The sequence below is a fragment of the Mus musculus genome, chromosome 16, assembly GCF_000001635.26.
Source record: "Mus musculus strain C57BL/6J chromosome 16, GRCm38.p6 C57BL/6J".
Lineage (NCBI taxonomy): Eukaryota > Metazoa > Chordata > Mammalia > Rodentia > Muridae > Mus > Mus musculus.
In genome coordinates this window covers 23,426,090-23,714,447 of record NC_000082.6, presented here as the reverse complement: position 1 = coordinate 23,714,447, position 288,358 = coordinate 23,426,090, and the positions used below count along the sequence as shown (strand labels likewise).

Genomic DNA, 288,358 nt, shown 5'->3' with positions numbered 1-288,358 from the left:
GTGCCATCTGGGCCACGTCCGACTTGGCTCTGTCCGTTGTAGCTCTCTCCATTGGAGAACCCTCTGAGACAAGCATCAGGCTAAGTCCACCCAGTGCAAAGGTCCAGGCGAAGTAATGATGAGATTGCCTTTACCACTAAATCTCAGGGTGATTTGTTAGACAGCAATTACTAATTAATCAGAGAAGGAGGATTCTACGCCAGATCTTTCATTTTACAAATAGGAAAGTACAATCTGAAGCAGGGTGGTTTCCCAGAGGTCTGTGCGGTGGGCGTGGTGAGTCGGAGGGCTCTGAGCCTCCAGACCTATAATCAGATCTGTCTCCTCCTCACACTTCTCCTTTTCCTCTCTTTCCTTCACCTCTTTCTTTGCTTCTTCCTCCTCCTTCTTGTTGTAACTGTTTACTTTGATGTTTCAAACTTACAGAGCAGTTTCAGGAGCAGTATAGGAAACTCCTAACGCCTCTTTCTCCCGTTTCCCATCAACGACATTTCCCACCTTTGCCAATGTTCTCTTCAAGGGACACTTCCCACAGAATGGATTCTCACTGAGTGCTTAGTCACCTTCCCACTATCCCAGCAGGGAAGGAAGAAGCACTGGGTACCTGGGAACTGCTATGTGGGAGGAAAAGCTATGGTAAGATGAGGAATGTTTAAAAAGAAGGCCAGCCAGGGCTCCAGGAAGACCTCAGGAGCAATGCCTCAAACTAATTCACCTTGCTAAATCCATGGTGAGCTTGAAGTCTAAAAGACCCATTTTTAAATCCTCACTAACTGAGTGAAACTGAGAGTTTCCTTGATGTCTCTGGTCCTCGATTTTACCTTTCTTTATAGGCAAGATTAAATTACCCAGTGTGTGTAAACAGACTTTGGGAATGTTTAAAGAATTTCAATCATTTTTATCCCAGAGAATCACCTAGGGAGTTTAACAAAGCCCTCATGGTGTGGCCATATGTTAATTATTTTTCTGTTGCTGTGGTAAAACACCATGACTAGGGCAATTCATCAAGGAAAAGTTTACCTGGCTTCTAATTTCAAAGGTTAAGAGTCTGTAATGGTTGAGACAGCATGGGAGCAGGTGGTAGGCATGGCAACAGGAGCAGGAAGCTGAGATCTCACATCTTGAACCAAAGCATGAAGCAGAGAGTGGACCAGAAGTAAGTGGGACTTTTAGATCTGAAACCCTGCTCCCAGGACAGACGTCTTCTTGCAAGACTGTACCATTTAAGCCTCCTTTAATGGCATCAACTGAGTGTCCAAAAATGCTTGAGACCAGAAAGGGCATTTCTCATGCCATCCACTACATTCTACTCCTTGGTCCCATAGGTCCTAATCCAAAATACATTTACTCCAACTTTGAAAGACTCAGAATTTTTTAGAAGTCCAAATTTCAGTCTCTTCTGAACTCATGGCAACTTTGTAATTGCTACCATTCCAAAAGATAGGAATGAGGGCATAGTAAGAAAATACTGCAAAACACAGCAGGACAAACAGAAAATCTTGGACCTACAGGTTCAGTGTCAAAAGACCTAGAATAGCCTGCCCCTCTAGGCTTGCTGCCTCGTAGTTGTGGTATCTCCAACATCTTGTGATCTCCACCAGAGCTCACATTTCATTTCCATAGCTTCACTCACTGAACTCACGCAGCCTCTTGAGAATGAGGTAAAGAACCCATGACCCCTTTACTCTCACATCATATAAGCCCTTCCTTAGATAAGGTTACTATTGCTGTAATAAAACACTATGACCAGGGGCTGGAGGGATGGCTCAGAGGTTAAGAGCACTGACTGCTCTTCTAGAAGTCTTGAGTTTTTTTCCCAGCAGCCACATGGTGGCTCACAACTATTGATGATGGGAACCGATGCCCTCTTCTCGTGTGTCTGAATACAGCAACAGTGTACTCATACACAACATAAATAAAAATAAAAATAAATAAATAAATAAATATCCATCATGGACAAAAGCAAGTTGAGGGGGGAAGGGCAAATATTTATTTGACTTATACTTCCATATCATAGTCCATCCTTAAAGGAAGTGAGGATACTCCTGTTTGGGCAGGAACCTAGAGGCAGGAGCTGATACAGAGGCCATGGTAGAGTCCTGCTTACTGGCTTGCTCCTCATGGCTTGCTCATCCTATTTTCTTATAGAACCCAGGAGCATCAGTCTAGGGATGACCCTCCTACATCAATCACTAATAGAGAAATTTCCCTATGTGCTTGCATACAGCTGGATCTTATGGAGGCATTTTCTATACTGAGGATCTCTCCTCTTTGATGACTCTAGTGTGTGTGTCAAGTTGACATAAAACTAGCCAGCAAGCCTTGAAAACCAGCACCACATGAATGACACTTCCACATATGACTCCTTTCTTGGTATCTAACCTGGTCCCTTGAACCATATTCGTAACAGCACTTTTATTTGGTTGCTTTCTAGGAGCTGAAAATGCCTTCTGCTCTTCCACAAGCTGGAAGCTTAGATGGATAAGGGTTTGCCCTGAGGGGGTCCCTCCCTTTATTCTAGTGCTACGCAAAGGGACTCTCCTTAACTGCACTTGGTTCATTATCTCAGCACAAGCCCGGGCTGCAGCATTAAGTTTCATAGTGCTCCTTTCCTCACCAGACACTACAATTTGTATTTCTTTCTGCCCTACTTGCTCCTTCTCATTACAGACCTGCTTCAGAGTTATTAGTAATAACCATGCTACAAATTCAATAAGACGCTGTCTTGAAATGGCTTCCACCAAGGAAATGAATCCACTACTTTTATTTTAGCCTCAGGCAAGTGATTAGGACAAAGGTAGGATGCTGCCGGCTCTTTGCCAAAATATCCCAGGAATAGCTTCTAGCTCAGTTGCTGATGTTCTAGTCTGAAACTTCTTAAGCTGGCCATCCACCATCCGCACAGATCTCAGAAGAAGGATCTTCAAGACTTCTACCAGCATGGCCCTTTAAGCTCTCTCTTTACAACATTGAACTATTTTTCTAGTTCAAGGGTCCAGTCTTCCACATGCCTGCACAGTACAACATGGTCAGGTTCTTCACAGCAGCAGGGCCCATCAGAAACTCTAACTTTGACTGTCTAAGGTGAGGGCCAGGTATTGTTGTTATTATTTCAAGTTCCTGGGTGATCTTTAAGGGACTCCAAAATTGAGAACCACTGTCAAAGGAAATTATGCAGGATCTGCTTAAACTCTCCATTTCTTCATTTCTGCCATTGCTTTCCTCTCAAAAATGAGTACTCCTCTCATACTTAGAGTGGAATACTCTCCACTAGGAGCTGGTGAGCTACCTGCTCACTGAATCATTTTATTTTTGCACTCTCAACTTCTGTATTGCCCAGCAATTTATATTATAGATAACTTTCTTGAATAGGCCATAGGCAGTATCAATCTCTCTATAACTAGTCAGGCTTTAATTCTGCTGTGGTGGCTTGAATATGCTTGACCAAGGGAAAGGCACTATTAGAAGGTATGGACTTGTTGGAGCAAGTTCTTCTCCTTTTTCTCTTAGGTATAAGATACAGAACTCTGAGTTCCTTCAGTGGTATGGCTGCCTGGACACTGCCATGTTTCCTACCTTGATGCTAACCTGTAATCCAGCTCCAATTAAATGTCCCTTATAAGAGTTGCCTTGGTCCTGGTGTCCATAGCACTTGTTAAGTAGTCACCAACCTTGCTGAGTGCAGCAGGCTTGTTAAACATATGCTTTCACAAGGATGAGAATGCTCATAACGTTTAGCCCTACTCCTATTACCAAAGCATCTCAAGAATGAGGTCAGAATTGTTACTGATGACCTTGGAAGAAAACACTGGGAGCCTTAAGCATTGTCTGGCTCACTGAGGTTTAATGAGATGTCTCTGACCTGCAACAGAAAAATATTATCCACCTACACGTGAGTACAGGCATCACTCACACCTAGGTACCTAAACTTCCAGACATTGCTCTATGCTCACCTGCTTCTGTGCGTTCATTTCCTGGCTTGACACATCACTTCTGGTATATCTATCCTTAGCTCTGTCACGCTGCTATAACTGTAACTCTGAAAGGAGCCATCTCTTCACACTTTCGGAGTTCAGGCCCTGTGAACAATTTGTCTAAATGAAGCTAGAGTGAGCATGCTTTATTGGCTCACCATGAGGGTGACATGTGTCAGAAGGTGCTGAGGGCTAGAATCCTAACAAAACAAAAGCAACTTTAACCCTTGAGTTAGTTGGACTACTTCATTAGCTATCTATTTCTAAGAAATCTCCAGGGTTGGAAGATTTTTTCAAAAAGTGTAGTTACAGTCTAAGTAAATCTCACTAGTGAAAACATTTTCTAACTTAATTTTCTTTGGTTAAAATGGGAACTGATATAGCTCACTATAGATAAGGATGTGTGCTGCCAAGCCTGACAACTGGAGTTGCATCTCCAGGATCTGCATAATGGAAGGAGAAAAATGAAGCCCCTGGGCTTCTACATGTGTTATGTCGCAAACAAAATGATTTTCTAATTAACTCATAAAAAATATAAGATGAAAACTAGTACAAGAGGCTTCCTTAATGAGGAAGAAAACCAAAACAGTTTGAGGAATGTGGTTATTCTCTTGCTCCTGATGGAGGAAGAGTTTGTATCACCTCAGGGCAAGCTTTTTCCTTCAGAGTTCAGCATGCTGAGGAGAAAACCCTGCAGCTAAAAGCCAGTTTCCACTTTAGCCACTTAGTCAGCCTTAATTACCTGGCGAGATCACAGAAGGTGACGCCAAGCAGTGTTTGAACCTGTCATTTTCTTTTACTGTTTTGAGGAGTTTGATATTTTCCACTTTAATGTGGCAAATTTTCAATCAGCTTAAATTATGCGTGTATTGAAGATCAGGACAGCAAGATGTCAGGAGCAATTCAACATTTTCCTCGAATGTGGGAGATCAAAAGTCAGCAAGACAAGGAAGTTTTAGGGAGGATGTGCATGTGGAGAAAATGAGCAAGGAAGCAACTTGTCCCCAGTCTTTGGCATCTCTGGAGAATTGTCATTTGTTGTATTCCAACACTGTGGAACACACGGTTCTAATTTCCAGTGTCTGTCAAGTTTCTAGGGTTTCTATATGAAATCCCTAGTTCCTGTTCTGACTCCCTTCAGTAATAGACTGTGAAGTGGACCTGTGAGCTGAAATACAGCCTTACTTCCCCAGGTTGCTTTGGTCATGGTGTTTCATGAGAGCAATAGAAAACTAAGAAAGACAGAAATTGGTACCAAGACATGTTGTATTTCTGTGACAGAGTGGACCTGTGTTTTTGAGAAGATAGTAGTGGCATTTTATCTTTAGTTTGAAAAATCTATTGACAACTCAGAGCTCAGTGAGCTCTTCATAGGAGCTCAGAAGATATGAATGTTGAGAGACGCGCAGATGCCAGTGGCCTGGCTTGTGGAACCTCAGAAAGAAGTAAAGACTCTACCAGGGCTGCTTGAACAATATTTTAAATTAAGAATGAAACTGTGGTTCTGGTCAGCTGGGACTGAAGAACTAGCTCTGATTAAGAAGAGACCAGCACCAATAAGGAAAAACTTTGCATCAGTGAGGCAATTAGTGCCAGTTAGCAGGAGCTGGGAAATAAACGATGATTGAGAAGAGACCAGCATCACTCAGGTGAAATCTTCTGGGAAATGTTTCCTCAGAAATAGACCACACAGAAGCTATAGTCCAGAGGGGCCAGGGCTGTACCTCATACTGGCAGCTGACCTTAGTATTGTGTAATAGTTTTCAAAATAGTATTAGTTTTGAGTCTATAAAGAGGTTATGGAAAGTAACTGGAGCTTGGCACTCAACTATTAGAGAACAGAAGAAGTTACTAATCAAAGTGCAGCCTCAGGAAAAGCCCCAGGACTGAAGGGGTCATAAAAAGAAGTTGAGATCTTGCAAAATAAGTCAGGTTTGAGTCTTAAAGAGCATTCGAGGGAGGCTATTGGTGAAGGTACAGCTCAGTTGCAGTGGAAACCCATGAACTGTGGAGTGTCAGTACCATGCAAGAACCACCAAGGTCAAGAGACGCTTGGGGTGTAGCTGGCCTGATGCTATGACACAAGCTGTGAGTGCTGCCAGGGGTCAAGCTGTATAAGGATTTCCAGTTACTGGGAGAGAGGCTCTGTATTTGTGTTACAGGAAAGAAAAGACTTTGGACCCCCTCCAGAGTGATATGGATCAGACACAACAAGGGAGACCTCCTGAAGATCTCGAAAAATTTGAGAAAATCAAACAAGACAGGTGACTTGATCTGTTGATTCCTTGACATGGGCTTAGGCTTAAAAATGTCTCTGTCCAAAACTTCAGATAGAATGAGACAATAAGCCTTGTTGGTTATGGAATCCTTAATATTATTTGTCCCCTCATTCATGTGGCATGAATGAAGATTTATTACATTTGGTTATTGATAAAATTAACTCAAATAAGACAGTTGTCTTTCACCTGCTCAAACAAGGAGCAAACTGCCATCCTTAACTGATCTGTGCACTCTGCAAAATGAATATGAGCAACGAGAAATTCTTTAAAGGGGTGGGGAGGGGAAGGAAAATTAGAAAAATTGGTTAGGCTTAAGAAAGTCTATTCATAAGAATAATTTATTAGAGCTAAAGTTTTGGTTGTGAGATTCATATATTACAGAATATACAGCTTTGACAAGATTCATCCTCAGAGATGCTGAACTGGCCTGCTGTTCCAGGCCCCTGCTTCTGGATGCTGTCCAGAGACTTCATTCCAGAACAGCCTGAGGAATTCCTGCTGATTCCAGATGGTCTAGTCTAGTCCAACCTTTCAGACAGATTCAGCAAGGGCTTCAGTCAAACCCTTCTAAGCATCTAGAGCCTGGATTACAGATGGTAAAGCTAGCTTTCTTAAGCCTAACCAATTTTTCTAATTTTCCTCCCCCTCCCCACCCCTTTAAAGAATTTCTCGTTGCTCATATTCAGCAAAAAGAAGCCATGCAGAACCATTAGCTCAATTCCCTGGGTTTCAGTGTCTGGCTATGGTTATTTTACAAATTATAGATGATAGGTTGTCATCTTAAGGGATAATTTAGAAATGGTCATAATTTTGAACAGGGAGAAAGTAGATGGGATGGATTACTAAATTTTGTTCTTTAATAAAGCATTGTTTAGCCATAATCTTACATTGATAGAAATCTTTGTAAATGATGCAAAATTGAAGTTAAAATTTCTTATGTTGGTACAGAAATTATATATTGATATAGAATTAAGATTTTCATTGGTATAAATCCATATTTTGATACAAAATTTGAAATTATTATTGTTACTCTTAGATAGGCATTAAACCTATGCAACTCATTTAAGAATGCAATGCTTTGATCCAGTCCTTCTAATAGCTGCTATTACAAACTGTTTAAGATAGATAATTAAGTAACACAAGTTAAGAGCCAGATACTAAACTCATAGTTATATTAAATTCTAATTTAATTATAATAAAGTATATTCAATTTACTCAAGTAGAAATGGCTAAGGGTAGCTAAGGTTTAATAGTTCAAATATACTTTACATAGATAGATCATCTTCAAAAACATCAGAAGTCCACAGAGTGACATTTAATGTTATTTCATTATTAAGGATCATTTAACAAGGTGATATATCTGTTCCTGACAGCTTCTCCACTCTACTTCAAAGAATGGAGAATCTTTGACTCCAGGTGAGCTTGCTTATTCTGGCAAGGTAGACACATGACAGAAACTGTCCTATCCATCTGCAGAGAAAGAATACTGCCCAGGAAAGGGTGCACAATGCAGGAGAGTTGACAGTTTAGTTCTGCCAAGACAGAACAAACTAGTCCTTTATAGTTCCTGCTCCATTTCAAGGTCTGTCAGATGGTTCTGGACCAGAAGGCTTATAAGGAATAGGGGCTGTCCAGATAGCCAGCAGTCTCTACAATTGGTTAAGTTTTAGAAGCTATGTTTGTTGCTTCCTATATACTCAGATAATATTTAATTCATCCTAGGATTTCTGATGGGGTTGAAGACTAGTTATAGTTTCATAAGCAAACTTAAGTTGTTTAGCGTTGAAAGATATCCTATAGAAAGCATGGTTTTCAGATAGTGTTACAGGCCAAAATCAAAACATAATTCAGGTATTCAAGTATAGAATCATGAATTCTTTTTTTTATTAGATATTTTCTTTATATACATTTCAAATGCTATCCCAAAAGTTCCCTATACCCTCCCTCTGCCCTGCTCCCCTACCCACCCACTCCTGCTTCCTGCCCCTGGCATTCCCTTGTACTGGGGCATATAAAGTTTGCAAGACCAAGGGGGCTCTCTTCCCAGTGATGGCTGACTAGGCCATCTTCTGCTACATATGCAGCTAGAGACACGAGCTCTAGGGGTACTGGTTAATTCATATTGTTGTTCCACCTATAGGGTTGCAGACCCCTTCAGCTCCTTTGGTGCTTTCTCTAGCTTCTCCATTGGGGGCCCTGTGTTCCATCTTATAGATGACTATAAGCATCCACTTCTGTATTTGCCAAGCACTGGCATAGCATCATACGGGACAGCTATAACAGGGTCCCTTCAGCAAAATCTTTCTGGCATATGCAATAGTGTCTGGAGGATAGCATCCTTAGTGAGGTAATCACAAAAGAAGTCATTAGATATGCACTCACTGATAAGTGGATATTAGCCCAGAAACATAGAACACCCAAGATACAATTTGCAAAACACAAGAAAATTAAGAAGAGGGAAGACCAATGGGTGGATACTTCATTCCTCCTTGGAATAGGGAACAAAATACCCATGAAAAGAGTTTCAGAGACAAAGTTTGGAGCTAAGACAAAAGGATGGACTATCCAGCGACTACCCCACCTGGGGGATCCATCCCATAATGAGAGTCATGAATTCTTAAAGTTAGGATAGCAGAGTACTTTACCTAATTGACAAATATGATGGACTGGATATTAATTGTATATCATATTCTATGTTTTTTTACATAATTGTTGTGGTTGTACTCAATTATGTCTGAGAGAAGAGATTTTTTGATTTTTGGTTTTTTTTGTGGGGGTTGGTTTTTGTTTTGTTTTGTTTTGTTTTTTAACAGAAAAGGTGAGGTGTTAGAGATTGGTTCTAATGCTTTGATTCTATTCAGAATCGTTCATTCATTCATTCAGACTCTGCATGATTCTTCCAAATGCTGAAGGTCCTTGTCCTAGATTGGTCTTTGATCAATTAGTGAAGATGCAAGAGGCCAATGGCTGGCCAAAGGAATATGGGACTAAAGCCTTAGATTTGTTTGGGCTAGGACACAGGAAGGAGGAATCACCATGACTCAGAGGAGAGAGGTGGATGAGCATAGTAGCTGCAGAAGATAAAGCCAAACAGCCTTGTGAGATTTGGGATAAGTGACCACTGGCCACTTTCCCAAATGGAGTAGCAGGGGAAGTTTTAAGAGTGCCCGGCCTTTGAGGTAGCCAAGGCATTTTAAAATTAACTGGTGTGTGTTTGTCTTCCATTTGTGAATCCAAAGAGTTCTTGGGTGGATGTCTAGAAGCATGCAACCTACTGGGAGCATAAAGCAGCAGTGTAACAAAAACTCACTCCTATAATCCCCCAGACGGAGATCTACAGGCAACTAATGACTACTGTGAAGAAAGTTGGTCTTCCCCATGGATGAACCCCCTAATTTGTTACCCAGTACCAAATGGTCAGCCCTGAGATCATATGCATGCAAGAAATGCTTAGCAGATTCAGTGGGTTGTATTTATATATTTCTGCATATGTATGTAACAATAATAATAAAAGAAAAGGGGCAATTTGAGAGGTAGTAAGGGGGAGAAACATGGTAAGAGAGGGCAAGAACTGGGAGGAGTTGTTGTGTTGTGGGAAGAAAAGAGGGGGAAATGATTTATTACATTTTTAATTAAGGATTTAAAATTTATAAAAGAAAATAAATAAATGGTGTAACATAGCAGACTGTCCTGTGCTTTGTGAGTGTAGGGACATGGTAACTTTTCTGTGTCATTGCACTCAATTTTTGGTGAAAAAAAAATTATCAGGGTTAAATTCACCATAAAAAGGTGAATATTAGTGTGTCTGTTTTCTCAAGTGATACATTTGATTAACTCTTTGAATTTAAGTTATATTTCTCAAACATTATATGACAACGAAACTATGGTCAACATGAATAAAGCACTGATCCTACATGCAAGTCTAACATATATATAGCCCACTAGTAGATAAAAAGTAGATTAGATAAGGACCTTGCAGGTAGTTCAGTGTAGGCATACTGTTATTGTGTATTGTGTAAAGAGTATCCTTGTACTATTCAAATGCTGATTTCTGTGCCACCATATTTGTTGCAATCCTTATTCTGAGATTCTCCTGTCTCAATGTTGTGTCAACATTGCTCCCTAATTATCATCTGAATGGCCAATAAAGAAGCTTATCAGCCAATGAGTAAGCACAGAAGAGAATGGGGCTAGACTTCTTCTCATCTAGGGAAGAGAGAAGAGGAGAGAAGTGGAAATTCTCTGTGAGGAGAGGGTCCAAGAGACACCACTAGAAAACGCCTGGAGCAGAGAGAGTCATATCAACTAAAATACAAGTTACAAATACAAGTATCTCAGGGATTTTGGCTGGGAGGTAGCCAGATTATTTTAGAGGGTTAAAATAGAATAATATTGCTCAATTGCTGTGCCAAAAGCTGTTAAATAAATCTAATAGTCCTGTCTCAATTATTTGGGAGCTAGCTGGGCTATAAATTGTTATGAGAAAACCTATGGAACTCGTGGGCAAAGCCAATCTTCATGTCAAGGCTTCTGGATTGTAAGAAATGGGGAAAACATACTGAGCACTTGCAAGCCTGTCTTCACCACTGCAATTCCTGATTGTAGAAGCAACGTGATCGGCAGCTTCATGCTCCTAATGCCTTGCTTTCTTCATAATGGACTGCATCAACAGTGAGCTAAAGTAACTCTTTTCTCCTGTAAGTTGTTTTGTCAGAGTATCTACATCAGTGGGAAAAGAAATTAGAGCACACACTGCAAGGACTTTGGGGACCGAGGAGGATCTCAACTTTGGGTGAATCTGTGCACATACTAACAGTAGGGTGAGCCTTTAGGTAGAAGAAACAGCTCAAGCAAAGGCATGGAGATGTACACCTACCAACTCTGCTGCAGCAACAGGGAGTAGATTAGTAACAAGGCTGGTGGTACAAGAAGAGGAAGTACCAAATGATGGAAGGATGCAAGGAGAGGGTACAATAAACCTCAATGGCTCATGGGGTATGTAGAATGACAGACTAAAAGAATGATAGACATTCAGTAGGTTAACAGCCACATTAGACTTCTGATGCAGAGTGTATGTTTGTATTGCTCCAGTATTCATATGTTAAAATCCTATGGGCGGGATGGGTCAGGAGTCTGTGGATCACATGAACTTGTAGTGCCTTTAAAGAAGAAAGGGTTTGCTTGTTTAGTTTCACTGCTCTCTGCCAGAGAAGACACTGAGAAGGCATCAAATGAGAAGCCAGAAAAAATAACACCTCCCAAACTGAACCCAGATATCCATCTGTCCTGATATTGATGTTGGGCTTTCCAGATTTTGAGGGAGTTGTTATAAATACATAATTCTTATGTAAGCTTTCTGGTCTATGAAGATCTACCAATATGAACCAAGATAGCTACTTGGGCAGAAAGAATTGATTCAACTGTGAAGTCAGAAAGCCTGGGCAGGAACAGTGGCGGTCAGGGGGTGCAGGGTTAACAGGTTCCTCCTGAAGACTGTTTTGATTGACCAGTAATGTTGCATGCTGGACCTTAGGGGCAGAGATACAGGACCAACCATCCTCATGTCAAAAAGGCTGCAGAAAACTAGCATAATATCAGACCAGCCTTCCTTTTAGGGTTCCAGTTCATATGACCAAGAAGTTAATACCAAGTCCTCAAACAATACTCAATAAATGCAGTCATCAAGATAGATAGATGGCTTGATATTTTGACAATTGCTAGGAAGAGACTATGAGCTCTCTTTATTGAGTACTTGCTAAACACACACACACCATACATGCACATACACGCACACGCATACTCCAAACAGAAGACAATAAGTCAGTTGAGTTAGAAATCTGGATTCTAAGCATGTACTTTATACTTTGTTTTCCTCACTATGAAATTAATGGTGAGATTCAGACTTTCTACTCCAAATGCATTGACAAATATTAAACTGTTATGTCAACCATGAATATTAAAGAATTGTCATACATGGTCAGTTTTTTTTTTTTTTTTTTGGTTTGGTTGGTTTGGTTTTGGGGTTTTGTTTTTGTTTTTGTTTTTTCAAGATCAAAATCAATTGTAAAGTGCCTGTAAACAGGAGATGAAATAAATTTCCATTCTCTTCCCATACTGTTCAGAAGCTGAAAACTTGGGCATTTTTGACTCATCTATAAATCCATAGTGGACACACCTCCCAGGACAGTCATTAAGCTCCATGCTGATAGGGGCCATTCCTGCTATTCACGAATGCCCACTCCATAAACCATAGACTCTGTTCTAAGATGCAGCAGGCCTGATTAGAGAGTAGGATGGGGGCGAGATGCTGACTGGGGGTTCCTGTCTTTGCATGTGAGATGCAGAGTTTTACACTGAACCTTTTTTAATCATTCAATTATCAATTTGTATTTATACTGTTAAGTTTATATTATCTTTGCTTCCCATTTAAAAAAGAATGACTGTCTACTCTGTGCTGTTATTGTGTTAAACACTGAATATGAAGTAACAACAACAACAACAACAACAACAAAAAGCAAAAACCCACCCAAAAAAATGTCTCTGCCTTCTCCACCTTGAAACTCTGCCCAGCTGCTGCACAGGTCCTGGCTCATGGTCAACATGCTGCGAAAAATAAGCAACAGTTGAGGCCTCAACCCTAAGCAAGACAATTATGTCAACCCCCCTCTATGGTTCAGAGAACATTGCAGAAGAGGGACCATTTAAAAAAATGTAAGGATAGAAAGAAAGGCTAAAGTATGCAGCCCTCCAGGCATAGCACAGTTACTGGAATCCTGAAGGTACCAGAGCTGCAGATACCTGATGTGGAAACAGACAGCCCTGGATGTGGGAGGAGCACTTGGAACCCAGCCAAGCTCTTGGCTATTCACAGATTCTGAGAGAAGGGAGTCGGTCCTCTTCAGTGGTGCACTGGGCTCTGGTGGATAGTTTCCAATTGTGATCACACAAACAGTGGTGAATAAACTCTCTAGGTCACAAAACAAAAAGGAGAGGAGTTTGGGGGAAGGACTTTTAGGGAGGAAAGGGGATGGTGGGAGGAGAAAGGAAGAAGAAGAGCAATCAGAGGTCATATACTGAAGGAAATTATCAAAGAACAAACTCAAGTGATTTTTTAAAAATGCCCTTGTCCTAAGAACCAGCCGGAGGCTAAACCTAAAAGTAATTGACTAATTTCTTTGATGGAGGAGAATTCCTGGCACCTTAATGTTGCCTCTGTGACATGGCTATTAGTAATCACTCTTATTCAGGTCTACAATAAAAAGACTAAGTAGGGCAGAAAGAAACACAAAATGTACAGTCTGGAGTGGAAAGAGTGGGGACATGACAGCCAGCCCTGACCTGATGGCACCGTTGCCTGCCCTGAAATGAACTGTTCTATCCCAGAGTAATCAGACTTGGGTAATAATTCACACAGGTCCCCTGTGATGACTAAAAAACTTAATATGGAGCCAGGCATCCCTTAAGCATCATTGACCATTTGCTCCGGAATATCTGGGAGGTCCTAGTGGCCTGTAGGTGAGATAAGAATAGGATAATAGTTGTGGGTTATTAGCATCTCCTTTCACTTCTGTAAAACCTGCTCATCCCTATGGGAAGGGACAGAGTGGTCTTTTTATTCCTGTAGAGTGGGAAAATAAGACAGCTTTCCTGCTCAGCTATGGATTTCTTGGGTAGTTGTAACACATACCTTCCTGATGTCTGCTTTTAAAATCCTATCTTACCCCACTGCTGTTTGGCTCTAAGGCTGAGGTCCTTTTACTAGCAATAAGTATAAATTCACTAATCTAAATTTGAATTGAACCTAAGTCTTTGGTCTTTGGCTGTGGGTTCAAATGCCACAACAAAGGACAGTGGCCAGGCTTGTGCTGGAAGAGAAGCTATAGCTGTGAAGGATATTAGGACCATTACTGACAGGCCACAAGTGCAGTGAAATAAAGGAAAGGGTGCCCTCAGGACAAGACCCCACCCAACTAAGCTTCCAACTTGTGAAAAGATAATGGCTAAATAGTAACAACAAACAAAAGCTGTTGCAAATGTGATTTTAGGAGGCCACTTTTTGTCTTTAGACAGTCTCAACCAGTCAGCTCCCAACGGCACAGAAAATATTATTAGTTATTATAGCTCAGGTCTTAGCTTAGGCTATTTCCCAACTAGCTCATATTACTTAAATTAACCCATTTGTTATATTGCACATTTGCCATGTGGGCTGTTACTTCTAACTCAGCCCTGGTATATCTGACTTCCTTTGTGTCTAGCTGGTGAATCCTAACACACACACACACACACACACACACACACACACACACACACACACACACTCACACACACACACACACACACACACACACACACACACACACACACACACAGCTCCCACCCCTCCCATCCCTCACCCTTACTCCTCCACCGCCACCACCACTCAATTCTTCTCATAGTTCCTCTCTTTACCTAGAAGTCCTGTCTTTCCCTCTCCTGCCTCAGCTATAGGCACCCAGCTCTTTATTAAACCAATCAGAAGGTGATGGAGAAGAATGTTTAGAAAATACTCAGGCAGGTGATGAACCAATAAAAATAGCCAGACCAAAATCTGCCCTGTACTCAACTCCCCACTGGAACAGAAATCAACATTTGAATAATACAAAGACAACCTTTACACACACAAAAGGATTATCCCAACAAGGTTCCATCCTAAACAGGTAGCTAGCTGAGCTTGGCAGTATAGTCCACATGGTATGTGCTGCATGCTTTAGAGTCATGCAAGATACACAAGTAAAATTGTCATGGAACCTTCCTCTTTCATTAAGGAGCACCACTGAGACCAGGTGTATGTCAGAGTACTCCCTGCATGGAGACCCTGAGAGGATGACCTGAAAAGCTATAGAAATAAAGGTTGAGTTGCTAGAGCTGTGGAATAGAGCTGTGTTAAGGAATGCTGCACACAGAATCTAAGACAGAATTTAACCAGTCCAAGAAAGAAAATGTTGCAGCAGCAAACATGGAAGGGCAGAGCTGGCTAAGCCCTTCAACAAGGGGCATGGAGATAATGGATAATGGACTTTGTCCAGCTGAGTTTGGATCCAGTATTTTCTCAATGTACCCTTATCCTTCCCTTTGGATATTATAATGCATATTCTGTGCTGGATGTTGGGAGTATGTAACCTGTTTTGTTTTGTTTTGATTTTTAATGTTACAGTGGGTTACAGTTAAGAAATTGCCTTGTGGCTCAGAAGAGACTTTGCATTAAAGGGGTGTTGAGATTATGAAAGAATATAGGGACTTTTAAAGTTAGACTACTTACACTGATACATTTTGCAATGTGTTATGGCTATCAGACTATGGGACCAGAGAGTGAAATGTGGTAGTTTGAATGGATGTCTTATATTCTCAGGCATCTACATACTTGATTCCCAGTTGGTGACACTGTTTGGGAAGGTTTAGGAGGTGTGGTCTTGATGGAGGAGTGTGTCACTGGGGCAAACCTTGAAACTTCAAACAACGTATCCTGTGTCTAGTATGTGTGCCTGGTGCCTGCCACCCCACTTCCAACCTGTGATGGTGATGGACTCACATCTGTATGGAACACTGACGGAAAACAAACGTTTATATAAGAAAAAAATAGCAGTCTGCTTTAATGGAATATAGATTGTTTTATTATAGCTAACCCCATGACTGCTATCTTTTACAAATCAATTCTCTACATTGCTAGTTCTACTAAATAAAATTATGTTAATAAGATAATTTAAAACATTTATGGATATCTCATTTTAAAATGTCATAAGAATTAATAACTAAAGGACTTTTAAATTGCTAACAATTATCAATATGAATACTGTTGATATCTTAAAGGACTATTTAAAATAAATTTTTGTTTCAGTATTTTCTGATGAATTTCAGCTATTGAGAGGCCTCAATGGTTAGGATAGCACAGAAATCTGCATTTTAGAAATTCACTTGTGTTCAAAATTAAATCCTATGAACTACCCAAAGTATGAAGAGACACAGATAATCCACTCACAGAATATTTCTCAACTAAAAATTAGAGAAACCAAGGATTCCAGAAAGTAAGTACATCTCAAAGAAAGTTATCAATTCATCCAATAATTTAAAGCAAACATTTGAATGGACACTGCTTGCTTACAGGTATGGATAGTTGGATGGATGGGTGGATGGGTGGATAGGTGAGTAGATGTTGGGTGGATTTCGGTATGGTTAATGCTACAGAAAATGCAATCTGAAATGGTTTTAAATTGATTGAGACTTTGCTAGTCTAACATTAAACCAATAGTCTACAAACTTCTTGTGAGTACAGAACTGGAAAGATTATTTTATTGCATGTGTATGGGTGTTTTGCCTGAATATGTCTCTACACCACATATGTGCCTAGTGCCCTCAGTGGCCAGAAAAAGGCATTGGATCCTCTGGAAGTGGAGTTACAGATGGTTGATAGGTACCCTGTGGGTGCTGGAAACCAAACCTGGGTCTTCTGGAAGAGCAGCAGAAACTCCTAACCAATGACATCTCTTGCCTGTCCTTTGCTCTTGCCATTAGTGTACTGTTTCATTGTCACTTCTCCCCACTTTTGAATAGCTTCCATTTGTGGCTCACATGCCACTTAACAAACTTTCCTCCATCAGTTTATTAGTTTTACATTCTACCATTCTAGCTTCAACTGGAAACCTCACATACACATTAATATTTATAAGGTAAATTGTCATTAATTATCTCAAACAAAAGAAATTAAAGTGCCTAAAGGCATTCATTCTGCTTGCCCATACCAAACCTGCTCAAATTTTATCTTGATATTCCTTTTACAATTAATATGTTTAATATCACCTCTAAGTCCACACTTTGTCTGACACTCCCTCCACTGCCCGGACAACTCAGTCCTGTAGTTTCTCTCTTTTTCTAAAGAAAACAACCCAGATGATCATCTCATGAGAGCTTGTTGGAGGTAAAACCAATTTTTACTTGTTGAAAACATCTTAATTTCCCACCTGTTCTTGATTTCCCTACCTATGAGTCAAGATGTGTATTGGTGTTTTGACTATCATGTGATGGAAGGAATTTCTTTTCTGGTCCAATCTATTTGAAGTTCTGTGTGCTTCTTGTATAGGCATCTCTTTCTTTAGGTTAGGAAAGTTTTCTTCTATAATTTTTACTGGCCTTTTCAGTTGGGAGTCTTCACTCTCTTTGTAAAGAACACATAGCCTCAGAGGGCACTTTTCCTGAAGCTGTGAAAGTTGCCAGTCTGGGGGCCACCACAGCTGTGCTTCCCGTGGCTACATATAGTAATGAAATCCAAGCCTTAGAGAATGGGCGTGGGTGATAAAGAATAATTCACATCCAACACCCTAGTCCATGGTGGGCAATGCCATGGACCAGCCCGTGGCCCTAGATAACTATGAAAACCAGGCTATAGAGAGCGCATGTGTTTGTGCAAGTGATAAAAGAAGTGCCTGAAATAATGTGTGGAACGCCCTAGTTGTAATTGACTGAATTTAGCTTTAAAACTCTGATCTGACACTGCAAAATTGCTCACCTCCTGAGGATCCAGTGGAGAAACTTCGAACAGAGAAATAATCTGTGTGGAGCCCATACAGATGTGGACATCCGCTGCTTAGACAGCAAAGCCTGAATGCCGCAGCTCAGCTCCAGAGGATCCCAAGCAAGGGACATCAAATTGCACTTTATCCGCGTGAGGCTGGGAGCTAAGACTATGCCGGACAGACTGGAAAGGTTAGTGAGAGAGAGAGTGTGTGAATGAACAAATGCAGGCCCATTTATGAATAAATAAAAGTACCAGAACCTTTTCCACTGGGTTTTGAGGAATTTGTTTCCGCCATGCTTTACAGCCAAATTGTGACACGCTTTGATACCTATTATCCTTCGGTTTCGTCTTCTCGTTGTGTTTCCTGGATGTTTTGGATTATTAGCTTTTTGCATTTTGCATTTTCTTTCACTGTTATGTCAATGTTTTCTATGGTATCTTCTATACCTGAGATTCTCTCTTCTAGCTTTTGTATTCTGTTGGTGATGTTTAGATCTATGACTCCTGATCTCTTTCCTAGGTTTTCTATCTCCAAGGTTGTCTCCCTTTGTGATTTCTTTATTGTTTCTATTTCCATTTTTAGATCCTGGATGGTTTTTGTTCAATTCTTTCACCTGTTTGGTTGTGTTTTCCTGTCATTTTTAAGGGATTTTTTTTGTTTCCTCTTTAAAAACTTCTACCTGTTATAACTGTGTTCTCCTGTATTTCTTTATTTATATCCTTAAAGTCTTCTATGATGATCATGAGATGTGATTTTAAATCAGAGTCTTGCTTTTCTGGTGTGTTGGGGTATCCAGGGCTCTCTGTGGTGGGAGAACTGGGAACTGATGATGTCAAGTAGCATTGGTTTCTGTTGCTTATGTCCTTGCCTCTCACCATCTGGTTATCTCTGGTGTTAGCTGGTCTTGCTGTCTCTGACTGTGGCTTGTCCCTGCTGCAAGCCTGTATGTCAGTACTCCTAGGAGACCAGATCTGGGTATGAAGAGCTGTGGCACAGGGTCAGCTCCGGAGTGCCGATGGAAACTGGAAGGGTTCATTCCCAGGCTGTTCCTTGGTTCCTGCGTCCTGGTGGCTCTGGGCAGGTCCATCTTAGGCCAGGAATTTGAGCAGAAGAGGATGTCTAACCTGTGTTCAAAGGTCAGTACTCCTGGGAGGTCAGCTCTCTCCTGGCAGTATTTGGGTATGGAGCACTGTGGCACAGGATCAACTATAAGTCAAATTGTTGAGGTTGAAAAGTAAACCATCACTTCTGAAGGTTACTTTTTTCTCAAATTATTTTAATGCTGCTTCTTGTGTCTTGACGTGGGTTTCGTTTCATATAAACTACTTGGGATTTACCCAGCCTTTTGGATTTGAGTATCCTTCAGTTTTGGAAGATTCTGCTATATCCCCCAAATATTTTGTCTCCCATTCTGTCCAATCCTTTTTAATTTTAATATGGGCACTGAGGATATGTCTTCCATCTTTTGTGTATTTAATTACTTAAATGGCCATCTTTTTATTCTATCTGTCATTTCTTTAAATTTTTCTTATGGTTCAATAATTATTCCTTTTGTGATATCTCTTATACTATTAAACTACCCATTGACCTTTGAATACCTTTGAAATTTTTTAAACATTTTCAATAAATTGTGCTGTTTGGTCTAATTGCACAATCATCTTATTTCAACATCTGCTTTCTATATTAGGTATTTTAATTATGTTTATTTTCTATTGCATTTTGGGTAAATCTAATATCTGCCACATTCAGGAGTAAGATTCAGTACTTTGCTAGACTTATTGTACTGGCTGGTTTTGTGTGTTAACTTGACACAGGCTGGGTTATCACAGAGAAAGGAGCTTCAGTTGGGGAAGTGCCTCCATGAGATCCAGCTGTAGGGCATTTTCTCAATTAGTGATCAAGTGGGAAGGGCCCCTTGTGGGTGGGACCATCCCTGGGCTGGTAGTCTTGGGTTCTATAAGAAAGCAAGCTGAGCAAGCCAGGGGAAGCAAGCCAGTAAGGAACATCCCTCCATGGCCTCTGTATCAGCTCCTGCTTTCTGACCTGCTTGAGTTCCAGTCCTGACTTCCCTTGGTGATGAACAGCAGTATGGAAGTGTAAGTTGAATAAACCCTTTCCTCCCCAACTTGCTTCTTGGTCATGATGTTTGTCCAGGAATAGAAACCCTGACTAAGACACTCATTCTCACACCTCAGCTAACTTGTGTGGGTAGCAGCTTCTATCTCATGCTTCTTGAATATTCATCATAGACATCCTTGGAAGCCAGAACTTTAAAGGAGCACCAGAAGAATTCTACCTTGCCTTCAAGCCATTAAGAGTACATTACCCTATCAGCATTTCAGACTAGCATCTTAGCTTTTGTTTTGTTTTGACTCATTTTTTTTTTTTGGTATCACACAAATAGGATTGGTTCTGGCCTTCAACTCATCTGAGCTTGCCCATATTTGGGAACTATTAGGAGCAACTACTATTTTCTTTCTGTTATTATTCTCTTCTCCTGTTCCCTGGTGAGTTGCAGATAATCCCAGCATGATGCTCCATCATTTCCTCCCTGAAGGCTCAGTTCCTCCCACAGGAGAATCATCATTACTTGGTGGTCCAAATTCCAGCCCCACTGTGCTCAGGCCCATACTTTGTCTCCAGTGAGGAGCCAGACACTGTGTCACCAATGATGAGAGATCACATGAGGACAGTTCTATGCCTAAGACGTCACGGGGTTCTCGCATGTCTGGCTTTCTTTACTTTTGCCAATGCTTTGCCAATGCTCTGGTTTGTTTGTCTATTTTAGCTCTCTGGGTTTTGTATTTTAATTGGTTCATGTCAGGAGAAGTTTTGCTTTACATCTATTTTACCATCTTGTTCCATCTTTTCCTTAAAACCCCTTCCTTCACCGTTTGTTCCCTTCTCTACAAACAACGTAACAATAAAGGAAACATAAAAATGTGTTTATTATGACACTACTTTGCTTTGTTCACCATTTGTTAGAAGGAAATGGTCTGTTTTATGTATGTTTTTAATTGATATTCTGTCCCAAGTTAATAAACTGTTTGGTGTCTACTGGTGTGTGGTTTACCCTGCAAGCTGTTTTCTTTGGTAACCTCCCTGACTGAGTCCAGAGTGTTGTGTCTTGTACCTTAAGGCATTTTCTGTTTAAGATGAATAATAACGTTTCATGAAAAATATGTAGTCTAAGGACACACACAACCATAACTAATTCCAGCTCGAATTTTATGTCCAACAACATTATGATGCCTTTTTCCCCCTCCTTAGAAGGTTTAAGAAGCTAATTAGGCTTCACAAATGGAGAGGGGGCTTATGAGGGGGCCAACAAACACTCAAAGGATGATATTCTCAGCAAGGAATCATACTTATGATGTGAGCATCAGAAATGAAGAACACCCTCAGCTATTCAATCACCTGCAGGCATAAGAGTGACTAAGCATGGTGGGTAAAAATCTCTATCTAATTTTTAGCAATGGAATTAAAACTGTGCATAATCTCTTCTTGTAAGTGACCTAATGGGACTGCTGAAAACCATGTGTCATTACCCTTGACATAGAAAACTTCACAAAATCATGCAAATCTTCATGTTCACTTTGAGGACATTTGTGTGTTAGGTTCAAAATGGTCCCCAAAATGGCAGCATTGTCAATGATGCCCTAAATGACAGGCTAGACTCATGTCACACTGAACCCTGACCAGGTAAATAGATGATGGCTTTCTATCAGTAAACAAAAAATCTAACTCATCAGAAATCTTGTGAAGCAAGTTTCTGTTTTTCAGGAAAAGGCATATTATTACTCTTGATGGTCAACTACCTCTAGCAAACAGTGCCTAGGTCCTGATTAACACAAAGATCCTAAAACAGATCAACGCCTCATTGTTAAAACTGAGGCTGCTCTAGCAGGCATCTCTCCTGCTGCTGCTTCCCGATCCCTTGAAACTGATACAGCTTTTCTTAAGGCCTGATAGTCTCTGATATCACACCCACCACCACCACCACCACACAAACTCAAGACAGCCTGGCAGTGTGAGTCCCCAAATAAGCTGCAGCTCTACCCACAGAGTGGTCTAGTTGATGACCACAAAAGAGTGCTGAATATTTGCTGCACCTGCTTGAAAACGCAGAGAGTAAGGCTGAACTTAAGGGTTTAGATGTAGATTCTGTAGTCCTTGAACATATCCAAGTGAACAAAACATCTAAGACGTACTGTTGAATTTACAGAGCTCATGGTATGATTAAACCCGTAAATGAGCTCCCCTGCACCATAGAGATTACACTAGCCCTAAAAACGAACAAACTGTTCATAAGCCAAAAGAGGGAGTTGCACAAATGAAAATGACATCCAAGAGGAAACTGAAGAAATAGGAATTTATGACATGGGACTAAATTCAACCAAAAATAAATACAAACAGAAAATAAAAATAATAAAACAAAATATATGAATAAAATGTATTTTTATTTTATTACTTATTGCATACATAAAATAAGGATAAAATAAATACAAATTTTAAAAAAGAATGTGTTCTACATAACCTGTAGAAGGACCTACTTCTCCCTGGAGGAGACTGATTCTTTCTCTCTCAGCAGCTAGGAATTGCCTGTAGATCTTCATCTGGGATGGGGCCTTGTGAAATTTCCCCCATCCATGTTGATTCATCAACTATTGTTGTCTTTACACAGGTCTTGTTCCGGTGGCATATCGTTGAGATTTAACTTGTACAGCTTCTCTGTCATTTATAGAAGACACTGTCTCATACAAACATCCTGTCCTTGGCTCCTTACAATCTTTCCTCTCCCTTTTCAGCAATATTCTCAGGGCCTTACATGTGGTGATTAAATTGTAGATGTACCCATTGGACGTGAGCATTACAAGGTTATTTGTTCTCTGTATTTTGAACAGTTGTGGCTTTCTCAAATGCTCTATGTCTGCTAATAAAAAAGGCATTTTTGCTGAAGGGTGAGAGTTACATTTATGTGTGGTATAAGGATAAGTATTTAGAATGCAGTTAGAAATTATACTGGTTTAAGAAAGTAATAATAGTAGGTTCTCATCTGAGATCTATGATCTCATCAGACCTGGGTAGCTAGCAAGTTTTAAAGGACCAGATATGAATTTCCTTCTACTGAGGAGGCTTTACATCTAATTAGACAGCTCTTGATTCTCTCCAGGATGTGAGTGCCACAAATGCATCCTTAGCAATATCTTGCAGGGCTCATCATTGTTGTGCTTTGTAAGCTTTACAGCTGGGTAGGACCATTGACTGCTTCTCTCCCTAGTCAGAGTGTGTAGCACCTTTGGATATTATGGGAGCTTGGCCTTAAGAAGGAGGCGTCTAGGTCAACTCTAGCTGGATTACTCAAAGTCCTAAGTCTGACTTCAGAGGTGACATGCAGGGTTTGCCTTTTTAAGCCTGAGTATCTCACAATATTTTTTAGTTCCACCCATTTCCCTTCAAATACTATGATTCAGTTTTCCTTTATACCTTAATACAATACCATTGTGTAGATGTGCCATAGTTTATTACCCATTTATCAGTTGAAGAACATCAAAAGAGGTCAGCTGTAAGCACATATACACACTAGCAACAGCAAATATACTCAATAGGACATGGACAAACACACATACACACATGCACACACTCATCTTTCAATCTTTCTATACCCTTCTAGACACTGTCTAGCTATCTAGATTCCCCTGAGGATGCCACCTTTGATAATCAATAGTATGCATTTGTATATATGTAGATATGTGTAACAATAGTAATTAAATAAGAAAAGTCAGTAATTTGAGAAGGAACGAGAGTGCACAGAAAGAGTTGGAGGGGTAGGAGTGAGAAATACAGCACTAATATTTGAATTCCTAAAAAAAAGAAAAAACAAAAGAAAGAAACATTAAATGTTTGAAGAAGAGTGTTCTATATACTGTTCTTTTTAGCTTTAGGGTAAGAGAATAGTTCCTGCATCTTACAAGGAAACAGTTGTACTGATTTCATTATGAGGATTCAGTTACAGTTTATGAATATCAGCATGCCATTTGGTTATTAGAACATCATTAGCATTATAATACAAGCAGCACTAAGCCAACCCACTACATAAAGAAACAAAGCTCCTGTGTCAGGCATTGTTCAATTGATGTAAGGAGACACCATGACGGTGCAACTCATGTAAAAGAAAGCTTTTATCTGGGTCTTGATTACAGGTTCAGAGGTTTAGTCCATCAGTAGCAAGGTGGGAAGCATGGCAGACCTGGTGCTGCAAAGGCAGCTGAGCATTCTACATCTGGATCTGCAAGCAGTAGGAAGAAGAAATCACAACTAGGCCTGGCTTGAGCTTAGAAACTCTAAAGCCCACCCCTAGCAACACACTTCCTCCAACAAGGCCACACCTCCTAACCCCACTCAAGTAATGCCACTCCCTAATGACTAAGCATTCAAATACATGAGCCATTCCTTTGCAAACCCTCACAGTCCCTGTCTCTGGCTATAAAGAGAAGAGGAGTTTGCTTCTTCTTCAGATAAAACCAGCCAGCCCAATTGTCTTGATAGCATTAGGATGAACGATGAGTGGCGCTAGTCTTCTTGACAGGTCCTCTTTCTTAAGTATTGGTGATTGTTTACTTGTATGTGTGATATCTTGTGTCCATTCTTTAATGCCTGACAATCCCTTAGCAATCTCCAGTGGTGACATACATCACTGGTTGGATACTTCTTTGTGAAGGTGGCCTTTTTTCTTCCTTTTCAGTGTTGTACTGTACATTAGAAGGAAATTTTATTTTTAATTGTATTTCCTCAGCACTTCTAAAACAATAATACCTAATTATCCATGATAACCATGTCTGGATCTGTTGCTTTTTTCTCCACTCAACTCCAACATCCTGACATATTCATGCTTGTGCATCAAGGTCTGTGTTAACAATGCCGCACAGAGGGCACGGTCCCTTCCTCCCACCCTTGAGCTCTCACCTCAAGGTAAAGATGGAGCTTGAGCTGATAAGCAAGGGCAAAAGGTGCATGGGATGGCATTTTCAAATTATTTCTCACTACTGGTTTCTAAAAGAAGATTTATTTGTTTTCCAGTTTCTTGTCGGTGTAACACAACTAAAATGTGATCCAATCTACAGACCTACTAATTCATAAGCCGAATGTTTTCTTTCTTTCTTTATTTTGCTATTCATAAGACCATATCCTTGTAACACGCATGAACAGTACACTCAGTTAAGCAGATAACCACCAGCTTTATTATCTCTTTAGACATATAGTGATTTTCCCCTTGATCAACTTTATTCGCATGCATTGTCTCAACTGAGTGTCACAGACACCCTGCAGGCCAAGTGAATGCCTTTGTCCCTGTGTTTTAGTCAAGTCTGTAGTTTTCAAGAGAATCAATTTTTACAGTGTAAACAGTAAGTTAACATTATAACAAAGATGTGCTTGGTCAAGCACAATTCTGGGTTGATTTCAAAAGACTCCTGGTTTCCAATTCTTTAAAAATTAGAGGCTTACTAATGAATGCATGTGTGTCTCCATAATGACAGATTTGGAGAATGGTAAATCCCAGGACATTTTAGCTGCTGACAAGAGGAAGCTTTGGCTCTGCTGATGAACAATGACAGGCTTTGCAGTGGCAAGCTGGGATCTAAGGTAACAATCCCATCAAGTTGACCTGAGCACCCAGGAACTGGCTAAGAATCTGCAGAAAGAACTGTAGATCAAAGAGGAGATTTCTTCAGAATCTGCTTGCAAATTTGTTTTGCTGGAATTTCAAAAAATTGGTAGTCAAGATCTGTAACAGACTTCTGGACCTGGGCTGGTCGCGTCTGCTGGCCTGGCGATAGAAAATGCTACTGTTAGACTCTTCCCAAAACTAAGACAAACTCTAAGTTAGCTCATGGTCTTCTTCAGGACACAATTATGCCTCTTCAGATAAAGCTAGTTACCCACACCTGAGAAAATTACTGTCTATATGATGAACTGCCTCCCCAAACTTTCTAGTCTTAGCTGTCCTTATTATTTGGGAAAGCTCAAAGCACTATATTGTATGGAAGACCCAAGTTCAAGATAATAGTTTTCTTCCTACATGTATGTCTTAACCTCTGTGTCAAGCTGACACTGGACAGGAGGGTAGACTGTTGCTTGTCTGAATCACTGAGATAATGTTCTTTCAATTAAAAATTGCTCTATAAATTAACTATAAAAACTTTCTTATAAAGGAATCATGAAAGTTGAATCAGAAAATATCTGCTCTATGAATAGAGGCCATTTGGGCTCACTGACTCTCTTCTTTGTCAACCTGACAAGCTGAGTCACCTAGAAAGAGAGAACCTCAGTTGAGGAATTGCCTGTATTAGATTGGCAGATGGGCTTGTCTGTGGGGCATCTTCTTAATTGCTAATACAGGAGGGCTCAACCCACTGTAGGTTGTACCATTACTGGACAAGCAGACCTGGTTTATGTAAGAAAAGTAGCTGAGCAAACCAGAGGAAGCAAACCTTCCTCTGTGGTTTCTGCTTTAGTTCCTGCCTCCAGGTTCCTGTGTTGAGCTCCTGCTCTGACTTCTCTCAGTGATGGATTGACACCTGGTAACTGTAAGATGAAATAAATCCTTTCTTACCTTAAGTTGGTTTGGTTAGTGTCTTATTATAGCAACAGAGAAGTAAACTATAACACTGAGTGATCTGGGTCTTCTACATACACAGCTCTTGTTTTGATGCACAATAAACCTCAATCTCTGTTCACTTTTGAATAACCATTGACCTGTGGAAGTGCTTATGGAGGTTGGAGTAAGACACACAGAACAGAAAAAGAACCCAATACCAAGACCAGGTTAACTTCAAGGCTCTTGAAGAAATGCTGGGCTCTGCCTATTCTTAGACTGTGACTTGGAGAGTGGCAGAGGCATCAGGTCTAGTGATGACTAGAGAATTACAATATGAGAACAGAGTAGGGCAGATTTGGGAGGCGGTATGAGAATTTGGAATGTGAATGTTCCTGCCCACTTAGACCAACTCCTTCAGGATCCCTTTGCTCAAACATGGGAAACAGGAGAGTCTGATTCAATGATAATACCAGTCTGCATTCTCATGTAAAATCATGGCAGTTATCTGTTTTGTTTTTTCTTCTATTCAATGTGTGCTAATAGTGGAAGACTCATACCCCCAGCACAATACTTTGTGTTCAAGGTGATACCTGCTTCCCTGGAAAAGCTATCCAGAGCCCCAAATTCTCCATGACTACCTTGGTCATGGAACACAAGAGAGCCCAGAATCACTGTGAGTATAGTGTACTCATTAGAAGTAAGGTATTAAGCAGCTCTGTGATCCCTGGCCTGCAGGAGCATGATAATGAGAGATGGGCAAGAAGCTCAGGAGGATGTAAGACACACCTAGCTGGTAAATACACAGCACAGTGTAACGCAGTGAGTACCATGAGAAAAGTGCAATGGAACTACTGAGAGGCACCGAGAGGCAGTGACAGAGGGAGACAGTAACTCTGAAGTCCTTAGGGGATGCCATATTTCAGCTAGGCTTTAAATGATAGGAAGAATTCGGACAAGTAGCTTTCTGAAAGAGACAAGGGGATTCCAGACAGCGATGAGAATGAGTCAAATCACTGGGGTGAGAAAGCAGCGACTTTGCTCAGGCATAAGCGAGTGGCTCCATTTGGCTGGAACATATGTCGCATGAGAAGGGATGTTGAGAGACAAGATTTACCCACCAGAGGAAAGCAATCAGGGCTTCTCCGGGGTAAAATGGAAGCTGCATACAGAATGATGGCAGAGCAGTCTTTTCAGCCACAGAGAGATAATCAGAGCGTCCTACGGCACTCACAGCATCTTGGCAGCAAGGTTTTTCACCAGCCTCTCTGTTTACAAAAAGCAGAGTCTGTGATTAAACTTTTCTCATTTCAGGTGGAAAAGAAAGAAGATAACCTTTGAGCATGGAACATTAGTTGCCAGTTAATTATCAGAGCTGGGCTTAGCAGCAAGCAGCTCTCAGCAACCTAATTCCAATTCATACCCTGTTCTTAACAGGCACGTGGCTCTCTTTTTAGGTATTAGGTCATATAGCCAATCACAGAGTTCTTACATCAATAGCACTGAGATTAAAATTCTCTATAAATTTAGAGCAAGTTCAACTTATTCCATCATATTTACTAGTGGGGGGGGGGGGTTGCGGGGGTGTACATGGGCTGTATTTTTTTTTTTTTAAGATTTATTTATTATATGTAAGTACACTGTAGCTGTCTTCAGACACTCCAGAAGAGGGCGTCAGATCTTGTTACGGATGGTTGTGAGCCACCATGTGGTTGCTGGGATTTGAACTTCAGACCTTCAGAAGAGCAGTTGGGTGCTCTTACCCACTGAGCCATCTCACCAGCCCCACATGGGCTATATTTTATAAAACATAACACAAGTTGCCTGTCTTCCAGCATGTGGCTACACAAAATAATCATTCCATCTTAAAGCCAAGGTTATGCTGTACATATATTGGGGACATGAGCAAGAATAGCCAAGTCTGTATTGCACACGTAGAAGGGACTTGAGTAACAGTCAGTGACAAGACTTTGGTGCTAAAGCTTCTTAGTTTTGATGGTAACTACTAAAGCTACATCATTTGTATTTCCAGAAACTAAGTACCTTGCTGCACTAGGTTCTTGTCCTCCCCTTTCCTGGCAATCCCCAGTCAAGCACAACCACAAGAGAACCTTATTTATCACCTGTCACTGGTGTACATGCCTCTCCCTGGTCATTCCTACCAATGGCTAATCTCAGGCCAAAGGGGACATTTTAAGCCACCCCTTCTTAGTTATCTAGGACTCAAACAGACATGAGCATTCTAGGTTCTCTAAGTAAAGCTTTCCCTTCTACAGGTGTTTGCTTGGTTTAAAGGTTTCCCCCCTGTGCAGTTTTCTATTTTCTCTTTCCCTTATCTCTGACATTTCTATGAAGAGGCTAAAGACACTAGTTGGTCAGGCATTGTGTATATCTTCCCAACTGAGCCAATAAAATTCCTGCCAACCCAAGGATGAGATCTGTTCTGTTGGGCTTCCCTTTGACATAGTTACAAGCCATGGCTGTTACCTCTGGCACCTGAACCATGTTGGGCTCATAGGAACAAGTGTTCAGTGAACCTTCCTGGGAACACCTTCATAGACACACCCAGACGTCTGTCTCCATAGTGATCATAATCTCACTAAATTGAGAATGGAAGATTCTCATCCTCTGTTACAAAATGTGTAGTCTTCATGTTTGTTTTCTTTAAGAGATGTTTGCAACTTTGTTGCAGTGTAATAGAAATCTAAAACTATATTTAACACAAGAGAGAGGACAATATGGGCGCATACCTAGTAACTGTATCTCAGTTAACAGAAATTTCCATTAACTCCCAAGAGTTTCTTCATATCAATTTGTAATATTTTTATCTGTTTCCTTATTTCTATGATTCAATGATTGTTTTTTATTTTGTCATAGTAGATTGGTTTGCATACCTCATAATCCTTGGGTTGTTACCAAGAACCTGAGACCAGATATCTCAGGGACCTAGAGAAAGACCAAACTTGATTGGTCTTAAAAAAAAAAAAAAGGAAGTGATAAAATGATTCCTAATGATACTCTGCTATACTCATAGGTCAGTGTGCCTTCTTTGTTCCGCCATCATCAGAGAAACTTCCTTCTGCAACAGACAGCGACAGATGGAGAGACCCACAGCCAGACACTATACAGAGAAATTGAGATTTTGAACTTTTATCCCTAAATTAGATGTTTCCATCCAATCCCACCCCTCAGAGCTCAGGGAATCCCATGGTAGAAGAGGCATAAAGAATATAATAGCCAAAGGGATTGGAGAACAAGGCCCTCTGAGTCAACTGAGCAAAGCTTATATGAACTCAGAGATGGAAACAGTGTGCACAGAGCCTGCACAGGTCTATAATGGTCCTCTGTTATATCTACTATGGCTTCCAGTTTAGTGGTTTTATAGGATTCCTGAGTATGTGAACAATTGGGCTTTTGGGCTCCAACATTTGATCATATTCTCCTCCTCTCCTGATCCTGCTTCTTGTGCCTGCTCTTGGGCTCTTTTACTTCTTTTGACTTCTCTTGAATAACTCCATAGTGATTGTTTTTTATTTATAATATTAACTTTTATTTTATTATTTTTTAGATTAATGAATAAATGGATGGATGGATGAATGGAAACATAGCCACTAGAATAAAAGTTAACAACTGAACTTTGACTTAGACCTGCTGGGAGAGCAAAAGCCAGTTTTCTGTTTTGTTTTGTTTTGTTTTGTTTTGTTTTGTTTTGTTTTGTTTTCAATAGAGTGGCACTGGGTGTATCAACCACTCCAGGACAGGCCTTATGTTCAGGAATAGTGGAGGAACATATCATGGACTCCATAGTAGTGTGTGTGTGTGTGTGTGTGTGTGTGTTTAATTTTGTTATAGTTTGGCAGGTTTTGAGGGGAAGGTATTGTTTTCTTGTTTTGGAGTGTGTTTATAATTATATTGGGGTTTTCTTTGTTTTTTGAGAAAGAATATTGGTAGGTAGGGATGAGGAGAGGATCAGGAGTGACTTAGAAGAGGGGAAAATATGATTAAATGTTGGGGCCCAAAAGCCCCTGGCATCTCAGTCTCCATCTTGTCTCTGGGCCATCATCTATTAACTAATACTCTTTGTTTCTTCCACTCTCTTGCTTCCTCTCCCACAATTGACTTGGGACCTTTTGCAATGGGGACACTCCTTTCCAGACATTTTACAATGGAAACATTCCATTTATGTTATTGTGATAACCACATGATATTTGGCTTGTGCACCTGGGCAAATATCATTTGTGGTTTTCAGCTTTATAAACCCTCCATTTCCCAAGAGTAAATGAGACTTGAACAGAATCTTGTCTCCTTTGTCTTGTCTCCTTCCTTTGCATCTCCTGAACCCAAATTTGTCATTTTTTGCTCCCTTCTCTCGAGAAACCTGTTATTTAAGTCCTGCAGGTTGGGGCAATCAAAACATAATTACATTTAAGAATATTTTCAGTAATAAAAATCAAATTAAAAAACTTAATACAATGGGTTTGCAGGATATGGGCTTTTCTAATTTTTTTAAATTAGCTTTTAATAATCAATATAATTATTTTGAGATTTGCTCAAGCATCAGTATTCTGTTCCTTTTTATTGTCAAACAGCATTGTCAATGTGCTAAAGTCTTCAGCCTTTCAGCTTTAACTCTGTTCTTAGCTATGTTTTTTCATAGATGTTATGAGGTGACATTCTTCTCTGATTATTGGGAGTTCTGATTTATCATGAGTGGACATTGAATTCTTTCATGTTCCCATGCTTACTGAGATGACTGTTGGGTTATCATTTATAGTTTAATGAAATGATAAATTCTACTGGCTGGTTTTCAACTGTTAAAGGATACCTATACCTGTGATAAACTCCAATCTGTAGGTGTTCTCTCATTTCTATATTATTAAACTTGGTTAGCTAAAATTTTATTATGTATTTTGGTGTTTGTGTCCAGGAGCCATGTTGGTTTGTAGCTTCCATTTTTTTATTCTATATCTTTGTCCATTTTGAATATTAAAGGCAATTCTGGCTTCATAGGGTATATGAAATGTCTTTGTGCTGCTGATTTTAGGGAGAAAATATGGAGATTAGTACTCATTAATCTAAAAATATCAGTCTATTTTAATCTACTTTGTCTATACTGGTCTAGTTAAGTAAATATTAGTATAACTGTCTTCATCACATTCTTAGAAACTACTAGTCAAACCACCTGAGCTTGGTCAGGTCTTGAACAATTGACAATTATCAATTGTTAATCTTGGATATGAGGGTGTTCAGATTATTTTTACATGTGCATAGGCGCATTGATGTCTTCTATGTTTTAAGATGCTTTTCACCTGAAAGACTATCTAGAATTCACTGGTTCACAGGGGTTCATAATATTTATTTTGGCATTTTAAGGATTATGGGCTGGACAGTGACATCCTTTTATTCCTGCTGTTAATTGTCTCAAATCATGATTTTCTTCCTTATTTTCCCATTGCTTCCACTTTGATCTATGTCATATGATCTCCTTTCCTTGACTCATGTCTCCCTCAGTCTAGTGTTTAAGTTATTTGTGGTGGGTAAACAGTTAGGTCCATGTCACTGTATCAGGGCCTAAACAGGTAAGAATCCCTTTGTAGATTTTCACTAAGGTTGAACTGAGGTTGAGCTGAGGTCATCATCTCTGCTGCCTCCATCTTTACACTTCCTGGGGTTTTTCTTAGCAGTATTAACTAAGGCTGATTCTGTGGGTACATTCAAATGTGACTGAACTATTCTGTGTTTGTAATGGAGTTGAGAGGAAGAACACAGGGGAAGCCAAGAGGTGAATAAAAATCCTCATTTAGAAAAGATGAGGCTCATGGAGGACATGGCTGTCCTGCTTGTGTGAATAAACATCCCATAATGAGAGTAGTAGAACTGGGGTATCTGAAGAGAGGCAGGTGTCCATGTCAAACTTAAAGTTCAAAGCAGAGTGATTTCTGGAAGCACATGAGATTCTAACCTGAGACAAACTAGAGAGAGGAAGCATTAGGGTTCTTATCAACCTTAGAATCTCCATCTCAAAATCTGTACACACAGATGCATGACCCTTGGCCAGTTATTTAACTCCATCCAACTTTCTCACCTATGGATGGATGGTAGTGATAAACATACCTTCTGCATAGGGAAGTGGAGATTAACTACTATATAAAATTACTTAGAATTGTATCTAATACATAGTATACTCTTTAAATTCATTCATAATAACACATCATTCACGTCACTGCCATGTAATGAAGTCATACATGCACATCATTAGGGGTGGATGGGTTCTTACAGGCCATTTAGACAGGGCCATCATCTCATGGATGGGAGGATAAAACGAGAAACTCATTGCTCAGAATCATGGCTTGTCATCTAATAAAATGAGTTCTAAAGGTGGGGTACTTGGCTTCTGTGGTTCACTGATCATCCCGTCTCTACATCATCCATCATCCTAGAAAAGAGGATTCAGAACATAGGAAGCCCCATTTTCTGCGACTTTACTATTGGTTCTGTGTGACTATAATTCCTCTCCTTGATATTTCATCTCATAACAGTTTGTTTGAGAATATTCTTTTAACCTCATTTCTCACTTCTTTTGTTTATATATTGTAGTTTCTGATTTTGTGTTTCAACGGTGTGTGTGTGAATGTGTGTGTGTGAGTGTGTGCATCTGTGTATATGTATGTGAATCAATAAGTGTTGATGTTCCTCCTGCTCTTTCTTCCTTCCTTCCTTCCTTCCTTCCTTCCTTCCTTCCTTCCTTCCTTCCTTCCTTCCTCTCTCTCTCTCTCTCCTTCCTTCCTTCCTTCCTCTCTCTCTCTCTCTCTCTCTCTCCCTCTCTCTCTCTCTCTCTTTCTTCTTCCTGTTCTATTCTGGATTGTGTTTCTTTGCTTGTTTGTTTTCTGATGTGAGAGGTAGGAGGGGCATGGAGTTGGATAGGTGGAGAGGATCTAAAAGGAAAGCAGAATGAGGGAAAACCATGATCAGAACATATTATATGAAAGAAAAAAAAGGTTTTCAATAAAAACAAAGAAACAAATAAACAATAAATAATTAAGTCTCTCTTCTCTGCAGGTCTCAATCTCTTCATCCATAGATCAGTAACGAGGCAATGTGTCTAAAGCCTTTCTGGGTTTGGCTTTCTGTGCTTTGAAAGGGAATGGTGGCTGCTGTGGGGGGTGGTGCACTGAATTAGTTTCCTAGAACAGGCACTTGTATTTCTTTGCTTTTAGTGTCAAAAATAAATAAATAAACCTTTTTGTTTATATTCTGTTTTAAAAAATGAAATCTATCATTCATTTCCAAGTTTGTGTGCAGCTGTGTTGAGTTGAATAGCACACCAAGCTTAGCACAGCCCCCAAGCAGCTTCAGAGGAAAGCAGTTTGTGCCTTTATTCACCTTATCTCCCTTCCCAGTGCTGATAAGGCAGTCTGCTCAGCCTGTCTCCAGCCCTGTGGCTGTCTAAGGCTTAGCAAGTCATAGCAACCAGACTGTCCCACTCCTGCGATCCTCACCAGGTATCTGGGAATCATTGTGAGCTCTACCTGTTCCACAATTGTGGGGCGCTTGCTGCCATGGCCTAATTAAAGAATGTCTGGACCTCAATGAAAGAGAGGGTGCATTCATTAACATGTCTACCCCACAGCTTTCTTTAGGTTGATTGAAAGAGAGAAATCTTCCCTTTCCCAAGTCCAGTCGTGCTTATTTGAAGCTTTTCTTTGTTTTTCTGACCCTGAATAGACAAACATACAGCCAAGGACAAAAGTGGTGTTTTCCTTCCAGGATGTATTGATTGCCACTGTATGACAAGCACTCTCCCAGGGACATGTGTCATACCCTCAGGTAACTAGTAAGCAGGTTCAGAATTAAGGTTCTTAATTAAGAAATTAAGGTCAGTGTTCAAATGAAAAAATAAACAGAGAGCTGAAAGAACTGTCACATCCTCACAAATCCCTCCCCTCATTGCCCCCGCTCTTGTCCTCAGAGAAGGGAACCCCCCCCCTTAGGGACCAGCCTGCCCTGGGACATCAATTCACAGCAGAACTAAGTGTATCCTCTCCCACTGAAGCCCACGCAAGAAGCCCAGTTAAGGGTATCCAATGGCAGGCAACAGAGTCAGAAACAGACTGCTACAATTATTAGAGGACCCACATGAAGACCAAACTGAACATCTGCTACAAATGTATAGGGGGCCTCGGTCCAGCCCCTAGATGCTCTTTGGTTGGTGATTCAGTCTCTCTGAGCCCCCCATGGGCCCAGGTTGGTTGACTCTGTAAGCTTTATGGTATCCTTGACCTCTCTAGCTCTCTCAATGCTATCCTCCACTCTTCCACAAGACCCCACCAGCTTCACCTGATCTTTGGCTGTGGTTCTGTGCATCTGTTTCCATCCCCTGCAGAATGATGCCTCTGTGGGGAGAGTTTTTCTCGTGCCTACACTTCTATAAGTACCAGGGCAGCTCAGTGAACCAGGACAGCAGGATGCTGGCTAGCATTGCTTGCTTTCCAAGAAACAAGTCATCCCATTAAGAGAAATAAATTTCCCGGTAATGGTAAGTTCTGTAAGTGAAACAAAGCAACAGTCTCACAGGAAGTAGATCAGGATAGGAAACTAATCCCTTAAATGATTCTGAGATGACAATCGAGATGAACCTTGGTGATGAGGCAATCATCTGTGTACAGCCTAGAGAAGAAATGGTCCAAGCAGAGATGGCAAGCTGTGCAGGAGCTCCAACAAGGAAAGAAACTCCTTGTGTATGATGCCAGGGAATAACAGGGAGGATGTATCAACAGATGAAGCCTGAAGTATGGACAGTGAGGAGTTCCTATAGGGTTGTGGAGACCACATAAAGGGGTTTGAACATTGTTTTCACTGCACAGGATACCCTTGGAGAGTTTGAAGCCAGAGGGTAACAGTGGAATTTATCTTTATAAAGATACAGCCTATTGCTATGGAGGTAAGGGACTTCAAGGGGCTAAGATCAGGAGCTGGGAGCTACAGGATGAGGCAGACACAGTAAGCCAGAGGGGGCAGTGGGAATAGCTTGGCCTAGACAAAGTGGAGTGGGGGTAGAGTGAACTAGACAGAGCTGGAATATCTGTTAGGCATGGAGGCAACCAGGTTTGCTGATGGACTAGGTGTGAGGGCAGAGAGGGAGGGTTAAAGGGTGGTGCTAAGGCACTGGGACCAGAGAACTGAGTGGCTCATCTTAACATGTTATTGCAGAGAAAAGCAGATGAGGAGAAATTATATAGTAGCCCAAGATGAGTTTAACATTTTTCCAGCTAGACAATTCAATTCTATAATAGAATTAAATATTGTGTTGGTTTTACTCCCTCCAGAGACTTCAAGCTACCCCCTCCTGCTTGCCCAGCCCACATACATCACAGATGCATGCACAAAAAAAGTCATAACAAAAACAAACTCAAGAGACAATGTCATCACAAGACATCAAAGTGGTTTCCCAACTATGCCACGCATGAATAGTCTCACAACTGACAAACAACTGTGGACTTTGAAAAATCATATTAGATGAGGACTTGTCAATGGGAGGTTTTGCTATCAAGAAATCTAATGAGGCTTAAAGAAAACTGATAACTCATTAGCATTTTTGAACATGCCTTCCCTTGGCTGTGTGGTAATTATTGAGTAGCTATAGAGCAGCTCAGAAATGTAGTGACAAGACAGAGAGTTGCATCCATCAAACCCCAACAGCTATAATCATCTAATGAAAGGTACATGAAGCAAACAGTGGAAAATAATAATAAAGTCTTCCTTCTCCCACTGGGTTTTAAGCAAGAACTTATAGTGGATAAATTTACTGAAAAGTTTGGCTTCGTCTTAGGAGCCATGGGATGGTGGTGTTCCTTAGTCCCAAGGAAAGGGGAGTAAACGAGAAAGAAAGGGTCCTTTTCACTTTCTTTCTTTTTAAATGCTGAGTGAAGAGCAATTCTCAGCTAAATCCTGGAATACAGCCTCGGATACCTACAGGTAGCTTAGACTTTCCTAGATTTCAAGAAAAGAATGAACTTTGCCAATGGTAGAGAGACATTTATGGAAGCCTGAAACTCATTGTATAACACATTGGTTTAAGCCATTTGGACTAGAGAGGGATACAGAGTCTGGGCTTTAGGAGACAGGAACACATCATGGATCAAATTCCTCTGGTGTAGTTATGAACAAATATCTGGGAAAACCTTCATTTTTACAGTTGCAAATTGGGGTTAGTAAAATACACTTTGTACTTCTACACTGTTTTATTTATAAAGCTACAAAAAGCCTTAGGGATATTCAATTCCTACCTACTACTATCATTTTGCTAACAGGACATGGCACTGAACTGCCTTCTGCGTCCTTCTCTTATGTTCGCAGATTAGTACAGCTCTCAGCCTCCTTCTTGCAGTAGATGGTGACGAATGTGGAGACTGACAGCTGGAAAAGAAGAAATGACTCTGATGTGCTTAGACCGAAACATCGGGATATCTGATACCACCTCTTATATACACACATGCACACATATGTGTGAAGTTCATGGAACATCATGGAAGAGAAGACAGAATGATGTGAGACCCAGAAGTTAGGGAAGACTGCTGTAAAAACACCGTCTTTGGACATGGCATATGTGGTGTACTCATGAACTCACTGCAGCTTTGGTGACCTGCACAAGATCTGCATAAGACTAGACATTCAACATTTTGTCATGGAAAGGGGAAGGGCTCATGAGGCTCCACTTCTTACTGAAGGATTGACAGTTAGTGGTGACCGAGGAAAAGGGTGTCACTTTCTTCAGTGACATGACCACCGATAGATAAATTGCCCATTTTACAGGAAATAACCTCCCATAGTCATGTGGCAACCCTATCTAATCAGTGGGTCTCACATGGGACATGGAAGTAGCAGGGGTTTGTTGGGAAGATGAGGGGTAAGACAGGGTGTTAGGGTGAAGGGAATAAATTTCCCTACATACTTGTTTGAGAGCATCAGAAGGGGGAAAAATAGAGGGGGAGGAAAAGGAGCTGGAAGAGGAGGAGGAGGAAGAGGAGGAGGAATATATGTAAAAAAGAGAAAAATGATTATTTAAATAATCACCTTTTAATTACAGCTATCTTAGGAAAGATGTACCAGTGAGCTATAACAAGGCCTTGAAACAAAAGCTTCTCGTCTTCACCCCTCACTTTACCTCCTTCCTCATCACATTAGCATTAAGATCCAAAACTCGTCCTTGAAAATATATGACGCCTGAGTTTTGAACTCACGAACCCGGCTAAGAGTATGCTAAAGCAAGTTCATGGCTGACTAGGGGTGACAGACGGACCTGATTTATGGCACTCAACTTTGGCCGAGGTGGGCTTCTCATAGAACTCAGCAGCCTACCCAGAAGGCCAGGGTGGAAAGAGGCTGATACCAGGTCTCTTCTTCCCGAGCCAGAGCACATGCTCTTCATTGATCTTCAGTTGTATATAAATGGATAGCAGAGGTGTTCAAGGCATGAGCCCCAGCCCACATCTTTTGGCCTCCATTTTGGTGTAAATTTTACAGTCCTGCTGGCTCTTTCTGAAGTCAGGCTTAGAATCTGGCACAACTAACTGCCCTGAATGGTGAAGAATAGTTTTTGCTTCTTACGTTTGGTAGCCAGTCATACCTATGTCTGTGGACCTCGTGGACCCTGGCCCAAGAAGCTTCCTCACCCAGGCTGCAGTCTTTACTTGCTTCCTGTGTGTTTGCTCAGTCCATCTAAATAGGCATATAATAGGTACCAAATTCCTGAGGCTGCTGGAGTAATTTAAATGTGTATAAAGTCTGTCTATATCTTGTTAGTCTCTTCGTTTTGAATCACTAGGTTTTCTTTCTTCCCTTTCCTCCTGGTTACTCTTGAAGTCCTGTTCAGACAGACTGTTCACCTGGTTTACTTTCTGCTGCTACACTTATGGTCTCTATGCAAGCACTGCCTGGGCACTTCTGCTCCGTGCCTCATAGGCTCAACTGGAATTTTCTTGTAGTACTGCAGAACCAGTTGAGTTTGCATACTCCCCTGAACTTTGCAAGATAATCTGACAGCCACCACATAGAGAGTCAGCTTGCAAATTAGGAAAGTTCTCCCAGTTCTGTCCCAACTGTCTACATTGTACTTTCTCTTACCCTGAGATTTCAAAAGAGCCTGTCAAAATCTTGGTTTGGGAGAACCATCTGCTTTCACAACTTTTCCTAAGAATCAATTCTGAGAAATGCCATGCAAATAAATCATCCTCATTGCTTTAGGTCTACAATCGTTCTACAAAGAAAAAGAAATGGCTTGGATTTCTCAGTCCACATATCTTTGCTCTTTTTTTATAAGAATGGGAGAATCTAAATCAGAAAGGCAGTTCAATGCCTTTTTTTATTATTCTGATACATACTACCATCATTGCTTAAGACATGTGCCTTATACTTAAAATAGTTAGTGAATGTCAGTTTGATTTTAGTCAATCCATTTATTGGATTGAGCTAAGCAATTTAGTGAGTTTAACACTGCTAAAAATATTCTTCAAAGTAGTAGATAATAGCAAAGGCATCAGCTAAGAGTACAGAGGATTAGTGTCATTTGATCTAATGCCTTGGAGATGAAGAGCAACTCTGCAGAGCGTTCAAGTGGAAGATGTACCCAGTGATTGAAGCAGCAAGTACTGCTTATGTCTCCACTGGGAGCAGGAAGAATTACAAGTCAGATGTCAATTACTGCTCCCTTTGTGTGGAATACAACAATCCAGTTAAGCCCATTGACCACTAAGCTTTGTAGTATTCAATTTTTCATTTGTTAGACAAGATGATATCACAGTTCAAGGAAATGTCCTATGACCAAGGCACTGCCCTGCTCTTCAACCTCTTGGCACCACAGTTTATTTATACATCAAAGGAAGACATTGGGCACTGTGATTTCAAGATTCCTACTCTAATATTTCCTTCTTCTTTTCCTTTGATCCTTTCATCCATCCATCCATCTTTGTTTCTTTGGTTTTTCTTTGTTCTTTCTTTTTCATTGGCTTGAAAGCCAAGAATCCATGAAATATTCACTTAACTCCTAACTAGAGTTGGTATTACACTAGATGAAGATACATCTTCATATTATATATTCTTGGCTACAAGCTTCCCAAGTTCTAAATTCTTTATCTCCAAAAATCACCAAACTCTTAACAAGCATAAGATTCTAAGTCTGTTATATTTATTAGAAAATGACTTTGGAGTTGAATACAATTTTCAACTCATATACATTAGTTTGGTGCTCTAAGGTTTAGACAGCTCCTTCCATCACAGAAAACCCTTTCAATGTGAACACAACACTCTAGAGAGAACATCAATAGAAGAGAGCTCCACTGGTTACTCAAACTCTTGCCTAAAATCTCAGATGGCTGAAAGAGATGGTTGAAGTTTACGGTATAGAATATCCATCTTCCAGTAAGGGATTTGGGCCTCAGAAGGAAGACAGCCAGTACTAGATCATTGGTAGAATACAGTTGAATATTAGGTTGGACTGAGAACTACATCTAAGCTGTATTTGCTTTCAACTCGTTTAAATATTTTATACCTCATTATTCTCATTAATATGATGGTGATAGTAACTGACAATTTTGTACAGATTCATTAGAATTTATTCTAACAAATGAAAATGAGCACAAAGGGGAGTGCTCAATGACTCTACTGGATGAAGGCCATGTGTATTTATGGCAGTATTTTGGGACCAGTGTCTCCCAGTTGATTGCCTGGTGGGAGACTTTCTTTTATAGATGCAGAATGAAGAGCTAAGGAAAAAATACCAGTGTTTTGGATGTTAAAAACAATTGTTCTTCTTGAGATGAAAGGTGTTTTAAAAGGTGAGACCAATCACTAGACTTTGTTACATACAAACAGTCAGAGCATGAAGTTGGCTGCCAAATTGTAATTATAGAAGTTGCAGAAAGAGGCAAGAGGCTCATCTTACAGAAGTACTTGCAAAATGCCTAAGAGCCAGGACAAAGGGAGGACTGGATGTGGAGACAACGGCAGTCCTGGGCTGTCCCTGGTAAAGAGAAGTAGGAAGCAATGTGCTGAACAGGTAGCACGTGGTGATGTCGTCAGTCTGCAAGTCTTGGAGCTCAGTTATAGAATTAGAGGAATGAAACAGAAAGATGATCTGCCTTCTGTCTAAAGGACTACAAGGCCTCTACACTTTACATAGATGCTCCAATAGAAAATTTCTCCTATTACCCTGGAATGAAAACGTGGGTCCTGCCACAGATCAGACACCATCTGTCTTAGAGTTGGGAGAATGCATTGAAAACAGTGAGAGGGTAAGAGACCCCTACTTGTATAGCCTTGAAATATAATGAGACTTAACCTTAGGGGAGGTCTCATTCTATAGCTACTAATCTTCCTTAGGCCAAGCTAAGAGGAAGCAATGTTTTGTCCACAAGTCTAACCAGGGACCAAGAAAGAGGCTGAACTTCTCAGACAAATAATGGAGGTGGGTCTTGTTAAGAATATCAAGACAAAGGGCTAGAGGGATGTCTCATCAGTTATGAGAACTGGCTGCTCTTCCAGAGAACTAAGGTTTGATTTCTAGTAACACATGGTGACTCACAACTGCCTGATAACTCCAGGTACAGGGACTCCAATGCCCTCTTATGGCCTCTGTGAGCACCAGGCACACATATGATACACATACAGATAAACAGACAGACAGACAAAATGCCAATACACCTTAAATAAATATATTTTAAAAGTTAGAAATAATAATACCTAGGCAACACCTTCACGTTTAGAGATTATGAATCTCTAAACAGGACCAGCAACCAGGCTGTGATGATATCAAATATGTGCTATTCCTGGCCATAGAAGCTCTAAATGACCCCTGATGGTGGCAGGATTGGTGTCTGGGCCAAATGTGAATTCAAGTGCATGTGTGGATTGCTTCTTTGAATAGAGTTTGGGTAATGAGGTTATCATGATTGGAAAGGTGCAGAGGCAGAGGTAGTCAATGCAATGAGTTCAAATCCTGTTGTCCTATGATCATAACCTATCATGACTATGTGTGTGCCTGTCCTTCTGGGTACAGTGTATTGAAGGCAGAGATATTGAGTGTTCGTAGTAAATAGCATCCATATGTAGCATAAACCAAATTCCAGCCCTAACTTTCATTGGCTGTGACTCTAAGGCGAGTTTTTTCACCTGTGTTTCCCTTCCTCATCTCTGATACGAGGACTACTCTTATGGTTAGATTTAAAAAAATGAAATTACAAGTGATTAGCTTGGTGCCTAGCATACAAGGAACACTGCGTAAATGTTTGCTAAATAAACAAAAAAGGTTGCCTCTGTCACCAGCTCTTGGCAGAGTGCTGGCTCTCAGTGTTCCATGAATGATTGCTACTGTGAAAATTAAGTGGCGCGGCTGGGCATACTTGATTGAGTGGCAGTTGCAATTCAATAACCTTGCTTTGAACCAAGACACCGGCAACAAATGGTGGGTGGTTCCAGGGCTCGGCTACGGAAGTAGCAGGGATGTCACTATGAATTAAGAGGACACAACAGATGTCAGCTGTGCATCTTGTAAATTATCCCAAGTCAGTGGGCTTCCAAGAGAGACAACAGCTGCTGGTCTTCTACTTCCTGCCTCGCCAACCTCCTTTTATCAGGAGGTATGAGTGCAGGTGAAATCCCAAAGGCTCTGGGAGAAGAATATCTGCAGTGTGCAGCTTCGTTGGCACATACCAGGCCCAAAACAAGGTGAATATCTGGAGGAGAGACAACAGCAGAAGCTTGAAACCAAAGGAAGCCTCACTCTTTACTGCTTTAAGTCAGATGTCTTTTTGCTTTGGAGAATTGCCTTCTGGGACATCACCTGGGTCCTCCATCTCCTGCCTTACTGTCCCTTCTCCTGACCAATATAGAGCCCACAGCACCTACCATGCTGCTACCAGCACTGAGCTTTGCTGATTGGACCAAGCTCCTGTAGACAGTGCTTCAGCTTCCCTTGCATAGCTAATGGTTCAGCTTCTTTTTAAACAAACACTCCTACAATAGAAAGACAGCATCTTCCCAATCTCCATGTAGTCTGACTCTGATTGCAGCATCACAAAGCAGGAAGTTGCATAGGATTCAGTTTAGCTAGCAAGCCCGAGTAGCCTGGACTTAAGGTCTTTTACAAGTGTTGATTACTATTCTTACTTTGTATTCTTCATATATGGGGTATTGTTGAAGTCAGGGTGGTGGTGCTAGTGGGTGAATGTGTTTCATAAACTGAAGTACAACTCATGCATTTTAGAGATAATTAACAATGCCTTAGTAAGTTAGTGATTGTGGTTTGAATAGACTTGGGCCAGGGAGTGCCACTATTAGGAGGTGTGGCCTTGTTGGAGGAAGTGTGTCACAGAGGGGTAGTCTTTGAGACCTTCCTCCTAGATACTTGGAAGCCAGTCTTCTCCTGTTTGCCTTTGAAACAAGGTGTAGAACTCTCAGCATCTTCAGCACCATGCCTGCTTTAATTATGCCATACTTCTGCCTTGATGATAACGGACTGGACCTCTGAACCTGTAAGCTTGAGTCAATTAAATGTCCTTTATAAGAGTTGCTTTGATCATGGTGTCTTTTCACAGCAATAGAAACCCTATCGAACACAGTGATAGAGACCATGACCAAAACCAACTGAGGACTTCAAGGTTTTAAAAGACCACCATTACCAGTATTTTCTCCTTCTCCCCTGCCCATCTACTGTGTTCTTGTAGGTCAGATGAAAGCTCTAAGCTACTGCTTTGTCCCTCATCGTGATGGTCATGCAATCCTTTAAAACAGTGCTTCTCAACCTACAGGTCATGACCCCTTTGGAAAACCTCTATCTCCCAAAATGTTTACATTATGATTCATAACTAGAAACATTAAAGTTATGAAGTAGTAGTGAAAATGATTTTATGGTTGGGAATCACCATGACATAAACAAGCATTAAGAAGGTTGAAAAACCACTGTTCTAGAGCCATGGGCTCCCAAATTAAATGTTTTCTCTGTAAGTCACCTTGGGCGTGGTGTTTTGTTACAACAATAAAAAAGTAACTGAGACAAACAGTCGATGTAAATTCAGGTTTGAAAGAAAAAATGATAATTATTAATCAATTGTGGGTTTAACGTCAACTAGAATTATTACCCAAAAGATAATCTTGGTCCCAGTTTTTCTCTAATTAGAGGAAATTTCCCCTGTAAGTTAAAACCATTATTCCCTTTGAGATTTTTTCCCATATATATCATGTGTTCAGAATAGCTGCAAGGTAAGATAAGATACCTGTTCAGGAAGCTATGTGCAACAAGGAGAGTCTTCCGAAACTAGGCCTCTATAGGAACCATGATTTTAGAATGTATCAGAGCTGGGGTGCACCCCACAGAAGGGATTTCCTTTCTCTGCCCCAATTGGAGAAACAAACACGGAAGTTTACTTTTATCCTCAGATTAATTGGATTGGTGATTCTCTGGGAGACTGGCTTTCTGGAAGCCCTCCCAGAGCTGTTTCCTGACCTGACTGAGCAGATTACCTGACTAAAACCTCTAATAAAGAGAGCACAAAGAGCTGCTTTCCTGTAGCTGCTGCGTAGGCCTGTCGCCCAGGGCATCTCCTCTGGGCACTGTCTTTCGTTGTTGAATCTACCAGCTCATCTGGGTCTGAGCACTGCCCTGAATGCAGATGTTTGGCATGTACTGCCTCCAGGGGGTGCACTGCATGCCAGAGGGACAAGAGCCTTTTGGTTATATGACAACCGTCTGTACAGGCACAATGTGGATTGAAAAAAAAAAAAACCCACCAGAAAATAAGTTTGTTCATAAGTCCATCACCATCTTACCCTTCAGATTGTCTTGCATTTCCTTAAATCACATCTCTCTACCTGCACTGCCTGAGTCCCAAGGCATTCCCCCAGAAGAACTGTTTAAATCTTGCCTTTACACATTACCTGCTCTGTAGCCATGGGCCATTTTCCTAACTTCTCTAAGGCTCAAATCTTCACTCGTAAAATGTCAGTGCTGAAGATTAAATATGAACACGTAGTAAAAACTGCTGACCCATGGTGGGAACTCAATAAAGCTTCAGCAACAATGGAAGCATAATCCTACAGAATCCTATCATCAGAGTTTAACAGCCATCCTCACATGCAGAAATAGCAGGAGCGTAGTCCACCCACAGAGGCAGATGATGCAGCACCAGCCCTTTGCAAACAGACTGATCGATGGAACCAGTGATCAGGAAAATTGAATTCCGCTGAATACACACTGCTGTCTGCCTGGCATCATCTGATTTCAATGAAGCAAAATTGTAAATAGTGGGAGGCACTTCTGACACATTATGTGTTTGGGAATAAGGGCTTTGAAATGTCATTTTGAGCTCAAATTAATCAAATTTTGAATAACAGAGTTTCAAGAGACAATCCAATACCATCTAAGTGGTTGGTTGAAAGCGAGTTTAGTCTGAGCTACAAAAATAGTCCCCAACAATGTTTTGGAGCTTTCTCAACCTAAGAGGAAAACAATCTATAGTATATTCCTCTTTCTATTGAACAATGGAGAGCATCCCATGTACCCCAGAAGTATGCAAGGAACTAGGAAAAGTCAGATTGTAGACACTGGTCCTGGCTTAGACAACTTAAAGTAAGAAGGCACAGATGATGGTGAAATGAAAACCAGATGTTGGGTGAGGCTGATAAGCTCTATTTAGGTGTCTGATAACCACATTTTATGACTCATGTTGCCCCAAAACTTCCCGAAGACTGGTCCTGTGTTAGGTCCTGCTTTCTTTCTCTTCCTCCTACACCAGAATTGGTGTGGTTTTCATTCTTCCATTATCCTAGACACAGACTTTAACGGTGCCCATGAAATCACTTGTTACATATTTCATAAGGTTTTTGCATGCTTAACTCAAAATCATAGTGCAGACATATTATGGACTGCAGGATCCTTCTTCTCTCTGGAGTCATAAGCCAAGACTCTTCAATTCTGTGCAAAGAGGTCGTGGTCTATTTTTTGTATTCTTCTAAATGTAGAGTTATATCCAAAGTCCTCACATTGTTTCTGTATAATAAGAATAATTCCCTTCTCATGGAAATGCAGTAACTGTTGTGACAGCCTTCCCAGCTGCACCCACTAGGATATGCTGGGGCCACTAAAGAAAGTGGGTAATCAATGGTCTGCCCATGCTGATCTGTGATAGTCCAGGGTGTCTTTGAAGGGGAATGAAAATCTGCTTGGATTCTGGCATTTGAGCAGAGTGGGGAAAGGCTCCAGCAGGAAGAAATGGCCAAAGCATTTGATGGTGAGAGAAAGAAATGTTCAGAGCTCTGTATTGTGTCTGGGAGGGTAGACAGGATGATGCTCAAGCTGGGTGAAAGGCATCAACACCAAGCAACAACAAAGTCAGGAAACCTGTTGAGAGGGAACTATAGAAATAAGATGGTATGCAATGTGAGATGGGGAAAAGACAGCAAGTGTTTTGGCTGCACATTGAAACCATGGAGCAAGCTGCCAAAATCTCATGGCTGTGCCCATCCAAAGACCCTGCCGGTACTGGTCCAGGACACAGCTTAAGCATCAGGATGGGTGACTGTTCTCATGGTGAATTTTATGTGCTGCTGACCTTGAAAGCTAGTCTTCTAGCAATTTCCAAAGCTACTGAGTGCTAGTAACTTTAGATGATTATGTTCAATCTTACTGCCTCCATTTTTTTGGAGGTGGGTGGTGATTAATAAAGAGGAATCAAGAAACTAGAAATCCTAGCGATATGGAGCAAAATTTTGACGAAGGCACAGTGAAGGACTTCTTCAGAATCACCCCCAATCTGCTTATTAAGACATGTATTTCAGACTAGCATCTTAGAGCCTCTTCAGGCTGAGTGGGTCTAAGAATCCCAACTCCATAGACTGTGATGCACCTTTGGGTTTGGCCGTCCCTTCTATCATAGATTTGTATATTTTATACCATGTAGGACAACAAGTGACATCAGCAAGATTAGTGACATTTCAAGCGGAGCCTGTGGTGTGTTTGAATGCTGTCTACCCAGATTTCACTGATGCCTTCGGTCTACACTTTGAAACAGGGTTTGGTTGTGGTTCATAGATGAACAAAATAAAGTCTGAGATGTTAAATAACTCAGTCAGAGTCATGGAGCTGGTGAGTAGTAAAGCAGCCTTCAGGACTGGTGTGCTGATACCCTGGGCTTCATAGTGAAACTGCATCTAAAAAAAAATGCAAGAACAGAAGCCAGCCTTCAAGATATCGCCTGACCCCAAAACCACAGCTCTGTGTTCCTGATCGTGAACTTGAGCTTTGTGGCTAGTGAGAGTGAAGGTCTTTCAGGAGAGTATATTTTATTCTACTCCTGCATTTGCTTTATTATAACAGCTCCCAGTGTTAATGCCAGGCACATTTACATCTACTCTGGTGTAACTTGGACCAGGCCAGAGTTTACTGGGGACTTGCCAAAGATGGAAGAGGACGTTTCCCAAGTAATTTGGATTTTCTTAAACTCATCTCTGCCCACAGCTAAGCACAGCCAGAGGTCTGTGTCCAATTGAAAACAACACATTTTTCATGAATTTATATGGCAGCCCAAGGCATAGCAGCAGATGCGCTGATACCCTTGCTTAAACCTGCGGCTGCTTCTTGCGATCAAAATTCCTTTTGCTTCCTTCTCAGCCTCGCGGCACTGAATCGTCATGGAAAGCTGGTGTGTCTGCACCGCTTGCTGTCTAGGCTATGGTTAGCCATTTCCCTTTTCTGTTTTCTCTTGCTCTGTTGCTCTGTCTCTCTGTCTCTGTCTGTCTATCTCTGTCTCTCTCTCTCTTTCTCTGTTTGTCTCCGTATCTCTTAGAACAAAGATTGCATCTCTCATGCAGAGCCCTTTCTCCACACTCTGCCTACCTGCTTGTCCCCATTTCTGCGGGTGTCTAAATGATCCGATTCCGTTGCTCTGGCTGATGTGGTGAGATAGAAGGAACTCCTGTGATAGCTATTCTTGGTTGTCAGCCTGACTACATCTAAAATGAAGAAACCCTCAAGTGATTGGGCACAACTGTGAGGAATTTGTTTTTAAATTAGGAAGACTCACTTCTAATCCAGATCTTTGAGTTGGGAAAAATCCACCTTTAATCTGGGCCACACATTCTGCTGGCAGCCTATATAAAGGATGTGGAAGAAGCTTGCTCTCCCTGACATTGATCCCTTCACTGGAAGTAGAGACCACTTCTTTGGGATTCCTGTGTACACTGAAGACCAGCTGAGACATCCAGCCTCACAGACTAAACAACTGCTGGATTCTTGAAGCTTCCATTGGTAAAAAGCCATTGTTGTACTAGCTGAACTTTAGCTTATAAGCCATTCTAATAATTCTGATAGATAGATAGATAGATAGATAGATAGATAGATAGATAGATAGATAGATAATAAATAGACAGACAGGTAGACGATGCAGCCAGGTCGTAGATAAATGCGAGAGATTCATTTTATCAGTTCTGTTTCTCTAGAGAACCCTGACTAATATAACCCCAGTCATAGAAATACAATTCACCATATTCTCCAGGAGCAATATTTCCTCTCCAGGAGTAATATTTCCCTTCTTGAGAGACCAAAACTGTGGATGACACCACTCTGCCACTCTACTTCTGACTACCTTCTCAGCAGTTTCATATTGATAGTCCTCTCAGAGGAGAGAATGGGAATGCCCTTGTAACAGACTCCCAGATCTCGGTAGGCCCAAAGGCCTTAGCACAATGGACACCATGATAGAAGTACTGTTCTGCCCTTGGAACCCAGTACATAGCCAGCATGACCTGACAAAACAAGAATACACATCTAATCCATTAAAGCCTGTAGTTCCGAGAAAGCCCCTAAATGTACTAGCCTTGCCTTTTGGCTTCTGTAGTTCTGCTTCTGGCTAACTGTTCTTGCTTACTGAGGTGTGTTGATCCAAGATGTGGTTTGAATGCTGCTGTTTCTTGCTGCTAGTGTTTCCTCGGTGTGCTGCTGGCTCCTGTAGTTGATGCTGTTTCTATGTGACTCATCTGTGGATGCCCTCATGGTTCTGCCTCTGCCCATTTCTGCAGCTTAGCCTATAGTGGGCTCTGTATTGTCCTTGCCAATGCCTCTTCTCTCTTCAGGTTGCTGGCTAAGCTCACTTTACTAGCAATGGACATCAATAAAATTCAATCTGGGAGTTGGGAGCCATGGAAGGAGTTGGATGGAGGGGACTTGGGAGGAACTGAAGGGGAAAAGAAAGTTGTTTAATTATACTTTCATTAAAAATGAGTTGAAAAAAAATGAAGTCAAGAAAAGACCACTTGAGAGACAGCTTTCATTAAACCTAATATTGGATCACTGTAAGAGGCCACATGGATGAGTGTCTTCTAGGCAGCTGCCTAAGGGAGCCCAGCAGCTGCTTAAATAGTCACAAGGTATGCCAATCTCAGCAAACCTTCATGCAAGCAAAGTACGTGTCAAAGAAGGTCATGGCACTGACCTTCTTGCTGTATGACAACAGTCCCTGTACTAAGCAACCAGGGGAAAGGTGTCCCTCTGGTCTATTTAGGAAAGCTGTAAAGTTGTCTAACAGCCTATAATAGTAGGGATGGAAATAGGGGTGGGGGATCCCCAATAAGGTGCAAATTGTTTGAAGTGGCTATGGCTAAAAGTTCACCTCCAGGAGACTGTCCTGCTACAACCGCAGGTGTCACTGCCCTGTAGCTTCCTGAGGACCCATGTAAGAAACAAAAGGGGCAGGACCTACTGAGATAGTCAGACTGACAATCCTGTGCTCAAGGCAACCAGAGTACCAACAAAGTGTCCAATAGCTGTCAATTAGTGAGTCTGTTCATCTCAACCCCGAGAATTTTGCTTATTCACAAGAAAATAAACTTCCAGAGTGCTGGCAGTAAAACCCCGTGAGCAAAAATGTTGCTTTCAACAATGTTTTGCAGTGCATTTATCAATATTAAGCTCCTGCCTGGTGCCCAGGAAGAAGTGGCTCCCCTCTTCCCACACTCTGATGGCAGAGGCAGAGGCAGAGGCAGAGGCAGAGGCAGAGGCAGAGGCAGAGGCAGAGGCAGAGGCAGAGGCAGAGGCAGAGGCAGAGGCAGAGGCAGAGGCAGAGGCAGAGGCAGAGGCAGAGGCAGAGGCAGAGGCAGAGGCAGAGGCAGAGGCAGAGGCAGAGGCAGAGGCAGAGGCAGAGGCAGAGGCAGAGGCAGAGGCAGAGGCAGAGGCAGAGGCAGAGGGTGAAAGAGAGTATTCTCCCCAGCTATTCCCACCTCCTGTGGTGGTTTGAATGAGAGTGGCCCCTATAGACTCCTAGATTTGAGTACTTGTGGTGTCAGGGAATGGAGCTACTAGGAAGTGTGGCCTTGTTGAACAAAGCATGTCACTGGAGATGCATTTGGGGGCTTTCAGAAGCCCGAGTCAAGTCTAGTGCTTCTCTCCCTCCGAGCTGCCTGTGGATAAGGGTATGTACCTCTCAGCTACCTCTCTCAACATCACGTCTGACTGCATACCACCATTCTTCCCACCATGCCGATAATCGACTACATTGCTGAACCTGTCAGCAAGCCCCAATTAAATGTTTTCCTTTAAGAGTTGCCATGGTCACGGTGTCTCTTCACCAGAATGGAGCATTGACTAAGGCACTCTACAAACAAATAACTCTTAGTTAATGTCCAAGCCAGGACATTAGGTGAGCCTGGTTTTCTTTACCTGGGCTACTGTGGGTATTCAAGCAGAAGCCACACTTTTTTTTTTTTTTTTCGCCCAGGCAAAGTCTGGCTCCAGATCAGATTGTCTAGCTTGGACAAGTCTTACCTTATATCATGGCTAATTAAACAACTTCACAGTCCCTATGGGCTCATTTCCCCTTCTCTCTCTTTCAGTGGATATTCCTGAGTGAAAGGGTCCCGACGTGGAGATTGGGTCTCAGAAAGGCAGTTAATATGCCTAGTCATACTCTCTAAATTACCATTTACCAAACAATACTTATCAGAAATTACCAAACTCTGGCCTCAAAGGCAAAGCCTTATTTGATTCACAAGCTGTTGTGAGATAGCATATGTAGCAACATTGAAAACGCTTATTCTGAAGCCTGGATTCGGGTACCCTGGTGTGTATAGACCAAACACTATCATCATCTAACCTAAACTTCCTCCTTTATATCTGTGTGCACGTTTTCTTCCTCCAAGCCCTCAAGTCCCAATGTAGATACACATTCTAAACTCTAATTCTTTTTTAATCTTTCCTGTGTCCAGCTGCCTGGGCAGTGCCACACAAAGCCATACCTCACATATTTTATGAGTTTTAAATGTCGCTCAAACCCTCTAGAAACTTTAGTGAATACAGCACGCGCACACACACACAAATGCACATGCACACACAGATGCACATGCACACACACAGATGTACACGCATACACATGTACACATACACACACAAATGTACAGGTACACACAAGCACATACACATATATACACACACACAAATATAAAGGTACACACATGCACACACACAGATGTAAAAGCATACACATGTACACATACACACACAAACGTATAGGTACATACAAGCACACACACATATACACACACACACACAAATGTAAAGGTACACACATGCACACACACAGATACACACACACACACACAAATACACAAGTACACACACACAAATACACACATCATCATCATCATCAAAAGACAAAACAAATAAACTGCTAAAAGAGTCCGGTGCCTGTGCTGCCGTTTCTTAACTAACTGGATGGTTTTGGTTGATTGAAATCACGAGGAGTCCAAAAATGGAAGAATTCGTCATGTTTGACGTTGGCACATTTTAACCAATTTAAGAAATTGCTTCCGCATCAGCAACATGGCCAATTTACATGTACTTAGGTAATGAGGAAGAAAAGATGCAGACACTGAGAGTGAGCAGGAGAATAACCAAGAGAGGGAGGAGGAGGGGCCATGCCCAAACAAGGAAATGGGAAGGGATGGCTGGGAGGACAAGACAATGAAAGGGACAGAAAATGAAAGAGGATGACGACATTGATACATGGAGTCCTCCTCATCCAGAGCAGCCAAGAAACATTAGGTGCCCAGAGTTTGAAGGATGAAGTCTCTAGGGCATCCTCTGAGTGACAGGTGTAGCTCCCAGAATCTGACTTGTGCCCTGTTGACTTTTCATTTCCCTCATTGGGACCAGTTTTCCACAGATAGTTGCTAATGAGCAATCAGAGCTTGTGAAGCCAAGAACACAGACAATGTCACACATTGACATCTCTGACATCATTTGTATTACACTGGGATAATGGGTTTTAGATCTCAAAGGGGAATTTTAAATGTTTGTGTGTCCTACTCCACAGAACCTTACAGATACTGACAGCCCATCACAACCTTCGTACTTCGTGAAGCCTCTGTCATTCATTATTTTTGTTATATTTACATTTTGGAGGTGGTCACCTTTTTCCTCATATCTCCCTCTCCCTCTCCCTCTCCTCCTACCAGTTTTTTTTTCATTCTAGATTATGACAAAACACGAGACTTGGTAGTTTATAGAAGGCTTGCCTCGGCTCCTTTGGAATTCTAAGTTCTGTGTTGAAAGGGAAGCTTCCCATATAGCCATTCTACACAGATGTTTCAAATGAAAAGGACAGGCCAACTGTAGATGAGAGTGTATCTCCAGCTCACACTTTATATTAGTGTGTTCCCAGGATTGACTTCTCTAGCCGAAGTGTGTGGTGTGTTCAACAATATGGTCTTACCACTGCAACCAAGATTGATGGCAAATAGCCTGTGTTGTTTTGGAGACCTCTGTCACCTCCCTGACCAATAACTTGCAGGGAGATTTTCCATGCCTTTGGGGAGCAGCATTGTCCACCCATGTAGGGCATATTCATTTGCATTCCTTTACATGTTTAATTATATTTTATAATTAGATCTCAAGCTTGTAGTCTCCATAAGGCTTTTCCATGCTTCCTTGGTTTTGGCTAACCCACTCTTTAGCCCTCCCTTTTCCCCATACCCACAGAAACTTTTGACCCCTTTTTCCCTTAAGAGTTGCGATGGTCACGGTGTCTCTTCACCAGGATGGAGCATTGACTAAGGCACTCGCCAAACAAATAACTCTTAGTTATTGTATACCCCTTTCTTTTTTTTACATCTCATATGTTCTACAATCTTCTCTTATATTTGTGAGTGAGTTGCAGAACTCTTCAGATGGGGGACTTACAGGGTATACACGCTGCAGGGGAAAATGAATCTACATCTATAGATACTTAGACATGAAAGAGCGATCAGAGAAAAAGAGAAATTACCCACGGGGAGACAAACTTGTTAGTAGCCATCCTGGGAACCCGAAGACCGCAGACTATTGTCTTTATTCTGCTAAAGTTATAAGAAATGAGAAGAAAAATAAGTAAGCTTCAAACCTCAATCTGAATCCAAATAAACAAAACTGCTTTTTAAATTGGTAAGTGGTGGGGGTGGGGCGGGGCTGGGGAGATGACTCAGCAATAAAGAACACGTGTCCTTGCCGTGGCCCTGGACCATGTTTCTCTCAACCATCCGTAACTCTAGCTCCCCCTGGATACCTTCTTCTGTTCTCCATGGGCAATGGGAACATGCACACGGTGCACATACAATACATACACACAGGCAAAACATTCATATGCATAAAATAAATATAGTGAATAACTGGGGTATTTAGGAGAGGTAGAGTAGAAAGGCCAACTTTCAAAGGCGCGTGGGATCAGAGACAGAGTTAGTAAAGAGTCATCAGCTCGCCATGGTGAGTGGAGTCCAGTGAGGGAGAAATCCCTGTTAATGCTCAGTACGTCTGTTAATATGTTCTGGCAACCCTTAGAAGAGGGGAGATAGAAGATAAAATTCAAAAGAGGTTAGAGAAGGAAAAAAAAGATAAAGTTCAACAAATCCAATTCAAGATCACTCCTCCGGATACATACCAATAAATATTCCTGACAACAAGAGATAGCACCGAGTATCAGATGTGGCTGCATGAGAACTGTGGCCTTTGGGGGATTTAAATGTTATATTATGGAGAGAGAAAGAGAGCCCAGCCCAAACTAATATCTATAGTAACACGACGGAAGCTTAAGGAAGCCTTGTGGTCTAATGGAGGATTTACTATTTCCAAGCTCTTTTGTAGGCTAGAGGGTTGGGTCAGGTCCAGAGAGTTTTCTAAACCATGCATGCAAGGCTTAGTTAGGTTCAACCACAACGAAAACAAAGACATTCTAAAAGACACTATTCTGCAGCTCCATAGAAAAGCATCGCTCAGCAGCAGGTCAGGAATCGGAAAAATCAATCCAGGCTCTGTCCTACATTGCCATGGAGCCTTCCTTGGCCTTCGCTGTCCTATGTGATGGCCTCTGTGTTGCAGAAGCTGTGTATAATTAGAGCAAATAGCCCCTTAGTCACAGGCACGTTATCATGACTTTCTGCTTTGACTTGCTAACGGAACCCCAGCATAGAGGTCATCTAATCAAAACCTCTCATTTCCTGAAGGCAACACTGAAACCTTTCCCAGAATCCTGTTGGAGTTCAAGAGAACAGAGTGCTTCTGAGCCCCAGCTGAGGCTGTTTTCCATGAACCCTGAGATTCTCTCTGCCTCTCAGTGGTAGTCTGAGGACAAAGGAGAGAATGTCCACAGTGGGGAAGGTACTGGAATAGATGAGACAACCTATTAGCACCGAACATCTTTAATGAGACCCAATATCATCCTCTATTAAGTCACGCTGAGAAGTTGTATACAGGGGGTGTTTTAAATGTCAGCACCGTGCAATTATGAATAGGGTTGATTAATAAATAAGCAAACAAATAAAAGGAAATCAGGCCTGCGTTAATGCCTCAAATTCACAACACCACCCTGTTAACACGAACTTCAAGTATTAACACTAATAAGTACACTAATCAGAGGTTTGAAAACTCCAAATTAACTCAACCGCTGCTCAATAGACCGTCACTGCGTCATCCGCTGCCTGTGACTTTCCTATCTGCTCAGATCTCGGTACAGTAATTAAATCCATTAACATGTAAAACTGGCTTTTGTTCTCCAGGGGGAAAAGAAAGAGGGGACCTGAATAATATTCTTGGCAACAGAACTCCATTTCTCAGAACTTCATTATGTCCACATATTTGGCCTTTTCTGTCGGCAATAGTGGCTGGCTCTCCTGCTGGGGGCTGTGCTCCAGGCTAGGCAAGAGGAGTGACTTGCAGAGCTGGACACAGTCTGATGCTACCTACCCCTGACTCATGTTAGGGAGAGCTGTAGATCCTCACTGCTTTATTCAAGGCCTTCATGTCACCACGTGTAAAATGAGGATGAAGTCTGCTTTCCTCAGAGGATCTAGGCAATCGATGCAAAAATCACAGCTCTCACTTCAAAGGCAAAAAGAGATGGCTTATTTTAGAGCCAAAATTTGAGTGGCCATAGCCCAGAAACATGGAGCAGTTTCTTGACATTGTATATCAGCAGAAGAAAGGCATAAATCAAGATACTTTAAAAACACATGGGTGGGAATATGAGGTAGGTGGGTAGTTACAGAAAGCTGGGGACTCTCAACCACACGCTTCAGATGATAGCTGATAGCATTCGTAACACTTTCATTGCTGGAGAATAGGGTTTTAGAAGTCTATCGGGATGTTAGGTCTGATACAGCGATGAGCAAGGAATGGCTCTTAGGGGGCTAAAGATAGTCCCAAAGAAGCACTAATTAGGCTATTGCATGAGTAACATTCCAAAATCTGTTGGTGAAGCTTTGACCAGCCCATCAGCTTGTGCAGATAGCTTCTTTCCTATGCTTTGAGAGCATGGTGGCATTTCAGCTCGAATGTGTAGGTGAGGGTGCAGTGAAACCACTGAGCTAGATTGCTCTGGGAGTAGAAAGAAAGTTTTATTGGAGATTAAACTGCCAAGGCTATCTCTCAGGGGATAGAGGTAAACAAAATGACAGAAAAGCAAGTGAATTTTATGATAGTCCTCATGGTGGGGCTCTTTGAGCTGACACAGGCTATTTGGATTAGCTAGAAGCCCTCGCCAAAGACAGATAACGTCTTTGGTATGGATTAAAAGAGGTTTCTAAGGAATTATAAAACCTTTGGCGATTCCTGAGACATTATGAATTCAGACTTCTGTTTACACAATACCAATCCTCTGTTTATCTGGTCAGTGTCCTTCTGTTTAGGAAATTGTCACCAGCACTGCCATTTTGGGGGTTAGGAGGTCCACTTCAGACCTAAAAAGAAGCTCATGGGGATCTTAAATTCATTCATTGAGGAGACTGTCAGTAGAAAGATAAGGATTATGGATTATTTACATTAAGAGCCGTTGTGAGGATACATAGTAAAAAAAGAACCTAATGAAGGTATAAAGTGAGTACATTGCTAAAGAATTTAACCCCTCAGTAACCAAGAAACTGGTAGATGGTACAGTGATTTCATAGGCCACACACTTTTGATGAGACACCAAACAATGAATTAGAAATGGTGGCAAAGGTGTCACAACTGCAGGGCAGTACTCAATCGAATTTTATCAAAATCAGTTTGCATGGGCAAAATCAACTCACAGTGTTATTTATTCTGTACATTCATCACTGTCTGGAGAGAGTTATAAAATAGACTTAGTCAAAAGCAAGAGAAACATTAAACTAGGCCAACGAGCTAGCCAAGAAATGCCATAGCTGTTCATATGTTTTCCTAATAGGCCTTCAATTAGAGGAATCCCAGTCGACTCAAATGTTATCTCCTGAATCCTGGGTTCATTTGTAAGCAAACAGAAAATGTATCTATCTTGCTGCTGAGAGTTGCTGATATTAGAACCTACTTCCTCTGGATTCCAACACATCCTGAAGACCAGCTGGGCCATCCAACCTCCTGGACAGAACCACTACCGAATTCGTAGCCTTTTGGTCACAAGGCAGCCATTATTGGATTGGCCAGACAACAGCCTTTAAGCTATTTGTCATGCTAGAAAAGCAGAAAAGCATTCTATTAGCACTATAGCCCCAACCTTTCTACTTGAAAAAGGATATTACTATTTAGATCTAGCTGGATTTGAACTTGTATTTCTCCTATTTCTGCTTCTAGAGTACTTGGATTATAGGCACACACCACCATGGCCAATGCCTTAACCATTATTATAAATGCTACACACACACACACACACACACACACACACACACACACACACACACACATATCCATTCTGAATCTGTAGAAAACCCTGACTAATATATGCCATCCCCTACATAAGCATCAAACAGATAGTCATGGGCTGATGTCACTGTACTCAAGGCTGTCTTGGAGCTTCTGGAAGGTACTTCCCAGTGAATATCCAGGATTTGGACTTTGGGAGAGAGCAAGACCTGCCCAGTGATCCCAGGGGAGTCTGTCCTTGCCATCAAGGAGCCTCTTCTTAATTCGCCTACACCACACCAGGACTCACAACAAGAGACACTGTGGGTTTCTTGATAAATGTATTTTGAGGATGCTGAAGAGTACAGAGCAAGGATGGAGCATGTACCTGAGCTGCAAATATCCCAGAAGAAGCTACAGGCACCTAGCATGAGCTTTAGTCTTCCTTGGCTGAAAGGCACAATGCAGGTATAGCAACAACAACAATAAAACACACACACACCACTGCAGTGTCAACTACTGAATGCTGCCATTGTGCCAGGGACTGTATGCACCAAGTTCATTTTATGTCTATCTGCATATATACTTGTGTATAGCCATGACAAAAATACTTGAAAAGATTACTTAAAGGAAGAAAGAATTTATTTTTGTCTCTATTTGGGGAGATTTCTCTCCATAGTTCTTGGCCATGTTAATTCTGGACCCAAAGAGGGGCAGAGCATCATGACAGTAGGCAGTAGAAGAGGCTGCTCACTTCGTGGCAGGCAGGAAACAGTAAGAAAGGAACAGAACCTCATGTGACATGCAAAGACATACACCCCCATGAGCTACTTCCTCCAGCTAGGTTGCAACCCTTATAGTTCCCACAAAGTACCGAAAGAATGATTTCAGTTGGGGTGCAAGCATTCATCGAGTGAGCTTGTGAGTACATTTTATACTCAAACCACAGCTCAATTATGGTAACATCTGCAAGCATCATCCCTATCAAGTAGATATGGAAACTGGCTTTCCAGAGGGAACCTAGTCTGTCTTGAAGCATCCAGCCTCTGAGAAAGGATTCCTAGAGAAAAAGACCTGCCAATGGTCAAACACCTTGAGTAATTTAAGGTCAGTTACTGAACACTCATCCTGTGAGCTGGGGTCAAGAAGGAAGATGGTAGGAGATTAGGGCCGGGGCCACATAGGCAAGGCTGCTGCCTGAGGATGGCTTGGCTTGGCATCCTTGGCGAGAGAGCATTATTGTTCGTTCCCTCTGGAGACTAGCTGCTGCTCATTTGTGAAACAGTGGTTGCCAGCCACATGTCAAGTCCTCCTAACTAAAGCTTATCACAGTCAACCGAAGAAGGTGCTATGGTGTCCTGGATCCAGCCCATGTGGCTCTAACTACTGCAATACCACCCAGAGCAGTATAGCTCATGCTAGTTTTTGCTAAGACTTGAATTCCATTGTATAGTGTTTAGTAGCCAATCATTCAAGGCCACATTACCATATGCCAAAATTTCTTGCAGGAGCAACTTGGAGGTCCTGAGTACTGTATAAGATAGGGGATGTATTATATAAACAAGCATTTCCTGAAACAGAGTCTGCTTTGAAGAAAGGTATGGGTCTAGTTGCCAGCAGAGTGTATTATAGACCATCAGCTCTGCCATCTCAAAGCTATGCCACTTTGGGCAGGAGACTTACTGCTTTGAGATGCTACTATAGACCTATCAGGACTATCAAAGAGAGGCGTGCATGTGAAATACCTTTAATACTTTAAAACTCTAGTTAGCAAACTTTTTTTTTTCTGTAGAAGGTCAGAGAATGGAACTGTGACTTCTGGGGATCACCCAGCATCTGCTGCAGCTGTCCCCTCAGCCTCAGTAATGTGCAGTCAGCCTCAGTCAGTCTATGACCAATGGTGGCAGACAGAGCTCCTGCTGATCCAGTGTGTACTTCTCAAGAGAGATAAAGTATGCTGGGAGTACAGCATCTGTTTGTCCATCTGCTTATTTACTCATTTATTTATCTGGAGACAGGGCCCTGCTATTTAGTTACTTGGCCTCAAACTTGTTAGGAAATGTCAGTCAGTCTCAGCTTGCAGGCCTCCTGCCTCTGCCTCCTTGGTGCTGGGATTACCGAGGTGTTCCAATGCAGTCTATAGGAAACAACATCTTGAGGAAAGGAGGAACTAGTTATAACACTGTGGGCTCTGTCCCAGCACCCCTCCTCATCACAGAAACAGGATGCCCTTCAATATGTGGGCCCAAGATTCATGTTCCCTGGGGCATAAAATGAGAGCTGGGCTTCCTTCAGGGATTCTTAACAGCTGGGTAAGGAAAAGTGCCACAGATGAAACTCCGTCTCCCTGGCAGCTTGCCTGAGCTAAGGGGAATGACTTATAAGGAGGCTTAGGCTTCTGCTGCCCCTTGGCACTGTAGGTAATGAGTCCACTTCCTACAATGGCCCATGCATATGCTGTGTCTTTAGATTCAGACAGACTGGTGACTAGAGTACAGTGAACCTGCTTCACAAGTGTGCCTAGCTGTGACCCAGCAAAACTTGATTTATAGGCTATGAGATTCAGATTCCCACATGATTTTCATCTTTCCTGAGATATTATTTACCATTTGATTTAATGGGTTATATGGTTGAAAAGAAACCACCTAAAGGATAAAAATATATATATATATATTTAGCATTGCATGCATAAAAAGAAAATGCAGGCAAAATCTAGCCAGCAGGCTCATTTCTGGCCCAAAGTAGTTCAAGTGCAGAAAACAGAGTAGGGGAAAGAAAATTTTGCAAAAATGAAATGAACACTGCAGGTTTGTTGTTGTTGTTGTTTTGTTTTGTTTTTTGGTAGAAATGTGAAGTTTTAAACATGAATGAGTAGAGCCCAGGCAGCAGGATCAAAGAAGAAAATGAGGAGGAAGAAGGCCATAGAATGAACAACAGCACCTTCCTGGTAGTCACAGAGAGAACTGACTGGTAGTCACAGAGAGAACTGACTGGTAGTCACAGAGAGAACTGACTGGTAGTCACAGAGAGAACTGACTGGTAGTCACAGAGAGAACTGACTGGTAGTCACAGAGAGAACTGACTGGTAGTCACAGAGAGAACTGACTGGTAGTCACAGAGAGAACTGACTGGTAGTCACAGAGAGAACTGACTGGTAGTCACAGAGGGGACTGACTGGTAGTCATAGAGGGGACTGACTGGTAGTCACAGAGGGGACTGACTGGTAGTCACAGAGGGGACTGACTGGTAGTCACAGAGGGGACTGACTGGTAGTCACAGAGAGGACTGACTGGTAGTCACAGAGGGGACTGACTGGTAGTCACAGAGAGGACTCAGAGAGGACTGACTGGTAGCACAGGGGCCATCACAACTCCAGCCCTGAGCTCCTTCCCACTTTGAGAGTTGAGATATAGATATGGGGAGGGGGTGTGCATAAGCACTCTTCACAGAGTATATGAATGAACAGAAAATTCTGGAAGCGCCCTTATGCAGGACAGCTACCTCATAGAAATACAGGATATCTGGAGAATGTTATTTGAAAATACGTCAACAGTTGACATTAGGTATTAAATACTCAGCAGATATGAAATTGTTTAAGATGTAATAGCCTTCTTAGAAGATCTACATGTCCCCATTAGCCTCGCTTTATAGACAATAAACTGAGAAAAGGCGAGAAACTCTCAGTGAAATGAACAATCAACATGGACAATAAGCACATAAAACATTTGCTGGGCTGGTCTCCGAAGACTCAGAGAGGCATGAAAGGGAGGTATAAGAGCAGTAATGCCAGAGCCACCTGGACAAGGCAGCAGGAAACACATCTCAGGAGGGGAAGCCAGCATCCTGGGAGATAACACAGTGCTGGTCCACAGAGATGACTCAACAGTCCTGACAGGAGCCATTGCGGACACCATTCAACCATTAGTGAACCTAGAGCCATTCACAGGAATGATTACAAATGCCTGGTGAGCATTGCGTACTCTAGAAGGGGCCACAACAGCACTGATGTGGGGGGTTAGGAATAATTAAATAACATTTCAGCTTTCCTGAGAGCCATTGGACTGAACAAAGGAACAGGTGAGAAGAGGAAATTGAAGGCTATTTGCATTTTGCTAATGGATCTTTAATCAGCAGAGCCCCCCAACTTCTCTACCACCAGCAGCCTATGCTTGCAATCTGGAGAGACTGTTTCTTCACAAAGCACCCATTCACGAGGCGTGGAGGCTGGCACAATGCAGCAATCAGCCAGAGATTCTTCTCGGCACTGCTACACCTGCACCTGCTATGAGGCAGGAACTACTTTATCAGCCCTTAGAAAGTTACCAAAGGGAGGATGTTATCTTTCGGCAGCTCTTTCCCAGCCTTTAGGGGTATGCATATATAAACCACTGGTGAGGTTAAGCTGTCAAGTTCTCTGGAGAACCAGGAAATGCAGGGGCTCTGGACAGGTCCAGGTCTATCGTGTGACTCCATGACCCAGTTGCTTAACCTGTGCACTCTCACTCCAGGACCAGGAATATGGGTGGGATTGGAGATTGAGCCTGGAGCCAGGGGATGGAAACTCCATTAGCATCCATACCACCACTGGGGGAGAATGAATGCATGAGCTGGCTTGTCAGGTGCAGAAAGAGCTGAATGCTTTTTTGATTGCTATAATTGCGGTAAATTGGACGCTCGAAAGTGCCTGTTTCACAAGAAGATCTCATGGATGAGACTTCGGGAAGACGCCCCTCTTCAGCTCCCTCTCCTTTGTCCCATGTGGATGAGATAATTCTGCAACCATCAAAGATTGTGAATAGGTTGCTAATTTTAGTTGTGCAAGCCAAACAAAGACCCTGGTTGGTAGATCCAGAGAGTGAATCATGTGATGTGATGTTTGCACAATGGAACCTAAGGGTCTTGACAGGAACCCCCCCCCTACTATTCCAAACTTTCCCTCCAAAGAGTTGAGTGATATGTTAAATGGCTGTCTCAGCCACACAACCAAACCTGGACTCCAATGTCTTCCGTTCTGCTTAGGGTCCCACTTCTGTCTCCAATAGTACTGTGTATTCTGTGGGTATCCTCTTCAGATGTAACAAGAATCAGGCAGAAGCCAGCAGTGACTCAAAGCCAAAGGGCATGGAAACCCAAAGCCAGTGGTGCCTGACAGCACTGGGGAAGCTGGGAGAGTTTAAGAGGATATCAGAGCTGAGTAGAAAGGCTAGACTGTTGAGCATGCCCTGGTTCGGCTACTGGGTACTTCTAAGTGGGGAAACTTGGACCTGAACTGTGAGTCAGAGAATCCATATCTTTTTTTCATGAGTGGATCATCATAGCCAAGATTCCAAACCTGGTTTTACTTACTTCCTGTGCACTATTTACTGTGGGTCATCTGCTTTGGTAAGGCTTGGCGACAGTCATGATGGGTTGGACAAGTCTTCACTTCCTCATCCAGCATTAACAATGGAAACAGCAACCTGGGAAACTCAATTCTGAACAAGCTGGGCTGGCTGGGCTCCCTGCTGGCCCAAGGTGGGGAGTGAGTGCCTAGATTACTTCCTAGGGCTCTGATAGCAACCTCCTGCGGAGGCTGGTGAGCTCCTCACATACTTTCCTGTCTTACTAGCTCCAAATGCTGGCCTAGCTGCTCCTCCAACCTGTTGTGCTCCACCTGCTGTGCTCCTTTATGCTGCCATTGCCTTTGCCTTTGCTCACACTGTTCTTCCTGGAATTTCCCTTTCTACTTCTCTTGCCAACATACCATAGCTCATTCTTCCAGGCCCTTGGTTGCATACTATAGATGAGCATATAGAACTGCAGCTGGTAAGAGACTTGGCCAAGCTCATTCAATTGGTTAGTGGCAGAAATGGAATTTCATTGCTTGGTCTCCTCCAGGAGCTGCGTTGGCTCCCAGTGCACTCTGACTTTTCTGCTCATACATCCTCTATGGCACTTGCTCCACTGCCCTGGACATGTATTCCACTCTCATCTTCCATGACAGACCATAACCTCCTGGAGAACAGAGTCCTTTCTCATTCCATACCTTGAGCATCTCTCACAGTGCCAGAACACGTGACACATTCAGTAAGTACCTGACAGGTGATCTACTGGCACATAGTTAGAGGATGCTGGAAGCTATCTGAATTCTCAGAGTATAATAGAAATGGAATTGTTACTCACCCGCACTTTGTAGCTCATGCCATCCCACATTACCTTAGGTCAAAATGCTGAATTATTTACTCATCCCTTTTTCCCATCAATTCCTATATGTCTGTGTACATGAAAGACCACCCCAGAGGGAGTGAGAATTGACATAGTCCTGAGAAATAGACAATGAAGACTCCTGGGTGAATGTAAGAATAGATACAGCTCTTGAAAGATGTCCTTAGAGAAGCTCAGGTGCACTGTTGCTTGAAAAGACTAAACTCCAGCATATTCAAAAGCCCATATATCTAAGAGGACATTTTCCATAAGAAATGACAGGAAAGCTCAACTTGAGTTGTCTTGCCCTTGGGAAACCCACTGACTCAGTCACTGGGGCACAAGCTTGAAGCCAGCATCAGACTCAGATGGTGGCTAAACTGTATTTATCGACTTTGCCATTCATGGTGTCTACTTTATACCACAACTAATTCCTCTGCCATTTGCTGCCAGTGCTGCAGTGCCATCTACTAACTAAGAGCAAAGGAAATTAGTGTTTTCCCACCACCGGCTCAAAGTCTTGGTTTCACAGTCTTCCCACCACAGTCCTGCTGCCCAGGCAATGCCATGAGCCAAGTGGCTTGGATCTGAAAACCTTGAAGCAGCTACTGCAGTGAAGAATTAAGTCAGCTTGATATCCTTAGATGGACATTGGAGAACATGGAAAAACCTTTCTATAATGACAGCAAGGAGCCTTGGTGGAAACCACCCTCATCCCCTGCTTCATGGGTAACTTTAAGGGATAAGAGGACAGAAAAGCTGGGGTGTCAGGAATGACTTTGGGATTGTAGGTCATGAGCACCTGGCATTATTCTGACATCCTACCCTCATGAGCTCTACCCTAAAACACCACCATTTGGCCTCTCTTAAAGCACTTTTGTCTCCTGCTTTTGCTTGTGGTGACCAACACTGTTATTGGTCCTGTGGTCAGTTGAGGAATAGTAGCTGGCCCTCAGAGAATGTGAACCTACCATCTCCTTGGACTTTCTATTCTTTAAGGGATTCCACTTCAGTTATACATAGTAACTAAGTGCTTTTAAACACAGAAGCAAAAAAGCATAGACCCAGCCCTTCTCACTCCTCCACCATAAGGTATCCATGTGACCTCCCATGAGGGCCTACCATCTGTGCTGTAGTTTATTGGTATATATTTAGAGAAATTAATGAGGTGGTGTCTTGAGACTATATCAACTAAGAACCCAGGTTCAATATCATTCTCTGTCTATTGGCTCAGAAAATAATGGTGATGTTAGCATCTCAGGTTTATGCTAGGCCCTCTCTTCCAATTTTTGTTTTGTTTTGTTTGTTTGTTTGTTTTGTTTTGTTTTTGTTTTGTTTTGTTTTGTTTTGTTTTTTGAGACAGGGTTTCTCTGTGTAGCCCTGGCTGTCCTGGAACTCACTCTGTAGACCAGACTGGCCTCGAACTCAGAAATCCACCTGCCTCTGCCTCTCAAGTGCTTGGATTAAAGACATGCGCCACCAAAAACAAGTCTAGGGGTCTTTACGTCATTGAGATGATTTTGTTTTGCTTTGTTTTGTTTCTGTTTTAGGAGAGTAATATGACTGATTTATCTGGCCACTAGATGCCCTGATATGATCTGCTGAATTTTTTGTTTTGTTTTGGTTTTTGGTTTTTGGTTTTTGGTTTTTGGTTTTTTTGGTTTTTGGTTTTTGGTTTTTGGTTTTTGGTTTTTGGTTTTTGGTTTTTGGTTTTTGGTTTTTGGTTTTTGGTTTTTGGTTTTTGGTTTTTGGTTTTTGGTTTTTGGTTTTTGGTTTTTGTTTTTGTTTTTGTTTTGTTTTGTTTTGTTTTGAAGAACATGGAATTCAGTTCAGGGAAACATGAAATGGGGCTCTTCGAACTATGTGTGTCATGGGTGTTTGTTCAATGTACATTCTTTCAGTGCTGTTCAGGCTCCATAGCCAGCATTTGCTATCTGTGGATCCGGAGAAGTGAGGCGTGAACAGAGAGACCAGAAGAGACTTCAAGAAGCTGAGAACAGACTCTTGGGAGACAGAGTCAATGTGGAAGGTTTTTAAATGGGGGAAACAAAAGCTACATAACCCTTTGGGTGATGGGTAGGAGCTTTCGGGTACATTCTTCCCTGAGGCCAGAGCTCTGGGGATGCCTCATTTGTCTAAGACAGAATTCTAGGTGCTGCTGGACCTGACCTTATAAGGTGAGAGGAAGTTTAACCTAGCTACTGGGCTATAGGACCTCTTCCAGGAAATAAAGGTTGAGGCGCAGGACTTTGTGTGCCAGGACATGCAGGTCTGGAGTAGGGATGGGGTTCTACTCCTGCTGATCTCAGGACCCCACTTTTGCTTTGGGGCAGCTCCTCTCAGTCCCATGGGTCCCCAGGCCCACATTTTAGCACATTAGGGAATAAAGTCTGCACTTCCACAACAGAGCATCTCAAATCTTGGTCTAAGAGCTGTTCCCAGTAAGGTCACCTGGACAACTGGTCACAGCACAAACTCCCTCAACTCTGCATACTTTTATGTTTTTCCATGTAGTTTTGCTGAAATTTAGAAACCACTCACTGCTCCCTGGGGGGGGGGGGGGGGAAGAAAATGAACAAATGAATGAATAAAGAGTTTATGCCTGCATCAGAAGATAGAAAACAGAAATGCACGGTGTGAGGGTCTTCCTCCTAGTTCTTTGAGTTAAGGGGAGTGCTGTGCCACTGTCACAGGTCTGTACTCAAGGTGACTCCAGATGAATAAATGGCATTAAGGCTCTTTGCCTCTGCTCCTCCCAGAAGTGCCTCTGGAAACAGTTTGAGAGGTGTCTTGGTGAGACAGGTTGCCATCCTTGGAGGCATCTGAAGATGACATCTGAAGGTAAGGCAGTACCTTTTCCATCCTCCGTGGCCAGCCTCTGACCATCGTCTCTCCTGTACTATTAATTAGAAGTGCCTCTCTGGCCTTTACAAGATTTTCCTTTATTTCTTCTCTCCAGTGAAGTTAGATCGCCCCTGTACATTGACCAGACATGTTGCAGAGGTTCTCCCTGGTTGGTGACCCTGACTGTTAGCAGCCTCTGGGGCCACTTTGCAGAAGCAGGGCAGTCTGCAGGCTGCACAAATTGGACTAGATGAGGGCAAAGCCAGATGATGAAAAGCCCCCTTTAGGCAGCTCTTGGACGTCATTAGACACTGTGGAGGCTGATAATGAGGACTCTTCTTGCGGTGAGACAGGCCTGGGGCATGAGCACTTGTGACTAGAGAAACATTTGTCCCCTCAAGGTCTGAAAGAGCTGGCATGGGTGGAGAATGCTGCTGTGTGCACAGGGTGCTCTGTTTCACTGTCTGCTTGGAGCTTTGCTCCCACCAAGAGTCACATGACAAACCTAGATTACTATTTATTTTATTTGTTACTTTTATTTTATTTATTTCTTTTTTAGATATCATAATTTTAATTTTTATGTATGTGTATGTATGTACTCGTACCCCCAGAAGTCAGAAGACAACCTCTGGATCTGTGAGCTGCCTACCTGGGTGCTAGGAATCCACTTGGGATACCCCAGAAGAGCAGCAAGGCTCTTCACCATTGAGCTAGCACTCAAACCCCAGAATGTATCATTTTTATAACCACTACATACATACATACATACATACATACATACATTTATTTATTTATTTTCATTTTATTTTATGCCTATGGGTGTTTTGCCTGCATGTATATATCTGCTGTGTATGCATGGTACCTGCAGAGGCCAAAAGTTGGATATCCCAGAGCTGGATACACAGATAGCCGTGAGGTGTAGCTCACCATGTAGGTGCTGAGAATCAAAGTTGCATCCTCTGGAAGAGCAGCTGGTGCTCTTAACTGCTGAGACATTGATCCAGTCTCTCTGTCATTTCTTAAAAGTGCTTTACTTTTCTTGGATGTGAGTTTGGGGGGCAACCAGGTACCAGGAACTCTGGCAGCATGTGTCTGTGTTCTGTTTAATTCTTACAGTGCCCTCTAAAACATACCATCATCCATGTTGCATAGATAAGGAACTGAGCCTCTGGTTGAACTGTGTTTCCAGGGGCTTATAATGTAGTGAAAGAGATCACTTTAACTTAAAAACATACCCAAAGCAACTTGAAAAGGAAGGTTGTCCAAAAGATTACTGGAGTGTGGGGTAATACAGTAAGCACAGTGGTATTAACAAGAACAGCTTTGGGGACCAACTCTAAGAACCAAATCCCATTTCCATTATATTTTTCTTCTCTTTTAAAAAACAAATTAAATCACCATCTACAGTGTAAGTTTTCATTATGGAATTTTCAAACAAAATTTATTTTTGTTGCCCCAACATACTTTACATCATTTCCAGATTATTTATAAAACCTAAATGGAATGATGTATAAACAGTTTATTATACAATATCACTAGGGAATCATGACAAGAAAAATAATCTGCCCATACTCACTAAACATTTAATTTTTTTTATTAGAACATTTTCTACCTACAATTGGTTGAACTTATAGGGTCATATTCCATAAATACAGAGGGCAGACCTCTTTCTAAAACACAAATTCTACGTCTATTTTATGGAAGATGCTTCAATAGAGAAAGTCAAAGATATTACTACATAATCAAACATATTTTACCTAACTAGACAGGCTGAATTCTATAATTGCCAATCTTCTCAAAACACTGTAATATCGGAGATGAATTAAGTGGCAGTTTTGCTAGGAGTATTTATTGATTCTCTCATTATATTTAGGATGAAGGACAGTTTGAATAATGTGGCTGTATTTATTTTAGGATCCAGATTCTAAAATCTGTTGCCAAATGTTTTTGAAAACTCTCAAGAAAATATATGCCAGATACCATACCATTCTGGTTCCAAGTAGGCACATCTAAAGAGCTTCTTTGTTCTTACTTAAAACTCTTTGGTGGGTAGGGGGGGTGGGTGGGTATGGGGGACTTTTGGTATAGCATTGGAAATGTAAATGAGCTAAATACCTAATAAAAAATGAAAGAAAAAAAAAACTCAAATCTGAAACCTCTTGTTGATTTCTATGATGGTTAGTGTTAATTTTCAACTTAACAGAACTTTGATCCACTTAGAAGAAGGATCCCTGAACATGTCTGTGAGTTATTATCTTATGTTAATTAAGAACTGAAAATCTGCCCAGTGTGAGTGGCAACACTCCCTAGGCTTGGTATTTCGGAATGTGTAAGAACAGAGAAAGCAAGTTGAGCAGCAGACATTAATTATTTGTCCTGTTTCTGACTGTGGGTACAATGTAACCAGTTGCCTTAATCTCCTGCTACTATGACTTCCTTGTCAATGGACTATAACCTAGAACTTTCTTAATACATTGTTTTCTAATTATTATAATGTTTTGAGGTGTGTGTGTGTGTGTGTGTGTGTGTGTGTGTGTGTGTGTGTGTGTGTGTGTGTGTATGCGTGTGTATACATTCAGTAGAAGGCTGAATATAGACTTCAGAGGACAATTGCCAGAGTCAGCTCTTTGCTTCTACAATATGAATACCAAAAATCAAACTAAGTTTGTCAGGCTTGGCCGTACTTTTATTCACTGAAACACAGAATATTGTATTGTAGTAACAAGAAAACCATCAAAAGGAATGAATGATTATCCCATCACACAGTTGACTTCAAGGACAATAAAATTGAGAGGATTTTCCTTGCCATAGGGTTACTGATTGTCTTAGGGTTACAGTTGTTGCAATGAAATACCATGACCAAAGAAAGTGGGGAGAGAAAAGGGATTATTTAGTTTACATTTCCACACCACAGTTCATCATCAAAAGATGTCAGGACAGAAAATCAACCAGGGCAGAGACCTGGAAGCAGGAACTATTATGGAAGCCATGGAAGGTTTTGGTCACTGGTTCATTCCTCATAGCTTGCTCAGCCTGCTTTCTTATAGAACTCAGTACCACCAGCCCAGAAATGGAACCCTCACAAATGGATTTGGCACGCCTCACAAATGGATTCTGCTCTCCCAGATCAATGACTAATTAAGAAAATGCCCTATAGGCTTGACTATACCCAAATCTTATAAAGGCATTTTCTTAATTGAGATTCCTTGTTTGGGAAAATATTTAAAAAGATGCTGTCCACACTAGGCTCCATTGAGCTGTCCAGCCAAGCAATGGTGAGTATGGCTGGCCTGTTCTCATCTCGTGGAGACTCTCTGACTCTGACTCAGAGCTCCAAAATCTCTCCACCTAGCTTGCTAAGTTTCCACTGGCAGGTCGTTACCATGCCAGACCCATGCTTCAAAATTCCCACAGCCCTTTGGGGTACACTTTCTGCAAACCCACACTTCGCCACCATACCTTTCTCTCTGGAACTCAGTTGAGCAGCCATGTGAAGGAAAACACCACACAAACTTAGTTCGAAATCAATGGTAACTCAATCGCTGGGCAAAACAACTAGCATCCTAATTATACGTCATTCTAATTTAAATCTTCAGGTAGTAAATCCAAAGAGATCCAACACCTGAAACGAGGGCCACTATTAGCAACATTTATCCTCCTGCTGGTGTGCATGGCTGGCCTGTTCCCGTCCAAAAGCCTGTATCTCTCTCCTCCTCTTCTCTTCCGACCTGGAAGTCCTGCCTACTCACCCAGTGATTGACTTCTTTATTCATTAGAAGGGTCACATGAAATCCTGAGTATACTCCTTGTCCCAGACGACCCCTCTGAGAGAAACTGAATTAACATCAAAATACAAATAACACCAGGGCTATCCACGACAGTTCCTTCCTCTCAAATGACTTTAGCTTGTGTCAAGTAGACATAAAACTATCAAGCACATCTAAGTGTTGGAAGCACAAATGTTCTTGCACCCATAGATCTCCAGGGAAACCAGGAATTTTAAGTATGGAGGATTGTCTTGTCAATGAAAAAGATGTTAAATCTATCCCTCCATTTAGAAAGCTAGGAATTGGAGGTGAATAGTAGCCTGGGGATCTGTGGTATTTGTTGGGCCAGGCCATATCGAGCTTCTACAAACAAAACCAGAGATTTCTAGTAATCTAAATGATCCTTACATTACCTATATAGCCAGGGGCTCCCTGGACCTTCCACAATCAAGACCACGGATGTCTAAAAGTGCAAATGACCTCTATGCTATGTGTATGACCATGACCAGGCCAGATCCTTCTTTAAGTCCTTAAGCTAATACAGGTAGTCTATCTCCAGAAAGCATGTTCTTGGAAGAAATGACATGTACCCTGAGTTGAGTTTTGATGTAATTATGCTTCTCTGTGCACTGGTGATTGTACTACACATGGAAAATTTTTTCAAAATTACATTGTATTAGGTATACTGGCAATAGACCACCTGGTATCAGACTCCCTGAAGTTTAATCCCAGTTGACAAGTCAATCTGAACTGAGTTTTCATTCTCACCTCTTTGTGGATTGCTCACTGCCTAGATACCTGCAGAGATGCCCCCTGTATGGCTAATCATAGCTCTTTGCGACAATCTATCGGTAGAGACATGTTACTTTGTTACGAAAAAAATCTCGAGATGGATCTATTTTGCATTTTATACCAAAATACCTAAAGCTAAGTATTTTATATAGTAAAGAGATCTAGAGGCATATTTAGCTCATACTTTAGGAAGTTGAAAGCATAAGATTAAATGGTATAATCTCAATTCATTGACCTGTGAGAGAATTTTAACAAATGATACCATGATGAAAGTATGTTCAAGAGAAAGTAATCACATAAGAGAGAAAAAGCCAAAATAAGGAAGGATCTGGGGTTCTGCAAGAACTCTGACTAATTCTGCTTCATTTGAGACAGGGTCTTATATAGCTTGGGCTGGTCTTGAACTCTGAGTAGCCCAGGCTAGCCCCGGGTTTATGTTCTTTCTGGCTCTTCTTCCTGAGGTCTGAGACCACAGTACTCATCACCATGCTTGGCTCTGTGCCATCTTTCACTAATCTCCAGTTTTTAATACCTACCATCCATCAGTGCTGTCAATATATTGGGATACAAACATCAACTGTGGTGTTTAGAATATGTTTGTCTCATGGGAAGTTGTGTCTGTGATGATAAGGAGTCTCGCCAGCGAGAACACACACACAGGACACACACGGTTCTTCTGTAGCATAGCTTTAATGCATCTCGAGAGAAAGATGATCAGCTTCTGGGGAGGAGGCCCAGAACACAGGAAACTCTGTCCTTAAATAGACCACAAGAGGGGTTGGAGACGTATTTTACCCTGACTGGCTGCTCATCATCAGCCCAGATGACGCCAAGGGACAGGCAGGGCACAAGGAATGAAAAAATACCCCAGCACATGCGCAGACTACTTGTTTACCAGTTAGAACACCAGATATCAGCGCCATCTTGTAATGGCGATTGCAAGGGCGGCTCCTCACAGGAAGTAGCACTGTTAGGATGTGTGGCTTTGTTGGAGGAAGCTTGTCACTGTGTAGGCAGGCTTTGAAGCCTCCTAGTCTCAAGCTCTGCCCAGTCAGTCTTCTCCTTAAGATTAGAACTCTCAGCTTCTTCTACAGCACCATGCTTGCCTGGATGCTGCTGTGTTTCCTGCCACAATGAAAGTGGACTACTCCTCTGAAACTGAAAGCTAGCCCCAGTGAAATTTTGTCCTTTATAAGAGTTGCCTTGGTCATGGTGTCTCTTCGTGGCAATGGAAACCCCAACTAAGACACCAACATATGAAAGATGCACTCACACTACAACCAAATCACGGCTAAACACTCCCCATAGCCAAACTTTGTTGGAGTCTATAGTCCAATTAACAGTCGAAAGCAACCTCCAAACACCCTCAAATGAGTATTCTTCCATCCAATTTTACTAGTCTATGGCAACCTGTGAGTACAGCAACAAAGTTATTGTTCCATGTCTTCCACCTATGCTCCTCATATGGCTGCCTCTCAGATCCCTTCCAGGCATCTCTGTCCAGGAGCTTCTCCTCTCTCAGTTGAGCTCTGAGTGTCCCTCCTCACATGCAAATGAAAGTTACAAAGACAGAAATCATTTGTACTGTTGCTGTCCCAGAGACCTGCACAGGTATGAACTGAATTAAGTAAGAAGTATTGGTACTGGGCTAGGAGGGAAAATGTCTGGATAGCTCTACAGTTCCTGAGTGCAAGAAACTGTACTTAGCCCACTCATATAATTCTATAAGTTAAGACATAGCTAATATTTACCCAAAAGACCTTTGTTAAGGAATTTTAAATGCAAGATGTACAGTGATTTATATATACTTGGGTTTAATGACTACTATTCAATATTACCAAGAACATTTGAAATTGATTTATGGAACTTACTCATCTAGAGAAAATAATTATTACATTTAACAGATCAGTTTCCATACACTTATTCTCTCCATGTTTAATTTTCATAATATAGTGAACATGAAAGAATGGGAGCAGAAACAGAATTAGACTTAATTCTCTATGTTCTGCTTCCCCTCTGTCATCTGTACTTCATGTCAACCATTCCATTCTTTCTGAATGGACTCTGAAAATGTCTAAAACAAATAAAGGCATGAGGTTTGAGAATGTTTTCTTCTTTTTGTTCAAGTCAAGTGGAATTTACTAGGGCATATTTAATTAAACCATTCTCTGTGTTTAGCTAAGAGAGTAGACTTGTGAAAGACATGACAATTATCTGAAATACACAAAGGCATACATACACACACGTAGTAAAAATCATCTATGTGTTTTCAGAGAAATAAATAAATAACAACCAGGCTTCATGGATAGAGAGTAGAAGGCAGATTTCCTCCAAGAAATTCTAGAGGACATCGTTACATGCCCATAGTTGGGGCAGCACCCGTGACTGTGTGTGTGCAGTTAGGTGACCGTTGACTCAGTAGTCTAAGACACAACATTTTTATGATTAAGGTCAGGGTTGGAACAGAGCAGAGAAGAAACTTTTTTTTTAAGTAACAAAGGTTGTTTTGATTCCATAGTGAGAGTGTATGTGGTATATGTACCTACTCATGTATGTATATGTATGTTAATGGATACACACATGTTGGGGGCCTGAGGTAAATACCAAATGTCTTCCTGTGTCACCCTCTACCTTATTTGCCTGAGACAGTCTTCCATTGAGTCTGAAGCTCACAGATTTGGTCAAAGAGGCTGGATAGCAAATCCAGAGGATCCTCCTGTGCTTCCAGGACTGGAATTGTCAGTAAGCATTGCCACATGCTGCTTTTAAAGTGGATGCTGGGGAGCTGAACTCAGGTGCTCAGTTGTGTGGAGAGCACTTCAGCTCCTGAGCCATCTTTTCAGCCACCCTGATTCCTATTTGAGTTGACCAATTGCATCCATTCTAATTGGGACAAACATTTTCTAACAGAATCATCTTGAACAATGTACAAAACACAAGAGTAGGTACATAGGCATGCCCAGGCACACCTGATGTTTGTTCTTGGGAACAGATTTTATTTTAGCAGGAATGCAGAATTGACAGTCTTAGCATTTATAGAGAAACTCCCAGTAGAAATTCCAGACTCAGTTTCCTCAGAGACCTTACCTTATCCTGTGTTTATCTGTTTGGTTGATGACCCACAGTGGTAAGAGCTTGGGGTTCTAGGATCATATGATGCAAAGTTAAGGCATTTGTATTATGCAAGCCTGAAGAATCATTTGTGAGGGGGAATGGTTTCCTAGAAAGAAAGGTGAAGGTATAAATAAAGATGCTGAGACCATGAAGATCCAGGAGAAGAGGATGAGACCGCTGAACCTGAAGGCAGAGGATGCAGACCACTGCCGGAAAGTGACTACAAAAGAAAGGTCAGGGAATGCCAAGCTCCTTCATGTGGGAGATTCAAGGCAGCATCCATGTCTGCTACAGCAAATTCTTCATTTGTAATAATCCCTTTTCAATGCATTGAAAACCCCAGGGATAGGGTGACTGAGAAAAGCCAAAAAGCAGGAAGGACAAGAGAGGAAGTTTTGTGCATCATTGGTACAGCTGTCAAAGCAATGAGCTTATTCTCTAGACTAAATCCAAGCTGTGTTTGAGATTGGCTTCACCTAGTAGAATGTGGTAGAAATAACATGACTTTTTCAAGGTTGGGCCAGAGGAGGACTTGAAAGTCCTGTGTTTGCCTTCTTGGAGATCACCTAGGGCCATCATGTAAAAAGGCCAATCCAATCTTGGGAAGGACAGCAGCTTACTGAAGAGTAGAGGGATGCCAAGCAACTGTCAGCATCAAGTGCCGGACACATGAATGAGGCCATCCTCTTTCTTCCAATCCTGCCCATCTTTCCAACTGACTGTAGCCCATAGAGAGGCCAGGTGAAGTCAACAGAGCCAATGATCAGAAGCCTGGCAAACGAAAATTAAAACTTTGCTCTAACTGCGTAAATTCGAAGTACTTACTAAGACTTACTATGAACTAGTGTATGATCAACAGATTTGCCTAGAAGTAGAGCATATCCATAGAGAAGTCAGAAACATGGGCATGTAAACTAGTGTTAGGGACATTCCCAGCAGGCAGAGCCCTAAGCAGGTCTAGGGAGAACACTGCTTTTCACAGGAAGAGAAGGTGGCCCAGAAGACACCTAAGACTAAGAGAAGTGATTTCCAGAAACTTTCAAGCTCTGGACTGCTTCAAGATGTGCTGAGCACTCCAATGCTGGAGGAATTTACGATAGGCAGGAGGTTTTACTGCAAGACAGAACTTGAACACTGTGGAGCTGGCTGGCTGAGGTCACTTCCCATGGCAGGCAATGACTTAGATTCCCCAAGTTCCATCTGAGATGGCAGCACATGCGTAGTCACATCAGACCTGTTATGTTGCCTTGAGAATCAACACCATACGCAATATGTATGAGAGAAACAGTAGTCTATAAATATTAATGTGACCAGGCTGGCCAGAGCAAACCAGACACACAGCAGGCACCGGAGGCATGTAAGAATGCATTGCCATGCAAACATTGATCTCAAAAAATGAGGCCTCCAGGCAGAGATTACATCGCTTCTAAGTCTCCGTTAAGACCAGACCCAGTTGTTACCATTAACTGGATATGCTGCATAATCACAATAATGGAACCAGCAATAATAATAACTTCAGCAAGAGCACCCTCACTCTACATTAATCACCCCTGCCACAGATCTGTCACTATGATAAGTGTCAGGAAAATGCCAAAGGGTGTGTTTGACCCCTCAGCAAAGTCTTATTTTCTTCCAAAACCTTAGACCCCCTCCAGGTTTCCCTTTAAGACAACAGAGTGGAGATGTATTCACAGTACGGCTGTTCTTCAATGCTCTAAGGGGGAGTTTAACTGTTTGACAAAGGCTGTGCTCATTTTCCTTTTTCAACAAATATAGCAAGGACCCCCGAGAGTGACCATCCTTATTCGGAACTCTGTCTCAGCATCCTTATCAGAATTATAAGAAGAACCTGGATGCAGAAAACACTTTGAAAAGAATAATGGTGAGTTGTATCAGCAACAAAGTACAAGGATACTTCTGAGACTTGGGTTTTCTGAAGTGTGAGCCCTTGTATATAGAAAAACTAGGCTACATACTTCAGCACACAGCAGTACAGGGAAATCAGCCCCATTCCAAAGGAGAGGGTTGGAGATACAGCAGGAAATAATCAGACCAAAGCAAAATCCAGATGAACAAACACCAGATTCTGAAGCTGCCTTCAAATAATCCCTCGTCTGCCTTCATGTCACACACACACACACAAACACACACACACACACACACACACACACACACACACACAAACACACACATACCATTAAATCTAACACACATATGACAATGTCTGGGTTTGGTGTCTGTAGATGGAATGGATCCTCAAGTGGGGCAGTCTTTGGATGGCCTTTCATTCAGGCTCTGCTAACTCTTTGTCTCTGCATTTCCTTTTGACAAAAGGAATTCTGAATTATTAATTTTGAGGTGGGTAGGCCACATTGCAGACAGGAACCTAGCATAACTGTCTCTTGAGAGATTTCATTCATCAGTGGATGGAAACAGGTGCAGAGACCCACAACCAAACATCAGGAGGAGCTCAAGGAGTCTTGTGGAAGATTGGAGGATAAAAGTGAATGATCCAGATAGTCAAGGACACCACCAGAGACCTACAGAATCAACTGACCATAGGGGCCACCAACCAAAGAGCATGTAGGGGCTGGACTTAGGCCCCCTGCACATTCATGGAAGTCTTATTCTCTCTGGGTAAGATGACCTTGGCTCTTTGATATCTTTTGGGCCTCTTTATGAATTTTAGGATTGTTTTTCCTAGTTCTGTGAAGACCACTGGTAGATTTTGATAAGGATTGCTTTGAACTGGTTGGTTGCTTTTGGAAATATAACAAATTCACAGTATTAATGCTTCTAGTCTGCTCACGGAGAGATCTCTACCATCTACAGTCTTTAAGGACAATTTTCAGCATTTTAACATCCTCCTTCTCTTCTTCCTCCTCCTCCTTCTCCTCCTCTTCTCCTTCCTCCTCCTCCTCCTTCTCCTCCTCTTCCTCATTCTCCCCACCCTCACCCCACCCCCCGTGGGTGAGGGATGAGACAGGGTCTCTCTGTGTAGCTCTGGCTGTTTTGGAATTTCCTCTGTAGAGCATGCTAGCCTTGAACTCACAGTGATGTGCCTGTCTCTGCCTCTCTTGAGAACCTTCCTGACAGCATTGAACTCCACGCCATGGGGCAACCAAAGGACCACGTGGAGAAGCCATGCATGGACTTTGCACAATCAGGATCAGCCTCTAGATATGGGAATATAGAGAACTTATGGACAGCAGTCTTCAGGCAGATCAGCTCTATGGTGGGTACAACAATTACCTATTGTTGAAAACACCTGCCCTAATCCTGATGCATGGACTTAACAATTCAATGTTGCTTTAAGCCACTGGGTGGTTTGTTAAGAACCAGTAAATTGCTATGATGCTGTGTTCTCTCCCTTCCATGGGCAGTAAAAATAATTCTAACTCTTGAGGGCCTCACTATACCAAGTCCTAAAAGGGGTCCCAACAGTCATAAAAACTGATGATCCACTGAGCCAGGAATGCTAGCTGACAGGGAAGTGGAGCATTGTACTAATGATGTACATAGCACGGCCTACCAAAAGCTATCCATCTGTGAGAGACCGATAGACATTTGCTAGATTCAGGTTCTATCTCCCATAGCAGTTATTTTGACAGTGTGTTTTCTGCTGCCCACAGCAATTCACCTATTTTCTAGTGTGGCAGGATCTATTTTTTCAAAAACAAGAAAATTACCCTGTCTTTATATAGTTGAATCCAAGTGAGTTTAATAGCAGGCACCTTTTAAAATAATTTCTGCCAACTAACTCTCTCTCTCTCTTCCTTCCTCCTTCATTTCCTTCAGTTCTCCTTTTCTTTCTTGCCTTCCCACACTCCTGCCACACAGCTCTTTGCACAAATGTGGTCTCAACAGCTGTCAACAACTGGAGAATATTTGTCTGTTCCTGGATAGGAAGACTGAAAACTCAGAGGTGGAAACCCTCCAAGTTCTTCTCATTCTTCTTGGGGTGGACTCGAGTTCTCTCAAAGCTGCTTTGGGTGTTTGAGAGCTGCAGAACACAACAGCCTTGGAGGTACTTGCTGAGTTCTCATATTAGAAAGGCAGTATAAAGAGTTGCAGATGCACGGGCCAAAGGAGTAAGCAGCATTCCTAAGGGACACCAGTACACACAGAGGCAGTGAAAGCCCTGTTGCTGGGCAAGCATTTGAAGCCAAGCCCTAGCTTGTTTCTCAGACAAGGAAGGGTGAAGGGGAAAATTAAGCAAAAGCTGGATCACTTCTGTGGGGGTCAGGTGTTGAGTTCGGGACTTCTACCTGTCCTTTAGCTTTTTCAGAGACCGTCCCATGATGCGGACCACTACTGTCTTTCTCCTTTTCTATGTGACTCTCATTAACTTTCCAGTAGTTTAATATATTTTGAAAAATGTCAGTCTAGTTCAAATCATTTGTTTTAAAATGTGACAAAACAAAATCCAGAGAGAAGTAGCGTGCCTAAACTCAGACAGCTAGAACAGCATGAAATTCAGCTCTGTCTCCCAGGCCTGTGCTCTAACCACATGCTCTTCGGTGAGACGGCTTTGCCACAGTGGTGGCCTGTCACTTGTCTCAAGACAGGAAAATAGCAATGTAGTTTATTTTGGGGAGAGAAAAACACCAGCAAGTGGCAGGGGAGGCAAGATTCAGCAGCCAGTCTTCATACTTTACAGAATTTGCAATTACTATGGATGAATAGAGGTTATCTGTATTGCTCTGAGGGGCAGTATAGGACACAGGCTTATGAATCACACGGCACAGTAGGTGAGGAAGCCAGACTACTCATACCCCAACTCCTGTTAGTCATAGGTAAGGGCACTTTGGGGGTTAGTAAGATGTATAAATCCATCATTTCCGACATCCTTCATGATGGGCTTTCACGGCCAAAGACATGGGCCATTGCAAGTCCATCACAAGCTGCTATAGGTCACAGAACGTGGACAAGACACTGGTGCTGTGAACAGTAGGAGTATGTCTACATACCAGTCAGACTTAGGGCTTAGTGAGGGATGCATTTGTGTGGAACCCAGGAAACTTGACTTTTTATTCAGTATGTTTAGCTTGCATTTGGAAATTTACAGCTAAGGGCTGTTTGGAGAGCCAGAGCAGGGCTTCTGGGAGAGTAGCAATGATGATGAAGGGATAGATTTTGCTTGAAAGAGAGTTTAATTATTGTAATCCACAGAATCCAGCTTCTTTCCAAATTCATTTAATCCTCCAATCAAAACAGCTTTCTTCCCCACCCCTCAGGCTGTTTCCTAGACTCTTAGTATTTATCATCTAAACCATTTGTCTTCAGCACCATTAAATCTCATGCTGATTTTCTTCTAACCAAAAGGGTGGAGGGAAAGAAAAGGAAAGAAATAAAACCTATATCTTATGATGCCTCGTTTCATACCTACAAAGTCATAGATATTATTACTTGCCAAAACATATCATTTCCTCCAAAACAATACTGTGCATTGAATTCAATATGTGAGAAAGTCATTTGAGACATAATAATAGTAATAGTAATAAGCATCAAAGATACAATTGCCAGAAAACATCTCGAGTCCAGTATGCCTTCAAGCAGTCAAGCATTACACCTCAGCACAGCAGCCCTGCAGTGGCCATAGTTCCCAGTACAGGCGAGCATTGATATTATATTGCTATTTAAACACCATTAGCACTTTGCATATGTGTAAAATAGAGGCTCAGAGTATTATTAAAAGTTATGTTCAATTCTAAGTTATTTGGAACCATGCAGGGCAATACAATGTGTCTGTCACTCCCAGCACTTGCCCACTCACACTGGTGGCATATCCAACAGTCTGCAGAATGGATATCAAACAGTCTACAGAATGTCAAAATATGCCCTGTGTGTGGTCCTAACCCCAGTGGGAAGCAACATTTAATATAACCTTTCATCATCTATCTCTCATACCTCCTTCACTTGAACATCAGAGCCAGCTCTCCAAGGGAGAACGGACTCTTCCGTCAAGCTTTCCACAGTTCCTTCTATGTATTATTTTTTTTTTTTTTACCTTGTAACAGCCTGGAGGTTGGCACATCTGGCAAGACACTCAAAAGGCTGGTGCTAGCACCATTCCATACAGCTGTGTTTGTTTTGTATTGTTCGGCCCAGAAAAGAGTTCTTACAGTTTTCTGTTGCAGATGCTATGCAAACTTTAGCCAACCTAAAGGCCCTCTGTAAAACTATACAAAGCAGGACTGGCGTTGCACCAACAGTGGAGTCCTTTGGCATGTTCTGGTCTGCATGGAAGAATGCATGCGCTATGAAGAGCTCTGTCACATCCTCCTCTGGAGCTCAGGCACAGGAGCCAATGCTGCAGTTGGTAAGCACGTGGATGCTCCCTGTGCACATCCTTGTTTCCCTCTCTGTCTCCTCTAGGTCCAGGTTTTCATGTGCACAGTCAGAGTGATAGAGGACAGAATATGAAGAGTGCTAGATTGAACTGTCAGAGCCCAGAGTTTACAATGCCAGCTTCTGTGAAGGTTTCCAAGTAACAGTCGGAGTTCCTTAGGGGTGGCTGGGGCTGAGAAATGGAGGGAGCTGCTGGTGATGAAAGTCACCTCCTGGGTACCTGTCAGTTCATGCCTTCCACTGGCCATTGTCCAGCATAGCCAGGTCCTCCTGATGCCAAGGAGACTAGATTGACACCACACAAGCATGGCAATAAGTAGGCAGGGAAAAGGAGAGGGTTGATGGAGGCCAAGAGCCTTAAAGAAGCACATCGTAAATGCAAATTTTCTTTGAAATTTCATTCATTTTAAAATTTAATTATTTTTAGATTCCATTACTATCAGTATTCGTTTTTATACATATTTGGGGGGTTATGTGTATTGGTTTGGCCTTGTGTGTGTGTGTCAGAATGTATATATGTATGTTATCATGGGATATATGTGGATGTATGTATATGAAAGCATGTGTATATGTACCTGTATGTATGTGTGTATGCATGTATATGTATGATGTATGTGTGTGAATATGTGTGTATGTGTCTATACACTTTTGTATGTGAATATGTATGTTCATAATACATGTGCATGTGAATATATCTGTGTGTCTATGTGTGTATATGCGGGTATGTATATATAGATGTGTATGTGTATCTGTTCTTGTATGTCTGTGGGTGTATTTGTATATGTGCATACATATGAGTGCATGCACATATGCAAGTGTGTGTACATGTGTATATGTGTGTGTTTCTCTTTGTCGACAGTGGAAGTATGAGGTGTACTGCTCCATAAGGATGGCTCACAGGGATGCACACATACTTGTATTCTTCTCTCTTGTCCTCAAGACAGCATCAGACATGTCTTCTGTCTGCTCCCTTCTAGGGAAATGTAGCTAGAACCTCTTTTTCTTAGTTTGCTTTCCTCATGATTAGCACAGGATCTACTTCATATTTCATGCTCACTTCACGCTATTATACTTGGTGGCTGTTTTCCATAAAGAGTATATTTATACATAATTTTTAAGAATATGAAATGTCTAACATGTGAGCATTTCTTAACCTGAAAAACTGGCCATTTACCCTGGTTCAGACGAATGTGTACAAACATGACACTGTTCATGCCTGCACAAGAAAACTATGGGGTTCTCACTACAGCCCTAGGCTCGTGAAATATTAATGATGAGCGTGTCTGGCTGTATCCTATCCTTTTGCAGATCTGTTCAAAGTAGCCCTACTTCATCCTCTGCTTCAAGTCTGCATGAGGCTCCGTAGCAACTAGAGAATAAGGCATGAAGCACAAGCTCCCAGTGTGGCTGTGCCTTCTGTTGGCTGGTGCAATTCAGGCTGCTGTGGTTTCAGTTTGGCCCTGGTGTTGCACTTGATAGAGGTGGTCTCCATCCCCTGCCTTTTCCAGTGTTTGTATTGTTATCGGTTTTCTTCTTTCCTCGCCAAGCTTCCTAGCCGAAGCTCTTGGTCTGATGAAAGGCCACTGTCATGGAGATCTGTGGTTTCCATAATTAACCCTGAAGGACATGTCTGCAAGCCTAAACACAGCACTAGCAATCTTCCAGTTAACCCTGGATTTACCCATTATGAAGGCACCCTTGTAGGACATCTTGGCATTGTGGAATTGCCTACTCACTTGAAGGTGTCTTGGCCAAGTCAGGGCTTCCCCTTTAAATTTCAATTTCCTCATATATTCAAGGCCTCTTGGCTCTCATGTTCTATGATCTGTCTGAGTTCTTACAACTCAATCTAGAAATGCATTCCAATGACTGTTCCTAAAATTTTTCTTCTCTTTTATTACTTTGAGCGTATGTTTTGGCTGCAGGTATGTCTGTGCACCACATGTGTGCAGTACTCATGGAGGCCAGAAGAGGGCATCAGATCCCTGGAACTGGACTTACAGAGACGTGAGCTGCCAAGGATACTGCAGATTGACAGCCTGTCATCTGGATAAACAACCAGTGCTCTCAGCTCCAGCCCCCAGCAGTTAAAGATTTCTTATACATCAAAAAAAAAAAAAAAATCAGAGAATTTCTGTATTTTTCAATTCCATTTTTCCCCTTATATGACATAGGTCAGTCATTTGAAATTTTAGTACTATTATTATGCTAAAAGCTTAATTTATTATCTAGAACTATGCCTTCAAACACAAGAAATAGATATTTATAGCAGAGGGCCTGGAGCTGAAGAAACGGCTCAGAGGTTAAGAATATTTTTGCTCTTGTAGGAGGCTAAGCTTCAGCTCTCAGCACCCACCTAGTAGCTTACAACCATCTATAACTCCAGTTCCAGAGGATCTGATACCTTCTCTCACCTCCTAGAGCACCAGGCAAGCATGTGGTGGTGCTCATGCATACATGTAAGCAAAACACGCAAATGTATAAATTAAAATAAATAAACCTTGAAAAATGAAATAGCAGAGGAGCTTTCCTTAGTCTCTTCCCTCAGTCACACCTGTGGGTCCCAGCAGTCCTCCCCTTCCCCCTCCCATCCCTGCCACCACCACCACCGCCACCGCCACTGCCTTGAGGTTATAGCTTTATAATAAGAGCCTGCAGGATAATGATTCTAGTCCACCTACCCACATCAGGGTGTTGTCACTACATGGCACTTACAGGCACTCAAGAGCTTCTCCTGGGATAACTGAGCAAGTGAGAAACGGCAGTGATCACGGGTATCATTGCTCTGTGGGCGGCGGCATTGGCCTTAGTCCTCGGAAGCTGCTGACTTGATGGAGAACTTGTAGGCAGGTGGGTTGAGGATGTTTGAGGAACAATTACAGCTCCGAGTACAGAGTAATTGTAGGAGGGCTTGACAGCTATAATTGAAGAACATAATACAGTAAGCCCACAGAATAAAGGGAGAGAAAGGAGTGGGATTTACTGTGACATGGTGTTTCATGTTTGATCAATTTTGTGTGCAGGTCTCTGTCTGTAGAGAAGGAGTTCATAGAACTGACACTGAGTTTGAAGCATGACCTTGCCTTTCACTATTGTAATAGAAACATCTCGGGCAAATCAATTGAGCTCAGTTATGCATGGAATCTTTCTCTTTGTGAAGAAGGGTACAAGGAGTGAAAAAAACTTGCTGATGACAATTCGAGTCAACAAGAGTATCTTCTGAATGTTTCTAGTGTGCCAGACACATAGCTTAGTCAGAGATGGGAGGAGGGCAGTTAGGGTGAGTCAACTCCTGGGACAGACACAACTAATCAAGAGAAGAAGGTAAACATTTGATTTACCCTAAGACCATTTAAAAGGGTTCTCTGAACTCATTTTATTGTGGAATAGAATCATTTCCATAGCCAAGAAAAATGAATTTATCTGCAAGTTTCATCCAAGAACATTTCAGTGAGTAATGACTTTGGTACCAGATATAATGACCATGAACTTCCCCATCAATGCTGTTTCCCATGATTCTGGGTATTTGAGGACATTCTGTCTTAAAAGTTTAGGAATTGAATTTTCAGTGGTCAAAAGAACTTGCCATCTAATATGAGAGCCAGATGCAAGAAAATCCAGAGTCCTAGGAGTCTCACAGGCATATGTCATTGGAGGATGGAGAGTGTAATTTGAGATCTCAGACCTATGGTTCTCTCAAACATAAGTTAGGGTTAATTAATCACATTTCTTGGGAATATTATAGAAATCAAATAAGATGACTCAGTTAGATACTGCTACTTCCCAAATTAACCCAAAGTCATTGCATTAAAAAACAGCCATTGTATTATAGCTAATGATCATCATAGCTAACCATTCTGGGGCTTTTTTTTTGCAAAGGTTTGAGTGTGTGATCACTTGACATGTGCTCAGGCAGCTGGGAGTTTGTGTGGCTGCTTCCTAGACTGTTTCTTTATTCACATCTGGCTCTTCAGAAAGCCCTCTGATCTCTTTCTCTCTATGTCCTCTGACCTACCAGGACCTTTTCATAAAGTTTGAGATTCTCACAACATGGTTTCAATGAGCTATATCTACTCACTACGAGCTAGTTTCTTATTGGCATGAAACAGAGGTTGTGGGTGAGCTCAGGAAGGTTTTGATTGGTGGAAGAAATATCAAGATCTATTCAGACACAGACAGACCCCACCTCTTTGTAGGGATGGGACAAAGACATCTCCCAAGAGTATGTAGGTTAAGAGACACTACAGACATTTAGAAAACCACGGCCCACCACAGAGATAAAAGTCACATAGTGTAGGGGCCAGCACAGGCCAGACAACTTTCTAAAAATAATTGTTTTAGACTTTCTCAAGACACATAGGCTTCATCACAATTACTCAACTCTGCTATCATACACAAAAGTAATCCCAAATAATAGCAAATAAATGGTCACAGCTGGGTTCCACCAAAATTTCAGTTCAAAACCAGGAGCTGGACAGGATTGGGCCATGGGGTGCACTTTACTGACCTCAGACACAGGCATGATGGATGGTAAACTAAATAATAGCAGCAGTTGCTGTTACAAGTGTTGGTGGGAGCCTTTGGGAATCACACAGCCTACCCCCTAAAGTCCCTTCTCTTCACAGATGGAGCCCTGCAGATCCAGATCCCAATAGGAAGCTGCTACTCACTTATGCTTACCTGATTTCTACTGGACCCCAAACTTGCACCCAGATGTTGGCGCTCAGTTAATACCATTACTCTTCCTCCAAGTCTGTGGCAGCTTTAGTGACAGGGGAACAGTAGGGGTGACAGTGATTGACATTTATAAGTGACAGGCCCCTCTTTAAGAATTTATCATCAGATGTGAAAATAAATATTTATTTTAAACAAGAACAGAACTCAAAACAAGTAACAAATTTTAAACAACTATGACAAAATTCACCATGATATAGGCTGACATCTCTGTAACACGTTTTTCCTAAATTTGGTGAAGACTTCTTTATTTTTTAATATAATTTTCTATAAATAATGTATATTCATGCCTCTAATTTTTTTGCATATTTATTCTAGCTTGATTATGTGGTAATTCAATATTATAAAAATATCTCTTAGGGTATTTTCTGAGAGCCTGGGCCTTTTGCTAGACCTTGCAACCAGAGTTAATAAAACACTTAAGCTTTAAGACTGCTGCCCTACTGTGCACTCAGCATGATTGTTTGACTTGCTTTCTTGAGAAGGACACAACAACCAACCTTGGTTGCCTTAGATTTCTCACGTAATTAACTATGCAACCTTGGATTCTATGTAATCTTAAATTTTGTCCCTTTCCATATATATATATAATTTACTGAGATCACAAATACAGAAGTTGAAGGCAATTTTCTAAGATGGGTACCCATTTATGGATGTTGGTTGAAAAACAATGATGTTTGTAATACTGTTGTCTGGGTAAGTTGAGTGGGAGCCAGTGACTTAATCCATTGTAAAACTCTGTTTAGATTTCTGTAAAATATACCATTCCTTCCCCACTGTGGTGTATTCTGTACTGTTCAATAAAGGAAACCTGTTTGTGAGGGACAGAGACATATAGACAGAAGACATAGACAGAACACACCATCATACAACACACATAAACATACAGGGACAGACACAGGGACAGATCCACAAGACAGTGTTCAGGCAAGCACAGATTCAGACTCATCTGACAGACAGACAGTGGACAGAAGACACAGTGAGTATGTAGTAGACAATTCAAAGATGAACTTGCTCTTGATCCCCAAGGGAAAGTGCTTTTTTTTTCTTTCCTTAATATGACTCCAACGCATTATTGGTAACTCAGGGTTGATCACAATGCATTTTGTCCAAGCAGGTTAAAGTATTGATGTTGGGATAGATAGCTTTCAGTTTTACAGTTCTGTATTAAAATATTTAAGCTTACTGTCCAATTAGAGGCAACCCTTGTTAAGTTTCATTTACACGTTAGCAGTGGGTCTTCAGAAACATTGCCTGTTTCTTTGTCAATTTAAGACAAAGATGACATTGACTTATCTTAAACACTCTTTGGATCAATAAGTAACAAACTTGCTAATGAGATTTTTAAAAAACCCTTCATTGACGAGTCAGTCTTTGTTTTCCTGGGCTATTGTATTATCATTTTTGAATTATCTTCATCAGTATAAGCCTTCCACGTCAGAGCCGTCCACATTCCAGCTTTCCAGCGTGTTTATCTGATTTGCTTCCATCACTATTTTTGAACGCCAAACAATAGCACAGCCTGTCTATTATTGCTGTGGAAGTTATCTCTTCCTCCTAATGAATTTTTTTCCTTTGGTTATTTTTGGCTTTTATAACAATTTGACTCTCAATATAAGAAAGCAAGCCATGTCTCCCACTCATTTTAATCTCTGTTGTTTCATGTTCCATTAATTTGTAATCTACTTCCTGCATTTTTATGTTGGAAATTTTCAAATATTAAAAAAAAAGTTTAAATCCTAGAATACGTATCTATTACCTTTTCTGAATTTCCTTCAGTTTCTTTAGTCCTTAAGAAATACCTTTTAAGGACAAAAACTAAAATATTCTTTATTTACATCCAGATCAAGAGTTGGGAAACTTCCATTTAATATCTTAACGTATTGGCAAGTGTCTTTTTGGCTGGAATAGTATATTTAAACATTACCTAATTCTTCTGCATAAAATTGTGAATAGTATTATTTTTCCCATATATGCAATATAAAGGTATCCAACTGATTGCATATTAGATATACCCCCCAATTCAACTTTCTCAAGGCTGTACCTCAAAAATGCCATCATCACACTACTGAACATGAGATGACAGCAGATGCAGGGCAGAAAAGCTATTAGTCTGAATTCTATAGAATTAAAATTGTCTTCATGTTTTGGAATTTGACATAAATACTTTGCTAACTTCTGCCCTCTTGTTCGGTTTGTGTGTTGCTGTTGTTTATAGAGAAAGCAGGAGAGACAGTGAATATGCCGGTACAGGAATTACACACTCGGAATCAGTAACTAAACTGTAAGACCTACTGTGGGTCCCTTTCCTCTCTGAGGTCTGGCACTGTGTCCCTAGCTCAGTAAAAAATCACCTGTATACAGATAAGAAGTGGTGAGAAAAATCTAGGGTCCCATGAGAAATATTTGATTGGCATGATGTCTTTGTCTTTTCATTCTTTGGAATTATTTTTCTCCGAACTTCATTTTTTCTACAGGATGAAGAGCCAGGAGACTCTGGCCAAGTCTCCTTTTTTTTTTTTCCTATTGTAAATATAATCAGAATTCACTCTTTAGCTAGAAACATATTGTCCCACATTCAAAAGAAGGAGGGGGTCCATACAATTTACTTCACAAGGGCTCCAGAGAACCTTTTTGTCAAAAACAATTGATTTCCAGCAGCACACTCATTAATTTTCATGACATTCTTTCTGTGTTTTGGAAACAAATGAGGTTGTTAATATCCGAAGACACTGGGTAGTATATCTGGGGTCATCTCATTAAAGAAACTCCACTGCCAACTAAAACTAAGGAGGACATCTTATGCCCAGGTCTTCACATTGAGCTGTGTGGGTGAAAAACTAAGTGCTCTGCCATTGTGAAGGGAACACGGGGATTGGACACACTAGAGGCATCACACTGTAGTTTCATATGCGTGTTTCTCCTTGCTCATGAGTAGAGATGAACGTCTGTAGGAACAGGTGAAAGGAGATAGAGATTGTGGGGCTGTGTCTACAGGAGTAACACCTTCATAGAGGTTGAGACCCATTTCTGGTTTTCTGAAGTAGAAACAATGGCCTCTCCCTCCGCACGTTTAAGGGAGACTATAAAATGGTTTTTAAACTGTGTAGCTGTGTGCCATTGTGAATAATGGTCCCTTTAAAACAGTGGTTCTCATTCTGTAGACCATGATACCTTTAGAGGTCAAATGACCCTGCCACCGGGGTCACCTAAGACCATCAGGAAACACAGATATGTACATTGCAATTCAAAACAGTAGCAAAGTTACAATTATCAAGTAGCAATGAAAATAATTTTACAGTTGGGGTTACCATAACACAAGGAACGGTATTAAAGGGCCGTTGCATTGGGGAAGTTGAGAACCACTGCTTTTAAATGTCCACTTACTTAGAAAAGCTTTTATTTATTTATTTTTTCAGTTACAGTAAACGTTTAACGTTTTTGGTGATAAGGAATCCTAACAAATAAAATAATTTGTGGTTGAGGAAATGATGGGCCGACCTGCATAGGTTTCTTCTCCGTTCCAAAGTGAAACTGTGCTTGGGTTCGAACCTAAGTCCTTGCACATGAGAGGCGAACACTACTGCTGAGCTACACACACAACACACAAGTACAATTTTTAAGGGGCATTTATCTTTCTGGCCTTAGGTGACATGTCTTTGTCGCGTACCTGTAGAGATAGTGAGTGATAGATGCTTTGTGTCGAGAAGAGGATATTTCAGCAGAAGGAACTGGAAAAGGCTCGGAACTGATGGGAGAGGCTTATCGAAGGATCGAAGTCTTATCTGGGACTTGAAACTGATTTAGATTTGAATTAAGATAAAGAAAAAAAAACAAACAAACAGGGAGGATTCCAGAAGTCCGGATTGAGTCTAAGTGAGTAGTATACATCAGGCAAGCTGGTCAACAAACAGTTCCAAATGACCAAGAATCTTCTACATCCTTATATCAAAGTTTCTGTTCCATTGACTGCCCGGATCTGCTTGCTTTTCACCTATGGGTTTTATGTGGCTTAAGCAAACAAGAACTCTATCCACTCCTTAACACACCACAGAGGTCAAACCTCAAGGTTCATGTAGGCCTATAACCCTGGATTCATCTGGGATTTTGCCTTCCGCTTTCAAATGAGGAAGTTATGGGGCACTGCAGACTTCAAATCTAAGGATAGCTTGATCAGATAACATGAGAAGGACTTTTGGAAATTCTACCTGAAAAATGAAGAACAACTCTCCCAGGGGCCTCTGCAAACCTGTCCTCGTGGATGACTGACTGACATTATATCTGATGCTTGTTTATGAACCAGTCACCGGCCAGAAGGGTATGTTTTCCCTCACATCAATTAGGGCATGCATTGCAAGTAGGGGTGAGACATGCGAGAATTATAAAAGAGAGCTGGCCACCTGACAAGTGGTAAGGCCCTATAAAGGTGAATGATAAATGCATGCTAGGCAAACAAATCCTGACACCCACTAAATTCAGGTTTTCCATCCCTCTTGGCTCTGAACTCAACTACTCGAACCCCTTCCCTGTCTGAGACTTTGTGATTTTAACATGGGCCCAAGGAAAACAGCCTGTGCACATTTAGAAGTGGACTTTCCTGGTCAGGAAGAGAAGTAAGAAGAGAGAAAGCATGGAGGGACTTGCATGGGGGTGATCATACAGCACACCCCAGAATCTGAATGTCAGGAGTCCAGCCCCATGGTTATCAGTCATGGAATCTCGACCAAGTCCTCAGTATCACTGGGCCTCAGTTCCCCACTTATGTATTAAGCTGACTCTTCTAGCCTTGGTGCTGACGTGAAGACTGAGATACTATGACAGAAGTAGAGTTATATAACTGACCACTTCTGATGGATGTTCCAGAAACAATATCATATCTGGCGGAGAAGCTAAGAGGTAACTAAGGAGGGAGATGCTTGGTAGTGCTGTCAAAAACCGATAGCAGCAGGCCCTGGAGACCTTCAGAAAATGACATGGGATTCCGGGGAAAGGATTTGATTTGATCAAAAGAGAAATAGAGGCTTGCGTCATTCCTGCCTCTGTCTCTTCTCTTTGACCTTGCTGTTGGAGCATCATAGCAAGCAGGATGGATACTAGCTGATTCATCTTACAGCTCTTTCCTTGCCCCCTACAAATGACCCATAAACTACTGGGAACAGCTGTGAGAATGTAAGCAAATTGTGCTCTCTCTCTCTCTCTCTCTCTCTCTCTCTCTCTCTCTCTCTCTCTCTCTCTCTCTCTCTCTCTGAGCCATCATATCTAAGGTATAGAATACCAGTCTTTCACAGTGCTGTGGGCCTGATTGTAAAGAGGGGGAAAAATATTGAAACCCAAGTCTAGCATTTTTTAACCCGTTCCCATTCCAACCCCATACTGAAAACTATGACGGTTCTCAGTTTTGCTCTCCACAAATCAGTTATTCTTCTAGACTTCTCTTCTTACTCAAAGGGTAAAGAGAATGCAATGACAAGCCTCAGAATTTGGGTGTGGGGGCAGCTGACTCATTTTGCTCCTGCGCTCCTTTGAGTGGTTAATAGCTATCCCTGTGCTCTCCCCACCCCCAACCCCCTGTTCCTTAAGCACCTGAATTCCATCTCAGACAAATAAAGTGATCATGAAAAAGACAGCCTTGCAGAAGCGCTGTCAAGGTTGATGGACTCTGGTAATGAAATGATTTCAACCTCTGCCACCCACACAGATCTGGCAAGAACAAAAGAACAAACGGGTGTTTGTGCTGATGCCTTGGCATAGTCAGAAAGCAGCTCAATGGTACTTGCCTCAGGCTCCTAAATCTAAATCACTTGGCAAATAGCTCACTCATCCCCATGCCCTGCCACAAAGAAGCTAGCTAATGTTGGCTCCGATGAAGAGCCAGGAGATTGGAACTTTCCGGGAGCCCCAAACATACCCCAAGCACTGTAAACAAACCCTCCCAGGCTTTTGAGGTTCTGTGTGAAACTCATCACTTCCAACTGTTGAAAAAAATCCCTCAGCTTAAGCACTGGAAGGACTTGGAAGGGCACTGATGCCAACCAAGCACACCCAGGGCTTGAATGTGGTTGGTTATATAGCTCAGAGAGGCATCGCCGTTGACTTTTTCTGAGGGCTTCAACCCAGTGAGATGCCATGGGATCTCACAGGTACAGAGCAGAGCTGCAGGACCAGCAAGACTCCCAGACAGGTGAGTGTGGCCATGGAGTATATGTGAGCTTGGAGGATGCTCCAAGGTCTTGTAGAATGCTGGGAGAGAGAGAGAGAGAGAGAGAGAGAGGGGGGGGGGGAGGGAGGGAGGGAGGGAGGGAGGGAGGGAGGGAGGGAGGGAGAAGGAGGGAGGGAGGGAGAGGGAGGGAGAGAGAGAGAGAGAGAGAGCGCGCATTGAGCATGCACTGTGGCTTTGGAAACTGGAAATAATGATGCAATTTGAGCATGTCAGGGATGGTACACCACCACCTTAGGAAGGGTAGATGGGCAGAGCAGACTTACCACTTCTCTAAGCAGTCCACCATGTTAGTGACTGCTTACCTCTTCAACATCTTGGCCTTCCCAGTTGTCTCATAAGGTCAAAACTGTTTGGTTAAATATAATAGTATATTGAATACCACATATGTTTGGGTACCACTACAACCTTGGATAAGTTAAAAATCCAAAACATATTGTTGTGCTTTAGATCTGACATGTACCCTCCCTCTAATATATCATGTCCCCCTAATACAACTTGGTTCCTGGCTTAATTCTAAACATCACTGTTTAGAATTGGGGCCTTTGGGAAGATGACTGATCGTGAGGATTCCACTGGGTCAACAGACTAACTCATCAGTGGATCCACAGCATCACAGGTTATTAAGAGGTAGCAGGAACTTTGTGGGGTAGGGTGCAGCAGGGAGTGATGTTGAAGTCAATAATTCTTCTCATTGCTGACACAGAGAGTGAATAGCCTTTCCCGGGAGATCTTGTGATGTTGGGAACGAGGAGGGTTCCAAGAGGCTTAGTGACTCCAGTACCTTAGAGTATCTCTCAGGGGTCCTCTAGGCCTAATGCATCCATTGTTCAACAGATGGAGAAAGTCAAATCTTTGAAGGCAGAACTGAGTTGCGTGTTCCAAAAATCATCTGTCTTATATAGTTAGCAAATCAACCTATTTCAGAAATTTTGTTAAGCTCATTAATTAATGAGGAGAGAATAACATTTAAGGCTGTCCCAAAGAGCATTTCAGAAGCTAGATATGAAAAGGCAATTTACATATATCCAGAAGATGCCCCAACTGGTAAGAAGGACACATGCTCCACTATGTTCATAGCAGCCTTATTTATAATAGCCAGAAGCTGGAAAGAACCCAGATGCCCCTCAACAGAGGAATGGCTACAGAAAATGTGGTACATCTACACAATGGAGTACTACTCAGCTATTAAAAAGAATGAATTTATGAAATTCCTAGCCAAATGGATGGACCTGGAGGGCATCATCCTGAGTGAGGTAACACATTCACAAAGGAACTCACACAATATGTACTCACTGATAAGTGGATATTAGCCCAAAACCTAGGATACCCAAGATATAAGATACAATTTCCTAAACACATGAAACTCAAGAAAAACGAAGACTGAAGTGTGGACACTATGCCCCTCCTTAGAAGTGGGAACAAAACACCCTTGGAAGGAGTTACAGAGACAAAGTTTGGAGCTGAGATGAAAGGATGGTCCATGTAGAGACTTCCATATCCAGGGATCCACCCCATAATCAGCATCCAAACGCTGACACCATTGCATACACTAGCAAGATTTTATCGAAAGGACCCAGATGTAGCTGTCTCTTGTGAGACTATGCCGGGGCCTAGCAAACACAGAAGTGGATGCTCACAGTCAGCTAATGGATGGATCACAGGGCTCCCAATGGAGGAGCTAGAGAAAGTAGCCAAGGAGCTAAAGGGATCTGCAACCCTATAGGCGGAACAACATTATGAACTAACCAGTACCCTGGAGCTCTTGACTCTAGCTGCATATGTATCAAAAGATGGCCTAGTCGGCCATCACTGGAAAGAGAGGCCCATTGGACACGCAAACTTTATATGCCCCAGTACAGGGGAACGCCAGGGCCAAAAAGGGGGAGTGGGTGGGTAGGGGAGTGGGGGTGGGTGGGTATGGGGGACTTTTGGTATAGCATTGGAAATGTAAATGAGCTAAATACCTAATAAAAAATGGAAAAAAAATAACAGAAAAAAAAAAAAAAGAAAAGGCAATTTAATGACCTAACATTTCACAAGGTATACAAAAATGCATAGAGATATGTGTTCTCCAAGAATATATTTGGTACTTTCTCATTAGGCCTCAAACTTAGGACAAATGGCTAACTGAGGTACCTTCTTAACATATCAAAGCAGACTCTGGCCTTCAGTCTCCCCTAGTCCCTATCTGTTCCAGGTCTTTCTGACTGGCATTGCCCACCCCATACCCTTGACTCTGCAATCCGGGGCCTACCCTGTGCTTCAATTCCCCCAGCCCCTTGACTCCTATACAACCCAGCCATGTTGGCTACACTGGCCTCTTGGTATCCTGGCTTGCTCCTGGCCTATTGGCTCCTGGTTCCTTTCTCTTCTTCTCTCACTTTATAATTAGTGAACCCCGCCCCCCTTCTCTCCACTCATGGTCTGGTTCAGTCTAGACCATTTCAGATGCCTCTGGCTATGTGTACCTTTCATCTACAGTAAACCTTCTCCTCCACCATATCTAGGAGCATCTGTCCTTATTTCCTTTCTTACCCATTTGTCTCCTTCTCCCCCCTCCCTTCTTTTCCATCTTCCCTCTTTCTCAGCCACTATGAGGTGAACAACTTTACTGGACCACATGTTCCTTACCACAGTGGTCTGACTTACAAGGAACAGGGAAGCCAGGTTACAGGGGTGCAACCAGGAGTCACAAAACAAATAAATGTTTTCTTCCTTAAGCTGTTTTCTCTTGGATATTCTTCAAAATGATGGGAATCTGACTAACATACTTAGAAAGAGAAGGTATTGATAGATGCCTTTTTTTCAAGATTGGGCTCAATTCCCCATGCACTAGACTATTTTGTTTAACTGTACAGGATCACTTATAAATTTTGTTCCATAGAAATGCAAGTAATTCCTGATGATCATAACTGATAGTCCCAAAAGTTATAGTCTATGATCCTGTTAAGAAATATAAATTATTTTTGTACAGTTTGTAACATGGCAGGTCATTAGATTGCCTTTTCATATCTAGCTTCAGAAATGCTCCTTGGGGCAGTCTTAAATCTTATTCTCTCCTCATTAATAATGAGTTTAACAAAATTTCTGAAACAGGTTGATTTGTTATCTGTATAAGACAGATGATTTTATGAACAATCAACTCAGTTCTGCCTCCAAGGATATGATTTTCTTCATCTGTTGAATGATGTATTAGGCTTAGAGGACCCCTGAGAGAGCCTCTAAGTTATTGGACTCACTAAGCCACCTGGAACCCCCTCGTCCCCAGCATCTCAGGATCTCCAGAGAAAGGCCATTCATTCATTGTGTCAGTGATGAGAATTATTGACTACAACACCACTCCCTGCTGATCCCACTCTCTAGCCCCCCGCCCAAAGCATGTTGGAATACTGGCAGGCCTTCAGCAACTCTGAAGTCATTTAGAAGTTTCTGAGAGGGGCTGGTGAGATGGCTCAGTGGGTAAGAGCACCCGACTGCTCTTCCGAAGGTTCAGAGTTCAAATCCCAGCAACCACATGGTGGCTCACAACCATCCTTAACAAGATCTGACTCCCTCTTCTGGATTGGTCTGAAGACAGCTACAGTGTACTTACATATAATAAATAAATGAATCTTTAAAAATATTTTTAAAAAAAGAAGAAGAAGAAGTTTCTGAGAGCCAGAGTATGTTGTTTCGAGTTGCCCAACTCATCTCCATTTTTCTAACGCCTCAATCTTCTCCTTGCAAAACAGAGATCTTTCTAGTTCTGAACTGCAGCTTTTAGTGCAATCCTGAGGCCGGGTCATGACCCTGAGTGTTCACAGAGCTGACATCCTTAAATGGAAGCCTGTGCCATTGGGTCCCAGCTGAGGCATCAGAGTCAAATAGCTACTCCTTCCATCTCTAAAGGGCATGGCTCTGGATGTCACTGGAAAATCATTTCTGACTGACACCAGATGGCTCTGTCCTTTCATGTCTCCAGAGGCGTCTCTTCTGCTGTTTGGCCTAAGGATGTTTGAGGTCTTATGCCTTCTTCACCAGATTGAGCATGTGGAGGGTGTTAGAGGCCAGAAAACAAGAAAGGTGGGTGAGGAGAGGCCATGGATGCATTAGCATCCTTGAAATATGTAGCTTTTACCCTGGGGCTACAATTATTGACTGACTCAGGGGAAAGCTGGTTTTTGGGTTTTTTTTTTTTTTTCCATTTCAGAGGATGCCCAACCTTGTTAACAGTAGCGTGCTTGTTTACTGAGCGTGCTCAGGTTAAATATCTGTTCACTTGAGAATCAGCTCAGAACTTATAATATTTACCAACTAAAATATGCTTCTGTTTCAGACCCCAACTTGGCTGCTTGGCCTAACTGATAATGCTCACTGGGGGCCCTGGAGTTGCCACTGAACTTTCCCTTTCTATTTCTGTTTCAATCCTTTACTGTAGGAACCAGGTCAATCCTCCAGTATGTAAATCGAGAAGCATAGCAGAGTGCAAAAAATACATGAATAGGAATGATTTGATGAGGGAGGGTCTGGAAACACCACATGAACTATCATTTTTAAGTGCCACTTTTTATCATAGTCACATGTGTATATAGCTTATGAAATGTACTTTTGCCTTGCATCACCATGCATGCCCTGAATTCAAACACTCAAGAGGCAGAGGCAGGCAGATCTGTATGAGCTAGAAATCAGCCTGGTCCACACATTGAGTTCAGGATGGCCAGGGTTGCATAGTGAGACTCTTAAGAAGAAGGGAGAAAGGAAGGAAGGAAGGAAGGAAGGAAGGAAGGAAGGAAGGAAGGAAGGAAGGAAGGAAGGAAGGAAGGAAGGAAGGTGGGTGAAGGGAAGGAGGGAGGGAGGAAGGGAAGAAAGGAAGGAGAAAGAAAATATACATTGTCCTATAGTTCAAATTACAATAACTCCCTAACTCCCCATCATTAGTGTGTTTATTTTTTATTAGATATTTTCTTTATTTACATTTCAAATATTATCCCCTTTCCTAGTTTCCCCTCTGAAAGCCCCCATCCCTTCCCCACTCCCCCTGCTCAGCAACTCAAACACTCCTGCTTCCTGGCCCTGGCTGTACACCTGTCTGTATGTCTATCCTTTCTCCATTCCCTCATTGCTCCAGTCTGGTCAAAACCACAGCCCTGCCTGTGGCAATAATATTTTTACGTAGGACCTCAGGATCCAATCTATCATCTTTAATCATCAATGAGTTGATCTGCCAGTTGAGAACTAAGCCTTTAACACACAGGCCTTTAATGTATAACAGATAGGAAGCTTAGAGACAGTGAGATTAGAGGGAGAGAAATCTGAATGGATTTTTAAGATGGGTACAAAATGTAAGCAAACAAAACACATGTGTTATGATAATGCCTACCTAAAGTACCCACCAGAAAAAGACCCTAAACCATACAAATAGAGAGTGATTGGCATGGAGAGTTTCTGTCATTGAACCCTTCAGTACTTGTCCTTTGGTCACATGAGTGAACTAGCCATAGAAATGGGGATGGAGGCTATGAATTGACCCCATAGTATGAATTTCTACTAAATGAGATTGGTTTATATGTGACTGCTGATTTCTCAGTTGACCATGAACATATGAGCCTTCAAAATAATAGTATCCCCTGAATATACAAACCAGATAGTTGGTTGCAAACTGGTCACATTACAACACACCATCATGGAGAACAGCAGATATTCTGACGTAGACCTGCACTTAGAGGGCTTTGCTTAGAGGGCTTTGACCAGCACAGCTCTCCAAGGGCCCACGGCTCGGTGAATCCATAAACGCAGGGTCTCATATGCTGAGAACTTAGTTGGGCTTCTCTCCTCCAAAACATACACTGCTAACTCCTGATAGCTTGTCCTAGGGAAGAAGCTAGGCGGAGTACTTTCTGCACATACTGTCAACACTCACACTTGGAATGGAGGAAGGCTTTGCCAGATCCAGAGGCTGGGACACTAGGATCCTTCCCATGCTTATGAACATGTCAACAAAATCCACTCACTCGGGCTTCATTTACTTCCTATGGGTGAGATCTATCATACAGGTAGAGGCAGGCTCCTCACCCAACAAGACTGTCTTAGGTTGTTTTCTACTGCTGTGATAAAACACTGTGCCCCAAAGTAACTCAGGAGGAAAGGGCTTATTTCAGCTTGCAGTTTATAGCTTCTTAGGAAAGAAGTCAAGGCAGGAGCCTGGAGGCAGGAAGTCAGGCAGAGGCCGTGGAGGAACACTTTTGCTGGCTCACTACACCTGAGGGCTTGCTTGCTCAGTGTGCTTGCTTATACCTTCCACGGCCACCTGCCCAGGGTGGCACCACCCCCAGTGGGATGGATCTCTCTTATTAATCATTGATCAAAAAAATGCCCCACAGACTTGCCTATAGGCAATCTGATGGAGGCATTTTCTCACAGGAGGATCCTATTTCCAGATGACTCTGCTTGTGTCAAGTTATCAAATACACACACACACACACACACAAACACACACATATATATGTACATATGGTATATATATATATCGATATACATATGACCATACATATAAATGTATATATATATATGCATGCATTCATACACATATATATGTGTGTGTGTATGTGTGTGTATATATATATATGTACATATATATATATGTATATATATATATATGTATATATATATATATATATACTCACATAAAATGGAAATATGTATGCATATGTTCACACAGGAGAATGCCATCTGAAGAAGTAGGGAAGATCTGGGCAATGTATCTACCTATATTCAGAGTAACACTCCCAGAAGCTGAGCAACATGTATGAAATATTCTATTTTCTTGCTGTAGCAAAGGGGCAAGCCATAAAACATTGCTTTAGATCTAGGAACTGAACTTTCAGAAATAGAGTTACACATGCAGTGGTATGACTGTGGCAAATCCTACTTTTATCAAATACGGTATCCTGCAGACACTGCCAGCCCAGGAAGTCAGTGGGAGATCAATATCTTAAAGGTTTAGCCCTAGGTACAGCTTGGACATGCTCCCTTGAAGACAAGGCACCCTCAAGAATGCCGTAGGAGACTGACGCAACGCTAACAATTGGGCAGCCTGGTTCCAATATGGAAATGTAAGTAGTATTAGAAATCAAGCACACAAAGAGGAACAGCCCTGCTTAGCAACAATCACATTACCTCAGTTGCTATCTTTGTGTTTCCCACAGCTGAGACTCAAGCCTCTTGAAGACCTCAAGATCCTCAATGTCAAATGGTTCTTACCAAGGAACTCAGCAAGAGTACCATGTCCAGCTAGAACCAGTCTATGATTCCCAGAGATATGATAAAGAAATGGGAGCATGAGATGGAAATAGAAATGGGTAGCACCCTATGCCTTGGGAATCCACAAAGTCCAGAGTCTCTGTGACTCTATGTTTTCAGAGAATAAGGCTTTGATCTATTCACTGAGTTAGCACTTGCTAGGCTGAAGGGGTATCAGGGGATACTAGTTCACAAGGTGTTCCTCTGATCTTGCGTCTTCGAAATTCCTTCCAGCGTCTCCCTTAGAGTTGTTGGTTGCTATTTACATCTCCCCATATTTAATGTTTATTTTCCATCTCCCTACTCGGAGTCAGTTCCCTATCACTTGCTCTTACATATTGATCTTTTCCACCTTTCTCATGAGAAAGATCAGAGTTAAACATATCAATCCCCTATACTTTATCTTAGCCTATTTTTCAGATAGAGAAACTGAGGCTCAGGGAAGAATAATGGCTTGAACCAGATTAACATATTAACATAGTCAGGCAACAGATGAAGATTTCAGGTCAATCTCCCAAGGCTCATAGAAACAGAACACACAAAGACAGGCACAGAGATAAACACACACACACACACACACACACACACACACACACACACACACACACCGTGGTTTGGGATTTGAATAGAAGCTGGTGGGGGGAACAGAAACAGATGTTTTTATCCTTTGTTTTCTGGCCTCTCTGACTTCAACTGATCAAATTACTGTTTGTATATATGCGGTCATGATAAATAATAACTGATAAAAATAGTTATTGTCTCCTAGGGGCCTTTCTGCAAGTCCCATTGCTTTGTAGCTCGTACAGGTGTCTTGTACTGTTCTGCTTGCCACTGTTCCCCAGAAGTGTAAAGTATTGTCTACAAACTCCAATTAACTCCTTCCTGCCTGTGGACAATCCTGTCCTAAGGAGACATCAGGGACAACAGAGGAACACAGAGCGGAGAGGTGGAAAGGACTTGACAATAGAGAGGATGATGAAGGTGACAACATGAAATATAACTGGGAGGTGATAAGCTTGGGTGACTTAGACCAAGAGGTCGTCTGTGCTGCCGAGGTTGTTCTTAACCATGGTCATACAGTGAAGGCAGGGTGGCAGCCACACAGAAATATCCAACAGATGGACCAAGAACATGAAAGATGCAGTGTTATGTCATGGAATCCCAGGTCATCAAACTCTTGCATATTTCCCAGGTGACTCCTAAAAGACAAGAAAACATGATAGCTCCAGGAAGTATAAAATCCAAAGGAATCCTTAGTGATGGGGCAATTAGAGTGGGTTTTATAGGACAGAGGGACGGAGGGAATAGAAAGGGTCTGTGTTTCTAACATAGAAATGTTCTGTTTTCATGAAACTGAAGCATACCTAAAACCTATTCCTTCTAGGATGCTGGTTTCCTATGGTTGCTGAAGAAATGACCATAAACTTGGCACCTCAATATGGACTTACTAACTTACAGTTCTGGAAGTCACGTATACAGTTGAGTCAATGAATGGGCTCAGCTTATAAAAAATGCCTGCAGCCAAACCTGACATGAGTTCAGCTCCAAAACTCCCAGAACTCATGATGAACAGAGAAAATAGGTTCCAGAAAGTTTTCCTCTGACCTCGCATGTGCCCTGTCCATGACATGTACCCACGAACACACACACATACACACACACATGCACATATATAACATGCACACATATACATACACATGCACACATGCATGCACATATACACATACACGAATATACACACAATAATGCACACATACATACATGCACATACACATACATACATAAACACACATACACACACTCTAAAAATATATTAAATCTAATGAAACTATAAAGTCATGTGATGGAGGGCTGCAAGGAAGAGCCCATTTCTGCTGCTTGAGCTTTCAGACGCTAACTTCTAACAGTTGGTGAGCTTTTCCTTCATTTTTGAAACCCTTGGCTCCAGTCTGTGCTCCCATCCTCAGACCTCCTCTCCTGCTGTTGGCCCTGTTGCCTCCTCTGATGAGATGTATTCCTTGGATTTTCCTTGTTCTAACAAAATATCTGGGAATATTTTGGCACCATGTGGCAGGCATGAATGTGGCGACTTGACTGTAGAGGGAGAAAGAGGATACTCACCTAATTGTGACTGAGAAGTAAGAGAGGGGAATGAATGGGTGAGGGCCTCAATGTGCTGACAAGAACCTGCCCTAATGATCCATGCCCCCTTAAGCCCATATCCTAACCTTTTTGCTACCTCCCAGGGCACCACCACCCTAAGACCACACCTTCAACAACGAGCTTTTGTTGGACCCTGATGGAAAAGACAAAACAAAACAGGACCTTCTGTTATCATTCATTTCGATAAAGCAAGACAATTTACCTCAAAATCTCATAATTAATCATGTCTACGAAGTCCATTCTTCCAACAAATAGAGTTTATTCACAAATTCTAGAGGCTATGGGGAAGGGCATTTTTGGTGTGTGTGGGGGGGGAGCATCACCCAGTCTGCCACAGTAAATTTACAATAATACTCATTGTTGGTTAACAGAAGATTCCACTAGGCTTCTCCCAGGGACCTAGGCTTATGTCATCACCTGCTGCCCACTGGGTTCGAGCCAGGTGGTGCAGGGGCAGCCTACTCCCCAGCCCCCCTCCTCCTTCCTCTTTCTCTCTCTGTTCCCTCGTGTTCCTGGCCAGCCCCTCTCTCTGTCCTTCTCTGTCCCCCGTTCTCTGTCCTCATAGCTCTGCTCCCCACTTCTCTAGGTCCCTGCTTCCCTCACTAATAAACTCCCTTACACCAGGTCTGTTACGTGGCATGATTTCTCAGGGGGCACCTTGGCAGGGGCCCTGCAGGTATTCCCTTACTCCGGCCGCCGCTTTGTATCTCATAGCACAGGTGACTGTTAGTTATAATCAAGATTTATTTAATCAACATAGCTTGAGAACAATACGTGAGCAAGCTAGTGCAGACAGTTCAGCAACTCAATACAAATCTGTTATTGGGTCCATTATGTGTGGGCCATGGTTTAGGCTATTTTCAGAGCATGTCCAGGAAAGCAGATTTATTTTATATACTCGACCTTACTTGATTCTATATGAATTCACTGTCCTATTGAAATGACATCTATTTCATTGATCACCAAGGTATTAAAACAAGACGATAAACCTATTATCTAGTGAAAAGACTAAAAAGGGCAAATGCAGCAATAGACAAAAACAGAAATAGTGGTGGCTCTATTTCACGTTGGGGGGGCTCTCTGCATCCCTGAAAAGTTCTATTCCCAAAATCCTGAAAAGTTTTATTCCCAAAATCCGTATTCCGGGTCTGAGGCGGAGGAGGGCAGCTCTTTGATGGGGAGGAACTCTTTGGTAATGGAGATGGAGATCTGGGTGGTTTTACTTTGTGTGCAAGGGCACATCTTCCATGAGAGTTTAGACTGCATGCCTCACAATTGCGTGTGTCGTGGGGCCCATCCAAAGTCACCTTCTCACCCAAAGATGCATTCGAGGTCAATGCTATCTTCCTGTGTCCATAGTATCTCTGCAGAATATAATTAACTAGGTTATTCAGAATTCTTTTGATGATCTCTGTGGAGAACTTGGGAGTCTCAAATTGACATCCAAAACACTTCTGGCACTTCTGACCAAAGATCCTCATGCGTGCCTGGCCCTGCGATTTCAAAGTGTCCGGGTACATGTGGCACAAGATCATCACCTGAGCAGAGGTCCAACTTCTGCAGCATCTGGAACACTGGAACCTATAGACAGAAGAAAGAAATCCTCTGTGTCCTTGGCTGGCCGCAGACCTGACAGGAAATGGTCAGCTAAGGGATTTAAGAATCCCCTTCAGTGTAGAGAACTTCACATGGTTTTGAGTGACATGGTCACAGATAAACAGGAGCAAGAGGCAATCTCTTTTAGATATTTTCCTGTTACTGAGTCTGCCTCTTTGATAGGAAAAGACCTACTACATAACATCACCTCTAATGAGCAACATGACTAACATGGGAAAAACTTATGGCTGAGGCTTCATAAGGGATAAAACACAGTTTGAGGTAGGGCAAGGGTGGGCAGGTACCCTTGAAAAGGGAAAAATGAACTGAGGGTTCTAGGAGCCCTAGAAAAGTCACTAGGGTTCTGGAAAACGAGGGTTTAACTTCCCAGGCTAGCCATCTTTAAACTCCTGACAAGGGGAGGTCACCTGAAGGTGGTTTAAGACTACAGAAGAGGTAGCCAATAGGAAAGGGCTACTGCTCAGACACTCCAGGACCTGGGTTTTAGCCTTCTCCTTTTTATTCACAAGCTTTCTGTAAAGTGGCTGCCTGATCTTAGTCAATTTTTAGGAACTAGTGCTGAGCAGGGCTCAGGCCAGGAGAGTTGCTGCAGCCTGGATGGGGCTAGTCAGGAATAGCCTGGAAGGACTCCCTTGAAATTCAATTTTTCTTCTTCTTCTTCTTTTTTTTTTTTTTTTTTTTTTTTTTTTTTTGTTCTTCAATTCTAGTTCCCTACAGGACATACGCTGGGAGTGGGAAAGGCCTTCTGTAGAAGCTCTGGCCCCTGAGTCATAAGTTCGTATCTCCTGAGAATGTCAAATCTCAAAGATCCCACAACTAAATCTAAGCCTTAAAATAGCACTAAAAGCCCATTAAGGCCAAACTCCTTTGGGTCAAGAGAATAGAATTTATTGCCTGGGTGGATTTTTAACTTTCTAATTGGACTGGCTATGCACCTGACCAATTGACCACCCCTCAGGAAGGAGGGACAGCCCCTCCAAAGACGTTTGCCTTAAGCAATGCTAGAAAGATAGGTGAAATTCCCTTTAAACCATTTTGTACTTTTCCTTCCCAGGACTCCTGCTCCTTATTGCAGGCTCTTATGTGACCCAGCATGGCAACTCTCTTTGCCTGGCTCTAGAAGTCTGATGACTTTTCATCAGGTTACTTCTCTGCCCATGAAATGAGCCAATTCAAGCCAGATTAGATTATATTAAAGGCAGGTTTATTGCGAAGCTGCTCTTGGGCAAGTTCACTGGCCCCAAGGACCAAGGTTAGGAAAGTTGGCATGGGGAGAGGGGAGGGGGAAGAGAAAGGGTGTGTCAGCAGAGAGGGGGGTGGGAGAGAGGAGGGAAGGTGATGGAGGGAGGGAAGGAGGGGGAAGAAGGGAGGAAGAAGAGGAGGAGGAGGAGGAGGAAGAGGAGGAGAGACCAAAATGTCTGGATTATATTGGGAGGAGCCTCTGGAGGAAGGGAGCCCAGCCCCTGCGATAGAAAGTTCAGGGTTAGGAGCTAGGTATGCCAGGTAGGGACTGAGGGATGCTGGGAGAACCTGGAGGCCAGGTCTGTTTTCGCGCACCTCAGTCCCACATCCCTGAGTCTGAAACCAAACGCTCAGAAAAAGCGTAACCTCTGCTCTAAGCATGTTTTCCTCCATGACACCCGCCTTCTCTACTCGTCCTGTCTCTGCTGTGTGGCTGTCTAGCACCACACAGCTCCACAGAAACTGAAATCCTAGGGTATTGCCCACTCTGGGGCTTTTCTTTTAAACTCTAATAAACTGCCCTCAAACTTCCATCTGAGTCCCCATTCTAAAATCCTTTTAGCGAGGAGATTAAGGACCCAAAGAAGGAACCTGCTTTCCCTGGTATCATCTGCAATTACAGTCAAGTATGCCAACATTTCTGATAACATGCAGATCTTGTCTCATCCTTTCCATGAATTATAACACTGTTAGATGGGAGGCAGAGACAGACTATGAACAGTGGCATCCCCAAATTGTAGATAAATCCATTTTTCCATTTTAAGAGTTTTATTATGTTTTCTCTTGATAAGAGGGCTGAGCAGCTGGATACAATGCCACGTCTTTTTTTGGCTGGGGATCCAGCAACAGAGAGCAGGAGGGAAGACTTTGTAGGAACTTGGAGTCATTCTTCAAGGACTCCTGAAATGCTTTTGTAAGGAGACCTGGCAGGGCAAGCAGTTTTTAAGTTAAACAAGATGGAGCACGCCTTTACTCTCAGTCCTCAGGAGGCAGAGGCTGGTGGATCTCTGAGTTCGACAGCCTGGTCCACAGAGTGAGTTTCAGGACAGGCAGGGCCACACAGAGAAACCTGTCTCAGAAAAAGAAAGAGAGAGAGAGAGAGAGAGGGGGGGGGGAAGGGGGAAGGAAAGAAAGAGAGAGAGAGAGATAGAGAGAAAGAAAGAAAGAAAGAAAGAAAGAAAGAAAGAAAGAAAGAAAGAAAGAAAGAAAGAAAGAAAGAAAGAAAGAAAGAAAGAAAGAAAGAAAGAAAGAAAGAAAGAAAGAAAGAAAACCAGCATGGGGACATGGAGTACAAGCGACCCTAACCATCTTAGCCTAGTGATCACAAAAGACTGGGAAAATCTAGTTAGCCACACCTGTTCTTTCTAACAAGTATTAGAGGCTGCATCAGCACAGTTAAGCCTCTGCACGTAGTGGGGTCTTTAAGGGGACCAGCTGCCCAGACTCCACTCACCTGCCAAGCACTGTCTGCTGGTGCTGCCTCCATCCCAGGGCTGCACCATCTGGTACAATGTTCTTATCCAAATGCAGGCTCCACTTGGCCCCGGGCTTCTCCTCCTGCATCAGTTCTTGAAATGTCTGCTCCCAAGTACTGAAGTCATCGGGGAACAGCATTCTCAGAGGTGTGGAAGCTGAGGCCCCGGGTTACTCAGCAGCTCACTGTCTTCCTCAAATCTGGGAGAGAGGAAACAAAGAACAGTTTCAGTTTCCCGGTTCTTTCAGTTTCCATTTCCCGGTCTGTCTTTAAGTTTCGGTTTCCAAGGTGCACAGAAACCTTAGGGCAGCAAATCGCCGCTGCCACTGTGTTAAAGGGCCGTGCTGAAACTGCGGAGTTCTGGTTTGCATTCTAGCGGCTCCTGTGTGGGAAGCTTTTCATTTTGTTTTCTTATAATTTTTACTGTAAACAACGCACCAGTGTGGGGATTGAAATAAAGGAGTGCTTAGTGACTGAGAAAAGGCGCCTGCCCCAGTAGATGCTGGTGGCCCGGAGATCTCAGAACTGTAAGAGGTTGTGTTCCTAATCACCTAGTGACCCTGAAAAAAATCCGCACTGCAAATGTTCCTGGTGTTAAAACAGCACAACAAAATAAATATGAGTATTTTCTTTGAGACACTGAAAAACTTGTATTTTTTTTGTGTTTGCAGCAAATAATTCAACTCCTTTCATCTCCTGCACCTTGGATGCAAATATATTAACATCTTCCCACCTAGTAAAACCTTTTATGCAAAGGCCCTGCTACATTCTGGGACCCTTAAGAGAGTTAAGTGGCTGACCCCATTCTGACTTCCTTTCTTCCTTCCCAAAGGTTCTTTTCACACCAGCTATTCCTTTTTTTTTAATTAATTAATTTATTTATTTTATTACATCCCAAATTCTGCCCCCCTCCCGGTCTTCCTCCCGTCCCAGAGTTCCTCCCACATTCTCCCTCCCCTTCTGAGAAGGAACCTCTGTTTCCCCCACCCACCTTGGTGCATCAAGTCTCTGCAGGATTAGATATATCCTCTCCCACTGAAATCAGACATGGTAGCCCTCTCCTACATATGTGGGGGGGGGGCGCTCCGACCAGCCTCTTTGGTTTACACTAGCTAATCTTTAAACTGTGATGTCAGACCCCAACCAATAGGAAGAAAGACACCATCTCCAACCACATGGAGGCTTCCTGTCCTGGTGTGTTCCCACTCCTGAGAAAACCCTCTTGACCAGGAGTAAGTTTGCCTTGTTCAGACACTAAAATGTGAGTCCTAGTCTCTTTTCTTGTCACACTGAAATTCTTTCTAACTCTGGTATCTTACAAGTGAGCCCACACATCAAGAGCTGGCAAACCTTGTAGCAAAGTTACAGGCAAGTAAGCAGAGGTCAAATTCGAACCTGGGTCTCTATGATTTCAACACCTGCTGTGTCTGCATCCACCTCACTGCCTGGAGAGAAGCCAAGGACACTTGTTATGGGGTGGCACAGGGTGCCAGAGCTAGGGAGACAGTAGTAAAACCTCGACCTGGCAGCCTGCGCTAGGAATTCCCCTACTGCCTGGGGAACTGTCTAAGAGACCAGGCTAAACAGAGGATTATTCCTGTGAGAGACATTTCAGAGAGACAGGCACAGTGACCCCATTGTCACAGGTGTTCTGCAGATTGTCCGAGTTAGGAGCTGCTACAAGGAGCTGTTTGTGGGCGAAATGCAAAGCTCATAAGCCCCAGCAGTAATTATAGACTCTTGAAAGCAAGCAAGAAACCAGATCTGGACTACAGTAACTAACTTCCAGTGTGTGTGCTCCGTGGTCATCTACCAAATCTTACCATTTTTTTTTCTTGGATCCTGTTTGTCTTTGGTTTTGTGAGCATAGGAAAGCTGCTATGGCTTACAAGCCTGGTGAGAACCATTTTTGGAAGTCAGCCAAGCTGCCTCTGCAGATAGCAAAGGTGGAAAGGTCCAGACTGTGGACTTCTTTCTTTGACATTTAGAAAGAGGACTACTGATGCTTTTAAAGCCTTGGGTTTGCATATCAAGTTCTACTTCCATATGTAAATTACCCAGCAGGCAACACTGGAGCCCAGGTGGGAAGCATCCCTACAGAAAGAATGCAAATACTTGCTGTCTGAGGGTCAGGGACTGAACTAGAACTTTAAAGGCAATTCCAGACAGGAACCTTGGTTCCTCTGAAGTTTAGTCAAATGGAAAGCATATGACAAGCAGGACACTTGATCCTTAGAATCCCGTTACTTCTTCCATCTTGGAAACAGAATCTGCCTATCTTCCAGAGCCTTAATGATGTGGCTTCTTTTCGGGGCCAGACCTGGATGTTCTATTCTGTAACTCTCTCCTTCCTAACATCTAGACAGAAAACATAGGGAAATCTGGGAACTTGGAATTAGATACATTCTTAAGAATTGGTTTGTTCTATTTTGTTCTTTTAGTTTTAAGATTTTAAGTTTTTTGGGTTTTTTTTTATTAGATATTTTCTTTATTTACATTTCAAATGCTATCCCGAGAGTTCCTTATACCCTCCCCCTGCCCTGCTCCCCTACCCACCCACTCCCACTTCTTGGCCCTGGTGTACCCCTGTACTGGAGCATATAAAGTTTGCAAGACCTAGGGGCCTCTCTTCTCAATGATGGCCGACTAGGCCATCTTCTGCTACATATGCAGTTAGGATTTTAAGTTTTTAATCATGCTTTTATTAATGGTTTGTGAGAACTTTCATAGAACGGACTTTAATCACATTCATTCACCTTCGCAATTCCCCCATCCCTAATACTAGAAAAACAATTCAGGGTCAAAGAAAGACCATCACTCTCCAATGGTATCTGGCCAAGTAGACTTTGCTCTTGATCAAGGAGGTGTGATCCAAAGAGAGAATACAGAGACTAGAAGTGAACTTAGTTTTTATTCTAACTCAAGTAGTGATTACCTCACAGTCTGACCTGATTGGCCAATCTGAAAACTACACACAGAAGATGAAGGAGGAAGGGGAAAGGGGTCACCAGTCCAAGGGGGAAATAGTCTATGTTCCAGGCTATCAAATTCCTGGGATGGAGCAGGGGAGTGTTGAACTAAAATTTTAATTAATAAATCCCAGTGGCAGGTTCCATATCAACCGCAATAGTTTGTGTTCCCGAATGAAAGGCACTCACACAGCCTTTACATTTTAATATGCCTTAGGCAGCACAATAGCTGGGCCATTGCCTAACCTCCTGGAGCTTAATTCCAAGTTATTACTTAACTAAATTCTCTGTTCTCTCTTTGTTGCTCTGGACCCAGAGGGTTGCCCAACTGGGCCATGTTCTGGGCTACGCTCTCCCATCTCCTTCACGTGGCAGCCATGCCTCTCTCTCTCCTGCACTCTTCTCAGCCTTAATGTCTCTCCTCTCCTCCACATTCTCCCGGTATGCTCCCAAGCCCGGGAAATTCCAAAATCCCATTTGTCTGTCCGTCCAGACTTCCAGTGGTTGTTGGCAATTTTATTTACAACCCAGAACTAACTGGGGCAGGTTACCAGAAGCTACAACCCTCAGGTACTTGAGTAAGCAGTTTCTGGGAGCCAAATTAACATTAGAGTACAAGCAGCATTAGGCCAAACCCACTACAGGGAATTTTATGTAAACAGATTGGACCAGGTGGTTTACAGGGTAATACATTACAAAGGAAAATTACCCAACCTGATATCAAGATACCACAGCTAACTTGGCTTCTGTTAAACTGCTTGCTTACACAAAACCGACCCCCCTGAAGCTGCTGACAGAACTAACAGGACCTGAGTTTGACCTTTAAAAGGCCTTTGTTCTAAGTACTCTGGTAGAGAATATCTGAGTACCGTCAGGCCTGCTCTTTTTGGCTATAAATATTTGCTAGTGTTTGTAGACACTTTTTCAGACTAGATGGAAACCTACCCAACTCAAACAGAGACTCCTCCAATCGTTACTAGGAAACTTCTCCAGGAAATAATTCCAAAGTTTGGACCACCCCTAGCTTTGGGGTCCAATAATGGCTTGGCCTTCATGGCCAAATTGTCTCACAATCTAAAAAAAAGGGTATAAAACAGTTGGGAATGACATTGTCAGTATAGGCCACAGAGCTTAGGTCAGGTAGAACAGAAGAGTAAAAGTCTTAAGGAGACGCTAAACAAATTGCTCATGGAAACTGTCAAAAATTGGGTCTGAAAGACCCACAACGTGAGGACTCCCCCACATTCTGACTCAGGAGAGGCGACACCCCAAAATCACCCACAAGAAACGGTCTTGTTGCAAACTGCAAGAGGATTTTTATTTAAGAGCGCTCTCGGGCCCACGGTCATATACCATGTAGGGGTAGAGGACCGTGGCGCCCCGAGTAGCTGGGTAAGGGGGTATTTAAAGGAAGAAACCACAACTCAAGGAAGTGGGGAGGGTGTTGTTGGAAGATACCAAAGATACCAGTTAAAAGTCACAAGGAAGTGCAAAGTTACAAGAGTCACAAGGAATACCTGGTAATTGTTAACTCTCAAGACAGCTTCTAAGAGCCCCTAACAATAGTACATTTGCATCGCAGGTTCTGGTAATGGTCAGGGTGACTTTCTTTGAATGAGCACTCTTTGAACCCAGGAAGCAGGTGGGTGGAGGAATGTTGCTATCTGTTTTATGATTAGTATACCTTTACAAAGGCCACATTCCCAAGCCTGGGCCTAAAGGCCTAGAATTCTGTTTTTACTTTGTTATACTTTCAGGCCAACCTCCTCCCCTCTGCCCTTTTCAGGGCCCAGTGAGGTCCTTACCAGAAAGGGCTGTCTCCTTTTGAAATTGTCTTTCAGATACACCCCCACCCTCCCCATACTCTGAGAGATTTCCTAGGCAGAAATGTATAATCACTCCCTTCTCAAATCCCTGCATGCTTTGCAAGAAGCTTGCAAGGTATTGACCAAATTGTAAAGGGAGTCAGTCCTGCCATCTCCTGCTTCTGAACTCACCCACCAGTTCCACCCAGGAGACATGGAAGGGATAAAGAGGATCCCTTCCTGAACCCTGGAACCTGTCGGAAGGGATCCTACTCAAGTATTCTCACCCCAACTGCAGTGAAAGTGGTTGTCGTCATCTGAAATCATCATTGAAGACAGTGACAGACAGACAATCACTTGGACCTTGGACACCTTAACACTAAGACTGAGTTTATTAACCTGGGATACATAATCCTCATCCACTCCAAACCTGGACATAGGAACTCAGAAAAACTGATGATGGGAAACTCAGGTGGACTTCTACTCTCTTAAGTCCCTTCCAGGGATGAAACAGTGAAGGTCTAGGGAAGAGACAGAAGTTAGCTAATCAGAATGTGGAGAAGACTGGCTAGAAAAAGGCCTTCAGGGACCATGATTTTATGCATTCCCTACCCAGTGAGAATCATTCTACCAAGGACAAGGTATCTCCATCATGTCCGCAAATTATAATCTTGCTTCCTCACTTTATGAAGTTTGCTCAAATGCCCAGCTAACCAAAGCTGGCCTAGAGGGCAGAATAATCCTTCATGCTCCTGGAGCTAACTGCCTTACTTACTAACAGTGTGATTAAATGTGCCTCCTTCGACTCACTGTGATTGCCTACACACACACTGTTCTATGCCATCCCCTAGGTATATGCCAGATATAATGGAGAAGAGGGGAGAGCTCATACTGCCCTTGACTCAATGTTAATTAAGGTCAAACAGATCCCAATTCTGGTTCCAGTCTGTACTGGCTGCTTTTGTGTGTCAACTTGACACAAGCTGAAGTTATCACTGAGAAAGGAGTCTTCCTTTAAGAAATGCCTCCATGAGATTCAGATGTACGGCATTTTCTCAATAAGTGATCAAGGGGGGAAGGCCTAGCCCACTGTGGGTGGTGCCATCCCTTGACAGTAGTCTTGGGTTCTATAAGAAAGCAAGCTGAACAAGACAGGGGAAGCAAGCCAGTAAGTAACACTCCTTCCTGTCCTGACTTCCTTTGGTGATGAAGTGTAAGCTGAATAAACCCCTTCCTCCCCAAATTGCTTCTTGGTCATGATTTTTGTACAGGAATAGAAACCCAGACTAAGACACAATCCTAGGAGGGGCAGGAATAGCCATGCAAGTGTCTTAAGCACCTCAGCCTTGATTGTTGGGAATCAAATTTTTAGGGGACTCAGTTCCAAGATAGACTTAGACCTAGGACATTTGGAGAATTCTATTTCCAGGATGGAAAGCCACGTTGAATACTTTGCCAATGTAGTCCTTCAGAACTAAAGAATTCTAGACTTCCTTTTTTTTTTTTTAATAAAACAGGGAGGACTTTGTATGATCCTAGGGGAAACTTGTAGTTTCTGTGCCCACCAATCATGAGTAGTTAGAGAAAACTGTGCCGTGGTCAGAGAAAATATCAACAAAATGGAAGAAAGGAGGCATAAATCAGATAATTAGTATCAGTCTCTGCATGGTTCCCATAGCTAACCATTTTATTGACAGCTTTAGTCAGACTGTTAATTTTTTTCCCCTGATCAAGCTTACTCAATTGCATGGATAAGTACATCAAACAGAGAATAAATTCAGGTAAGCTACTTGTCCTTAGGACCAACTATGGCCCCGTAGAACAGGATGAATCAACGATTTGACTCATGCTCATAAAACCAGTGGAGAATGTAACAGAGCAGTTATTGCAGAGGTTTCACCATCTCATATTCTTGCTAAAACCATTTCAAAGTTAATGAGAATTAGATCTCCTTGATGCGAGATCAAATGGAAAGTCATCCAACTCTATGCTAGGAACCCAAAGTCAAGATGCCCCAGTTAACTTAGTTTCTATAAACCACCTGCTTAAACAAATCTTCCCCAATGGCTAACTGCTTGTCAGCTCCTGTTAAACTTCTTGCTTGCATAAAACCTCACCTTGAAACTGTGGAACAATTTAGCAGGATGTGTATTTTGCCATTAAAGCCCCCTTTTTTCTAAATGCTTGGTACTACACTTAGGTCCTGAATAACTAAGTGTAGTTCCGGCTAGTTGGAATAAAGAGCTTCAATTTGCTATAGACTGTGTCTGAGTGTTCTTCTCTGATTGACTCCCCTTAATGGTATGTATGTGTGAGGGGATAACATTTGCATGAGAATCTTACAAGGTGAGGGAAGATAAAAAAGATTTGAATTGCTTGTCCTAAACACAAGTTTTATAGTATTTGATGGGAAAGGCTCACATTTGATATTTCTTACACCTACTCACCAAACTTCCCATAACTTCATCCCCCAACCTCCATCAAGTCCAGTGTGTGTTGGCAAAATACTATTGGGCATGAAGCTGTCTTGGAGTGAGATATAAGTATACATGTATATTACATACACATGCAAATGCACATGCATATACATAGGTTTGCACATGCATACATATACACATACACATACATATACATCATCATATACATCATCATATACATATACATCATCATATACATATACATATACATCATATACATATACAACAGGTTTTGTATTACTAAGGACAATAGACTCTCGTCCTTCATGCTTGGTTGTTGTCTAGCTTTAGCTATCATTATCTCTACCACCTCCTCACTAAAACTGGGGGAAAATGACTCACCTAATCCATACAGTGTGATGATGGGAACCTTCAATCCTCTATCTCCTGTTAGCTCCAGTAATTCTCTCTGTCTCCCGTTGATTCCACAGTCCATGTATTCTCTGTCAAATGATTTCAGATGTAACACCTGATAGAGTACCTCAGTGGTAAAGCAAGATTTTCATAGAATTACAGATGACCATGTTCAACCCTATTGGTTAGCCAAAAAAAAGAATGTCTGTTGAGACAGGCTGTCTCCAGAGACAGTCTGCTTCACATTTAGCAAATAGTTTCAGGAAGGAGAGATACATAGCCTGCTGTGGCCCCACCAATTTTCTCATTCCCAAGCTCCTCACATTCTTTATCCTCAAGTCACTCATCCCACCAATATAAAGGGTCACAGTCAGCCTTTTCCCCTGGCAGACCCCTCAACTTCCCACAGGAGAGAGGCTGCCCTCATTGTGTGTGTTAACACAGTCCCAACTGTTGCAGGTCAGACTCCCGTCTCTCTATTGCCTTAAAAATCTAACAACTCATGGTGTAGAGAATAGGTAGCATTTATAACAGAATGATAGGTGACACTCTCAAGCATGTTCCTAGAGGAGCCATTGTGGAATAATCCATTCTCACAAAGTGAGAGTGTGCAAGCAGCCAGCCATTCGGACTGCCACATGCAAAACCCAAGAGTAAAATCTTTCAACTGTTTTATCCAGAGAGCCTGCAACCTGAAAATACCTTAATGATCTGTCTGCCTCTCAGCCATAGCCAGTGGAGAGAGGAGCAACAAAGGCAGACAGCCCTGCAGACAGCTCCTAGTCGGGGGTCAGTCTTGTCTCTAAGATGTATGGTGTTGCTGTTTTTCTCTTTAGTCTCCTCCAGTAGCAGGGAAGGCCAAGGCCACAGAGGCTTGTGTTCCTCTTGGACCAGACTTTTTGATGACATCTAGATAAAAGGTTAGTTCATAACAAATGACACATTCAGTAGTCTATACATAGAGAATCCTTTTTTACAGGAGGAAGAACAAATGTGTTCTTATGAAGCAGACAGTGCCTGTCTTAGTTCGTGTTACCATTGCTGTGTTGAAACACCATGACCAAAGTAACTTGTAGAGAAAAGACTTTATTTTGCTCATAGTTCCATATAGCAGTTCAGCATCCTGCAGTGAGAGCAGAATCTCAAGCAGGGCAGGAACCTGGACGCAGGAGCTGATGCAGAGGCCATGGAGGGGTGCTGCTTACTGGCTTGCTCGTCATAGCTTGCTCAGACTGCTTTCTTATAGAACACAAAACCACCAGCCCAGGAATGGCCCTGCTCACAGTGACTGGATCCTTTTCATCAATCACTAAAAAAAAAAAAAAAAACGCCCTATAGCAGGCTCTTATGAAGGCATTTTCTCAGTTGAGGTTCCCTCCTTTCAGTTAACTAGCTTGTGTCAAGTTGACATAAGACCAGCCAGCACAATGTCTCTCTCTTTTTGTGTGCCCACACTGTTGAGAGTTGAAAGTGAGTAATAACCAAAGAGACAATTGGCCTACATACACATTTAGGCAGGCTCTACACTATGTTCCTAACTGTATAGGAAGATGCAGCTTTCCTGCTGGCTGTTTTCCTGGCCAGGAGGTTGATGGGCCCATGTGGATTGACTCTTAGAGGAAGGGACTGACTCTCCTTATTCTTTACCAGAAAATCTCTAGCTAGTTGGTAATATTAAGATCTTCCCAGTAGTTGAAAAAAATCACTCTCCAACCAAATCAGATTTTTTTTAAAAAATTAAATATCAAGAAACACAGTAGATTTAAAAGAACTGACAGAAGAAAAATAAAGTTAAAAGAAAATCCATTAAAATATCTTGCTTTACCAGGAGAAAGTAGCCTTCTTTTAATTGGCCTTAGCAAATTCCAGTTAGTCCTAACATCATCTTTTTTCTATGTATTTTAAATTATAAGAAGAGATGTGAATTTTAATAGATATATCCCCCATAGACTCGTGTGTTCAAATGTTGGGCACATAGTTATGTCACTATTAGGAGGTAGGGCCTTGTTGGAGTAGGTGTGGGCTTGTTGGAGGAAGTGTGTCACTTTGGAGGCAGGCTTTGAGGTCTCTTATGCTCAAGCTATGGCCTGTGTGGCACACAGTCTCCTTCTGCTGCCTGCATATCAAAATGTAGAATGTTTAGCTCCTTCTTCAGCACCATGAAAGCATGCTGCCATGTTTCCTGCCATGAGGATAATGGACTAATGGACTAATGAAACTGTAAGTCAGTCCCAATTAAATGTTTTCCTTTGCTGTGGTCACAGTGTCTCTTCACAACAATAAGAACCCTGAGACTATAGGCATTTGTGATCTTTCCCCCTTCTTTAAAATAATGTGTAAACAGAAACACAGGAAGGGGAGATCCATCCTCAATGACCTTCAAGTCTGCTAATGTCTGACGAGCCAGCCAACTGGTTAAGATAGATTGAAGAACCTCAGTGAGGCAGCTGTAATGGAAGCCTCCTGTCTTCAGGAATAAAACACAGATCAGTTATGGAAGAAAACATTTTGATTCTCAGTAGTTCTGAGGACTGAGTCCAGAGTCTTCATCAGTGGTAAGCAGTGCCCAAGACAGCTACTGCCCATCAATTTATTTCTTCAGTAACACTAGCTTGTGTGCAGAATGGGATGGAAGGCTATAGCTCAGTTAAAGGAGAAAATTAGAAGTAAGAGAGCAATCATGATCTTGTTCACAGTTTTAAAATCTCATTAACTAACTGGCACCTGCTTCCACAGGATTTGCCAAAAAGGTGGTTGAATGGGAACATAATTCATCCCTTTAGGGTAGAGAGTAAAGAATTCTAGGCTAGGGTTCCTTCATTATTCATGATGATAAGTTTGCAGTTCCTTCCTGACCCAGAGGAGTCCGCTAAGCTGTAGAGAAGTGCTCAGATTTCTCTGCTGCCATACTCTCAGGGAGGTATGCACACTCTAAGACAGGACAAGTTGGCAGCAGCAACCAAAGCACGAGAGGCATGGGGAAATATCAATGGGTGTATTTATACTGCTTCCCTGAGAATCTTTTCGTGAGCCACCGAGCATATCCTCGGCAGGACCACAGCTCTAGTTAGCACTGCCTTTCAGCCGAAGATCAGTGTGAAGGGAAAGGAAGTGTTGAAACTATACCAACAAGGCCAGAGGGCCACAGCGTTGTTATAGATGGCCATAACAAGAAACCAGTGGATTGAAGGAAATGAAGAATTAAGAGATTGGCTTTAAAAGTCCAATGGTACATTCAGTCAAAACCTATAATCTTCTAGTCCCATCAGACTTCCTTCAGGCAATGCCAGGTGGGCAAAGAAGACAAGGCTGATCCCAGAGATTCGGTCCTGCTATGAACTCCTGAGAATCACTTTTTCTATCCCCTCATTTTTTTCAGAGCTGAGCGTCCCTCTCCCTTGCTGGATCTCTGCTCTTTGAATCTGTGTCTCCTTCACTCTTTCTCACCATGGTCCACTCATAACATCATTGGATCCCTGAGCTGGAGCCAGGCTGGCCATTTTGTGTTCTGGCTCTACCATTTGCTACCACAGTGACCTTGGTCAGGCTCCGAAGCCTTTCTGTGCCTCAGTTTCCCTATCTAGACCTGAGATAAGAATATTACCATTTCACAGGGCTGCTTGAGAACTCAGTGGTTAAAATAGTTAGCAGCACTGGCATATAGAAGTATTTACGTTTTTATTGCTGCTGTTCTATGGTTCTTTGAAGTACTATAAAAACTTTGTTAAACACCTTAGGACTATAACATGGCAAAATTTCAATATTGTAAAATAAGGAGAAAAATCATGAATATGTAGGTGATAGAATTTTATAAAAATGTCTCCTACATTTAAAGAGACTAACTTTTACTGGACCTCGAGCAAAACTAATACACTGTACAGTCATTTCAGACTTATCCTGCTATCCCACCGTGTATTCTGCCCATTTGTTTGTTCTGCCTTCAAAAGAACAATGTAACAACCAACCTTGCTTGCCTTGTAATTAGCTGTGATAACCCACACTGAAGCACAGTTTTAATTTTAATTGATGTCCTTTTCCATGCCCCTACCTAGAAAGCAAGTGTGATTGTATGTGTGTGTTATGATAGCAAGTAAAACCAATATTATACAACAAATATCCACTATAAGTGTCAAAAACAACATTTATAGATAAATATTGCTTGATAATGGTATGTTTGCAGTACTGAGTGCTCTGGGGTCAGTTGGAGTCAGTGATTTAATCCCCTGTAAAATGGTTAAAGTTATTTCTGTAAAATATCCCTCATTCCTTACCCTTGTGATGCTTTCTGTGTTATGCAATACACATAGAGCAAAGTCTTCTGTTAGGCACACAGGAAGACAAACAGTTAGCCACCAGTCAGACATAGATAGATATACACAACAGAGAGCCTATAGACAAGCCAGAAACCACAAACTGTAGGCACACAGAAGACACAGGAAGAGCAGTGGGTAATTCAAACTTGGTCAAATTAATTCAAAGGGAACTGCCAACTTTTTTTTTTCTTAATGCCACACAAGCACAATATGGTGTCTCTGAGGTTATCTGCCATACATTTAAAAGACATAAATAGGAATATGTCTAATATTCAGAGAACACAGTGGTCCTTCAGGAATCAAAACTTACTAGAAGTGTTTAATCCTGCCCCTACCTTGTTGTCTAACCTCACCCCATACTTCACCAGAACATCTGATCTCTCTCATGATGTCCACCTTCTGTGAAGAGTGAGCAAGAACAGAAGTGAGGTGTGGGTCCAGAGCCTCAGATGGCTTCTCAAGCCTGAGACTGCTAAGAAAACTGTCCAAAGAACAAAGTCCATGATGAAATGAACCTTGAGGAAGAATGCAGACAGAGCTTTCAGCTCTTCAGAGACATAGGCCATTTGTCATTTCCATAAAAGCCATTTGGCTTCAGGCTTAGTGAGACTTGTCCCAGATATGTTTGGAGTCACTTTCAATAGACAAACATATGACTCTTTATGACTACAAAGAATTGTCATGAGCTTGAACAAACTGACTCTCTGGCCAGCCAAGGCTACCACATACACAGACTTGACTTGTATTCACAGGAGTCTTCAAAGCAGGGCCTTAAAGCCAGACCCAGAGCAGCCTGCACACTATTTTGAGGCTGTGATAAACATGTGCACACAACAGGAATGGGGTTTGTCATCACTGCCACCCCAGGCCACTATCAGAAAACAAGCAGGCCAAAAGCAGGCTCTTGACTTGGATTTCTTACACCTGCCCATAGGGACAAGATTGAAAATTACAAAACCCAAAGATGCTCACTTTTAAGTTTTACCGATTAAAGCCATTCTGAGTTCTCACTGTGAAGATGGAGAAAAAGCTTGTGCTCTGTATAGAAGAGAATTTAAAACACCAATAATAGCCACTCAGATCCCTCTCTTCTCATTAAAAAGGTCCCTCAAGAGATTCTGCTTTACCTAAATGTGGTAGAGCCAGATACCACTCAGAGTCTAATCGGGAGCAGGGAAATACCCAATGTTAGCAGCTCCCAGCCTTCAACATAGCCATTATGGGGAAGCCACTTTATGCCTTCCAGGGTGTTTTATCGCCTGCTTGGTGGCCTAGCTGGCAATGCCAAGGGTACCGGGCTTCCTGAGTGCTTTTCTCTGGGTCATGAGTTGAGTCCCACAGAGTGACAATTAATTCTCTACTCAGCTCATTATATCTGAGAGTGAAATAAAGAACTCAGTCAGCTGTGAAAATGTCTTAACATACAAATGGATTCATCAAACCCTCAAAGCATGGGAAATAATTTAAATCTTGTTTAAGGTCCCTGCTGCCTGTTCCCATTTAATTATAAGTCACGGGCATTAAACCCCACATTACTGAGCTGTTTACATTCTATAAACCTTGATAGTTTTGTCCAAAATATAAAAATAATAACACATATTCCATTAGATTCAATAATATGTGCAGTAGTATGATTTAGATGTGGACTGGATGGTGAATCATTGATTAATATTATTTCAAGAAAGAATATTAAAAGTCTTTAAATAGTGGCATCTGAATGACAGAATGTTTGAACTGAGGTTTCATACATGAAGAAAGATGTTTAGACTAAGAAAACATCTGTTTCTGTGGCTAGAGAGAGAAAAAAATCACAAAAGTTAAAATGGATAACAAAACCAAGGGTACTTCATCTCTGATAATAAATTTTGTCCCCATGACCATGTGGTTCCTAGAATAATCCACTGGCCAACAATGCTCATCAAAGAATGTTTGTGAATGGATTCATCTAATGCAGCTTTGTAACCACATGTCCAGCCTCACTTCTGGAAGTTTGTACTGCTGAATAGCATTAAGATAATATTAAAGTACAATGGATAAAACTATTATAAAGATGCATGGCAGAGGCAGTGTTGAAGAAAGGTACTTTAACTTCCATCTGTGTGTGTTTTTCTCCTGTTCGATTCTAGAAGATAAAGCCAACCATCATTTGTAGTCACTGTGGCTGAGTTGACCTGGCTTACCCTTTGATGGATGGATGCAGCTACAACCGTAATGCATGGATTTAATTAACAGTAAACCACCTTGAAAGGAAAAGGAGGAAAGCTATAAAAAATAGAGACAGACCACTCGGTGCCATTATGATGCAGAGATGAAGAAGACATCACAAAGCCTGCTACTACACCACTGATAAATGATCTTTTTTTCCCCCTTTGCAGGCTCACACTAAGCATGAAAATGCAGCAAGAACCCCAGCAGTACCCATATGGCTCTTCCTCACATCAGAGTTTTCAGTCTGTACAAAATGCAGCCCAGTTCCCAAGGAACAAACAGGCTACACAAGGATGCCTAGATGCAGGTATTAAAGGACTCCTTTTTTTTTATTAGGTATTTTCCTCATTTACATTTTCAATGCTATCCCAAAGGTCCCCCATACCCACCCCCCCAATCTCCTACCCACCCACTCCCCCTTTTTGGCCCTGGCATTCCCCTGTACTGGGGCATATAAGGTTTGCAAGTCCAATGGGCCTCTCTTTGCAGTGATGGCCGACTAGGCCATCTTTTGATACATATGCAGCTAAAGACAAGAGCTCCCGGGTACTGGTTAGTTCATATTGTTGTTCCACCTATAGGGTTGCAGTTCCCTATAGCTCCTTGGGTAATTTCTCTAGCTCCTCCATTAGGGGCCGTGTGACCCATCCAATAGCTGACTGTGATCATCCACTTCTGTGTTTGCTAGGCCCCGGCATAGTCTCACAAGAGAGAGCTATAACTGGGTCCTTTCAGCGAAATCTTGCTAATGTATGCAATGGTGTCAGCATTTGGAAGCTGATTATGGGATGGATCCCTGCATATGGCAGTCACTAGATGGTCCATCCTTTCGTCACAGCTCCAAATTTTGTCTCTGTAACTCCTTCTATGGGTGTTTTGTTCCCATTTCTAAGAAAGGGTAAAGTGTCCACACTTTGGTCTTCGTTCTTCTTGAATTTCATGCGTTTGGCAAGTTGTATCTTATATCTTGGGTATCCTAAGTTTCTGGGCTATTATCCACTTATCAGTGAGTACATATTGTGTGAGTTCCTTTGTGATTGGGTTACTTCACTCAGGATGATACCCTCCAGGTCCATCCATTTGCCTAGGAATTTCATAAATTCATTTTTTAAATAGCTGAGTAGTATTCCATTGTGTAAATGTACCACATTTTCTGTATCCATTCCTCTGTTGAGGGGCATCTGGGTTCTTTCCAGCTTCTGGCTATTATAAACAAGGCTGCTATGAACATAGTGGAGCATGTGTTCTTCTTACTGGTTGGGACATCTTCTGGATATATGCCCAGGAGAGGTATTGCGGGATCCTCCGGTAGTACTATGTCCAATTTTCTGAGAAACCGCCAGACTGATTTCCAGAGTGGTTGTACAAGCTTGCAATCCCACCAACAATGGAGGAGTGTTCCCCTTTCTCCACATCCTCGCCAACATCTGCTGTCACCTGAGTTTTTGATCTTAGCCATTCTGACTGGAGTGAAGTGGAATCTCAGTGTTGTTTTGATTTGCATTTCCCTGATGATTAAGGATGTTGAACATTTTTTCAGGTGTTTCTCTGCCATTCGGTATTCCTCAGGTGAGAATTCTTTGTTCAGCTCTGAGCCCCATTTTTTAATGGGGTTATTTGATTTTCTGGAGTCCACCTTCTTGAGTTCTTTATATATATTGGATATTAGTCCCCTATCCGATTTGGGATAGGTAAAGATCCTTTCCCAATCTGTTGGTGGCCTTTTTGTCTTATTGACGGTGTCTTTTGCTTTACAGAAGCTTTGCAATTTTATGAGGTCCCATTTATCGATTCTTGATCTTACAGCACAAGCCATTGCTGTTCTATTCAGGAATTTTTCCCCTGTACCCATATCTTCGAGGCTTTTCCCTACTTTCTCCTCTATAAGTTTCAGTGTCTCTGGTTTTATGTGGAGTTCCTTAATCCACTTAGATTTGACCTTAGTACAAGGAGATAGAAATGGATCAATTCGCATTCTTCTACATGATAACCGCCTCTCGCCCTACCTATTCAACATTGTACTTGAAGTCCTAGCCAGAGCAATTAGACAACAAAAGGAGATCAAGGGGATACAAATTGGAAAGGAAGAAGTCAAAATATCACTTTTTGCAGATGATATGATAGTATATATAAGTGACCCTAAAAATTCCACCAGAGAACTCCTAAGCCTGATAAACAGCTTCAATGAAGTAGCTGGATATAAAATTAACTCACACAAGTCAATGGCCTTTCTGTATACAAAGGATAAACAGGCTGAGAAAGAAATTAGGGAAACAACACCCTTCTCAATAGTCACAAATAATATAAAATACCTTGGCGTGACTAACTAAGGAAGTGAAAGATCTGTATGATAAGAACTTCAAATCTCTAAAGAAAGAAATTAAAGAAGATCTCAGAAGATGGAAAGATCTCCCATGCTCATGGATTGGCAGGATCAACATTGTAAAAATGGCTATCATGCCAAAAGCAATCTACAGATTCAATGCAATCCCCATCAAAATTCCAACTCAATTCTTCCAACGAATTAGAAAGGGCAATCGGCAGATTCATCTGGAATAACAAAAAACCGAGGATAGCAAAAACTCTTCTCAAGGATAAAAGAACCTCTGGTGGAATCACCATGCCGGACCTAAAACTGTACTACAGAGCAATTGTGATCAAAACTGCATGGTACTGGTATAGTGACAGACAAGTAGACCAATGGAACAGAATTAAAGGACTCCTAATGGTGACTTCCATGCAGCGGTTCAGACTTGTGCTCCCCACTCAGCCCCCAAAGGCAATCCATGAGGTTCATGCTGGCATGCTGACCCACACTCTTCCATTGGCCTAGCTGCTTTCTCCTAGGTCCATTCTCACAGGTCATCTTCACACCCTACATTCTACTCCACTCTGGGGATCACCTTCCCCATCCAGCCACAGGGTCTTGGGTTATATTTTCCATTGCTGTTGGAAGAAAGGCAGTTAACTCTCTTCCTCCTGGCCAACTCTTTATCAGACACATTTTCTTTCCATTTCTGTTTTTAAAAAACTATGTGGAACCCCACTCATGAGGAGGGGCTACTTGCTCCCCATGAACTTTAATTATTGGGTGTCATTCACATATGGTAAGAACACAGAGAGAGGGGTTACTGAAGGCTACCTGCTTCAGAAAACAATTCAGAACAATGATGACAAGTTCTGAAAATGAAGAAGCAGAGCAAGCATAGGTTATGAGTGTTGCTTGAAGTGGTGGCACAACTGTGCTATTTTCTCTCCTTGCTCTTCTCTGTTTGGCCCAGTATTATAATGCTGTCCTGTCCAATGCAGATTGCAGCCTGATGAATGTCACAAGGTCATACACAGAGTTTCTTGTGTGAGCTTTGTCCTACTTTGTATCTATTATTATCCATTAACCACAATAATGGATAAACTTTTAGACTCTCCTCCCCCTTCTCCTCCTCCTTCTTCTTTCTCTTCCTCTTCCTCTTCCTCCTCCTTCTTCTCTTCATTATCCTTCTTCTTCCTAAGATTCTAAGGTTTGGAAATGAATGTTCAGAATTAAAATATACAGAACTGACCTGAGAAATTATCGTGGCTTTAATATATAGAGAAGAAAAAATAATATTCTAAAAGAAAAATGGGTGAACGAAGATGATTGGCTCAGCATGAGTAGATCTGGATTAGAGTGCAGTTCCTGCCATTATCTGCATGGGTCCCCTGGCCTCTCTGCCTCTATTTCAATTTCTGAAAACAAACAAACAAACAAACAAATACACCACTGGGGCCACTAGTCTCCAAATCCAGTTGAGTTCTGGCATCTTGTGAATGGATCAGTGCTTCAGGGCTTTGAGTCTACATGAACCAATGCAGAAGAGTCCACTGAGTTTCCAGTTAGTGCCAATAATGTCACCAAGTTGCTCCACGTGTGTAGTAGACTAGCAACCTTGAGTGTAGACTCTAAGAGGTGGAATGTCAATCCATGGTTGAGCTCTCAGAGGAAGCTGGGGAGCCAGTCTGAGACTGAAAGGAGGACAGTGTGTGCACCAGATCCCAAGAAGAAGAAAGAGACAGAATAAACACTCATTTATCTACTTCCCTGAAAGAAAGGAAACTTCAGCAGAATGATGGCTATTTGGTAATACCAAAGACTTTTCATTGCAAGAGGAAGCAGTTTTATCTCTGATGTCACCAAAGCACAGAAATACACAAGCAAGAGAGAGAAGCTACCAAAACTATCCATTCTAAGGGACAACTGAATAAAACTAACACTCAATGCTAAACAACAATGACATGAGTTAAGCCATCCACCAGGCTTGTCTCTGTAGTGGTACCCAGAAATTCTGAATGCTGTATTAGGAGTTAAAGACTCAGATTTGGACATCCTCCAGGAATGGGTTGTAGTGAATGAGGAAGTTACATGGTGGTAAGTACGTTGCATAATTAATCACCAGTATCACCAGTATCAGCTGGCGGTGATTCTTTTAAGCCTCTTCTGTGAAATGTGAGGGTACGTCTTTTCTTTTCTCCAAACTAAAAATTAAACATGAAAACAAAACAAAACAAATTTTTAAAAACCAGCAATTTTTTTTTGTTCTGGTGCAAGTCAAAAACTCTTAGCATAAGTGGATTAGCAGGTGTTTATTTGAAAAGCATTATAATAGCTAAGTGGACCCTCATGCCAATGAGCACACAATGATCAGTATCATTTGTATTCATCTATAGTGTTTCCATTCCCTGCATGATTTCCTTAAGTGCAAATGGCAGACAGATTTGAAGTGTAACAAGTACTCTTGAGTTTCGCTTTATGGATGGAACAATTGAGAATGAAAAGTAGACATTATTTAGAATCTCAGAAAAGGGGAGGCCTCCCATGGATATCAGCCAGCCTTAGCCTATCAAGTTGCAGCAAGACTAGGCAAATCTTTTTTCTACTGAAGCTAGACAAGGCAGCCCAGTTAGGGGAAAGGGACCCAAGTGGGTAGGGGAAGGGATGGGGAAGGAGGGATGAAGTCACAGGAGGACAGAAGGAGAGAGTACTGGGAGAGACAACTGAATTGGGGAGATGGCATTTCAGGAACTAGCTAGAAACCTGGGTTGATGGAAACACTCAGGAATCTGTGAGGGTGACCCTAGCTAAGACTTCTAGCAATGAGAGATGTGGAACCTGAACTGGCCATCTCCTGAAGCCAGTCAGGACTTCTAATGGAGGAATTGAGACACCACCAACCCTGCCACAAAATCTTAGATCTACAATTGGATCTGCCTATAAGATGTGCAAGGGTAAACGATAAAGCAGAATGTGAGGGAAGAGACAACCAATGACTGGCCTAGCTTAAGACCCACAGCTTGAGAGGGAGCCCACCCCAGACACTATTAGTGATATCCTGCTATACTTCCAGAAAGGAGCCTAGCATAACTGTTATCAGAGAGACCTCACCTAGCAAGTGATGGAACCAGATGCAGAGAGCCACAGCAAACATTAGGTGGAGCTTGGGGATTCTTGTGGAAGAGGAGGGATTGAAGGAGCCAGAGGGGTCAAGGACACAACAAGAAAACCTATAGAATCAATCAACTAACCTAGGCTCATAGGGGCTCATAGAGACTGAACTGCCAACTAGAGAGCATGTGTGGAACAGACCTAGGCCCTCTGCATATATGGAACAGTTGTGCAACTGGATCTTCATGTGGGACTAGTAAAGCCTGGGCCAGGGCTGTCTCTGACCACAGTCCTCATCTCTTTAGAGGATCATTTCCAGCAACACTGTGAGAAAGTCTCCAAAGTCTATACCTGTCCTTTCTTCCTCTGCCCCTTCTTCCACAGTAAAGTCTGCCTTCCACCTAAGTTGAGCAATGACTCCAGTCTTTCTTCCAAATCTTTGCATTTTAATTTTCCCTTTTCCATACCAGTAATCTTTCTCCACCCCTGCCTGACCACTTGCACTTTCCATTTCTATGTTCTAAGTCTTCCCTGGCTCAAAAAGTTACCAAAACTTTACATTCCCTTCCAAGCACCTATAGGCTTAGATTTTTTTTAAAAAATGTACTTTTAACAAGGGTTCTTGAATCCTTTAACCTCCTTTCTTACCCACCACCCACCAGAGGAAGTGGAAAGGAAAGGGTAAAAGGGCAAAGAAGAATGTGGACCTATTTAGAAATAGTTCTTTGGAGCAAATCCAATCTGGGCTGTCAGAATATGAGCAGTTCAGTTCACATGAATAATCAGCAGCAACTCGATCCACTCACAAACACCACCCATGAATCAGCAACAGCAGGAATCCAGAAGAAACCGTGAGGCTCTGTAAATTACCCAAGTCCATGGAAGCGGCAAGAAGCCACCAGAACACCTCCAGAAGTATTTTTGGTTCATTTCTCTCTATGAAGTCACAACAAACGATGATCTGCAAAGAATGGTAAGGCGTACCAATACCACCCAGCATCACTGGTGAAGACCAGCATAAAGTCCAGTAATGACCAGAAAATGAATGGTAAGGCATTCCAATACCATACAGCACTGTTCACTATCTGTTGGGTTATATTTATATCCTTTCCAAACATCATGTGTTTTCTTAAGCTTCCAATTTAACAAAACATCACATGCCCCTTTTCCAAGATGCTTCCAGAAAAACACCACGTCTTTTCTTAGCAAAACATTCTCCCATGTGGCTGCTTCAGCAAAAACATCCTCTCATAAGGCAGTTTTCAGAAAAAAAAAATCATGAGACACAACTGGATCTCCAAAGAAACCAGAAATTTCCACTTCAACCTCCACTGATATCTTTTCTCATATTTTCAAAGGAATTGGTCACATCCATGGCCTCTATTTCATGCCCAGCTAACTCACATAGGAATGGTCAGAAGTTCAGGCATTTTCTACCCATGAATCCTTTCTCTCATTAAAATGAATTTTTATATGATCCCTGTTACAGGGATCACAAACCTAACATTTACCAATGCTCATCAAAACATTTTATTTTAGAAGAATTTGACACTATACATCTAACTTACCACTAATTAAATATCAAAGGAAATTTGCACACTGAGCCAACTGGATTTTGTCAATTTAACACAAAAGTAGGCATATCTGAGAAGAGGGTATCCAAACTGACAAAACACCTCCTTGAGAGTTGCCTGTAGGCAAGTTGGTGAGGGAGGTGTATCTTCTTGGTTAAGGACTGATATAGATGGCCCCAAATCATTCTGGACAAACAGCGCTGTGCTGTGTAAGAAAGCAGGCTGAGCAAGACAGTAAGCAGCACTCCTCCATGGCTTCTTTCTCAGCTCCTGTCTTCAGGTTCCTGCCCTGCTTGAGCTCCTAATCTGGCTTCCCTCAGTGATGATGGCCACACCAGGAAGTGTAAGCTGAAATAAACCTTTCCTCCCCAAGTTGCTTTTGTGGTGGTGTTTCATCACAACAGCAGAAACACTGAGACCCACACTAATGATATGTGCTTGTTTCTGCATACAGACCTAAACCGTGTCTGACTACTTGACACTGTAGATATAGAATATAGATGTGGCAGATATTTTAGTGGAAAATTTGATTTTATGAACACCAATGCTGAGCATGCCTCCTCCCATAAATAGGTAATACAAAACAGCAGAAGGATGTCTAGACTCATTTCAGAAATTGTTAGTAATTGTGTTTTAAATTCAATCCAAAATATATTTCATAAATATATAAAATAAAACAAGTTTTAACTCGATGTCACTTGAAACTCTGCAAAATTTTCTTGATTGTTCAATGGCAGATGGCAGGTTATATTTTGTTTCAATTGACTGTATTTTACAAGCCCAGTATGAAAGGAGATACTTCTGAAGCCAAGGTCCTGGGAAGATAGTAGACCAGAGGCAGCACCTGTCGGAGAGAAAAAGAAAAAAAAAAAAAAAAAACAGAACTAAATCTCTTACAATGCTCAGTCTGCATGCTTAAGTAGAAGGAAGTAAAGGCAGTCAACAATAGACTTCACAGAATGAGAGCCTAAAAGCAGGAGTAAGACCAAATAGGAGAGTTTTCACAAAGTGTCTGGTATACCCAAACGAGTGGTCACAAGAAAGCTGCCACCGGAGTACCTTGAAGGACTCCAGGAAGCAGCATGGGAAGTCCAAGAGAAACAAGACACACTGCAAAACAAATAGAGACCCACTCACAGGCTAGAGAGAAAAGTGAACCACACACAATACTACAGACCCAACAGAAAAATGTACAGGAATCTAAAAATCAAGAGATTTCCAACTATGCCTCTCTCTTCCTTTGACATTACCCCAAGAAGCAGTCATAGATACAGTCCTTACTTCCAAACTGTTTATTGGTTGTTTATTATGGAAAATGGATGCATCCCAACTTCTTTCAGTAGACCAGATATTAAATACCTTCTGCATGGAGGTATGTGTGGGAAGGGAAGCTTATTGGCTAAACCCTCAGGGCCTCTCGATACCTCATCAGCATGGAGAACTCTGTTCTGGGCCTACATGACCACAGGTCATGTTTCCTTATGTGGGAAGTGTGGCACATGTTCCAGGCCAGGAATCTTGCAGAGAATGGGGAGCCACGTGCCATCTCAGGTGTGTATTTGAGTTTCTGGGCACCGAGACTCAGTGGAGACAGCAGCAGATGTGGAAAGGGAATCTAAGTTTCCCACCCATGTCCACATCAAAGAGGAGTTACTGGAACACAAGAAGTATGATGAGGTTGGAGTGGTTTCCCAGAAGACAGAGCTGAAGTGAACTGGGCAATCTCCCCTGCCAAGAAAAAGCACTGGGGTGCCTTCATTACTGTATCATTCATTGTGTTTGTATCATTTTAGCCTTTCATTTTAAATTGGTTTTCTTGACAGTGTGTTGATGTGAGTATATGTTCATGTGGGGGCAGGTATATGTGTGGTTGTATGGATTTGTTTGTGTGTGTATGTATGTGGAGGCCAAGAGTTAAATTAGGGTGTTGTTCCTTAGGAGCAACCCACTTACTTTTTGGATGTGTTTGGCTTACTTAGGTTTGGGGTTGGGTGGGGGTTTTTGTTTGTTGTTTTTGTTTTATTTGGTATCAAGAAAGGATTTCTTACTTGACCTAAAATTTGCTGATTCAGCCAGGCTGTCTAGACAGTAAGCCCCAGAGATCCTCATATGTCTGTTTCCCTTGGGTTACTTTTTTTCTGTACACACCACCATACTTGTTGTCTTACAGGTGATGTCACTAGACTCTCCCAGGAGCCTAGCAGTGGTGTGTGTCATCATCAGCATTCTCTATTCCTCTTCTCTGCCCTCATGGCTCTGCTCCTATCTGTCTGCCTCTATCCTTTCTCCAGGACCACACCCCCCTTCCTTCTCCATAATAAACCCCCTTATGCCAGGTGTGGTGCATGTTGTGATTTCTCCTAGGGACACCTTAGCAGGGGCCCACCAGGTACCCACACCTGCCACCACGTTGTATTTTATAATGGTACCCAGGAATCAACATGGATTCTGGGACTGAACACAGGCCTTCACGATTGCATTTGACTGAATGAACTATCTCTTGGGTAACTTTTATTTGTATCTTCTATTTTTACTTGCATATACAACTGTAATTTATTTTTTTACTTTTAAAACTCTCATGCATAACTACTGTATTTGCACCATTTCCACCTTTCTCCCTCTTTTCCATCTCTTCCAATGACACCCGCCCCCATTCTCAAGCTCATGGCCTCTTGTTTGTTACTGTTTTACACACACACACACACACATACACACACACACAGGCATGCACTCACGCACACACACATGCACACTTGTGTTCATGAGCATGTACACCCTATTAAGTCTATTTAGTTGCTTGCATGTACATGTGTTTAGGTTTGACAACTCGGGATTGGATAACATATCAGGGGGATCATTCCTGGACAAGACTGATTCTCTCTCAACACCCACTGATTGTGCGTAGTTCTGCATCTAGTGGTAGAACCTTGGGAACTTTTCCCCATTCATGTTGATTATGTTAGGCAATGTTGCCATTATTTAGTTCTTGTTTAAGCAACCACAATGTTAAGAGCTCTTGGGCACATATTCTCTGATCATGTCTAAAGGACACTATCTCACTATCTCCTTTTGTTCTTAGTCTCATTCTGTCCCCTTTTCTGTGATGATCCTTGAGCTGTAAGGCTTGTGTGGTAGATATATCAGTCGGTATTGGGCACACCCCACAAACTAATTCTCTGCATTTACACCATGTATGGATCTTCAAAATAGCCTGCTGCAGAAAGACACTTCTTTCTTGAGGGGTGAGGGCTGTGTCTATCTGTGGGTGTAAGAAGTTTTTAGATTATGGTTTAAAAATATATTGGTTTAGGAAAATGTCAGTAGAGAGTTCTCCTCTGAGGTCTATATCTTCTCCAGCCATGGAAAGTGGGCTATGTTTACAGAAGCAGACATTAATTTCTACCTACTGAGAGAAACTTAAATCCAATTAGAGGGCTGATGAGTATCCTTCAGGACAAAGGAGCCTCTATCACATCATTGGGGATATCTTGCCAGGGTGGTCATTGTTGTGGTTATGCTTAATAGCTGGCTAGGATTGTTGATTGCTTTTCTCCTTTGATAGGGTACATAGAAACTTGGGATACTATGAGAGCTGGTCCTCAGGGAGGAGGCTTACAGGTCAGCTCAAGCTCAATGTGACTCCAAAGCCCGTGTTCAAGTTGTATATTCCAGGTCACAACCAAGGACAAAGGCAACAACGATGTTGTTTGGGGAATCTCTTGGCCCATAACTTGACCAATAAATAACTCAAGGAATTTCCTATGTCTAGCACTGAGATTTGTATTAGATTGTGTGTGTGTGCGCGCACACACACACACACACACACACACACACACATTATCACCCCATGTGACATAACTTCAGTCAACAAATGGAATACATACTCATCCTAGTGAGGCATAAACTTCTCTCCAAATTTTGTCACATCATAGGGCACAAAACATTTTAATTTTTTTAGTCCCTGCATCTTATCAGACCACAGTGTGATAAAGTAGGAGGCAACAGCAGTACTAACCTCAGATGACACACAAACACTGAGACACTGAGGAATACACTTTTGAATAAACAGTGGTTGTGGAGGAAATCAGAAATCAGAGAGGAAATTAAAAATATCCTAGAACTAAATGAATACCCAACCCATCAAAACCTCTGGGATATAGTAATGACAGTATATAAATTATAGCTATATGTATTTATATTTAAAAAAATAGAGCAGTCTCAGATGACCTAATGATGATATCAAGGGCATAGAAAACCAAGAAGAAGATAAATACAAATTCAGCAGATGGAAAGAAATAATAAAGACTGGGACTAAACTAACAGCAGAGAATTAAAGAACATTAAATCAGTTAAACAGAAAGTTGTTTCTTTGAAAATATCAACAGTATCAACAAAGCCATAGCCAAATTTATCAAAAGAAAGAGAAGTCCCAGATTTATAAAACTAAGGATGAAAAGGGAAGTGTTTCAGAAGACGCCAGTTAAACCTCAAAGGTTATTTGAGAATACTTGCAAAACTGTATTTTAACAAGTTGAAACCCTAAAAGAACTAGATACATGTCTGAATGCATGTGACCCACAAAATTAAGGCCAAATCATATCAGTAACTTATACAGACACACAGCAAAAGGTGTGACTGAGCAGTGGTGAAGAGTTCCCCACAAAGAGCCTCAGGACAGTTTACCTACCAAACTGTGAGGAATATCTACTACCAAACTGTGAGGAATATCTACTACCAAACTGTGAGGAATACCTACTACCAAACTGTGAGGAATATCTACTACCAAACTGTGAGGAATATCTACTACCAAACTGTGAGGAATACCTACTACCAAACTGTGAGGAATACCTACTACCAAACTGTGAGGAATATCTACTACCAAAATGTGAGGAATACCTACTACCAAGACTCCCCAAACCAATCCACAAGAGTGGGAAAGAAAGGAATAGTACTGAATTTATTCTATGAGGCCAGCATTATCCCGAAAACAAAACAGAGTAAAGACACAACAGAAAAGAAAACTACAGACCAAATTCCCTGGTGAACATGGATGTAAACATTGATAAATAAAATCAAAACACCCTTGCAAACTGAATTGAAAATCACATTCAACACCAAATTGGTTTTATTTCAGGGATGCGAGTTCAATTCATCAGACCTTGGACACTGACTGTAGTCCCCCATCTTAATAGACTTGAGGTTAGAAAGACATGACCATCTAAGTAGATGCAGAAATGTCATTAACTGTGTTTGGCATCTAGTCATGATAAAGATCCTGAAGAAACTAGAATTAAATGGAACATACCCCAGTACTGGAAAAGCTGAATATGACAAACCCTGTAGTTAATATTACACTGAATAGAGAAAACTGAAAGCATTGTTTCCAAAGTCTGAAATGAAATAAGAGCACCCAGCCTTTTCACTCTTATTCAATACAGTGTTCACATATTTTGATAGAGCAATAAGACAAGGGAAAAACATAAAAGAAATAGAAATAAGATATGAAAAAAATAAACTATCTCTATTTGCAGACAGCATGATTATACACTATGCATAACCTCAAAGACTCCACAATAAGTTTTACATGTGCTAAACACCTTCAGTAAAGTTTTAGGATAAAAGGCTACTACAAAAAAATCACATTATATATATAACATACATATACAAATAACAAACTTGCCCAGAAAAAAAGTGAAAATATCCCATTAACAATAGCTTAATAAGCTAGGCAGCAGTGGACAGATGCCTTTAATCCCAACATTCAGGAAGCAGAGGCAGGTGGATCTATGTGAGTTTGAGGCCTGCCTGGTCTACAGAGCTACACAGAGGAACCCTATCTCAAAATATAATAGCTTAGTATATAGAAGATATAGAGAGAACTATATAGAAAAACCATGGTCAAGGAGATGAGAGGCTTTGCAATGAAACTTTGAGACACTGAAAATTGAAACAGTGGAACACATTAAACAATGAAAAGTCTTTCTATACTCTTAGATTGCAGAATTAATAATGTGAAAATTGCCATACTACCAAAAGTAATGTGCGCATTTACTTCAATAGCTATAAACTTTCCAATGACATTCTTCATAGTCTAGAAAAATATGAAATAACACTCATACAGAAACACCAAAAGACTACAGATCTTCAAAGCAATCCAAAGAAGAAAGAACACTGCCAGAGGTAACACATCTCCTGACCTCACTCTATACTACAGATTCATAGTACTAAACGGTAGGCTTCATAAAGACAGCCTGCTGATGGTGCAGAAGCTGATGCATAACCCAATGGAACAGAAAAGAGGACCCCAAAATATGCCTATACATCTTTAACTGCCTAACGTTTGACAAATACATAAAAAGCATAGACTGGGGAAAAGCATACTCAATAAATGGTAGTAGTAAAGCTCTAAAACAGCCTGCAGAAGTGAGATTACATCCACGGCTCTCATCCTTCACAAAAATCATTTCAAACCTCAATCTAGAGCAGTGGTTCTCAACCTTCCTAGCACTGCAACCCTTTAATGCAGGTCTTTGTGTTCTGGAGACCCCTCCACATAAAATTATTTTTGTTGCTACTTCGTAACTGTAATTGTGTTATTTATTAATTATAATGTAAATGTTTGTGTTTCCCAATGGTCTTAGGTGATAGCTGTGAAAGGGTCATCTGACTCCTAAAAGGGTCCCAAGCCACAAGTTGAGAACCACTGGTTGAAAGCCTTAAATACTCACAATGCTAGAGAAAAACAGGGAACCACATCAGAATACAGAGATAGGCAAGAAGTTTCTGGATAGAAACCCAATACCAGAGGAAAGAGAGCCATAGATTGACATGAAATTAAAAGCCTCCACAGCAAAGGGAACTGTCAGTGGGCTCCAGAGAAAGCCCACAGAATGGGATAGGAGTCATCGACTGCTCTGCTGTAGATGGTAGGCTAAGGTCAGGAATGAATAAAGAACTTCAAAAGTTAGAAATGAGGAGACCACAGATGAACTAAAAAGACAGTTCTTAAAACAAGAAAAATTGATGACTAGTAAATACATAAAAAATGTTCAACAGCTCAGCCATCAGGGTGATGCAGAGTCAATCTACTTTGCAATTCTGCCTCACCCTCATCGGAATGTCTGTCATCGAGAAAACAAATGACAACGAATTCTCGTGAGGCTGTACAAAAAGGAGCCTTCACTCACTGCTGGTGGAATGTGAACTGTCGCAGTCACCATGGATAAAACAATCACACAAAAAGTTTTAAAAGGACCACACTTGGGCATAGACCGGTAGGACTCATCATCCTACCAAAGGGATACTTGTGAATCTGTGTTTACTGCTACTCTGTCTCAATGACAAGAAAATGGAATCAGCTTACAAGCCCATTAACTGACGAATGGATAATAAAAATGTCTTATATATACACTGGAAATACTATTGAGCCACAAAGAAAAGCAAAATAATGAAACATGTGAAAATGAATAGAACTGAAAAATAACATATCACTTAAGTTTACCTATGTACTGGTAAGTTTTATGTCACCTTGTCATGAGCTAGAGTCATTTGGAAAGAGGTAACCTCAGTTGACATAGCACCCCCACCAGGCTGGCCTGTGGGACATTTTCTTACTTAGTAATTGATGTGAGAAGGCCCAGTCCATTGTGGGTGGTGCTGCCCTTGGGCAGATGGTCTTGTATTAGAAAGCAGACTGAGCAAGATATGAAGAGCAAGCCAGTAAGCAGCATTCCTCCATGGCTTCTGCATCAATTTCTCCGGGTTCTTGTCTTGAGTTCCTGCCCTGACTTGCCTGGACAATGGATTACAAACTGTATGGAAAAATAAACCCTTTTTCTCCTCAAGTTGCTTTTGGTCATGATCTTTTATGACAGCATTAGATATAGCAACTAAGACATAAGCTCAGAAGACCGTATCAGTGTTCTCTCTTTCATATATAAATCCTGGCTACACAATTTTATGTATATTTCTTTATGTTGGAGTGAGTGTGTGTTAAGGCCATGAAACTAGAGAGCAGATCGTGGAAGGAGGAAAAGACTTCCGGGAGAGACGGGGGTGTGGGGGGGTGTGGGGGGGTAGGCTTGGAAACAAACTTAATGTGAACGCACAAAGAGAATTACTGATTTGTGTGTGTGTGTGTGTGTGTGTGTGTGTGTGTGTGTGTGTGTGTGTGTGTGTTGTACAAGTAGGGAGGGGTAGAGAAATGAGAAGAAACTGTGCAGGACGATCTACTAACACAATGTATCAAAATGTCATAAGGAAACCTATTAATTTACATGCTAATTAAAAATAACATTAAATTTTAAAATGAAATATTCTGAAACTATGTCTCCAGGCACTCAGATAATCACTTATAACTCTGGCAATTAAATCCTCAGGAAGGTTATGTTCAACTGTAAAAACTCACGTGTTGCTGCAACATATCCAAAGAGCTCTTTTTCTACCATAGTCTTTTCTTTCAAGTCTTAACATTTTTTAGTAAAACTTTAATCTTTTAACATAAATTTGTTAAATTTTCTGCCTTGAAGTGACATATTTAAATATCAAAGTTTTGAATTTGTTGAACATTCCTTTGTTTTATGTGTGCGTGACACCAGGACACCTGAGTGGCGTTGGTTCTTTCCTTCTGCCCTGTGGCTTCGATTTCAAACATCGACCAGAAACAGCCAGGCTGGACAGCAAGCATCTTCCCCTGCTGAGCCCTCTCCCTACCATAAAACATGGGTTTTTGTTTTGCTTTGTCTTCCAGCAAATTGACACCATTTTGAATGACATAAATCAACACAACTTAAAAAAAAATAGCATTCTGCTCAGTCCAATAAGTAAAAAATAAAAATAAATAAATATCCATGTAACTTTATCTTCTTATTTCACCTGTTTAAACTTCACATTTTATCTCTGGGTGGATCTGGAGTCTGTCTTTACAAAAGGCTTGAGCACAAAGAAGTTAAACACATGGCTTTTCAAACAGTGAAGGACTTGTATGGTCCGATGAAGCACAGTATCTACTCTGGTAATAAGGGGTCCTCTTTTGGCTACAGTACTTCCCGTGGTCTACAGTGTGGATTAAAGGCACTAGGGCTACAGTGATCACTCAGTGAGTAAAGTACCTGCTACCCAACCACGAGGACCCAAGTTCAAATCCCAGCACCCATGTACAACCTGAGCAGGGCAATGTAAGCCTTAGCCCCAGAGCTTACAGGCAGAGACAGAAGGGTCCTTGAAGCCCACTCTCCAGCTGGTTTCATCCAGACATCAAGCTTCAGCTTCAGTGAGGACCGTGTTTTAGAAGTAAGGTGGAGAAGCCAGAGAGCAAAGAAATTCCATGTTTATGCCTGACTTCAGCATGCGTTTGCTTTCCTAGGTGTGTGTGTGTGAGAGAGAGAGAGGGGGGGGGAGGGGAAGAGGGAGAGGGGGAGGGAGAGGGAGAGGGAGAGGGAGAGGGAGAGGGAGAGGGAGAGGGAGAGACCCGTTCATTGCCACCATCTTTAACTCTTGGCTCTAAAGCCCAGATTCTCCTCCATCATGACTCCACCACAGGTATCATAGAAACCACAGCAACCTCTCCACTGTCTTCCAGTCTGTGCCCTCGCAAAGAGCAAACAAACAAGAGCTCCTAATGTACACTTCCTCCATAAACTAACAACTCTTCCATGTTAAAAAATGCCAGGATTTCATCTAACTCAATCACAAATTGTAATTCCCTCAAGCCCAGTAGGAAGATTTTCCATGACTCATGTCTGAGAGTCTTGTGGGAATATCATGTTATAAAAGAATTTAATAATTTTATTATTATACATTTTCCCATATACTACTTCCGCCATGTTTAAAAGTTAGGTACTTTTTACTCTTACTACATTTTTTTTTTTTTTTGTGGCCGCCACATTCAGTTACGCGACCCATTTGGGGCAGAATGAGGCTTTCATATGGGTTGACTAAGACCATTGGAAAACACAGATGCTTACGTTACAGGAAATTACAGTTATGAGGTAGTAATAAAAGTAATGTTGTGACTGGGGGTCACAATAACATGAGGAACTGTATTAAAGGGTCACAGCATTAGGAAGGTTGAGAACCACTGTTCTAGCAAATGAGTTAAGATACTGACTACACTTGCCATATGCTCCTTCACTATCCTTTCCAGGCCTTAGGAATGTAGACAAGCAGTGGAAAACACTGTAAATCCAAATCATGTCAGCCTTCCAATGTATGGACAAAAGTACCTAAAAGGTCAGTAAATAATTCTTCAATGATCTGGACTTTCCCAGTGTCTGATATTGGAAAGGCACAGATATCTAGAATCACAGCAACCACATCCTATTGAAAAAAAATGTGTGTGTATTACTCTGATGAAGCTCTAAATTATATATATACTATATATAGTATGACTTCAACAGCATCCTATTGATATTACTAATATATACATGTATATATGTACATACATATTATTCTGAGCATATGAATATCTCTGTAAGAAAAAATGAAATTTTATACAGGAGTGTCTGAATACAGCTAATGTCACCCATAAAATACAAAAGAGGGTACAGTAAAACCAAGTTGGAAATAACACATAAATTGCCTCTCAAATGGGTTGAAAAGCTGCTAAGACATAGAAAAGAGAGGGGTGGCGAGTGGTCTAAGAGAAAGGAACACAACGAAGAGAAGCAATGAAATAAAAAAGTTAAGAGAGACTAGGTTTTAGTTTGAACAGATTTCAGAGAGCAAGTGAAACAAATTCAAAGAGGTACATGCATACATATTCAGGTAAGTGTCTTACAATATGGACGGATGATGGATAAAGCCCATGTGTAAGTAGGCAAAGATGGTGTGATACAGTTTACCTACAAAAAAAATAAAAATGAGATGCTTTCTCATTAACTTCAGAAGAAAACAATGCATTTGCAGAGTGTTATGGGAAACTATGCAAGTGTGGAAAAGCTGCCAAGCCAAGTTCATTGCCCTGCAAGAGAGAAGAAAGATATTCTCATCACGCATGCTCCAAACTGGTTCCCCAGAAAGGTTGGAATGTGAAGGGTCATTAAAGAGGAAAACTCTGGAATCAGGAAGTCTTTATTTTTTGACATTTAATATACATTGTGCTATTAGCATCTGAAGTATCTTCCTATACTTGGGATATTTTAATATTCATTGTTAGACCAATGCATGCCATTGAATCAGTACTGGGAAGATAAGATTCTGGAAGATCTTTCTGAGCTCAATGTCAGCAGGCCACCCAAGCCATCCAGGGCTGCACTGAGCTTTAGCTACTAATATGTGTAACCCACAAGGCAGAATGGCTCTGGTTACTGTTCTAGTCAACCTAAAAAATTGTCTAAAAGGAATTGGTGGTTTGGAGATATTGTCAGAAGAGGAATCAGTTAACTGAGCAGAGGCTGAGTCCAGGCTCTCTCAGCATTAGTTTTTCATTTTTGATAAATTTTTATTTGCATCTGAATTTTCCAATTCTGAACCATAACCCTTCACTGCAGTCTGCGGGGAGTCCTTGGTTTCATGGTAGGCAAGGCCAGCGAGCTCCTCCCAGGACTTGAACGGGAGCTTCATTCTACTGGAGCTCAAGCCAAAAGGACATTAGCCTGTCTCTTGGCAGACTACTTTCCAGAGCCAGGTAAAACTTGCTGGGGAACACAACCACCACAAAGGGAAGCTTTTATAAGCACACCAGAGCCCACTGCCATGTTTTCTGCTAACATGAATAAGTAAAGTCCTTTTCCTGAAGTCAGTTTGGCAGGATTGTTATAGCCATCATCAATCAGAATTGTCTATGCTATTGTTCTCCGTTCACATTGAGTTTTAATACCAGGCTAAGCTAGCTCCATAAAACAATTTAGGAAGATTTTTTTTTCACGTCATCACAGTCCAGAACATGCTGGAAAGTTGTTACTCATGTCTCTGCCACCCATGTTCAGACATATTGACAAATAGATACCCAGCCCAGGAGGAAATTAAAAACAATAAACTCTTTATTATTGGCACCGCTGGCCTGGAGAACAGCTTAGACTCCACAGGCTCTGTTCTTTCCATAGAGTTTCTCAGGGGCTGGAAGGTTCTGGAAAGCTGTACCTATCCAGTACTCCCCTGCCGGAATATAATTGGGGAGGGGGGGTAGGAGGCCTGGGGGACTCTCTTAAGTTAACTTTATTTCACTTCCCTAAGGAATTGTATATTTTACTTAGATTTTTCATTTAGTTATATCTTTCTCATTCCTAAGGCTTTATATTGTCATTTTCTTTTATTCAAAACCCATATTTCTGGGATCTTGTGCATACCATAAACAAAAATCACAAAGGTTAAAGATCAAAGCATGTGAACCTGCAATTGTAAAACTCCAGAAGAAAACAGGAGCTTCTTAAGACTGGCCTTGGCAAGCATGCCTTGGGGTGTCGGCTCAGAAGCACAGAGAACAAAAGCAATGTGGGCTAGATGGGGCTGCATTTTGTGTTGCTCATTGGGTAGTTCTGCAAATTCTGCTTTCAACCTTTTGCCACAATGCGTGAATCTGCTGAAGTTGCCTATGTAGCCAGCCACCTCGCAGTCCTTCTGTGTGTGTGTGTCTGTGTGTGTGTGTGTGTGTGTGTGTGTGTGCGCGTGTGAAGTCTATGTATACCTTTGTGTGTATTCAGCATACACGTTTGTACACTGGTATATAGAGATGTATATGTATGTGTATGTGTATGTGTATGTGTATGTGTATGTGTATGTGTATGTGTATGTGTATGTGTATGTGTATGTGTATGTGTATATGTATATGTATATGTATGTATATAAACGTATGGATATGTATATGGAAGACAAGGGTTGAGGTCTGGTGTTTTTCTGGGTCACCCTCTCCCTTATTTTTTGAGATGAGGTCTTTCACCGAAGCTCATCAGTTGGATTTTACTAGGCCCGTTGGCCAAGTTGCTCAAGGGATCCTCCTACCTCTGGCCTTCCCAGTGCTGGAGATACACACATGTCCCTCTGCCCTGGCGTTTCACATATATGCCTTGCTTTGCTCTGCGCAACTTGCTTTTAACTTCCCTTGTCCTTCTTGTGGATTTGTTTATCTTGGCTATGCACTTGGTTTTACTGATGGCTCCTGCTGAACCTTTAGCCACCCTTTTTCCAGCAGAGACATTAGATTTTTATGTTAGATTGCCTCAGCAGAACACAGGACTGCTTGCCCTATTTTGTTTTGTTTTTGCAATTCACCTTATTAAAGTAAGTCTTTTTGTACCTGTTTCTGATTTTAAGAAACATTATTTAGTTCTGCACGCTGCTGTGCTGCTCACAGGTGACACAAGCCAAGGTCACCTGGGCAGAGGGACCCTCAATTGAGAAAAGGCCTCCATCTGAGGTAAGTCTATAGGACACTTGCTTGATTAATGACTAATATGTGTGGATCAGTCTACTGTGGATGACGCAGTCCTGGACAGGTGACCTTTGTCCTATAAGAAAGGATGCTGAGCGAGCCATGAAGAGTGTCTTCGGTTCTTCTGTAAAAAGCATACATATTCATAGTCTCCATTTACAAGATTCGAATATTGCCCAACTGTTGTAAATGTGAACTCATGCTAAAAATCACATTTTCCCCTTGAAATTAACCTAGTCTTCCTTACAAAAGCTTACAAAGCGTTCTCTTTAATTTTTTGAAATTAAAATTTAACCACACATTTTCACTCCCTCTATGGATTTTTTTAATTTCAGATATTACTTTAAATTATATTTTCTCATTTCTTAGAGTTCCTTCTTAATATCATCCTCTGTTCACATAGTATTTTCCTAACTCTGAGATGCTTCATTACTGTGTTCTCATTTCTGCCTTTTTCTTCCTTTCATTTTGGTTAAACCAAACCTACTTTATTTTAATTTGCCCATATTAAATCTCTCCCTTTAGGCCTCTCATTATTTCAAATTTCCAGTATTTGCTACATAACATTTCAGTTTCATTTGTATAACCCTTCTCATAAACACAGATATAGAACCACCCAGACCAACAACAGTGAACTTCAAGGGGCTTCCAGGTTTTGCAGGAAGATCAACAGACATGGGATGGACAAACTTGGATTCCTCAACTTATTAGGCAAAAAAGTCATTGACTTAATGAACTACCTTCAACATATTGAGATAAAAATGGGCCATGAAAATGAGAAGTGCCCACTCCGCAGTTCTGATTCCAAGCAAAGGGACTGATGCTGGTCAGGCAAATGCCTCTGGGCTATTGAGTACCACAGACTGGAAAGCCAGGCTCCCAGCAGGCTCCATTATTACCTTCTAAGATGCAAGCTGTCACGCTCAGTCTATAAGCAGATCCCAGGCTGTGGCCTGTACCATCTCTGTGAACCTGAGGCTACAGACAGGCAGGCATCTCTTCTTAACTCCTTTCTTCCCTGGGCTTTATAGAGGTTTAGCTACTTCCAAGGACTGCTGACCAAATGAGATTACACATAAAGAAATAACTTTCTATCCCCTATTCACTGGGGGAAGGGGAGAGTGAAATTACCTCATATAAAAACTATTATTAGCCTTAAAAAGGATACTTGCCATAGCTGCATATGTGGAGACAGGACACCCTGTACTAGACATATACCTTAACAGAGCCAAACAGGCCTAGGTCTCTCATCAACAACACAGGCTAAGGCTCTACCCCCAACCCACCCCCACCAGCCTCGTGAAAAACCAAGCAGTATAATGCGAAAATTCCTTCTGGAGCTCAGTTAGTGCAAGGATGAAACTAATAGCACTATTAATACCAGTAAGAATCAGAGCTGGGACGCAAATGGAATGACTACCTCACGTAGTTCCAATCCTTCTGCCACTGGAAGGACTCACAAAGTCATACAACCTCCTCTTAGGGACACTTGGGCACGGTGATGCATAGGACGTTAGTATCATTAATCTCGGAGCCCCATTTCAATTTTTTTAAAAGTCTATGATTCATCTAGCACTTGGAAGTGACATAAACCTGGTAGCAAAATTTTCCCCAAAGTTCAATTCAACTTTGTGAATTTGAAATCAAGTAGGAGCAAATATATAAAATGCAAACTGGGGTAAAGAATGGCCTTGATTTGTGGCTGATGTATTCAGATTTCTTCACTAATGACAGAAAAAATATAGTGGGAATTCTTTCTGTGAAATAACAAGCTGAAGCCCATTGGCATCACCCTAGCAGGCTGAGGGAGCAATGGATCCCAGATTTAATTAGTAAACGTTGCCAAATTATTTTTCTCTTGCCTTAGGCTGCAAACCCACCTGCATCTTTGAAGCATCAAAACTCAAAGTCTCTAGTCTGTCCCTACATTCGGTATAACTTCACAGGCTACAAGTTATCAGGAAGATATACCTACTCAGGTTCAAGTGAAGCCTAAGCAAAAATGGCCTCTTTGTCATGCTTCAACTGCAAGTTGTCCCAGATAAAAAAGAAGTCCAGTTGGCAGACTTCCACTGGATGCTGAACAGAACCCCTCCACCTGTAGCCAAAGACCAGAGTCTTAGGTAAATGGAGAATCAATTTGGCTTTAGATGTCTGTTTAATTTACTTAATTCAGTAATTCAATCAACATTAACCAAATACCCTTTATATGTTGAAGCACTTGGCCTGGATCCATAGAGGAGATCCAGAAGACAACTGGTGATATTTTTTGCTGAAGATAGATAAGTAGATGATGAATAGATAGATAGATAATTAGTAGATGATTGATAGACAGATGATAGATAGATAGATAGATAGATAGATAATAGATAGATAGATAGATAGATAATAGATAGATAGATAATAGATAGATGATTGATAGACAGATGATAGATAAATACATAATGATGATAGATAACAATGATGATGAAGATAGATAGATAGATAGATAGATAGATAGATAGATAGATAGATAGATAGATAGATGGATAGACAGACAGACAAGACATATATAGGTAGGGTAAGTGCCAACAAACTATGGAAAAGGAGAAAATAGATGCAACAATCAGAAATAGGTGGTTCATCTAAGGGGCAAGTGAAACGTGCAAAGGCTTTCCCACCTGTTGTTGTCTTGCTGCTGCCTCACCATGGGCCCAAGGCAGTAAGGACTCCAAAACTATGAGCGCAATAAACCATATCTTTTCTTGAGGTGATTGTCTCAGATATTTTGTTAAGGTTATGGAAAGCTAACAATTTAATTTGTGTTAACCAGGAGGAGATACGTCTTTTTGCCATGTTTCAAAGAGCAACTCTTAAGATAGGCCCACTTGCCTGTCTTTGGTTTGTCACCAAATCTCCTCTGATCTAGTGCTAGCATGTGTGTGTGTGTGTGTGTGTGTATCAATAACTACCTACTCTCTTGTTTATATATTTATATATGAATATATATATTCCAATAATCACTACCTGATTATATCTCATACCTAAACTGTGTGACTTCAAGTAAGAAGTTTAACCTACCCTTTATGCTTCATCTTTCCTAATTAAAAACAAAAAGTATCTTGCATAGATCTTGACATATGGTAAAGTATTTGATAAATGTCTAGTGTTGGATCCTTGTCCCATGGACATTCATCACATTAACCTGTTTTTTAAGTGAGAAGTGTGGATGATCTTCAACTTGGAGGGTCTGTGCTCATTAAAAGTAAGAAAGAGCCTTTGCAAGTGGGCCTATCTTAAGAGTTACTCTTTGAAACATGGCAAAAACACTCATCTTATATCTTTCTGGTTAATGCTAATTAAATTGTTTACCAGATTTCCATTACTGTAACAAAATATCTGAGACAATCACCTCAAGAAAAGATATGGTTTATTGGGCTCATCGTTTTGGAGTCCTTACTGCCTTGGGTCTATGGTTAGGCAGCAGCAAGACAACAGGTGGGAAAACCTCTCACTTCATGGCGTCCAGGAAGCAACAAGAGGCAGGAAACACCTGGGTCCCATATCCTCCTGCAGAGTATCTCCAGTGACCAGGTTTTCCCAAACTAGGTCTTAAGGTACCATTACCTCCTGGTAATACCACAGGTTGGGCAACAAGCCATTAACGTAGGGCCTGCGGTGGACTCTTACCCAAACAGCACCACAGTGATTGGAAAACCTGGAAAGCACAGACTTGTCTGTGAGAAGGGGAAGTGATCAGCCTCTGTCAGTTTCTTCACCACACAGTCCTCACTTCTGAATTAAGCAGAATTCTGGGGTCATCTAAACAAAGCCTGTTTTAGTTGGAAGCCCTCAGCTGTGCAAAGGAGAGAAATGTAAGAGGTTGGTCTGATACTGCTATGTGTTCAAATGCACCAGCTTTTGTTGTATAAATCTTGCCTTCCAAGTTATCCCTGGTTTATTAATAAAGACACCTACTGCCTGGGCTGGGCAGAACAAAGCGGGTGGAGCAAAGGTGCCTGTGCTTAGAGTTTCAGGCAGAAATGACAATGATAGGGAGGAAGAAGAAGTGGGAGGGGGAGCAGGAGAGAGGAGAGGAAGGGAGGGGAGGGGGAGGAGAAGGAGGAGGAGGAGGAGGAGGAGAAGGAGGAGGAGGAGGAGGAGGAGGAGAAGGAGAAGAAGAAGAAGGAGGAGGAGGAGGAGGAGGAGGAGGAAAGAGAAGAGAAGAGAAGAGAAGAGAAGAGAAGAGAAGAGAAGAGAAGAGAAGAGAAGAGAAGAGAAGAGAAGAGAAGAGAAGAGAAAGAGGGAGGAAGGAAGGAAGGAAGGAAGGAAGGAAGGAAGGAAGGAAGGAAGGAAGGAAAGGAGGGAGGGAGGGAGGGAGGGAGGGAGGGAGGGAGGGAGGGAGGGAGGGAGGGAGGGAGGAAGCCACATGGGGTAGTGTGGATGGTCAACATATGGCTATGAGAGGTGGCCTGATGCTGCAGGAACAGCACAAACAAAATACAACAAGTAATATCTCAAGGATTTTAACAGGGAAGTAAGTAAATGGCATAGAGGGTTAATTCTGCCCAACTCTAATGCTTTTAGTCTTATTAATAATCCAAAGATTTTTATGTCTTTTATCTGGGGACTCAATGATTTAAGGAGAGGTAGAAACCCCATATAATAATTACCACTAATCTGTCCACTACAGGGACGAGATGGACAACTGACTGATTTGGAATGGAGTCCCCACTATCTATTTTAACCTGAAAAGAGGTATAAGTCCTATTCTGTGCTGAGGAGATAGTAGATACTGGAAGAAAGGATGACAAATCAGGGGCTGACAAACCAAGTCCAGCTTGACACTTGTTTTATAAATAGTGTATTATTGAAACAATGCTAATTAATTCGTTTATTGTCTAGGCTGTCTTTCCTAATGTGAAGATAGTATTGAGTATCTGTGATAAAGACTGTGTGAGCCACAAAGCCCAAAATATCTATAGGGAATGAAGGACAAGTTCCTAAAAAGAAAATGTAGAAAACCTCCCCACCTTCAGGAAGAAAGAACCCACTCATTTAAGGTCCCCTCTTCCCTGGCTTCCCCCATTCCATCCCATCCTCAGCTCACAGAGAGAGGGTCTAAGCCCAGGATTTGCCTAAGGCACTAAGATGTGGTGAACCAACCATTATCCAGATCCCTAACACTAGATTAATATTCCCTTTACATCAATCTTCAAAGAGCAAACAGTTTGTTCTCTAAAAATGACTCAGTAGTTTTAGTGACGCTGGGTCTCCAGCACCATGTCTTCTCAGAGTATGTGCAGAATGCTTGACACATTCCACCATCTACCCCAGAGGGGATGAGAGACCTTTCATTGTGGAACTGTAGCCTTACACCTCAGTATTATTTCCTTAGCTCTTCTCTGAAGTCCCCACAGTGGAAACTTTCTTGACTTTTTTTCAATGAACCAACCCAGCAGTGGGTCTTCAGGGCTGGAGATGGTTTCTAGATTTGGGTAAAACTTCAGATGAACTCACCAGCTTGGGTGTAGCAGCCACGGTGAGGGGGTGGCAGACTGTCCCTTTCTATCACCTATGTCAAATGGTCTGCTTCCCACCCTGCTGATCTTCTTCCCTCTCAGGCTCATATAGTTCAATGAGGGAAAGGGCAAGTCTGACTCTGGAGAATACTTAAAGCAAATTTAGAAAGTATGTAATGTATGGAAGGTTCTCTAAGTCACGTACCATGCAGGAAAGAGACAGAGACAGAGAGATAGAATAGAGAATAGAAATAAGTAGAGTAGAGAATAGAAATAATAGAGGCATCACACATCAATCACAGATTTTTTTTTCAAATAGGGAAGATTTGGGAAATAGAAAAATGGTTTTGTTTTGTCTTGTTTTGTCCTCTAACAGTTACAAAACATTGAAACTCAAATGTCAGTTGTGGATCCTCACTGCCAGACCAAAAAAACTAGCACAGGACCTGCACCTGAGCACCTCAGAGATGCTCTGAGGAATCCTCCAGCTGCTTCACTTTGATGTCCAGGATTGGGGTGGACCTCCAACAGTCCCAGCTGTCAGACATTTCATTATGTTAAGATAGGCTAATGGTTTTTAGCTCTATCTCCACATACATTGAGTAAGCTCCTTTCCTCATGTTGGGTCTTCTTAGGGCACTTGCCTAAGGCAGTCAGATAGCCTTCCCACTCTTCTCATAATGACGAGGCAGAGTGGATAGATAGATAGATGCCGAGGCACTGAGTCTTTTGGAGTGTACATGCATGTGTGTGCTGGGATGCGCATAAGAGAGAAAACCAAAGCAGTGTGGAATTATAAGTGTTAAGCACTAGACACAAGAAGAGATGGGAAAGAGGCAGGATGTGTCATCCAGAACAGTGCATGCCAAAATAACATGGCATTTGAGTAGCACAGTGACAAGTCTAGACTGAAGAGAAAGACTTCTCTGCTTATATTACAGAGGAGAAGCCCACAAGACCATTTGGGGGAGGTTCATTAGGGAAATGCTTTAGAAGTCCAAAGGAGAACCAATGAGGACTGAGCAAAATCAGAGAACACAAAGATGACAGACAGAAATCTTTAAGAACTCTTCAGGAGAGAACGCTGGCTTGGACTGATATCCAGTCTGAGGTGGAGAGAGGCGTGGATGATAGTAAGGGCTTGGGTTTGGGGTGATGGGACTGTGAGCCGATGGACTGTTTCCAAGAGGTTGTCACTTCTAGAAACTTTTATTTCATGGCCTCTTTGGAGACCGTTCCAACTAGTTCTCCACAGGGAGAATTGCTGCATTGACTGTGGGAGCTGGCAATGATAGAAGCAAAGGAAGAGCTAATTACAGGCCAAGATAATTAAGCAGCCCTGGGATCAGCTGCATGTAACCTCAGCTCATCTACTCCTGGAAATGGCCAAGGGAGGGTGGAAGGAGAGCGGTGGGTGGGACATTTTGCAAATGCTAAGGGAGCAGCTGAGCTCAGACCTTGGTGACACTTGCGTTTGATGTCTTTGGCACTCTGGCTCTGGTTGCTGGAGTCCTTGGGGTGCCAAATGCACTGTAACCAACAGAGCAGTTGTCCAAATGTCATTCATGCCTCTGGGCTGCTAATTACTGGGGTCCCCTTTAGCCTTATTGCTACACTCCATTAGGGTGACAGGCACAGGAAATGGATTGCAGGCCATTAGACCATCCAGGTTGACAAAAGGTCAGGTCTTGGCCCCTGGGAGAAAAGTCTGGGTTTCAGCTTTGTGATTTGGTGCTTAGAGCAGGAAAAAGGTCTCGGGATTAGGAATGAAGAAAAAGTTCCTTATGATCTCAGACATACGATCTTGGGTTTGCACATCATTTCGCTTCACACAGCCTTCCATTTCTTCTCCATGATTGAGGATCAGATGATGTTAGATGCATAAAAGGGACTTGTATATGATGAGGGAGCTTAAGGAGGTATTGCCACTTCCTAATGTGAATATTTGGGTGTACTGGACTGTAAATGAATAACACATGGCTCAAATCTCCTTGGTGCCACTGATATTTCTATGACCTCAGGCAAGTCATTTTCTCTTGAGTCTGAGGATCCCCACCTGATATCCATAAAGATCAGTGCAACAGCAATTCTCAACCAGAAATCTAGATGAGATTTACTTCTAAGGTTTCACTAAAATGGTTACACCCTTGATATGGTGGAATGGGTCCTCAGGAAAATTAGACTTGTGTGGCCACAGAGAGTCACTGAAAATGAAGTTCAGGCCTTACCCCCTCACCACTCGACACACCTGCTCACTTAGAATGTAGACACACTTATCACCTCAAGCCCATGATAGTGCCAGCTAACCAAGGACTGAAACCTTTGCAAAACTGAGCCAAAAGGAACCTCTCCTTCTTCAAGTTGTTTTTCTCTCTCACACTAAGGAATAGCTAAGGAGCACGTCATATATCAACAGAACTTTCTACATCTTGTCCTTCAGCCTTAGGTCTTAGGCATTGCTTTATGGTAGTTTGTAGTGGGTTAACCTGATGCTGCTTATATTCTAATGCTAAATACTGGCTTCTCAAAAACGTGGTTGCCCCTGATGAGTAGATCCTTACATACACCAAATGATGAGATGTAACCTTGCTCCTTAATTTAAAACTTGACTGAATAAAGATGTCTATAGCCTATAGCTGAGCAGAAGAGAGGAAGGCAGAGCTTCATTTTCCAGACTTGGGGGTCTGAGACAAGAACCACGAAGAGAGGTGGAGAGAGGAAAAGGAAGAGGACATCATAGGGTAGGTGGATCATGAGAATATGGCCATGATGGCCAGACAGTTGGAATTGGAGTTGCCCAAACAGAACATGGAAAGTCATGTCTCAGGGTTAGTGACAGGAAAATAGACAAAATAGCATAGAGGGTTGATACCTGTCCAGCTTTAGTACTAATAAGGCTTACTATAAACATAATGGTTTATGTTTTTTTTAATTTGGGAACTAAATGATCTAAGGAGTGATACACACACCCTCAAAAGAAAATATTTACTACAACATAATCTCCTTTTCAACATCCCATCACTACTGTTTTTAGTCTCATGGTCACCTGTACTTTAGTTCTACATCTCCTTATACAGTAATAATTGTTCATTATTGGCTTAAAGTCTTTCTCCAGGTCATAAGCTACATAAGATACAAAACTGTCTTGTACATACTATTGAATTTCTATGCCTGGGATATCAGACTTTGTGATGGCTTGAATAAGAATGGCCCCCATTAGCTCATTGGGCATTATGAGAGGGTGTGGCCTTGTTGAAAGAAGTGTGTCACTAGGGGTGGGCTTTGAGGTATCAGATGCTTAAGCCGGGCCCAGCATCAGTCTCTCTTCCTGCTCGCTGTGAATCCAGATGTAGACTTCTGAGCCACTTCTCCAGCTCATGTCAGCCTGAGTGCCACCATGCTTTCTACCATGGCAATAATAAACTAAACCTCTGAAACTGTAAGCCAGCCCCAGTTAAATGCTTTGCTTTATAAGAGTTGCCATGGTCATGGTGTCTCTTCACAATAGAATCTCTAACTAAAACAGACCTGTGATACACACGGCTGACAGTGAAATACAGGATTTCTCCAACATGCAGCAGGCTCAGTGAACATCATCTCTCCTTTCCACTCTTGGAGAGCACCAGTAAGCTGATCCCAGGAGAAGAACCCCTAGCACAGGCAAGCACAGGGCAGACGCCAGCGAGTGCTTGAAGCTCATGCTGGCCCTCCTCTGGGCCCTATGCAATCTCCAACCCAAGCAGGAGCCACAGCAACCAGGGTCTGATGGTAATGGAGCTGGGCCAGCAGCGAGTAACTGCTGAGCCATCTCTCCCACCCCGGCTAGGATAGTTTTTAATGGATTATCTTTTTTAATACTGAGCTCTGGACCTTAGAGAGTTCATTGAATGGTCTTAAATACAGTCTGAGTTTGGTGTTTTAAAATAATTCCTCTGGCTGTTCCCTGTGTGCCAGCCTGGATGGGAGCTATCAATCTCCATTTTCAGAGTCAAAGGCTGATGCACTGGAGGGAAAAGCATTGCCCAGAGCAGGAGCTTGACTTTAGCAGACCTGACTCTACCCACACATGTCCACTGCACAGCAGCGTGTGATGCTCTTGGTCCAGAGCAGAGGCCGCTTTCCTGGTATCAGAGAAGGCTGGGGGCAGAGAGCTACTTTTTCCCACCCTAGAAGGTCTGCGATTAAAAGCCTGTTTACAGAAGAAGGGTATAATTATAAGATAGTAACTATAATTCCTTTACTGTTATGAATATTAATTGAATGGAAACACAGCATCAGTATTAATTTGTAGGGAAAATTGAAACTAAAAGGCAGACTGCTCTTACTAGGGTTGTCACTCCCATTAGAAAGTAATCAGTTGTCAGGACCCTGATAGCAAAATGTGACTCTGAGTCCTCACTTCCTCTTGATTGAGAAGTTAGCACAAATGAAGATCTGCTGACTGGTAGGCCTACACATCTGCTTGCCATAGTACGCTCAGGACACAACCTCCAAGGGCTTTAGGTTGTATAGACTATTCTTTACATAGGTATGGGACCCTGTGGGGAAGCTAGACATTTCAGCCCTCTTAGAAACAAAGATGCCAAAGAGGTCCAGTAGCCTGTCCTGTTGTTCTGGACTAATCTCAAGAAGTGGGCAAAGGACTAACATTTTCAAGGCCCTGGAAAGAATCAACATGCCACAGCTTGAGACGGTTTCAACAACACAGGTTGCAAGTCTTGATCTAATCCTACTGACTCAAAATACTTGGAGCTGAAGTCAAGGAACATACATTTTAATGAAGTTTCACTATGATGTCTATTCCACCTCATTGGCTGAGATGATCAGCTATTCTGGTTAGCCTTACTTGTCAATTTGACACAGCCTAGAGTCACCTGAAACCTAGATCAGATTAGCCTATGGTCATAGCTGTGGGAGATTTGTTTTTTGTTTTCATGTAAGAGGGCCCTGCCCGCTATGGGCAGCACTATTTCCTAGGCAGGTGAGCCTAAGTTGCATAGGAAAGCTAGCTAGGTATGACCTTGTGAGAAAGACAGCAAATAGCGTTCCTCCATGGCTTCTGTTTTGAGTTCTTCGTTGAAGAACTGCCCAGACTTCCCTCAGTGATGGATTGTGAGCTAAAAAGGATAAGCCAAATAAACATTTATTCTGCTGCTTTTGACAGAGTATCTAAGTACAGTAGCAGAAAAGATACTAGACACGGTTCTTATTGTACATGGGTAGTCTTAGGTGAAAACAGGGACCTGTCCTATAGTTTGTCATGGTCCATCCAGAGAAATGAACCTAAAGGAAATGGAATTGTATCACAAAGTGACAGCAGCTGACAGAGGCAGCAGTGGGAGAGAGCACAGCGGGGTGACACACTTTAAATGTGGTCCATGCAGCTACCGACAGAGAAATTGATGAGTAGTACCTTGTATTGGCAGTGCAGGGGCAGAACTTTAGAAGAGAACTCTGTATTCACCCAGGCTGCCCCGTGTGGTACACTGAAAACGGCAGCCATGTGATCCTATGTACCTTCCTGAGGTTGGTCCTGCAGAATTGGCTCTTCTCCAGTGAGGCGCATAGTAGGCGTCATAACAGGTCCTCACAGAGACAAAGGCTGGGGCAGGAGCTATTGCCACCTAACCCTGCTGTGACACAGCCTCCTCTCTTAAACTCCTGGCCTCTCTCCTGCCTGACAAAGTCCACTACACACAGAATCACTTGGAGCATTTTTAAAATGGGATGCGTGCGCCCCATCCTCAGAGATTCTACGTTGATTAATCTGGGGCTGGGTGTTGAGAGGCCATTCTTACTCTGGGTTCGACGATAAGTAGTCAGGACTTAGAAAGGAATCAAGGAGAGAGTCACCCAGATATGGTGGCGCATACCTGGAATCTCAGCATCCAGGAACGTTGTGCAGGAGGATCGCTGGGAGCTTCGGGCCAGACTGAACTACACACTGAGCTCAGGGTCAGCTGGGGCTATGTAGGCAAAGCCTGTCTCTAAAAAAGGTAAAGCAAGAGTTACTCAGCAATTAAGGTTTCAGCTAACACATGCTTGTTTCCCTTCTGATAGGAGTCTTTTCTGTGTGAGCACATTTTGCCAATTTCCTCTCACACTGCAAACATAGTTGATGCTGCTGTAGCCCAGATCATGCACTAAACTATTTTTGAATTCCCTAAAACTGAACTTTTAAATCTATTTTATTACTTTGATTTATACCTTGAACATTCATGTGACATTGGTTACCGCACACATCCGAAGGCCTAGCATGTTGGCAGGAAATATCAATAACCGAAACAAATTTCTTGTACCACCGTCTCGCAAAAACAAAATATGCAATGCTGTTTAAATTGGCTAAACGGACACATAAAAATTAAATAATCGATACATTTTCCAATTGAAAGTTACAACTGAGTTGAAATTTAAAACGTACATTTTAGCTGCTAAAATATCATACTGATCTAGTTAACACAAGGTTGAACACATTGATTTGACAGGATGCTAACAACAGGTCAGGGACTTCCAGGATACATGGGCATGGCCAATCAGAGCCCACCTCAGCTGTCCCCTCACACTGTCCCCTGAGCTTAGATTCTTCCTTTTTTGGGTCTTTCTCTTCTCCCAGAGTAACTTCCCCAAAGGGCTCCTGTAAGCTGGCCAACATAGCTCCGCTCTGGGTCCAACCTGACTTAATTCATATCTACAAAGAGGGAGAGGAGAACACTGCCCCACAAAACTGACCTGTCTTAGCCCTTTGACCTCAAAAATTGAACACAAATCACAACGCTTTTATTTTGTCAAGCTTCTTTGGACAAACTGTCTATAACGAACAACAAGCTTTGCAAACCTAATGGCAAACAGTTCCTGGCAAGCAACCTGGGTTTGTTTTTTGAAAGGCATGAGGAAAAATTCAAGTGTTCCAGGAACCATTGGAGAGACAGGACAAAAACATGCTATGTCTCAGAGCTTGCTCCTTGCAGCTCTGGAGTATTTCGAAGTGAATTGATTTTGTATATGCATGCCTGTAAGTATGGGACATAGATGTCACAGTGCACACATGGAGGTCAGAGGACAACTTTCAGGAATTGGTTTTCTTCTTCCACTGTGAGGGCCCCAAGGGTTGGACTTGGGTCATCAGGCTTGGCAGAAAAACCCTTAGCCACTGAGCCATCTTGCCAGCCTCAGCTTCCAGTTTGTTATACTGCGTAATTTTCTCATTCACCATACCGAGGAGGTTAGTCTCCAGCTCCCCATGTCCTTCAAACGGATTATTTGGGCCTCAGATCTACCAACAATTGTTTCAGATTTCATCAGAAGCTTTGCTTTTTTGCTTTTTACTCTGGTAAAGTTTCTCTGATGGTTTTCCCTGTTAGTCCCATCTCATTTTTCAGCTTCCAAAGCTCTGGTAATTAGCACTGCTGGACGGACCTCATATGTGTGAAGTGCACTCTTTTTGACCTTCCAATTCAGCGACCCTGTGGGTTAGCTCAGAATGGTGGCTATTACTTCATTGTCTCTGGTCTCTGTTACTGACTGCCAGAAGCCCGTAACTCATTGTCGTTAGAGATGAAACCTGAAGTTTTCTTTGCAGATGCTTTTAAATTGTTTTCTCCTCATTTTCCCAAGATTTTTCTCTAGAGTTGACCTCTCTTCTCTCTCTCTCTCTCTCTCTCTCTCTCTCTCTCTCTCTCTCTCTCTCTCTCTCTCTCTCTCTCTCTCTGTCTCTCTTTCTGTCTCTGTCTCTCCTCTCTCTCTCTGTCTCTCTTTCTCTCTCTCTCTCTCTCTCTCTCTCTCTCTCTCTCTCTCTCTGTGTGTGTGTGTGTGTGTGTACTCACACACATATACTCTTTTAGTCTAAGTCTTAGACTCTAAGAATTCCACATGAGAATATTTCCTTATATTTTATCTATTTTTCTCTCTCATTCTTTCTGTTTGTATTTCTAACAATTGTTGTCTAGTCAAACGTGAGGAAATACAGGCAAATATCAAAATAGCTCAGATTTTTATTAAGAAGTGAAAATACCAGGGACACACATGGCAAGGGAGCTGTGGCTCAGCCATGGCTCAGCTGTGGCACCAGGCATGGCTCATCGTGGCACCAGCTTTCTCTGATGGTGCAGGGAAAAGCTGTTTGCTCAGCGGGCTATTGATGGTTTTCTGCTGATAAACTCTTGTTCATCAGACAGAACAAATGACTTTGGTGCACGCGTGGACTGAAGTTTCTAATAGCATCAGTCATACGTATAGCAGTCTCACAAAGATATAAAACAGTAGGTTGGGTTTGCCCAGAAGGTCTCTCTGAGGACACAGATGGCCTGACTGTGCATCAGGTCAGGATGCATGGGCCCACTTCCTCTAGTTTGACTGTGCTTGACCACAAACCAAGCACACTAGCCTTTTCTCCTCTCCCATGCAGTGTACTCCATCAGCCATCTAGTGCATTCTCTTTTGACCTTGCTTCCCAGCTCCGTTTCTAGGACCTTTAACTGCAATCGTTCTGGTTGAAATGATTGCAAAGGTGTAAATCTCAGTTAAATGTTATCCAAGTCATTAAATGCCGCACCTTGCTCTCCTGACCCCCACCCTGCCCACCTTTTGGGTTTTGTTTGTTTATTTGGTTGGTTGGTTGGTTGGTTTTACAAGATCTTTTTATTATGTAACCCTGACTATATAGACCAGACTGTCCTCTAACTCAGAAGGATCCCTCTGCCTCTGCCTCCTGAGTTCTGGGATTGAACATGCCTGGCTGCTGTATACTCTATTTCCTGTATTTCTGTTATTCTTGTAAATTTTGGCACTGAGTTGTAAAGGGATTAGAAATTATTTGTGATGATTCCTACACCATTGTGTTTTGAGGTTAGTTGATACACACATGGCTTAATGTTAATAAGATTTTTTGTGGATAGGCATGGTGGTACACACCTGTAATCTCTCTTTTTAATTTTTAATTTATTCTCTCATAGATTTCATCCTGACCTTAGTTTCCTCCCTTCTCTTCTCCAAGTTCCCCACCCCCATTCTTCCATTCCTTCTCCATTTCCTGTCAGAAAAGGAATCCCTCCCAGAAATACCACTCAAACATGGCATGTGAGGTTGTGAAAAGACTAGCATCTCCCCTCATATTAAGGCTGGGTGGGGCAGCCCAGTAGGAGGCAAAAGGTCCCAAAGCCAGGCAAAAAGTGTCAGAGACAGCCCCGGCTCCCTCTGTTAGGAGCTCTGCCAAGAAGACCAAGCTGGGCAACCATACCATAGAAGCAGAGGACCTAGGTCAGACCATACAGGCTCCCCGATTGTCAGTTCTGTCTCTCTGAACTCCTGTGAGCACTGCTTAGTTGATTCTGTAGGGTTTCTTGTGGTGTCCATGACCCATCTGACTCCATCAATCCTTCCTCCCACTCTTCCATAGGATTCGGAGTTCCAACTAATGTCTGGCTGTGGGTCTCTGCATCTGTTTCCATCAGTTGCTGGATGAAGCCTGTCTGGTGATGGCTATGCTATACTTCTGTCTTTGAGTATAGCAGAACATCATTAGGAATCCTGCCGTCTCTGTCTCTGTCTCTGTCTCTCTCTGTCTCTCTCTCTGTCTCTGTCTCTCTCTGTCTCTCTCTGTCTCTCTCTGTCTCTCTGTCTCTGTCTCTGTCTCTGTCTCTCTCTCTCTCTCTCTCTCTCTCTCTCTCTCTCTCTCTCTCAGACATGCTTGCTTCTCTCCTAGCTCTCAGAACTATCTGGCTTCTTGTTCCTAGCCCTCCAGGCAGTGTAAGAAATGGACTCCCTCATATGGCATGGCTCTCATGCTGGACCAGTCATTGCCTGTCCATTCCCACAATTTTGAGCCATCTTTTCCCAGCACATCTTCCAGGCAGGACAAATTGTAAGTCAAAGGTTTTGTAGTTGGATTGATGTCCCAGTCCCTTCACTGGAAACTTTGCCTGCACACAAATAATCTTAGTACTCACGAGATAGAGGCAGGAGGCCTGAGTTTCAGGTCAGCCTGAGCTATATAATTAGTTCCAGCTTGGAGTTACAAAGTTAGATTTTTGACTCAAGTAAATAAAGGTAAACACCCAAACAAAAACTCCAACATACTCTTTATTAGAGGCTATGAAAATTACAGGAAAGATAAAATAATATATTGAAGAAAATAGCCACAAGCTCACAGGTTAGAGCCAATTAACAATATCAGTTCCACACTCTGCTCTAAGTGGGAGGTGTCAACAAGCCCCTCCCTCCCAGAAAGAAATCTTGTTTGTGTTGACACAGTCTCTGTGAGCTCATGTGTGCATCAGTCCTGTTGTGTCTGGAGGACACTGCTTCCTTTGAGGCATCCATAACCTCTGGCTCTTACCTCTTTCCATCTCCTCTTATGGCTAGGTTTCTCAGCTGTAAAGGGCCAAAAAAAAAAAAATGCTCAAACAAATCAAAGTAAGACAAAAAGTTTACAGAATCCTATTGAGTTTGTTCGATATTGGCCTACTGCTCCTAGGCATGGGACCTGTCCTAAGGTATGGTCAATACACCCAGTGAGATGTCATTGGAGAAAACTGTTCTTCTCGTTGAAGTGTGTATCAGTTGCAGATAATTTCTTGGTTGTGGATGGGAGACTGAGTCCACGTTAGCCCCTGAGTGCTGAGATAGATTCTTTCTGTGGTCTCTCAGAGCAAGGTAGAAGAGTGACTGATAATGATTCCAGACATGAACCCCAGGCCTCCAAACATTTTATGTGCATGCATCTACACCTGTGTGTACTAACACATAGGCATATACACATACATATGCACATTATATACCAGAAAGAAAGAAAGAAAGTAAGAGAGAGAGAGAGAGAGAGAGAGAGAGAGAGAGAGAGAGAGAGAAAGGAAGGAAGGAAGGAAGGAAGGAAGGAAGAAAGAAAGAAAGAAAGAAAGAAAGAAAGAAAGAAAGAAAGAAAGAAAGAAAGAAAGAAAGAAAGAAAGAAAGAAAACAGAAAAAGTGCAGAAGGTGTGTAAGAGATAGTTAGAGATGGAAATGAAAGAATTGTTTGGAAAATGAAACACTGGATTTTTTTTTTTAAGAAAACAAACAAGGAGAATGAGATGTGAATTAAGGAGAAAATATACACAGGGCCCTGGGACATCAGAGGGGATCCAGTCTGAGGAACTTACAGATACATGCTAAATCAGGGTGGGACTGTCTCTGTCATTTCTGCTCTGTCCTTCCATCTTCCCAAGCCTATGTCTCTCTCAAGGCTTCTGATCTCCCCCCTCCCCCATGAGCTAAGAACAGACATCTGAGCCACGATGCCTAAGGTTTGGAGGTTTGGAGTCTGGCTCTGGACCTCAGAACACGAGACTTTCTCCACACACCACCTTCCTTATCCTTAAAGCCAGAGCAACTGCAGGATGCTTACTTGGACACTTCTCTTCTTCCCTACCACTCACTTTTATTTCTGAGCAAGCCTCGTGATTTTATTACATGTGCTCTCAATTCTTTTGCCTCTTGTTGGCTCCTATGAGCGGCATTTACCTTGTAAGACTATAAAACTCTGTAATCATGATTCTCCTGCCCCTGTGTTGCTGAGTGGGGCTTGAAAACAACTACTTGTGGTTTGAATGAAAAATGTTTCATGCATGCCCATGTGTTTGAACCCTTGGTCCACTACTAGCGCTACTATTTAGTTGGGTTATGAAATCTTTAGGAGGTACAGCATTGAAAGAGAAAACAGGTCATGGGGATTGGGCTCTGAGAGTTTATAGCTTTGCCCTGGTTCCAATTTATAACTCCCTCCCAACTGCTTTCCATGAGAAGTCAAGATGTGATCGGTCAGGCTCCTGCCTCTGCCACCCAGTGCTATGCCTCCCGCACCATTATGGACTCTCCTGTAGGGATAATCCCTTGTGCACTGTGTAACAGCATTCACCTGTCATTGAAAAGTTGAATGGCCAATAGAAAAGCAAGAGAGAATAGGCAGGACTTGCAGGAAGAAACTTCTGTCTGGTTTCTTTGGAAAGTCAGTTATGTCAAATGATGTTTGCTGGGGCACATAAGATGTTTTACTAAAGCAGACACAGGTGAAAGGATGTTTTGATGAAGCAGACACAGGGAAAAGAATGTTGTGATAAGCAGCAAGGACTCATGATGAAGGAATATAGGTATGACCCCACAGACAGTGGAAGATACAGCATTGGTTTGCTTTGCTCTGTCTCACTATTCCCCACTTTGGAGAAGCCCTTACATCGGTTAGCCTCACATTGCATTGCTGTGCTTCATCTGTGGTGATGCCATTGAGGGAAACTCACCACAGAACTTCTCCTATTTGGTGTTTGCTACTGAGCTAAACTGCTGACATCCTGAGAGTGAAGAATGGACCCATCCTCAAAGCACTATGTCTAAACAAGTCTACTTCTCCCATAACCTAATAACTTTTCTCTTCTCCGACCTCTGGTGGGTGATGGACTAGAGGACAGGTTGAACAGACTGCAAAAAATGTATGCCTACAAACCTGTTTGTTGTTCTTTGTTACAGCAGGTACCAGAGCAGCTTCTACATAAGTTAACCCTTTAGTCACCAGGAGAGGTTAACTCTCAGCCCTCATCGCACTACACTCTGTCCTTCTCCAAAAGCATCCAAAAGTTTCCTCTCTGTGGTCCCCACCAGCATCTAACTGGGCTGTGACTGGTCCATCAAGTAACTTTTAACTCTCACTCACCCTTCTTCCGTCCTGAACTTCCTCTTTTCTCCGCAACATTTTGCATCAATAAATCTTGTGCCAACACGCTCACTGTCTCCAGTTCCTCTTCTACTTCCCCTTAACTGTATGAAATGAGGTTCTCCTGTCATTGCTCAATATAAAGGGTTGCACACCAGATCACCAATGATCGTCAGTTCTCAGCCTTGCTCCTCTAGAAACATCCAACATGGCAGTCCATTGCTACTTCCTGGGGGCTCTTCCTTCCCTAAGTTTCTGGTGGCCCTGATCTCTTGTGCATCGAATGGTGGAAGTAGTAATTTTTTAATCTGCTCTAAACTCCCCAGTGCAAGCCTCCTCTACAGCCACCCAAATGTTTTGGATTCCCAAATGAAAGACACACACACAGCCTTCCATTTTAATAAGCCCTAAGCAGCTCAATGGTTGGGCGCTTCTAAACCTCCCCGTGGCTAACACACTCTCCCCTCTGATATTCCTGAGTTATTACTTACTAAAATCTATATTCTAACTTGTTTGCCTGGACCCAGTTGGCCAGCCCTCTTGGGCCACATTCTTCCGGCTCCTTCACATAGTTGTTTACTCTCAATTCTCCATGTCTCAATCCTGATCTACCTGCTTGCCCATCCTGGAGATCCTGCCTTTCTCTCTCTCCTGTGTTTCTTGCCTGGGGATCCTAAAATCCTCTGTCTCATTGACCACCACCAACTTAATTTCTCAATCAGAACCAACTGGGGACAGAGTCCCTCAGCACAGATGTGTGGGGTTCCTGTGTGATTTGGGGAGCCAAATTAATACAAATAGCATTAGAACCAATCTGCAACAGGTGGTAGTATACCTTTTCTAAGACTAGTGATTTGTGAGAGCCCAGGGTGCTGAGCTTGGTTCTTCTTTGTTCCTAGTTAACTCCTTAGTGAGTTCAGCCAGACTCAAGATTTGCCCTATCATCTATGTATCAAAGACTCTCAAACATAACCTTGTAGCCAGCCTGTGCTCACATGGCCAATGAATCTTCTAATAAATACTCAGAATTTAATGTCATGGTTTGAATAGGTTTGGTCTCCATAGACTCCTATGTTTAAATGCTTGGCCCACAAGGAATAGCACTGTAAGAAGGTGTGGCCTTGTTGGAGTTGGCATGTGTTACTGCGAGAGTGGGTCTCCTAGGTTTAAATCTGCCCAGTGTGAAATTCTAGGCTCCTCCTGGCTGCCTGACAGTCCCCTTTGGCTGCCTTGAATCAAGATGTAGAACTCTCAGGTCCTTCTCCAGCACCATGTCTGCCTGGACATTGTCATGTTTCCTGTCTTGATTATAATGGACTGAACCTCTGAAACTGTAAGCTAGCCCCAATTAAATGTCTGCCTTTATAAGAGTTGCCTTGGTCATGGTGTCTCCTCACAGCAACGGAAACCCTAACTAAGACACTTACAATGCCCCCAGATACGTTCCCCACTTTTCTCTGAAAGCCTGGTCACTAACATTCTCCAGCTCAGTAAAGGACAACTCCATCTTCCAGGTGTTCGAGCCACAAACTAGGATCATTTGAAATCTGATTCCTCTATTACCCCAGAATCTCTAAGTACAGGAATGCTGTTCATTCTACACTTAAAATATTTATCTAATCTAAACTTTTCTCACCCTCTGTGCCAGGCTACCATTACAGCAGTCTGTGAACCAGTGCCATCTCTAATCTCTTCCACCTTGCAGCCTACTCTAAGCACAACAGGGATTGTGTAAAACACAAGCTGTGCTCTCAGTTTCCTCGCAGCAGCCTCTTGCAACCTGTCTTGACCCTTCTTGAATCAGAGAGAAAGCTAGACTTAGAGAGCTCCTTAAGACCAGCCTCTTTATGTCCTTCATCCCACCTGTCTATCTCCTTTTCTCTCACCCCCAGCCACAAGGCTTTTTCACCATCCTAGAGCATCCAGCTGTTCTCAAAGTCCTTGTACTAGCTGGTCACTCTGCCCCAAACACTGCTACAGGTGTCTCAAGAGGACTGACCCTCTGTCATCACTCCAACATAATTTCTTGAATAAGGCTTACTTACTGGGCATCAAAAACACTTCTTTTGCCACCTATCACCTCCCACACATACACTGTTTATTCCCTGATGTTTACCATTTGTTTTCTGTCTCCCTGGTCCAGCATCAAGCTCTGGGTTTTCTGTTTAGTTTCTCTAAGAATGAAAGAAGTACTATACAAACACATTTACGTATATATGTATACGCATATGTGTGTGCTGGGCTTATATGTAAACGTATGTGTACATGTATATGCTGCATGTTTTATATGTGTTGTATATGTAGTATATGTATGTGTATGTATATGCTGTATATGTACGTGTGTGTGTGTGTGTGTGTGTGTGTGTGTGTGTGTGTGTGTGTGTGTGAGAGATGTGTATGTACATTTTTATGAGAGAAAGAACAGGTGAATGACTGACTATAAAAATATTCAGAACAGTGTCTGCCACCAAGTGAGTAGCAATCACCGATATTAACCAAACGGCTAGTAATCATTAGCCACCATCAACATTACCTCCACTCCTCAGACCGGAGTTTGCAGTGCAAAGCAGTTCAGCCTGCAGTGAGGGCCACAGGGGAGGGAGAGCAGCAAGGACCACTTGCAGTTTAATGAAGCTTAGTCGAGACTCATTTCTTCAGTTGACTTTGTAGCAGCTCCTTGAGTTTTCACCCAACGGCTCTCTTGTGCCAGGCTTGGATGAATCCCTTGAACCCACTCTGGCAGGGTTCTGCTGAAATCACTGCTCTGTGCTGCTTGGGAGAACCACAGGCCTAATTTAGCCAGCAGGAAATAAAAATTAATAACCTCAAAGAAACCTCAGCCTGGTTTTGCCATTACCTCATTTCTAGGGGTTTTTTGGTCATTAAGACCATATTAGAAAATTAAGCCCAAACCTGAGAGCTGGTAGTTGTTATCACTTCTGAACAAGGACAGGCAGGCTCAGGATTCCAGGGAGCAGCCCAGAATACAAACCATGTTTAATATTTGGAGGCTAGAAAACTGGCCTAATGGTAATGCTGTTTTACATAAAGTTTTTGTCTGTAATTTTTAAATCTGGATTTAGAAGTTGAGGATAAGAATGAGGAAGGCTAAGGAGCACCGGCAGACACCCCAACATGAGGGGTGATGGTGAAGGTAAGAAATGGTTGGAGTCTAGATACATCTTTTTTTTTTAAAGATTCATTTATTTCTTATATGTAAGTACACTGTAGCTGTCTTCAGACACTCCAGAAGAGGGCATCAGATTTCGTTACAGATGGTTGTGAGCCACCATATGGTTGCTGGGATTTGAACTCGGGACCTTTGGAAGAGCAGTCGGCACTCTTAACCACTGAGCCATCTCACCAGCCCCTAGATACATCTTAAAGGAGAGTCCATTAATATTTTCTGATGTGAGGGAGACTTGGGTTTCCCACACAACACTACAGTTTTCGGCCTAAACTCCTGGAAAAGCTAAAAGCACTTAGATGAGATAGGAAAAGGATCCTTGACCTTGGCACACTGGTGGTGTCTGGCACCATGTGGCTGAGGCGATGTAAGCTGTTTAAGTGAAGATCATGATGGTCCCTTACACTCATAAGCATGAGGGGTGTGATGGAGCCCTTTGTGCAGGAGGATTCCTGGCCACTGAGGCATGCCCAAAAGGGGGCACTTTTCTTGAAACAGAAAAGGGGTTAAGAATGGGAACTATAAATTTGGGGTCTCCCAGGGCCTGACACTATTTTCATCTCAATGATGAAAGTTCAGGAATGGATGAAGCAGCATGAGCCAAAGAAAACCTCATCTAGGTTGGCGGGGAGGGGCTCAGCACACTGTAGAAAGGAGCGTGTGCAGTGTGGAAGCCTGACTAGTGTACCCAGGAGACTCCAGACAGTCCAGGGACTGCCAGGAGAGAGACAGGGCCTCAGCTGGTGTCAAAAGGATGGCCCTCTGACCTCTCACTAGGGAGCTGTGCTACAGTTTTCAACAGGCTGGAGGCTGTCGCTAGCAAAGTGCAGTCAAGACTATTGGGTTCATAATAGCACCATCATCCCTTCCCCGTTTACCTTCTTTAAAACCTGGTATTCACATTTCAAACTAGAAATGTGGGTGACCTAGGAAGATCTGGGAGGCTTCTGTGGGCAGATGGCACCAGTGGCATCACGAAGGGCAGCTGTGTCAGAACACAAGCATCCACCTACCTCTCAGAAAGGGAGCCATCTAGGTCCGTCTCTCAGTCCAATCAAGGGAAGAAGAGGGGACTGAGCCATGGGGGAAGGCAGAGTTTTCTAAAGGTGTCACTGGGGACCCCCCACCATTCTTCATTGAAAGCAGTAGTTGAAACAGCCCAAGAAAACCAAATGCTCTGAAGGACCCACACTAGTCAATCTTCACACTTGAAGGGAGGCATCTGACCCTCGGACTGTTCTTCAGTGAAAATGGAGTAGCTCCTATCTGAAGGGACTCCGGTGTGAGAATGACAAGCTGGCCAGGTGGACTGCCCATGCAGGGGGAGAGGCTCACGCCAAGTCTAGAGACTTGGTTTCCCAGGTTGAAACTGCCACTGAGTCTTTCTTGACAAGTCACATCACCTCTCCATGTCACAGTCTCTTCATCAACAAAGTAGCACAATGGTTCTCTAACCTCTTCAGGTCATAATTCAGTTTATTTTGACAACAGGATAGAGCTTTAAATGGAAGAACATACCTTGCAAGCTAGCAGGTTGCAATGAATGGCCCATAAATTACCGTTGCCGTAGTCTAACGCTGTCTGAAAGTGTCTTGAGTGACACAGTTATAGCAGCTAAGATGTGCTGCATAACAAGTCACGCATCCTTTAATTGGTCACTTATGGCTTTTTCCAAGTCAGCTGGGTGATTCTGTCCAACTCTGAGTAGAACTTGGCCAACCCTGACTTTACATCTATACATGGTCAACTTGCAGGTTTCTGGTAACTCTGGTCAGCTCTCTCCCACACACCCCTGATATCTGTCCAGCAGCCTGGCTCAGCCCTGGTGGCAGAGACCCAAGGGAGACAACGGCCGCTCTGAAAGCTTTTGCTGGGACTGAGTTTGATGATGATCTGGCACAAGCTTGCCAGTCAGACCTGAAGTGTCCCGTGGAGGCCTGGGAAACTATCGTGTTTCCTACACAGTTGCTACTAGGGAATGAGTATAGGAATGAACGCTAAGAAGGCTAGGAAATCAACACACAGCAAACACTTGAACTGGGCAGGAGGGATTCAAGAGGAAAAAGGCTTAGTCATACATTAGCTAGAACTTGTCCCAGACAGCCTGGGCCTGAGTGACCAGGAAGATAAGATCTGGTGACCATATTATGCAGCCAGGTAGGGCACTGGTGTCAGAGATGCTGAGGCAGCAGGATACCAGATGGCTGGAGGAGGTGAAGGACCCAGAGCTCGTACTGTGCTTCTATTGCTCAAACACCCATCTTTCAAATTCAATCCCACATTGCATAGCTGATTTTCCAACTTACTTTCCCCATTTTAGAATTAAGTTCTCTTTCCCAATGTCCTAATTAATCAATTGTGTTAAAGAAAACAAATAATCTGTAGGGTACTTAAAAAGAAACTGAAGGGCTGGTGAGATGGCTCAGTGGTTAAGAGCACTGACTGCTCTTCCGGAGGTCATGAGTTCAGATCCCAGCAACTGCATGGTTGGCTCACAACCATCCTTAATGAGAAACAAATTTAATTAATTAATTAACTAATTAATTAATAACCTATGGGTGGGAGTGAGCGGGGTAGGAGCAAGCAGGGCCGGAGCGAAAGGAAAGGGGGGTGGGAGGAGGGAAAAAAAAGAAACTGAGTAAGACAAAAAAGAAGAGTTATTATTCCCATTTCATACTTGAGGCCAGTCCTGTGCTTAGTAAATGGCAGCCAGAACCAAACAGAGGCTCCTATTTCCAAGGTCATTGCTCCGTCCTTTGGTCTATACTGATTCTGGCTCTGGGTGCAGGGAATCCCTCAGGCATGCATGTATGGAGCAGCAATATGAAACAGAGAGGAGCAGGCACCGTGCCTGGAGCATCCTGGCAGAGGGAGTCATAAGACAGACAGCGTTGCATAGCTGACAAGAAGCTGCACCCTTCCGGTGCAGGCTGGGTACCACTCCATGAGGCAGCTGCTGGCTAAAGATTATGACGCTGCAGCACAGCTTCAAGCTTCAGCATCTTTTCAGGGCTGGCAGCCTCCTAGGAATGCTCGATTAAAATCGGCGACCTCCTGGGTACCACCGAGGCAACGGTGGGACTCTTCACCTCCGCAGCTTCTCCTTAGACAGCGCAGTCTACTCTCGTTACAAACGGGGAAGCTGCCGAGGCGCGTAGCTATCACAGTGTGACTGTCAAATATTAGGTATTTACAGCTGAGAGAAATCATATGTGGCTACACAATGTGTCTCAGGAGCTACTAAAAGAGCATGGTAATACAGAACATTCTGGAAGGGAGAGTCTGTGACATTCACCGGATTGTCAGAGAGGGTTCTCAAACCCAGACTGACAATAGTTTACAATTCCTTTTCCATGTCCTACCCTTGCTCTGAGCCCAGGAAGAGGGGACATTTATTTGTACTAAGCCATGCCGCTTCTTGCCATCCATATCCGTCCTCTAGAACAAGGGGTACGCAAGAGATCCCACTAGGACCAGCTCAGAACATTTCCTTGCCTGTGTCCCGGATATGAAGTCTGAGCCAAAGCCGCTGGGAGTACAGAGACAACCTCTAAACCTTTTGAAAGTGTGGAAGGGGCTGATTTTTAAATTTGCATATTCAAAGACAACTAATGAATAGCTTCATTGCATCCTTCAAAATGAGTATTTTCTCAAAATCTCTGAATTGCCTTCTTTAGAGATTAGGTGCTACACCCGTGGCACTTGGGAACGCATAGACAAGCCCTGCTTTGTGCCGAAGGAAATCCTCTAGTGTCACCTGGTGGCCACAACATGTCACTGCACCCTTCACAACAGATTTGTGCCAGTTCTTTTTTTTTTTTTTTTTTTTTAGGGGATTTAAAAAAATTTTTTTATTAGATATTTTCTTCATTTACATTTCAAATGGTATCCCAAAAGTCCCCTATACCTTCCCCCCACCCTGCTCCCCTACCCACTCACTCCCACTTCTTGCCCCTGGTGTTCCCCTGTACTGGGGTATATAAAGTTTGCAAGACCAAGGGGCCTCTCTTCCCAATGATGGCCGACTAGGCCATCTTCTGCTACATCTGCAGCTGGAGACACGAGCTCTGGGGGTACTGATTAGTTCATATTGTTGTTTCACCTATAGGGTTGCAGACTCCTTCAGCTCTTGGGTATTTTCTCTAGCTCCTCCATTGGGGGCCCTGTGTTCCATCCTATAGATGACTGTGAGCATCCACTTCTGTATTTGCCAGGCACTGGCATAGCCTCACAAGAGACAGCTATATCAGGGTCCCTTCAGCAAAATCTTGCTATCATATGCAATAGTGTCTGCGTTTGGTGGCTAATTATGGGATGGACCCCTTGGTGTGACACTAAGGAAGTGAAAGATCTGTATGACAAGAACTTCAAGTCTCTGAAGAAAGAAATTGAAGATCTCAGAAAATGGAAAGATCTCCCATGCTCACGGATTGGCAGGATTAATATAGTAAAAGAAAATGGCTATCCTGCCTAACACAATCTACAGATTCAATGCAACCCCATCGAAATTCCAACTCAATTCTTCACTGAGTTAGAAAGGGCAATTTGCAATTTGTGCCAGTTCTTAACCCCACTCATTTCTGCTAGCCTGTGTATTGGCACCCAGGGACTTTGTAATCTTTTAAAATGGTGACAGAGACAGGGCCAGGCCTCCTTTCTCACTGCCCAGCTCTGTCCAGTTCTGGGCAGTGCCTCCCTGTGACTCCCCATACTTTACCTTCTCCCTGTGCCAGCAATATCCCATCCAAAGTACAGATGGGACAAGGGCGACTTCTCTGCCGCCACTGGGAATTTCCCTCTAAGCAGCCTCCTTTACTCAAAGTGATCATCTTGACTTTCTAGTCTCCTGAAAGTCCTGCTCACACACTATATTCAGGGCTCACCCTGTGGCGCCCCTGCATATGTGAGAGATCACCTCATCCACGGAACTGTGCAGCCCAGATTGAAGCCAACAGTGTCCCGTCATATCTGTCTGCGCGACCAACTGTCTGACTGTTTTCTGGATCCTGGGGAGAGCAGGCTGTGGTCCTGTGTGCTGAGCTCACACTCAAACCTGAGCCCAGCTAGTACCTCGCTAACCACAGAGCTGAGGGTGTGGCTTACACAGGGGCACCTTAAAAGCTTTGAACTGTAAAGCTCAATATGGCGTCCAAGATTGAAGGTGATGCCTTTGGGGGTGTTGGTCTCACCCTTTGCTTGCTTTCCGGTTTTTGGTGTATTGAGGCCTCATTGGTAAGGTCTCAGTCTAGGATGGACTGAAACTATGGCATTTCTCCCCAACTTAGCCTACCAAGTGCTGCGGTTACAAGCATGCGTCACCACATAAAGGTGAGTTTACAAGGGTTTTAGTGTAAAGCATTTTGGTGAAAAGGAACTGCCATGCCCAGAAGTGTTAGCCTCAGGGTTTGTGTGTGTGTGTGTGCGTGTGCGTGTGCGTGTGCGTGTGCGTGTGCGTGTGCGTGTGCGTGTGCGTGTGCGTGTGCGTGTGCGTGTGCGTGTGCGTGTGCGTGTGCGTGTGTGTGTGTGTTTAGGGTAGACGTCTGCGTTATAGAGCACTCTGAGAGCCAGTCTAAGAACTTCACAAGAGCCAAATCACAACAGGCTATGTATGCCTATCTAGGGACGACATGAGTCTTGAGAGATCCAGCAGAGGGTGTGGTAGGCTGAGAAACATTAAAGAACACAGTCCCAGGAAATGGCACGGAATCCCAGGAGAGGCCATCCACGGTGCAGATCTCTGGCCTGTCAGTTCAGCGGGTAGCAAGCTATCTGGGTGGTTCCTGAGCCATACTGAAGAACATCGGAAGGAAGTGATGAAGAGAGACGGGCAGAAATGGTGTGGCAGCCGAGCAAGGTGGCACGTGCCTTTAATCCCAGCACTCGGGAGGCAGAGACAGGCAGATTTCTGAGTTCCAGGCCAGCCTGGCCTACAAAGTGAGTTCCAGGACAGTTAAAGCTATACAGAGAAACCCTGTCTCGAAAAACAAGAAAAAAGAAAAAAAGAAAAGGTGTGGCATAGAAGGGGCACGCAAGAAGTAGGAGCAGAAGAAAGGAAGCAAACACGTAAAGAGGCACTCTGAAAAACACAAAAGCAGAGCCAACAATACGGTTAAGTGAGGTGCAACTAGATACGGTTAAGTGAGGCATGAACAAAAGAGAGCCTGACTGGGCAGGCTTAGACACTCAGGCACCTTCAGGATGTCTGGGACAAAAAACAGGGAGCAGAGGGTACACACCATCAAGGTGGGAGAAGTACTCTGTCAAGAGCAGTGGTTCTCAACCTGCGGGTTGCGCCCCCTAGGGGTATTGAATGACCCTTTCACAGGGTTCCCCTGCAACCATCAGAAAATACAGATATTTACATTATGAGTCATAAATATCAAAATTACAGTTATGAAGTAGCAACAAAAATAATTTTATGGTTGGGGTCACCCCAATATGAAGGCTTGTATTAATGGGTCACACACAGCATTAGGAAGGCTGGGAACTGCTGTTCCAGAGACTCCACTGAGGAAGAATGTGGGGGGAGACTGCAGGACAGCTGGAAGGGGACACATGGCGACAGAGAAGGATGATGCATTTGTGTCAGGAAAACTGAAGTCTCTGTGCCGTGAGAACGGGCAGCCACATCAGTGTCTGCAGAGGGCAGAGAGGACGAGGCTACCCTAGGCTGGGGCTGGGAGAGGGACCCTGAACCCAAGGGGGAGGGTCCTCCTTCAGTGAGCAAGTATGCAAGAGGAAAAGTAGACGCACAAGCCAATCCAAAGGTTAAGTAAAGGTAGGGACGCTGAGAACGGCCATATGGCAGAAGCTGACCTGGTGAGATTTCAGTTGATCCAGAGCTTGATGAAATAACAACTGAGCACAGACTCAAAGACGCTGGGCATCTAGAGTGGAGATGGGCTACACGCTGGCTTCAACTATACAAAAGTAAATGATGCTGTTGGGTTCAAAGTGCAAGAGCAAGAGGGTTGACTGGGGTTCAATAATAGCAGCCAAACAACTGCAGCATCGGTGGACGGCGGCCTCTGTTGTGGTTTGAGAACGAGAGATCCTCCAAAGGCTCATGTGGTGTGCTCTGGGTTCCCAGACTGTGACACTATTGTGAATCGTAGAGAGCATTCAGGAGCTTGGCTGGCACAAAGCAGTCAATAGGGAGGGCCTTTGAAGTCTTCTCTGTCTCTATGTGTCTTTTCCTTTTTCTCTGTGTCTGTGTGTCTGTCTGTCTCCATGTGTGTGTCTCTGTTTCTCTGTGTCTGTGGGTGGGTGTGTCTTTCTCTGTGTGTCTGTCTCTCTCTGTGTGTCTCTTTCTTTTTCTGTGTCTGTGTGTCTGTCTGTCTCCATGTGTGTGTCTCTGTTTCTCTGTGTCTGTGGGTGGGTGTGTCTTTCTCTGTGTGTCTGTCTCTCTCTGTGTGTCTCTTTCTTTTTCTGTGTCTGTGTGTCTGTCTCCGTGTGTGTGTCTCTGTCTCTCTGTATATCTCTGTGTCTGTGTGTCCATCTCTGTCTCTGTGTCTCTGTGTGAGTGTGTCTATCTCTCTCTGTCTCTCTCTGCCTCTCTCTCCGTGTGTGTCTGTCTGTGTGTCAGTCTCTCTCTGTCGCTTTCTGCCTCTCTCTCCTGTATGTATGTGTGTATGGCTGTGTCTGGCTGTCTATGTGGGTATATGTGTGTACCCTGTATATTTCCTGGTACTACTCTGTAAGGCAGTCACCCTCCTACCATATACAGAGCCACATGCCCCTGCCAGGCCTCCCCACCTAGATGGACTGAGATTTCTCTGAAATTATGAACCAAAACCTATGCCTCCTCCCTTAAGTTGCTTCTGAGCAAATTTCATCACAGCAGTGGAAGAGTAACAGAGACACTTTCCATTTTGCTAGAAGGGTCTAGGAGGCTTAAAAGCAGAGGGATTGAGGTAATCAATACAGATTCTCAGAACTTTAGGTTTTCTACTCTACTATCTACCATTTCACTCATCTGAAGCTTTGAAGCTATGAGTGCTGTGTTTACTGAAACAAAGCCCTATTCTCTGAGACATAGATGTGTGTGTGTGTGTGTGTGTGTGTGTGTGTGTGTGTGTGTGTGTGTGTAATTGTAAGCAAAGGCATTTTAATCATAAATTAGAGCCATGTACTGGCTGGTTTTGTGTGTCAACTTGACACAAGCTTGAGTCATCAGAGAGGAAGGAGCCTCAGTTGAGGAAATGCCTCCATGAGATCCTGCTATAAGGCATTTTTTCAATTAGTGGTCAACGGAGGAGGGCTCAGCTCCTGGTAAGCGGTGCCATCCCTGGGCTGGTGGTTATGGGTTCTATAAGAAAGCAGACTGAGCAAGCCAGAGAAAGCCAGCCAGTAAGCAGCCCTCCTCCATGGCTTCTGCATGAGCTCTTGTCTCCAGGTTCTCACCCTGTATGAGTTCCTGTCCTGACTTCTTTTAATAATGAACGGTGCTGTGGAAGTGTAAGCCGAATAAACACTTTCCTCCACACCTTGCTTTTTCGGACATAATGTTTTGTCACAGCAATAGAAACCCTGACTATTACAAGCCAGTTCTTTGCAATTGTTGTGATTTATAAAATGGCTGGGTGAGGGGAGACCTTGGCTGGCCCTGCCAAGGTGTCACCCTGGACAATTAGGTCATATGACAGGCCTAATATAAAAGGGAGTTCACTTGGAATCTAGAGATGGGGATAGAGGCAGAGGAAAGAGGACAGAGGACAGAAAGAGAAAGGAGAGAGGAAGAAAGAGGGGAAGAGGCTGGCTGGGGACACGTGGGGAAGAGAGAGGGAGAGAATAGGTAAAGAGGGGAGAAAGAGCGGGAGAATGGGGAGGAAGAGTCCTTTTATTCAAGGGTACCTGGCTGTTGCTAGGTAACTGTTAGGCGGTGCCTAAAGAGAAGGCTAACAGGGACTACTCTCAAAACCAAATACCCAAAAGGTATGGTTGCAAATAAGGCTCATAAATATCCCTGACACTTGGAGATACTTGCTATGATACTTGGAACACTAAGATGCCAGAGGAGAAGTTCTGTTTCTGCAGGTATGAGATAGAGGTCAGAAAATGCTCTGGAACTGGAGCAAGACCTGAGCCACAGAGCTGCTTAGCAGCCCAGGGAACTAGGCTGCAGGTGGCTCCCATCCTAAAGCCTAAAGAGAAGCTGCCTTCCCTGTGCTTCACTCATAGTCAGAACCAGCCTCAAACATGACAAACGTGTGTGCTCGAGACCACAGCTGTCCATGGTCTACTCCTGGTATTTTTGGTTACTGTATAGAAGCACGTAGGCAACTGGTGTCCCAATCCTATCCTCCCCAGGAAACTGGGGACAGGAGGACCACTTGAGCCCAAACGTTTAAATTTATCCTGGACAACACAGTGAGATCTTGCCCTAAAAAAATTACAAAATACAAAAAAAAAAAATTAGTTTCCAAGATAAATCTAAGCATCGTTCACCTATTCTTATGGTTTTCAACTGTTTCTAAACCACACATGGTTTAATGATACTGCGGATGTGGTGTGAGGAGACCAAGAAGTACTGAGAGGTTTAGACGAAATTCAGCATGTCTGCAGAGCAGAGTACAAATGAGCAGAATTATCTGCCATCTCCACGTCGGGCTTGGTTTTGTCAGTCCCTGTGCCTCCCATAGCCTCTGCCTTCCCACCCTGTGTTTATGCAGTGTACAGTGTGCCGAAGTTTCTGCAGCCATCACGGGTTTTAGGGCTCTCTCTACTTACCCCACACAGCACCCGCTCCTCCTCTGCACATTCCTTTACCCCAGCAAGCCTCTGCTCTGCTTCCTGTCTCTCTATTGTTTTGCTTTTGTAGAAGTTTCATATAAATGAAACCATAAAACATTTGCCTTTGATGTTTAGCTTCTTCACTTAAAATAACGCCTGGGATGACTGGCCCTGTTTTACAAGTATGCGTAATTCGTAATTCATTCGTTATATTTAGATCTTCTTTTCAGGTGCAACCCATTTTTTAACAAATTCTACCCTACCACACCCCAAGTGCTGAAATCTCCAGATGTGTAATTTGTGGGCTTATAATTCTCCCATTACAGCTTCTGTAGACTCTTCTTGCCACAGCGAAACCTTGCATCCTTTGTAGGAAAGCCTCTGAAATGTTTTATTGGCCTGTTCTATAGGGAGGGAAACTATTGACCCATGCAAGTTTCCTTTCAGTCATGCACCATACAGTGCATACTGTGTAAAATGTATTTCTCATTGAGCATGAGAGTGAAACATATTTCTTGGAAAAGCATTTATTTAGGCAGTGCCAAATAATATTCATGAGACACTAAAGTCTCATTAAAATAAGTTAATTGTCTATTTGGGTCCACAAAGATCATGAATTCCAGTAAGGCGGTCTGCAGAAGAGGTGGACAGGGCCCTGGGGAGAAAATTAACTTACCAAAGCTGAACAAAAAGCAAGTCTGGTGTTCACCTGGTGACCCCCATTTTCCTCTGCACCTCTCAGCTCCTCTGCAGCCCCAAGCTGTTTCCACCTCTCCCAGGTCCTGCCAGCTGGCATGGCAGAGCAGGTAGCTCGGGACCTCTCCCACTTCTTGCTGGAGGCTGTAGTGCTCTGACAGACACCACCCTCAGACACTGTGTCCTTTGCTCTTGCTCGCTGTCCGGTAATGGACCAGCTGGGACTGGACTTTAAAAGGAGCAGAGAAAGCATTGCCATCAACATCCAGCGGCTCATACCCAATTGTGGCATTTTGCTGAAAATCATGTAAATTACCCAGGAACACATGAATTGGACTTCTCTCAACTTACTCAGGAATACAGTAAGTCAGAGCTGTGAGGACAGGTTGCCACAGGGCCCCACGACTCACAAAACTTAAAAGAATTACCACTGCCCCAGTTCCAGAGGCTTACTCCAGTGTACTACATCCCTGGCAAGTTTTAGAGGCTCTTTCCCTTAGCAAGGCACACACTTCTTGGCTTTGTTTCTGACTGGCAAGCTCTGGCTATCCTTGTGTCCAAGCAATAAAGTTGCTCTTTTACTGAAGGTTGCCTGTATGACACACACCTGCTTGGAGTTCATTCATTCAGTCATGTCCTTAGTTGCTGAAGTGAACACCTACTGGGAGGAAGGACACAGCATCAAACAAGGGAGCACAAAGAATGTATGCTTGGCTCAGCAGTGTAGACAGGATGGGTATCCAGCACTAAGCATTCCGTAGAGATTGGCTCTGGGTTCTGGATCCCTCCCAAAGACAGTCCCAGGGTTTCGAGTTTCTACAACCCTGTGTGTATGTGCTTCCCGCCCACTTCTACTTGTACAATGGATGGCAAAACCCTTGGAGGCTTAGAAAATTCTTCAGAAAGGTCCAAGTGTCTCTTCAGAGGAGAGCTGAGAATATCGGCTTGAATGAGGTTGAATAGATAGATAGATAGATAGATAGATAGATAGATAGATAGATAGATAGATAGAGATACAGATACAGATAGAGATACAGATACAGATATAGATGTAGATATATATAGAGAGAATGCTTGAACGACCCTATAAATTCTGTGTAGGATATTCCTGTTAGGCAAAGTACCACTAAGGCTACACAGAGAGTATTTATAATATTTCTTATAACTGAGCATAAATCCACAATTACTCAGAACGCAGCATTATGATCTTAATGATGGTAAAGGAGAAAAGGCAGGAAGAAGAGTCAGAGAATGCTATCATTGCATCTTTTCTATAAACTCGTTTTTATCTTAACATACAAAATTCAAAACAGTTTTAAAATGCAAGAAATTGTTTATCCATAAGGCATAAACAGAGCATGGAATTAGGCATTGGTAGACATTGGCTTTCTGCATGATCTTGGGCGAGCCCTTTCTCCTTTCTAGTTCTTAGTCTGCCCTGCAGCATAATGATTTAGTAAATGAGCTCTCTTTATTTTATGGGGAGTCTGTGTTCTCCAAGGTCCTGCATCAGCACCACTTCCTCTATTTTCTCTCTAACTTTCTCAAAGCACAATTCCCGACGTCTCCAACTACTCACATAAAATCTCTTTCAACAATGTTAAACTAAAAATTAAATGAAACAGTGGGTGACAAGTACATAGCCCATGGTCAGCCCTCAGCAAATAGCAGACTGGACACCTCTTCAGCCCCCTCCTGTCCCACAATGCGAAAGTTAGCTAGTTAAGTACCTCCGGCCCCAGGTTCTGGTCTCTAGGACCAGCGTATAGGCTTTGAGAAAAGCCTGGAGGGTCAGCACAGTACTCGGCAAGGATCCAAGTGGAATGTCCAGGATCTCTGCTTTATTTCACATTCTTTCTTGAAAATCCTGGTTTCCAAATCTGAACACACATCAAAATTGCCCACAGACCTTCTAAGAGCACAAAGGGCCTGTTGCTCCACATCTGCGCTCTTAGTCTGTAGGCGAGTGTGGAAGACAAGTGAATTCGTGCTCCTGTCAACTTCTCAGATGGTAGAGTCTGTCTGAGCCCACAGGACAAGTACTTCTCTAGATGCAGGGCAAAGGCTACTCCAGGGGAGCTCAGCGAGGGTGGCAGAAGCAGATGCTCTAAGTGAAGGAGAGAAGCTCAGGAAGGAGGAGTAGCATTTCCTTGCGAGATTTTTCTCTTCTCTTACTTTCTGACACAATAGATCACTGCCCCCCCCCCCCCAATAGCCACCTGCCACTCCTGGAGGTTCCAAAGCTGGGGGCAAGGCAAAGGGACAAATCGTTGGCTCCCAGGCCAGAGGGAGGGGAAGGGAGAGTGGAGAAAAGTCCCCAACACCCTGGGCACACATGATGGGAGGAAAGCGGCAGTGTAGTCAGTTTCAGGCTGGGTAATGAAGAACGTGTTCCTGGGTGGTTTGGAGAAATTCGTAAATTGTAAGTTGCCTGTGGCTGTGTTTGTCAACACCCAAGTACTCCAGTGGAAAATGAAGTGGAAGATGAAGAATGCCTTAGTTCATTATGTGTCAGTGCCTAATCCCACGTTGAACACTTTACATAGCCTATCTCCATGAAGCAGGCCTGACTCCCATTCATGTGTGCTGACTGTATGTAGTGATGGAGCCCACATGGCTTATGGTCTGGCAGCAGACCCTTGCCCTGAACCCTGGGTTGCTTCATAGCTTCCCGGGCTTTGTTATTTCCTGTGAGTGCTGGGATTTAAAGCAAACAAACGTCTTTGATTCTTAGTTCCTCTGCCAGTAAAAGGAGCTATACCAAAGATCCTCAGAGGAATTGTGAGGCTCAGACATAATAGCAAGGGGAAAGTCCTACAGAAAACGTAAAGTGTTCTATGTATCTCAGCCAGCAAGCTAATGAGTTCTAGTAATGGCTGTGGCCTCTGGATAGCAGTGTAAAGACATTTACTTAGTCCTGGGAGACACTGAGTTAACACTTCATCTTATTTTAAATAAAGCCATTACCCACCAGTGTAACTAATGTTTTATTATTACTAATTTTGGAGCTATTGTACCATGGAGCCTGAGTTTAAAAGGAATTTAATTGAAGACCAAAACATACTCAGAAACAAATCCTACTTTATAAATAATATCTGTTCCAAACTCTAAGTTGGTATAAAAAAAAGTTATTTTGGTGGAATTGTTTTTTCATTGTTTGGTATAAAATGTTTTGATTACAGTTTGTGTAGAATCCTGTGATACTTATAAGACACCAGTAAGTATCCATTACCTTTATACGGTGCCAAATAGTAGGCTGAGGACTAATCAAACTCCTTTATTATAGATTTAAGAAAGAAACCTAGGCAAGCTACATAAAATGCTCCAATTATTCTGAAGGATGAGGACTGTGACCACTCTTCAGACTCAGGTGATGTCCATAGAACATCTGAGAAAAGACCTCACCATCTGCTTTCCCCGAATCTCTTGTCTAACATAAGCATGTATTGGCAGAGATTGTATCAGAGTTGGGAGGGATCTTGCCTAGTCATCCGAAGCACACACGTTTTGATAAGTCAAGCACCCACTAAACAACCAGAAGGGGTTGGGATCTTGAGTCTCTTGTCAAAGTTCTAAGGAGGACGTCTTCACCTAGTTAGTCCCAGGGCTTCTGGCAGAAAAGACAGGAGGACCAAAAGGAACCTGGGAGTCGGCTGTCAAAGGTTGAGAAGTGTTTCTGGAACATCAGAATGTAGAAACTGGTATAGATTTTTACGATAAGTCCCAAGTCTAAATTATAGTTCCTCCCTTGAATTATTATCAAATATTAGAGCTGAATTCTATCATAATCCACTTACGTGGAAAACAGTAAAATTTAAAGACAAAATGTGACTTGTGAAAAGCCATATACATTTCATTGTGACAGAGATAGGAAGTAGTATAATAGCAATATTTAAGGGCTTAGCCAGGGCCTAGGTTCAGTGGCAGGGTTTCCTCTGCAGGCTCATGTAAAGCTCACAGTCCATGAGGTAAGGACTGAGGTTCAGTGAGGAGAAGACTCTTCCTTAAGACCAAGCAGTGAAGAAATGCAAGACTGTAGATTCTCAAACGGATATGCTGGGCCTCGGGCCCAGGTCTCCAAACCTTATCAATAAATACATCCCAATATGTATTTAAGAAGGATTGCTATCCACCAAGATGGACTCTCAATTCTGAACATCTATGCTCCAAATGCAAGGGCTTCCACATTCATTAAAGAAACTTTAGTAAAGCTCAAAGCACACATTGCATCACACACAATAATAGTGGGAGACTTCAACACCCCACTCTCATCAGTGGACAGATCATGGAAACAGAAACTGAACAGAGACACAGTGAAACTAACAGAATTTATGAAACAAATGGATTTAACAGATATCTATAGAACATTTTGTCCTAAAACAAAAGAATATAAAGTCTTCTCAGCACTTTATGGTACCTTCTCCAAAATTGACCATTTAATCGGTCACAAAACAGGCCTCAACAGATACAAAAATATTGAAATAATCCCATGCATCCTATGAGATCACAATAGCCTAAGGTTATCATCAACAACAACATAAATAATACAAAAGCCCACATACACATGGAAGCAGAACGACACTCTACTAAGTGATAACTTGGTCAAGGAAGAAATAAAGAAAGAAATTAAAGACTTTTTAGTGTTTAATAAAAAATGAAGCCAAAATATACCCAAACTTATGGGACACAATGAAAGCAGTCCAAAGAGGAAAACTCATAGCTCTGAGCAACTCCAAAAAGAAACTAGAGAGAGCATACACTAGCAGCTTGACAGTACATCTAAAAGCTAAACAATAAAAGGAAGCAAATTCACCCAAGAGGAGTAGGTGGCAGGAAATAATCAAACTCAGGGCTGAAATCAACCAAGTGAAAACAAAAAGAACTATACAAAGAAACAACCAAACCAGGAGGAGCTGGTCTTTGAGAAAATCAATGAAATAGATAAACCCTTAGCCAGACTACTAGAGGGCACAGGAAAAGTATCCTAATTAACAAAATAAGAAATGGCAAGGGATACATAACAACAGAACCTGAGGAAATCCAAAAAATCATCAAATCCTACTACAAAAGCCTATACTCAACAAAACTTAAAAACATGGATGAAATGTGCAATTTTTCTAGACAGATACCAGATACAAAAGTTAAATCAGGGTCAGATTAATGATCAAAACAGTCCCTAAAAGAAATAGAAAGCATCATTAATACTCTCCCAACAACATCAACAAAAAAAGCCCAGGATCAGATGGGTTTAGTGCAGAGTTCTATCAGACCTTCCAAAATGACCTAATTCTAATACTCCTCAAACTATTTCATAAAATAGAAAGAGAAGATACTCTAATTTGTTCTATGAATCCACAATTACTCTGATACCTAAACTACATAAAGACCCAACAAAGAAAGAGAACTTCAGACCAATTTCCCTTATGAGTATTGATGCAAAAATACTCAATAAAATTCTTGCAAACCAAATCCAAGAGCACATCAAAATGATCATCCATCATGATCAAGTAGGCTCCATCCCAGGGATGCAGAAATGGTTTAATATACGAAAACCATCAATGTAATCCACTATGTAAACAAACTCAAAGACAAAAACCACATGATCATCTCATTAGATGCTGAGAAAGCATTTGACAAAATCCAACACCCCTTCATGATAAAAGTCATGGAAAGATCAGGAATTCAAGGCCCATACATAAACATAATAAAAGCAATATACAGCAAACCAGTAGTCAACATCAAACTAAATGGAGAGAAACTTGAAGCAATCCCACTAAAATCAGGAACTAGACAAGTCTAAGGCTGCCCACTTTCTCCCTACCTATTCAATATAGTACTTGAAGTCCTAGCCAGAGCAATTCGACAACAAAAGGAGATCAAAGGGATACAAATTAGAAAAGAAGAACTCTAAATGTTACTACTTGCAGATGATATGATAGAATACATAACTGACCCCAAAAATTCCACCAGAGAACTCCTAAACCAGATGAACAACTTCAGTGAAGTAGCTGGATATAAAATTAACTCAAACAAATCAGTGGCCTTACTCTAAACGAAGGATAAACAGGCTGAGAAAGAAATTAGGGAAACAACACCCTTCACAATAGTCACAAATATATATAAGTATATAAAATACTTTGGTGTGGCTCTAACTAAGTAAGTAAAAGATCTGTATGATAAGAACTTCCAGTCTCTGAAGAAAGATATCAATGAAGATCTCAGAAGATGGAAAGACCTTTCATACTCATGGATTGGCAGGATTAATAGAGTGAAAATGGCTATCTTGCTGAAAGCAACCTATAGACTCAATGCAATCCCCATCAAAATTCCAACTCAATTCTTCATAGAATTAGAAAGAGCAATTTGCAAATTCATCTGGAATAACAAAAAATCCTAGGATAGAAACAACTATTCTCAACAATAAAAGAACCTCTGAGGGAATCACCATGCCTGACCTCAAGCTGTACTACAGAGCAATTGTGATAAAAAATGGGTGATATTGGTACAATGACAGACAGGTAGACCAAACGAATAGAACTAAAAACCCAGAAATTAACCCACACACCTATGGTCTCTTGATCTTTGACAAAGGAACTAAAACCATCCAGTGGAAAAAAGAGGGCATTTTCAAAAATAATGGCGCTGGCTCAACTGGTAGTTAGCATTTATAAGAATGCAAATTGATCCATTCTTATCTCCTTGTACAAAGCTCAAATCTAAGTGGATCAATGATCTCCACATAAAACCAGATACACTGAAATTTACATAGGAGAAAGTGGGGGAGAGCCTCAAAGATATGGACACAGGAGGAAAATTTCTGAACAGAATAACAATATCTTATACTGTAAGATCAAGAATTAACAAGTGGGACCCTCATAAAATTGCAAAACTTCTGTAAAGCAATGGACACTGCCAATAAGACAAATGGCAACCAATAGATTGGGAAAATATCTTTACAAATCCTAAATCTGATAGAGGGCTAATATCCAATATATACAAAGAACTCAAGAAGTTAGACTCCAGAAAACCAAATAACCCTATTTAAAAATGGGGTACAGAGCTAAACAAAGAATTCTCAACTGAGGAATACTGAATGGCTGACAAGCATCCAAAAAAATGTTCACCATCCTTAGTCATCAGGGAAATGCAAATCAAAATAACCCTGAGATTCCACCTCAGACTAGTCAGAAAGACTAAGATCAAAAACTCAGGTGACAGAAGATGCTGGCGAGGATGTGGAGGAAGAGGAATGCTCCTCCATTGCTGGTGGGATTGCAAGCTGGTACAACCACTCTGGCTGTTCCTCAAAAAATTGGACACAGTACTACCAGAGGATCCAGCAATACCACTCCTTGGCATATACGCATGCTCCACTATGTTCATAGCAGCCTTATTTATAATAGCCAGAAGCTGGGAAGAACCCAGATGTCCCTCAAAGAGGAATGGATTAAAAAAATGTGGTACATTTACACAATGGAGTACTACACAGCTATTAAAAACAATGAATTTATGAAATTCTTAGACAAATGGATGGATCTGCAGGATATCATCCTGAGTGAGGTAACCCAATCACAAAAGAACACACATGATATGCACTAACTGATAAGTGGATATTAGCCCAGAAGCTCAGAATACCCAAGATTCAATTCGCAAAACACATGAAACTCAAGAAGAAGGAAGGATACTTTGGTCCTTCTTAGAAGGGGTAACAAAATATCCATGGAAGGAGTTACAGAGACAAAGTGTGAAGCAGAGACTGCCCTACCTGGTGATCTATCCCATAAACACCCACCAAAACCAGACACTATTGTGGATGCTAACAAGAGCTTGCTGACAGGAGCCTGATATAGCTGTCTCCTGAGAGGCTCTGCCAATGCCTGAAAAATACAGAAGTGGATGCTCACAGCCATCCATTGGACAGAACACAGGGTCCCCAATGAAGGAACTAGAGAAAGAATCCAAGGAGCTGAATGGATTTGCAGCCCCATAGGAGAAACAACAATATGAACTAACCCATATCTCCAGAGCTCCCTGGGACTAAACCACCAACCAAAGAAAACTCATGGTGGGACTCATGGCTCTATGTGCATATGTAGCAGAGGATGGCTAGTTGGTCATCAATGGGAGGAGAGGCCCTTGGTCCTGTGAAGGTTATATGCCCCAGTATAGGGGACTTCCAGGGCCAGAAAGAGGGAGTGGGTGGGTTGGTGAGCAGGTGGAGGAGGGAAGGGATAGGAGGTTTTTGGAGGAGAAACTAGGAAAGGGGATAACATTTGAAATATAAATAAAGAAAATATCTAATTAAAAAAAGATTTAAAAAAAAAGAAGGATTGCTGGTGGGAATAGTAAATGTATTAGAGCATTAAAATCATGCAAATCTGTTAAGGACATTTCAGTAATGATTTTTACCTGAGTCCAAGGGAGTCTTTCTAAAGCAACCTGAAGACTGTAATCCCTTTTGAGGTCAAATGTCCCTTTAACCGGAGTCACCCAAGACCATGAGGAAACACAGACATTTACACTATAATTCATAACTGTAACAAGATTAAAGTTACTAAGTAGCAATGAAAATAATGTTATGGCTTAGGAGGGTCAATGCAACATTGAAGACTGCATTAAAGGGTCACAGCATTGGGAAGGGTGTGAGTCACTCTATTAGAAGGTCAGAGTCTAGAAAGAAGACAGTTCAGACCCTCAAAGGGGTCCAGATTTCACAGTTAAGATTTCAACCACAACAGTAACAGAGACATGGTTCATTCGTGGAGCTATTTTATCATGAATGCCAGCAATTGACAACATGAAGATACAGGCCACCAGCCACAGAAAGATCTTGATGTCTTCAGTATATTTTCTGAAGAGATATTGGCTTTGTTGAGAACACCTAAGAATGAAATGTTTAGAACATTTCTAAACAGCTTTAGACTACAATTCAAATACTGCTGTGGGCCAGAGAGCATAGAGAACACTGATATTAACAACTGTTTTATATCCAAAGCCAGTGAAAGTGAAAATCATGCAAACCTGCTAAGGACATTTCAGTAATGATCTTTACCTGGGCCCAAGGGGGTCTTTTTCTAAAGTCTTCACGTGGTTACTTCCCCCAACAGTATTCATGTGGACATTCTTTTAGTAGCATGACGGTTCACAGGCTGTGAAGAACTGTGGAATGTGTGAAGCATCATGAACGTCTCTTCGTAGGGTCCAGAATCACGGTAGTTATAGATACCTCCTTCAACAGCTTGCCAGAAGCTCCAAAGCAGAAACATAATTGACTATAACAAAGATGGACAGAGATAGGCAACTTTAAGAGAAAACAAATGCAAGATGGTTCTGAAAATTCAAAGCAGATATTTGTAGCTGGAGAGGCTGAGGAAGGAGTCTAACAGGAAAACTGGGGGAGATGACAAACAACAAGGTGACCTAGAGAGGATCCCAGAGTGTTCATTCAGGCAGAGCTGAAAGGCTGCTTGGGAAGATCCTGTTATCATCATACACAGAGAAAGGCACTAACGCTCAGGAGGTGACCCCATCTGTAAACCCTCATAGCAGCACAGAGAGGACTAAAGACAAGACCTCATTGCAAGCCTCTGCTCCATCTTATTACAGGCTTGATCATGACCTGACACCATTTATAATAGTAAATATGGAAGTAAGCTTCAAATTTATTTGGGTGAACTGAGACTGCAGGGACCACATGCTTGTATATTGAAATCATATCCAAGTAAAATCAAGAAATCAGAGAAATCAAGTAAAAGAACTTATCAGAAACACTAGACCAGGGAATGGGTATAACTCCCTCCCCTAGACCCCATGAAAAAGTGGATGGTCACCACTAACAGTGACGATGGCCCCATCAGCCTGTCATCTGACACCTGGTATATGCTCCTAATACCAGCAGGCAGAGAACTCTGTACTATCTCTGGCCACTCAGCTCTGCTTGATTCATAATATTGACACAGCCTACTCAACTGCTATCTGTCTGTCTTCCTGTTTGCCCATCAAGACCTCCACCCATGACCCTGCCCCTTCCACACCTGAACCTAGGTCTGCACTTGTGCCTCGTAGCTGGAATCATCTAGGCGTCATTGCTCTTGAACTGTGATCCACAGGCTGACTGCATAGCAGCAGCTTCTTTTCTGCAGGGGGCTTGGATCCCATAACTTATCAATACAGATTCTATTTATACGTCTTAACTCCTGCAACCTCTTGAAAAACTACTGTGGCTTCTTTAATCCTTTGTATCCAATCTATAACCCACATAGATATGTATATCTACCTCTCAATAGATAGATAGATAGATAGATAGATAGATAGATAGATAGATAGATAGATAGATAGATAGATAGATAGATGGAGGGAGATTTACTATGTGATATGTCATGTGAGAGTTATAGTAGTAATTAAGATTGAAAAAAAATTTAAATGCATTTGCCTAAACCAAATTGCCAAGGAAAGTGAAATTATCAGGCAAACTCATTCTCTGAAACTAACATTTTTCTGAATTTATTGTGATTCAACAAACTCTGACATTGTGGGAAGTCATGAGCACATTGTCTCTTTCTGATGCAGAGCTCCCCATATACTACACAGTGGAACTTTAAAAAATCTCATTCCAAGTATTTTTGGGGAAAGCTGTATGGGATCACAAGCTACCAGTTTCTTTTTGACACTGTGTCCTGGCTCAGGTATTGTGGCTTATGCCTGAGATTCTAGGCCTGGGGGATTCAAAGCAGTTTGAGTTCAAGGCCAGTCTGAGCTTCTTTCAGCCTTGGTCTCTACATTACAGATGTTACTTACAGTTTATTATATGTAAGCTGATTATGCCTTTTCTAGTCCTCAAAATTACACAGAATCTTTTGCTTTTAGTAAAAATATCTTTTAAAAAAAAAGAGTAAAGCAAGGATTTCTTTATGTATAAAATTTGAAAAAAAAATGCCTACCAGCAAACCCATATTAAAATAAATATTGAAGAGGTGATTTAGACAAAGAAATACAATATCTAAGGAAATATGGGGAACACAGAAACAGAGGCACCTAAAATTGTAACTATATAGTTAAATACCTAAGATCGCCTTCATCATTATTTCTGTTTTGAAAAAATATGGATGGCTTCTTACTTAAATAAAACCAGTGGGGTGTGGGATTATAATGCATACTTGAGAGTTAATGACAACAGTACTACAGAGATACAGAACAAGAAAATGGAAATTACTAAAATTTTCTTATAATACACAGGGAGAAGCTATATAATGATAAGTTAAACAATAAGATGAACAGTGAAATAACAAACCAATTATGGTTATAGATAGAAAGAAATGGCAATGGATATGCTATTTCTAACTTAATTTAATCTTAAAGTCAGGGGGAAAAAACAGAACAGAGCAAACAAAGGATAGGACAGATAGAAAGAAAGGAATATTATGACACTTAAAATCTAGTCATGGTAATATTCATCTTAAAGGTGAATGTCTGGGTTGGCAAGTGAGAGAACAGGAAGCTCCTTGCTCATAACCCCACAAGTCTAAGATTTTGGTAACCATAAGTAGGCAATGTGTCTTAACCAGGACCACTGAAACCCACAGATGCAACTGCAGATTCAACAACAGCTACATGACTCAGTTCCACTCAACTGATATTTAGACTACCCCATAAGGCCAACAAGGAGCCAAAAGGAAAGGAGCTTTAGTTGCTGAAAGCAGTCTTCAAAGAAAAGAAGTTGTTTTAACTTCAGAAATGCACAGACACCAACTCAAGACTATGGGGCTAGTAAGGAGCCAGGCAAGCAAGATGCTACAAACAGCTGAAATAAGGGAAATGGTGCACAGCCAGAAGTTAAATAAATAAAAAGGAAAGAAATCATAGAAAAGAACCATAGAAATCCTACATGAAGAACATAACCACACAACTGATAGAAACAGAACAAAACCAGTGAGGATGAGTCAGAACCCAGTCAGGAGAAAGAACAGTAACATTTTTCTAATATTTCAAACAATTTCAAGTGTAATTATGCAATTAGAGAAAATAAAAAATGAAAAGTGAAACATCATAATGTATCTATAGGATGACATTAAGTAAGCAGATACATGAATTATGGGAGGTTTTGGAAGATAGGAGAAGGAGAAAAGGGCACTATGGTTATATTTTAAGTTAAAAAATAAATTGAAAAAAGAAGAATAGATAAAAATTTCTATATTGTGCAAGAGATATGTACAGCCAGATTCTTAAAGCTTAAACATCTCTAAGGAAAGGAAAAAAAAAGTCAAATAATGATATCATGAGACACAGAACAAATTGTCAAAAGAGAGAAGAGTTTATCTCAAAATCAGAAAGAGAAAAGAGATCTATGCAAGAATCTAAGTTTATCAGCTAAAGCTTTTAAAGAGGCAATGGGATGATACTTTCAAAGTACTAAAAGCCAAATGGCAAAAACAAAAACACGCCCCCCTCAAAAGCCAACCAAGAATTCTATACCCAGTAAAACTGTCATTTAGAAATGAATGAGAGACAGGGATAAAGACATAAAAGACAGTCACAAACTAACAAAACGTGGGAGAGTTTACAACCAATCTTTGTGACTCACAAGAAATGAATCTAACCTGCAAGAGATGCTAAATGTAATTCTTAGAGCTGCAATGTAATGAAAGTAAGTAGCAATATGAAAACTGAAAATATGAAACTCACTGACAATGTAAACTGGGACAAGCCAACAAAAGAGAAGATTCAGAATTTCATAACCTCTCAGACCTTGAAATCCTGAGACCCAAATCTCTCTTAAAGATAAAAATACCAGGTCATTATAGTTCAATATTTAATGTTTCAAACGCTGACTCTCTGAAAGCTTGAAGCCTGAAAATGGCCATTCCCATGAAAAACAAAAGTGCTATGTAAAAGGAATAAAAAGCTGAGTTCTGGTGAACAACTCAATCGTTCTTTGGTTCTGGTAAATTATTCAATCGTGTATTACATACTTAGTGTCACACCCTTTGTCAGGGAGTAGCACACATTGGCTCAAAGTCATTTGATAACTGGCGTTTCCTCCCATGTTACAAAGCAGACTGAGTAGCGAGTATAATCTTGGCTAATGATTTGGCTATTGAAAGAGACAGATTCTTACAGTAATCACTGAATATAACATAGACAAACTTACATGCTTTACTTTCAAAATTGCTCCCACTATGTTTAAGTCAGATACATACAACATGCACGCCACCAGGGAAAATCATAAATTCTAGCCATTCATTTCTGTTTTTGAAAGGAAAGTGAAAAATCCTGGATGGCTATTTAAATATTTGCTAACTTTGAATGAGAGAATGAATTTCGTCTGATTCCCTGGTTATAATGACACACATGGAGTCAGATATGTTCAGGATTCTGAAGGTAAGTATCAATGTGTTACCAATCGGGTTTGGTTTTTTTCCATTCAACCCAGTGCATTTGGTGGAAATTTTCAACGAGTGGATTGACCACATGATAGGGTAATGACAAAAATTTTAATGTCAAAATGCGTCATTTGTCTGCATTGACATTCCTTCCAGCTGATGAAAATCCAGGAGCTCTTAATGAATCCAAGCCACATTTACAAGAAGCCAGCAGAGTTACTGGCCAGTTTGAAAATAATTATGTGCAGGGTAGGGCAAGAAGGCCCTTACGCAATGGAGTTGTTTGGTCACCAGTATTGTTTCCACAAAATCTGAGGTCTGTATGTGAGTAAATAGGGAAGGATGTCTCCGTGTATCCAAAACAACAAAAGGTGTCCCCAACAATGGAAAAATTACATAGGGGATGTACACATTGGTGGATATCGGTTCACAGAGAAATATCAAGTAGAGCAGCCTTGTCGAACGAGAGTCAATATGTTCTTCAAGGACAGCCGTGGCCTTAAAGAGCAGTCAGCAGGGCATGCGCCATGATGTAGGACTACTAACTGGTGGCCATGGGTAGGGAGACCACCTCATTGAACTGCCCACAAGTTACAACTCTACTTTTCATTATACATTTCTTATTAGTTTTTTTTTTTATCTTACTGCATAGTTTTTTCTACTATTTTCAATGAGCAACATCTCTTACAATTCCTTGTGCTGTGCATTTTATCCATCCATTTTTTTCTAATATGGAGACTATAAATTGTAAAGGCTTCTAGAGAGTTCTAATTCATTTCATGCCCTTTTTTTGTGGGAAAGATGGGATGATTTAACTCCATAAGAATACATTATCACAAAGTTGGCTTTGTGTATAAGAATTCTGCATGTTTATAAAAACATTGACATCTCTTCAATAAACAAAGAAAGGCCCTTTTTGTATATCTAGATTTGTGAACCATAAAATTTCTGGCGATCACATCTTGTCTGAGATCACATTTGGTGGTGAACAGCCATGAATTTATTTCGGAGGCTGAGCTGCCTTTTATTGGTTCCAGGCAATTTTGTGAAAGAAGGAGATAATTTTGTGCAAGTGCCAACAAGCCGAGTGAAATTGTGTGGGCTCATTCACATGTCCAAAATGTGGTTGATATTCCAAACATTACCAAAAGAAGTTGGAACCTCCTGCCAAAACCAAGAGATACTCCAGAGATGTTGCAGACCTCAACAAAATGCTACATGGAGGTGGGAGGAGCTGCAGTTCCGAGACACTACAGAGTTGTTAGAGAACACAGAAAACCCCCATTTCTGGACTGAGGCCCTAACTGGTTCCAACAGTTAAAGGTTGCAGGTGGTCATCCATTACTATTGTCAGTGCAAAAACATCTTGCCCCGACCTCCAACTCCTTTAGCCTTCAATGCTGTAAATCTCTACTGTGTTCCTTGATCTGAAGAAGGGTTTGAATGGGGCTTTGCTATTTCTTCTGTATTCGTTGTCTAAATATGCATCAGGGTGTGGGAACAGGACCAAGGATGGAGGATGAAAAGCAACTTAATCGCATCATCACGTGATTCTTGGGAAATCAGACTCTGGAGACCAGCATCAGGGTGCAGAACTAAGTTTATTGTCCAGCACATAAGTGCATATATAGTGTTTGAACCAATCCTAAGGCCCTAAATCCTCCACCAATCGTATCTCACCACACCATCACAGTGCCCCAATAAAAGCCCTGCCTGATGAGGTAACTCAGAAGGGCAGGGACGGGGGTGTGCAGCTTTGTCACCTATTTGGACTTCCATGAAGATAGGGGAAGCAGCCACCACCTTGACCTCTGCTCCTTTATGCTGGCTCACCCATGTTCCAGGTGCTATCTTAGATCTAATGCAGATCAGGACTCTTTGAGGAGTCACAGGAGCCTGGGCACCTTGCTCTCCACCCCACCTTTTCCTTCATCAGGTTGACTTCCTCATCCCCCACACCAGGGGAAACCCAGAGGTTTATATTCTAAGATCAGCCATCATTCTGTCCTTTAGAGAGCCTGAGATGTGTGTTGGCTGGCCTTGTGATCAAGAATCACTGATTTCAATACATCTCCTGATTTAGGTTATCCATTCAGACATTGTAGAAGACTGCGCATACAGCCTAGTGACACAGTTAACAGCCGTAGTGATCTGTGTTCACACATTTCACTTGTGACCTGTTTTCTCCGTGACTACGATTTCACTGCTGGTAAGCATTATGCTTTGATGCTGTCATAGGAATGCTTGAACAGGGTGCTTCTAACACTACATCTTTCCTTACTGCCGATTTCAAAAAGGTTTTGTGTGTTTCTCAAATCTTCTTTTAAGATGTGAATCTCTCTTAACAAATTTTAAGTCACACTTGGAGAATTTTGAACTTCGGGGATCCCAATATTCATGATTATTTTAATTATTATATATATTCAGAACTGCATTTTTTGGAATTATGAACCAACCTCAAAGAGAAATATAAAATCAAGTTGAAATATAGATACTCAACAACTTATAATTGTTTGATTTCAGACCTTAAACACTATGATGACATAAAATAGTATCCACAGAGTAGCATTAAAAACCATCTAAAAAGAATAGACTGAAGTACAATACTAGTTAATTTCACTGCCTCCTTTCCAACTATGAGTAGATCATACAGACAGAAGAAGAAATAATAAAAGAGTGACTTGAATAATATCATCACCCAAATAGGCCAGACAGACTAATATTTCACAAAGGAAATATTTCACAAAATATGCATTCTATTCAAGTGAAACTTGTATTCTCCATGATACTATACAACTTAGAGAAGACCATTTTTTTTAAAGGTCATTGACACTGAAGCAATGGCTCAGCAGTAAAGATCACTTACTGCTTTTGTGGAGAACTGGAGTTCCGTCCTAGAATCCACATCAGGCAATTCACGACTACCTGTAGCTCCAGCCTCAGTAGAACTGATGGCTTCTTCTGGCTTCCAATGGCACCTACACACAAGTACATACAGAGCCCATTATATACATACATACATACATACATACATACATACATACATACATACACAAACACACACACACATACACAGAGAAATAAAAATAAGAAATATTTTTAAAAGAAAAAAAAAGACATTAGATCAGGCCTTTTTCAAACACAATAGTATGAAATTATGAATCAATAACAGAAGTTACCTAAAAATTCAAAAGCATATGTGCAGGAAGCAGGTGCGGCTGCATGGGCCTAGATGGCGCCCTGGCCCATTGCCAGGCCCCGTGAACCCCACATGTTTACCGCCTTGCCCAAACATGCACAGTAAAACTGCATCCTCGCGTGATCCGGACCTGTCAGCCTATCTGTGACCGACCTGAGCTCGTGCCTGGAACGTGAGTGAGTCTGATTGGATGAGGTGGTGTGGAGCTAGTTGAGGTCAGTCACCGGGAGTATAGGAGAATTGCCCTTGCCTAAGTGGAGAGAGCTGCAAGAGAAAAAGCTGCAAGTAAAAGAAGAATCTGCTGTGTGAACCGGACTTGGTGTCCATGTCGTTCTTGTCTCTGCAGGTCGGAGACTGCGGCAAAAACCCAGAACCAAACAAATAGGAAAGTAAAAGAATCACAAGCAATTTAATAATAGACTTCAAGGAACCAAACTGGAACAATAATGACAATGATTAGCTAATTGCAATGTTATCAGAAGGAAAGAAATAATAAATACTAAAGAAGAATAATTGAAATAGGCCATTCAATAGCAACAATAAAAACCCCACCTAAAAATTATCTTTCTAAAAAGACAAGTGAGCAAATAATAAATATCTATCCAGGGCAAAAACTTTTAAATAAATAAAAGTATGGATAACAGGACACTTCTGATACTAAAAAAACCAGGAAGGATCATAAGACACTGCCATGAAAAATTTACACCATCAATTAAACAACATAAAAGAAAGAGGTAAACAACCTACCAAGAATAAATGTCAAGAAATGGAAACTTTGAACATGTATCAGTAATACATAAAGAACTAATTAAAAACTGCCCAACAAATAAAAACCGAAGCCAGAGGTTCATGACTGAAACACTTCTCAAACTCTTCTTTAAAAGTTGAAAAGAAGGGAAAACATCTAGGCTCATTTTGTTGGGCCAGCATTACTTATGATCAAAACCAGACAATGATACTATAAGAAAAAAATTTATATGCTCAATATTAATAATATATATAGGGATCAACTCAACAGGACACAAACTAAATTCAACCATTTTTAAAGAGACCATTCAACATGACAAAGTGGAATATCTATTTGGAATGCATGAATGGTATAGTTTGAATGTGAAATGTACCCATCTGCTCAGGTAATTTAAACACTTGGTTGTCAGCTCTTGGTGCTGTTTGGGAGGCTGATAAACACTGAGAGATGAAGCTTCATAGGAAAAAGTGTGGTGGTGGGCTTTAAGGTTTTATAGCCCGGGCTCCCTTCCTGTTTGTTCTTTGCTTCCTGGATGCAGATAAAATGACAAGCCACCTCCAACTCCTATGGCTATGCCTTTCTTGCATCAATGGCTGCAACCCTCAAATTGTAAGCCAAGGTAAACTCTTCATCCTTTAAAAAAAAAAATCTTGTAAGTACTTCTGATAAGGTATTCGGTCACAGCAACAAGAAAAGTAACTTATGCAGAAGTTGGTGTCAGGAGTGGGGTTGCTGCCATGGTAAACCTGATCGTATGGTTCTTTGGCCTTTGAAAATGGTTTGGGAGGAGTCAAAAGATCTGGGAGAAGTCAGGAAGTTCTTAGAGCTGCAGGCTAGAGAAGCTCTAGAATGTTATAAAGCAGAGCTTAATGTTCCATTCTGATAGGTGTTTGGGAGATATGAATTCTGAGAGAAACATGACAGAGGGTTTCTGACTCCTAAGGCTTCAGAGAAGAAGGTGTTTAATGGGGAAGTGCACTAGAGCTCACTCATGCTACATTGTGTCAAAGAATCTGCATTTATCCTGGGCATGTTCTGAGTACTTAAGTGAGGCTGGATTCAAAAGTCACAACCTCATTTGTTCAATAATAGTCAGTTTTAGGCTGTGGTGTAGTTATTGCTTGCCACTCTTCTCCAGGTGTACAGTGAAAAATAGCAATGGGTAGAGCAGAAAATACATAAAACATGTAGCTTTATGAAGAGAAGAGCAAGAGCAAATTAAAAGTTACAGACAAGGCAGGTGCTGAGAAATATATTGCTCTGTCCCAGAACAATGAGGTAAGTTCTCTGAGGCCAAGACCGCATCCATCACAGCTTCCACATTTGAAAGAAGAGAACTTGAGGGTGAACCTTCAGCCTTAGAGGTAGACTCCTTTACCTACATGTGGCAATGTAACAAGCTCCCTCCACTACAGAGCACCACCTTCCATGTCCCTCATGAAACCATGAATCAATTTTTATCTGTCAGATAGTCTTCCAGAAGATATATATGTTAATTTGTTGAGTCTATGCATTCCATATATCTAATTAAATTATATTGCATATCATAAATATATAAAATTTTGTACTGTAGTACAATAATTCAAAGTGTCTAACCTTTTTCAGGACAATGGTCATTCTGACTGAGATGACATAGAATATACCTCAATGACATTTTAATATGAATTCCCTTGATGGCTAAGGATGCTGAATATTTTCCTACTTGTTCTCTGGCTCTTTGTGAACGGTCTGTTCATTTTATTGTTTACTTGGGATGTTTGACTTTGGAGCATTTAGGGTTTTCAGTTCTTCAGGTAGTCTAGGGATTAGCCTGTCAGACAGGTAGGTGGCAAAGATTTCCTCCCGTTCTCTCTGTTGTCTCCTTACATTATGTCCTTTGTTCTGTAGCTACCTATTAATTTCACAAAATAATGTGTCAATTCTTGATTTTATTTTGTGAGCTCCTAGAGGCCTTTTCAGAAAGTCTTTCCCTGTGTCTATATCTTGACACACCTTCCCCGTGCTTTTCTCTAACAGAATCAGAATTCCAGGTCTTACATGAAGCCTTGTGTGTGTGTGTGTGTGTGTGTGTGTGTGTGTGTGTGTGTGTGTGAGACACTTTTCAATTGATTTTTGTACAGCATGAGAAATGGGAATCTAGTTCCATTCTCCTACCTGAGAGTACCTAGCTTTCCTGGGACTACTATTGAAGAATGTTTATTTTTAACATATGTGTAAGTAAACAATGTCCATTATGTGTGAAAGACCCTAAGCACTTTGTCAGAAAACCCTTAAAACTGATAAACACAGGAAAGTAGGAGGATCAAAAACAAAATAAAAATCAGTACCTTTCCTATATGTGTTGAGAAAGGAATCAGGAAAATAATCCCACTTATAATAATGCTTTATGAGGTATGCATTAAAAATGGTATAATCGTGCCAGGCGGGGTTTCACAGTGTCAGATTCAGCAACCACACTGAAGTGAATTTGAGTGTCCCTGGATGAAGCATGGGCATTCTTTTAATTTCTCACAGTTGTGATGACCAGGAAAGTCTGAAGGTAATGGTATTGGGCATTGTCCTGGTCGAGGTGCTGAGCGACCTAACGTTTAGTTTTTGTTTTGCTTTGGTTTTTGATTCAGGTGTCACTGTGCCTCCTAACTAGCCTTGACTTTGCTGTCTTCTTGTCCGCCCTTTGGGAACAGGGATTATAGTTGTGCTCCACCACATCTGTGATTCTAAATTGCCTCAAGCTCTTTATTTATTTCTTAGATATTCAAAAGGAAGCCTGAGTTTCAGACTTTGACCCCTGCCCTGCCAAAGAACAACCCACTGACCAAATTCTTTACATTTTCTGACACATTCATAGCATTCCAGAAACTTTCACTCAGACACTACAAAATAAATACTTTGGTAGAAAATGTAAACCCCGGTGTTCCAGGGTAGGAAAACTATAGGACTCATTCTCACATAAGCTGCCTTTCTGATAGATAGGGCTTCCTGACTGTGGCGAGAAGGCCAGGGCTCTGAGCTCACCCCTGTTGTCCCCATTTCTTTGCTTAGAACTAAGAACTATTGGTTCCTTGTGTGCATTTTAAGCCACTTTTTGTCAAACTTTTAAAGAGACTAATTGAATCTTTCCAAACATAATTTTTCTTAATAGCCGTGATAGGATTCTGAATAATGAATGACGACACTGTCAGAACCACAGGGAAAGCAAGCGACACCACTGTGGGGTTCCTCTGGCCTCCTACCTCAGTGCAGGCGAGCAGCCTCTCATCCGTGCATCTTCTCAAGCCCACATCATGTTCTATGTGCTCACACTCAATGAACTGATACCCCACAAAGAAAGTAGGTGACTTGCCTGAAGCTGCAACTACTGGGACTACAGCCCAGTGCTCCAAACCCCAGAGCAGCACGGCCATCCTCTCACACCTGGGTATGATGGAGACACCTCAGGGAGTCTTCATTAAAAGCATAGTGCAAGCCAGTGGGCAGCTGCAGGAGTCACACACCCAGAGCCTCCACTGCACCTCTGTGACTGTGTGCATTCCAGCAGCTCCAACCGAGCCTTGGCTGACACCTAAGGACGCCATATAGCAGAGCTGCTGCAAATTGCTAGAATGTTCACTCAGAATACCCTTCAAGTGTCTCCCATTGATCACTGGCAGTCTTTAAAAAGCTAGGGCAAGAAGCTATTTCTGGAGGTCTAATTGCTCTCTGTGACACTTTACAAGGGGTAGCTTATGGCTTTCCCTCTCAAACTCTTCCCTCTGTGCCCAGATCTAGAGTGAACGCCTTTCCTTAACATATGCTAACTCCAGAGAGGGTGGGCTCAGCTGCAGGGAGAATTGCCGGACTCCTTCCCCGGGCAAGGCCACTGTGCACTGTGTGCGTCTTGCCAAGTTCTTTCTCCTTTGGTTTGAAAACCCTTGTGTATTCCAAAAGAAATGCAGCCCATGTGTTTCTGATTCATTTACACTTAAATCATTAAAATGTTTTTTTGTGAGAGTTATTTGATGTCTAAAGAGCCTGACAGTCTGCTTAATGGAGATTTTACAGGGTTTTCTTTCTTGTCCTGCCTGAAACAGAGACCATTTCTCTCGGGCAATGCCTGAGTTCAAACCTCCCTCCTCATCACACACACTTACACTACATTATCAGCCAGAGCCTCATAATCATGCCAATCACACAAGGCTGGCACTCAGGAAAGCTAAACTGGAGAACTTGGAGGAAAGACAAGAAGGGGTTACAGTAAATGTCAAATCTTTGCTCCCCCCAAAATACGTCAAGGAGAGCTATCTCAGGGTGGAGAATGTGTTTGGCACCTTGATTCAGGTGGCAGGTGGCCTTCTGCATGACTGAAAAGCAGCTCATCCTCAAATTCTCACTTGTGCCTCGTTACAGTTTCCATTCAGCGAACAAAGAGATGGGATCTGAAACAGTGCTGTACGCAGCCAGGTTGGTCAGAAAACATAGATCACCGTTAAAGTCTGGATCAGCATCTAAAGCGCTTGAAATAGTTCAGGACTCGGTTTCTCTGTTAGTGGATGTATGTGGTTTGCAAACGCCACGTGCTCTGTGATACGTTACCGAGACGTGGTGTCATGGAACCCATGAGAGATGGACTTCTTCCTCCCTTCCTAAGTGTATGACCACTTCCTCTGGGCACTTTCTTTACTGGAGTTATAATGCTACCACAGGCCTGGACAAGGTTCTCGAAGGAACGAGTGGGGCCAGGGTTAGCGCCCAGTGGCTCTTCTAACAGCTGGCTTGAGGTGGCAATGGCTCCAGAAGTGGTAGTGGGATCCTGGATGCCTTGGCCAGTCCTATAATCTTGTTAAGACATCATTTTCCCACCTGGAAAAGATCCATCAGAGAGAACCCTCAGAAGTTTGTGGAAGTGATTTAGACAGCGTTTGTGCCTGGCGCTGAAATGATGCAGGTGAGCGGGCCCACCCACCTCACACGCCCTTCAGCGCAGGCTGCCACTTTTGTGTGTTGGGGTTATTACTGTGGAAGGGCCTCTGTCGGACTGAGATGTCGGACTGCAGAGATGATACTGTGGTGGAGTTACAGTAGGGGTTAGCTGTGGAGAGGGTTATATGTGGTGCTGTCTTTAGGAAGAGGGCTCTCTTATTACTCAGCTCAGCATAGATCTGCTGTACGTTTCTCTATGGGGCCTGAGGCACTGACAGCACACAGGCACAGTTCTTTCTAGATGCATGGGGCACCTGGCTCTCTGGCTTTGCTGAAGCCTTTTTCCCAACTGGGTAAATTAGATCTCTGCATGCTTGCAGTTAGACAGTGCCACGCAGCAGCCTTTCAAGTGGGGAGAGTAAGTAGCCAACTGCAGGAACTGGTGCTCCCTCACCAGCGGGGCCAGCCACGAGGTTTTCAGAAGGAAAAAAAAAAAAAAAAAAAACCTGTGGATGTCCACGAACAGGCTGAGGCTTGGAATCTGCCTTCTTTTTTATAATCTCCTAGAACTGCCTTTTTAGTTGGCTGTTTCTGTTTAATTGTTCTTTTGCTGGGGTCCTAAAGTAGAACAATTATAGCCATCAGGCAAGGGAGGCTGAAGAGAAATTACTCTCTCTCTCTCTCTCCTCTCTCTCTCTCTCTCTCTCTCTCTCTCTCACACACACACACACACACACCTCTAAGTCTCTCAGATTTTTTTCTCAAGGGCTGCAGTCCCTCCCTAGGAGGGGACTGGCTAACAGATCTTGCAAGGAAACAGTCTGTCAGGTCCCTCCGAGTGTACATAAGCTCAGACAGAGAGAGGAGAGAGGGAAAGCCAGAGGGAGAGGGGGAGAGGGGATCTGTTGCAGGCAGGAGAAGGCGTGACCTGAATGGAGAATGCCAGCCAATTCCAGAGACACACAGGGACCTCAGAACAAAGATAAGGCATCGCTGACACCACACCGGGGACTGGGACGAGCTCACAGACAAGTCTGGCAGAAGGAACCAAAGCCAGGAGCTCACAGAGCAGGAAAATGAGGTGAGTGCCTGGTCAGGGGACCGAGTGGAGAGCAGCCCGCTGGGTCTGACCTTGTCTCTAGGCAGACTCACCTGCTTATCCTCTGGGCGGCTGGGGATGGGGGAGTCTCATCAATCCTGGGGGCCCTGTCCCTGGGGCACCTTCCCAGGGACTCCGGAGAGTCGCAACTTGAAACCAGATAGTTTGTGCAAAGCCTGCTCCTGGCGAGGCTGAGGCTCAGATTTCTCTCTCTGCCAGCACAGGGTGCTGCCTACTGGCCAATGCGATCCTCCTCCTCCTCCTGCCCACAAGGCTGATTCTTCTTTTTGCTGCTCGGCAAAGAGCACTGATTTCTTTCTCCCAACACTTTGAGAGTTAGATAATGTGTTTGTGTGTTTATATTTTTTTTTTCTGACCGGAAAAGACAACAGTTCCCCCCACAGCCTCACTTGTGGTTTCTTGAGCCTTCAGAAGTTTGCCAGTTAAACCTCAATTTAGAAAACTAGAAACCTGTCCCCATTTTACAGTTCCCTATAAATTCTGCATTTCTCACTGAAATCAGAGGCAGCTGGTGACATGAATCAGGCTAGGAAATGCACCAAATGGCTCTTAAAGAGACACCACAGTTTTTTTAAGGAGCATGTGGGATTCAGAAACCTACCACTTTAAATTCTAATGGGCTTGAAGCTCTTCAACCTTCCCTGTTTCTTGTGTCCCTTCATGTTCCTCACCAGGCATTTCTTATAAGCTTTACCAGAGTCTGAAACCCCAACTATCCTAATTATTGTTATCACTTGTAAGTGTCAAAAAGAGCAAGGAAACACACTCTGGAGATGTGTTAAGTCCCTACACACCTATTTTCCATTCGCTTTCCTTTAAATCAGGAAAGTTTCTATTTGTTTCTTTTCTTCAGTCACCTGGTAACTTGCTCAGTCCAGGGCCAATAAAGAGTGAGCTTCCATCTGTGTAACTTTGGATTGCATTGACCTATGCCTAGGAGGAAGAGCTGTCTCTAAAAGTTCATTCCGTCATTCTGATCTTGTAAAGTTGTCCTTTGGTTTTGTTCATTTTTCCCTTCTTCTGAAACAATGGCTTTTCTTCCTTTGTACTGTGGAATGATATTCTGCCTTACCTGTGCCTCAGCCATCCCAAAAGCTCACCGTTGTATATGCTTAACCCTCAATTTAGGACAACCCTCCCAGGTATTTCGCTCAACATTGTGTCCTCGTTTCTGATCTCCATCCCTCAGACATGGCATCTCTTCCTTTGTTCTCATCTGTGGCCATATTTCTTGTCATCTCTGGCGTGGCTACTGATTTAAATGTCCACTTCCCACTTCCGAGGGATGTAACCAATGTCTTCATCTTTGTAGGTCTTCATGGTCATGTGACCAGCACCTAACATCATGTTCCTTTCTAGTAGAAATTCAGTAACTATGACAGAGTCGAATTCAATTACTGAATATCAAAAAGAAGTTCTAGGAAAGTGTCCTGCTGGCTGTCTCTCAGGGGTCTGGACTCACAGGCACACAGCACTTGAGTCACTTTCATGAGCATTGCTTCATCCTGGCTTCGGGTTTCATGTGACATAAGGATTAATGGGAACATGAGATAGAAGCCATTAAGCAACTTGCCCAGGGCCACACTGATGATCTGGAAAAGGCCCAGACTCATTCTTGTGTCTTTGGGCTCCAATCATTTTCCTGATATATTCTATGAGGCTCTCAATCCCAGCTGCAGATTACAATGGTCTATGGTACTCGAGGAATGCCAGTCCCCAGGCGATAGAACAGAGTTTCGTGCACAGGGGAGGGGTTCAAACATTAGTATTTTTTTTTAATTTCCACATAAAGCTATGGGGTTTTTTTTTTAATTATTTTTTCACAGGATTAATTGCTTTGGCCAGATGCCTGGGCATGATACGGGCATGGATCCAACTTCTTCTCTGAGCTTTTGTTATTCTTTTCTTCTGTTGGAGTTAATTCACCATATGGTATTTGGCATGATATGCCATCTCTTAGGATATACTTTTCATCGTCTGTCAAGTGAGGCTGGTGGGTAAGGGAGCTCTGTAGTCTCTTCCAACACTGAATCTTAAAAATGGAGTGTTGGTGGCGTGTACATTGAAATGAGCGGAGCAAATGGAGAAGCTAGGGCGTGCCCCTGACGCCACAGTCTGACTCTCCTAGCTTCTTTATGTGTCTCTGATGGCCTGCTCTTATCACGGAGACTGTGAAATCCCAGCTCTCTGTATCACTTTTGACATTTCAAACAAATGCAGCTCGACTGTTTTTGATCTGCTGGGGGAGAGATAACAGGTGTCAGGACTTATACAGCCGGTGCCTGGTGCAGAAGAAGTCAAAACAGGATTGCGATGAGAAGCGAACGCTGCCGTGTGCCTCCTTTGGTTCACAGCCCCTAAGGCAAGCAAGCAAGCATATGTTTCAGCCTCTCACATGAATGGAGATATCTGCTTCATGCATCTAAGTCTGTCTCGAGATGCAAAGAACAGAACACTCCACAGGCTTCTCGTGTACGCACATTCACCGGCTGCCTAACCGCACAGGGCCCCGAGGCCTGGGCTGAGGGGTCAGTCAGATGCCAGCCTCAGCAGAACTGGCCTGAGGAGGCTTTCTCCTCTGTGTGTTCTGGGGAAAAAGCACATGGGGAGAAAGTCGACCTTTCAGCCTTGTGCAATTCAGTTGTCACTATTGCAGGGAAGTTGGGCTTGTGAGCCAAAGCTCAGGCCTTTCAGCGTGTGGTGTGGCAGAGTCATCAGAACAAGCCTTTGCCCAGGGCTGGATACTTGAAGCTCATCCGAATGCTCCCGAGCAGACAGTCCTGTGGGAAGTCACCATTATTACCATGTGTAAGATGAGGAAACAAATGGAGGGTTCCCTCGACTTCCCCAAACTGGGCAGGAGAGTAACGTCAAGGCCTAGAGTTAAATCCATCCTCCCATGCTAGATAGTCTCAGTCCCAGTAAGGAACGTACATTTCCTCAGTCAGAAATGGGGTTCCTGGGCCTCGAATGTTAGCCCCTGAATTCCCTTTTCCTATAAATTCACTAGGTAACTTGGACCTGTGCCTTCTTTCTCTGCCTCCAAAGCCCTTCCTTTGCTGATTGCTTTAGGACAATATTGACCTTGGCCCCTGGATTGAAACATGTTGTTTTCCTACTAGCATCCCACATGTCACGATTGCACGGGCCTTGGGGAAAATTTTAAGATGATGTTATTTTCTTTGTGAGTAAGAGCAATGCATGATCAATGTGTTTTCTTTTTAAATGTTTATTGACGGGTATGCCTGCCTACCTCCTTGTCTGTATGTGTCCAGAGCATGCAGGTACTCGTGGAGGCCAGAGGAGAGCATACACGCTGCTCCCCTGAACATGAGTTACAAATGCGTGTGAGCCATCTGATGTAGATGCTGAGAACTGAACCCAGGTCCTCTGCAAGAGCAGCAAGCGCTCTGAACCATTGAGCCATCTATGCAACCCCTCAACGAAAAATCCCACTCACACAAAACGAAAACACTTGCATTCTCATTCTACAGAGAGCCAGGCTAATCCCTCTAGACCTTTCTACATGTATCTGTTTCACCTTTAATGTATCTACGACATTAAACAGCTAGGTGACCTGGACATGTACTTATTCACTGTGTGCACATTGGAAAATTCCTAAATATACTTATGTGTACCTACATCCGAGTACAGGGGAAGGAAGTCTTGGCACAGAATTGGCTTCCTGATTAACAAAGACATAACTGTTAATCCAAATTCTTGGCAGAGTTTCCTAGCTTTGACTTTCTAGGTTATTTAAGACTCTCTCTCTAAGGCCCTTCCTTTACTTTCTCATTGGCATCTGTTATATGACAGACTCCCTCCTAAATACTTCACATGCATCAGCCTTTATGATGATGGGAGCCTTACAAATTAGGAATTATAACCCCATCTATGTGTGAAGGAACCAGAGCACAGGGAAGCAAGTTACCCAGCTTTTTACAGTGGAGGAACTGGGATTTGTACCCAGGAACGTCCAACCTCAGAGGCTGTGTTGGAAGCAGAGCTGTGTGCTAGCTGCTCCAACAGAGGCCGTGGGAGCTAGAGGGATGATAGGACATTCTAACTAGGGGAAAGCAGTAAGAACTAGAAGTGAATGTCAGGGATGGGTGAGGCGTGCATATAGTGAGGCCAAGGTATGGGAAGAACCAAAAGTGGTCTTGAGGAAGATCAGCATAAAGTTGGAAAGGGTCTGGTCAGCCACCTCAGAAACAGATGTCATGCCTAGGTGGCAGGGTTACATCTGTGTTAGAAAACCAACTTGAGTAGAAGACTTAGCCAGGAGGGAAGGGACAGAAAGATCACTTAGGTCATGGTAACAGTTTAAATGACGCAGTTGATTAGAGACAGAAGAGATGGGTTTCTGAAGCAGAGGAAGCAGGATGAATAGGCCTTGGTGACTATCACATAGTGCATCGGGCTCGGAGAACTGGCAGGCAGCCACAGCAGTAAAGAAACTCACAAATGGAACTGGAGGATGGCCAGAGTCCAGAGTGCTTACCATGCAAATAGGAGGACCTGAGTTCCATCCCCAGAGCCCATGTGATAAGACAGGCAAGGACACTAACTTCTAATTTCAGACTTGGGGAGGCAAAGATGGGAGGGTGCTTGAGGCTGGTTGGCTGGCCAGCCTAATGTAGTCAGTGAGGGAGCTGCTAATCCCAGTTGAGAGGCTACTCCCAGTGAGAGATGCTGTCTCAGGGAAAACAAAGTAGACGGCTCCTGAGGAACAACACTTGAGGGTGCTCTCTGGCCTCCACACTCATGCACACACATCCCCCACAGGAATTAAAAATACCAAAACCGATCACAGGAACCTGTTAGAAGAGGAGCTAAGGAGTCGTGTTTGAGATGCTTGAGTTCAGGGTCCATGGGTCTTGCTGGGAAAGTGCTTGTAGTGCCCCGACCCTTAGGACCATGGCCAGCCTTAGTTATCCTGAATTGCATCATCCATGTTTGATGCTGTATTTCCCATGCCCTCCTCCCCTGCGACTCTCTTAGCAGTCCATTATATTTTATTTCTCCAGAAGTGAATTATAAACTTCTGATTGTTATAGGAAAATGCTTCCCAACACTTATTTTCTTCATTCTGTCTTTTTCCAAGGTTTTGGGATACATTTACTGGCTTTGTAGGGAACAACTTTTTCTTTCCGGAATATTAAATGTGTTCAATGTCTGAAGATTCCTCCACCATGTTTGGGCTTTATCCCAATAGTGCAATTGTTGATTACACTTTTAAAGCTACATAAAGAGTTGATGGTTCCTAAGTGGGGGGCAGCTGAGGAAGCAATATCAATTATCACCTAATTGTGATAGTTATGCTCTCCCGGGTAAGAGAGCAGGTTTCAGCAACCCAAATGTGGTACTTACTAGAAAACTTAACTATGGATATCAACTTTTTTTGGTAATTATATTTATGTACAGAAAACTTAGTGTACATTTAACCCAATTTAGTGGCGAGTTCTTTAGCCTTTGCCTTTTCCAGCTTGGCAATGCGAGCCACAGTCTTAGGACCCAGGACGTTGCCTTCCCAGTGGTGACGGATCTCATCATATCTGTCATTATAATTGGTCCTAATAGCTTCCACCAGCTTAGCCAGAGTACCCTTGTCTTCCGAGTTAACCTGTGTGAAGGCAACAGTGGTACATGTCTTCCTGTGGACCAGGTGTCCCAGCCTGGCCTTTCCCTTGATGATGCAGTAGGGCACCCACAGCTTTCAACACAGGGCAGGCAGGAAAACCACCAGCTCAATGGGGTCTACATCATGGGCAATCACCACCAGCTGAGCCTTCTTGTTCTCCACCAAGGTGGTGACTGTATTGACTCCTGCTCGGAGAACAGGTGGCCTCTTAGTTGGGACATCCCCTTTGCCAGCAGCTTTATTCTCAGCATGGGCCAGTAGCCTTTGCTTCTTCTCTTGCTTTGTCTCTGGCCTATACTTGTGAGCAAACTTAAGCAGCTGTGTAGCTGTTGGCATGTCCAGGGCCTGGGAGAACTGGTTAATGGCAGGAGGTACTTTGAGCCGCTTATAGAGGATGGCTCTTTGCCACTGCAGCCTGATGTAGCAGGGCCATTTGATGAAGCGTGTTGGATCTCTTTTGGGCTGGATGTCCTGTCCAATACTGAAGTTCTTGGGCCTTTTCTCAAAAAGGATTAACCTCCTTTTTGGCCTCCTTTTTCTTGATGACAGCGAGGGCGAGGGCACCTTCTTCCCCTTGGCCTTCTTTCCTTTGGACATCTTGCTCAGCTGGTGGAGAGAGCTCAAAAGAGCAAAGCTAAAACAGTCTTAGAAACCATCTAGTTCCTTTCTCCAAACATCCTGCCGACCAGGTATGCAAGGTCGGAGGAGAAAAGAAGAGCAGATATTTAGCTCTGTGCTGGGAACCTACAATCACTGATGTGAGCCAAACCTCCTTCATGTCTTTCAGGTTCCTGTCTTTCTGGCGGCTCCTCCTCTACCACGCTCTGTGCCTCGCCCTGCCGGAGGTTTCAGCCCATACCGTGGAGCTAAACGAAATGTTTGGTCAGATCCAGTCACCTGGCTATCCAGATTCCTATCCAAGTGACTCTGAGGTGACATGGAATATTACTGTCCCGGAGGGGTTTCGAATCAAGCTTTACTTCATGCACTTCAACTTGGAATCCTCCTATCTTTGTGAATACGACTATGTGAAGGTGAGACCTCCAGCCCTCTCCAACCGGGAAGAGCTACCATTCTTCTTCATGGGGTTGCATCTAGTGAGGGAGACTCACTCTCAGGGACACAGTGCAATGAAGGATGGAATGGGAGTGGTCAGCCAAGTTCCAACCTATGAGTGCTGGTGGAATGACTCACTTAAAAACAAGTCTCTCTCCTCCAATCTCAATGTCTGTAATGTAGCCAATAGCCACTGCTCAACCTCCTGAGAAAGAATATAGACTCAGGAATAAGTGAATCACAGAGAATCATAATTATGTCAGACGCTGAGGTATTCTAAAGCACTGCCAAGTTACCCAAATAATAACCAAATGTTTAGGATTACAGGATATGCAACAGTCAACACCAAGAGGTATGATTTGAAGAAGGAAGGCTAGTGTGTGACTCTGATGGCCTTGAATATTGTGTCAAAAGTTTATATTTTATTAGCACAGTACATGGCCATGGAAAGGAAGTAGCTTAATGGGAAATATTAAAAATATATACAGAATGCAATGGAGTATCTAATATACAGACAATATTCCTGGGAATTGCCATGGGTGAGGAGTTTTGGTTTTAAAGTGAGTCTAAACTAGACAAGCATGTCTGTAACTCCAGGACATAGAAGCTAAAGACAGGACAATGGTGAGGGCAAAATCTGAACAAACTCAAGCTGTGTCTTCCAAAAAACAAAAACAAAACAAAATATAATCACAAAGTGGATCTGAAAAGCTTCAAAATATTCTAAGAGATCAAGTCTATTAAGGTAGTGCCTACTTCAAAAAGCTATAAAACTAGAAACATTTACTTTTTATGCATGTATGTACGTATGTATTTTAATGCGTAGGAGTATTTTGTATATAAGTGTATTACATGTGTGCAGTGCCCACAGAGGCCAAGCTGTAGTTACAGGTGGTTTTGAACTACTTTGTGGGTGCTGGTTCCAGGGCTTCCTGAAGAGCATCTCTCTGGCCCCATGTAGTACCATCTGGAAGATGGCAGGTCAAGATCCCAACCCATGTCATGTGAATTTGAACCCCATGTTTGTTTAACTACACCAGACAGTTCACAAGCTCTGCTCCCCTGAGTCCCAGGATACAAAAGCTCACAAGAGGCACAGGAAATGCCAAGTGTAGCTGTTGACCCCTCCCTGCCTCAGACTGTTTGATATGTAGAGAATTAGCATGGCATCAAATGTTCACACGGTGTTTCATGTCCAGGTTCTCAATCTTAGCACCATTGATGTCTGGAGCCAAGTACAGACATTGCTGAGAAACAGGGGTTTCAACACTGAACATTCCCTGACCTCTACTTGTTGAACATCAGTGGCTTGCTAAACATCAGTTACTTGTTGGCGTAACCAACAATGTCTACCCATGTTGATACTATCCCAGAACCATTGCTGTTTGGTGTGTTGCCATAGTCTCGGTGCCCCATTTTATGGACAATAGGACTATTATGATGCAAAAGATCTGACATCCCAAGAAAAAAGACAAGCCTAAAAAAGATGGGGTCTAGACATTTCAAAATATGCTTGAGGCAGTTTGCAGAGTGAACTGCTGAGCTGAAATCTTTCTGAAATAGAAACCTTTGTCTAATTCCTACTGGGAAAGGGATTCATATGGGGGAGAGAGTTTGCATGGCTAACTGTCTAGAATACCATCCTAACATCAGCATCAGCTGCCTGCAGAGGTTCTGGCAGCCATGAGACAGGAACAGGCCTCCCACTGCAAGATGCTGCCACATCTGCTGGCAGGTGGCATTCATATAGAGACAGAGCCTTGTGTGCTCATCCACTTCTGTGCAATAGAGTTGCCTTCTAAGATAAGAACTCACGAAAGTTAAGCTTCAGTGCCTGTAGAAGTCCATGCCCTCATAGTTTGCAGGATTATGCTAAATGTTACACAGTTTAAGTATTTTTTCCTGATAAACATGATCCAATAACTTAAATTTGGCCTAGTACAGAAAAACACAGATGTAGAACTGTTTGGGTTTGGGTGAGCCTTACAGCTCCTCTACTTGCTCATTGTCACCTTACAGCACTTTGAGGCCCAGTGCTTGAATTTGCAGCTCCAGCCAAGTTCTTATTGGCTGGAAGAGGAGACTGAAGGTCAGAATTCAAAGGAAAAGCTAACACTCGGCCTTTGAACTCTTTAATCCAGAAGTATCACACCGAGTGGAAACCCGGTCTGCTTCCCTAGATGACTTTACAATCCCAGCTTCCAGGATATCCATTATATACTTTATTTTTTTAAACCTTTAGTGAGACAGAATCTCTTCTCTTTCGATCTAAATGCAAGCACAAACATGCCCTGTGGCTCCAGGATTAGTCAACATCACTCTCCCAAACTCTATTTGTTCATCTGTTCAATGAAGGGTTGCACCACTTTTCCTAGGGATGCATGAACAAAGGTCTACTCTCCCTGCTAGCAACCCTTAACTGACCAAAGGAATGACTCTACCAAAGTCCAAGTTGGTGAACCAGGAAGTTCATGGGGGTTACTTACAGGATATTGGAGGAAGAGTTACAATGGTTAAAAGGCATCTGAGTCACCCCAAACACACCTTGGCCTGGGTGAAAACTCACTGTGTCCCTGTGTGACTTGAAGACTGTTGGAGACAGGCTGGAGAGACTTGAAGGTAGCTCAGATGGGAGGTTCTCTTCTGCCCAGCAAGGCCTAGTGAATCTTGTTAGTTTCAGTAACTTCCTGAACCTTGTGTACTTGTTTGAGTCTTAAGGAGCTTCCTCCAGGAGAGAGTGTTGCTGCCTGGAGGAAATAGATGGAACAATTTTTGAGATGATCCCTAAGCCTCCCAATATTACTTGCCAGAATTTTCCAGACGACCCCTTCCAAATCTTCATTGTCCTATTTAGCCAGTTCTCAAAGTTTCAAGGCTATTATTAGTACAGAAGTAGAGCCTGCAATTTTCAGGGGACTACTTTAGTGAGACACTATCTGAACTGAACTTGTAAAGATAACACACCACTGCTGTTATTTACCAAGTAACTTAAAATATCATCAGTTCCCTTTGGCAGGATAACATCTCAGATTATCTGGGGGCTTTTTTGCTTCATAGCTGAATTTTCCTTGTAGCAAAGAGGTCAGTTTAAGGGACTGCCCAACTTACAGGAGCCCTTTCCAGTCCAGCCTACATCCATGGTGCTCTCTTGCCACTCATGCCCACCAGGATGACCATGAGGGAACTGCTGACACCAAGTATCATCAGCCAAAGTCAAACAGGACCTCAGAGCTGTGGGCCGGATGCTCACAGTTATGGGAATTCCTCGCCAGCCTGTTTTCCCCGCAGTCTGCAGTCTTCAAGACACGTGCACATCTGCATAGCAGCATCTGCCTCCTTGGAATGTGCTGTCACTGTGGAGTCCTGCAGTGCACAGATGAGGCACATGCATCACAGCTGGTGGGTGCAGCAGACGAAGGGCCCAGCAGAGATGCTGAGCATTGAGGTTGGAAGCCTTGATTCTGCTTATCATTTACAGGATAGCATTAGCCTTAGGCAAGTGGCTTCTTTTAGAAAGAATCTCTTCTTCTCCATCCTCCCTTCCCTTGTCAAACAGGGAGTTGATTTACATGGTCCATAATTCCACCTAAGCTCAGTATTAAAAGACCTTAGAAACCAAAGTCTTACTCCACTACTACCACCACCACCATTATCTTCATCATTATCACCATCACCATCATCATCATCTTGTCAAGAGTGAGGAAGGATAATTCATTAGCCCATATCAGGCCTAGGACAGAATTTACACGTGAAAATTGTCGATATTTTCTGGAGTGGTGTTACACACCTGTGAGCCCACTATGTGAGAGGCAGAGACAGATGGATCTCTGTGAGTTTGAGATCAGTCTTGTATACCCAGTTTCATGCCAGCCCAGGGTTAGACAGAGATACCCTATGTAAAAAAAAATTAAATCTATCTTTTCTTCTTTTAAATTAATCAAGCTGTAGGAGAGTCCTATCTAATGAATACCTAGGTTTTAAGTTGCAATATTTAGCAAATGTTGCCTGTAGTCAAATTGTTACAACTGTTTTACAGTTGAATTCTATTATCTAGCCAGAAAATACAGGGTTTTCCCAGAAATTGCAACAAATGAAGTTTAACTGAACATCAGATCAAATGATTGACTTATAAAGGAGTCATGAGGTGAGAGTTGTGGAAATGCAAACCTGCAGGCACTGGGGGTCACACTGTTTATACCTCTCATTCCAAGTTAACTCATACCATCTGCTTGTTCCAAAGAAGGCATGTAGCACTCCAGTTCAGCAGCAGCTATCTGTCTATCTGTCTATCTATCTATATCTCTATCTCTACCTCTGTCTCTGTCTCTGTATGTTTCTCTTCCTATTTCTTTCTCTTAATCCCCACCACCAAAGCTCAGTTAGTAGCTACCAAGTATCCAAAAGCTGCAGTGCCCCATTCTCCTGTTAACCCCTGCATTCCTTAGATGATGAATAGTTCTTGTGTCCTTTCTGCTGTGAGCCCCTTAGCCTCCGTCCTTAGTCAGCTCACCCACTACATTGCAATGTTCTCTTAAATACCTGCCAGATATCAGTCTCTCCTATAAGTCTGCCCTCAGTAGATATTCAGAGGGCTCATCTTCAAGCATCTCTCTGCTGATGTTCTTCTCATGATCTTTCCATTCCTGCCCACTTTCTTATGAAGCCCAAGGATTCTATAGATAACCTATGCCTAAGATGAGCACTGACAAACCTATGTACCCAAAGACAAGCAATACAGTCCTGCCCACCAGAAATTCACAATTTCAAAGGATGTAGCGAGACAATTTCATAATTACAATTCTAAAACCTGCACAAGAAACACAAGGCAACACAGATGTATGTCAGTGGTCACTTTTGTGTAGTCAGATCTCGATGTTTAAGATAACGCTTAAGGGTATGTAGAGGGCCAGCATGGTGATTCCTGGATTGGAGTGTCGGCAGTTAACCATGGCTCAGAGATTGAAGAGGTTGTACTGCTAGAGGCAGGGAGAGTAGTCAGAGCTGGCGTTTCTTAGGGAGAGACACAAGAAAAGCCTAGAACAAGTATGTAGCAAGGGACTAAGAAAATGTCTAGTAAATTTGGCTTTAAACATAGCCATCCAGGGGCTGGAGAGATGATGGCTCAGTCGGTTAAGAGTACTGACTGCTCTTCCAGAGGTCCTGAGTTCAATTCCCAGCAACCACATGGTGGCTCACAACCATCTGTAACAGGATCCAATGCCCTCTTCTGGTGTGTCTGAGGACAACTACTATGTCATAATAAATAAATCTTTTAAAAAAAAAATGGCCCTCCAAAGTGGTAGACAAAAGACTAACTGGTTGAATTGTTTTGGGGCCTTAAGCATGCACACCATGGTCATAAACAGGTGATCAATTGGTTGACTTGATTCTTCAGTATATTATGTTCGCCGGTTTTATATGAACTCACATTGTTTTGAAAAGGAAAATTTGTACAAACAACAAAAATAGAAATAATATCAATGTAAACCTTGTGATCTCACACAAAAGATCACCATTTCCCTTACAAATTCTGGCAAAATTGAGAGGCAACTAGCTGGCACCCTAAAGAGTTGACCATGTAGTCAGGGCTCCCCACTCCAGTGCCAAAGTGTCCTTATATCTTGCTTGCACTCCCTTTGTAGTAAATAATGTGTGACTTTCCCCTCCAGTGAGTCTACCAAAAAAAAAAAAGGGACAGAAAAGTGCCCGAGAAGGCGTATATTTCACGGAAAATTATTTGAAAACATTCTTTGTGGAATGAGGAATGTCTGTCTGCATTTAATGTGCAAAATATGTTTCTGTCTAAAGAAAGTCTTTTGTGCTTTCAGTGTGGCATCATCTGGCATCTGGGTGTAGGATTCTCAATGGGAAACTATAAACTGGGGACGGGGGACATGGAGGTGATGTAGTCAGCAGCATGTTTGAGTAAGTTTGATCTAGATACATAGATACAAGACATAGACACGGGCCATGATGAGAACTTACTGACTAGATTGAGTGTGTTAGTTGGATAGAAGGTGTGTCTGGAGGAAGCTCTCAGGCCCCGACAGAAAGCTTTGGAAGCTCAGGCGGTGCATCACAGGAAATAGGGCACAGGGGATAGGAAGGGGAAATGAGGGCTTCTAACCTAGGTTCTGACAGCCCTGTGACTACTTTCCCTGGGCATTGAGATGGAGAGCATGTGTGGACCAGCAGGTTTAGAAGGCACGGGGTGGGTTGCAGAGTACTGAGTCTGGAATACAACTGGAAGTGCTAATCCAGATTTTAGGATGGGATTATCCAGACATAAGGATAAAATTAACTGAGTCACTATGCATGAGAGCCCTTGGCCAAGCTTCTTCTTCTCCCTTAGCTTGGGCTTGTTGTCAGCTTGTTTTGTTTTGTTTTGTTTTGTTTTGTTTTGTTTTGTTTTGTTTTATTTTGTTTTGTTTTGTTTTGTTTTAAATCCAGAATGGGCATAGTGTCTTCCTCCAGAGGTGGTCATGGTGTAAGGTGGATAGCAAGGGACTCATCTGGCATCAGCTTCCGCTCTGTGGACATAATCATCCTCATCTATTCTCATCACATCATCCTCGTCTATTCTCATCACCTTGCTGAATCACCCAGGGCTATCTGGGTAATTCCTCCTACGTGTTTTGAAAGTACTGTTTAAAGGCAGGGGGCTGTGTATTGCCATCAACATTTTGGCAGGAGTTTCCAGTCTACTGCCACGTGCAATTCTTCTCATGGAATAGAAAGACATGGGTATTGTTATAACTAGCTTACAAAGAAGGACACTGAGGCACAAACTGAACTTCCCAAGTCCCTCTAGAAAAGCCAAGTCTCGGTGCCTGGTCTTTGCATGCATAAGATGTGGTTCTGTTTCCCTCTCAGGTCGGTTCTAGTCTGGAAAGGGCCTAGGTCTGTCTCTTGGCCGTGTATTTCTAAGGCAACAGTTTACCTGTTATGGTATTCTAGTGAAATTTATAAAATGGCATCGAGGGATTTGGGGGCTCCTGTTTTGTCCAGATTCTGTTAAATAACTTTCTCTTTTATCCTGACCTTGACAGGACAATCCTTTTAAGAGACAATAAGGAATGAATTCTGTGGTACAAAGGCTAGGAGGTGCTCAGCTGATAGGTTTGTGGTGCATATGCATCCCAGATCATTCCTACTAGACTGCCAGCCCCAGGAGTTCAAGATTGTGTCTCTGTTTTCACTAGTAGCAGGCAGTGTCCTGGGTAGGACAGAAAAAGGCACAAGCCTCCAGGCAGCTGTGCCTAGGAAAGAACACTATCCTAGAGACCACCCACTGGCTCAGGATAAGACCTTGGGCAAGTCACCAGTGCCTTCTGGGTGTAGCTTTCTCAGTAAGGGAAGCATATCCTCTCTGGCTTTGCCATATCCTTACCGTTTCCGAAGCTCTGAGACCCAGTCCGGTGCCTTTTTCCCTAAGTCACATAGGTCAGTCTGCATCCTGCTGCATAATTAAGATAGAAGTTCTCTGACCTCGACTGCTGATTTCATTACAGCTCTCTGTTTACTTAAAATATGCCCATGACCTTCAGGCCGTGCTGACCCCAGCGACTTCGGTGGCTCTGCTCATTCTCTGAGAGCGGACAGGAGGCCGTAGCCTCAGAAGGAAATGAAAAATGGATGAAGGAAGGTTTCTCTTGAGTGATAATTGTAGTCTGGGCATGATTCTTCCCACTGGGGTGCTGGGCCCCAAACACCAATGCCTGCTAACAGAAGAGAACTGGGAAGTGAAAATGAGCTGCAGAAAGTGTGACCAGATCTTATTTTAAGCAGGAAATGCAAACAGCACAGGCTCTGGGTGGTGAGAAGAAACAGAAGGAAGAGCCTCAGGCTTGATCCAGGAAAGCAAGCGAAGGTGGATGGACCCGTGTGAGATAGATGCTTTCTCTGGGGCACGGTGGACAGGGTGCACATCCATGTTCTTGTGTGTCCACAGGAAACTGCCTGTTGAAAAGGTAGAACTTAAACTTTCCTTAGAGCAGAAGAGAAAAAGCGGGAAAAGGTGTTCAATCAGGGAATGCTGTGCAGCTACAATTTTAAGGTACTGGGTCAAGACTCCTGTATTTTACCTATTGAGTAATGAGCAGATGAGCAAAGAAACAAAATAGAGGCAGAATAGGGGTAGTGTGGAAATATGGCAGGCAGGGAAGACTCGTTACGAAGGGACTATTTGAGCAAAGATAAGAAAGATCTTAGTCTTGTGTTTCCTGGAGAGAAAGCATCCCACGAAGAGGGAACAGACAGCACAAAGACCCAGGAAGGGAAATGTGTGCTGTGTATGAAGAAGGAGTTAGAAATGGGGCATGGAAAGAAGGTACAGATAAGACCAGGGAGGAAGGCAAGGGAATAGGGCCCCTGCAAGATGCTGTGGGGGGATGAGACCAGAGAGGAAGGCAAGGGAATAGGGCCCCTGCACAAAGCTGTGGGGGATGAGAGTACTTGGACAGCTGCTTCTACACCTGATTCTCCTTTGCCCTGACTCTTGGAGAACAATATTAACATCCAGATTGTATATTCTGGAAATCTGAGGCCTAGGGACAAGGATATGTGTGTGCATTTGTAAATGAAGGAAAGCAGCAGGCATGGGAGGGAGGGAAAAGAGATGGATCTTGGCACATCATTCCCCTTTTGAATACAAAAGACATGAAGACCCCAGAAACAATGGTGGAACAATGTGAAAATAAGTGGGAAATGATGAGTTTTCATAGAATTTATTTATTTATAATATGGTTTGCTTAATTGTCATTTTGGGGGAACTTAACAATTAAAGATGGTTGTGTGACTGCTTAACAATTTGAGCACAATTCTAGAGAAGCTGACAGTTGGCTCTTGTAAGCTAATAGGCTTTTCCGGATTTACAGCACAACATGGCAGAATTAAAGTAGCAAGAATAAGTGACAATGCCCGTGGATCTGCATTTCCAGTCCCCATGAAGGATTCCTATGTAAGGGTTGGAGGGAATAAACAGAATTGGTTGGGATAGGGTTCCGAGCTGTGGCAGTGAACACAATGGCTCATACATTCCTGCACACTGTTAGGGATGTTACTCAAAGCGCGGTTGATCCCTGCCTCCCCCAGTCCAGACAGGGACTTACCTTGAGCCTTGCAGCCTGTGCTATCAAACACAACCATCCTTTGTTTTATCCCATCCCCAAGCTATTTTCCTACACTGAGCTGTGGGGCCCCAGACTCCCTACACTAAAGGGATTTGCATATGAATGAGCAAGCAGCCCCCAATCCTGGAAGAGGTGGGATGCAGGATTCTGAGCCTGTTCACAAGCTAGAGGGATTGTAAATCCATCCTGGTTCTCCTCCCCAGCTACAGTACCAGAAGCCTCCTTGCTGCCCCACTGCAGCCTCCTCTAGCTTAGATGTGGGGCTCTGCTGGCTCCCACCTGCGGGATGCCTAGATGCCATTTCCCAGGCTCTGGGCCAGGCCCCTCCCCTGCTGGTCCTTTCTTCTCTCCTTGCACATGCTGATCTCTTTAGTTCCCCATCCTTCCTGGCACCAGTAGCAGCTACAGACTCTCAGGACCTAGGAGCTCTTTCTCAGGCCCCCTCATTCTTTATGGTGTCTGCCCTTTACACAGAGACAGGACCTTCTTGTGGTATTGTCAAGCTCCGTTAAAAGGTTTTACTGTGGTTAGCTGAAAAAAAGAAAGTAAGATAAGACCACTATCCTGGGGAGAGCAGTACACCTGGGCCATTATGATATAACTTAAAACCAGACTCAGTTTCCCCACCTAGGAAATAAAAAGTGTTCACTTCAACTATCTTTTTCAACTCAGCATTGATGTAATTGCCTGGATCTAGTTATTTGACCAGAGTTGGAAGTCAAGACATGTAAATTTTATCAGGTTTCCTACATAGGCAGTGTAGCCTTTGCAGAATTCATATGACCTCTCTCCCCTTGAAACTGTGATGTCTCTGTGAGTTGCACTCATTCCATGCTCATGATTAAAAACAAGTAAACCAGAGCTTTAAAAATGTTGCACAGGAATAAAGATGAGTCATCGTCTTATTTATTTGTTTTTATTTAGAAAGCTGTTAATTTGTTGAGAAAATGTTGTCTCACTCTGTAGCTCTCTCATCCTGGAACTCACCATATGACGCCTGGCCTGGAATTCACAGAGATCTGCCTTCATGAGCAGCCATTCCTGGCTGTTGATCACATGGTGTAGGCCAGGACTAACGCACTGAAACCCTCACCCCACCCCAGCACAGCTATCTGAAGTCAACTGAAATCTTCCATCTTCTGGCTCTTTGATTTCACGGGGCTGGCTTTCAAGAGCCTTTTAAAGATTGCTCAGTGCCAGTGCACTCCGTTCTCTCTTGGGTTCTTGTCTGGTGTCTGGTACACTTAATTTGCTTCCACCCATGCTCTTTAACTGGAATGTGAAGCCACTTGCTAGAGTAGCAAGACAGGAGCATCATCCACTGGCCTGGCCCCTGCAGATGAATGTGGTTCCCTTCTTATCAAATGTCCCATTATACTTTTGTGTCCATTTGGATTCATATATACTCGGCCTATGAAGGGAAATACATTAAATATTTGTCATTCATGTCTGGCTTATTAGGTCAATGAATCTTTAAGCCCAAGTTTCCTTTTAAGTCTAAAAGCAAAGAAGAATTACTGTAGTTTGACACTAATTCCTTCTACTTTGTACTCTCATTATGCATAGTCAGTGTATGTATGTATGTATGTATGCAACCAAGGTATAAGACCAAGGAATAACTTTGTAAATGTGATCTCCAATATTCTGATCAGTCTTGGAAGGTTCCAAGTTTCTTATTTCCTCTGATGCTTCTGTAGAGGTGATCATTTTTTTATGGTTAAGGGTCTAGACAAGGCTAAAGATAACTTTAAGATGACTTGGGTGACTTTAAGACTCCAAGAATCTATTCAATTATCATACTCGAGATGTCCACTCCCAAATGTCAGACTTATCATTGTCCCCAAACACTCCTTTAACAGCCTTGTCCCCACAAGTTCTCTTTCACTGTGTAATAAACCACTCCAGCTGCTCATAAATAGCATCATTCCATCTGTTCAAAATTCTGTGGTCAGGAATTTGAGTGGAATGGTCCTTCCCTGGACTAGCTTAGAGTCAGAGGTTCACTGAAGTTCAAATGTACAAAATGATCTCACATACCCACGTGGTGGTTAAATGATGAGTGTCAACTAGATGTTCTAGAAGTCTCATGTAGAAGAGGCATCTCTACCCTACATCACTTTGATGCTTCAAAGGGCCTCCTTAGGCTTCTTCTCGTGGTAACTTCAGAGTAGGATCACACATGTAAAAAGAGTTGATTATTAACAAACAAACATATTATGCTGAGCAGTGGTGGTATATACCTTTAATCCCAGTACATGGAGGCAGAGGCAGGTGAGTCTTTGGAAGTTCAAGGCCAGGCTGGTTTACAGAGTGAGATCCAGGACAGCCAGGGCTACACAGAGAAGAAACTTTGTCTCAAAGAATAAAAACTAACCAAACAAACAAAAAAAACCAAAAACAAAAACAAACAAAAAAAAAAAGACTAACATTAAAAGAATAGCGTGCAGGCTATACTCAGAAACATGACTCCCTTCTAAGGACTACAGCAATGGGGGTTTCCTTGCTAAAAATTTCCTAAGAATATTTCCAGGTCTTTGCAAATTCTCTATTAGTGTGACACCAAATAGGCTCCCTAATGTTTACTAAGTTCACAGGAATTTCACTCTTGTTTCTAGTTCTAGTATTAGAGTCTGCACCCTGCTCCAAATATAGCCCAGGCAGATAGGAATTCACAGGGTGAAAAAAAACAATTAGCTGTAAACATCAGGGTTAGTAGGTATTGTGGCTAATCTGAGTTAATAAACTGTTTGTTGAAGACAGGTCTGGGTGCTGAAACATCACCGGAGAGCAGTGGAGGCTAAGAAAACACATCAGGTACCTAGGAGCATGGACCAAGGAGTCCTTTCCAAACTGCCTTAGCAGGGCTCCTTGCTAAACGTAGATTTTGCACACATGGGCTTAACAGAAACCTCGGGAGCTTTACTAAAGCTGTGACAAGCAATCAATAGCTACAAAACTGTGCAGTCTGAGTTTAGATAAGGCATATCCCTTCAAACATGCAATGTCCTTTTGTCAGCACAAGTCACCAGCTCAGTCCAGGAGCAGCAAAGTCAGGAGACAGAAGGCTCTGCATACAGGAATAGAAGAGCCAGTTGCAGGTACAATATATCACAGTCTCAGAACAAAATCACTCATGCCTTTTCCAAGCACTGAACACATTTCAAACCCTGTTGCCTAAGTGCATTGTGAGATCAGGCTCAAAGTTCAGGGTCCTGTGATCTAAACTGTGTCTATGTACAGATGCTCGCTCACAGTAGGGGCTTCTGTGCAGCTACTCTTTGCCATAGATCTCTGAACCTATGGGGAAAGTTACTTGGCTCACAATGCCCAGTGTCTGGTTCTCCTTGTGGTGTAAGACTAAAATGAACACGGCAAAACCCTCACTGAAGTGGGAAAAATAGAAATAGCACAGCAATCAGCTCTGTGTTGTCTGCTCAAGAACTTAGGGACGTTCCCTGGAGAGAGCCCGCCCTATGCTCTCTGTGGCTCTGGATGATCACCTGGGTTCTGCTTCTGGCTTCATAACTTCACCTTGAGAGACATCCTTTCCTTCTCCCAAGACAGAGCTCAAGTTAGCAGCCAGGAGCTCTCAACACACTTGAACCCAAGATTTCATCTCATTTCTCGTCATCTGTCTCATCATTTCTAGTTGAAGCTGGCACACCCCCCTTGATGGTTTCTTTTGAGCCTTCTAGATGTGAGAATATAGTTCTTTATAGAAAACAACAGCAAACAATGACAAGCAGAGTCGTTTTTCGAGTTGTCTTTTGTGCTTAGAAGAGCACTTCAGAGTCTGTAAGAGTCATATCTGACTTCTGGTTTGTGTGATAAGTTCCAGGCTGTCTCAAGTCCTTCAGAGCTCAACACACAGGTCATAACAACGCAGCTTTGACCTCACCCTTATCTTGCAGCTACTTTTTCTTTCTAGTGGAAGGAACAATTCCCAGGCCCAGTCCCGCCCTCTCTAAGTTATCACATTTCTGACAGCTTAGTGGATACTTGCTTCTTCTTAATAACTACGTAGTGCACAGCCAACAGAGCATGCCCACATGGAGTGCTCTGTGGGTATTTTCTTAGCCAGAGCACCAGCCCACTGTGTTAATGTTTTATGCTACCAAAGCTGGTTTCCCAATTGATTCACCACTACAGAGCTCACACCCTTTTTTTTTTTTTTTTTTTTTTTTTTTTGCAAGAGTCCAATAGTGGTTTCCTTACCATTATTCTAGAGTTCATTATATGAGCCAGTTCCCCAAACCAAGGTCAAAGGACATTGTCCTCTGACATTCCACCATTCAATTGGGAGAGTTGAATTGGAGTCACTGTGAGCATGTAAGATCATGAATGTTAGAGGTCACACCATTTGTAGGGAGAGTTTAGGGGAGTTAATGCTGGGAATGGAAAGTTTGAGGGCAACAGAGAAAACGACCAAGCCATTCTCCTAAAGCCCCAGCACCAGTGGAAAGGTTGACATCTATATAGGGATCTAACTAAAAAGGTCTCCAGAACTCTTGGCTCAAAGACGACAGTGGATCTTTAAGGATCCACATTCACCTATCAGATGGCATTTACACATTCCTGCTGGTTCTCAGAGCCTGTAAGTGGGAAGGGGAGCCAGGTATAGAGTAGAGGAATAAGAAAACAAGTGAGAACTTCTATGTCTTCTCCATCTGCCCAAGACAACCTTTACCATCATGAAAATAGGCTTAATCCCAGAGTAATGGCTACCACCTTCCAGGTTTCCACCAGCTCTTCTTTGGAACAACCCTAGAATGATACAAGAAGGAAATCCTAGGGCCCCAGATCAGCTATATTGTTAATAAGGTATTCCAGCACGGATGCTGATGTCTGCCTAAAATAAGCATGAAATGTTCTTCACGGGCCCAGAGTAGGTTTCAGAAGGGTTTTGGTGTTGGTTGTGAGTGATGCCAAACAAGTGCTCTACAACTGAACTGTGTCTTCCAGCTCCTAAAGATCTCCTGGACCTTCTCAGCTGGATACATCTGGTTTCCTTCCCTAAAGCCCAAGGCTGCCCATTTTCATTGCAGTTCTTATACCCTAGCACTATCACAGGGCACACATTTGAGCATTTTTATTATTTTCCTACTAAATTTCACATCCCCAGAGGCAAGGTGCATGCTTGTTAGCTCATGTCACAAAGTAAGTAATTTTTGAACAGTTTTCATATTATAGTCCGGACAGAAATCAGGACAACTGAGTTAAAAGAAACCAAACTGATGACATGCAGCCACATACTGATGCCCTAAATAACAGTAGCTTACAGTAATATAGTTGCCATCAATAGGAAATAGGAAGTGCAGAGTCTGTGATCCTCAGTCGCAGGGGCCTCTAGTTATAAATTCCATGTTTCACATGATAAGCTGCCTCCACCACATTGGGGTCTAGATACAAGGACAGTCAAAACAGAAGCCATGGCTCAATCTTGCTATACTCAGAGCCAAATGATCTTGCAGCATTTTATAACAGTGGGATATAAATGTTTGCCAGGGTCACCGAGCCTTTTATTTAGCTTATGGCTTGAGCTGTCACTCAGCCACATTCTCTCTGGGAGAAAAACCCATGAACTCAAGATAAGGTTTCAAGTGGCTCTCGAGCCAGGAAAGTTGTTTGGCGGAGTGTCTGTGTCCTTTGTCACGCTCTGTGTCGCATCGCACTCTCTGTGTTGGTGCCTCTTCCCTGAGTCCCAGAACCTTCTCAAAAGCAAAACATGCTATCAGAAGTGCTCAAGTTATCTCTCAGCTCTTCTGAAGTCACTTCCCCTCTGGGTCTCAGCTTCCTCTGGAAGAAGAGAAACTAAATCTCTTGCAGGTCCTCCTCATCCGCAGTAAACTCCACTTCTATTCTGGGCTGCAGGCTGAATTGTTAGGACCTCAGACTGTCTCTTGTCTGCTTCTACAAATATCTCTATGACTCAGTTTTCTTGGCTTTCCGCTAGAGCATGCATCCCTGTTCTCTAGACTGGGGTAAACCTTAGGTGGCGATTGCTTACCATCATGAAAATAGCCTTCATCCCAGACGTTGCAAGGAGTGAGAAAATCCATTCTAGGTCCCAAGTAGATCTCTATTCCAGATTATCTGTGGCCGATTTTGCTTGAAAGAGCCCGTGCCCTGCACACTGCAAAATCCAAGAGGCTGCGGGACTGCCAGGCTACAGAGAGGTTTCTGCGCTATGGTCCTTATTGCTTAAGTTCTGACAGTTCAGTAGTATTCAATTCTCAACTGTGTCAATATGGTTCACAAATAATCTTATCTTCACTAGTCATCCTAGACCTGTGTGTTGAGATATCTACAGGCCTATAGGGCTATACTCTGATGGTACTAGAGACAACTAACATCAAGTTAGAACGCTGGGGTTTTGCAGTTACCCACTGAAGAACCTCGTCCCTTAGTCCTTCTTCTAAATCTATTAAATCTCGTTTCTATTAAATTCCAACAAGAGCAGTGTAAATAGGTTCTAATTTATAGCATATTAAAAATAGGCAGACAGAAAGTAGGGCTACTACTGTACACCAACATAAACCACTTCATTAAAAAGTTGTAAAAACTGCAGAGGCATACAGCTGAGCAGTGTTCCAGGCAGGGCAAACAGTAGAAGGGCTCAGTATCCCCAGGGTCCCACTCTAATGTAGTATAATGACACTTGACATTTGTGATGTTTGAATTCACCCAGGGAAGCTTAGTGTGTTTTACTTAAGAAAATTGTGATTTACATAAAACACTTAAAAAAAAAAAAAGGAAGTGCTCTACCCTAATAGAAAAGGATTTTAAGGATTACTGTTAGAAAACCTTCAGTTATCTGGAAACCCCCATTAACCATGTTAGCATAGCTGCTGGAAGGCAAAGAGTGGCAGTTCAGCTGTGTAGAGAAAGGCACATTCTGCAGCTAGAGTCTGTGGGAGATCGCTACTATCTGCACAGAGAGAACAAATAGCAAGGCCATGAGCTCATCTTCTGTTTACACTTCAGTTCCCGACATTAGTGATTAATTGTCCTTGTGTTTTGTTGCCAGGGGCAAATTGCTTTCCTTCTTATTTTAAATAAATAAACCATTAGTTTCAAAACAGAAGTGTCAGATGTCAAGATATCCTGCCATACTAGGCTTAGGGACACAACAATGGACTCATTAGAAGCCACTCGAGACAGACAGCCTTTGAGAAATTCCTTTTGGTGACAGAAACCATTCTCCATTGGACCTTCTCCTGTAGGTTGGTTAAAACACCAGTGCAGATGTTAACAAACAGAAATATAAGCTTAAAAGAATCAAGTGGGCTGTAAGCTGCTTGGGTAGGAGTAAGGAAGTAGGTTAAATGTGCGTAGTCAATAGCACCAACCAGCTCTTTCCCAGGGCCAGACATGTAAAGTCAGCTTTAGGCAAGCAATAGGTTCTCTCTACTTTGTTATCCAAATTTTCACAAGGGTCCCAGGCCCTTCCAAAGTACAGAGTTCTTTTATCAAGTAGGGAAATGCTGAGTCTGATTTCGGCATGTGTACATGCATGTAACCTCTGGAGGCCTCCAAAAAGCAGTTTCTAAATGTTTCAGGACTACCTATTAAATGTAGTTATGAGTACATGACTTCTTGCTCAAAAAATTTTAATGTCTTCCACTCACACCATTAACATTACCAAAGGTCAACCAGAGCAGGCTGCAATGTCCTTCCAAACACAGTTTCCTCCTGCAATTCTCACCGACTCTCTGGCTCCTCAGAGTCCCCGTAATGTGTCTTGAAGTTTAAGTTCTTCTTAGCAAATATTTATTGGATAAATAACTATGTGCCAGGTTCTAGTCTGTGGGCTGGGGAAATGCCGATTGAAAACAAAACTCTCTTAATGCCCTGTAGCTTTGTGTTACGCTGGGAACCCTTCAAGTCCTGACTGCTTCTGTGAATTCGCTCATCACACTGTTCCAGCCCCACTTGTGTCTGTTGGTCTGAACACCACTGTCCCACAGAACTTTGCCTGTCTTTCATCACCCTGTCTCCTCGAGCTTGGTACAGTGGCAGGCACACACTGGATGCTCTGTGAATGGCTTATTGTGTGGAGTGTCTCTTTTCCCAGGAAGCATGGTTAGCTGCATATAGAATCTATTTGTGAGGCTATCTAGCTCTTTTCAAGTTTTCCATGGAATTGTTTTCAAAGAATAACTCATCCAGATGGCAAAGAGGAGACACACACCAAGTGCCTGCTGAGGAAATCGAACCAAACAAACAGAACTGATCACATGGCCACATTCGCTTACACCAGTCCCATGTCGTCAGCAGATCTGTTCCTAGCTCCCTCTCTTTGAGTTTCCAATGCTGCCTCATCTGCTTGTGGGCAGACCTGTTCTCAGTCTTCTTGAAGAACCCGAGAGAGGCTGACAGGGGAAGGCACTCATTTTATTCCTTTTCACTTTGTCCCCAAAGGTAGAAACAGAAGACCAGGTGCTGGCAACCTTTTGTGGCAGGGAGACCACCGATACTGAGCAGACCCCCGGCCAGGAAGTGGTTCTTTCGCCTGGCACCTTCATGTCTGTCACTTTCCGGTCAGATTTCTCCAATGAGGAACGATTCACAGGCTTCGACGCCCACTACATGGCTGTAGGTAAGTTGCCTCATCTTCAGGTCTCCCCTTATCTCCAGAGATGAAAACTCCCTTGTGCTCTTTCCTTGACTGACATCCACCCCCATGGATTCTGCCTGCAGTGGCTTCCTGCACTTTTGCATCTCAAATCCACCCATCTAGCTAGCTACCACTCAGCCAACAATTAATCTTTATTGATATATTCTAAAGTAATGGCAAATATCATTATATTGCTTCCTAGTTCAACACCTATTAACAATGCTTTGTTTTGCTGTAGAATATACATATAATAAAATGTATAAATCTTACATGTGCATTTCTGGTATTTTGTACATATCTATTCCTTTCTCTTCTTCTTCCTCCTCTTCCTCTGTAGATTAGTTTTGCTTCCAAAATTTCACATAAATGAACATACAGGAAGTATAGTTGGGGATGGTATAAAGTTGGAAAGCTTCAACTAGGTTGTTATAGCTCCCTGGACAGAACTGTGTTCCACAGTGTTAATGAATACACTGTAAAGATTTTGTTCATTTCCCATTGAGGGATACCTAGGCTTCACTTATTTTTTTTTACACTCCTTATAAGATAAAGATTGTTACAGTCTTTTGTGAATATATGTTTCCCTGTTTATTGTGACTATTTAGACATAGAATCACTGGTTTGAAGACAGTTGTGTTTAGTCTCATAAGAAATTGCCAGATTTTTCCAAATAATCATGTAATTTGTATATCAGAGTATGACATTTATGGTGGATCCATGTCCTCACCAACATTAAACACTGTCAATCATTTTCCCTCATTCTTATTTACTGTGGTGAATATGTGTTGCTTAAATTCTATCCTTTGATGACTAATAATGGTGGACATCATATATATACATATATATATACTGGCCACTTATATGCCTACAGGAAAAACGGATGTTCAAACATCTAGGACGGGACTCAATCTATATCAGAGGGAATGGGGGTGTGGTGGTGAGCCAAGCTCTCCAAGAACCCCCGCCCCCCCCCCCACCAGGAGTTTTCTATCCAAAGGAATAGGATGGTGGTGTAGTATAGTAATTATCAATTATCATAACCAAGATGTGGTGATTACTTCTACCAAGACTCATATTGGCAAGGTTCAAACCTAGCTCTCTTTGATCTTGGGCAAGTTGCCTGACTTCTCTGTGTTCTGCCTACCTCCTCTGACCAATGGAGACAATGGCCAACTCTGGTCTTTATACAGGATCAAATGAAAGAAAAGCATGACCCTTCCCAAAGAATGAGTGACCGTAAGTGTTTTATAAATATGGCTTAATCATCACACATGTGGTGACTGACAAGAGGCTCTGCCTGCCCCACAGATGTGGATGAGTGCAAGGAGAGGGAAGATGAAGAGCTGTCCTGTGACCACTACTGTCACAACTACATCGGTGGCTACTACTGCTCCTGCCGCTTTGGCTACATCCTCCACACAGACAACAGGACCTGCCGAGGTAAGGCCTAGGGATATTTCCATGCTGTGTCATGATATGCAGCGTATTTCAGTAAGACCAAGTGAGACACAGATACTTAGTGCACACCCTTAAAATAAGTCAAGACTGGAGAGACGGCTCACTGTAGAAAGGCCTTGCTGGATGAACATGAGAAAATTCTCAACATTCATGTAGAAGCTGGCCTTATTGAAGCATGTCTCTGGGGGACAGAGACAAGTAGACTTCCAAGAGCTTGCTGGTCCCCCAATCTAACAGAAATGAAACAGTGAGCTTTAGGTCAGTGGGAGACCCTCTTTCAAACTTAGGTGGAGAGCAAGAGGAAGATAACCAACATTGAACTCTGGTCTCTGTATCAAATGTCAGGTATGTACACCTGCATTTACACACACACACACAAAGAGGGGAGAGGGACAGATAAACAGACAGACAGACAGACAGACAGACAGAGACAAAGAGAGACAGAGACAGAGAGGCAGAAACAGAGACAGACAGAGACAGAGAGAAAGACAAAGAACTTTTTTGGTTTTTGTCTTTTGTTTTTAAAGTCAAAGATACATACATATACCATATAGATAGATGCTTCACTGATAACTCCATTAGGAGCCCAGGATCCACTGTCAGAGGAACATATGACAAGCTTTGTAGTTGAAGTGTCTTTTCTGGGCAGAAAGTCTGTTCTATACATTTTTGTCTCCTCTTCTACTGCAAGTAACCAACCTGTGCCAGTTATGAGAAACATGGGTTTTCCAGCTCATTCTATCTGAGCCATAAATTCAGCCAAAGATTCCTTTCTCTTCTTTGTTCCAACAGCCCCTCTGTCCCTCTCTAACAGAGAACCACAGACTAAAGGACAGAGGAAGATGATAAAGAGAGCAAGTGGCTCATTCGCTCTCTCACTGCATCTCCTCCAGCATCATGGCTTCTGCTTTGCCAGCTCAGTTTGGGGCTGAGATCTTGATTCCCCAGGCTAGCTGTGTAACAGGCACCTTAGTATGTACACAAAGTGAATGCTATGCTTGTTACTCTTACATGAAGGAAGCATGGGCCCAGACTAGTCAGACATGAGCTGGCCTGTAAAAGTGACAAATGCTGCCTTTGACAGGAGAGAAGGACTATGGACGATCATTCAACACTGGGAGAACAGATTCTAAAACGATTTGGAGGTGTGGTAGAACTTACAACAGTGAGGGGAATTGCCCATGTATGAATCTGGGTAAGGCTGCACTTGTGAGCCCACTTGGAGAGGGCTCATTGGAGGAAGCCAAGGCCACAGACAAGAGTTCTTTACTTCTTCCTTCAAAACGTGCTGAATAAGGCTGAATGCCTTCTATATAAGTCCATCATCATAAAGTAGTATCTTCAAAAAGGAATTTTTACCAGGAGAATTATGAAAGCCCAGGGTCAAGGAGTCTAACATTTTTTTTCATCCTGACCACAAGAACCTTTTAAAAATCCTATAGATATGTGGTTTATGCTTATGAACTACATATCTCTCTGTGCACAGAGAATAAGGCGAGTAAGGTGTCCCAGGAACCATTTCTAACCCTCAGCAGGGTGACACTTCCCCATGAGGACGCTTGAGGTAGAAAGTGAAAACAGATGGAGATGCAAGTGACCTCATTTCTGCAGTTCTTGTTGAAACTTTACATTAGTCATGCTTGCCCTTCTGGGCTACTGTTTCTCAATTTGCAAAATGAAGAAAGGCTTACAAAGCACAGGCACGCCAGGTCTGGGAGGGGGCAGCCCAAAGGACCAAGGTTCAGAAGCCTAGAGTAGGCTAAGTCACGGACAGGCCCCCAGGATGTTGGATAACAGGAAAAAAGCAGAATCCTGTGGTTCAGAAAACTCAGTTAAGTGCGGACAAGGAGTCAGTAAAAGAATGCATGATGGGATGTCCAAGAGGGTGGAGCTATGCAACCAACCAGAGAAAGGCAGGGGCTGGGCATGGACAGTGTAGGGGCAGAGGGGAGTGGGAAGTGACAGGGAGTAGTGGGGAGGGAGACAGAGGGTAGTAGGGAATGGGAAGGATTTTTTTAGATAGAGACCAAGAGTGATTTTGAGCAGAAATCTGAAAGACGTATGGTCAAAGGAGGAAGCAAGACCCAAAGAGGTCCAGACACAGGACCTGACCCTTTCACCTCAAAACTGTTCTCAAAGTGGCTGCCTGCCCCTGCCAGAGGATCCCGTGGCAAGGGTCATCATCTATGGTAAGCCCATCTGGAGAGAGAGACTGCGAAAGTCCGAGATTGAGTCTTAACTACAGATCTTTCCACAGGTGATGGTGGATGAGCCATTACCTTCCTTGGAGATTCAGGGTCTCAGTAAAATGGGGATTGCTTCTCTGCCTGCTTCCTGGGAACACTGAAAAGATTACACAGTGGTAGAGAAGCAAGGGGTGTGTGTGTCTGTGTGTGTGTGTGTGTGTCTGTGTCTGTCTCTGTGTGTGTCTGTGTGTGCGCAAGTGTGTCAATGGTGTGCCATTTCTCTGTTGTGTTTTCCACAGTGGAATGCAGCGGCAATCTCTTTACCCAGAGGACAGGCACAATCACCAGCCCCGATTACCCCAACCCTTATCCCAAGAGCTCAGAATGTTCCTATACCATTGACCTGGAGGAAGGCTTCATGGTCAGCCTGCAGTTTGAGGACATTTTTGACATTGAAGACCATCCTGAGGTGCCCTGTCCCTATGACTACATTAAGGTAAGCGTGCAATGGCTGCTACTCCCAAGGGTGCATCTTGGCTCAATTGGGAAAAAAATGAGAATCCTGGGCTTATGGCTTTTCATCTTCTCTTAGGTCTGGGAACTGAGGCACTACCTTTCCAGAATGTCATTATTTATAACGTTGTCTTGGTTTCATTAGATCCAGATTGGGATCTCCTCTGATTCCAAACAGGCTTCCTGTCCAGTAGGGTAGTATGAGGAAGGGAATCACAAAGTCAAATTCCAGTAGTTTAGGAATGTCCCCTGAGCCACATTCAGCACTGTGGGGTGCACCCTGTGCACTCACATGGGGCCTTGCACTCAGAAAGGACTCGTGCTTGGATTAATGGGCCACAGTTGCCATCTTGAGCTTCTTAATACATTCTGAAAAGGATGCTCGCACTCTTGGCTTGTACTAGATCCCAAACATTACACGGGTGGTTTTATTTGAGGAAAGAGACCATTATAAAGGCAATAATGAGGAAGAAAATGTCCAGGGTTAATAGCTACAACACTTGAAGTTATTTGGATTGTCAAACACAAGCTAACCTAAATTTGAGTTTTGGTGGGATAGTAGGAGAAATAGTTCTCAGATGTGCAGGGAATAAAATCAGAAGTTTGTAGAGTGCCCAGAAGTACCTAGACATTCCTGGGCAAAATGTCCAAATGAAGCCGAATATTGGGCTCTGATTTCAGGGGAGATGCTGAACCCAAGGAAAATAAGGACACCACTGACTGTGTAGACAGGTGCTTATCTAAGTCATGTGGATTCTGAGCTGTTTAAGAAAACAAAAGACATGGGAACTGGAACCCATGAGTCCTGAGAGCTAGAAAGAGGGAGCAGGGCCACCCACCAGGTCAGAAAGGGAGACTTTAGCAGGGACAGAAGCAGAAAAGCCCGGGAACCCCTGTGAGAAAACTCAAGAACTTCATACCTGCTTGCTCCCTAGTGAATCAGAAGTTAAGAAGGGTCGTGGCTGCAGCTGACTCAGCAGCAAACACAGCCATGATTGTGTTGCTGTGGATAAGGTGCTCCCAACACATCAGTACTCAGTGACTCTTATCACAGTGCTTCGGTAGACCAGAAGTCCCAGTAGGCTCTACTGGCTCTCTACTTAAGGTCTCATAGGATTGAAATCAAGGCATCAATTTGATGGGACTCTTACCTTGAGGATCTGAGAAACAAACCACTTCCAAGGTTACCTGAGCTGGTGGCAGAACTTTATTCCTGGCCTTTCAGGACTCAAGTGCCACACTGGTTGGTATCAGAAGCTGCACCTCTCTCTGTCTCTCTCTCTGTCTCTCTCTCTCTCTCTCTCTCTCTCTCTCTCTCTCTCTTTGTCTCTGTCTCTCTCTGTCTCTCTCTGTGTCTCTCTCTCTGTCTCTGTCTCTCTCTGTCTCTCTCTGTTTCTGTCTCTCTCTGTCTCTCTCTGTCTCTCTCTCTCTCTTTCTCTCTCTCTCTCATTCTTCTGTATTGCTCCCTGAGGAGTTGCTCTTGTTAGCCTTGTGAAACTCAAAGGCCTCTGTAGAGTAGAGGAAACCACGGGCCTCAGCTATACATCTGACAGGATTGATGTCTAAAATATTCAAAGAATTAAAAAAAAAAAAAACTAAACACAAAAAGGCAACAACCCAACTTTTAAAAAACAGACCAGAATAGAGACCTCTCAAAGGAAGAAATACAAGTGATTAAAACATTTTTTTAAGTGTTCAACACCCTTAGCCACTTGAGAAAAGCAAATTAAAATTACTTTGAGATTTTATCTTGCCACAGTCAGAATGGCTAAGATCCAGAAAACAAATGACAACAATTGCTGTGAGGTTGTGATGAAAGAGGAACTCACTCCAGGCAGTAGTGGTGCACACCTTTAATCCCAGCACTCAGGAGGCAGAGGCAGGTGGATTTCTGAGTTTGAGGCCAGCCTGGTCTACAGAGTGAGTTCCAGGACAGCCAGGACTACACAGAAAACCCTGTCTGGAAAAAAGAAAGAAAGAAAGAAAGAAAGAAAGAAAGAAAGAAAGAAAGAGAGAGAGAGAGAGAGAGAGAGAGAGAGAGAGAGAGAGAGAGAGAAAGGAAGGAAGGAAGGAAGGAAGGAAGGAAGGAAGGAAGGAAGGAAGGAAGGAAGGAGAGGAACCCACATTCACCATTAGGACTGTAAATTGATACAACCACTATTAAAAAAAAAAAATCAGTGTAGAGCAGTGGTTCTCAATTTGTGGGTCGAGATCCCTTCCTTTGTGGGGTTGAACAACCCTTTCACAGGAGCAATCTAAGAACAACAGAAAACAGGAGCATAAGTTCATAACAGCAGCAAAATTACAGTTATGAAGTAGGAACAAAAAACCATGAGGAACTGTATTGAAGGATTGCAACATTAAGAAGGTTGGGAATCTCTGATATAGAGGTTCCTCATGAACTAGAAGCAAAGTTACTAAAGGACCCAGCGATATCATTCATTGGTATAGAGATAACTGATCACCCATGTTCATTGCTGCTCTATTCACAATAGTTAGGAGGACATGGCCTCCTAAATGGCTATCAGCTGATGAGTGGATAATGGAAATGCTGCACATATATACAAGGAAATTCTATTCAGTGATAAAGAGGGATGAGATTATTAGATTTTCAGGTAAATAGATGGAATTGAGGAAACCATTGAGTAAAGTCACCTAGTCTTAGAAAGATAAGTATTACATGTTTTCCATCATATGTGGATGCCAGCTTAGAATTTTTAGATATGTATGGTTAATTTGGAGTAACTATAGAAGCCAGGAAACTAGAAAGAGACCCTGGCAGGGTGAGAAGTAGGGTTTTAAGGAAGGACAGATAGCAGAGGACAGGTGTTATGGGAATGAAAGAAGATTCTGGAGAGAAAGGATTAAGTGGGCATTAGGTTAGGAGAGTAAGGCTGCCTAATCTTATGTCAACTTGACACAGGCTAGAGGCATCTGAAAGTACGGAACACTAACTGAGAAAATGCTTCCCGTAAGATTGGACTGTAGGCAAGCCTATTGAGCATTTCCCTAGTTAGAGTTTGATGGGGAAGAACCCAGTCCATTCTGAGTGGAGTCCTTCTGGGCTAGGGTTCTATAAGAAAGCCTCTGAACAAGCCATGCAGAAGAAACCACTAAGCAGTATTCCTCCATGGCCTCTGATCAGCTCTTGCCTCAAGTTTCTGCCCTGCTTGAGTTCCATTCCTGACTTCCTCCAATGATGGATGAAAGTATAAGCCAAATAAATACTTTACTTTCCAGTTTGCTTTTTGGCGGTGGTATTCCATCTCAGCCAACAGTAACCCTAACTAAAACAGGAGGAATAACTAACACTAAAGATATTTGAAAGAGTCATATGGAAATACATTATTTTAGAGGCTTCGTTTTATTGTTTCTTTGTTTTGTACATAAAAGTTTAAATGGAGTTACCTAAATAGGGGAATAATGTTCCTCCCAGAAGCCATAGCTATCAAACAAACAACCCAGTGGCAGGTGCAGGATACTACCCTTCAAGTTGTTGGTCAGAGAGATCCCACAGAACCCTGATAAACAAAACAGGTTATTGTCATTTGCTCCTTGCCACCCATCATAACTAAATGGTAAGACTCTATTGCTGAAGACACCCTACACTTGACTCCCAGGGCATGGAGAAGCCAAGCAGGTTCTGACCTAGTAGTTTGTTTCCTTTGGCTAGCTTTCATGGTACCTGTGGTGCCATAAAGGCTGCTGAGGGAGAACAGTCACCAACAGGCACACTCAGGTGTGAGCCTTGTGATCTATAATAGTATTCTTGTACGATACGCTCTTGGGTGCAATAGTGGCATTAATGTTATAGAGTGACCGGTTGCCTTAGCCATCAGCCCCTGAGACAATCCTTGAGGGTAGGGAGTAAGAAGAAACAGAAATCAACAACACAGATCCCGGGAGCCCGGTAAGAAGCAGAAGCAGACTCTTTGAATAAAATAATGATTGGTGCCTTGGCATGTACCTTGGGCTTGCCTCCCCTTCGTCCCCAGCTGTTTGTCCCGCTCAGTTGATTGGCTGCCCCAGTCACATGCTCTGTCTTTGTTCACCTCTGGGTGTCAGGTATATTCCAGGGTTGGTGAATGTGGAAACACCTGCTTCGCTTGCTGACCCACTCCTCCTTCAGTGACCAACTGCCTTATAATTGAATTTAAGGCTCACACCACAGGACTCATGCCTGGCCCTGTAGATTTGGCGAAGAACCTATGCCTGGGAAGGCCATGGAACTCAGGAAAGAACCACTGGTATCATTTTGTCAAATGGATATACTGCCAAACCGCCTTCTAAACTCTTCTACACCCGTAGATTCATGAAGCTCTCAACCTGTATCAGAGAAGCGTCATTTTACAATGGGCTGTGATAAAGACATAGACTCACATCCGGCCAGACTGTAGAAAATGAGGAACTGTCCTCAGCCCTAAATGGTCACCTACATCACACCCCTCATCATAGAGTTCAAGGAACCCTGCAGAAAAGGTGATGGAAGGGTTGTGAGAACAGAGGTCTGGAAGGACTCCTGCCAAACAGTGTCTTCCACACATGCCTGGGCTGTTTCCCTCTCCACAGCTGTAGTTGCTTCCAGAAGAATTCTCCATGATCACACCAGTCAAAGCTCAGCCTAGATGAGGGAAGGACTCACAAAGTCCCAATTCCAGCTGAGGAGCATTGGCAGCTGAAGGCTGATAAGATAAAACGATAAAACGTCCAAGTGGTCCCTGAGAGGTTAACTATGTGCCAGGAAATGACCCCACAACAATGCACAGTTGGAAGGCACGGGTTAGCCTCAGAAGACTATGGAAAGAGGACATTCATCATGTTGGAAGATGTGGTGGTGGGTCTGGGCAGAGTCCAAGGGGATGTGAGGGGCAATTATAGTCAAAACATACTGTATGTATGTGAAATTCTCTAAGAATGAACAAAACCTTAACATTTCAAAGTCCCTCTAGTCACAAAGAAACGCTCAGGAAGCAGGGCATGCTGACTGTTTCGGATTCTTGCACATTAATTTCTAGGAGCTCGGCATGGGAGCCACATCAAGATCCTGAGTGTCTTCAGGTATCATGTCCTCTGTTCCCAGTAAAATGATGTCACCCAGGATTATGTCCTGGCTCTCAGAAACAGAAGGAAAGGGGTTAAGTGCGCAGGACTGGGAGGTGGAGATTCTGAGTCACGCAGTGGTGATCATCTATGCTGCTCTACTGCCTCCATTACAGTCGGAGCCCTTGCACCTCTGTCCTCCCATCTGCACCTTCTCACCTGGTGCTCTTGCTTCCTTCTTGCGCCTGCATCATCTGTTTTCCCACAGCATAGAGCAAGGGAGTCAGACCAAGACTGCACATGGAATTAAGCCAAATTCCTCAACGAAGTAAAGACCCTTGTCACTCTGTCCAACCTCGTGTCAGGCCACTCCCTCTGTTCCTGCCATACTGGCTTCTCCTGGTCCTCATGCCTACCAAAATGTTTCCCACAGCTGGCCCTGCTTTTTACAGATGCTGGTTTTGTCTGACTGGAAAGAGGTCTTCTTTTTTTTCTGCTCATGCTTTATGTCTGATCTAGTGTGACTTTATATAGGCCCTTCCTAAGTTGTTAGTTACTATGTTTCTATTACACAAATGATGACTTTATAGATTATAGAGTTTAAATATGTATATATAGATTATATACACTTCAATACTAGAATTGTAGAGTGTAGTACATGTTCCTAATACATATATATGTATGTATATATGTGTATATGTATGCATATATGTGTGTGTACATATACATATATATGTGTATTATATGTATATATGTATATATATATATGCTTATAATCATTTTGTTATTTATTGTTATCACCCCTATAAACTACAGACTCTTAAAGAGTGGGAACCACTCCTGTTTTGTGCACTGTTCAGGACCACCTACAGAATGTTTACCTTTAATCACAGCATTATTAATTTGCTTTGTTAACTCCAAAGGCCACTGAAATTGTGACAAAAATGGACAAAAAAAAATTTTGGTAATTGGTAAGTCTACAAAAAACAAGACTGTATACTACTGATTCACATTAAGACTTCCAGAAAATTCCAGAACTAATTTTCCTAAAGCAGTACTGTGCACCACTCAGATGTGACTTGTCTCTCTCTATATATATATGTTGCCTCTTTTAGATTAAAGCTGGTTCAAAAGTATGGGGTCCCTTCTGTGGAGAGAAATCCCCAGAACCAATCAGCACCCAGACTCACAGTGTCCAGATCCTATTCCGCAGCGACAACTCAGGAGAGAACCGAGGCTGGAGGCTCTCCTACAGAGCGGCAGGTAACCTCTCCCCTTTCCCAGGTCACACTAAGCCACTAGGTTCCATGCTCACAAGGAAGGTTGCTGAGGGGTGAAGAATGCAGTCCTAGCTAGAGGCCTGCTCCTCTGGGAACCTAGTAGAACTCTCCCTGAGAACCTGGGAGACAAGATACATATCCTGGCTGAGTTTGCCACCTATAAATAGAGAGTGGACACCAAAGGGATTGAACGTATGCTCAAGATTGGAAATACTTCCTCATGTAGACACTGAAGACGGATTGTGCTTCTCTTTTTCCCTCACATGGAGATTCATTAGGTGAAGGAGACCTCCCAACCATGATTGTCTCCAAGTGTGGGTTTGGAGCTTGTGGGCCAATCTGGAGCTCTAAAGATTTCACTATAGGAGTCTATCTCTATGTGGGGCCCTTGGTGTGGCACAGCCCTTGCAAGTGCATCATGTAGCTAGTCCTCACACAAACCCAGAGGGAGTCCTATGACTCAATAAATCTGTAATACCTCAAGGAAAAAGAGGGTAGACCCCAACCAGGAGTGCCCAATCACCTTCATAGGACCAGAAGGCCTGGCTCTGCCCTCATTGTCACATCCAGGGCACCCTGGGGAGAGGTGTGACAGAAAACTAACAAAAGAAAATTTGCCCCTGAGAAAGGGTCAGGGCCAGGCTCAGTCACTGAGGTACCTGTCAGGACCAGCCTTCTGAAGAAAGGCAGAAGCATCCCATCATAGTCCCTTGGTGCCTTGGGAAGAATGTGAGACTGCAGTCATCCTGAGTGGCCAATGAGTGAAAAAACGGCAGAGCCCAAATTTCAACTGAATATAGAAGACCTTGCTTAGTGAACCGGGATATTCATCCGTATGAGTGCGGGCCTGGGGCTGAGCTCCCTGTTGCTGTGAGACTACAGCCAGTCTCTGAGGGCTCATGAAGCTGTTTGGCTGCCTCCTTCACTTTAATGGCAGGCTGCATTAGAAAGTGACTCACCCCTGCTTTCCAAACTCTTCTTCTAGACCCCAGGCCCTGTTGTTTCCACCTCATTTCAGGCCTCGCTTCCTCAGTGTGAGGGTTGGGGTGGGGGTCCTCTGCTGTCATTTCCTCTTGGTTTTCTCACCTGCTGTCTTTTCATTTGCTTCCTGCCAGGAAATGAGTGCCCAAAGCTACAGCCTCCTGTGTACGGGAAAATCGAGCCCTCGCAGGCCGTGTATTCCTTCAAAGACCAAGTGCTCGTCAGCTGTGACACAGGCTACAAAGTGCTAAAGGTGCAGAGCGCCGCGGCCGGCCGGGAAAACACTGCCTGCCGGGTGCCTCCTAACATCCTGTTAAGCTTCCCCAAAGACTCCAGAAATTCAGAAATGATGCATTCTGGGCACCTCTCAATTCAGGACATGACACAAAGTTGTTTATCAGAGCAATGAGTTGTCCTGAATTTTTAAATAAGGTTTCATATGGCTTAAGGATGAGGGACTACAACCTTGACAAAGTTCCTCAGAGGTGCTGGAGGATGATGGTGCTGAACAAGAAGCAGGTTTAAAGGTGGCAGACGGGCACTCCTCTCACTCCCTCCAAAGTGCCAGCCCACCTAGCTACCCTTCAGAGTAAGAAAGCAAAGTTCCCACTTGCGGGCACGAGGGGCTGGAACCAGGGGTTAGGATTGTTATGTTCCCCAGGTGAACCCAATGTAGAGCCAAGCTAGAGGCCCACTGCTCTGCAGGAAGTTTCCTCGAGAAGGGCCCAGTCACCATCAACAACAGCATTACCTGGGAGCTGATTAGAACTCTGAATCCTTGGGTAGGTCAGAAGAACTGAATTGAAATCTTCGTGGCAGGGACAAGCAGCCGGTCTCCACTAGCCTTCTCTGGGTGATGCTGACCCCTTGCTCTAATTGGAGAACCTCTGCCCTAAACCCAGAGTCAAAACCATAGTTTTTCCTCTAGAAACACTTGCCCATGCCTAGCGTGTGAATGAGGCTAATGGCGACATGACATGTCATGCATTTATGGGCAAGTTTGCCTTTGAGACTCATCGGGCTAATTCCTAGTTGAAGAGAGCCAGGTTTGAAGTTTGCGTTATCTTTGTTAGGAAATATGTGCTAACCCACTCCCTCCGTCTTCCCACGCCCTCCTGGCTTCCTTTCAGGATAACGAGGTGATGGACACATTCCAAATTGAGTGTCTGAAGGACGGTGCATGGAGTAACAAGATCCCCACCTGTAAAAGTAAGAAAATCAAACGGGTTGATTCCAATGATGCATTCCTTCATGGTGGGCTTGAAGCACCGAGCATGGGGTGAAAGGCTTTGACAGAGCTCTCTGAGAGGGGCAGACAGAGATCACTAACCATGTAGTAGCTAGACCAAGGAATATAAGAGCCCAATTCAAGAATAAGATTTTGGAATCACACACACACACACACACACACACACACACACACACACACGCACGCATGCACGACGCACGCACGCACACCTTCAAACAGGGTACAAATGTGGCAAAGGAATATAAGCACATCTCAATGTCTGAAATGAGCTTTAGCTCTGGAATTGCTAGTTTGGGAAACTAGTTTGGCGCTCAGGCCCAGAGCCCAGTGGCCTTGAGTGTCTGTGTGCCAATCGCTCACCTGCTAAGTCTTCCGGGTCAGCCGCTGACTTAGGGCTGTGGGGTCATCACACAGAACCCCACTAGCTCTGGTGACCTGGAGTTCTTGCCTTGTGTGCCCCTAACGTATTACAAGACCATGGACGTTTCTGTAACTATAAAATAGAGAGTATGGAGTAGCTTTAATTCTAGAATGTGTGCCAATGGTTCTAGAGAGAAATAATCCACATAAATAAGCTATTGAGTGTTATAGAATATAGATAGATAGATAGATAGATAGATAGATAGATAGATTTCCAGCTACTACTCCATTACTTTCATACCCAAGTAATTTCAAATGTAAAATGTTCAAGGATTATAATTTTAGCAGCTATAAATAGTAACAGTGTCCTTGCAGGGGGAGGGGGACTCTTTGACTTGCTTTAGAATAGAGAATTCTAAGTTAAGATATTATAGTCAGTGCCCCTCCCACCATTTTGTGACTTTGGGTTCTGTCCCCTTTCTTTTCACTGCCACCCAGCACTCAGCCAGATCCTTTCCCACTAGGAATCCTGGTGGGAGGGCTGGGGCGGGGGCAAACCCCAGGCAGCTGAGCACAATCAAAATGGGCTGGTTTTCCTTTTCATATGGTGATGGGCTGTGGTCAGGGTCAAGTGAGGGGAAAAGACTGCCATTTTATAGCTTCAGGAATAAGCGAAGCACTCACCGAATGCCAATGCAGAGTTCAGGAGAGAGTCCAGATGGAGAAGACAAGGTCCAAGCCTGTCTTAGTCAGGGATTCTATTCCTGCACAAACATCATGACCAAGAAGCAAGCTGGGGAGGAAAGGGTTTATTCAGCTTACACTTCCATACTGCTGTTCATCACCAAAGGAAGTCAGGACTGGAACTCAAGCAGGTCAGGAAGCAGGAGCTGATGCAGAGGCCATGGAGGGATGTTCTTTACTGGCTTGCCTCCTCTGGCTTGCTCAGCCTGCTCTCTTATAGAATCCAAGACAGACAGCCCAGAGATGGCACCACCCACAAGGGGCCTTTCCCCCTTGATCACTAATTGAGAAAATGCCTGACAGTTGTATCTCATGGAGGCATTTCCTCAACTGAAGCTCCTTTCTCTGTGATAACTCCAGCTGTGTCAAGTTGACACAAAACTAGCCAGTACAAAGCCTGAGGACCTCGTATGTTCCTGCAGTAAGGTGGCCCAGTGTGCAGTGTGCCTGGGCTCTAGCAAGGTGTGTGCAGGGCCAAGCAAGGGTCATTCTGCAGACGATCAATGGAGGTTTTCAGTGTCCAGGACCGAAGCAGACTCTGTAGTTGGGAAGCTGGGGCTTTAGGTGTTTATTCTAGCAGTAGGCAATGTGTTCATACTCTTCTGGCCTCATGCCCCCTGGTCACGACTGTGCTGACAACTTACTGGATGCCTACACCCAGTGTGCCTGTAAGGAGCAGGAATACATTCCGGGTAGTGAGTGCTTAGATCTCCTCAGCCCATCCCCATCACTGGGCAGGGCTTGGTATCTCTGTCTTATGTTTTTGAAAAGCAGAAGGTGCTATTAACACTTTTTCCTGGTAAATTATAATGGGCGCCTTGAAAGAGGAAGTCACTACAACATGAGATGGTATTTTTTTAAAATAATACCTTATTTAGTTTTACTTTGTGTATTGCTATGAGTGTGTCAGATGTGGAATTGGAGTAACAGACAGTTGTGGGCTTCCATGTGAGTGCTGGGAACTGAACCCGGATCCTCTGAAAGAGCAGCCAGTGTTCTTAACTGCTTAGTCCCTCTCTCTAGCCCCTAGATACTATTATTTTATATGCCCTGTGCTAGACAGCCACAGAACATGTTAACATTTTATACTGAAAATTTGACCCAATTCATCTGCATTAAAGTATATTAGGACGGCTTCAGCTCTTATTAACACACAGCCAGCATCTCTGAGCATCTGTGGGTACCTTGTACTCTGCTAGGTCTTATACAGATAAGACTGACAAGTTGAGTCCTTGGGAATGTGAAAGTAGGGGTGAAAGAAAGAAAGAGAGAGAGAGAGAGAGAGAGAGAGAGAGAGAGAGAGAAAGCTTGCAAGGTGTGACTATGCAACACAGAGACTGGGGATGTAGCTGGGGTGGTAGCATGCTTGCTTAGAATGTACAAGGCCCTGGATCCAGTCCCCAGCATTGCATGTGCTACCACACATGGCAGCACATTATTGTAACTGCAGCACTTCAGAGATAAGAGTCTGGGGATAAGAAGATTAGAAATGTAAGGTCATCTTCAGCTATATAATGAGTTCAAGGACAGCCTAGGCCACATAACACCCTGTCTCCAAGAGAGAGACAGAGACAGAGACAGACAGACATAGAGAGAGACAGAGACAGAGGGAGGGAGGGAGGGAGGGAGGGAGGGAGGGAGGGAGGGAGGGAGGGAGGAAGAGAGAGAAAAAGAGAAAGAGAGATGATAAAAAATGTAAAGAGGAACAGGAAGTGGAAATTATGGGAATCTTGGCCCTGTCACCACAAAGTGGTGACAAGTCCTGCTATACTCTGAATGCCATCTGTCAAATAAGCATTTGGGCTGGATGAATGCAAAGCTCCCAGCCAGGGGCAGGATTTTCTCTTCCTCAAGAGCCAGGATGTAAGACTATGTAAATTCTCAGAAGGATACAAATTCAGCCATCCCAGACTGTCCTTCACAATGGCTGTGCCTAAACTTCATTCTTAGTCAGCTCTGGTGGAACGGTTTCTGTGTTTCCTGCGTGAACTATTTCTGCTTTGCTTGCTAATTTTTCTCTCTTCCTTTTCTCTCTCCTTCTCTCCCTCCCTCTCTCTCTGCTCTCTTCCTTCTGTCTCCTGATCCTCCTTTGCCTTCACCATGGTGACAGAAAGCGAGATCGAATTGGAGAAGGAGCTGGAGTCAGAGCCAGTGGCAGAGTGAATGATTGGCACTGGCGGGAACCCCACACAGTGCAACATCTGAGAATGGATTACTTACAGAGAACCCAATCCCTTCCAGAGCCACCCCACCCCGCCCCACCCCGCCCCACCCACCAACACTCCATTGCCCACTTGAGTGTGGATTAGAATGGATGCTGAGCTAGGCAGCAAGCCTCATCATCAGAAAGAGCTGCCTACCTGAGAACATTCTCTCTCTCTCCTGACGATTTACTCACCATTCAAACTTACTGCAAAAAGCAATGAAAAGACAATGGGTGATTATTTTAATCTCTCAGTGAACTGTACTCTTCTCAAAGGAAAATATGTCCTTGGGTTAAAAAAAACCACAAATTTAATGTACAATCATGTGACCTAGAGCAACATGGGCCATCACAACTGATTCACTCCATACTATAAGTTTAAGTGGGTCAGGGTGCCAACTACTTAATGACTTTCAAATCTCTGGCTTCTACTGCTGTCTTAACAACCATGGGTTTATAGACTGAATGATGACACAGAGTGTGGATGTGGGCGAGTCTGGATGTTTTCATATTCAGAAAGTGTATGTCCCTAACAACCATGGGTTTATAGACTGAATGATGACACAGAGTGTGGATGTGGGCGAGTCTGGATGTTTTCATATTCAGAAAGTGTATGTCCCAGCCACACTTTTTGGGATGAAGTTCTGTTATCTGAGGTTCTTTACTGCTGGGGCTTACAAGTTTTTTTTTATTTTTTATTTTAAACTCACTATTAAAAACCTTAAAGAAATGAACATCACATCTGGAAGCAGCAGTCTTCAGCTTAGGGTCATGGCTATAGAAACGAGCATCACATCTGGAAGCAGTGGCCCTCAAGTTGGGGTCAAGGCTATAACTAGGTCCTTAGCAATGGTGAAGAAAGGGCTGGAGAACTGCAGTGTGCATGCTGGTATCTAAAGGGCAATGTCTGTCTGAGTTCACACATGAGAGGAGGGGCCACCTCTTATTCAGTGACTGCCCAATTTGATGATCAAGTGACCTAGATCCCTAGGGTTCTGACCTTGGTGAGGGCAGAATCCCATGAGTGTGGGTGGGTTCTGGAGACTGAGGTGCTGTCTTGGGGTAAAAATGCCCTTGATAGATAGGAGATGAGAGGGATACCAAAGACAAATGTCATCCGGGCAAATGTTTGTTTATCAGCCCCCACAAGAACATAACCTACCCCAGCTAGCAGTGTTACAAATGTACCATATATCAGCGGTGGGCCAGGTGGGCCAGGTAATACCTGTAAGAGGGAAGTGATATTCTGGAGAGTCTGATGACATTGGAGTACAGGTAACCTGAGGGAAAGAGAATGAGGCCAGAATGGGCATGTGGCATCATCCTTGGTCCTGAGTACCAGGTCAGATGCTCTGTATTGCTCTGTAAGAAGCCCTTGATTTGCAGAACAGTGTGTTTAGAGCTCAGGCCAAGAAAAATGTATTGGAAGAAACATAAATGGCAGTAAGAACTAGCCAGAGACACAAGGTATGGGGCAGTGCAGCTCATAGCAGAGTGGTGAGCAGAGCAGGCTGCAGAGAGAGGAGAAGAACATCCTGAGTCTAGGGTGTAGGAGGGGCCTAAGACAAGCATAGAACAAGCTTACTAAGTCAGCTGGAGACAGTTTCTGATGCACACTGATTGGGTCACCCAACACTGCTCTTGGGAAAGTTATCTCTTCTCAGAGACATGACTTTCTCCCTGTCATTCTGCATGTAGGAAGAAGGATGCTCCTTCCACACTGACTACAATCAAGCTGATATGACCCTTTGTTTTCTGTTTACCACCCTCCTCTCTCTGGCAACCATATGAGTGGGCAGAGTGACTTATCTGGGGTGACAAGAAAGCATGCCCTCTATTCAGAAAGTGTCTCCTATAAGCATCAACCATTCAAGGCCAAGGCCAAACATTCAGTCCTTCCACTAGGGACAGGAGAGTTGGGTCATGAGGATTATTGAGGCCAAAGGAACTCTCAGAAAGCTCGGGGGTGAGGGGTAGGGACAGTAGTACCAGCATCCTGTCTAGGGTAGACAGGCAGAACAAACATCTGCTTCCAGTCTCATCAGGAGAGTACAGTCTACTTATGGTTTTAAATAGCAACTTGTATCCTGCATTATCCCAGTCTTATCCATCATGTTAAGACTAGGGTTAGAGTTAGGGTTAGAGTTAGGATTAGGGTTAGAATTAGAATTAGGGTTAGGTTCAAGGCCTAGGTTTCACAAACTACAAGAACATCTATATTCTGGCTTAACAATGCAAATTAAGTGATTTGTTCAAGGAACTTGAAGGCCAGGACCCCTTTGTGTAAGAAATACTCATATGATCTTCCTTCCTTCACCTCCTTCTTCTAATCTGGAAGGTTCTGAAGTCAGACAAACTGTTTGTTAGGTAACTCTAGTCAATCTGCCTCAAGAGGAGTCAGTTCAACTCAGGGGGTGGTGGGGAATTTGGAAATTCTACCAGAACTCTGGAAATATTGACTACCAGTGTCCACATTAGCCATGGAATGTTTACTATTTATCTGGAAAACACATTTTAAAAAACTAGGAACAGCTAGTACCATTTACTGAAAGAGCACCAAAATCAAGGCCAGGTCTAGTTCTCACACTAACAATAATTCACTAGGTAACTCTGGACCAATAGAGCCTCCTGTCTGGGCTTATCTGTAATATAAAGAGCAAATCTACACGCTCTGCTTCGGTGTCTTTTCTAATGGTGGAATTTCACATCTCTCCAATTCTAGCATCAACTATTATATGTAAGATTAGGGTTTCCTTAAAAGCAAGTGTCATTCCCTAACAGAAATAGAAACCAAGAGATTGGGTCCTCAGCCTCTGATGCAGCAGCCATGAAAGATACACTGGCTGAGCTCACGCTGGGTTCCATTCATGCTAACAACTCACCTAAGGCAAGGTGTGGCTAGACAAGTGAGCTTCCTGAAGTCTGTCCTAGGAGAAGGCATCTTTGGTCATGTCCTACACTAAGATTATACCCAACTCCAGGATCCAGCCACTTCCAAAGGAGAAAAAGAGGAGGTGAAGACTGGAAGTCTGTACACCACTGACTCTCCCTGCATTCTGTGGGCAGATGAGCTGCCTCTGGGAAGGCTACAGGGTAGGGTGGGGCTGTATACTCCCTTAGGAACTGGGGATTCTTTGTTTGGTTTTGTTATTTTAGTACTAAGCTCCAATGTGAGCACATTAAATGTTCTTATTCAGCCTGTGGTTGAGACTGGAAAACATGGAAGGTAATTTGGTTCAGGTCAGCCAGAATTTTCTCATTGAGCTATGGGCTTCATGCCTGGGCCACAAAACCAGAGGAGATTGCAAAACAAACTCAAAGGAAAAAAAAGGAAAAAAAGCTCTAGTGATGGGGAAACTTTGGTCTCCATAAATCTTGGCAGGACCATCCCTGCTCTGAAATTGACACTAGGACAGATAAATTGGCCATATAGTAGTAATATAGTAGAGAGATACCCAAACTGGAAAAGCCAGCTTTGTAAGTGGCATACCGTGCAGTTGCAGGGGCACCAGTTAAATGGGCAATATGACTTCTCTCTGGAGTTGTGCATAGTCTATAAACTCTCCATCTTGGGAACACAGATCCCTTGGTGACCCCGAGAAGAACAAAAACTAGCTAAGGGGTCTCCCTTCTTCTCTCTCAGTTGTAGACTGTGGAGCTCCTGCAGGGCTGAAACATGGGCTAGTAACCTTCTCCACCAGAAACAACCTCACCACATACAAATCTGAGATAAGGTACTCCTGCCAACAGCCCTATTACAAGATGCTTCACAATACCACAGGTAAGCTCTCCGCACTAATGGTAACTCTTACTTACCGGGCCTCGGAGCTGGGGCCTGAAGCAGCTCTAGGAGGAATGGCTGCATGTGCATGTGCAAATGATACTAAGTGTTTTCCCCTTAGGCGGATCATTTGATCCTCGCTCCCAATACACTCAAGTTAATAGGTCCATTTCCACACACTAAATAGTCCCAAGACCAAAGCAAAGTGTGCTGCTCCTTTTAACTTGTAATTCTGAAAAAATTCTAGTAAATACTGAGCCCGTTGGTAGAGGATGAAAGATCACAGAACTAAGAGAAGAACTGAGACTCTCATGGGAGTCTGAATCCTCCCGAAATAAATCCCTTTACATATCTGAGGTAGAGCTAGGGTTTCTAGATGATGGCCGCTATGGCTGGCACCACCATTTTCAGTTTCCTCCTCTGGTTGACCAGACCAAATCTACCAAGGAGAGCTATAGGACTTATTTCAGTGGCATGTTCTCACGTCTCACACAGAAGTCAGATGGACTGAGAGAATGAGGAGCAGATGACATGTCTCAACAGGAAATCCAACATGTCCCAGACCAGGACCCAAATACTGTCATAGCTGTTGCTGTGCAGGCCTCTTCACAATTTCTGGATGAGATTCCTGGCTTCCCTTGGAGTCAAGTGGTAGCATGAAGGTCCAGGTTAAAGCAATTGAAGCAGTCAATCAGTTGGTCACAGTGAGGTGTGGGAGGAAATAAGAGGAAAGTTCATTAGAAACGTACACACCTCTCCTGCAAGTGAGGTCTCATGGTCTTAAACCATCAATACTCTCAAAAACACTCATGGTCTCCATCAGAAAAGCAACCCAGCAGAAAGCCTACTGCTGCATATGTGCACTAGGAACAGTCCCGTAATTTCTCTGTATCTCCAAATCTCATCTCTAAACAAGAGAGCATGCTACAGCTCACAGGGCTAGCCTCAGACCCACATTGGGCAGTGGACACAAATGTATCGTATTAAGGAGTTTAAAGAAAGGAGAGAAGGGCATGTGTGTTGCACGGAACTTTATGAACAGACGTTCTATGACCCATGAGAAGGAGACACCTGCCAGGGCCCGGGAATGTAGAAATGGGCAGACTGCCCTCAGGCAAGCAAGGAGGTCCTAAGGAGTCATGCCAAAGACAGTGGTGTTTATTTCTGGGGACAGTAATTCATAGCTGAAGAGAAGGGCTCATTAGGTTGTAGAGATGACCTGCTCAGAGAACATGATGACAGAGAGACCCTCAAAAAAGCTACAGCAATCACATTAGAGTGTAATCGCTTTCTTTCCCTCTCCCACATGTTCACTCAGGTGTATATACGTGTTCTGCTCATGGGACCTGGACGAACGAAGTGCTCAAGAGAAGCCTGCCCACCTGCCTTCCAGGTACCTCACCCACCAAGTCCTCTGTCTCAGTCTCCCACCCAAGGTCTGTTAATGTGACGTTGAGAAGGAAATGCCTTGCTTTTGGAATGATATCATCAGGTGAAAGGTCAGAAAGGTCTAGCCTGGCCTCTTTCTCAAACTAACCAGTGTCTTAACTCGGCCAAGTTTAGACTCCTAGAAGCCCTCCCTCCCCCATCTCTTTGTGGTTCAACTTTAATCCTTTCCACATGGCTTTTTTGTTTGTTTGTTTGTTTGTTTGTTTTGTTTTAGCCAAAACACTTTGTGTACACATCTGACATTGTGCCAGGGAAGTCTGGCACACTCTGTCCTTAGGCACGAACCAAGCCCCACAGAAGAGGTCAATGTAAGACTGTTAACTATAATGTGCTATTGAACCCAGAAAGCAGTATATGCACAAACAGTTCTGACTCTGCTTCCTACTTGTTTCATCCACTGTCTCCACTTTAAGGTAAAAAAAAAAAAAAAAAAAAAAAAAAAAAAAAAAAAGATGTGTGGTAGCAGGAGGTGCTTGGATGCATACAGATGTCAGGAAATTCGTTTTGACATTAAAAATGTAGATGCTTTGCTTTGCACTCACAATGCAACCATGCACCATTAGAGAACCACAGATGACTCCCCATGGGCTAAACACAGCCCACAGAGGTGTTAACTTCAACATGTACAGTGCTGTGATGTATACATTTCAAATGTCTAAAAATCAAGATTAGCAGCAGTTAAATGATGCAGCCCTTACGACAACAGCGAAGGGACGTCGAGATGTTATTGTCTTTTCTGAGTCCATCTGCTCCTCTCCTTTAGTGGCAGCTTTGCTTCATCCATGGCCTTTATATTTTGCTGAATGAAAATGTTGGGCAAGCAGAAAGAGTGTATTGTATGAATGGCATGTGTTAGTCGCCCTTGGTATTCACTTAGTAGATGTCTAAATATTTTCAGTCGCTAGGCTGAGGAGGGTCCTGAGATTGATCCTCATGACATGAAGAGGAGAACAATGTTTGAGTCAGTTCCATCACAAGTGCACGGGGCCTCCTAGAAAGGGGAAGCCAAGGTATATACTTCTGTAGGAATGGAGCGGGGGAACACCAGAAAGGGGCTGGCAAGGTGGGATGAGGAAGACGCCATCCCACTCACAGCTAACAATTTTGCTCACCTCAATCAGGCTTGACCACAAGCACATTCAAGGACTCAAACTGGGGAGGACTTTTATAAAGAGCATAAGAGTGGGTCTGTGGCAAGCTGGAGGTTCAGATGTCCATAGGCCTAAAAGATCATGTGCCTGAGAGAACTAAGCTCAGTCCCCATCCTGGGACACCACAGTGCAATGTGTGAAAGGAAATCACATACAGGGTGAGGAGTTGAGGAACTGGGTCCCAGGCCTGAAGCTGCTGCTTGTAGGTGGTGTCTTCAGTAAGTGGTGGTGTTATCTGCGGCTAGGATTCCATACCTCAGAAGTGAGTGAGTGAGACCAAGAAACGGCTCACATTTTGTGCTTCCTCACGGTCATCGGCCTCTCCATGTAAAGAGCAGCTTGGCTACACTGAGTCATGAAATTCTTTAAACATGCAGACTTGGACAGGACCATAATGTATCGTTGAGCCACACTAGAACTTTCCAAATTCATTCCTTCTGAAATCTTGAGCAGCAAGTCAGAACGCACAAACTCATTTCATTCACCACAATGTCTGCCCTTATTGGGTAGAGGGTGATAAGCCGCCAGAATTCACCACTTTATTTTACTGATGTGAAAGATAAGCATCAGAATGCTGTGGTGAGTTTTCTGCAAGCTGAACCACAAGATAACTTGGAACATTGTTGTCTGATGCACGATGCTGCACTTTCCTTGATAGGTCATGTTTTATTTCTCCTAAAGGTGTGCAGAATCCTGGAACATAACCTTTGTGTCTTAAGGGACCTACTTCTTGTGGTACCCGCCATTCATTTTTCTATCTTAATCTGACTACAGTATAGCCAAAGCCTTGAACATTCTAAAAACGTTCTCTGTCCAAGAAAATACCAGCAGAAGAGAGCAACATGGACGATTCTGTGCACGGCATCTGAGGTCATCCCCACCAACTGCTGCGTCTCACTGAGCTCAGGGATACACACCTGGAGTCCCACCCACTTAGGAAGTTGAAGCAAAGTCAAAAGATGGGGGGCGGGGTGGAAGAGAGGGTGGGTTAGAGGAGGAGGACGGTCCTGTCTTGGTAAACTTCCTCCAAAGACCAGTTGTATCATTTTGACCCCTTGAAAATTCAATGATAAATCTGAAGTAAAACATTATAATGGCAAATGAAGCTAGTTCAGAGAAGTGAGATGCTTTTCTTAATATAATGACTCTGAGTAAGCTAATTAATTGCTTTCTCTGAAACTTTGTTTCTCCATGCATAAATTAGTTGTCCTTCTGTGACCTCAGGACGTTCTGACACTTGGGTTGGAGACAGGTATCATTTATTGCTGGACATGAGCTTTGGTGTGACATGGCCTGAGTCATCTAGTTGTCCCTCATGAGATTATGGCCTTTGTCTGCTAGATGAGTTTTTATGAGTTTTCAATGTCACAGACCTGCCTTGAAATGTCACTGCTCTTTGTAACGAGAGACTGGCATTCAACATCAAAAGCCAGGCCAAAAAATTAGAAGGTCTGTTTACATATGGCTTGGAGTAAATGACAGGACAGCCCAGGATTGTGGAAGAAGCATTTGGCACTAGGAAGAAGAGCATCCGAAAAGCATTAGTCTGTTGTAACCCTCCCAAAGTCACAAGGAAACCCAAATGCCTCTTGGTCTCTAAAGCATTGTTCTAAGTGCTTGGAGCCAAAGAGGATAGCCTAACCGTTGCAACAGGAGGTGCAAGCTCCCACTGACTTCAAACACCCTTCTCAGGGAAGGCCCATACGGGTCTGTTCATAGCCAGTAAGGGGTTGCTACTGAAGACCTTCTACTCATAAGCCAGAGGAGTTTGGCTGTGGGAGCCTGGAGACATGTGTGTGCTCAGGGTGTGGCTCACATGAGCGAAGTTTTCTCTCTTAAAGGTACTGAAGGATCCCAGGGCGCAATGATGGGTGACCCTGACCAAGGCTCAGGCATCATTGCCTGTGGATTATGCCACCTTTTCCATGACCTATAAAGACTGAGCCATGACTCACAAGCTCCAGCGAGTCCTCTAGGCCAGAGAAATGATGTAAGCCTATGGCTGTAATCTTAACACGTGATAAGGCAGTGTGGGATACACATGAAACACCGATATCATGGCATAGTTTAGGCTCCACGACCTGACTTGACAGCCATGTCACCTTGAGTTCACCTCGACCTCTAGAAAATGGCAACCGCATATAAGCTGTGGATGTGAAAAGAGAGAGATTTAAAATTTGTAGCTCGTCTTTCAGAGGTTGGAATCCAGAAACAGGAGCTCTGACTGACGCAGTTCACCTAGAAAGTTGAAAAGTTAAGTCAAGAACCCAAGGGTCCCAGTCTGCCATGAAATCTATAGAACTCTCACTGAACTCAGTAACCGTGCCACACACTGAATAAGTCATAAAATAAACACTAGTAACACACCCATTCTACAGATGAGGAAACTGAGTCTCTGAAAGTCACACAACTTGCCTAAGGTCCTCTAGCTCATAATGGGGGTTGGAAGTTTGACATCTGACTACTATAGTCTGATAGATGGCCTTTTAGGATCTCTTGATTTCTCTGTGGGCATCTAGAGAAAACTCCAGGTGGTTCTCTGAGTACCTATAGAGCAGATGGCTTCTGAGAGATAAGATATCTTTCTAGAGAAGAATGAGTATAAGGTGTCCTCTGCTAAGGATAGTCTGGCTAAATATGGTCCAGTCCAAAAGCGACTTAGCCACAAATGGCTCAGGTTGGACAAGACCGAAACATAAAATGAGCTGGTACTGGAATGGTTCTGGTTATGAAATTCTAACCTGGACATAAGGCCAATTCAGAGAGATTTAGATGCAACTAAATCCCAGCCGAGCTCTCCTAAACCAGCAGAACTCAGGCAAGTGAGGGTCCCATGGTGGCATAATCCACAGAGGGAGTGGTGTGAATTTCTCTTGGTTCTTCTCACATGATTGACTCTGTCCCTGTCTCTTGTTCCCCCTTCTTCCTTCTTGCAGTGTGTGGACAGCCCTCCCGCGCCCTGCCAAACCTGGTGAAGAGAATCATCGGAGGTCGCAATGCTGAGCTTGGCCTCTTCCCATGGCAGGCCCTCATAGTGGTGGAAGACACATCGAGGGTACCAAACGACAAGTGGTTCGGGAGTGGGGCCCTGCTCTCTGAGTCCTGGATACTCACAGCAGCCCATGTTCTGCGTTCCCAGCGCAGAGACAACACAGTCATACCTGTCTCGAAGGAACATGTCACCGTCTATCTGGGCCTTCATGATGTTCGGGACAAATCAGGAGCTGTCAATAGCTCTGCTGCCCGAGTGATACTCCATCCAGACTTTAACATCCAGAACTACAACCATGACATCGCTCTGGTACAGCTACAGAAGCCTGTGCCCTTGGGGGCCCATGTCATGCCCATCTGTCTACCAAGACCTGAGCCTGAAGGTCCAGCCCCTCACATGTTGGGACTGGTGGCTGGCTGGGGCATCTCCAATCCTAATGTGACAGTGGACGAGATCATCCTCAGTGGCACACGAACCTTATCAGATGTCCTACAGTATGTCAAATTACCCGTGGTGTCACATGCTGAATGCAAAGCCAGCTATGAGTCTCGGTCGGGCAACTACAGTGTCACAGAGAACATGTTCTGTGCTGGCTACTATGAGGGTGGCAAGGATACGTGTCTTGGGGATAGCGGTGGGGCCTTCGTCATCTTTGATGAGATGAGCCAGCACTGGGTAGCCCAAGGCCTGGTGTCCTGGGGAGGACCTGAAGAATGTGGTAGCAAGCAAGTGTATGGAGTCTACACAAAGGTCTCCAACTATGTGGACTGGCTATGGGAGGAGATGAACTCCCCGAGGGCTGTCAGGGACCTCCAGGTAGAACGGTGAAGGCAAGTACTTCCCTGCCCCAGTTCAAGTGAGGTTACACCACACACTGCCAACAGCATAGTCCATGATTCTTACCAGATCAAATAAACTGCAGCACACTCATGCTCCTGAGATAGCCCCAACTCCCAAGACTGGGGTTAGCAATATGCAGGGGAAATCTCTAGGCAAGAGAGTACAGTCCAAAGCTAGAACCAAGCCTCTTCCTCTCTCTGAGCCTCTCCTCTCCAGTAGGGGCGGAGTTTCCAGAAGGCTTGGAGCCTCTCTAAGTGTCAATCACTCCTAATCACTTTTCAAGGCCGTGGAGCCCAGTGTTGATGTAAGAAAGCTTGGTCCTGATCATTAGGAAAGGATTCCTTCAGCTAAAGTCTGCATCCATGTACTTGCCCAGCTCCAGTTTCTAGACTTGCACTAAACCTGGTTCTTCATCTAGAAAATAGCAATTCAGGTTTGGGGGACCAAGAGCAGAGCCCGAGCTGTCCCTCAGAGAACACTGTCTGGAAACACTTTTGTTCCTGGGACTTGTCTTAAAAGCTTCCTGTAGTGCAAGGTTTGTGCCTTGTGCCCTCCGTTAGTTTCAGACAACCGAAAGATACCACGATGGCTCTGCTACCTGAAGGAGAAGACCAACTGCAGCTCTCCCAAGCCCTGAAACACTGCTGTCCACTCCGAACACATCGGGCCCATGTGCCACTCAAATACCAGAGGGCACCATGAGGTGTCAACACCTGCCACTCCACACAAACACAGAGCAGCCCTCCAGCTCTGGAAAGTGACCTGCCCCCAGCCACGTGTATGGAGACTACTTGAAGAAAGAGAAGACTGCCCCACTGTGCCCCACTGTGCCCCACTGTGCCCCACTGTGCCCCATTGCTTCTCAGCAGGAAAACAGAAGAAAATATGGGCACAAGACTTGCCAGGTCACTCTAATATTTGAGACTATGCTCAACCCAGAGCCTGAGCTCAGTAGAGAATATACCAAGTAGCATACTCCAACCCATCTATCCCTTGCTGTTCTGGGAGTCAAGGTCAAGGGACAGAGTCTCATTGGAAAGAGACAGAGAGCCATGAGTCCTGGGTTCTGTCCCTAGCTCCATCTTCAGCTGCCCATATGACCTTTGCCATCATTTCCTCCTGTGAGCTTCAGTCTCCTCATCTGGAAGGTCCCATAGGGTCTGACCAGTGCTCTCAATGGGCACTGCCCTGAATTCTAGCAGCATCTGTAGCTCTCACAGGCTGAGTGCTCGCTATCCCAGGGATCTCCATCAGAAAAAAAACAAAAAAGCAGCTGGAAAGGCCTGGAGAGGGAATGTGGAGGGAACTGGGAAGAGTCATCAAAACACACTCCAATATCTATGAATGGCACATGTAAAGGATACTATATTTTGTGTATTTAATATCACGGGCTCTGCTACTCTATAAGGGCCTCTGCACTCCGTTTCTCTTGTCAGGGGTCTACAGTGGAAATAAATCTATGGATAACCAACAACCCTGGCTTGAGAGTTTGTTGCGAAGTGTGTCTATTCCTTTTGATATTTTAAAGAGACATGTGCTGTCATTAAGTTCCCACCCCCACTGTAGGCACAGCTGCTGGCATGTGGGTACCATCTAAAAATGGGTTAAGGAGGAAAAGGCAGTGTGTATTGGCTATTGACATACTTCTTTCTCAGAAGTAAGGCTGTAACTCCCATCACTTAAATGCCTACAATTTACAAAGAGCTCACATTAGCAGACAAAACAGAGCTATGTGTATACCGATGTTAACAGAAGCCAAGTGAGCTAACTGTCACCAAAGGAATGAGATCTAAGTATTGTGAGGATGTAATTAAAAGAAGGTGCAACTCTGTATAACTACGGAGACTCAGAATGGCTTAGCAGAGGTGACAGAGACCACAGGGGAGGATGGAGGAGGGGCACAGTGGACAAGAGAGGAAAAGTAGGCAGGAACAGGCATTAGTCGAAGATGCAGGAGACACTGACAGACAGTCATAAAAGCCCTGCTCCACACTGTCTTCTAGCCAGAGATTCTCTGAGTGCATCCTGTTAGATTCATGTTGTGGTACTAGTTGTCAAATACTGCTAACTGCTGATTCTTCTCACCTGGAAATTTTGAGTTCAGCAGATCTGAGTACAGCTAGCCTGTCAGGGAAAGTGGCAGGACAAGACCGAACGACTGAGTGTCTTAGTGAGACATGGCAAATCCCCACCATGCAAGGTAATGCAGACAAGGGAGCTTAGGCCCAGATCAGTGGTGCAAAGGTTGGGCTGTAGGCATCTTGTAAGATGCTGCACAAATGGGAATGCAGGGCCAGCATCTCGCACTGTGAGAGCCGGGCACACACATGGTTTGCCTTCATTTGGGGTTTGTATCATACTTTTGGGTGTGTGTCATGCTTTGTATGGTGTTGAGAACTAAAACAATGCTAAATTAGCCTTTGAAAGCTTTACACACTGCTGGATTCAAAGACTGTCATGTCTTGAATTTGACTACATTTCTGATTTGTACTTTCCATTAGCTATGTTGACTTTGTACTGTGGCCTGTGGCTTATTTGGAGTGCATGCTGGGACGTGTAACAGGGAGATACAGTGGCCTACATCTAGCAGTTTTCCATCAGCATAATGGCTGATAAGATACAGACATGAAAGACAAGGGAGGTAACAAGAATGTGGCCAGCTTGGACATCAGAAGAGGTCTGGAATAACCGGGGGAAGGAGGAAGGTGTGTGGATGATGAGGGTGAGGGCTCAACTTCGCTAGGTTTGAAGGGCTCTCTAGCAACCCCCCTGAAAGTGTGCATCACCAGTAAGGAACCGTGAACTTCAGAAGAGAGGGCACTTTGAAGGCAAGAATTGCTACTCACCAGCCGTAGGCGGAATAAGGCCTGGAGATAAACAGTATTGTCTGGTGGAAGATTGCAAAATACAAAAGGAAGCCAAGGGTTTCCAAGAGAACACCAAGGCAGAAGATTAAAGACAAGGGGGAAAAGTGCTTCAACAGCCAAGAAGAGAGTCTGGAGAGCTGTGAAGTAGTTACCCATGTGCTGTGGCCTGAGGGCCTTGGCAAAGGCCTCTGGGGTGGACGTTCATCAAGGTAGGATCCACGCTGCCATTGTTCTTTCTGAGGGACTGTCAGGGTGCAAGCTGCCTGTGTTTGAACTATCTAACACCCCAGTCTCCCTCTATCCTCTCTCTCCCTCTTAGGCAACCCCCCTTCTTCCATCCAGCCTGAAAGGCTTTCCACTGTCCCCTGAGAGGCAGGAAGCTGCAGTAGCATCATCCTCTCCCGGTGGCATCCAGGAAAAATCTTGTTCAGTTCGCAGGCTCTGCTTCCTTCAAACACACAAATCTTTTATTCTTACCACAGTTCCTAACTTCAAACAAAAGTCTGTTTTCCCCTCCCTCTGTTTCTGCTTTGTTCTTTGAAGTTGAAGTCTATCTATCCTTCACTTAAAAGGATGGCCAGCTTTGGTGGTTGGGGAGCTATGGACAAAAAGAGGTTGTAAGAACACATCAGACAATTTCAAAACCAGCATTCTACCACTTATGGAAATATCAGTGTGGAGGTTCCATTTAAGACCCAAAGCTACCAGAGTATATGTCTATAGAATATTCCAATGGCTACTTTATTTTTAAGTATGATCAGTAAATAACACTTTTATCTAAATCCAGGTCCAAAGAGAGGAAAGAATATGAAGGGTTTGTGTTCTGTCTTCTTTGGTGTGGCTTCATTGCAAGGGAAAAGAGACACTGTGGGACATGCATGCATGTGTGTGAGTGTGTGTGTGTATATGTGTGTGTATGCATATGAAAAGCCTTGACTCTGTTTTGTAGAAGAAGAAGAGTTAAAAATATAGATGGGCATCCATCCCCATGTCCTGAGTGTCTGCTGGAATGGAGCTTGATGTTGGCTGGGGCCAGTGCCTAAACTACTTACAGCACTGAGAGAAGCTAAGAATGTGGTCAAGGGTGCAGCATATTCACCAGTGATTCAGTTCAGTCTTTGCTTTGAAAGTGGCTCATGGCTGCCTGGATCCGGAGAGTTCTAAGGGACCTGCGAGCCATATTGCTCAGAGTTAATGATGCTGGCTGGAGCGGAGCAAGCCCAGGGTTGGGGGTCAGGTGATCCAGAATTATATTCTTGCCATTTCTCCATAGAGTAACTTTTGGCAAGCCAGAGACTTCCTTTAGACTTTGACTTCTTGAGGTGTATGATAGGAGGAACACACTGGATGGTTTCTAAGGGCATTCAGCCATAGGCTTGTCTGTGGATCCACAGCAATGGATGCAGCGGATAAGGGGATTAAGCAGAAAGACCTTCATTGTGGTAGCGTGCAACTCCACAGACCTGGAGGAAGGCTGTGTCTGAGGATAAGAGCCCCCAGTGATGGAGCATGAAGCTTCCTTACTAGGAATCTAACATTTTTTTGAGTGACAGAAAACCAACATCAATAGGGAAGGGTAGGGAAAAAGAAAGGGGGGGGGGATCTACAGGTTTACATAACTGAAAAAAACCATGACCAAACCCAGTAGGTTTGGTTTCTTACCAGAACTCAGCACTGGGATGTGACACTGGCCTCAGCCCTTCACCTTCTATCCCACTCTTCTAACAGAATGATAAGCTGGTAACCCCAATGGGTAAGGTGGAGTACAGAGTGTGACCTGTTCCTCCCTCCCTTGGCTACAGTGTGTGGTGTCCCCAAGTTCTCCCGGAAGCAGATCTCCAGGATCTTCAATGGCCGCCCAGCCCAGAAGGGTACCATGCCATGGATTGCCATGCTGTCACACCTGAACGGACAACCCTTCTGTGGGGGTAGCCTTTTAGGTAAGGAGAAAGTGAAGGGGCGAAAGACCCAGGGCTGGGAACAGGGTGAAAGCTAAGGACCAACCTTCCCTTGAATCTTCATTGAGAATCACTGCCCCATAAAGACAGTGTGGACAAGGGAGGCTGCAGCTGGAACCAGGGGAGGCATACTCCTGTTCTCATTCCCTGAGCTGTAGAACTGATTCTGGTGAGTCTCCTGACAGACTGTTGAATACAAGTTACAAGTCAAGGTACATACATGTGACATGGAGCAGGGATGTGCCAAAGCTGCCAGATCAGAGAGAACCACATGCAACACACACACACACACACACACACACACACACACACACACACACACACACCCTCCCAACCACCATCAATACCAGTAGCAGTCTTGGAAGTCAGGGGAAATGGGCTTTAAAGACTCTTCAATGTGTACTTGAGAAGTCATATCAGATCCTGGGAAATGAAACAGGTTTCCAGGCACATTCTGACCAGTTCAATGGGGGTTAGGGCACAGGACAGGACCAAGAAAGAGAAGGGAAAAGCAGATAACCAGAGAACACCAGGGACAGACTGAGACAAAGGGGGCAGCAGACATGGAACCTAGAATGTAAGAGGGAGAGAACTAAAAACAGAGTAAGACAGAAATAAAGGTGACAAATGACAAGTAGAAAGAGACTAGTAGGCCCCAAGACACCCAAGGGAGAGGAAAGATCAGGAAAGAATAACGGGAAGGTGGAACTCTGTTGAAGGAAGGAGAGGCAGAGAGATGGAGAAGAAGAGTCAGGGCAGTGGAAGGAAGGGAGACCATTTGTCATGTTCCCAACTTTGTTAGAAGAGTGAAAAATGGACTTTACTCATTGCTTTAAGACTTTGAAGTTGCTTTTCAAACATTGACTTTTTATGTCAATAATGTTCATCCGGTGTCAGAACTGGTTGCACATTTATGTTGGAAAGCTGAAATTCACTTTACCACCAACCCAGCTAAAAGCTCCTTCACACTGGCCCTTCCCGACAGCTCTGCAGATCTGTAATCTCTGCTGCTGCTATTCTTTGTGATAGAGGCAGGGAAAATAGGAGAGAGCAGAGAGACCAGGAGGGTTTTAATAGACTGAAGAAAAGCAAGAACACTGTCTCTGTGTCCACACTGATGGGGGCTGGGGAGCTGGCAGAGTTCAAAGGTGAAGTTAATCTCTGGGCAAGCCAGAGCATACACATGGACTCATACAGAAAGCCCTGCTCTAAAGCAGGATTTCCTAACCTGGGTACCTCAGCCCACCTTACCCACTGCTCCAATAATCCCTAGGCATGGGCAGGTTCAGGGTGTGCCTGGGGAAAGAGAATGTTCTGTTCTGAGATTTGTCCGGAACATGTGACTCCTTCTGAGGGGGACAAGTGGATTCGGGAGCTGCTTCAGAAACAGCCTCTGCCTTTGACTCTGAACTACAGCCTAGGCCAGACCAGCCCTGTCTGAAATGCTTTTGTTTTTTTTCTGCTTGGTTTCCACTGGATGTATCCAGGCCTTAGTTATTGCTGTTAGCTCCACTGAAGGAAGAGCTAAAAGCTTGACTCTGCCTTAGGCAAACACCAAAAACGTATTCATTCAGGGCAAGATGGCAGCCAAGAAGTACGCTAGGATACTAATCAAGAAACACTAGCTTACTGTCACTCCGGCCACACCACTGTTCTGAAGGCCTGTAGTTGTAATGACTTGGACTGGCTCCGAACAGTAGTCCTCAGCCTCAACTGCAGTCAAATTACCAGAGGATCCTTTTATATGCTTCTGCTGCATATGGCCGGGATGCAGGTCACAATGACACCTTTCCTAATTCTTCAGGTGATTCCAATGTGCAGACGCCTCGCTGACTGCTAACCATAGTTCTCAGTACTTGCCAAGTAGTCATGTTCACAGGAACTACTTGGGAGATCTTGATAATGACATTCTTCATTTCTAAGGAAACTCCAGGTACCCCTAATACTGACATCAGGGCTACATCCAAGCAAGCAAAGCCGAGGATGATGGCAGTCCTCACCAGATTTTTTTTTATTAATTGGTTATTTTATTTATTACATTCCAAATGTTGCCCTTCTTCACAGTCTCCCCTCTGCAAACTCCTCATCCCAACCTCCCCCCTGTTTGCCTCTAAGAGAGTGCTCCCCCACTCACCCACTCCCTCCTCACCCCTCTAGCATCCTCCTACACAGGGGCAACAAACTTCCACAGGACAAAGGGCCTATGCTCCCATTGATGGCATATAGGGCAATCCTCTCCTACATATGTAGCTGGAGCCACGGACCCAGGCATGTGTACTCTTGGTTTGGTGGTTTAGTCCCTGAGAGCTCTGGGGTGTCAGGTTAATTTATATTGTTGTTCTTCCTATGGGGTTGCAGTCCCCTTCAGCTCCTTCAGTCCTTCCCCTAACTCTTCCATTGGGGTCCCTGGGTTCAGTCCAAAGGTTGGCTATGAGTATCTGCATCTGTCTTAGTCATATGCTGGTAGAGCCTCTCAGAGGACAGCCATAGTAGGCTCCTGTCTGAGAGTACTTCTTGGATCAGCAATAGTATCGGGCTTTGATGTCTGCAGATGGGATGGATCCAAGATGGAACAGTCTCTGGATGGCCTTTCCTTCAGTCTATGCTCAATTTTTTGTCCATATGTTTCCTTTAGACAGGAGCAGTTCTGGGTTAAAAATTTCGAAGTGGGTGGGTGGCCCCATTCTTCAACTGGGGGCTATACCTATCTACTAGAGGTGATCTCTTCAGGTTTTATCTCCCCGTTGTTGGGTGTTTCAGCTAATGTCATCCCTGTTGGGTCCTGAGAACATGTGGAGGCTTGTTTTGTGTCTGATTATATGGTCGACTTTGGAGAAGGTAGCATCAGGTGCTAAGAAGAAGGTATATTCTTTTGTTTTAGGATGGCATATTCTGTAGATATCTGTCAAATCCCTTTGGTTCATAACTTCTGTTAGTTTCACTGTGTCTCTATTTGGTTTCTGTTTCCATGATCTGTCCATTGGTGACTGTGGAGTGTGGAAGTCTCCCACTATTATTGTGTGGGGTTCAAGGTGTGCTTTGAGCTTTAGTGGCATTAGTAACATTTCTTTTACAAATGTGGGTTGCATTTGGAGCATAGATGTTCAGAATTGAAAGATTGTTTTAATGGATTTTTCCTTTCATGAGTGTGATGAGCCCATCCCCATCTTTTTTGATAACTTTTGGTTGAAAGTCTATTTTACTGAATATTAGAATGGCTACTACAGCTTGTGTCTTGGGACCATTTGCTTGGAAAAGTTTTTTTCAGCCTTTTACTTTGCGGTAGTGTATGTCTTTGTCACTGAGGTGTGTTTTCTGTATGCAACAAAATGATGGGTCCTGTTTATGTATCCAGTCTGTTAGCCTATGTCTTTTTATTAGGGAATTGAGTCCATTGATGTTGAGAGATACTAAAGACTAATGATTGTTGCTTCCTGTTACTTTTGTTGTTAGAGGTGGACTTATGTTTGTGTGGTTCTCTCATTTTGGGTTTATTGTGACAAGATTAATTCCTTGGTTTTTCTTGGTGTGGTTTCCCTCCTTGTATTGGATTTTTCCTTCTATTATCCTCTATAGGACTGGTTTAAAGGAAAATATTGTTTAAATTTGGTTTTGTCATGGAATATCTTGGTTTCTCCATCTATGGTAATTGAGAGTTTTGCTGGGTTTAGAAGCCTGTGCTGGCATTTGCATTCTCTTAAGGCCTGTATGAAATCTGCCCAAGATCTTCTGGCTTTCATAGTCTCTATTGAGAAGTCTGGTGTACTTCTGATAGGCCTGCCTTTATATGTTACTTGACCTTTTTCCTTTACCCCTTTAAATATTCTTTCTTTGTTCTGTGCATTTGGTGTTTTGATTATTATGAGACAGGAGGAATTTCTTTTCTGGTCCAAACTATTTGGTGTTCTGTAGGTTTCTAGTGCGTTTATGGGCATCTCTTTCTTTAGATTAGGGAAGTTGGTTTTGTTTTTGTTTTTGTTTTTGTTTTTCTGATTTTGTTGAAGATGTTTATTGGCCCTTTGAACCGGGAATCTTCATCCTCTTCTAAACCTATTATTCTTAGGTTTAGTCTTTTCACTGTGTCCTGAATTCCAGAATGTTTTAGGTTAGGAGCTGTTTGCACTTTGTATTTTCTTTGACTGTTGTGTCAATATCTTCTATGGTATCTTCTATGCCTGATATTCTCTCTTCTATTTCTTGTATTCTGTTGGTGATGTTTGCATCTGTGACTCCTGATCTCTTTCCTAGGTTTTTCATCTCCAGGGTTGTCTCCCTTTGTGATTTCTTTATTGTTTCTATTTCCATTTTTAAATCCTGGACAGTTTGTTCAATTCCTTTACCTGTTTGATTGTGTTTTCCTGTATTTCTTTAAGGGATTCACATGTCTCCTCTTTAAGGACTTCTACCTATTTATCTGTGTTCTCCTGTATTTCTTTAAGGGAGTTAACTCTGTCATCCTTAAGGTCCTCTATCATCATCATGAGATGGATTTTTAGATCAGAATCTTGCTTTTCAGGTATATTAGAGTATCCAAGGCTTGCTGTGGTGGGAGAGCTGGGTTCTGATGCTGCCAAGTGGCATTGGTTTCTGATGCTTATGTTCTTACAATTGCTTCTAACCACCTGGTTATCTCTGGTGTGAACTGGCCTCTCCCTCCTGTAAGCCTGGTTATGTTGGGCCTCCTTGGGTCAGGCTGTGTCTTACTGTGGGAGAGGGTCTGGAGCATTTGATTTGTGTGCCTGGTTGTGGCTAACCTCCTTAGAGTCAAGCTGACTGTGAGTGTGGGCAGAGTAGTAGGTGCTGGAGCAAAAATATGTTCCCAAAAAAGTTGCAGACCAGAAGGAAGATATGTCTCCAGCAGGGAAGAAGGTCCTGTGTCTTCTGGACCCTGAGGCTAGAAGGTCCCAGTTAGATCAGGTGTTGGGGTGGAGGTGGGGGTGAAACTCACCTGCAAACCTGGTGGTGTTAGAACTCCTGGAGCTCAAGCTATCTCTAGGTGTGGGCAGTGGGGGGTGGGGAGGGGACTGAAGAACATAATCTGTTCCCAGGCACAGTTGTGAACCACCCTTACTATATTTGTGAGGATCCATTTAGAGCTAGCAGATACTCACCCTTGCCATTGGCTTTAAGGAACACAATGCAGGTGTGTTTGGATGCTTGTAGGGCCTTGGATAGTGCTCTTGAGTAGCAGTAAGGACCTTAGCTTGACTCGATGGGAGGCAGGATGGAACAGTGCAGGCCATAGGATGTGTGTGCTCTATTCTTCAGGTTCCAACTGGGTTTTGACAGCTGCTCACTGCCTCCACCAGTCACTTGATCCAGAAGAACCAACCCTACACAGCTCATACTTGCTCAGCCCTTCTGACTTCAAAATTATCATGGGTAAGTCCAGGCCAAGGCTTCTAAAGCCAGCTGTGGTTCTCGGAACAGAGTTCCACTGCCACAATTTTAAGGACTCTCCTTTATAAAATAAAGACCACCTGCTGGCTCAATTCAGTTTAATGTTCTGCCAGGGTTCAATTAAGAACTAATGTTACACATAGCAGCAGCCTGTAAACTTCATAAGGAGAGCAGAGGCTGTTGCAAGAGGGAAGCAGGGATTTTTGAGTCATAGGGGTTTGTAGGGAAATGTAGCAGTGAATGAAACTGCTTTGACTGCCAGCTGGTCACACACTCTGCACCCACCCAAGAGCTCTCTAGATTCGTGAATGGGAGACAAGCATTCCAGCTCATTTTGATGTGCCTTGACTAGCTCCGTGGATGGGCATTTCTAATCCTCCCCATGGCTAGCATACAGTCTCCCCTCCAACTTTCCTGAGTCAACTTGCTAAATCAACATTTCATCTCTGTTACCCCCGACCCAATTGGGCAAGTGGCTCCTTTGGCTCCTTTCCCGAATTCTTGCATGGCTGGTAGCTTTCTTTCCTGTAGCTCTTAAGTCTGATCCCTCTCCCCCAGAGTCGTAGCAATTCTCCTCTCCTCCCTCTGTTCCTTGCCCTCACAATCTAAAAGTCCCTCCTCTCTCATCCTGCCCAGCCATTGTCCGTTGGCAACTTTATTTCCCAATCAGAGCCAACTGGGAGCAGGCATCCTTTAGTGTCCCATGTGATTCTGGTTGCTGAATTAAGACAAAGCATTAGAACCAATCCCCAGCAGGGAAATATCTTTTTCATGTACATCAAGATCTTTAGTAATTAAAACTTTGTTTTTAGAATTAAAAAACCTCTCCTTTTGTGACCTAACTTGCATTACAAATTAGTCTCAGAGGACCAGAAAGATGGCTCAGCAGATAAGAGCACCTGCCCTTGCAGGGTACCAGAGCTGTTTTTCCATGTCAGCAGCTCACAACCCCTGTAATGGAATGCATCATATATATATATATATACATGGAAACGTTACTTTGTAAGCTAATACATGTGGGTCCCATTCTAGTCTCCTGGTCTTTGCTCATATATTCTTCTAGCTACATATGCATATGTAATAGTCCAAGGCTAGGATATATATATGTGAGAGAGAATACACAGTAGCTGTCTTTCTAAGCCTGGATTATCACATAGCAAAAGCCTCTAACTGAAGTACAGGAGAGGCCTCATTAAGCAGTCAACATACAACCCAGACCATAAAGGGTGATTATTGTCAACTAGACTCTCTGGTTGATAATAATGTCAGAGGTGGAACCATGAGCCTATGAGGGGTATGGAAGGTAGGACAGGATGACTGAGAGAGTGGTAGCAGACAGAAGGACTTAAGGCTAGACCAGGTACTAGATGGGCTGGGGCTGATAGGGAGCAAGCATCCACCGCCTCACACACCTTCCGTGGCCCAGGAAAGCACTGGAGACGGCGCTCAGACGAAGACGAGCAGCACCTGCATGTAAAGCGCACCACGCTCCACCCACTGTACAACCCCAGCACGTTTGAGAACGACCTTGGTCTGGTGGAACTGTCAGAGAGCCCGAGGCTGAACGACTTTGTGATGCCTGTCTGTCTGCCTGAGCAGCCTTCCACTGAAGGTACTTATCTTAGTCAGGGTCACTATTGCTGTGGTGAAACACCATGACCAAAAGCAACCTGGGGAGGAGAGAGCTTATTTGGCTTGCACTTCCATATTACTGGTCTTCACTGAAGAAAGTCAGGACAGGAACTCTAGCAGGGCAGGAATCTGGAAGCAGGAGCTGTTGCAGAGGCCATGGAGGGGTACTGCTTACTGGCTTGCTCCTGGTGGCTTGCTCAGTCTGCTTTCTTATAGCCCCCAGAACCAATGCAGAGATGACACCACCCACAATGGGCTGGGCCCTTCCCCATCAATCACTGATTAAGAAAATGTCCTACAAGTTTGCCTATAGCACAGTCTTATAGAGAATATTTCTCAACTGAGATTCCCTCCCCTCTGGTAACTCTAGCTTATATCGGGTTGACATAAAGACTAGCCAGCACAGTATCTGTCCCCTGACCACATCCTGTACTGCAGCTGCGGCGACGACAAAGTGGTCTCCTCCAGAGTTGCTGAGGCTGTGGTAGGATACCTCCTCTCACACTGTGTGTGTGTGTGTGTGTGTGTGTGTGTGTGTGTGTGTGTGTGATTTTTCTACTGCTTCCCCTATAACAAAATTGGAACTAATTCCATGGTGACACAGTTGTTGTATTAGGCACAAGGTAAACAATCGTATGTGTTTTCCATATAGGAACACAAAACCAGCCTAGTGTCTATAATAGAGGAGTTAGCATCAAGTATTGGTGAGCTAAATAAGTAAATGGGAAATTCTGAGAAAAGGGAGATGTGCCTGCAGGAAGAAATTATCTCATGTAGACTAGGGGAGGGGACTGAAGTAAGAGGCTGGACTGAGGGAGCCTGGAAGAGTAGAAAGTGTCCCCCTTTCCTGAAAATCCCATTAGTTGAGTTGTCACCCCCAGCATGACAGAGTAGCACACAGAGAGAAGCATGGCTGGGGGTGGCTCAGGCTGGCAACAGAGTCCTGCAATCGCTTGCCTTGTATGCTCTGGGTTCAAGCTTCAAGGCCCAGCCCTACACACCCAATAAACGGTGGCAGGACAAGCTGTAGCTAAGGGACAGTAGTTGATCACCAGCACAGTTCGAATTATCGTGCTGGCTTTCCTGGTGAGTCATCTTGAGGATGCCACCAGGCTCAGTAAGCTTAAGTCCTTCACCTCTCAACTGGACGCAAAGCCCCATCAGGCTGCCTGTGTTATTAAAATGAAATACCATAATCAGAACATGTCTAGCTAAGGGCAGGAGGCCAACCCAGGCCAGCTGGCCTCCTTTTCCTTGGAATTCAGTGTGTCATATCCTCACTCATTTCCTGAGGATTAAAGATGTCAAATAAAAAAATAAAAAAGCCAGAATCTGAGAAATGCTTAAGAGAAGTGAGCTGGCAGGAACTGTGTGGCTCTGATTAATCAGGCACTGTGTACTTCACATGTTCCAGCTCCTGGCCCTCACTAACTTATTTATGCCTCCTAGAAGCCTTGAAGGACATTTTCGGAGTGGCTTACTGCTATGCCCATAGATTACTGCACCTCTCAACTCAAGCTAGAAAAACATCTTTCTTCAGAAGATAGAGATTAACCCAAAGACCCACACTGGTCAAGTTGCAGAGAATAAGACTGCTCAGGCCTAAATGAGATATCTGTGTCATACCCCTGGCAGGCCAGGGTTCAGGGATCTCTGCGGAAGAGGCAGGCAGAAAGTGATGGATGCCTACAGGGAGGCTCTCTTCTGGACATAACTGAGCAACTGCGCACATGTGATACTACGCATAAGACCTTTGCAAGCCCAAGCCAGACAAAATCCCATCATGGGGAAGGGAGATAGGCACAAAGTCTCACCCTAACTGAAGAGATATTGGCAATTGAGAGCTTTTGTGAAAAGGTGAGTCAGTTTAATTTAAAGGTGCCGCCTCTGGAGGGCTAACCACACTCCAGTGAAAGGCCGCATGCCCAATAGTAACACAGGCTAAACAGATTAGATCTGTAGGGTTTAAGAAAGGAAGGAAGGGAAGGAAGAAAGAAAAAGGAAGGCGAAGGAAAGGAAAGGAAAAAGATAAAATAAAATAAAATAAAATAAAATAAAATAAAATAAAGGAGAAAAGTCACAAAGTTGAGTGAGCAGGGAAGGAGTGGATAGATCTGGGAGAAAGAGATGGGAGAGAGATGATGAATATGATCAAAATACATTATAAAAATATAAAATGAACTAATAAAATGCAAAAAAGAAAGTGAGAAAGGAAGAAAGAGAGAAAAAAGAAAGAAAGGAGGGGAGGAAAGAAGGGAAGGAGGGAAGGAGAAAGGAAGGAAGGAAGGGAGGAAGGAGGGAGGAAGGAAGGAGGGAGGGAGGGAGGAAGAGAGGGAGGGAAGGAGAAAGGAAGGAAAAGAAGGAAGGAAAGGAAGGAAGGAAGGAAGGAAGGAAGGAAGGAAGGAAGGAAAAGAGAAAAGCTGAGGCACATCATGTCTTAGGAGCAGGTGTGGAAGCACAGTTAATGGTCTCAGAACTTAAATGTAGCCATGTTTTCTGCATCCAAGCCTCCTTATTAAATAAGAATACAATGACTTCTCTACCCTTAGCCCGGATTCACATTGTCCCCACATCTGAGATTTCATAAACTTATAGGATGTCATGGCTAGTTTTAGGGATTACCAAGTCCTACCTCTTTGTTTCACAGATATGGAGTCTGAGGCTTAAATTGATGCAAGGGGAGAAAATGTTGCCTGACCTGTTGCTCTCTATGCTGGGCTCCTTGCTTATTCATAGCCTCTGCCCAGGCACCTCCTTCCTACACCCTAACAATACTGTAGACATGGGGAACAGGATGTGTGAGATTACAGCTCTCACACAGCCTCAGCGCCTTGCCAGCTGCCAGGAGGTTGAGGTAGATCAACCAAGAAACCAGGTAACCCATCACAGAAGCAATGCCCTCCACCTCAGCAGCACTCCCACCCTCTCCCTCCGAGGGAGCCATTTCAGCCCTTTCTCCTCCAGCAGAGGATGATGCCCTTGGCAGGGCAATCTTCAGCACCCTCACCTCAGCCTCTCTCACTCTCTCCTCATACTGTGTCCAACAGGAACCATGGTCATCGTCAGTGGCTGGGGGAAGCAGTTCTTACAGAGGTTTCCAGAGAACCTGATGGAGGTGAGGTATAATTTATATCCTGCAAGCAATCATTTCCTGGCCACGCGTTGGGCCTCCTGCTGTATACTGCCTGCTCTAGGATTTAGAGGCCGGGAGGAAGGAAATGATAAAAGATGGGGGCCAAACTCAACTTGAAAATTTAATGGGACTCAAAGTCACAGAAAGTTTGATATGTTTGTTTAACTGGTCATGGGCTCCAGCCTCAAAATACCACTCTATGTGTCTGGCATAGAGTAAAAACCTCAGAATACAGAAACTCTCCCAGAACACAGCGAGTGCGGGTACCCAGCAGGCTCGTGATTCATCTGCACACCACGAAGACTGCATACCAAATTAGCAAGAACAGGCCAGGCTCCAAGAAGCACAGTCCCTGCAGAAGTGAACTTGACCACTGCATTTGAAAGCCACCCTCCTATGATTTCAGAAATGAATCCTGAACTTGACCTAAGGAGCCATGGCTCCAAGTCTGGGGCCCGAGCAACATCCTCAGTCCCTGAGTCATTGTACACTTCTAGGTGAAGGGGACTAGAGATAGCATCAAACTTCCTAAATTTCTTCTAAAAACTGCCTGGCTCTTACTTTCCTGGGTTCTATTATGGGCCTGTGTTCTAAACTCTTCACCATATTTAAATCCTTGTACATATGTTATCTCATCACAGTTTAAAATTTTGACTGTGTAGCAATCATCCATTGTTTCACCCGTGAGCTTCCAAGTGGTTACATGCTGTCTCCTGTGAACTAGCTACAAGATTTGCCAGGGAAAAGGGGGCAAAAGGTTCAAGATGGCCTCCCAAAGGATGAATAGTAGTTAGTCAGTGACGCCAGCACATGCTGACAGCATGTCCTCATGACATGCCTTCCTGTCCCCACTTTCCTAGGAGGGCCATCCCAAGGAGAATCTTCATGTTCCTGTTGGAGACAGTGTTATGTTATATGTTATATGTTATATGTTATATGTTAGATGTTAGATGTTAGATGTTAGATGTTAGATGTTAGATGTTAGATGTACCCTTGTAACAAGAACCAACAGAGGGTGTGTGCTAAGGGGAAATGTTCCATTCAGTTCTTATAGTGAGGGAAAGTAATAAATGAGAATTGGCTACAGAGCCAGTGTGGTAGGCTGTCTCAGGACCTAGCATTTAGGCAATGGACAGATGAAACATCTGTAAAAGATATTTGTTACTCTTGCAGAGAACCCAGGTTCAATTCCCAATACCCAATACCTACCTGTTGCCTCACAGCTGTCTGTAAGTGCAGTTCCAGAGAATCTAATGTCCTCTTCTGTCCTCCACAGGTACCCATTATGCATGTGGCACACAAACATACATGCAGGCAAAACCACATAGTGTAAAAAAATAACATTCTTACTTTTCAAAGATACCTAGTATACAGAACTTAGCATCTTGATCATCCATTTCCATTGAGAAACTGTTTATGATTAGTTTGTCAAAGAACTGTGAATTCCATCTTTAAGATAAGGTATGGGAGTCTCAGTGCTCTAAGAAAGATCTCTCTTTCTTAAAGTCACATGCACCAGCTTCCAGAGCAGAGATGAAGGAGGCATATACAAACCGACACGGTGTTTCTATATGCTGTCATATTTAAAGCTGGTATATCCTAGGCAAGTATTGTCTCCATATTACAGACAAAATAAGTGAATCTCACTCTGGCAAAGCTGCTTTACCAGGGTCTGTACCTACAGCAAGTCTGTAGCTGAGGCTGTAGCAGAAAATGAGTCTCCAGTTCTCCATTCAGCCATGCCTTTCCATGTACCACGCGGCAATTCCTGAAGCCACATGTAAGGCCTCTGGCAGCCCGCTCAGAGCTGTCAGAGCAGCAAGGGCTCCTAAGCGAGGTGTGAGAACCAACCACAGCTTTGTGTTTCAGATTGAAATCCCAATTGTAAACTCTGACACCTGCCAGGAGGCCTATACCCCATTGAAGAAGAAAGTGACCAAGGACATGATCTGTGCCGGAGAAAAGGAAGGTAAGAGAAGAACCCAACAGCTATACACACACTGTGAACCTGGGGTGGACACAGACAGCGGAGATGGGAATGGGAGAACAGAGGGAGAGGGGAGAGAAGAGGTGGGGGAATATAGAACTTTTGCCATCCCTTCCTGAACCAGCCCTTTCTGACATCATCTTGCCTGACCTATAGAGCACAGCTTTGGATCCAATGGTCTGCTGCACCCTCCAGTGGCTAATTGTCTGAACTACAAGTCAGACACAGGTTTGTGCTGGGAAAGGGGCTTTCTATTTATTTTATCTGTATCTCCCTTTCGTCTAGGGGGGAAAGATGCCTGTGCTGGTGACTCTGGAGGCCCTATGGTGACCAAAGATGCAGAGAGAGACCAATGGTACCTGGTGGGCGTGGTGTCCTGGGGTGAAGATTGCGGGAAGAAAGATCGCTATGGAGTCTATTCTTACATCTATCCCAACAAGGACTGGATCCAGAGGATCACTGGGGTGAGGAACTGAGTTCGAATCCCAGCCCAACACCTGCTGTATGGTCAGTCACCAACAGAAGATCAGTGAATGCAAGCAACCTTTCCTCCCTGGTCCTCAGTCTTCACTGCTCATTCCTGGGTGATACTGGGATTCGTTGAACCACCTTTCCCTGGTCTTTATAGAGGCAGAGTAGCAAAGCCAGCCAGGCTGGATCCAGGCTCCATCACTCAAAATTTTTGTAATGATGGACAGCTGACTGCCTCTTTGGGTCTGTTCTTCAACCATGAGAAGCAAGTGGTCAGACCTTATCTACCTCACAAAACCGTGCTGAGGAGAAAGTTAATACATACATAGTACTTAGCCTAGTGTTTGACCTAAACTATGTTTTCTAAAAACTGTGACTTAGCAAAAGGCGTCTGTGTCCACGAGGCAGGTGGAGGTCCCTTATAAACTCTTGATAGGGTCTTAGGGATGATTAGTGCCACCCCTCCACCACCCTCAGCCCTTGCTTTAATCTGTCCCCAAAAGTCTAAGCTTTTTCACTAAATGCCATCCTCCTAAGCCCAGCCCCATTCCCCATAAAAATGCAAACAAAATACAATTCTCAGCCCTATGACGTGACCCCAGTTACACAGCCAGCAATGTCGTTCGGCACTTGAGCTAAGTACCAAATGGTAAGAGAAGCGAGGCTGAGAGGAAATGGGGGTTGTGAAGTCTTATCAACCCTTGTCTCTCATGGGACCCTCACTACAAGTCTTTTCTTCTTGTTTTGAAGGTACTTATCAGCCCTGACATTCTAGAATCCAAGGGAGTCGTGTCCCCTGTGATGAGTTAGATTCAGAGTAATTCAAAAGAAAAATGTTCATTAGGTTCAAAAGACAAAATTTTCCTGCTGTCCCTAAAATTCCCACAGTGATCCACCATACTCAAGTGCAGCCAAAGATCTTCCCCTTGCTCTAAATAGAGTGGCTTTCCTGAGCCCCATCCCCCTTCTCGCCTCTAAGCATGGGCAGCAGAAGGCAGGCCCTGGCAGGCTCCTCTCTCTCTCTCTCTCTCTCTCTCTCTCTCTCTCTCTCTCTCTCTCACACACACACACACTCACTCTCTCCTTCTCGCTCTCCGCATCCCGCTCTCTGCATCCCAGCTGAGCTTAGGTTGCCATTTCTCTGATTCCTGTCGCTTTGTCTCACCAAACTGAGAACACTGTGTTTGAATAAGTTTTTAGAAACCTTATCCAAGACAAGATTTTTAAACAAACAGAAGCCCAACCCTGAATTTCTGTGTATGAGAATTGTTCTTCATAGAAGACTTTGACCCTCGACCTGTATTGCTGCTGCTAGTTTCCATAAAAATCTCTGGTAAGTGAGGTAGACAGTGAGGAATGAGGGCTTGTGGGTATTAAGCCCAAGGCTCCACACTCAGGGACAACACTTTGCCCCACTACCCCTCTGAGCATGTCACTCTATTCCTACACGCTTGACTACTATTCGAAGAGATGGCCGGGACCCAACAATCAGATACTTCTCAAGGAAGCTGCTACTCTATTTTAGTTCCTGATGAAGACTTTTGATGCAGTTTTGAAACTGCTTGGAGGCAATGCGCCTGCCCCTCCACAGCTCTTGCTGAGCAGTCTGTTATACAGGTCATAGTGACTGCTGCTGTGGCCTGCTGCAGTGAGAAACATATGGGTCATGGCTTCCAGACATTCCTGGTGGAACTGTGACACACATGTGACTTCTATATGGGGATGACCCCTGACAAGTCTATTTTAGAGAGGCATGGAGATAGAAAAAAAGCCCAATTTTGTACATAATTTAAGGAGGGGAACGCCAAGAATCAGCCTAGAGGGTGATGACCTTCAGAAAGTGAGCATTTCTGCAAGTGAGGCCAAGGAAACTCTTCTAAAAAAACAGGAGTCTGCATCCACTCAGATACCACCAGCCCCTCCCATAGTAATGATATTTCCAGAAAACCAGCATTCAACATGAGAACCAACATCTAAACAGGCCTTTCTCCAAAATTCTTCATCCAGAACTAAAATAGCGTATTTATCCTTATCAGAACACCAGCGCTTTAAAAGCTTCAGGTTTCCCATGCAGATACCAACTTCTGGCTGGGCACAATTTATTCTATTTATCCTCCAAATTATGACTTCATCTTGAGAAAAATAACTAAATATACCATGGAACTTGAACCTTGTCCTATAAATGCCTGTGACATGATGTGTACTCAAACCATTCTTACTCATGGTTTGAGTAAGAATGGCCCCCACAGGCTCACATATTTGTATGCTTGGTCACTAGAGAGTGTTGATATTTGAAAAGATCAGATGTCACCGTACAGGAGTGGAGTGGCCTTGTGGAGGAAATGTGCCACTGGAAGTGGGCTTTGAGGTTTTCAAAAGCCCAAACCAGGCTCAGGGGCTCTCTTCCTGCTGCCTGTGGATAAAGATGTAGGAGTTTTGGCCAATTCTCCAGCACCATGTTTGCCTGCATGCCACCATGCTCTTGCCATGATAAAAATGGGCAAAACCTCTGAAACTGTAAGCCAGCCCCATTTAAATGCTTTTTTTTTTTTTTGTAAGAGTTGTGTGGTCACAGCTGTCTCTTCACAGCAATAGAACACTAAGACAGAAATCTAGTTTCTATTATGGTCCAAGAAGCCTGATCACCTAAAACTAGAGACACAGAAGGAAGGTATAGCCATAGAGTCTATCTTGTCTAAATTCATAACCTTATGCCAACCGACTCACTACCTTCACATCCAGCCAGTTCCTAAGCAACTCTAAAATGTGCTGCCCATAAAAAAGCCTGTCTTCCAGGCAACTGAAATCTACCTCCCGAGAAATTAATTTGTATAATGAAAGCTGTGATTTTATACTGCGAGCACTGGTATTAGCAGTGATGATCATGCCTGGGATTCATTAGTCAAAGAAGTTGTTATTCTTATGGGAAACTACACATTCGTTCCAATAAACATCTGCATTGAGTCAAAGAGCTCTGTTTGGCTTGTGGACTTTTTCATGCACTGATGGGTCTGGTAAGTTGTTTACATGTTTCAAAAATTTGTTCTATTCGATTAGGATCAGTGTACCATGAAAAGAGAAAAACTGATGGGAAGGTTGACTTGTAGATTCGAAAGCATGTCTTTGGTTCTATTGATTCATTTTTTCAAAAAAAAAATCACCATTGTCTGCAAATTATCAGGATACCATAAAGTCAATGTCTCAGCACATAAATTATATTTCTCAAATACCACCCACATCCAGATTAGAAAGGGTTTTAAGTTTTGGGTTTGGTTTTGAGTTTGTATGTTCAATGTCTGTCTACCCTGGCATAGTCAACATTCTGGAATATGTACCTTCTTTTTGCTATAAGTTAATCTATTCTACAAAGGCATGACTTAAAAAGCAAGCAAACAAACAAATGAAAAAACAAATAAAAAACCTCCTATCACCTCTAAGATGATTTTCAAACACGAGGTAAGCAAGATATTGAGAGAGGAAATCAGGGTAGCTCCCAATAGAGGCACAGCGAATCTCAGTTTAGAATGGGCTTTTAAATCGACAGACAAGCTCTGAAGCAGCAAAGGTTGACTTCAGTCTATTCATTAAACTGAAAAGAAAATGCTTGCCTTCTCTTGTTTGAGATTATTAAATCCATGAGTCAGCAGAAGAGAAAAACTATTGAGAAATTAGAAGCTTAGTCCAAATATATAAGTTCTTTTGGAAGTAGTCATAGATGTTTTTTAGTATACAGTGGGCTGACTGATATTGAAACTCTTATTTGCACATTCTCTAGTTGAACTCCAACAATAATCCATGATGAAATTACTCCGCTGATCCCCTATTTTACGGTGAGCCATCCGAAGCACCACAAACTGATTGTGACTGGACCTAGAAGCAGAAACTTACACAGCTATAAACAAACCAAGGCCCCAGATCTTGGTGTATTGTATAATCCTCCAGTAAACAAGGCCCTCTTTGAAGCTGATGCTAGAACTTGGGCATGAAATACACAAGACAAGCCTGGAGTGCCTTACAGCGCCAGAAAAAAGTAAGGAAACATTCAAAAATGTCCTCAATGGTGGGACATCTCCAAATGGCAAAGACCCAACTGAAAGCGCCCCAGTGGACAAAGCTGGAACAATTTGAGCCAGAAAACAAAGTTACATTGAATAATAATCCAAAATATAAAACAGGTAACCTCGAGCACATACTTCATGAATAAATTGTTTAGTGAGCACATAAACTGTGAGTGTAGACAAGTCTGCCGTGAAGAGACTTGGCCATCCCTTAAGGGTGAGCAGTGCATAAGAGTTTGCTTCCAGAAAGCATGGTATGGGGCTGGGTGTAGCTCAGGGGAAGAGCGCGTACCTAACAAGCACAAGACATCAGGTCCCATCCCCCACCACACACATGGAAGAAAAAGAACGGTAGGAGAAGAAAACATAGTTACTCCACGGTGCAGACAGCAGGGGACCGTACCTCAGTCAGGAAGTGAAGGTTGATCTCAGCAGAAGCACCCATAGAGAGGCTGAACAGGGCTCTGCATCTCTCTGTTCTTCTCCACAAACTCTGTAACTCGTATCAGACAAATTGCAACTGAAGAGTATTCTGAAAACCATCTGACCAATGCACCCCCAAACTGTTCAAGTCTCCAAAAAGGGGGACAGGGATGTTATTTTTAAAATGTCACAACCAACAGAAGCTTATAACGGGTTGTATTGTGCACCCACAGAAGATATTGACCCTCTAAACGCCAGTTCTTCTACGTGTGAATTATTTCGAAACAGCATCATTACCAATGTGATTAATTAAGAAGAGGTCATCCTAGAGACAGAGCAACTGTTATCCTCATAGGAGAAGAAGACACACACAGAGGAAAGCACCATGTCAGTAGGTACAAAATCCTGCAGGTACAATTTAGGTGGCCCAGGACTGCCACCAAGACCCCAGAAAATAGGAACAGATAAAGACAGGCAGCACCTTGATTTTAGGCCTCTGGCTTCATCACCATATCTTAAAGGCCTTTAAAACACTTAGTTTGAAACAATATGAACTAACCAGTACCCCCGGAGCTCGTGTTTCTAGCTGCATATGTAGCAGAAGATGACCTAGTCCGTCATCACTGGGAAGAGAGGTCCCTTGGTATTGCAAACTTTATATGCCCCAGTACAAGGGAATGCCAGGGCCAAGAAGCAGGAGTGGGTGGGTAGGGGAGCAGGGTGTGGGGAGGGGAGGATATAGGGAACTTTCGGGATAGCATTTGAAATGTATATAACGAAAATATCTAATAAAAAACCCACTTAGTTTGAGACACTCATATAGTAGACCTCACAAACAATTGCATCTTATATGGGATCCTGGAATGTGGGCCTGGAGGAAGCAAACACTAAGGAGATTCTAACGAAGTGTGGATTTGATTGTGAGCGATCTATCTGTGTTGGTTCGTTTATTATAGCAAAACCACTGCTCTAAAGGATAGACAGCATGTCCGAAGCAGATACTACTAGTATGAGAGACACCATAACTCTCTGTGCCATCGTCACAACCTTTATAAATGAAAAGCCATTCTAAAACAGAGTCTTTAAAAATTAAGTGACCTTCCAGGACTTGCAAGCAGTTTCTGATGAACTCTGGGGATTAATCCCTGGACAGGCACACCAACTTTTGAGAAATGAGGCAACACACAGTGGTCACAGGGGGACCTTAAGGACATAGACTCCTGGGTCCTTCTCCCGTCTGCTGTAAGGTTTGAGCACTGGTGCTTCTTAGAAGATGCCTAGATGATTCTACTAGGCATCCAGTCTGAGAATCACTGTTCCAAGTTATCCGGCCCATACGGCATGCCCCTCCCAGAAGAATATGAGAGCCAGTATTTCCCAGGCTCAGCCTTTGAGTCCATTTACTCAGATGAGAGGAGACAGAGATGGGGCAAGGTCCCCCGGTGTTCTAGACTGTGATCCAGAACATTTCTGTGACTCAGCAGCAATGCCATTGCTAGGGTATTTCTGCTGTAGTGTCTACTGAACAGAACTCTTCTACAGTAAGAAACTAAGACAAGGAAAGCACCTCAGAAACTGGGGAGCATCATATGGGGGCACAAGGAGGTGAAAGGTCCCTGGAAGGAAACTGAGTGACATGGTGTCCCTGGGTATCTAGGGGAAACTGTCCCTGAAGAGACAGATAAGTCAGAAGAAAGAACACTACACCATCTAGGGAGACCGAGTGCTGTAGGATTTATGAACGGCCCTAGAAGCTTTGGGTTTGGGTTAAGGAAAGACTTGAGCTTTGTGAACCAAGAAGATGTATGATCAGTTCATCCTTCAAATGAAGTTTCAGTGTAGAGAATGAACACAGATTCAAGATGGCCTCAGAACATCAGGCAAGAAATCTATTGTTCTGCATTGAAATCTAATCCATGGGAAGGAGAGTATTGGGCATCTGGAGTGCCGAGAACCTAGGGCCAGGCCTGAAGAAGATCTCATCCTCTGTGAATGCTTCAGAGAGCATTAGCAGAAGAAGAAACAGAGCAGGGACCAAACCCCAAAGGAGTGATGCTTTTCCAGGTCTCTGGTCTTTCTCTGCCTACTGGCATCACGCTTCAAGGAAGCGTGGGCTACTCTGAGCCTGAGACAAGGAGACAAACAGGGCCTTTGTAGTGCTCTCCTGCATCTGGTATGCATTGGTCTTTTTTTTCCCAAAGAGATCAAGAAAATGTCATTTGGATGCTAGAACACAGGCTCATTTCCCAGCAATGAGCTTCTGATCACAGGGAAGAAGCCAGGACCGTTTCAACATCAAGGCAGATCACAAAGGCTCCGAGGGAGTTCCCCCAGAGAAATGGGGGACAAAGCATGTTGCGACAATGAGAAGGTGTGTCTAGTCCAAGTGGTGCCCAGGGCATACATGATGAGTGACAAACAGGTCAGAACAGGCAGGGGTGCCCTTCCCCCACTGCTTCTGTTAGTCCTTTTGCTAGCCCCTACAAAATAAGAGGTCTCTGAAGCGTGGCTATGGATAGAATCCCCTGCTCATATGTTCACCCTTGGGGTGGCTGGCATAAGGCCTGAACACTGGAGGTTCTGAGGATGTCCATGTGGTTCTAATGAACATCATTTGAGAGCCACTGTTCTAGACTATTCTGCCAGAATGTAACCTCTGAAGAATGTGGGAGCCTGTTTGTCCCAGACTTATGACTTGGATTGAAGTTACTCAGTTAGTAAAAAAAAAAAAAAAAAACAGGGACAGAAGAGGCTGCAGGGTAGCATTGTTCAGAGGGGGGAGAATTTTTAGGAGATTGGACTTAGTGCTTTGGTCGGCGGGGCTGTGCCCTCAAAAGGTTGTGGTGATCCATTCACCGCCTTTTAGGATATTTGTGCTCACTCTAACACACACGTTCTACCGTCATCAGCCACTGCCTTAGATCAAAGAAAGTGCCATGCCCTTGAGCTTCTTAGAACCTTAAGCCAAATGGGCCTTTTTTTCCCCTAAATATCCTGCACCAGCTACTTTGTTGCAGTAACTTGATACTAACTGATGAGGAAGTTATGTTCTTCCACTCTATAGTGATAATCAAGCACCAATCAGAGCAAACCCTGGAGTTCTCAGGTTCCATATAGACTCAGCCCAGGTTCCAGGTCTCTGAAGCTGCTGACCCAGTTAGATGATGAGGACTTTTATCTTCCCTTGGGTTATTTATCATGTGACATTATTTTTCCCAACTCCTACAACCATGTGGCTTATTTAATCCATGTCCTTTAAATACCATACATGCTTCAGGCCTGCCAATGGGACCCATAACAACTGAATTTGTTCCTTTAAACAACTCCACAACATTTCTGTCTTGCTGTGACCTTGTGTGCTCAATTCCTAATTGGCAGTCTAGGCCTCCCACTAAGTCATTTTTATTTCAGTACATTTTTAAATTATGAAATACTTCAAACACACTGGGGGAAAAAAACATAGACACAAGTCCATGTCCCGCTCAGAAGTGATGAAATACTGTCCTGTGTGAGGAATCCCAACAGGGTTCCAAGCCAAGCCGTGAGATTGTGCCATGAGAGGAGGTGACTTGTGCCAGGGCAGAGAGATCTGCGGCTGACTGTGAAGACCTGGAGCCCGGTCCTAGCTCTATTTCTGGGTTCAGACATTCTATCATAAATGCTTCCTGCACCTCCATCTTCATGATCTCTCCTATGAGTTCCTCCATCTTCTCCACCTCTGTCTGGAGAGCCCCACACTCCAGTCCTGGGTACTCTTCCCTATCTGTGTGCTGCCACTGTCTCTGGATATTTAGCATCATCTAAACACAGATGACTCTGATTTTTTTCCCTAGCTTGCCCTCCCTTCTGATCTACTACTGATATCTTGTCATTTCTTTTTTCTTTTTTCCAATGGAATATTTTTATTGATTATTTGGAAATTTGACATAACGCATCCCAACCTCTGACCTCCTAAGTCTGCTCCCCACCTTGTAACCACCCCTCTCCACCTAAAAAGAGAAAGAAGAGTCCAATCTGTTTTACCCATAGATCCACTGAAACGAGGTCAAACTCACAGTGGCCAGCCCCTTAATGAAAACTGAGCCCGTCCCCACCCCCACCAGAAGCCATCAACTGTGGACAGCATCACTTCAGCATCCTTATCACACTTTCTAATAGTTCTCTTCTATGGCTTCTTGTCTAGCCTGCCACTTTTGTGGGGGTGGGGGTGGGTGGGAAGGAGTAGGGCTTCACAGAGAATCGTTCTACGTCTCTTTTTCTTACATTTGAGTCTACAGCATTCAATACCTCTGCAGAAGAAGTCCCCTTGCCCTCTACAACCAGCAGGTGTATGGATCATGGATCTCCACATGATTTCTGGTAACAGCACAGACCACAGGAATCAATCAACATCTCAGCATGGTCTCTGGTGTTAGTACATACTATGGACATCATTACTGCTCTCTACCGCAGCATGGGCCATGGACAACATCCTAGTCCTTGGTGGCAGCACAGGCCACAGACATTAACATGGCCTCTGGGACAACACAAACTATAGGGACCAATATGGTGCCAGAAGACAGCCAGGCCCATGAATATCGACATGGCCTCCTATGGGAGCTCAAACCTTGAAGATGCACATGCCCTTCAGTGGTAACATGCATGGACCATGGGCATCAACATGACCTCTAGGGGGGAGCACCAACCATGGGCATCCACACAGCTGCCAGCTGCAAAACTGACTAAGGGCATCAACATGGGCTCAAGTGGCAACACAGGCCATCCACATCAACATGACTTCAGGCAGCAGCACAGACAATGGACATCCACCTGGCCTTGAATGGTAACACGGGCCACAGACACCAACACAGCCCCCTCCTGCAGCAGGCCCAGCTGGTTCTGCTACCCCACTTCCTCATCATGATGATGACAGTGTCATCCCTCTGGAACTGTAAGCCCCCAATAAACCCTCTTTTCTGTAAATTTCCTTGGTCATGATGTTTAATCACAATAGGAAAGTAACACACACAATGATTGTTAAACTCCAGGGGCTTCCTGTCTATCATGTCAGCAGTGACCTGGATCTGTGACCTGTGCTTTATACACTCAGAGCTCTGCTCCTGGCTCTTTTACTGTGCCGTCATAGTGAGCATTTGACATTGCTCTGAAAGAACCTAGTGGGGAAACCCCCACTCAATTTCCGTTTGGCGCACACCCAAGAATCACGAACAGACGACCAACTTGATGTAAGAACACGAGGTAGTTTAATGGCGGAGCTCCGGGTCGAAGCGTATCTCACGCAGGAGACAGTGGTTTCGACCACGAGGCTTGGAAGCTAGGGGTTTTTATAGAAAAGGGGTGGGGCTGGGGGAGGAATTGGCGCGGTTTCACATGATTGGTTCATTTAAACATCAACAGACTGTCAGAAGGGCGGGAGATAGGGAGGCACTAGGCCAGTCAGGACATGTAACGACGGGCCTGCCCGGGCATGTCCCGGCCTGTTCTGCTATTTTCTCAGCCCCAGGTTTCAAAGCTCACAAACAACTCTTTGGGCTATTTGACATACATTACATGAATCACAGATCTCAATTTTTTTATTTTCTTTCAGCTCCTGTTTCAAGGCCTTGGTACAAGTCATTGCTCTCTGTCCCTCCAACTTTTTTCTTTTCCATGTTTCTGTTATTGAGCTATCCAACCTAAATTTGTAACTCCATCCTCTTCTGTACAGGCTGTGATAAGCAGCCTGGTCCCTGGTCAAGCACAGGCTTGAAACCCCGATGACCCTGCAGGGGATAACCCTGCAAGGGACGGTAGGAGTTTTGCCATGCTCTTAGACACTAGGTTCTTGACATGAGGCCACAGCTTTCCATAGGTCTGTGGCCATCAGTCACATAAGGGCAACACCCCAAGCCCTTCCACAGGTCACATAGTCTCAAGACAGATCTCCCTTTTAATGAGGTACCTAAAGGCCAGAAGGCTTAGCCAATAAACTCCCCTTCCCAGACAATCCTCCCTGCAAAAGGTGTTTAACCTCAGGCCCGCCCTGAGAAAGTGGGGTACGGTTTTACTCATCGCTACTCTCTGCCATGGCAATAAATGCCTTAAAACCATAGACTATCTCTTTTTCATCAGGATCCGCCATAGGGAGCAACGAAACAGGCCTTCACCTAAAGAGCCGGCTGCCTAATCTTTCAGAGAAGGCCTCTCAGCACTCCCAGCCATGGCCTCCACCAAGCCAAGCCTACAAGCCAAGGACTCTCCTCCTTGAGGGACCCAGCCATATCTCTCCCCCTTTCCCTTCAGCCCCAGGCTAGATCCAGCCTGCAGGCCCCCACTCCATTCTCAGCTCTTCTGCAGCATCCAGCGGCACCTGGGGTGCCCAAGAGCCTGAGAACTCCCTACAGGTCAGGGGACCCTCAAGTCAGCTCTGGCGATCCCTGGGGACCTCAGACCATGCTCCCCCACCCCCAGAGTGGTGTCCCACAGTTTCACATAGCCCAATACCCACCCAGCACCAGTGTGGGGTAAGCACAGTCAAAACTCCCACATCCCACCTCCCTGAGCAGCAGAGTGGACGTAGGACACCCCACTAACCCAACACCCTTCTCCTTCTTTCCTTGATATTTAATTATCCTTCTAATTGTTTTTTAAAAAGAAACTATTTAATATGCCATACATTGTATATTGTTTATTATCTAGTAAGTCTACTATCAACAACAGGGGCTAGTCTGGTATCCTCTGTTATATACTACATGCCTAGAACAACGTCTAGCTCATTAAAATATGTACTCAATAGACATGTGTTGGGTAAATGAATCCTGCATATAACAAATATCTTGTTATCAGATATCAGAATATTTACATCTATAGGGGGAAAAAACAAAGTAAAAACTTACCAGACAGGAGATAAAACTGCCACTTCCCAGTATACTTTCTAACTACATTCTAAATACTTATCTTTATTCCTTCAGATAAGTGCAGCTCTCAACTCTCATCAAAGAAGTTTATTTATTTTTCAGCAGAGACTATCCCAAAAATCCATAGTTGGTCAAATTGCAGAGAACAACAACCATAGGGTGCCCAGCCCCAGCTGATATATATGCAACATAATCCCTCACCTAAGGTTCGGGGATCATTGAGAAGAGGTAACACAAAGATTACGATACAGGGGACCAGGATGCCTGTGTGAGGTAGCATCTTCTATGTAGGACAGGGAAGCTGCAACCATGGAATCTCAATAATATGGTCACCAAAACAAGGCCTGGACAATGACAACACTAGTAGGCATGGCAACTGTGGTGATTTGAATAGGAATGGCCCCCACAAACGTATGTGTTTAAATTCTTGGCCATAGGAAGTGGCATTATTAGTAGGTATGACCTTGTTGGAGGAAATGTGTTGCTGTGGGGGAGGGCTTTGAGGACTCATATGCTCAAACTATGCCCAGTGTGGCACACACTCTTCTTTTTTGCTGACTGTGGATCAAGATGTAGAACTCTCAGCTCCTTCTCCAGCACCATGTCTGCCAGCACATCACCATGTTTCCAGCCATGACGATAAACGGACTAAGCCTCTGAAACTGTAGGCCAGTCCCAATTTAATGTTTTTCTTTATAAGAGTTTCTGTGTTCATGGTGTCTCTTCACAGCAATAAAACCCTAACTAAATAAACAGCATAGATGTAGGAAATCTCACAAGGTCTTTCCCCTATGTGAAGAGCTGTAGGCAGTCAATGGCTACTGAGAGAGGCAGAATCAGTCTTCTCTAGAGATGAGCTCCCTAATAGGTTATCCATTCATAAGCAGTCAGTCCGAAACAAGTATGCCTATGATCCACATTAAATGGACTCATCAAGCTATCTTTATATATACATTTTAATAGGAGTGGAGAAGACATGGCAGGAGTTGGGGACAGGAGAGGGTGGGGTGGAAATGACATAAACACAGCACTCAAGTATAAAATTCTGAATTGTTTTTAATGACCTAAATAAAAAAGAAATGAGAAGACAGAACACAAACTGAAACTTCATCATTACCACCCAAGGCTTTGCATAAGGCCAAGCCTCCCAAGGGAGGGGCCTTTCCAAATATGCATCTTTAGAAGAAGCGGGAGCATTGGGCTGATGAAAGCTTGCTTCAAAAGAGTAAAGGGAAGGAAGAGGTTAAGAGTTTATTCAATAAAAAGGCCACATTTCAAACTGACAAAGGCATAAGGAAATCCTGGGATAATAGTTCTATAGCCCATTAGAGAGATAGGGGTCAAGATGCCCCTGGATAGAGATGCCCAAGGACAGAGATGGCTGAGCAGAGCAGAAGCAAGGCCGACATGTGTAGGATCCTTCAGTTACTGCCTGCCTCAGAGACTTTATGCAGAAGAAAACCCAAGTCATCTACGGTCAGCAGCCTGGGTAACAGTGAGCCAGAACTAGAGCTAAGGTGTCTAACTTCCAGATCAGTGAGATTTCTGCACCCCAGACACACGTCCACCTGCTTCTCCAGGGTGGGGAGTGGGGGAATGGGGGTGGAGGGGAATCGGCTTTCATCTCCTCCCTGCATGTGCTAGGATACTAACAATGCCAGAAATGACTCCAAAGGAAATGCCTTAGTTGGGAGTCCTACAGAGAGACAGAAGGAGACTTGGAAAAGAATTAAAGTCCTCCTGGGGTATTCTAGCCAGTAGGAATGGGGCCCGAAAACCACTGGTGTTTTCTGTTTGAGATTTTTTTTAAAATGGCAATCTTTGAAGAATGAAGTATGGTCACCATGCTTCTGGGAAAGCAATGGCGTGGCTGTGAAATAAATAGAAAGACAAGGAAAGAAAGCACTGTGGATGCACGGAAACAAGCCAGTTCAAAACCTGGGCTAGGAGTTCAATCTCCCCGTCACTTTCTTTTTCCATAAGCATTGACCAGCGGCATGATATGAAGTCACAGGGCAGAAAGAGTGTCAGGGCTCAAAGGAGAAGAGCTTAATTGAAGGGAGAAAGGGCTCAAGTGTTTAGTAGGTCATGTGCCGTGTAGGAGGCATGGCCCCAAGCAATACTGAACAATATAAAGTTATGCCTATTTTGATGGAGGGAGGGATAAGACTTAAAGCACTCAGGTACTAGCTGGTAAGAGGCAGGATTAGTCCTCAAGTGATTTCCAGCCCTGTGTTTCCTGACCATCTATGAACCCTTGGTGCACTGTGCTGGTCAGGCTCTTAATCTATTTATACTCTGGGTCTTTGTCCTGTATCTTTAATTTATTTTACAGGTGCCTTAATTTCCCTTCTGTTAAGTTTCTTGGTTCTCAAGACTTAGGGGAGTTCTCCAGAAGGCTAATGACCTGTCAGTGGGTTTTGGGATGTAGTCAAACCATTACTTCTTGCTGACCCAGCATTAAGGATCCCAGCCTCTGGAGCTGCATGTGGTACCAGTAGGTCTCCTCTTAGTGTAAGCACCAAAATCCATGTGCAGACACCGCAGTGGGAGAAGGGCCAGGCTTTTGGAATGACTCCTGAGGAGTTTATTTATAACACTTTGAGTACATCTAACAAGTTCATCATGTTGTGTGCGGCATGTGGAGCCACCCTGGAGAATTCCGCAAAGATAAACAAGCAAGTCTGGGATTCCTTATCTGTCACAAGTACAGGGGACAGCAGGGAGACAGGTGAGAGCTGACTAATAAAACCAGAAGCGTCTCCTATGGTGGGAAGAGTCCTAGGGAAGTTCCAGACTAAAGCTGTAGGTAAGGGTTGGACTCTGTTGTATAGTGGTTTTGTCCTAACGCCAACATTTTCTCTAGGAGTTGAGGGTCTTGAAACTGAGGGAATAAACAGAACTTACAAGCTTGGAAAGTAGACAAAACTTTCAAATTTCAGGAAAATTTTGGAATTGCCAAGATGCACAAGGCCACGTTGGTAAGCAGTAATTGCATGTCTCCACCTGCCAAAGGGCCTCCAGGTGGTGCTAGGGTCACAGCATTTGGGAGCCCTCATCCTCATGGGCAGCAGGCTTCTCAAGGCTGCAGCTGCCCCTCACACTTCCATAAGGGATAAACTCAGTGCTTCACCGAGCTAGCCTTGGGGGGCCTTGTTTCTTCCATCTGCCCTCACTGCCGTCTCTGGGCGGAATGGATGTCTGTGTGTCCCTCCAGGAAAAAATACGGTTTCCTTGCTGTGCATCTCTTCACAGGTTTGGAAACAAGACACTTCTACGGTCTGGTGACATTTTATTGTCTGGTTAATAAGTGATCAAGTCTCTAATGGGTCTTCCAACTCTCATACCCATGGCTTTGCAAGTGTTTACTTCCCTAAATGTAGGAGGCATGCAAGTCCTTGTGCTCACAAAGCCGTGGGGAGACAGGAATGTTAAGCAGGCAGGGTTGTCTCTCCAAAGGGGGAGGTGTAAAACCTGGTTTCCACCCAGAAGGCTGGGAGCAGACTTGGGTAATAGCCTGGAGACCTTTGCTCTGTCTTTATGGTGAGACCACGTTGGATCTCCCCCGCCCCTTTTCCCCTAGCTCGAGCTTGTTTTCTCGCTTAATGTATAGAACCTATCTTTATAGAAGATGTTTCATGTACTTTACAGAGTTTCAATGTAGTGAAGTGTTAAGCTTTGTTGTGCACATGGGATTGGGTTAATTATCACTAGGAAACTTTTTTTTATAAATTGTGCTGTGCTTCAATATGCCTAAAATAAACTACTCCAGGTCAGATTCTCAGAGTTTGAACCAACATCAACTACTGAGTCATGTTGAACCAAGCCACCTTCTTGCCTCTTACATCACTCTGTTGGCCATGATGTCTACAGAGACCTCTAAATAGCCTTCATAATCATAACGCCTTAGAGTTACAAAGAGGGTCCGTGAGAGCCAAGGCAGAGGAGGCAACAAGCATTCTAATGAGAAGCACTGAGTTTCTCCTCACATAAATGAAATGCAGAGGAAGTGATGTAAACAAGAAACTACTAGAGAGTGTTGGAATTTACCTGTAGAGTGAAAGGAGAAATACATGGAACCATAAGAAGAAGCATCCCACCACCCTGGGTAAAGGCTGGTCCCATGGCAACATCCCACCACCCTATGCAGTGTCTGGTCCCATGGCAACATCCCACCACCCTGTGCAGAGGCTGGTCCCATGGCAACATCCCACCACCCTGTGCAGAGGCTGGTCTCATGGCAACATCCCACCACCCTGTGCAGTGGCTGGTCCCATGGAAGCATCCCACCACCCTATGCAGTGGCTGGTCCCAGGGCAGCATCCCACCACCCTATGCAGTGGCTGGTCCCAGGGCAGCATCCCACCACCCTGTGCAGAGGCTGGTCCCATGGCAACATCCCACCAACCTATGCAGTGGCTGGTCCCAGGGCAGCATCCCACCACCCTGTGCAGAGGCTGGTCCCATGGCAACATCCCACCAACCTATGCAGTGGCTGGTCCCAGGGCAGCATCCCACCACCCTGTGCAGAGGCTGGTCCCAGGGCAGCATCACACAACCCTGTACAGTGGCTGGTCCCATGGAAGCATCCCACAATCCTGTGCAGTGGCTGGTCCCATGGCAACATCCCACCACCCTGTGCAGTGGCTGGTCCCAGGGCAGCATCCCACCACCCTGTAGAGATTCTGGTTCCATAGCATCATCCCTACTGCCCTGTGGGGAGTCTGGTTTCCTGGCAGCATCAGTATTGCCCTGTGCAAATGCCAGTTCTAATGAGGTGAAGAACAAGAGGAGCATTTGAAGCCATTGTAGCAAAATGGTATAACCATACTAGGCGGCTCCAAGTGTGTGTTCTCCCACAGGAACATTACAAAACAATCATAGGATAGCTAAAATAACCTTATAGTCAAGCTGGAGAGCCATCAAACATGTGGAAACATGAAATTCTAGAAAATGTATTTTTTCTCATCTCAGCTCACTTACTCTTCCAGAGAAAGTGGAATGGATCGTATGAACAAAGCCTAGACTTTAATTGCAGTGTTCTAATCAGACTGGGAGCTGCCTAAAGAATTGGCCTCTGTCTTGCTACATGAGAAACACCTGATATCTACCGGGTAAAGCCAATTGGAAAGTTCTGGAAGCTTTCAGGAGTGGGGTCTAGCTGGAATGAGTAGGTAACTGGGGGTGGGGTGTGTAGGCTCTTGGAAGGGTGTGTCCCTTCCTTGTCACATTATGTTTGTCTTCATCATGAGGAAGCTCCTTCTGCCACCATGACATTCTGTCCAAGCATGCGGAGGCAAGCACCACAGAATGACAGCCTTGAAGCTCCAAGGTAAAACAGATGTTTCTACCCCGACATTGCACTCTGAGGTATTTTAGTCACAGTTACAGGAGGTAACTGATCCAGAGACTTAGCAAACAGACATCAATTTAGGCTACTAATTTAATAGCAGCCCCTTCTATTGTCTTTCCCCCTACTCTCTTATACTGGTTAGGTGTCTCGTCAATTTGAATCTGGATTGAGAAAATTCCTCCACCTGGTTGTCTATAGACAGGCCTGGAAGACATTCTCTAGATTAACGATTATGTGAGAGGGCTTAGCCCACTGAGGGCAATGTCACCCCTGGGCATGTGGTTCTCGGTTGTATAAGATAGTAGACTGAGCAAGCCAATAAGCAGTACTCCTCTATGGGCACAGTTTCAACTCCTGCCTCCAGGTTCCTACCCTGCTTAAGATCCTGCCCTGACTTCCCTTGGTGATTCTCTGGAATTGTAAGATGAAATAAACCCGTTCCTCTCCAATTTGCTTTTGGCTGCCATGGTATTTATCACATGATACTGATAACAAGCAAACTAAGGCTCTTGCTTCCCTGCCCCTCCATCCTAAGCCCTGGTTCTGTGGGTCCCAATCCTTATAAGACACCAACAAATAAGGCCCTGTCTTAGCTTCAGAGTTCTGGGGATCCAGGAAATATGGGCTGGAGAGATGGCTCAGCGGTTAAGAGCACTGACTGCTCTTCCAGAGGTCCTGAGTTCAATTCCCAGCATCCACACGGTAGCTCACAACCATCTGTAATGGGATCTGACGCCCTCTTCTGGTGTGTCTGAAGACAGCTACAGTGTATTCATATACATAAAATAAATAAATCTTGAAGAAGAAGAAGAAGAGGAAGAAGAAGAAGAAGGAGGAGGAGGAGGAGGAGGGAGAGGAAGAGGAGGAGGGAGAGGAAGAGAGTACAGGAAAATAGCCAGAAATGGAGTGTGAGGTGCAGATGCAGGTTGTGGCGTAAAATAGCATGACAAGGAAAGCCTGACCAAGGGTGACACTCACAGAAGACTTGAGGGGGGTCAGAGAATGAGCCAGGAGCCTTTCTGGAGAACATTCGTGGTGGAGGGAATGGGATCAGGGCCTAGGGAAGAGGATTTCCAGCATGTATAAAGAACAGCACAGAAGCCAGTGTAGCCTCAGAAGGAAGGGTGCTAAAAGGGGTTATAAGACTATTAGAGCCATGCTCTCTCTGGCTTCTATAGAGTGGGGAAGGGAGCAGAGGGGTAGCAGAGCCTCACTCGGATTAAAAGGATGCCCTAGCTGCAGTGCTGAGAAAGACCCAGGTTAGGAAAAGGAAGGAGCCTTCCCTGTGCCCTTCCACTTGGGAACTGGGAACTGCAAAACACCAATCCTTTGGAGGAGACCCCAAAAGAAGCAGGCTTCTTTACCAGGCAGAGCTAGCCCAAGGCGGTATGGGCTGCCTTGACCAGTGATGCTCTCTCTGTCATCCAGGGTGCTCGGAAACCGGCTGGGTAGCCCAGCAATGGGACATGTGAAGGACCAGGCTTCATAAGGATGAGACAAGGAAAGAACTAGAGATGTTTTAGCCCCCAAGTTAGGCCACCTGAGGTAGAGACAAAATGAGGCGCTGAACGTCCCAAGGGCAACCAATCCAGAGTTACAACAGAACCCACAGCTTCCAGGTCTGGAGAGCTCAGCACCGCTTGTCTAAATCCATGTTAGCATCTTAAACAAACCAACCCTGTCCTCTAAGTGCTTTGGTTTAAATAGTTTATTTGGGGTTGATGGGTAGAAGATCTAGGAAATTAGGTGGTCCTATGAAAAGGGGACTATACATATTCTCACAAACAAACAGTACACAGAAGCAAAGATGAGGCTGGCGATAGCCTAGCTATTGATTCACTTAGTCGTTCAACAAAATCTTCCTGAGCTCTTGTTCTGTGCTCAATAGAGGTAAAAGACAATCCAGGGAGACTGTGCTGGCTGGAATTTACATTCTAATCGGGAGTATCTCCGATACTAAGAGATTACAGCGGGTCAGATGTGTAGGCATTCTAGCAAGGCAAGAAAGTCTCAGTAATGGAGACCAGAGAGCAGGGTAACACCCTTGTCACAACGGATCTCCATGGTGGGAAAGGAGAAGGAGGACTGTACTCCCAGGTAACGGGATGAGAGGGAAGGCAACTGAGGAGGGAAAGTGAGCCCTAGATTTCTGAGAAAGCCAGGGAGATTCATCAGAGGAGATTGCCAGGCATTGTTTATAAACTGGATGCAAATGAAGCTGCCCCTTTCATTGACGTATTACACCAGGCAGCAGAGGTTTGCTCTAACTCGGATGTTTAGGTCATTAATATTGCTTTAAAAGCTCCCAGGGTTCCTAACATAGAGCCAAGGCTGAGAAGCCCTGAAATGAGCAGATGACTCTGACAGTCTCAACCTGGCTCAAGGTGCCTACTGTATGGACCCAGATCAGAACTTACTAGAGAGTGGTGCCCAGGATGTGTGGCTGACTAAAGAAATTAATACTGCGAAGGAAGAAGTCACAGCTGGTTGCTACTGTCATGGTGACACTTGCCTTGTGCTGATTTTCTTGGCCCAGCACAATGGCTAGACAGAGTCTCAGTAAGAAAGAAGACAGGATACTGAGAGGGGACACTAATGGCCCAATGGACATCAAGGACCATGTGGGGAATCTCAATGGTGCATTAATGACACCCTGAAGGTCTTTATGTAAGTAGCTTTCCTATCTCCCACACTACAGGCATTGTGACTTTCTATAGACCTGGCTGGAGGACAGGAAGTTGGTTACTAACTCAGACAGTGAACAATGGCCTCGAGAGCTCAGGGTGGGGAGCATCCTATTCCCGGCCCTTCACCTTTCCCCACCAGCCTTACTCTCTGTTATCAGGGTGTCTCCAATCCTGTGGCTGCAAACCGTAATGTACCCCATTTTGAAAGGATGTGAGCTTCTAGGCACTCTCTACCAACAAGTTATTTGTATATTTAATGCATCCTCTATCACTGTGGTCCAGGTAGAAAGCCAATGTGGAAAACCAGTCTTCTACCCTTTCAGCAAAAATCATAGGCGACCAGGCCCCTGTTCCCCTATTCGAGACACAAGTACCCTGAACCCTGAAAGCTCTCCACTATAACGGGGAGTCATTATTCTATGTGGTTTCCTCCCAAACCTCTCTAAATTATGCCACTTCACAAGCACTGAGTGTGAGGCCTCACCCTGTGACTCTACCTCAACTGCCACCCCTTTGTCAAGCAGACAGACCTTGGGATCCACCCGAAGGACAAGATACCAGAAGCTTCAAGTCTGGGGAACACATGCACACTGCAGTGGAGCCAGCGACCCAGTGGCCCTACCTCTTTACCTTCAGGAGAAACTTCTGTGTGTGCCTGAGGCAGGCTCATATTGAAGGCAAAGAGGTTCTTTAAAGCTCCAGCTAGATGCTATGGTTAATAATGAGGACAGGGTGAAAATACCAAGAGAGCAAAGTCAAGTAAGTTCCTTGGCTTTAAGATCTTTAGAGATAACCTAGTCCTATAATTTCCAAGCTTGTTTTCTTTTTAAGCATATATATATGCATATAGTGTATGCAAGCTTGTATATATACATACATATGTATATATGTACATATATATATTGTGTTTATATATACACATATATTGTATATATGTATATATAAAAGTCCTACATGGAACACCATGGAAAGTAGTTCTCTTCTGATTACAGCAAGGGAAAAGGCAGAAGTTGAGGGTGGGGGCCGATATTGGGTTAGGAGAAAGCAACTCACTCATTGACTACTTCCCAAATCATACATTCCTGAGGTACCTAGAAGGACTTCGGAACCCTGGATTTCTTTTGAGAAATCAACCATCCAGCCCAGACACTTAATTCTACAGATAGGGGGAAAAATGGATAAATATTCAGAGTTCCCACCAAATCAATAACTGCATCACATTAAAATGTGACCCATTCCCAAGCCAGGTCTCACCTCACCCCTTCCCACCAACTGACTCCCCACCCCAAGCTTAGACAGAAGTACGGAAGGAGAATTGCAGGTAGATGATGAGCATCAAAACCGTGGCCCAAAATAAGCACCAGGGAATGGAGCAGAAGTTGCAGCCTGAGCCTGTTTCAGCCTGCGGTTTGGTGGGGCTGGGAGCACGGGAGAAGGTGTAGGTGGTCGCCTCCTCCTCCAGCAGCTTCTCACTGGGCTTCCAGTGCACGATGCCTTCCTGGCAGGCCTCGCAGAACTCTCCGCGGTGTCGCCGGTTGTCCTGCCGGCTGGCCACATGGATGCGGTAGTGGCCACCACGCTCCCCGTAGCACTGCTCTCGCAAACTGGTGATGAGGTTGTCCACCAGGCTTTCGATGTTCTCCTCCAGCATGCTGGACTCATCCAGCCGTGCTGTACCGCACTCGTAGCAGAGCTGCTTGAACACACGCATGCGCACCGAACCAGCGCGCTGAGCCTTGTCCAGGTACATGTGGAAGAGGATGACTACATGGGGTGACTGCCAGGTGTGCCAGCACCAGGAACAGTGGAACCTGCCAGCGGTGGAAAGAAAAAGAAGAGAGGGTCATGTGGAGGGAGGAAACAGGCCAGGAAAGGGTGAGGAGATGTGGATGCTGACAAAAACAGAGCCCGGAGGTAGGGCGGTGTGTTGACAGTCCCCAGGGTCCATTAGTTTCCCCAGGACGCCATCCTCCTTGCTCTATGTGAGTGCCCAAGGGACAAGAGCAGTCTCCCAGACTTGCCATCGGGCATCTAGTAATGGTTTGCTCCCTAGTTGCTTTCCAGAGTCCGAGTCTCCCTTCAGCCTGGTTCCTTCAGGCCTTGTCCCTCATCCCAATTCTGATGAATTCATTCTTCATCTATAAAATGCTCTGGGTACATTAAGTGAGCCCTCTCTGCCTATACTGTGTGGAAGTCCAATAGCAAATCTGAATTTTGCAGGCTAATAGATACAGAAGCCTGTCAACACTGAACAGGCTAGCACTGGCCCAGAGCTAATGCATTCCCACGTCCTGGAAGTGGAGGCACTGTGAGAACAACATGACCCACCTTCCCCCAGGGGCCAGAATCTCCCACTGACTAAGGCCAGCAGGGATTCACAAGTCAGTGACCAAGTCCAAGTTAGCCACAAATCCTTCCCACCCTACCCTACAAGAACCTCTGGGAAGCAGCACCCTCCTACCATCTGATCCAGGCGCCCCATGTTTTCATTTTAGCCATTGGGTTTATTCACATATTTAGCAGCTATTTCCCTCACTCAGGCCATGTCAGAACTGTAGGGGCCACAGAAATCACCTATCGTTCATTTTGGTTCAAGACACAGCATAAGAGCCCTTGGTGTACACACATTTATTTACTGAGAGTCAGAATCAGCGTCCAGCAATGCTGGCAGGAGACGACTTGAGAATGAGCCAAGCTAAGCAGGGAGGCCTTCGCTTTTAACCCAGACACCTGTACTACCTTTCTGCCCTCACTCAGGCCCCCAAAGTAAAGACTTAAAATAAACCCATCGACCGGACCCACGGACTAGAATGTAGCTATTCTCGGGTATCTTTGTACCTACAAATCACGTGGGAGCCTTCTAAAATTTGGGTACTTAGCTGAATCTGGAAAGGGTCCAATACTCAGCAGCCATAACAAATTCTAGATAATTGTCACCATCATTCATGCCTGGAGCAGAAGGTGAAGCTCTAGGATAGCCCTTCATTCAGCAAGTGGAGAAAGCATAACCCAGAGAGGGGGGTGGATTGCTCAAGTGTCATGGAGACACCGCAGAGTTAGTTTCTAACATGACTCGTGTGTTCACTGTTTTAAACCAAATGGGGCTGAATTAACCAGAATTAACCAGTAAACATCCCCAATACAAGAGCACAGATTCCCTTGAGCCCTGGTGAACCTAAGCCCCTCTTCTCTCAGTTCACAGCTACTCTTAAAGACATCATTGAAATCTAAAAATGTGTAAGCTGTCAAGAGTCAGAAACTCATAAGTATGATCCACCTCTTTATTTGCCAAGTGGAGAAGCCACAAGAAGAGAAGTTCTCCTGCAATCAGCAGAAAGCCTAGACTCACACTGAGGGTCCCCACCTCCTTTGAGGGACTACCTGTCTTCTAGTTTACCTTGGCCTAACAGTGAGACCCAGCAAGCATGGGTTCTGTTTGTCCTCTCTCCGTAGAAGATGCCCCAGGCTAAGTAAGGTTCCAGAGGCTACCTTCGGGCTCCTTATTGCTGGGCTACTCACCTGCCTGAGGCATGAAGTTCCAGGTACTGCTTCCAGCCAGGGGCCAACACATTGTGCTTGAGGTTGGGGTCTATGATGAAGTCCCAGCTGTCCGCTGGCTTCACCTCCTCCATCTTCTCGTAGAAGACCTTCTTCCACTCACCTGTGGTCACACTCTTACACATGTCTTCGTCAGTGGGAAGAGGAGGCAAACTACACTTTATAGAGAACGTGGGGAAAGAGGGTAAGTGTAAGGCAGGGCAGCGCAGTCTCCACGGTCTAAAAATCCTCATCGGCAGGATCAGGAGGAAGCAGGACCCAGCTCCCTCCTTTGTCCGCAGTGGAACCTATCTCCAAGGCAACCAGGCAGAGTGCCAGGAGACACAACCTGGGGAGGAGAGTCTCTGGAAGGGTATTCCAGAGCCCTGATTGCAGTCTACAGAAGCAAGGTTTAGGAGGCTAAATGATCCAAGATAGTTTGGGGGCCTGACAAAAGGCTAGACTTCAGACCATTTCACCTTGGCCTGCAACAGCATGGCAAAGTAAGGACTTAAGAGCTGGCTCAATTTTACCTTGCTGTACCCTGGAGGCATCATCAGCACCTGGCTGCTATGGTAACCACTATGCCTTAGGGAGCCAAGGAGAAATAAGGGATGGGAAGATGTACACTTGTTAGTAGGTAGAACCATAATGTAGTCTCCGTCTGCCTATCTTGTACCTGAAACCCCCCCCCCAATTGATACACATCATCTGAGATCTCATAAATCATATTCACCCTACCAATATGGAACCTCAGACTTACCTTACCCTATAAACAGCAGAGTTGATGATGAGCCATTCTAACCCATTCATTTCTTCTATTTCAAGGATATTGATGTGTCAAGCCCTACACAAAGTGCTTGTAACTGGATGTATATCAGGTCACAATAACGTATTGAGTTCCACATTGTGAGAACCACTTAAAAGAGCAGCCACCTGTGCACAAAGGTAGTAGCTGTTGCATCAGCCAGGCAGTGAGACAGGACTCCTTCCAAGTCCGTTACAGAAGAGCAGCAGAAAAACATCTGAGGCAACACTGCCTGCATATATGAACCTGTAGACTGTTTACATCTTTAACAATAAAATAACTCTTCTTATTCACTTTGATTCAGAGCATTGGAAATATTCGACAATAAATAAAACAGAGCAGGAGCCTAAGAAGGCAAACTCGCTAACCAAATTGGGAAGGCATTCAGACCAATCAGGGAGACTACAAAATGGGGCCAAAAAAGGAGCGAAGTTTAAACAAGGGATGCTGGCTCAAGGGAGGCAAGGAATAAAAAGTTCCCAGAGAACTTGCTATGAAGGGGACATGAGAAATGGTAAAAGTGATTGTGCAGGGAGTAGGGGTAGAAGGTAGGTCTATCTACTAGGATAAGCAAGGACTGGATCAGGCTCTGGGGAAAGGGTTAAAGATGGCCCTGTGGGGCTGACCTTGCACAGGGAGAGTCAGGACAGAGGCTAAGTGTGCAGATGGCTTGGGAGGTAGAGACAGGCTCCACCCTGCATGGAAGGAGGTCACCAGATGGAACTGGGCTCAGGGCCTGTCCTGGCTGAGGCTACATGTGTCACTGTGTCCTGAGGCTGGCAGTATGATGTATTGCTCTGCTGACCTCTGCTTTCTCCCTTACTGCCTCCAAGCCTACTGGAGGTGTTGAGAGCAACCAAGGCTCAGAAAAGGGTGACAAGCAAGAGGGTAGTTGATTCCATCTCAAAAGTTGCCAGTTCGGCTGCAGTAGCTGAGCAGCCCAGGGCCACATCTTTCTCCAGGCAGGTGTTTATGGTGGGACCCAGTGTACGTCATGCTGCTTGCTCCCAAGGGCACACGGTTGGCACCTTGTCTTCTGATGGGCAGTAGGAACTTAGGGCCTTTCTCACGCTGCTTAATAGGGGCCAGACTTGTAGTTTTTAACAAGTTGTATTTCCTTCAAAAATTCATGATGTGTTTATTTCAGAAAAGTTACAAAATAAAGAAAAACTTCAACATCACTACCCAAGATGACTGTTATTAGCATTAAGATGTATATCACAGGACATTTTGATGAGTTTTATAAAGGATAACATATTGTAAATATTCTTCTAGGTCATTAATATTATTCTAGAGTCTCAGGTTGAATATATTCTGTTATATGGATGGGCACAATTTATGTAGCCCATCTTGTTCTTGAGGCAATAAAGTTTAGTTTAGTCCCTCACAGATGAACCCTTGTATGTTACAAACTTGTGTCCATAAACATGCATGCCAAGCATCGGAAACAATGCTTCTAGAAGCAGGAGGACCTCTGAGTTTTAAGACAAGCCTGGTCTACAAAGTGAGTTTCAGGACAGTCAGGGCTACACAGAGAAACCCTGTCTCAAAACAAAAACAAATTCGTAACAAAAATGAGGCAATGCCTCTTAAACATCGTGCACATCTCTAAGACGGGCATTGTGGCATGCCCTTGTAATCCCAGCACCGGGGGGACTCAGAGGCAGGAGGACTTAATCCCAGCACTGGGGGGTCAGAGGCAGGAGGACTGAGTTCAAGATCATCCTCAGCCACATAAGGAGTTCAAGGTCAGCCTGTCTTAAGACATACAAACAGAAAGAAAACCGTTTCCTGACTGTTCCACAAAGTCTTGTTGGGACTACAGACCCTTCAAATGGTGTGAATTACATACAGGTTGCCTGAAAACCCTGCAATCGGAAGTTAAGACAGGCCAGGATGGCAAGATTGCTCAGTGATAGAGGCTTTTGCCACTGTGCCTGACAACTGAGTTCCAACCCAGGGACCCACCAGGTAGAAGGAGAGAAGTACCTGCTAAGAGTATGTAAGAGTTACATACATGCTGTGGCATACTCTATAAGAAGGGGTAGTTGGGATCAAGAATGTAGCTTAAAAATAAAAATAAAAAGGGCTTGGAAACCAATTTTGCTGTCTGGTACCACAGTCCTCCAGTGTTCCTCACTCTGCGTGAAGGATGCTCTGAGAAATGTTGATTAACCTCAGTCGGTAAATAACGGGATACTAAGAACACAGAACCCATGTTCATTCCTTGTTGGTTTGGCTTGAATCCCTTTATGCCTGTTACATAGCTATTCTGTGATAGTTGATGTGAATCTTTTCATTATGGTAAAATGTGTCATCGTTTTGTGTGACTGTATATTTACATTTATTCATATACTAACTTGCAGCATCACAGCAGTCACTAAGCAACAGTCCTGGGCTCTGCCCCTGATTCTTTATACATAGTACTTTATTTCATTACCATAGTGACCTTTACAGGTAAGGAATGGCATCAGTTTCATCGTACAGACATCCCTATGTAACTGAGAGGTTAGATAAACTGCCTGAGGTTCATCA

General features: G+C 43.3%; 3 protein-coding genes and 1 pseudogene across 11 annotated transcripts, besides 1 other annotated feature; 1 reads left to right on the top strand and 3 right to left on the bottom strand.

Annotated features, from left to right (window-relative positions):
* Window positions 1-100,225: 100,225 nt before the first annotated feature.
* Window positions 100,226-194,229, bottom strand: Rtp4 (receptor transporter protein 4). Of its 6 annotated transcripts, XM_030249255.1 has the most exons (5): window positions 193,974-194,229; window positions 186,842-186,953; window positions 179,649-179,868; window positions 104,299-104,519; window positions 100,707-101,567 (listed from the first exon to the last, which is right to left on the bottom strand). In XM_030249255.1, exons 4-5 carry the CDS (start codon window positions 104,457-104,459, stop codon window positions 100,979-100,981), a joined length of 750 nt encoding a protein of 249 aa, XP_030105115.1. In that variant the 5' UTR covers window positions 104,460-104,519; window positions 179,649-179,868; window positions 186,842-186,953; window positions 193,974-194,229; the 3' UTR covers window positions 100,707-100,978. The 6 variants fall into 6 exon arrangements, with proteins under 6 accessions (NP_075875.3, XP_030105115.1, XP_030105116.1 ...); XM_030249256.1 differs by lacking the exon at window positions 179,649-179,868; XM_006522491.4 differs by lacking the exons at window positions 179,649-179,868; window positions 186,842-186,953; window positions 193,974-194,229 and adding exons at window positions 111,913-112,013; window positions 112,627-113,132.
* Window positions 193,208-262,663, top strand: Masp1 (mannan-binding lectin serine peptidase 1). 4 transcript variants are annotated; one of them, NM_008555.3, is made up of 16 exons: window positions 193,633-193,902; window positions 200,370-200,616; window positions 218,191-218,368; window positions 219,695-219,826; window positions 222,330-222,526; window positions 228,699-228,846; window positions 229,979-230,097; window positions 230,975-231,053; window positions 238,044-238,181; window positions 239,500-239,574; window positions 249,283-249,420; window positions 254,707-254,820; window positions 256,265-256,450; window positions 259,518-259,585; window positions 261,473-261,572; window positions 261,876-262,663. In NM_008555.3, the coding sequence occupies exons 1-16, from the start codon at window positions 193,898-193,900 to the stop codon at window positions 262,064-262,066; spliced, it is 2,115 nt and encodes a 704-aa protein (NP_032581.2). In that variant the 5' UTR covers window positions 193,633-193,897; the 3' UTR covers window positions 262,067-262,663. The 4 variants fall into 4 exon arrangements, 3 of the variants coding, with proteins under 3 accessions (XP_006521892.1, NP_032581.2, NP_001346012.1); XR_003951766.1 differs by lacking the exons at window positions 249,283-249,420; window positions 254,707-254,820; window positions 256,265-256,450; ... (1 more) ...; window positions 261,473-261,572; window positions 261,876-262,663 and adding exons at window positions 234,308-234,634; window positions 243,718-244,792 and having other exon boundaries at window positions 193,208-193,902; NM_001359083.1 differs by lacking the exons at window positions 249,283-249,420; window positions 254,707-254,820; window positions 256,265-256,450; ... (1 more) ...; window positions 261,473-261,572; window positions 261,876-262,663 and adding an exon at window positions 243,718-246,087.
* Window positions 199,382-200,179, bottom strand: Gm49514 (annotated as a pseudogene).
* Window positions 207,092-211,640: an enhancer, noted in NCBI's record as "VISTA enhancer mm1315". NCBI's record gives its function as "enhancer in: neural tube[4/8] | hindbrain (rhombencephalon)[7/8] | forebrain[7/8]" and the evidence as "EXISTENCE:transgenic organism evidence [ECO:0001131][PMID:17130149]".
* Window positions 262,664-280,487: 17,824 nt separating the features above from the next.
* On the bottom strand, window positions 280,488-285,315 carry Rtp1 (receptor transporter protein 1). The gene is made up of 2 exons (NM_001004151.2): window positions 284,998-285,315; window positions 280,488-283,289 (listed from the first exon to the last, which is right to left on the bottom strand). Exons 1-2 carry the CDS (start codon window positions 285,267-285,269, stop codon window positions 282,770-282,772), a joined length of 792 nt encoding a protein of 263 aa, NP_001004151.1. The 5' UTR covers window positions 285,270-285,315; the 3' UTR covers window positions 280,488-282,769.
* Window positions 285,316-288,358: the final 3,043 nt, after the last annotated feature.

What these genes read in the sequence shown, in the direction of transcription:
- Masp1 (NM_001359083.1), top strand. An exon ending in CAGGCTACAAAGTGCTAAAG is followed by an intron (nt 230,098 to 230,974) that starts GTGCAGAGCGCC and finishes GCTTCCTTTCAG; the next exon opens with GATAACGAGGTGATGGACAC. An exon ending in CCTGCCCACCTGCCTTCCAG is followed by an intron (nt 239,575 to 243,717) that starts GTACCTCACCCA and finishes TCCTTCTTGCAG; the next exon opens with TGTGTGGACAGCCCTCCCGC.
- Rtp1 (NM_001004151.2), bottom strand. Translation starts at nt 285,269, where the DNA reads ATGAGGATTTTTAGACCGTGGAGACTGCGCTGCCCTGCCTTACACTTA. An exon ending in GAACTTCATGCCTCAGGCAG is followed by an intron (nt 283,290 to 284,997) that starts GTGAGTAGCCCA and finishes CACCGCTGGCAG; the next exon opens with GTTCCACTGTTCCTGGTGCT.
- Rtp4 (XM_030249255.1), bottom strand. Translation starts at nt 104,459, where the DNA reads ATGCTGTTCCCCGATGACTTCAGTACTTGGGAGCAGACATTTCAAGAA. An exon ending in CAGCAGACAGTGCTTGGCAG is followed by an intron (nt 101,568 to 104,298) that starts GTGAGTGGAGTC and finishes TTCTGTCTATAG; the next exon opens with GTTCCAGTGTTCCAGATGCT.